The 251072-nt window shown below is 42.6% G+C and overlaps 14 protein-coding genes across 26 annotated transcripts; 11 read left to right on the forward strand and 3 right to left on the reverse strand.

Annotated features, from left to right (window-relative positions):
• The first annotated feature begins 1584 nt into the window (after positions 1-1584).
• On the forward strand, positions 1585-35841 carry sulf2a (sulfatase 2a). 4 transcript variants are annotated; one of them, XM_086167812.1, is made up of 21 exons: positions 1585-1734; positions 23600-23873; positions 25758-25997; positions 26113-26264; positions 26473-26642; positions 28124-28274; positions 28575-28750; positions 28893-29021; positions 29242-29298; positions 29405-29534; positions 29965-30175; positions 31504-31783; positions 32028-32124; positions 32258-32352; positions 32438-32497; positions 32598-32764; positions 32930-33072; positions 33249-33357; positions 33438-33471; positions 34079-34132; positions 34495-35841. In XM_086167812.1, exons 2-21 carry the CDS (start codon positions 23675-23677, stop codon positions 34523-34525), a joined length of 2685 nt encoding a protein of 894 aa, XP_086023938.1. In that variant the 5' UTR covers positions 1585-1734; positions 23600-23674; the 3' UTR covers positions 34526-35841. The 4 variants fall into 4 exon arrangements, with proteins under 4 accessions (XP_086023938.1, XP_086023939.1, XP_086023940.1 ...); XM_086167813.1 differs by having other exon boundaries at positions 31528-31783; XM_086167814.1 differs by lacking the exon at positions 34079-34132.
• A 1369-nt stretch (positions 35842-37210) lies between these two features.
• arhgap46a (Rho GTPase activating protein 46a) lies at positions 37211-71269 on the forward strand. 3 transcript variants are annotated; one of them, XM_086167809.1, is made up of 10 exons: positions 37211-37370; positions 51331-51837; positions 60858-62289; positions 63813-64479; positions 64668-64760; positions 66969-67042; positions 67313-67512; positions 68150-68241; positions 68331-68500; positions 69697-71269. In XM_086167809.1, exons 1-10 carry the CDS (start codon positions 37357-37359, stop codon positions 69889-69891), a joined length of 3444 nt encoding a protein of 1147 aa, XP_086023935.1. In that variant the 5' UTR covers positions 37211-37356; the 3' UTR covers positions 69892-71269. The 3 variants fall into 3 exon arrangements, with proteins under 3 accessions (XP_086023935.1, XP_086023936.1, XP_086023937.1); XM_086167810.1 differs by having other exon boundaries at positions 63813-64455; XM_086167811.1 differs by lacking the exons at positions 37211-37370; positions 51331-51837 and adding an exon at positions 59667-59796.
• Positions 71270-72760: 1491 nt separating this feature from the next.
• On the forward strand, positions 72761-86927 carry phf20a (PHD finger protein 20, a). Of its 4 annotated transcripts, XM_086168743.1 has the most exons (17): positions 72855-73009; positions 75318-75424; positions 77610-77781; positions 77997-78081; positions 79185-79261; positions 79447-80026; positions 80460-80510; positions 80601-80867; positions 81182-81373; positions 81536-81631; positions 82247-82402; positions 82812-82993; positions 83087-83186; positions 84464-84659; positions 84814-85255; positions 85352-85532; positions 85665-86927. In XM_086168743.1, the coding sequence occupies exons 2-17, from the start codon at positions 75342-75344 to the stop codon at positions 85805-85807; spliced, it is 3003 nt and encodes a 1000-aa protein (XP_086024869.1). In that variant the 5' UTR covers positions 72855-73009; positions 75318-75341; the 3' UTR covers positions 85808-86927. The 4 variants fall into 4 exon arrangements, with proteins under 4 accessions (XP_086024868.1, XP_086024870.1, XP_086024869.1 ...); XM_086168742.1 differs by lacking the exon at positions 75318-75424 and having other exon boundaries at positions 72761-73009; XM_086168745.1 differs by lacking the exon at positions 82247-82402 and having other exon boundaries at positions 72856-73009.
• An 893-nt stretch (positions 86928-87820) lies between these two features.
• ndrg3a (ndrg family member 3a) lies at positions 87821-124455 on the forward strand. Of its 4 annotated transcripts, XM_086167767.1 has the most exons (17): positions 87821-87964; positions 102286-102366; positions 105688-105720; positions 115782-115887; positions 117020-117140; positions 117397-117459; positions 117545-117605; positions 118930-119016; positions 120042-120098; positions 120330-120433; positions 120686-120751; positions 120855-120906; positions 121008-121055; positions 121167-121202; positions 121289-121340; positions 122906-122944; positions 123473-124455. In XM_086167767.1, the coding sequence occupies exons 2-17, from the start codon at positions 102310-102312 to the stop codon at positions 123643-123645; spliced, it is 1155 nt and encodes a 384-aa protein (XP_086023893.1). In that variant the 5' UTR covers positions 87821-87964; positions 102286-102309; the 3' UTR covers positions 123646-124455. The 4 variants fall into 4 exon arrangements, with proteins under 4 accessions (XP_086023893.1, XP_086023894.1, XP_086023895.1 ...); XM_086167768.1 differs by lacking the exon at positions 122906-122944; XM_086167769.1 differs by lacking the exons at positions 87821-87964; positions 102286-102366; positions 105688-105720 and adding an exon at positions 111574-111936.
• A 1078-nt stretch (positions 124456-125533) lies between these two features.
• sla2a (Src like adaptor 2a) lies at positions 125534-130438 on the forward strand. The gene is made up of 8 exons (XM_086168175.1): positions 125534-125767; positions 126207-126310; positions 126395-126494; positions 126569-126655; positions 127608-127711; positions 129025-129177; positions 129264-129393; positions 129948-130438. Exons 2-8 carry the CDS (start codon positions 126238-126240, stop codon positions 130069-130071), a joined length of 771 nt encoding a protein of 256 aa, XP_086024301.1. The 5' UTR covers positions 125534-125767; positions 126207-126237; the 3' UTR covers positions 130072-130438.
• Positions 130439-130647: 209 nt separating this feature from the next.
• Positions 130648-142115, forward strand: trpc4apa (transient receptor potential cation channel, subfamily C, member 4 associated protein a). Its single transcript, XM_086167774.1, has 18 exons — positions 130648-130790; positions 132716-132844; positions 133787-133903; positions 134050-134107; positions 134200-134255; positions 134453-134581; positions 135726-135927; positions 136030-136215; positions 136301-136443; positions 136522-136653; positions 136753-136811; positions 136894-137079; positions 137264-137354; positions 137507-137647; positions 137756-137867; positions 138161-138273; positions 138386-138592; positions 139506-142115. Exons 1-18 carry the CDS (start codon positions 130665-130667, stop codon positions 139641-139643), a joined length of 2325 nt encoding a protein of 774 aa, XP_086023900.1. The 5' UTR covers positions 130648-130664; the 3' UTR covers positions 139644-142115.
• A 44-nt stretch (positions 142116-142159) lies between these two features.
• Positions 142160-159980, reverse strand: myh7ba (myosin, heavy chain 7B, cardiac muscle, beta a). 2 transcript variants are annotated; one of them, XM_086167771.1, is made up of 44 exons: positions 159902-159980; positions 159476-159643; positions 159037-159140; positions 158813-158956; positions 158056-158212; positions 157952-157979; positions 157673-157769; positions 157110-157133; positions 156933-157025; positions 156781-156844; positions 155986-156084; positions 155802-155905; positions 155089-155227; positions 154875-154993; positions 154101-154250; positions 153791-153961; positions 153531-153710; positions 153313-153445; positions 153156-153217; positions 152758-152845; positions 152560-152677; positions 152353-152476; positions 152131-152267; positions 149447-149702; positions 149106-149348; positions 148837-149013; positions 148602-148747; positions 148431-148521; positions 147968-148357; positions 147759-147885; positions 147560-147678; positions 147282-147478; positions 147015-147198; positions 146689-146854; positions 146480-146604; positions 146281-146396; positions 145981-146173; positions 144695-144898; positions 144458-144583; positions 143499-143669; positions 143289-143393; positions 143116-143211; positions 142384-142518; positions 142160-142266 (listed from the first exon to the last, which is right to left on the reverse strand). In XM_086167771.1, exons 2-44 carry the CDS (start codon positions 159570-159572, stop codon positions 142249-142251), a joined length of 5817 nt encoding a protein of 1938 aa, XP_086023897.1. In that variant the 5' UTR covers positions 159573-159643; positions 159902-159980; the 3' UTR covers positions 142160-142248. The 2 variants fall into 2 exon arrangements, with proteins under 2 accessions (XP_086023897.1, XP_086023898.1); XM_086167772.1 differs by lacking the exons at positions 157673-157769; positions 158813-158956; positions 159037-159140; positions 159476-159643; positions 159902-159980 and having other exon boundaries at positions 158056-158150.
• A 21012-nt stretch (positions 159981-180992) lies between these two features.
• Positions 180993-184489, reverse strand: snai1a (snail family zinc finger 1a). Its single transcript, XM_086168905.1, has 3 exons — positions 184252-184489; positions 183226-183744; positions 180993-182554 (listed from the first exon to the last, which is right to left on the reverse strand). The coding sequence occupies exons 1-3, from the start codon at positions 184325-184327 to the stop codon at positions 182370-182372; spliced, it is 780 nt and encodes a 259-aa protein (XP_086025031.1). The 5' UTR covers positions 184328-184489; the 3' UTR covers positions 180993-182369.
• A 1853-nt stretch (positions 184490-186342) lies between these two features.
• Positions 186343-189307, forward strand: tp53inp2a (tumor protein p53 inducible nuclear protein 2a). Its single transcript, XM_086168841.1, has 5 exons — positions 186343-186381; positions 186454-186495; positions 187164-187359; positions 188603-188684; positions 188779-189307. Exons 3-5 carry the CDS (start codon positions 187251-187253, stop codon positions 189026-189028), a joined length of 441 nt encoding a protein of 146 aa, XP_086024967.1. The 5' UTR covers positions 186343-186381; positions 186454-186495; positions 187164-187250; the 3' UTR covers positions 189029-189307.
• Positions 189308-189541: 234 nt separating this feature from the next.
• LOC147222126 (glutathione hydrolase 7-like) lies at positions 189542-193783 on the forward strand. The gene is made up of 12 exons (XM_086168937.1): positions 189542-189635; positions 189787-189995; positions 190593-190744; positions 190828-190945; positions 191042-191109; positions 191184-191257; positions 191368-191549; positions 191654-191741; positions 192861-193008; positions 193108-193195; positions 193286-193571; positions 193644-193783. Exons 1-12 carry the CDS (start codon positions 189542-189544, stop codon positions 193781-193783), a joined length of 1647 nt encoding a protein of 548 aa, XP_086025063.1.
• Positions 193784-194924: 1141 nt separating this feature from the next.
• On the forward strand, positions 194925-202174 carry cyld2 (cylindromatosis (turban tumor syndrome) 2). The gene is made up of 14 exons (XM_086168698.1): positions 194925-195047; positions 195247-195735; positions 196283-196412; positions 196784-197031; positions 197140-197308; positions 199243-199375; positions 199701-199805; positions 199975-200054; positions 200256-200322; positions 200405-200537; positions 200630-200738; positions 200841-200959; positions 201214-201418; positions 201642-202174. Exons 2-14 carry the CDS (start codon positions 195301-195303, stop codon positions 201884-201886), a joined length of 2178 nt encoding a protein of 725 aa, XP_086024824.1. The 5' UTR covers positions 194925-195047; positions 195247-195300; the 3' UTR covers positions 201887-202174.
• A 1287-nt stretch (positions 202175-203461) lies between these two features.
• Positions 203462-212875, forward strand: top1a (DNA topoisomerase Ia). Its single transcript, XM_086167800.1, has 21 exons — positions 203462-203595; positions 204060-204084; positions 205987-206083; positions 206196-206316; positions 206954-207000; positions 207097-207186; positions 207350-207422; positions 208843-208934; positions 209058-209173; positions 209251-209372; positions 209451-209573; positions 209675-209862; positions 209948-210092; positions 210461-210604; positions 210763-210948; positions 211076-211144; positions 211244-211358; positions 211714-211841; positions 212247-212341; positions 212436-212585; positions 212705-212875. The coding sequence occupies exons 1-21, from the start codon at positions 203563-203565 to the stop codon at positions 212805-212807; spliced, it is 2262 nt and encodes a 753-aa protein (XP_086023926.1). The 5' UTR covers positions 203462-203562; the 3' UTR covers positions 212808-212875.
• Positions 212876-215216: 2341 nt separating this feature from the next.
• zhx3a (zinc fingers and homeoboxes 3a) lies at positions 215217-229938 on the reverse strand. Its single transcript, XM_086167799.1, has 3 exons — positions 229600-229938; positions 217363-220267; positions 215217-216852 (listed from the first exon to the last, which is right to left on the reverse strand). The coding sequence occupies exons 2-3, from the start codon at positions 220068-220070 to the stop codon at positions 216819-216821; spliced, it is 2742 nt and encodes a 913-aa protein (XP_086023925.1). The 5' UTR covers positions 220071-220267; positions 229600-229938; the 3' UTR covers positions 215217-216818.
• A 3148-nt stretch (positions 229939-233086) lies between these two features.
• sack1d (scaffolding CK1 anchoring protein D) lies at positions 233087-237881 on the forward strand. Its single transcript, XM_086168398.1, has 4 exons — positions 233087-233856; positions 236043-236210; positions 236351-236475; positions 236620-237881. The coding sequence occupies exons 1-4, from the start codon at positions 233173-233175 to the stop codon at positions 237497-237499; spliced, it is 1857 nt and encodes a 618-aa protein (XP_086024524.1). The 5' UTR covers positions 233087-233172; the 3' UTR covers positions 237500-237881.
• The last annotated feature ends 13191 nt before the right edge of the window (positions 237882-251072 follow it).

Consider the following 251072-nt stretch of genomic DNA (forward strand, 5'->3'; position numbering starts at 1 on the left):
CTGCAGTATATTTTGTTTTAAGATAATTGGATGGTGGTAGAACAAGCTAATCCATTCTTATGGAGGGCTCACGGTTCCGATTGTCTTGAATTACATTTGGTCTCTGCCAGGATTAGTGTTGAATTCACCTGACACTGAAGAAGGAAATATAATTTCTTTATCCTCATATGCCATGCAAATCCTCTGCTCTGAATAATTTGTTTTGTATCTGCAAGGGACAGTCATGACCAGAAAAATGTGGCTTGTTTTTTTTTTTTTTTTTCAAAACAGCGTGGTTTCATCTCTTTGCGGTGACACAAATAACATTGTGCAGCAAGCTGACAAATAGATGATCCATTGCAGGCATTGTAATTGAAAACATTGAGAGGGGGTGGACAATTCATCTATTTTGTCTCCCTCTGCTTCATATTTCCATGGAGAAATTCCTCAAAATGCAGATAATAGATAAGAGTGATATTGATTAGATGACATTGGAGGAGTGGTGAGGAGGTGTAGAGGTTCTCCATCACTAACCTCTGTGGCTGTGACTGCATCTAAATAACCTGCAGAGAGGGATAAACAGGCACATCCATCATGGGATGGCTAGTTCGGACAGTGATCGATGCCTCCACCACACCTCTTCCTCCTGGTCAGAGATTGGAAGTGACACTGGCACTCAAGAGAAATACCTGGCTTTAACCAAGCAGGGAAGTGCCTTCGCACCCCTGTGATTGAGGGATTCGGGGCAGGCTGCGTTTGCACGCCTGCGAGTTTGTCCCCTGTCACCATCCTCTGGTCCCTTTGAGTTTGTGGGATTATCCATCTTGATAGATCCTGTTTGTTTTGTCAAAGAGGAAATTGGTTTTGCACGCGCGCATGTGTGTCTGAGTGTGTGTGTTTGAACTCACCCATATGTCTTCTGTGTGCTTGTGTAAATAAAGGTGAGGATGTTTCTCTTCAATGTGAATGCCCATGAACTGTGAGCTATATCCCCTACGCCTCCTGGATCCAGTCAGTGGCTCGCCTCAGAGGTGCCAGCCTGATAGATGTGGGGTGTGTGCCAGGCAGTGCCTTCCCTCCCCACCCTTGGAGTATTAAGATTGATCCCTCGTTCCCTCCCATTTCTTTCTCTCTCACTCCACTGTGTGCCTCTGCCTTTATGAGACTGTGAATAGGTGAAGCTCACAGGCTCCAACAGATGGCCAAAGCTTCCTTCTTTCACTGGCTCTCTCTCTCTCTCTGACACACACACACACACACACACACACACACACACACACACACACACACACACGGATTTCCCCGTGAATCAGAGCTGAGAAAAAAAAAGATGCAGGGGAAATATATATAAAGGGGAGAACGAAGTTCAAACAAAAAGCTAAAAGTAATGGAAAGAAGGGGCATAGGCGAGGAATTCTGCACGGAGAAGAAGATGGTAGACGAAGCCCTACAGTAACATTGAGAATATGCCATAAAAAGAGAGAAAGGGAAATAGAAACGCAGCTGGAAAACAAACTGAGGGGGAAATTGAATTGTAGATAGAGGGAGACTCTCTCCTCCCTCTTTTCCACCCTCTTTTATTTATCTCATGTGAGACCACGCCTCCCTCCTTTCACTTGTCAGTGCATCTATAACAGCGAGCTGTCTGCACCGGGCTGCGTGGGGGGCGAGACGATCTCCTCACTCTGCCAACACAGGGGACCCGATCAGAGCAACCCAGACAGGACTAAATGGTTCTGGATTGGCCAGAAACAGGTGTGTGAACCTCCACTCTGTGTGCGTTTGTGTGTGCGTGTGTGTTTGTGGTCGTTTACAGAGGACCGCATGTGTATCACTGGGCATGTGATCGCATGCTCCTCTACAGGACTTGCTTCCAGAGTAGCAGAAGGTACAGTGCTAAAGCTTTGCCCTAGTTTACACTTGAATGCTCTGATCCAGCCTGTTCCTCTCTGAGATTTATGCATGGAGTCACTAACGGCACTTCTTATCAGGGTAAGAGAGATGAGACCTCTCATTCTCTAGACACTGCTGAGAGTATCTATCAGATAAGCGAGGAGTACTATGGGAGAAGTTTGTGGTTTTTGAGCTGGATGCTGTTGTCTCGTGCCATTTTTTTGTTTTTGTTTCTTTTCTAAACGTGTATCTCGAAAGTGATGTTTCTATATATTCCTTGTCCTGCTCAGGGACTGTTATAACATCACTTATACTCCACCCAATTTACTGAAACAAGTCAATACAGTGTTCCCGGCTCCTTCGTTTTGATTTTTTTCTTGCTTTTTTTCTCGGAGTACTTCCCTTTGTCTTCAACACATCTAACCGGCTAGTGTATTTTGAAATATGGAGCACTCATTGTCTCCCAGCGCCTGGCTTTACTCAGCCAAATATAATCATGGGAGTTGCTGAACAGTGCCTGGCTAAATTTAGAGCTACAATAACGTTCGTGAAAAAAATGCTGTTTTTTTCTAAGGGTAGAGCAGGTCGAGTTTTCGAGTGTTTACAACCCTTTTTTGCGATCGTGGATTTATCGCCCCTCAGCTTTCATTCATTCAACTGTAGCCATCACAAAGCCACCGCCACTCCTATGGCATCCCTCTTGGCTTTAGACTACATGGCTTGTCCCTGTAAATTTACTCAATATCCTTGTTTTGTCAATACCCTTATGGGTCAAAAGGCTGTGTCATCACTAAGTGTTGATGGTTAAGAGCGGTGGAGTGGAGTGGGAGGAGAAGGGGGGGGGGGGGCTGCGAGCGCTGACCCAGAGGCTGAAATATTTATGGTAGAGACAGCTGAATGGCACATGCTGTTTGTAGCAGTCTGCCTGGACGAATGAACAAATGCAAGGATGGAGGGATGAAGGGATGGACCGACGTAAGGAAGCTGAGAGAGATACATTCTTTAAGCATTCATTATTTATCACAGCGCACTCTGTCATGGAAGCTCTAACCCCCACATCAACTGGCCTCCTTTCTCGCTGAGATACCAGTGGACCGCAAGTGGAGGATTCTCCTGCTAAGTCTACCTGTCAGCTAGTCCCCAGGCATGTTCACACTACAGCCAAGCAAATGCACAATCACGCACACGCCCAGATAACCAACCCCTAATTTCACCTCGAAACACACAAAGCTCGAATTTCGGGTTTTGAATTCAACGCCGTGAACAATGGGTGCAGTCGCGCTGTCCGAATTCGTTTTCTCGTTCATCCAATAAACATAAGCATAGAGGTTTTTATACTTTAATTTCTCCAATTAGTTTTTTCAATCCTGTTTTTCTTCTCGCGTCCACCCCTCTTTATGTGACACTTGGACGCCACACACAAAGACACACAAATAATCAGTGGGAGTGGCGACCTTGAGACCTGTTGATGTTGTTTGCGGCAGCCGTGCTATGAATACATAAAGGATCGTGTGGGACTCCAGGTGAAAATGGAGCGCTTGACAAGCCGTTTGTAAAAAAGCAACAAAAAAAATGGCTGGAAATTGTGCAGGAGACCTGGCGATGCAGTTGAAGGGAGACACCACCATGAATATGTATCGTATGCTAATGCTGAGGCTGTTGACTCAAGCTGTTGATGAAAGCAGAGGACATGTTCCCCCATCGCCATGCTCGGGAGGAAGTGCTCTCAACAAATCCATTGTGGATATATGCAGCCGCATCCGTAGCCATGGGGGCAGCGCGGTGGCAGGTGGCAGATTATCAGTGACAGCAGACAAGGTGACAGCACACCCCGGTTTTCTGTGGACCTTCAGGCCATCAGGGCAGTGTCCACTCATTTTCACAACCAACTTGACCTTTTGGCTACATTTGAGGGTTGCTTAGCCGTTTTCTCCAATTAGCTTCAGTCAACTCCTTGTTCAGCCCTTTTTTATTTTGCTTCTACATGTTACATTACATTTTGGTTCCACGGCTGCTTATACAGTACAAGAGAGGAATATGATATAGGCTGAAATTATTCTGATTTTTTTTTTTTTTTTTTTTTTTTCCATGTGAGAATCTAGATTTCAGTCATGCCTTCCATACCCCAGTTGGAATCTAAGCATTTTGTACAAAGACATAAAAAGACAAAAATAGAACAGCAGCAGAAATGCCGAGGTCATAATTTCGATGCAAATGAGTTACAATGGAGTATGGGATGTAAAAAAATGAATGTGATCGCAATGTATTCGCGTGCTCCATAGTTGTGCGCATTTTAAACATTTTTTTAGTGTTTTAGGTGATGTAAATATAACGAAAATCTTGTCTCGCATTCAGTCCTTAAGGTTTATGAAAAGACGCCCGACATTCTGTAACACTCGCATGTTCCAGTTCATCTGTATGTATGAGGTTTAGCTTAGAGGTCGTATGATGAGGCAGCACGGGGAGGGGGATTGCTATGTAAATGTCGAAATCTCAATGTTGCCGCTCCTCTCAGGTCTAATGATAGAGGCTGAAGGGCTCTTTGACAACAGCTTGAACACCCCTGTCTCACCAGCGGTCGACAGCTGATAGGATCAAATAAAGCGAAGGGTGCTGGCATGAAGGTGCGCATGCATGCGTTGTGTAGCTCCTCTGCGATTGTGTGTGTGTGTGTGTGTGTGTGTGTGTGTGTGTGTGTACTTGATCTGTAGGTGGACAGGCTATGTGTGAGCACAATCAGATTTCGTCCTTTTTTTTCCCCTCTATATGGCTGAGCTGCTGCAGCTGAGGTGCCCCATGGGGAAGTGTAATTATACCCTGCTGGCCACAGAGCAAGGCTTCACTGCTCTGTCTGTCTCACGAGTGACAGTAAAGACCCCTTCTCACTTGTATCAAACAGCAAAGATGTCAGTAGCACCGGGCTATATCACTAAAAAATAGAAAAATTAAATCTTTTTCGCAGTCTCCCATAGTCAGCTTTTAGAACCCGGGGATATCCTTGGCCTTTTGCTACAGTTTTGTTATAGCTGTAAATAATTTATGACAGTATTAACTGCTGTTGCTAAGAGCGGTGATTGGGAGATTTTGGAGCAGCGCCAAACTCTGGCTCTGGTTCAAAGCTATTTTCTTCTCCACTTATTGTATCTGATAAGCCAAATCTCATTACCTTAGTTGTAATTATTTCCACAATTATTTTCATCTGCATTGTCCTCTATCCGAGGCGTTAATTCATACAGAGAGATTTCTATCAGACAGAATGTTCCTCTCGTCTGCAATTCCTTCATTAAGGAACATGTCTCCTCCACCGCCTGGTACTGGCTCTGGCCTGACTGAGGTGAGTGCATTAGGATGGCAAAAACAAACAGACACACCCCACTCCCCAGGATTTAGGCACACAATCAATGTGAGCACTTGGATAACAGCAATCTAAGTGGCCCATTGATGTTGCAATTAAATGAATGCAGGATGCAGTGGTGATGGGATGGCAGAGCCCATAAATCCATATCAGGTAAAGCATTATTAGTTCTATGATTATACTCATATAAATATACCGCAGGAGGCCTAGTTCATGTTCAGGCTTGGTGCTTGAAAACACAAAAATCTAAGAGGAAAAAAAATACATCGAATGACAAAGTGACAGTTTATTTTGTCACCCTCATTGCTGCAAGTTAAGCGCTATGCATCGTCCATTTCATCATGCTGTACCTATTATTGGCAATGTTGTGCAGCGTAGCTGCAGCACCCCTGTCTTCGTCATTTCCCCAATTCGCTACACTCCAGCTTACACCTTGATCTCCATTTCTGTGTTTGTCACCCTCACTCCATCTTTGTGTTTAGCCCTGGTCACAACTTCAGCTATCCCAGCTCTTCCCCGCCCGCACCCCTCCCTCAGGATGTTCCAGTCATTGTGTTGCCTAATAAGGTTTATGGAATTACGCCGCTCTGAAATTGGATTTTTCACTCTACCAAAGCAGTGGGACTAAAGGTTTAAGGCCACAGTATCGGAGGCAAAACTGACCTGTGACTGAACTGTTTTTCCTGACTGCACCCTCAAAGAGGGCGATTTAAGCTCCTCAGAAACAGACAGATTTCTTGTATCCGTCTTAGCAGCTGTCAATTAAATCAATGATTCAGACGGGATTTCTGTTTCCCTCATGTCAGCCACCCTCACTGACACACTTCTCCTTGTCCTCTATCTCTTCTTTTCCTTTTTTTTTTTTGAATTTAATTTCAATTTCAGGCACATTTTACTCTTCCATGCCCGACACCCAAACCAAAGCAGCTCAAATCATTCTAATCCTTAAAATCTGTCTCCCAGTGAAGCGACTGATTCTCTATGATGTACAAAGACTAGGACTCTCTAACCATGCTTATGTTTAATGAACTGTGGGATCCGCTGTTGCTCTGTCGGGCTCTGCGTTCGCTTCGGCTGAGTGGGGGGGGGGGGGGGGGGCAAAGTGGGGAGCAAGGTGAGAAAGCACCAAAGTCAGGCAGTGCACCAAGTGTGACAGTGAGATGTCGGCAGGAGAAAGTATTCATCAGGAGCAGTTTCTGGATGTGGTTTGGTGAACCTTTAATTGGAGAAGAGACAGCCCGAGTGACGAAGGATCGATAGGGACAGTACACGGGTTCTGGCCTCTTGAAGTCAATCCGCCTCCTGCCTGGTGACTAGAATGTAATCAAAGAAAAGACAGCTCCTACTCATTTACCCTTTCAGTCGAACTTCGTCGGGATCAGCCTGAACAGACGAGATGACTCATCCCGGCATATCATAGTCAGAAGATGATGAAGTTCTGAGGTTTAATCTAGTTACTTGGGACTTTTGATCTCGGCGCTTGGAAATGCCATCGCAGTTTTGGTCGTCTCTCCGAAGAACAGAAGATTATTATAACTTATAAGGCGTGATTCATCAACACAGGGGTGCTTTATACGAAGAAATACGAAATGATCCCCTCGTGTATTTTTACTTGGCTGCTAAAAATATTCACTTTCTCTTCATTTCCTTTTTGCCTGGGTAATATTCATCTTTCCGCCCTGTCACTTTCTGATGTATCATCCTCTTATTCACATCAAGGACAAGGCCAGGTGTGGCATTTTCTCTCCGTTGTAACGCTTGTCACATCGCCATGTCACCCACAACCTGTTCCAGTCGCCTCCATTCTTTCTCCCACTCACTGCCTTTTTATATTAAATCTGTCAGTCCTTTTATTTTAGTGCGACAAAATGAAAGCAAATCACTTTTGCCACTCGAAGCTTGTGGAATCTATTGACCGCAACAACTCGATGTGGATGTCATTTTTGGCCAAATAAAATCCTGTGAAAGATGTCTCTGGTGTTTTGTATCGTTGTTGCAAAATGAAAAGTTATTGTTTTTGTGTTGTTCACCGGTCACTGGCTTCTGCGTGTTAACTAATCGAGAAATATGAGTTGCAGTGCAAGGCAGGCCTCGACAGAGGTTATATACTTTTTTTTTCTTTTTTTTTTTTTATTGCTCCAGATGGAGAGACGGACAGATTGACAGGCACAGTTGTCCAGTCTTACCTTTCTTTGAGTGTCTGGCAGAACCGGCCTTGACAGAGAGCAGCTGGGATTAGAGACGTGCCTTGGCAGCGGGAAATACGGGGGGCTTATACCCTGCATATTCTTAGCATTGCTGCACATACCGAAACAGATTCCTGGTTGTGTCTGCGCAGAATAAGTCTCCAAGGAATTTCATGTCAATATTAAAGTTGGGTCGGCTCTCCCGGGTCAGCCACGTGTTTGTCATGAATACTCGTCTGATCAGAACGTGGATCGTTCGTATCCATTCCTGACATAAAACAAGGCTTTGTACGTTTGAGAGATCAAGAGTTGCGTGCCGGTGAAAAAACGTGGTCACGGCCATGGCGGTTGGCGTTGTAATGTAAAGAGCAGGGTGAAAGCAGCTGTTTTTCTGCTCCGTCAGACAAATAGGTTCAAGATTTATTCCTCTTACTGACTGAATGCAGGCAGTGCTTGTTTAGCATTACACACAGGAGGTGATCATTATCAGTAGTGCTAAAAATGTCCCAGTGTGTCTGAGGCATTTATGTGAAAATGAGACTTTTTTTTTTTCTTCTTCCAAAGGTAATATTAAACAATTGCCTGTCATCTAAGGAAACACAGCATGAATCAAACACGCTTTGTGTGAGCACTCTTAAAATTCATAAAGTTACAATCTGTGTGGGTGGATTTGCCGTACATCCTTTTTGTATAACACTGTTCGGTGCCTTTTAATCCTAACACTTAAAAGCGAATTTTTGTTTGAGAAAAAAAGTGAGAAAGAAATCGAGCAACAAAAGTGCCGCGCACTCTCCCACCGGGAAGTCTTAGCTGTGACATTTTATCACAATTACCCTGTTCTACATATCTCCTTTAAAAAATATCACAAAATTAAGTTTGCATGAAATAGATTTGGACGAATTTCAAAAGTAGGAAGCCATAGCGGTTTGAGCTAAGACCTCGACTGAGAAAAAAAATCATCCCAACCGATGGCTTCAGGCTGGATGCCTTCCTTATTTCTTAATTGTAAAATACATCCATCCATCCATCCATTATCTACTCCTTATATTGCACTCAGGAATGCAGTGATGCTGGAGCCTATCCCAGCTTTCATTGAGCGTGAGGCGGAGTCACCATTGACAGTCATGTATAGAGACAAACAAACATTTCCATAAAAATACATTCTAAGAGTCATACATAGTTCCTGGATGTGAACTTGCTGTGAGTGCAGGATAAGCCAGGAGAACGAAGTGCAGGACCGAAAGTAGAAAAGGGATCTGACAATATAAATCGGCGGAGAATAAGAAGTTAGAGTTACTCTTTTTCCCTTAACAAATACCGTACACTCTGAAGTTTGTGTTCGCTTTCAGAAGTTTTTCAGTCTCACCTCCTGTGTTCGCAGCAGCAGATTCAAAGAATACAGCATGTTCACACTGAAGCTGAGTCATATTGACGTTGGGTTCCTGGCCGAATGGAGCTGTGAAAAAATATTTTTAAGAGATCAAAATCGAAAGACATTAAAGAAAGAAGAAGTTCTGGTAGTACAGTACAGAGGCACAAGGCAAAACTTTCGATTAAGTTTGCGACATTCGCTTGAAATTCTATTTCAGTGGGTGAGGAATTGATCTTTTTTACCGGCAAAATTTTGTGTTGGTTTGCAAAAATCATCCTTCTTTTAGATCAAGATATGACCTGTGTGGATATAGGTTGATCTGTGTGTCGCTTTAGTTTCTTAGCGAGGGTGAAGGTGTTGAAAAGTAACTGAGTTGAAAAGTAACTGCCCTTGTTGTCAGTTCACTAACTCTCTTTCCTTGTTCCACATCTGGCGGGTGCTTTCTGCTGCAAACCAAGAACATGCCAAGCAAGCTTCAGTTTTTTGGAAGCGCTCCGTGCAAATTGTCTATCAAAGTCCCTCACGCCATTACATTATTCCGTTTTCTTTGCTTCCAGCACATCATTGCAAAATATTGACACTTGCTGCCTAATATATTCCGTCCACTGACAGGCGCCACTGTAACAAGAGAATCACAATTATTCACTTCAACCGTTAGTTGTCACTTTCTAGTAGAAATAAGCCGGATTACTAAAGATCTGACCCAGGAAATGAACAATAAAACTGGCCGCTGTTATGACAATTGCAAATCTTCCAGATCACCTGCCTGGTTGTGGTTGGTGTTTCATTTAGCTCAAGTCAGAGATACACGACTGCTGGCTCAACTGAGCGGAAATCTGAGATCATATAGCTGTGGGTGATGCGTTGTGTTCACACACACACACACACGGAAATACACACAGCCAGCCCCCAGTGGCCATCAGTTCAAATCAGTTCATGTCAGTAATTACAAAAAAAAAAGAAGAGTGAGAGTGGGAGAGAGATGTGGCTGAGGGAAATAGTCATGAGAATTAATGAGCAGGCTCCAAAGCAGAGAATTATTAAACCAGCTGAAAAATTGCCTTTGCCCCCCGCGGCTTTGGGCTGTACACCAGCTTCATGTCTTTACTAAACAAGCAGCAGTAACGCAGTCCACATTTCCTGCTTTAAATCAGTATTTGAATTGAGTTGGAGGATTTTTTTCTCTTTTTAATAGAAACTAAATGTAAATATTGCACATCCACACTGTATAAAAGTCGCCTTGATGCCTGTTTACTGCTAACATGCTTACGCTGATGAAACCAGAGTCACTCAGTGTGAACAGTTGGGAAACAGCACTTGGCACATGTGGGCATATTATGTGCACAGCTGTGCACGGCTGACTCATATAATCTCTGGCAGGAAAATCATTACCGTAATCAGTTCTACATTCTGGTGAACAAATAACTGTCTATTATAGCAGAAGTAGTCAACTTTTTTGGTTTTTGAATACAGTACACCAGGCTCCATAACTTTTTCCTGATAGGGCATTTGAGGGAACTTTTCCTTGATTTATTTTATTTATTTATTTATTTATTCATTTTTGTCTTTATTTTATTGTTTTTCCTTTTAAACCTTCTTCTTTTGGTGACACTACTAGGAGCAGACAGGTGAATGATGTGTCTTTGGTAAGGTATTCTGTTTGAGGACTGATCTCCACTTCAAAACCCCAGCATGAGGACAGCATCCACCTCGCTCTCCCTCCTATTCTCGCTGGCAGAGAGGGTCTTCAATGGTGCGGGATAAAGACCGAGTCTTTCAAGAGAAAACTCTTCAAAGGCATAATCCATCTGGCGAGTAAAGATCTCATCAATGTGTTTTTTTTTCTTCTAATATCACTGTGTCTTGCACAGAGCTCTGGTTGTTTTGCAGCCGGTTGCATAAGTTGCTTTTGATATGTCGTGAGTGACAATGGGTTATTTTCCTTTGCATTTTTGAGGGTTAGCCTGATGCTGGATATGATTTTTATTTATCTATTTTTATATCTCTGGGGTATGAGATGCGAGTTGTCTGACGCGATGCTTGACCCTCCCTCCTTTTCCACACGGGTGTCAAGAGCGAAACCAGTTTTCTGTCATGCGCCAGCCTGCCTTTTCCCTACTGATTAAAAGTCAAATATTAAAGTGCTCTGTTTTGAGCCAAGCCTAATTGATTCCTTCCGCCGGGTGCACATATAATGGGCTGACAGCAGGCGATACCAGGCTTTGTCAACATTGGGCATGGTGCCGGACACTCAGGACGGCTCCCTAATAAAGCCCCCTCTGAGCGTGCCAACCTGAGGCACCACACACACCGAGACCGCTTGGCAAGCATTATAGTAACAACACTGAAGCAGCTCATTGTCTTGCGGTGTGTCATGTCCCATCGGCTGGCCTGGAAGTCGGCTCTCTATTTTGTGTTAAGGTGGCTGGCCGTGAAGAAGTGTGTGTATGTGTGTCCGCGCGTCTCTTCGTAGAGAGGGAAAAAAAAAAAACTCTTCTCACCACTTGCATAACAACTCAGCTAACTTGAGCTTTCTGGAGCAACGGTGCTGAAAGAAGTTCTCATTTGAATTCCTTAGAAGAGACTTTTCTCCCACCCGGTTGTCCCGCCGTGAAGATAATTGCTCTAATAGTTGATAATCACGAGTGTGTGTAACAAAAAGCTTACCAAACACAAGATGACACCGAGTACGCCATGGCTGCCCGAACCCTTTGAAAAATGCAGGACAGCTGGTGAGGATTCTGGTTAAGGCTCATTTCATTTGCTCATACCATTTTTACACAACCTTAAACTGTGATGGAGAGATTTAATTGAATCCCTCCAGTGGTGAAACAATGTTCCTCTATCCTCCCAGGCAGTGTTCTGTCTCTCTTGTCTCCTCACCCTATTAATTTATTGTCCATTTTAAGTGCATCTTGATTTGCTTTTTTTCGCCCGCCTCCTCTACTTCAAATGTAGGATTGCAGTGTTTAATATATATCGCTCGTCAAAACACAGACATTCATCCTCGGTTCATCCTCAGCACATTTGTCGCAGATCTGACCTTTTTCTCTGAGATGCACGATTAAAAATTTCAAAGGGTCTCCGTAATCCCTATGTGCTTGAAGATTCTTGGTATATCTCCATGTCGTGTTTGGTCTTGTGTTTTTATATGCTTCATCACTGCTGATGGGAATGTGATAGAAAGAATTAAAGGTGTGCAGGGCTTAGGTCAGAGCGCCAGCTGACGGGTGCAGTAATTACTCTATTAGTAAAATAGGGCTTCGCTCTTCACTGTTGGCACCGTGCTAATTGCGACACGGGGGTGATGAACTTGATCAAGCTGCTGCTTAGTCTTTTTTTTTTTTTTTTTTTTTTTTTTGAATGTTTTGTTTTTTTTCACTCGACTTTTTTCATCGTATAACATATCAAGTCCTGCAAAAGGGAGTTGCATTTCAAATTGCATAAACACAATCCATCCCCCCAATTCCCCATGCTTTGATTGAGGCACGTCCCCAGAATTGTACTAATGATACAGCCCAGTGATGCAAATCTATTTCACACAACATATAAACACATTTGTTTTGCAAAAATGAAAGGCGACTTGTCAAGATTATATAAGAAGATAAGCTGAATAACACATTCAATTTGTGGTGCTATTAGACTAAATGACATAGTTGCATATCATCTGTTAACTATTTTCATAAAATAAGGATCAATAGAACATAGCATTTCTAAAACTGCCTCTGAGTACCATTATGTGTGATGCAGAGACATTCCAGAGAGAAAAAGACAACCATGTCTTTTACAGTCTTGACAGTATCATCATCTGCCATTTACAATTTTATTTAGTTGGAGATCTCAGGACAGTCTGTCAATCACTAAATCTTTGTCAGTGTTCCCTGTAGGCTCTGCAGTAAAGTTCCATTGTCTGAACATGATGTTTCCTCGTGGGTGTAATTATTTTCATCATCTGTATGTGACAGTTGAAAGTTTGCCACTTTTATTTTTTTATGTGTTTATTCTGAATCACCGCTCCCAATAGATGAAGCACTTGAACTCCGCTTCAGGCCCTGCACTGGATGTTCTTGCAGTGAACTCGAACTTTCACAAATTATTGGCCGCAGGCATCATAACACCAATCCTAAACTAATGGGAAGTGGAAAATATGAATTCTAAACACATTTATGCATCTCCTCGTTGGGTAACAGGAGGCTAACAGAAAGACAATCCACATTTGGAGGGATTCTTCTTCAAAATACAATTCCTTGTTTTTTTTTGCCCCATATTTAGAATCAGATAGAAGGAAGGATAGCAAGAAGACGAGAGTGAAAAGTGAAAACTGTGTGTGCAGGCAGCTGGCTGCCGATGGAGTGCAGCTTTAGAATATGTTAAGGGCGAAATCGCAACACATACCTTTTCTACCACCTGTGAAAATCCGCTGGACTTTGCACCTGAATATTTTTCACATCCCACTGCAGTGTGACCAATTGCAGTCACAGCGAAACAGGCTCCCAGCAGCTTCACTAGTCAAGGACACTAAAATGTAATCAAAGTGTCCTCTCCCCTGGGAGCAGAGGTTTGACTCGTACTGCCCTCCTCTACCATACCCGTTGTAGATTCCAGGTGAAGTGTTGGGAATGAGGCGTGTGTGTGTGTGGGTGTGTGTATTTGGGGGGGTTATGATCACAACCCCGGGACGCCGCCTTTGGTTGTGATCCGTTGGCTGCCTTTCTGACAGCTGCTTAATGGATGGCTAAAAGGAAGGAATCAAGTCCAAAAGACCACTACTGTGACCTTGACAGGGGTCTGTGCAGGGGGGGCAGAAAAGATGAAGCGCTATAATACATACTTTTTGGCAGGTGGTTTATCTTCTCTCTCTGCCTCCCTATCACTCTCTCTCTCTCTCTCAATCTCATCATTGGAGCTGTTCAGTAGTTTCTGCACTCCTATTAGCAACCTCATTAGCAGCTCCAATATGTAAATTTGACATTTAAATCTTTACTCCCCTGTGCTAAGTGTATATATGTTTAAGTTTTGAGCCAAAAATTCAAAACAACTTTTTTTCACTAGCCTTAAAAGCTATACCTTTTTAACATGTAAAATTCATTTTTACAGATAAATACCATTCAGGAGAGCAATAACTGTCAAATGAGTCAGTCTGTATTTTCTTTTGTTAACTTTTCAGAAAATAAGTTGATTCTGTTTTTAACGGCAGCACTTCACTCCAAACTATCAATATACTACATTCGTTGTAATCATTTTTCTTCCACTGAAATATTAATATAAAGCATTTAACTGTGTCCTACATATTGATTTTACACTTGTTAATTAGTCTGCATGTTAAAGGGTGTGCATGCGTTCGTGTTCGGGCGTGGGCGTACATGAGAGTTGCGCCTCCTTCCTCGGATACACATCAGAGGGAGGTCAGGGCTTCAGGGAGAACCAATAAGCATCATCCACTGTGAGGGGAGGCCAACTACCACCTGATCAATCTGAGCACTCATTAAAAGGCTGCCAAGGTCTTCGCAACCCGATACAATATCAATACTGTAGCACCACAGAGAGTCCTCTGGAGCTATTAGGAACGCCACTGGCAGCTTAACTATCATTACCGGGCAGGCAACATGCCAGGCACCCCCTTAGTGGGCCATTTAGGCTCCCCCCTTGGTCTCAAACACAGGTCAGGACAGACAGATGGGCTGTCTGGGCAGCTGTCCCATCATGGCGCTGAGAGAGATGGATGCTGACCTGTAGAAGAGGAGGCAGGCTCCCCTCACAGCGGGTTTTTTTTTTGTTTTTTTTTTGTGTTGAGCACACACCTTTGTGGTTGCAGGTGAATATTTCACATGATTGCAAGGATATTCACACAGGCTGGGATTGATTCAAAATGGTCATGTTTACCCATTCACATGTTCATACGCACACGTTCATACAGTGGTTTGCATACAAGTGTCCAACTGTTCATGAGGGCCAAGAAGGGGTTGAGTGTATTGCATTAGGATGCGTCCCTTTAGAAGCATTTCCCCAGCACTCTGTCGGTGTTGTCATTTTTTTTTTAATCTGCTAGTGTTTTGGCACATCCTGAGATTCCCGCTGGGAGAACCACAAGGAATGAATGGCACTCTGAGCATACGGGGAGGAATATAAGTGTCCATACACAGAAAGCTTCCGTAATTCAGACCATTGTGTCGAGGTCTCCCCCTCTGTGCTCCAATCTTAACCTCCTGTGTGGTTCTGATAGGGGAAGGAGGGATCAGTCGGTGCGTCTCTAAACCCTCAGTAATCCCCTGACAAAAGGTCCCAGAGAAAGCCAGCGAGTGAAGGTGGCGGGGGTTAGAACAGCATTTGGGAGGAGTCCCTCGCCAACCCCCAAGGGTATACTTAACATTAGGTAAAATGCTGCTCGGGATATCTGCTGACCCCCCGCCACATGGTAAAATAGTAAAACATCCCATCACTTTGTAGGGCCTCTTTGAGTCTAAAGTAGCTGTTTCAGGCATATGGAAAGAAAATTCCCCTGATGCTGCTTCATTTGAACTGTAACTTCCACTTTTTTTTTTTTTGAAAGATGAGACAAAATATTGTCTGTCATCGCCTGTGAGGGGCAGCCTGTCACGCAGGTGCTAGTGCGAGATAGAGCAATGACATTTCTTTAAAATGCATCAAACAGGATTCTTTAAACATTTTAGTTATTCTGTCATGTTTACAGCTTGACAAGACACCATTGTTTAGAGATTATTGCATTATCTGTCAAAGATAGATATCCCATGAACGTTCCTGTTGCCTTTCAGCAGGCTTTACCATATCCTATCTTGATTTACAGCTGATTTTTAATTGGCACCGCAGTCGTGCAATGTCATATGGAAGTCACTTGGCTGCGCTGGGGTCTCAGTGAGGTAGTTATGCCAGCGTAACAATGAGCCTGGGCTGATTTGTCTGTAATCCATTTAGCTGAGAGGTGACACCCTGCAGGGGGGCTTTGCCTCTGGTCAGTAAGTGCCAATACGAAACAGCCATCACTCAGTGGGCCGCCCTGTCCACCAGCTTGCTCACTTGTTTCAGCTGTCAGCTCGACCCCCCCACTCCCACCCTCCACCCCCATCTCAAAGACGACGGTGACTGTGCCGCTCTCTCAGACGCACCGCAAATGGCTTTTCGCATCCGAAACCTCCGTTGGAAAGGAAAAGCGAGGGACACGCACAGACTGCAAAACAGGCACATTTCCCCCTCGCCGTCTGAAAAAAAGAAAAACAACTGAAGTAAAAACAGCAACTTATTTACAAAATGCCATTGACAGTTCCTCATTCTCTCAGTCTTAAACTCCTGGAGGTGGGGCTGGGAGTTTGGGGGTGGAGGGCTAACCCGAAAGCGGGACAATCGGAGCTCTGTTTGTGTTTTCTCTAACACCTCCGTGTTCTTTTTGGGCTCCCTTGGTGCGTGTACCATTGGGGTGCAAAGAAGGAGGGGTAAAATGTCACAACCCTCTCCTGGACCATGCTCGAAGCCTCTCCCCCCGCAGACCACCACGGAAGCCCTGCATGCCGCCCGGTTGCTACTGGAAACAGAGACCGACGGGGGCCACAGACGTGTGAATGATAAGCGGCGTTGGTAAGACATAAAGACCAGATTCAGCCACCAGCCACCCTCACTGCAGTTTCTGATGTGATGTGTCGCTGAAGCACTCATTATAGGGTACATCTTCATGGAATTTGTGAAAAGCACGGTTCACTTTCCTCCATATTCAGAGATAATTAGTTTAACTGTTCTCTCCTCTTATATAACCTTGTCAGAGTAAGATTTAAAGTCTGATAAACAATGTGGGTGTGCATCTGTCTCTTTCCCCAAATGTATGCGTGTGTGTTTGGTGGTACTTTTATAGTCAACAGAGTAGACCCGGGAAATCTGTCACAGTTCTTTGTTCCCCAGTGCGAACACATCATGGCTGGGGCTTTTCGTCTGAACCAGCACCATCTTACAGTCACTTTCCCTTCGTAACTATTTCTCTTTTTCTCTGTCAGTGTACCCCCCCCCCATCTATCTCCCTCAGCCTTTTGTTTCTTTTCCCAGCAAAACGATTCACCCCAGCATCCCATCTCTTTCTCATGTGTTAAAAACACATTTAAAATATAATGGGCCCTGCGGATTATGGAGTTCCAGAGATGTAGATGGCGCTCCAGGCACCGTTTCTGTCCCTGGGCGCGGTCCAAGCTCCTACACTCTGAGGAAGTCTTCCAGAATATTGCATGACTACCACAAGACTTCTGAGGACACGGTCTCCCTGTGTTTGTATTTATAGTTCATTTTTTTGGTTGGTTTGTTCGCCATGAATTTTAAAGGCAAAGATTCAAAGAGTGTGCACTAAATGGTCATGAATGTCTTCCCAACGTTGCACCCACACATGGTGGGAAGGAGGATAATATTCTCCTGTGATGTTTTTTTTTCCTTTGGGAGGGCTTTTCATCAGACTCTGATATTTAGCCAGCAAAGATTTTATAGGCCAATCACACTCTCTGGAAAGTGGTAAAAATAACATTTGTATGAATCCGTCCATTGTGCTGAGACTATTATCAGATTCTTTCTCGTTAATGTTCTTTTGTTGTCCAAAATAGGTAAAGCAATCGTCGTCTGACTCCCCCCTTTCTAAACTGTTGGTAAAAACCTAATCCATTTCCTTATATTGACAGTTTGAGGGTAAGTTATATCTGCCGTATACAGTGGAGCCTGATTTAAGATTCGACTTCAAGATATTGAATTGCCATGTCCACCTGACAGAGTACATTAATGTAATTGTAACGCAAATACTTGCGTGAATGACAACTTGTATCAACATTGCAGAAAATCTAGTATTTGTGGGTTTGTGTATGTTTTTACTCATCTGCAAGCTTGGCTGGATAGTGCAGGTTCCAAAATGAATGTCCAGTCTAAGTATGTAGTTAAGCATATTGTTTAGGAATATTTAAAAAAGTCTAAATATGATCAAAAAATAATATTCTATCAGTACCTACCAGAGAAAAAGCTAGAGATAAATCCCAAATTTGAATGAAAGATGGAAAGGTACGAATGAAAAAATGCTTTGTCATAACAGTGAAGCAAATTTAAGATAAAAAAAAAAGGAAAAGAGATATACACTATTATGCACAATCTGTCAGGAGTGTGTATGTGTGTGTGTGTGTGTGTGTTTAGGATCCGCGGATATCCAGTTCAAACTGCAGTAGTTCAGCCGGCTGCCAGCACACTGCTGCAGGAAGTCAGTCGCCATTCATGTCTGATTAAAGCTAAGAGAATTTTTGAAGGCGGATGTCAGGGCTTTACCCTTCACGTGTGTATATCCATCCATCAATTTTTAATGTGACATCAGCTACTTCTTTTGACAGAATATAGATAATATTTTCTTCACTCATTTTGGACGGTTTGACCACGCATGGCTCTCCATTCTTCGACAGACATCATGGCCATCTGTTCATACCATTAAATGATCTATTTGTTTTTGTTTAATTTCTAATCTGAAATTGACGATTTGTTGATATCTAAAGGAACTCTGACTAATAAAGGAATTATTCAGAAAGTTTAAAGATTGCAAAAAAACAGCATATGTACTAAGTTACTGTTTTTCTACTCCATGTATCTAAGACATCGAATTTATTCCTCCTTATGTGAGTTGCATTTCAGCCAAATTACTAAATGGTGTCATTTTGCTCATTAGACAGACACAGCACTCTGTTAGCAGATCGCACACTTGTTTTGCAGGTGATAACAAGTTTACACAGAAAATCGGGCCATGTGTGCTTCAGTGCACAGAGCAGCTTCACTTGCCACACTACAGGATTAATGAACTGTTATCTGCTAATTTTGCTCTCATTCATATTTCCCCTGCAGGGGGAAGTTCATTCCACACAGCATTCCAGTTACTGAAGAAAGAATTTCATAAAAAGAAATACCCTCACACATGCATGTATCCATAGCATTGAGTGCAAGAGTACTATTTGTCTCGTCATTGGAGCAGAAATTTCATTTTCTTACTTAAAGTCCATCAAAGCTCCTCTTTTGTGTTTGCGTATTGGAACTGAAAGTTGCCGTACTGATTCTGGATGTCATCTCAAAATGTCTGCACTGTGCTGAGCTTATCACAACCTGAGGGAAATCTAAATTAAATCTTCCTGGTGAATGGGATCAGCCTCTGTATTATCTCTTGTCATTCTCAGCGATTAAAGTCAGTTATTAGGAACTTAAGGCATACTTCTCAGAAGAACCGCCATACGCTATTTAAAACTTCAAAATTTCAAAGTGCTCTTGTGGAGCCATTGAATGCGATGTTAGGGTTATCAGCCATGGTCGCGGAATCGGTACGGACTAAACTGACCTATTTAAGGATCTGCTGCTTTAGATGTTATCAATTCATCATTTGTAATCAATGGGGCTCGAAACAAGTGATTGAAATGATCGTGCGGGAATGACCTGTTGTTGATCCTGTGGAGAAATTCAACTGTTGTTGAAATTTCACTCAGCGTTCTATTATGGCATTGCTATGGAAATTTGTAATGTAGTCACACCAAGACTTCCATGAGGAGCCATTGCTGTGGAGTTCAAATCTGTATTATCATTTCCACTTGCCACCCCACGTCTGAAATCTACACAACTGATTCATAAATTAACCTCACCTACGCAGACTTGACCGTACATTGACTGTGGAATCAGATGTGCAGAAAATGTTGATTTGGGTGACAAATCATACTACATCTTTTCAATCATGTAGGTGAGAAATAAAGGTGCCGGAAGGAAGGAGGTTATGTTAACACTGCCATACGTAGAGAGGCGAAGACTTAGGAGCACGGAGAGTAATGGAGGAAGGGTGGCAACAAACCACGGCTTCTTATTATCATGAAAAAGGCATTCCGTACTGTATTGAGAATTGGAAAAAACGCCTCCTTCCTAGCTCCTAGACACACACACACATACGAGGAACTCTCCTCGCGAAAGTTACTCTCACATAGATGCATGCCGTTGCAGAAATTTGCATCTGAAAGCCAACTTTTGTTGGTAAATTCAAGGGTCCTTGGAGATTTTTCACATTCTGTTCAGAGCTCGCCCGGCCAATGGGAACAAAGTCACACATTAGCAAAGGCCTGCCAACCTCAATTATGACCGAGCAGATTGGCTTGATAGTTATGTAGTGACACAATCGGCACTGGATGTGTCTATTTAAACTCCCCCTTGCCACTTTCCATATGTTTACAGCGGCACCAGAATGCGGTGGATCGAAACTTCCCATGTCAAGAGCGGCGCGGGCGAGATTGTAAAAAAATCTCTGCAGCGCAGTGTGTTTTATTCTCTTCTATTTCATTGTATGAATGTCTCTGCCTTTGAATCTAACTATGTGTTTGGGAGGGGGGAAAAATCCATCCAGAATGGAGGTGCTCAGGCTTTTTTGTATGCCTGGAGGTTTTTTTTTCCATTTCTCACGCTTCCTCCATTGCTCCCTCCGCTCGGCATCAGAACATGCATGTAAGAGAAATTGGTAGTTTAAGTTTCAACTCTGTATTCATATATATTTTGAGATACGGCTGATTGCGGTGCAAGTGTATGCCCGCTTCCTTCTCTATGTATTAAATGTCTATTTTTCCCCAGGTTTCTCATATTCTGTCTGTGTTTCATCCTTCTCAGGGGGCTGTAGATTTGATGAATCAGACTCTGTGCCTGTTTCAAAGCCTAGTGTGTTTTATTTATAGGGAGAAAGTACATTAACGCCTCTGCAGAGTCTTTGGAAGATTTATCAAACGCTCTGTAAGCTTCTCCTCTGCCTGACTTGACTTGCGAAACTTGGATTGTCGATGAGCCGGGCAGTGTAACATATCCGTCTGTTGATCCAGTATATGTGTTTTCATCCCTCTGCTCTTGCCACCGTCAAACCATCATGCCCATGCTGTGACACGGCCGGTTCTGTTGTCACAGCATTCATAATTTAATATCATCAATAAATGATGGACAGCATTAAGTTTTTATCGGGTGATGCAGTGCCGCTGTCTCTTCAAACCCCTTTACAAGCGAATGACTGAAAAGCAAAACTTTTCTCCTTCGCCGGCTTCTAGACATCACTTGGCATTAGTATAACCTTGGGTGATCCTTGTTCCCCAAACACGCTTTTAGAGGCTTATTCCCTATGATATCATATTTTGCTTGACCTACCCTCCCCGAGCCGTTTCCCCCTCGTGCTCCTAGCCTTTAATGAGTGCCGTTGACAGTTGTATTTGCTCATGTAGAAATTCTCTTTTTTTAGTGTGTAGATCAGTGTTGTGGTTTTGCAGGTCATGTAACACATCGCTGATGTGGGCAGATCACAGATGTTAGAAACGGCATCCAGTCTATATTACCACGATGTTAAAAAACATCTTTCATATAGGCCACATTCAAACCATCACAACAGTCATGTTTTTGTTGACTGTGTCCCGCTTGTACCGCTAAATGTTACTGCTTTCTAATGCTTGTCTATCTTTATTTTCCACATAGCATCATGGTATAATGGTTTGCGCCTGTTTGGACATCATGTTTTCCTCTGCTTTCCCCCCCTGGGTTTCATGTAGCTGCCACCCGGAGAGATAATACAGCAAGATAAAAATGGACCCAGGGAAGAAAATGAAATGAAAAAACCGCATGTATCAGTTTGACACATGTTGATAAAAGCCTGAAAATCCAATTAGTCCTTCAAATCAGGAGGTGTAGTGGGCCTCTTGGGAGTTATGTATGGAAAGATCCACCACCACAGCACGTCAATATCACACTATTTACATACTTTGCTATTGATAGAAGAGTGTATAGACGTGAGCTTGATGTTACTCTGAGCCTGTATTTGGTTCTCTTCCTTGACAGCTGCTGCAAAGCTTCAGCTTTTTGAGAGCATAAACAACTATCAAAGAGACACAATTTGTTTTCCACACCACAAACTACATGGGGAAGGGAACCATTGGCAGTGGGTCATTTGAATTTGAGCACACTGAATCCGTTTCATAGTGACTGTAGATGTCCTGGAAGCCATTTTGGTAATGGGGTACTCTGTTCTTTGTGGGTGGCGCTGGGGAAGGTGGGGAGGGATCGTCTTTATGCCTTTTTTTTTCCTTTTCTTTTCATGATTTGTTTTTGCTCAATGTCAGAAATGAAACAGGGTTATAAACAGGGAGAATGCATGACCAATGAGCAGGGACCCTTTGAAAACACGCACCGTTCCAGGTCGGAGTTCACATGTTCCTCCTGGGTAGAACCCCGTGTCCTGACAGCAAGAAAGCTACTACACTAAATACGCTGCTGTATATTAAAGTGTGCATGTGTGCGTGTGTGCATGTGTGTGCATGTGTGTGTGTGTGTGTGTGTGTGTGTAAGAGAAAGGAAATCCCTTGACAGACACATTCTGGACAGTATATTTCAGAAAGGAAGTTGTACTCTTTTTACATGTAAAAATGTTCAATGGGATGGTGTTATCCCTCAAAATGAGCATGGCAGTTGTCATTCTACAATGACATCATTAATTGTCATTGATTAATTCTGTGTGTTTGGACACACATACATACGCAATTTTTTCAGTTTATTACAATGTCTCATGTATTATGGCTGTGTTTTTGACGGCAGCTTCAGCGTCGGGAAGTTGCTGCCGTGCTGTTATTATTGTCATCATATTCGGGCTCTGGCTACATACTCCATGTGGACTCACAAAAACGTACATTTGCCCCCCCCAAAGCCCCCACCTTGTTCTTACGACCGAGCATCTCAGCAAGCATGCCGCCACTGCCTGTAAACCATCTTTATGATTATGGTCAAAGGGGTGTCTGACTGCTCGATCTGGTGTAGTTGTTTTCAGATAAAATTAGCACATTATTTCTCTTCAGTTTCTTCATGACAGCTCAATAAAGGGTATGTGGACTAAAATGCTTTATTTTATTCATCCAGTGTTTACATCAATCAGATGAAACTGTTACATCTGGCTTTTCGAATTCCTTTTGGAAAAAAGTTTTTTTTCGTTGAACAATAGATGATGGTATTGATCGCTTTTTCTGTAAGCGATTGTTTGTGCTAAAATTGGTTTATAAAGTGTGGTAATCGCTCTGTGTGGGATGACCCTGATGACTTTTTAGAGAGCAAAAGGGATTGTAGAGACCTCATTTTGAGATTGATTAAGGGAAAAAAAAGATCAGCGTAACATCCTCTTGACTCTAATTGTTAAATCTACATCAACAAACCAAAGTCTGCAATTTCTTGTTGATTTAGAGCCTTGCTGTTTTTTATCTATCATAATGAAAGGACATCATCTCAACAACATCGCCCGCTCTGGTTTTTTGCCACTTCCACCAGTCTGTTATACCAACATCGTTCGAAGTTGGCGGTTTGTCATCGTCAGTATGAGAGTCCTCTTCGCCTTTCACGCCGTTGCTCTGCTTGTTGACCTCTATTTTTATTTCTCTCCACTCATCCCCTTCTCCACTTGTCTCTCTTTCACCCCCCCCCCCCCCCCCCACCCACCCACCCACACACACATCCAACCTAACCTTCTCATGAGGAGGTGAGGCCTGTGCTGGCCCCGGGCCCAGACCCATTAGCTCCAGCCTGGAAGCCATGTGCTCATCACCAGAGATCATTACACCGGCCAACGACACCGGCCTAATGCATCATTAATGATTGATTAATGAGCTGAGCTCACCCCAAACAGATTCATTCATACGGAAGAGCGCCCCGTGATGGCTGCAGAAGGCTCACATCTGCTGTTTTTGCTCGTTTTCTCTCTTTGTCTCAATTTTTTGTAGATAATTATATGTATGTGTATTTAATGCTTGTCATTTACCCTGTCAGGTTTAGCTAGCCAGCTGAAGACTCGGCGTCTCGGAGTGAAACAAAGGGCCGAGGAGGCGACGGTGGGGTAACGTGATGGCCAAGCGGGGGCTCTCCACCCCTCTCCTTCTTCCTCTCCTCGTCCTCGTCCTGGGTTCAGCCCTTCCGATGGCCCAAGGCTCCGGCTACCTGTCCGGGTATCGTCACAGGTCTCGCCTACAGAGGGACCGCAACGTCCGCAACATCCGACCAAACATCATCCTCATCCTCACTGATGATCAGGATATAGAACTTGGTGAGGCTGTTACACATTTTTACACTGACACATTTTTGTAACCACCCCAACACCAGTACAGTAGGGTAAATATCTACCTTGACTGCATTTATAAAGATTTAATTGAGGTTTAAATTATCGGCTATAATGCAAAACGTAAACAATGTTAATACATTTAGAAGTGTTGGACTATTACATATCCTGACCCTTAAAGTTATGAAGTGAAAACGGGTACATTTGAGAAATTACTTTGACTCTTGGATGAAAAGATTTTGCAGCCAGTAACTGGCTACAGTTCTAAAGCCACGTTCATCTATAAACACTCAAGTCTCCATGGAGACACTCTGCCAGGCTTTTGATGCTGTGCCTCAGATTGGTGCTAGTTTGTCTTGTTTTGTTCTTCAGTACAAGAAAAAAAAAAGATGATCTTTGGTGTTAATATGAGGTGACTTACTCTGCCTTTAATAAAACATTTGTTTAGCACCGGAAAATATCAAATTCGTTTTACAATCTTGGGGGTCCAGTCCAGTACGGGTCTCATTTCCAGGAGGCTCCATTTTCTCACGATGATTGCCCCTTCAAAGACTGAGCAACAATGTGTGGGACACCCTGGAACCCTTTCCTTCTTTTTTCTCCTCAATATCATTCTTTGATTTCTGACACGGAGAGGCTTTTTCAGAGGTTTGCAGTCAAGTGTTGCTTTTCCGTTTTTGAGTGCTGCCAGGGTTTTACACCTTGCTGTCAAGCCTTTTTGCATTCACATAACAATGTGGCAAAGACTCCTTTTCACTCATTAATTCCTCGTCTAATTTGGTTGGCTTTTATTCACTCTCAGGTCATTTGGTCTTGCTGATCTAGTTTATGCGTTTCCTGTTTTTTATTGTTATATTTGTTGTTTTTTGACAAGCCAGTGCTCTCGTTGTTTTTCTCATATTTGAAGTTTTAAACATTTTTGAAGACCAATGATGGTATCAGTTTGAGCATTATGAAGTCAGTTCCAGTGGACAGCAACCAAATACAAATTTGAAATTAAGATTGTACTCTAAGCTTCATTAAATATCAAGGGAAAGGACATAGTTTTCCACTGAATTCTTTGCCTATCATGTCAACTTACACTGAGCCTCCAATCATAAGACCTTACGTATTAAATTGGTTGTAATTCCTTAATATTTGCTCAAATATTGAAGGTCCTGCAAGCGAAGGCCTTTCATTTTGTCATGTCAAATGATACCATTACAAGCCCACAGTTATGGTTTGCAGAATAAAAATGATTTGGTCAGTGTCTAAATACTGAAGTACTGAACTCCATCTGCATTGACCTCAGTTATCATTTGAATAACGTTACAGTAGTAACAAGAGAAAGTCAGTCTGACGCCGCCTCTTTCCACCACAACAACTGACCCACTCAAAGTCATGCCCTCCCCTTGCCACCTCTTCTGCTGCTGGCATGAAATGATGGAAGCCCATGGCTCCCATTGTCTGGGTGCCAAACCCTGGCCATCTCCCTACCCACTTAAGTCCTTTTGCAGCGTATTGGACTGGAGTGGCGGCATAATGGCCTCGGAGACACCCTTTGTCCTCCTCTCATTGCGAGTGAGAAGAGTCCCATTGAAAAGCAGGAATTTATGGTCAAGCATCTGTTTCCCCAAACAATCACTATCAGCCTGAATAGCTTCTCCTACACATTAGTGCAGAAAGGTTACACTTAACAGCGAAAAAAACAGATTTATTTCTTCGCTTACCACCTAATGCCCTGTGTTTATAATTTTCACCGTCTTTATTTCCACATGTCGCTCTTTGCTTGCCTTCTACAACCTTTTTTTCACAGTCTTCATGCCTTTGCGTCTCCCTCTGCTATTTCTGCTCGCAACCCCCACCTCCTCTCTTACGCTGTTTTTGTCCCAGGCTCAATGCAGGCCATGAACAAAACTCGACACATCATGGAGAAGGGCGGCACACATTTTTCCAACGCTTTCTCCACCACGCCTATGTGCTGTCCGTCTCGCTCCTCCATCCTGACGGGGAAGTACGTGCACAATCACCACACCTACACAAACAACGAGAACTGCTCCTCTCCCTCCTGGCAAGCTCACCACGAGCCGCACACCTTCGCCGTGCATCTCAACAATTCAGGATACAGGACAGGTGAATGGTACTAATGTGACTTTGCATCTTGAAGCTAATTCCAAAATGTGTTTTTAAAGATACATGTAAGAGAATTTAATTAAAATGTTGTCTTTTTTTCTGGTCTGTCACTCAGCCTTTTTCGGAAAGTATCTAAATGAGTACAATGGCTCTTACGTGCCCCCTGGCTGGAGAGAATGGGTAGCCCTGGTAAAGAATTCACGCTTCTACAACTACACTCTCTGCCGTAATGGTGTCCGAGAGAAACACAGCAGCGACTATCCAAAGGTAGCTCTACACAGAATGTGACTTATTTTCATGGATATAAACTTTTATTAGGTCATTTGCGTCATGTTTTTTTGTCCAATTGTAACGCCGCAGGATGATGAAGTCACAGTGATTTTGTCGGTTGCTGGATTGCCAATATACACCGTTAAAATAACAAGATCACATAATATCTGTCAAAAAATAATGGATATTATATATTACTATGCAGGATTACCTGACAGACATCATTACAAATGACAGCATCAACTACTTCAGAATGTCCAAGAGGATGTATCCTAACCGGCCTGTCATGATGGTCCTGAGTCACGTTGCTCCACATGGTCCAGAGGACTCAGCGCCACAGTACAGCTCCACCTTCCCCAACGCGTCTCAGCACATGTGAGGACATGCGGCTGCGTTCTAATGTTGCTGTAAATTCAGCCGCTAAATATTTTGAAGTGATAGATGGCAAGGAATTGACCTACATGATAAGGGCAAAAAGTACATGAAACCTTTTTCTCAGCCATTGCCAGTTTAGTAGATGGTTTATGAAGAATAAAGCTAGCAGGCGCGAGGATGAATTTTCACATTTTTCTTTCCAGGGCTATTTGCTGGTTGAACAATCCACACATTCTCACTTCTTTTCCTTTCACCCTGAATGACATAAATTAGATAAACTCTTCACGATTTTATCTTCCCGTGCCCACAATGTGTTGTTGGCAGCTGGGCCCTCTCCGTGCACAGCCGGTGTGACGCTCCAGTTTATTTGGCTCGTGTGTTCTTCACATTATGTCTACCTCTCTAATGAGCCCTGCTAATTTGTAAGATTTGTCAGCAGTGATTGAGAACAGGCATAAATGATGTACGTGTAATACATAGGTAATGATGACAGACATACACTTACAGAACACCCAAGGCTTTGTATTCCTGACCCTCTGTGTTTTTGATTGACTGTCTAGTACCGCCAGCTAATAGCAAGCCTGCTATTGGCCTCTAGAGACGGAACCGGGGCCAGTAATTAGACTGCAGTTTCTGCCCCCTCCTTCCGACTCTCTGTTCCTCCCTGGTTTATCTAATCCCCTCAGCATCATTAACCTGCGCCACACAGCCTTTATGCACGGAATATTCTGAAAATACTGCTCCGGTGTCTTTGTGCAAACTTTTAATTGCTGTCTCCATAAATTTGCCCCCACCCCAAGGTGGGTTTTTGGGCTTGGTGCTTTCTCTTGCCTTTTTTTTTTCACTCCATCACCCTCCACCCTTATCAGCTACATAAAGAGCGAAGCAGTAAAAGTTCCTGCGCTCCTCTGCTGATAAACCACCTTCTTACCTTGACACATTTTCACACTACATTAGAGTTGCTGCTAGGCTCCGAGACATTAGCATTTCTTAAATGTCAAATCGATCCTAGTTAGATGTAAAATATATTTGCTCCCAGAATCTCATTAGAAATTTAACCGTGTTTATTTTCAAATAATTAAAGTTCCACATAGCTCGTAGTAAATTATTGATCTTACTGTGCTCGCCATCTACAGGCCTATTGATCACCACGCGGCCTGTGTAGTCTCTGGTTTAGTATTGCAAACACATTTTTTGGCTGCTTTGAATGGAAAATAATAGATGAGATCAGCAGGTCTAAGCTAGCGTATGTAACTGATTAGACTGTGGTGCATTTGTAATCCAATTTACAGCTAGAGTAAAAAAATTGTACATTTAAAAGCTACAGAGTGAATATCTACAGTGATTAAAACCACAATGGGTGCTGTGGTTAACTCCTTTAACCTCTGGCTGCCAATAAAAATGATTTACAACACATCTGATTTGTTTGCTTTGATTGACAACCATTTTGATTTGTTTTGGTTTCTTTCCGACTGTTGCAGAACTCCAAGCTACAACTACGCTCCTAACCCAGACAAACACTGGATCCTGCGCTACACGGGCCCTATGAAGCCCGTCCACATGCAGTTTACGAACATGCTGCAGCGCAGGAGGATGCAGACACTACTGTCTGTGGATGACAGCATGGAGAAGGTTGGTGGTCAAGCTGACGGGTGCGGCACAATTATACTTTACAGACTGAAACACACATACGCACTTAAAAACAAGCTCACCAGAAAGACGCACACACACAGAAATGTGCCACTCTCAAGCCCTGAGAGAGCTGTGCTTGTTCTGACTGTGACTTCTTAATGTATTCCCTGACACACTTGATAAATTGTTCAAATCCCATTTTTCTTGAAACTGGCTCTGGAAACTTCAAATATTAAACCTGAAGTTTAGGTTTGTGTTTGTTTTTTTGTGTGTGTGCTTAATGACTTATATCCTCCATAGATGTACACCATGTTGGTAGAGACTGGTGAACTGGACAACACCTACCTCATTTATACTTCAGACCACGGCTATCACATCGGCCAGTTTGGTTTGGTGAAGGGCAAATCAATGCCTTATGAGTTTGACATCCGCGTCCCCTTCTTTATACGAGGACCCAATGTGGAGCAGGGTGCTGTGTGAGTTAACCTGCTTTAGTTTATGAGGATATTAATCACGTTAAACTATAATTACCAATTTGTAATTGAGGGTGGAAGAAGTGTATTGGGTTTGTTTCTTTTTCATTGTTTTTCCTTCCCATTTTCCTCTCTTGCTCTGCAGTAATCCACATATAGTGTTGAACATTGACTTGGCACCGACTTTGCTGGACATGGCCGGTTTGGATATCCCTGCAGAAATGGATGGCAAGTCTATTCTTAAGCTGCTGGACACTGACCGCCCAGTCAACAGGTTAAAATACTTTTAGAGATACTTATTAAGATACTTAAAATGCTAAATGCATGCCACCTCGATGGTTAAAAAAGAAAAAAAAAAGTATGCAAATATGCGAATCGCTCGCTTCTTCATTCCCAAGGATTCTGACAAGATCCACGTTTAAATTGGAGCTCGTGTTTGTTCAGGGAAGTTTCGTGACCTATATATTCTGACAAGGTTTCTTTTTATTTTCCAGGTTTCATTTAAACAGAAAGGGTAAAACATGGAGAGATTCTTTCTTGGTGGAGAGAGGGTTAGTCCGTCTGTTTCAATCCTGACATTATCTTCTGATGACATCACACTTCTTTTCCTCAGTCGCCCGAAACGACCTTCATTGGAATAATTATCCTGCCTTACAGGAAGCCTCCACACAAGAGAGCTGACGGGAAGGAAATGGCCCAGGAGGAAAACTTCCTGCCGAAATACCAGCGCGTGAAGGACTTGTGCCAGAGGGCGGAGTACCAGACCTCCTGCCAACAGCCAGGACAGGTAGCTAATCTGCAGGAGTCGAGACAGAGAGGTTACGCAAGTCTCACGAATCTACACACTCGTGTAGATTGCCATTCATTACGGGAGATCTTTTGCAATCTTGTTGACACTTTACTGACTTCTGGTGCACCTGCCAACATCAGACTCCCCCTTTTTTGAACTCAGCCTTCCATGTCAAACGCACTGGGTATGAGGTTTATGTGTGCGTGTGTGTCGGTGGTGGTGGGGATTCTCAGGGTATAAACAGCCTTCTGATTTGTGCCTATTTGAATACTTATGCTTTTGAATGTATCACGAGCCCTGCACAGCAATGCTTAAATCAAAAAGATCTGTTGATATCATCTGGTGTTTCAGGCTCTAGAAATGATGAGATCCACTCAGTTAAAATCATCTTTCACTATCCCATCCTTCTCCTCTGTTGTTGCTTCAGAAGTGGCAGTGTGTTGAGGACCCAAGTGGTAAGCTGAGGCTGTATAAATGCAAGGGCATCGCTAGTCTCTTTGCCCCACGGATGCAGGCCCTGATGGCCAGCACTGGCTCCGAGCTATCTGCCAATTCCAATTCTGATGGCTGCAACTGTGGCAACGTCAGCTTCAAAAAGACATCGGTGCTCAAGCGGAAGAGGCTGCTCTCCAAGAAGAGTAAGTTTCTCTCTTCATCAGCATTTGCCAGATTCCTTGTAGATATTAATAGACTTGATTTTCTTCAAAGGAGCAACTCTTTGAAATGCCCTTGTAGTAACCTACAAAAGCTTTGAAAAATAGGGACATTAATCTCCAGCTGAAATAACAAGTGTTTGAAGTATTCATGAGGAAAGTGTGAATCTATGCTCCCATCTAGTGGTAAAACAGGGTAAACAAATAAGATTCAAGATACAAAGATTCAAAGTGTTTCTTGTCAGATGTACAGTGTAGAAACGTGTTTCTCTGTACTGTGAAATTCATACTTTGCTGTCTGCAGTGCATTTGAATATGTATAAGAGTGTAAACATTATTATAAATATGATTATAGATATGAATACGAACATTGCAATAGAACAGTGGCAGTGCAATTAGACATTTGAGTGCAGCTTGGTGTACAACTCACAAAATGCAGGTGCAGGGATGAGTGCAATTGAAGTGGCAGTGGACTTTACATGTGCAAGGAGAAGAATGAGTGTCAGCTGATGACATTTGGGTAGAACAAGTTTAATCGTGTCGTTCTACATTTCACACCCCTGTACCTCTGGCCGGAGGGTAGGCGTGTGGAACAGTCCATGGAGGCAGCTCTCCTGTGGACTCTGCGGTAGTAGATGCTCTGCAGCACACAGTGATGTAGCTGCTAAGGATGCTATCAACAGTGCAGCTTTAGAAGTTGCTGAGGATCTCTGGTGACATGCCAAACCTCCTCAGCCTTCTCAGGAAGTACAGCCACTGTTAAGCCCTCCTGATCGTCCGCATGGTGTTGAGGGACCGGGTTAAAGAAGGATTTTATGTGTTCATGATGATGTTGCCTGAGATCCTGTTGCCTATCCTGACAGACTGGGGTCAGCCGGTCAGGAAGTCCAGGAGCCAGTCACATAGTGTGGGGTGCAGGCCAGGGTTGGAGATTTTTTTGTGTGAGTTTGAGGGGTATCACCATGTTGAATGCGGAGGTTTAGTCCACAAAGAGCTTTCTGATGTAGCAGTTTTTGTTTTGTAGGTGGGAGAGGGAGTAGTGGAGGGTGGCAACTTTAGTGTCTGAGGTGGACTTGTTGGGCCGTTACGCAAATTGCAGGGGGTCTAGGGTTTTCAAGATGTCGTTCTGAGTGTGGGCCAGCACCACTGTAATGACAAGGCTGGAAGCCTGTCATGACACATACAACAGCTAGAGAATGATTCATGCAACAGCATGAAATGTTGGTCAGAAAATGCAGACAATGGTTCTTTTGTTGATTGTAGAATCTGATCCACAGTGTCAAAACCACATCCCTCTTTTTCATTTCATTCAGATTCTTCTGTCTCATCTTCTTCAGAGATGAAGTCAAACAAGAGCATGTCTAAGAAGCGCTGGAAGCGCTCGGTGTCATTTGAACTGGATGGAGACTTGTATGCCGTGGACCTAGAGGAGGGTTATCGGCCCCTGGGTCTCAAGAACAGCAGCTGGACCAGAGACAGCAGGAAGGTGTTTCTGGATCAGGAGGGCGATGACGAGTTCAGTGGAATGGGAGTCACAGTCAAACCGACCACTAAACAAAAACTTACACCAGCTTCTCTCAAGGTCACCTATAGGTGAGTGTGTGTGTGTGTGTGTGTGTGTGTGTGTGTGTGTGTGTGTGTGTGTGTGTGTGTGTGTGTGTGTGTGTGCGTGTGTGTGTGTGTGTGTGTGTGTGTGTGTACAAATGTACACTTGTGCAAGTGTACACTTGTGTGTCTGTGTGTGATTGTTTCTCCACTCTTGTCAATTTTGAATGGAGAAAAAATTAATAACGTACTTGATTTTAGTTTCACCATTGCATTTTTTTGTTCTATCCAGATGCTCAATTCTTATGAACGACACTGTAAAGTGTGATGGTGGCATCTACAAATCCCTACAGGCATGGAAGGACCACAAACTGCACATAGAGCATGAGGTATTGCTCTACTATTATTCTGATTAATCTAGTGGATTAAACTAATCAGTCAGTATTAATTAGTCCATATTGTATGTAGTATGTTTTATGTAATTCCCAGCCATATATGTTACCTCTCTTTTGCTCTGTTTAGATTGAAACTTTGCAGACCAAAATAAAGAACCTGCGTGAGGTCAAAGGTCACCTGAAGAAGGTGCGACCAGAGGAATGTCAGTGTAACTCTCCCAGGTGACAAACCAGTGCCAGTAACATCATTTCACCATTATAAATGCTTTATCTTCAGAATTTGACTTTTGATTTTTTGCCTTTACAGTTCCCTGCTCAAGAATAAGGAGACTTTATTCCTCAATACAGGGCACATGCGTTCACTCCGGTAAGAAAATGAATATATTAAAAATTGTCCTTACTGAGCAGGAATGGTTGTTTTTTGCCTTTTGCAGACTTACAGCTATTGTGTGTTTTTTTTTTGTCAGAATGCCATCAAAACAGAAGAATCAGTGGCTGCAGAAGGAGCAGAAGCGCAGAAAGAAGCTTCGTAAATTCCTCAAAAGGCTGCAGAACAATGACACCTGCAGCATGCCGGGCCTCACCTGCTTCACTCATGACAACCATCATTGGCAGACTGCCCCCTTCTGGACAAGTAATGAACTACATCAAGAAATAGAGTCCATAATGTAACATGGCGTAATGTCCGTTTGTTTTTCTGTATTTTTCCCTCTGTATTTCCTCCCTGTTCTCTCAGTTGTAATATAAAAACTCTGCTGTAATATCTTTTGTGTTCCATTCCAACTCCTCTCTTCCTCAGTGGGTCCATTCTGTGCATGTACCAGTGCCAACAACAATACCTACTGGTGCTTGAGGACCATCAATGACACACACAACTTCCTGTTTTGTGAATTTGCTACTGGTTTCCTGGAATATTTTGACCTCAACACTGACCCATACCAGGTATTTCATTTCAACAAACACACAAATAATGGTAGATGACATTGTAATGTGATCCTGGAAAATGTTTATCAGCCCATTCCTCTGTGAACGCTCAGACTTTCCTGTTCAGAGTCCAAAGTAAATCCACTCTGTTTGGCAAAGCCTTTGTTGACATTTTGTTTATATTAATCTTGCAGCTGATAAATTCTGTCAATACCCTGGACCGCAATGCTCTGAATTCAATGCATCAGCTGCTGATGGGCCTACGAGGGTGCAAGGGACATAAGCAATGCAACCCTGAGAAGGGTAGGTAAATATAAACAAAACTGATTATTGCATCTTTAGTCATTCCAGATGGAGACTTATGTACCTCTGTTTCCTCTCAGGAGGGAAAGAGCGAAACTACTACAGTGAATACAGGTATTTTTCTCAGTCTTTGTTTCTTCTTCACAGCTCTGACGGTTGTTTTTACAAATGCTGCAGATGGACTTTGTATAAAACAGAGCAGTCAGGGAAATTGCAGCTCCCTTATGTGCTTCTGGTTGTGGCTATGCACATTTCAAGTCATCTAGGGAGTTGAGGAAAAAAAAATACCACAGAATCCTTCTGTAATTCAGACTCTTCATAGGGCCACTAGATTTTATTGTAGCGATCAAAGCTGTTCTAACATCCAAAAACTGAAGCCAATGAGGGACGAAGTGCAAGTTTGTTTCTCAGCTTCTGTCACCACGTTGTAATGAAGTCTAATCGCTTGTCTCTGCTGTGCGTGTGGGGATGTATTTGTGTGTGTGTGTGTGTGTGTGTGTGTGCTTGTGTGTGTGTGTGTGTGTGTGTGTGTGTGCGTGTGTGCTTGTGTGCGTGTGTGCGTGTGTGCGTGTGTGCGTGTGTGTGTGTGTGTGTGCGTGCGTGCGTGCGTGCGTGCATGCATGTATGTATCTGTTTGTTTTTTTGTGTGAATATTACTGTGTGTTTGTGTCCATGCACATGCATTTGCCCCGAATGTGTGTACGTGCTGTGCATGCTTCAGGCCAGTTCATCGTCGAAAGAGGCCAAAAGTGAAGAAGCCTTCGTCCAAATCGCTGTGAGTTTGTCATAACCCATCTGTTATTTTGTAGCCAGCCAGCCAGCCTCCTATCTCCATCCAGATTTGGTCATATGACCCAGCAGCATGCTCTTTCCTACTTACTGTAGTTCATCACTCTCCTCTACTTGCAGTAAATTCCATTAAACTGCATTGCAAAGCTGCATTCTTTTCATCCACCCACTCAAATCGATTAAAGCAATGCAGCCATGATGCTGTTTCATTCAGGTCTTAGTCCTGTTATTGTCATTTTGTACTTTCCCTCCCAATGTTGGTAGGAACAGACCACAACAGGAGCCATGGTTACTGGTGGATGTCTCAAGTGACCCTTTTAACTTGCTCTGTTTGTTTTTCCTACACAGAGGACAGATATGGGAAGGATGGGTTGGTTAACCACCTGCATCCCACGACCATCTGTCCAGTAAAAGGAATGAGAGAGACAAGAACCCAAGGACCTTGACCACATTTGATGGAACATATCCTGAGATATTGTGGATTTTTCATTTGAAGCGAGTCACTCATTGTAGACCCGGCCCAGGCAGAGGACATGCAGAGACGGAGAGGAAGCCAAAAAATTCTCCAATCATCCATTTTATCTTTGCGCATACTTCCTCCACATGTAGATCTGCCGTTACACCCAGCTGTCCAGAGTGTCAACAGGATGCTGCGCTTCAGATCAGACCATAAGTATCCACAGGTCATACTTTCTCACGGCTTGTAGATAATATCAGCTTTAATTGACTGTCTGTCTTTCATGCCACTTGGCGGACTGAGGTGTAAACTTTGCTGCTACGCAACAATGTCATGGGTGCTGCTGCTGACGCCCCATGACCCTTCTGTGGCTCATACTCATAACCATGATCATAGCACTCGCAATAGGATCAGTGGCAGCAACTTTTTCTGCACCAATGTGTCTGCACAAGGAAGTGGTATGAACTTTTTTAACCACCAGCCGTAACAGACTCCTCACTATAATTTTTTGTACCATAGTTGATCTAAAGTCTGATGAATGTCCTTGATGAACCTCCCTCAAAGTGGTGAGGTGACTTGAGTTAGCCTGCCTTGATCCTATTCAGTATCCTCAAGACACACACTTTGAACAGGCTCACACTAACCACTATCTCACAGGTACAAGCCAACAGTCCAGTGTTTGACCACTTTCAGAATGTGTCATTAATGAATACCATGTCCCTTCCTCGTATTGTCAGTGCACACTGTAGAAATTTTCAGATAGTTTGTCCAGCTTGCTCTACATGGTGCTACAGGATAACAATACAGAAGAAAATCCTTGCTGTACAGTACAGTATGTATTTGAATGTATGTTGTGCAATTAATATAAATGTTTACAATATTTTTTATAATCCTAAAGAGGCAGACCTCATTGTATGATATGAGCTGGCACAAATGACGAGATACAGTATTCTAGGCAGATGGACAGAATGAGAAATTTCATTGCCCACAATTTGTCTGTTTGTCTTTTTCATATTCGCTTTGGAAACGCACTTAAAGGATACACTGTGAAGAGACGCGCCATTTACTTTCAATAGATTTATAGTTTACTACATGCCAGAGGAACAACACAATGTATCTGTTGATGTGAATCTAGAAACATGCTTTTGTTAGTGTTTGATTTTTTTAGCAGAGATTTCCATAGAACTGAGTGCTGATAGTATGTTACTTATGAATAAAGTGATGTTTGACGAAAACCAGGAATTGCCTCCTAGTCTGAAAAGACGTGATGGTGAGTAATTTTGTGTCCAGCAGATGTCTCTGTCTCCCTATCTATCTTTTCACACTAACAAGCCTGAAACGATACAGTTTTGATTGCATAGCATCATTCAAAATTGCTGTAATGAGTGATTGTAAAACACTCAGTTCTAGAAGCATTAATATAAGGTACGAAATCATTAACATAAACCAAAATAAATTGTTCACCCTACAGAATTTTAAGTGACTTGATAGAAGTGATTGCGTCGCTTGGGGGCCGTTTGATCGATCTTCGGACCCCCGTTTGTTGGACAGAGTTCCTCCATCGTCTTAGAAACCGACGTGCTCTTGAGCAAAGCACCAAACTTCAGAACGGGATTACATGAACTACCCGGCTTATGTATGACAGAAACTGCTTCCTATTTTAAAAAGGAGTTTCCGAGAGGGAACCAACTCCCTGTATAAATAAAGGCGAGATCCGTTTAATAAAAAATATGAGTGCACTGCGTATATTGCTAGTTGCTTAGCAACCGAAGTTCCAGAGCCGAAATTATCAGCTTTGAACACATTTTGGCACTTTTTTTTTTTCCAAATCAAATCATTTTTATTTTCACATTGTGGACGACGGAGAGTGGTGATTTATGTTCGTAGTTATTCTTTTAGAGACGACATCCAGAGACGAAATTATCAGCTTTGAACACATTTAACGCTCTTTTTTTTCTCAAATAAAATCATTTTTATTTTGAAATTTGTGTGAATGACGAAGGTGGTGATTAATGTTTGTAGTTATTCTTGTAGAGACAAAGTTATCAGCTTTGAACACAATTTAACGCTTTTTCCCCCCAAATCGAATCATTTTTATTTTAACATTCTTGTGGATGACGGAAAGTAGTGATTAAAGTTTGTAGTTATTCTTCTAGAGACGACCTCCAGAGACGAAATTATCAGCTTTGAACACAATTTAGCTTTTTTTCAAATCAAATCATTTTTATTTTAACATTATTGCCGATGACGGAAAGTGGCTATTAATGTTTTTAGTTATTCCCATCACATTGGCTGGAGTTTAACCGGAAGTGGAATGAGGGTGACAGTTGGGACGGCGCGAGCGAGCCCTCGGGAACCAGGAAGTTGTGTGATGTTTGGAAGTTTACGTTTCTGTATTTTTTTTAACTTACGTTTATATTTTTCTCCAAGTAGCTGGTGGAGAGGTAAGGGGTGGGGTTGAGGGGTTAGAGGGAGGAGAAGGAGGAGGGAGACGGGGAGGAGAAGGAGGGGGAGACTGGGTGACCCCCGTCCCAACCTATGACTCACGTGCAGAGGCGGAGACTCTAGATCGGATTCGCCGCCGGAGGAGCGTCCCGTCCCCGGCGCTCTAAGCTCCGTCCGACCGCCTGGAAGGAAAAAAAAGAAAGAAAGAAAACGAGAAAGAATAGCGCCAACCGTCGCACCGGCTCAGTCTGAACCTGAACTGCGTTTCCCTCCGCGAGTGCGCTCCTCGACTGCCATGTGAGCTGAACATGGCCGGGACAAGGTAGGGAACCACCGCCGCACGAAGTTTGCCCGCTGGTTCACTGCGCGGCCGAGGGGACACCCGGGGGGACACCCGAGCGCCACGCCGTTCCACGCACACTTTGGAGCTATCTATCGAAAGTTTATCCATTTCATTTGTCAAAGTTCACATAATATAACTTCAAGCTAAGTTAAAAAAAGCGAACTGGTGGAAAACACGAGTTTTTTCCCGGGGTGTTCGCTCAATGTAACTTTAAATGTTATTAATCATATATTAACGAGAAACACGTCAATGGATGGCTTATTTACTACTCAGCTTTGGGAAATGTTCCCAGGGTGCAACGAAGCTCTCAGCTGTGCGGGAAGCTTGTAGTATCTCCACACCGCCTGACGCATGTTTTGACTTCTCTTAAAGCGCAGGAAACCTTTGCTGCGGTGAAGAGAGTAATAACCTAAACGGAAGCCAAATGGCCCACACACACACACACACACACCATTTGTTTCTCACTTTTTACTAGAGAATCGTTGCCTCACTTCATTGTTTGATCTCCACATAGTGGATTTCTCGTCACCCTAACTACCCCAGATGTGCGTCGTTGTTGCTTTTTTTTTAAACTCGTGCGTTTCACCGGGTTCGAGGAGTTCACTTCCTCCGACTTTATTGGCGCACTAGAATGGTATTTTTTAAAATGTGTGATTTATGTACCCTGAAGCACTTGGACCAGACATGCCATCCTGTCCCGGATGCAGCAATTGTCTCTTTCTGTGTGCTTGTCCTAGCAGGGAAGGTCTTGAAACATGACAGCCTGACAAAAATAGTCTCAGTAGTTTTTCCTGCTGCCTTAAATTTCTCCTCCCCTCATTTTATTTTGTGTGTGTGTGAGGTGCAGAAGTGACAATAGGATAAAGTCTCTGTGTTTATCCTGCAAGCTCATGAAATGAGGACAAAAGGAAGACAAGTGCATGTTCCAACAAGAGGGGCCTTTACCAAGTTTTCTTGGCAAAGACAAAGCAGGATGTCCATCCTTCATGAATTGACAATAGACCTGCCCGCCTGTTGCGAGGAAGTGACGGTGACAAAGCCCACAGCATTGGGCTCGGAGATAGGGAAAGATAGAAACGTCAGGACTGTCTGTATACAGCTTCCCCGGCCTCTGTAAACCGAGGTATGGAGGGGAGAAAAATCAAACACTCGGCAAAATACCAATTGAGTGCCTCTACCGTAAGTAGGAGTATGTTAACATATAGACTAAAGGGATCATCACTGAACCTTTGAATGTTCAGTCAGTTTACTATTGAAACCTGAAATTCAAAAAGATCTTTTGCCAGTCAGAGGCATCAGTCATGTTTTATGATACTATTAAAGCCAGCGTAAAAAATCACAAAAGACGTTCCTCGATGTATCAATACATTGGTGCAATCTTTGTTATCCCTATGACACCCTTTTCTTTTCTTTTCTGATATCTCACTGAAATTTCAAGTTACATTCGCGTTGGTTTCTTTGCTGTTGTATTGTACTGTAATCCTGACCTGTTGATCAGTACCGCTTAACACCAGCATGTACTCGATGGCCATCTGACTTGACTGTCTTTCGCCCCCCCCTTGACACACTAATAAGATTGAGGTCGGAACCTCCAAACACATTTATCTGTAGCTGTGCAAACACTAACATATTGGACTTTTTGTCTGGAGGGATTAAGGCGAGTTCGCCATACTGGCCCACATTTTTCTGACCCCCATTTTCAAGATGGTGATTGATCCTGACAGTGTATAGAACATTAATAACTTTTTAGTTTGGAATAGAATATATGTTCTATAAAGGTACAATACATAAAGGAAAGTTAACTAAGTCTCAAAAGTGGATATATTCCTTAAACAAACTCGTTCCAATCGGTGTCAGATTTTCCGCGTATTTGTCCTTTTACCCTTTTTTCAGAGATGATACGCAAACCTGAAAGTAACCAGGCTTTACTTGAATGGGTTACATGCCAGAAAGAAAAGTTTGATTGGATATTACTAAAGATCTTCCATGTTATCACCGCTTATTTTAACAGGTGTGTCTCCAATTTTTTACCAAAGGTATACGTGTCAGTGCGTTCATCGTACAGCTGGAGCTCAATTCAAACATCTGCGGAAAAGGCGCCTTTTGTCCAAGAGGCAGGCGCATCCCATAGATTCATCTGTATTTTTCGAAATTTAATTAATTGACAATCACCAGTTTTTGTCTGTTAGAGGCTTGCATGTTAAGTGTTTTGATGGCGTCATTGAAGTGGTGGCTTCAGCAGAACACTGCCAGTATTACCATAATTGCAAAGTTAATATATCTATTTATGCATCTAAATTCTATATGTAGAATAGTAAACCTTAATATTTGTTTCCTTTTATAAAGTAATGCACAGCATCCTTTTATTTGACTGATTTTGGTCTCTGTAGGCTGGTATCTGCTAGTGGCTGTATCTGTCAAACCCCTCTCTTGCATCACATGCAGAAAGACCTCAGAGGTAAATAATACAGCTGCTGCTGTAGAGTTGAATGTGAACTTAGTGAACTGGAACTATAGAAAAGAAATACATAAAACTAGCTCACTTGAGCAGCTATGCAAACTTCTAAATTTACAAACAACATAGTTAGTGCAACAATGTGGCGAAAGTCTTCTTAGAGGTGAAGAGATTTAGCTCCTTATTAAGCATAACACATGTCTCTCCACGTAAACAAAAAGTCCTTTGTTACAAGGGAATATCCTAATCTGTGTCCGTACCACTGATCCCCCCCAGTGAAGCTCTCCTAAATCATAATCCACCCCAGTTCTCCCTTCAGGCCCCAGCAGGCCAGTCGTTAACATCTTCACCAGGCTGTATATCTAATCCTGGTGGGCTTGCCGTCTACACCTTCACTTCCTCCGGAGGACAATCCGGGCATTTCTTTCCTGTGTGGCTCCTTGGTCAGCCGCTGACCCCCCTCTCACCCCGTAACTTTACCCCAGGATTAGATTGTGGTCTCATTTGTCATGTCAGCAGGGGGAGGATTTTGGGGGGGTGGTGAAGCCCCGAGTCCAAATGAAGTTAGAAACTGTTACTGATGGCAAGAGAGCGGGTCAGGAACTAACAGAAAGAATTTGAATTTACTTTTAATGATCACATAATACCTATTGGTAGTGCATATTCATAATACAATGTTTTGAAATGTCTGTGTGGGGTTATCAAGCCTCATTGCATTCTATTAGGTTTATTCATGTCTCTTGTTTGGACAAGTGACCCAATTGTTCTTTAACTGACAGCTGGTGGACCGGACAGGAAGGCAGGCTTGAATGTGATAAACAGCCTGATCCCACCGTCAGCCTCCCCCTGCACATGTTCATTCTTGTCCAGGCTCATCTTTCCCCAAAAGTCTCCGCAGCAGGCCCAGTGAGCATGGAAGTGGGATTTAGGGAATAACAGGGACTCCTTTACCATCAGAAATTTATTTTACCCATTCACTAATCAGGGTCTCAGTTAAACAGTGACTGTCGAGCCAGGCGGTCCAGAGGCCGGAAGTTCCCAGAATTTTTTGTGAAAGCGGGAGACAACAGGATGGTGGGACCAGACAATACTGTTCATACAGAAGTGACAAAGCTCTGCTTCACTGTGATTGGGCTGTGGGCGGGTTACGGCCAGAGAAGTAACATTCATTTCTGCCAACACAGGAATTTTCTCCTGGAAGCCGTAGCAAGGTAGGCGCTGTTGTTTCGCAGCTTGAAGAATCGGTTTGTTGCAGTTGGTTTAAACACTTTGGCTGCGCGCAAGCGCGAGCTGGAAAGTGGCATGGGAAAGAACGGCCTTGCCGAAGTTGGCTGGACGACCTTGCAGGATCCAGTCTAATCCGGTGCCAACGGCGAAGGGAAACCATCCCTAGTTGTGGATTAGGGCAGCTGTTGAAAGAGGTCACTCCGGACCTCATATGCATGTCTGAGGCTCCTCCCCGCCGTGGCTCTGATTGGCCGGGCCCGTCTAGGTTGAGGGGACACAGAGAAAGTTCTCGTCGAGTGAAGTTGGCCCACTGATCTGACAATAGTCTGTATTGTCCCGCAGCGGCTTTAGAATAGGCAGTGTTTCACAGACTTTGTAATGCATATGACCGTGAGTTATCACAGGGCATTCTTGCCATCTAGTTAACCATTATTTATCAGTTCCTGGAGGGAACATATTTAAGTGTCGATGAGTCAGATAAGAACAGACATGTCTACATTTCTCAGTCACAGACAAATTTGTTACATTGTTCATTAGAAGCAAGTTGTAAAAGTGTAGGGGGAACCAACTCTGTGGCCCCCCCATCGTGAAGCTGAAATATTTGTCAAATAATTGAGTCATTCAAGTTGTGTTAACAGGTCTGAACTGAAACTGAAATGTCAAAATAATTTTTTCCAATTATATTCGTGAATGAAAAATTGTGGTTAAAAATGTGAAAAATTATGTGAAAAATATGTGAAAATTGCATTGAATTTTTCAAGATGTAACATGATTTTTCTATTAAAAATTAGCTCTGGTTGCATAAGGGGTTAATTGGCTTGTATTAAAGTGGAAAACACGACTTTGAAAACTCTCTGAAAGTGGTCAAATGGATTAGAAAAGGACTAAAGGTGTGGTTTCAAAACAGTTATTGTGGAATAAACTAAAAAATCCCAAGATCTTTTAACTCTGTGTTAATTATATTTTACACATTTATCTGCAAGCCCTGTATCATCTATTGATCCCATTTTGAATCTGCTGGAACTCTACACCCCTGGTGAATATAGCTCTGTGCACGGGCCTGTGGGGGATGACCGCTCACATAATGATGGAACCCGAGAAGATTCCACAATGTGATCAAGTGTGCAACGCTCCCTTTAAGGTTTTTGGAAATGCACGCAAACAAAACCAGACCATCTGGTTCTCGTGGTGAACAGTGTTGCCAACAACGCTGCTCCCAGGAAATACCTGGCGAGATGAAAGAGTTAATTAAAAAAAGGATATTTATTTATCTTTCTGAACTCACAAAGACATTTCCTCCAGGGAAAGTTCCTGTCCTTTAATTATAGGACTCAACATTATAGTAAATGTCAGAAAAGAAGGTATGGAATTAAAGGTGTGACATGTAATCGGTCCAATTAGATTGCAAACTATTTTCATGATCTATTTGTCACACCCATTCTCAACAGCTTGTCACATCGTCTTGTCATTTGGAGGTGAACCAGGTGACAGAGTGATTCACCCCCCTTCCCCCAACCCCCTGTGGTTCATCTCTATCCTCCCGTCCAAGCCTTGTTCTCTTTGCCAGGCATCGAGCTTTCCGCCTGTTTGGCCTTAACGTGCTTTTACTTGCCCCTCCCCCCCCAGAAAACCTGCTGCCCATGTGCCTGTGTCCGTTAACATAAGTCCGGCCCTGGCCAGGCCCAACACGCTGCGAAAGATGACCCCTGTAGCTCTATTGCGTATGTCAGCGTTTGACAGTTGAGGAATAGACAACTGCTGCTAAGAGGTGGCAGGATGTAGCGGAAGTGAGATGTTTGGAAGGGGAAGCAAGGTATTAGTGCACCAGCAGACACATTTGAAAGTAGATTTTTTTTTACATGTTGCAGACTTTACTTTGAACTCTTATTTGACTTTGTTTCCAGTTTATAAAATCCAATTTGACTGTCTTAAATGTCATTAGCTTCTCTGCCTCTGAAATGTATTTATTGAACTTATTTGTTTAGTTTGATATTTAGCTGGTGAGTTGGTTTGTTAGTTAGTTAGTGATAATGCTTAATTCTATCTGCCAAGCTATTGGTGAATAGTTGGCAGGGACCCTCGATCAAATTTCATGCTCCAGTTTTCAGACAACACAAGCAAAAGAAGCCCGAACAGCCACACTGAAATAAAGAGAAGAGTCATAACAAAGAACTGACCTGACAGATAGTATGAAGCTTCCTGGGGAAAGAGGAATTTTTAACAATTAAGTGATGCGTTGAGTGTCCTGTATTATTTTTAGAAATCAAAATGTGCTTTATGGCTCACAAACATTTTTTCTTTTGACAATAGCAAAATCAGAGTCATTACAGACATAAAACAATGTCATTTGGTAAAAACAAGAAAAAAATGTTTAATCATTACCATTTTTACAGTATAAGAAAAATTAGAAGTCAGAAAGGGACACAATATAACTTCACCAGGACCTTTACCATCTTAAGGTTGAGATATTTGAAAGAAGTAAGGCCATAGTGGCGGATTTTCTCTTTGAAACTGGCTTTGATTGATCGACTGTGGCTATTGCTTTCTGTGTATTTCTTTCTTATTGTAACCTTAGGGAGTCATAACTCTCTTTAATGGAAAGAAAATTTTAAAAAGTCAGTATTCTCAGTCCATGGTAAAACAAATGCTTTGTATTTGATGGGAATTGTTCCTCTATTATTTGTTCAAAATGTCATTTTGTGGTGAAGAGCCCTTATTCCGTATTGATACAAGACCTAAACCATGAGGAAAAATCTTTGAATTTGTTCACACAGCCACTTTAAGAAGGGGCAATTGTTTTTTTCCGAGCCCCAAACAAACAGTAAGACATGTAAATAATTTGAAATTGCAGTCATCAGAATGATAAATAATCCTTAAACAAATACAGCATGTGGTAAGAGAGTAAATAAATGCGCAGGCCTGTGGTTCTGGTTAAACTCAGAAAACAAGGTGAGCATTCAGCTGCCTTACTCCTCCAATCAGCTTTATGAGGGTTGCCGTGGGGATGAATGGAGAGTCAGTGCAGAAAGTTGACCACCAGAAGTCCATCACTCTATCACAGACCCAGCAGTGCTGTGGCCAGTTTGTATGCTGCTGAATTACATCTTGTTCGCATACACACGGACCAATTGTGTCACAAGCTTCATCGACCTCTGACCCCCTGTGACACGGCAGGAATGGGAGGTGTGAAACAAAAGGGCCAAAGAATGTGCGTTTGACAGGTGCAGAGCTTTTCTTTCTGTCATGTGCCCCCCCTCCCAGCTCTGTGATTGTTCTGGATACTGCGGCAAAGCACAGCACCCAGTTCAAACAGTGCAGACAAAGATCAAACCATACGCAGCTCTTACTTTCCAACAGAAACATTCAGGTCCCTTCAGTTTCAGCAGTGACAGGCGAAATTATGTGTTGTACTTGGAACAAGATTCGCTTACTAATTTTACCATCAACAACTACAATAGGAGTAATGTACTAGCTGACTGTTTTACTGTTGTTGTACTGTACAGTTGTGCTGTTTACCATAGATTTGACTTTTTCAGGTTCACTTCTGCTCTGACTGTAAGTCAGAATTGTCAAAATGTTTGTAATGCTGCAAATGTCCTGAGCAAATCTCGGAAACCTGCATGCAAGCAGAGGCATTAACTGGTGACTGTGCAGCGTGCAAAATTTACAATTCAGATTTAATGTTGGCCTCCTAGAACTGTTCCTCATCGGTCGGCTGAATCGGTCTGCGGCCACAGATCTCAGCCTGTCAGTTTTATGATTACACTCTTCCCTAGTCAACACTGCTGGAACTGCTGCCAAGTGCTTTCTGCTCAGTCCTTGTCCCTGCTCTTGTTTTACAATATTTAGATAAGCAGGTTGCCTAGTAGCCTCCCTGAATAGACTTTGCACATGGATAGGCATCTCATTTTTTTTCCAAATCACTTCTGTTACTCTGAGATGCACATCTCAGCTTGCTCCATAACAGTCAATTGTTTCTCGTTGCTACGAATAGTTTTGTACCTGTTCTGCTAGGTGAGTTTTTGACTTACTCCCCTTCTCTGCGGATAGCTATTTTAACAGCAGTATCTAAGCAGAAAGGATGTCTTATGTCTCTAAATAGGAAATAGCAGGTCTGTAAATATACCAGCCAGGGTGGACCTTGGCACTTGTTGATGCACTTGGAGAACAGAGTACTAAGTTTTCCCCGATGAATGGTAGCCCCTGTGTGAGAACTCCTAGCCTGCATTGGTCCACAAGGGACAGTGGCAAGCAACAACTCAGAAATGTCTGTTGTCAGAAAAGGTTAGAGGTTACCTTACTGAACCGCTGAATGGTAAATGGGAGCCGGGAGGACTTGACAGGCTATCTCGTGTCTAATTTTTAACAGGTTTATGGACAAATTATTGTGGTAATACTCTCAGTCAGCTTATCATTGCTCTGGCTGGGAATTGGGCAAGCTCCTATTTGAGAACATTCCATTTCATAGAGAATCAGCAAGTAGCACAGACAAAACACAGTGACAAACTTCCCTGTCAGCACTCATATAAATCATCAACAGTGTCCAGTTCAAACTTAGAAGATCAATATTTAGCATTTTTGATCATTTCTGAACACCGAATTGGCAGAAATTCAACCCAAATCCATTCAGCAGTTGTAGCAGGGCAATACTTCATTCTGGGAGTTCCATTCCATGATTCATTTGTATGGCATGGACCGTGATGCTAACTCGGTGTAGACATTAATCAAAAACCAAGTGACTCCTGAAAGGTTTGCTTCTTGGCAGTTCACCGTGGCAGACTTGTACAGCTTTGGAATAGCAATAGTTACAACCCACTTTCTCCTTGTCTTCAAAGTAGCTCAATCAAGGGCCAGAATGCAGTGCAACACAGGTAAACAGTAAAAATTACCAAATGGTCAGTGTCAAGCTTTTGTGTTATTGGCAGTATGATATCAGAGAATCTAAGTAAGAACCTGCGTTTTCAGGGTAGTAATAGATTTGATCTGAATGCAGCCTAAGTGGCCAACCATAACTGCACTAACTGTTGCACATATAATAATAATACATTTTTAAATCCCAAATTAAATTTACCATTGTAATGAGCACTATGCAAACTAAAATGACAACAAAGTGACCTAGTTGTACACAGGGCAATTATATTTCTTATATTTGTAGTACTGTAGAGTATTTGCACTGTACTGTACTAATGCCTTGTCAAAAGATGCCCCCCCCCCACTCTCAGAAATGTCCCATTTTCCTTGAATACTGCGAGCTCAGAAGATGTTCAATGTATTCGTCCATTTTTGATCTTGTAAATTTCCCACGTCCTAGTTGTTCATGCGCACTCTATGAATTTGTAAAGGCATACTATCTTTGCATCAGAAACACCACAACAGTTTTGTGCTATAAAGCAGCATCTCAGCCATGACAGGGTTATCAGGTAAATCACAACTGCTGTACTGTTGTTAAACATCTAAGTACATAGAGAAAACAATATCGTCTCTCTGCATGGTTTATCTTTCCCACAAAATCAACAATCACATTGGCATTTCAGTTTGTTTGAAATCTAAAGAGGGACAATGACACGAGGCCGCTTGCTGCCCTATTTCTAGTAAATGTTTTGTTCAGTGCTTGATGTTTATTGCTGCTGGGAAAAGTGCCATTTACATTTTGGCGGTCACTTCGAACAATGGGGCAGATTCCATGTGCTATATTTTGTTGTTTCCCTCACTCTGGGAAACTGGTCTCATTTTGAGTTATTTTTGGAGCTAGCAGTAAATTTTGGACGATAGATGAGGTATTTCTCCTTCAGAATGAGACCTTTGGCTCATTGGGACTTGGAATTGCAAGATGGTGGTGAAGGTGTTTCTGCACACATATCTGTATGTTCATGTGGGTGCCTGCATCGGTTTTGGCCACAGTCTCAATGGTGCCCTGTTTGCTGTGTTTTCTTTCTTTTTTTTACATTTTGACAAGCTTTATTTTTAGTTGCCATGAAATAACCATAGGATTCTGAATCTTCTCCTTAACCCCCAAAGGGACACAAGGATCCTGTGTACCATTGGAGAGCAGAATTGTGTATTTTGCGAGTCTCAAGGCATAGGCTTACTAAGACTTCCAGATCTTTAAAAAGTATGGAGACAAAAGATTTATATTCCACGCACAAAAGATTTATATTCCTCACAGATGTTTGTAAATAATGGATTTAAAGACAAATGAAACCCAATTCCAAGAATTGAATAAAAAGCCATATTTCAGAGAGTCTGCTCAGCAATACCTGTGTACTCACAGGGCCATTTCTTCTATGATGCCTCATAGTGTTACTTTTCAGTCCCTTATTTTCATGTATGTCATTGCAGAGCAGCGCTGGTGAAGAAAAACGTGTATGTGTTTGGGTTTGCTACAGAGTGGACCTGGGTGATTGCTCTGCAGCATACTGGTCTGCTTCAATTAGATTGATTTTCCCCAGAGGTAAATCAGGTGCCGCCTATAAGTCATACGTGTGTGTGTATGTGTGTGTGTGTGTGTGTGTCTGTGTGTGTCTGTGTGTGTCTGTGTGTGTCTGTGTGTGTCTGTGTGTCTGTGTGTGTCTGTGTGTGTCTGTGTGTGTGTGTGTGTGTGTGTGTGTGTGTGTGTGTGTGTGTTAAGTTAATTTTAGATCAATATAAAACATTTCTGTTGGAGATTAACTTCAGTGAGCCAGTGCAGACTGCATTCCAAACCTTTTATGAACATATGCAAGATGAGGTCTGCTGCTTTGGGTTGTTTGGATTTCTACTCTATACTTTAATGCCTCCTTAGCTTTTCAAGGAGCATCAAGTTGAGCAGGCTCATTTGTACTGTAGTACAGCAATTGATATATTTCACTAGAAATAAATAGAAATAGAAATAAATTTTAATAGATTAAGGACTTTTTTTATTTTGAAAAATAATGTAGAACTCTTTCGTTGGCTGGAAAATATTACATACCGTACTATCTGAGCTATAAGCTGCTACTTTTTTCACGTGCTTTGAACACTGCGGCGTTCAACAATAATGTGGCTAATTTATGGATTTTTTTGGGCTGACAAGCTTCATGCCACCAAAACGTTTAGTCCAGTCACATCGGACCAATGAAATTACCCTCAAATTCTGAGGCCGTTCAATTACGACACTGAAGAAGACGACTTACATGGTTTTAGTGCGCAGGAGGAAGACGAAGATAGAGATCTGCTGGAGAAGCAGAAAGCATGGATGAAAAATAGAAAATAGATTGATGGATGGATGGATGGACTTTTCCTTTTGTTATTTATTACTAATCTTTTTCATCAGCTGCGTTACAGGCACTATTCGTAAAAAAGAATTTCCTGTGCATATTTGTGGATGTTACCGGCATGTATTTAATTTAAAGTAAAAAAAAAAACTTTCTGTGTATCTGTGTAACATCTTTCTGTGTCATATGTCACCTGCTTATAGACAAGTTGTGGCCAATATATGTACACATATATTTTTTTAGTTGTTATATGCCGGTGCGGCTACATCCAACTACTATGGAGTTCTCCACATAGAGAAGTGATGTTTCAGGAAATTTCAGAATCTGACCTCCAGTTTCTCTTCCTGCTTATCTGGTTTTGTCGACAGAGCTCAGCAGGCTCACCCTCAGCTCTAACTGCTGTTTATTTACCCAGAGGGAACAGTCATGCAACCACTACACATTGTGCTGGTAAACGTGTTAGCCATGCCCCCCGCAGTTGACTCTTAAACTGAGTTTTCCTGTTGGTATGTTCCTGTACACTTTCTGGCACCTTGAGTCTTTTGATGGCTTTTGCAGTGTCATAGTTTCCTTTCTTCAGTGTCACACGTCCTCTTTCTCATAGTTAGAGAACATTACAAAATGCATAAGGTGGGACTGACTTGCCTTATTTTTCACAACCTGGAAATAAGGCACTGTCAGTACTCATCACCAATCTCTATATAATGCAGCAAAACAGAACCTTCAGCCAATAACAAATGCAGTCAGAATCCATGCCCGTGTAAAAGGACAGCCTGCGTGACAACACTGTTGCATTAGGTGTCATCCCACAGATTACAGAGCACTGGCATGCTATTTGATATCCCTTTCTGAGGCAACAGGAGACCCGCTTTGTTTAGACTGGCCAAAACAGGTAAAAAGCCATAATGGTGTGTCTTTTCTATTCAGTAACATGGCATTTCTCCGTAAAATAGCTAATATCATCTTTCTGCTACCCCATGTTTAACAGTGTATGCAAGATGGCCTTGGTTTAATTTTAATTCATAAACGAACACTGCAGTTTAAAAGAAGTACGAACATCTCAGGAATGAATAAGAAGGAATGCACCATGAAGAGATCAGTTTCTTTGCGTGGGAATGCTTCTTTGGAGGGTGGGGGAAGTAAGGGATGAAGGCTCTGGTATGTGTGGGGTGGTATTGACTGTTTGGCCTTAGCTCTGAATGCCCCATTATTCGCAAGGCTTCCTGCCCATCAAGTGTTGCGAATCTAATCAGGCTGTAAGTCATCTTCTAATGGTTGGGCCTCAATGTGGAGCCTTGTGTTTTTGTGAGAAGTCATACTCTTATCATTACTCTTCTACACTAAATCCAACCTCTGCTACGATAAAGACCCTTCTATACTATCTTGTTACTAAAGTATGATGTCCAAATCTCCTTTGTCATACTTTGTAATTCCAGGCATTTTCAAAGTCTGTATGAAAACACTGTACATGCTGAGTCCAGAAGGGTCAGGGTTATTTGCAGGGTCGGACCAGATGGCCTCCCAGCATTCAGCATTGCAATGCATGGTTGGACATTATGCGATATCCTCCTATATTGCCACTCTGTTCTTCTTGTGTTTACCTAGCTGCTAAAATCAACCTATGTACAGTTTGCGGTTGAATGTGGCACCAGATAAAAGAGGTAAGACTCATAAGTGATACTGGAAGAACAGAAGAACAGCTGTTGTTCCCTATAAGGTTTTGCCAACAGGCTGACACCGTAATCCTGGCAGACCTTACTGGCACTTCTCTGCATCTATTTCTGAGGCTGGGGTGCACAAAAGGTCGATTTAGAAAGCCTGCTACACACTTTGTGGGTATTTGGTAGACATCGGGGGTAGCATTATCCACGCTTAACTGATCCTAGAAGGTAGCCTGAACTAAGACTCTGCAACAAAAACAGCCATTACAGGGAGAGGGAAAATAACAAACAAACAAACTTTGTTCTTGAGAGTGCAGGGAATAGATCCAAACTTAAAACAGATTCTTGTGACACTAATTCTTCACCACTGACATTTTTTCTCTCAAAGACACCAAGTGTCTAGTCTTGCAAGGGCCCTCAAGTAATATCTCAAGAATTAGATGTGATTCTGTGGCTGTTTTTTGCTGGCTCAGGTCTAAACATTTTTTGTGATACTGGGCAAACCTAAAGAAGTTTAGCTGGCTCTCTTTCTCTACCAATTCCGTTCCCACGTGGATTTTCTGCACAGTCGAGACCTGTGTTAAAGAACTACATCAAAGGAGACGTACTAAGGCACATCTAACAGTAGCATGACCTGAATATACCAGCCCCTCTTGCCTATTTGTCAGACTTTAGGTAATCCATACCAGGTAGGATAATTCTGATTACATTGTTGCATGGATAAAAATGTTCCCTATTTCCGTTGATATTTAGTGAATGGTCTAGTTGTGTGTAAATTGTCACCCCTCTTAACAGTACATGTACATTCTTTGAACTGCTCTTCTTCTCTATTTATGTTTGTCCATCATTCTGTTTTGCGAGCCTCCCCTCCCAACTATCTATTTTTTTGGTTTTGTATTAGTTGTGCTGAGCTGGCTGTTGCCTCACGGTGATTGTAGTTGCGCTCAATGTTTTTTTGTGTCAGTGACACTCAGAGCATATGTTCCTGTTCGGGCCCTGCTGACTACATGCCGCGTGTCTTACTGAGTGTGTCCGCCTGTTTCCTTATACAGGAAAAAACATATAGGCACCAGCATTTAAGATACCATTTTTTCATTCAAAAGATTACATCACTCAGAAAGTGAACATGTATACAGATGGATCGAAATAGGGGACAGCAATTTGGACTCTGAGCCTCTCAGAGCCTCTCAGTGCCTCTCATGCTGTGTGACCTGTTTACTCCTTGTCATGTTAATGACTACTAAGGTGTAATTGCTCCCTGTTACACGTCACCCACAATTTGTTGCAATTTCAGCTTCTGACCAACTTTGTATTTTTGTCTTTGTTTTTTTTTTTTTTTTTTGTTTTTGTTTTTCATTTTTCAGCTCTGATTGGGTGGAGATTCTGGAGCCGCGCTCGCGTGAGCGGATGTATGTGAACTTGACCACTGGTGAATGTGGCTGGGATCCCCCTACAGGCGCTCCTGTCCGCCAGGCAGATGGTAATCAGTGGTGGGAGCTCTTTGACCCCCAAAGTGGGCGCTTCTACTACTACAATTCTACTGGGCGCCGCACAGTCTGGCATCGACCCCAGGGTGCGGATATAGTGCCCCTCTCCCAGCTGCAGGCTATGAAGTGCTGCAGTGACTCCAAGCGGGCAGTAGTGGGCGTGGACATGCATCAACATGGGACCACAGGGAGTATCAGCAGTGTAGGGAGCCAGGGCCACTGCAGCTCTCTGCCTGAGCAAGAACGAGAGAGCCCAGTTCCTAGAGGGCCAGAGACCAATGAGGAAACATCCAACTCAAGTTTGGACCCAGCAGCAGACCTCAGGTCGCAAGGAGATGGAAGCAGCACTGAATGCAGCACAGATGGCAATAAAGAACCACAGAGGTAAGCCCACTCAAGCCTGCAGTAGCCTCTACACTCAAGTCTGGAAAGGCAATTGGACTTTATCATTAGTAGATCATATTGCCAGGAAAAATATGATAGTCATCGCAGCTTGTGGCATAGTGAATCATAATGTCTTTCAAATCCCGCTGCTATGAAAACCAGTCGGATTATTTTGACTTTTGACCAGTTGGGCCAACCTCAAACTGTTTCTATTTTCATTCAGTTATCTGAACATTCCATATGTCCCATGTTTTCCTTTCTATTGCCTGCAAACCATGCTCAGTCATTTAAGCAAATTGTTTCCAAATGGGGAGAATGGTCAGTTATATTATAGAGCACAGCATTTCCCCCCTTTCGCAAGGTTTACTGTTGCAGAATGGCCCCTAACAGTAAGTCACTGAAAGACGGCATCATATGCTTTGCGTTGTGGCCTCAATGAAACCACCTTGCCTTTCCTCCAAACCAGATTCCAGACATGCCACTTCTGTTTCCTCTGGCACAGAGCCGCAGAGGGCATCTTAGTGTCTTCTCTGTGCACTCAGCATCACCCTGCACAGTTCTGATCCAATGCTCATTTCATGGTCCTGATACAACTCAAGGCTTCACGCAATCAAACACTGTAACTACTCTTATGGCTGATGATTTACATGGTCTCCCATGAGAAACACGCGAGAAAGGTTGTCTGGTTCGTAACCAGTAAAGCTACTACACTCCAGCTGCTGATAATGTAAACTGTACTTGGGCTCTTCCTTGACAAATCGGGTAATCTTGTACCTCACCTGGTGAGGTGCAAGAGGCTCTGCCTTGTGACCCCTCAATCCTATGTATTACATAAAGGTGAAGGGGGAACTAATTGGTTACCCAAGGTTGTAGAATGGCCCCAATAGAGGCCTTGCTCTGTTGCCTGTGGTGTGTGTGGGTAGGGTTCAAACTCCCCACAGGGTCCCACTCTACCCCAGTGACTCAACCTTTCCCAGAACCTTTTCTGTCTCCCCTCATAACAATGGACAGCTGTGTGCTTCAGGAAAGGGCTGAGGAGTCTTAAGCCCACAGGGCCTTGATACCTTACATAGCCAGATGGCCCATTGCCTGCTCACCAGCCTCAATCTCTTTGCCAGGTAATTGGATACCATCACAAAATGTACATAGCAGGAAGAATGTGACGGGTCAAAAATGGCCAAAAACAAACTTGGAGACAGATTTGTCTTTGGTTTACAGCTTTGCCTGATTGAAGGTGGCAAGTATGAAGGATACGTAACAGCAAGAGAGAAAATTTAAATGCACAGCTGTCACTCTGGCTTGTGGTTTTAGCAAATTGTTATGTCCCATCCTCATTACCAGTTTGTTTGGGGCTGTCACAAGAATATGATCATGCTATGTCTGGAACAGAAAAATTAAATATTTCAAGATTCAAAGACTCTTTGTTTTGAACCTTAAGCTTTTTTTTGGAGACATGTCCTAAGATGTTTTCTTTCTGTTACCTGTGAAATGTCATTAAGTTGTGAATTTTGTAAAACAATTGCGCTCTGTGGAGATGGGTAAATGTCAGTACTTCCAACACCGCTTCCCTTTGTTTTTGGCTTTTAATAAAATGAGCTTCATAATAGACGTAAAGGCTTTAAAATTTTCCAAACACACCCTGACTGTTATTCTAAGCACTGACCGGTTGTTGCAGATTCTTTTTTGTTTGTCTAACCTTCTCTCTTAGGGCAATAGTGAATAAAGGATAGATAACAATTATTTTAACAGCAATTAATTTTGGGGAAAAGATTCATTTCCTACATCTTTCATGTGAAAGAAAGAAAGGGTTCACCTTTTCATAGCCTTTGAAAAAACAAGCGTTTTTCTTTATGTCTATTGGATGATACATAGGTTATGTCTATTGGATGACTTATATAGTTCTATAAAGCAAGAAAATACTTTGCTTTAATGTGGTGTGCTTATTGCAATTGTGATAGTATTTATCACTTGTTTTTTTTTTAATTTATTTTGGCTTTGTTTGTTTTTCTATCTCTGTGTTTGTGCTTATAGGAAGTGTTGTCATAAGAGCATGTTTGGCTGCCAAATCTTTTATTCACTGGCCAAGTCTTATCACATGTTCTGGGATTTTTTTGTACTTTGAGGATCACATCAGGGAAGTCCCGTGGTCTCCTTGGGGAAACATGTCAGTCACATGTGGTTATGGACACAGGAAACAGGCAAACTGATACTTTTTTCTCCATGATTTAGGACTGTTGGATGTTACAGATCATCCAGCATATAGCATCTGTATTTGATTTTACACACCTTTCAATACGTGTGTGTGACTCATGAATAAGGCAACACCTGTGTGTTTCTTTTTACCATAAATAGTTATGATCTCTGCGTGTATGTGTGCATGTGGGGGTGGGGGTGGTGGCGGTTCTGTGGAACCTCCACAGAAAAGAGACCTGCTGGGGCCTAGGACACATGAATTTGTGGTGTAACATGATCTGTAAGTTACCAAGACTGGTTCATATCAGGGTCAAATCGTGCTTTTGTCTGATGGGCTGGCATCGGATGTATAATGGACCACTAAAATGAACAAAGGTTTTCTTAAACCCTTTTGTTCCAGGGGTCAGCTGAGAGGTTTTTCTAACCAGGAAGTTCAGGGATGCAGAATGGAGAAGAACACCCAGTGACTTGTATGTGCCCTCTCATTTAGCCCTATAATGATATAGCGGCATGCAAGCATTCAACCTAAAGCGCTCATGCCAACATTAAACACTTAAAACGTGCCTTCACTGATTGTTGGTTAGCTCTTGATTGCTTTAAATAGATTGAGAAAGCACATACAAATTCGGATATGTAAGGCCTCTTGAGTCTGATTCTTTGTGCACTCCCGCGGAAATGCGTTTTACATATAGAGGAGACAAAATGGCTGGCAAACAGAAGTGCAGTCTCTATTTCAGTCTCTATTCAGGGGAAGCCTTCAATGGAAATTTCAAAGAGAAATATATTGATGAAAGCGAAAAAGTGTGAAAAGTCAAAACAAAACAAACTCTCCCTTCATGTGCTTGTGACTGGATGCGTCTCATGTAGGGGAAATTTCAGGTTGATTTATTTAGGAAAGAGGAGACATCCTATGGGTTAGCTAAAGTTTTAAAACTCATAATGGGTCACACATTGTCTGCATGTTTACAGCGGGAAGCACAGGCTTTATATGCTTTTCATCTCCTGCAACCCTTGGGCTGTACCCACAGCATTTTACGCACACTTGAGTAGACAGGCTTGTTTTATCTCTTGATTCCTGGTGTGGTAAGTCTTATTTTTCAGCTTTTCCCAGATGGTGTTTAAGCCTCCCTGTGATGAAATAGGTTTTCTGTCTGTGAATAAGTTCCAATTCGAGCAAGAGATCCTGTTATGTGGAAGTTCTTTGGTATGGTTAGAGTTGACAGTGTTTTTATTTTTATCGCAGGGGCCTTTCTCCACGCATTCCACTCAGTCACTCTTGCAAATGCAAAATTTATGGCAGTCTCAAAATCTTGAAGTGACTTTTGAATTTGTCTCACCCAGGCAGTGCATATTCTTAGATATTGTTCAAACTAAGCATTCTCACTCTTGTGCTGTGCAACAGTGTGACCAAACCTCTGCAAAAAAAAAGAAGAAAAAACTAGTGGCATCACAAGTGAGCGAGCCTTGGGCATGCTGCTCTGCCTCCCATCAGCTGACTTGCACCACGCATAGATGTTTTTTCAGGCCAATTTCAAATTGTCCTCTCATCTACATATTGTCGCCTTCTCAAAATAATCTCTTAAGTGATTTTTTTTCAAGTTTTTCAGTCAACATAAACCTGAGACATATGTTGAATAAGGAATTGATTTAGGCCAACAAAAAAAATTACACAATTATTTGAACAGGTGAAAATATGGTGGCATATTATTGACTGAAACATTACATATTTTGCTAATTTGGACTCATGAGTATAACTGATTTGAGGCTGACTTTTTCAGGTTTTTGCTAGTGCAATATATGTGCATATTTGTGGTATTTGGTCTCACAAAAACTTAAAGAGTAGCACTGTAGTCTTATGTGAGGCTCGCTCATAAATTTCAGCTTTGAAATTTATGAATAGATCTTTGCACATGTATCCAAGTTATTTAACTTAAAATGGAAAATGTGACAAAAGTGAAAAGGCCTCAACTGTCCTGTCATCTGGATAACAAAGTTAAATTTCAAAATTTTGGTCATCCAAAACAACCCCCACCCTACTGGTATTCTCAGGGTACCTCACACATTTTTGCTTCACTTGTCTACGGGATCCCTCTGGGGTTTCTCATCCAGCAGTCAGCCCACCCTCGGGGTCTCTGATGTATAAACCTCTTACAGTCTCACAGCAAGCCATTCGTTCCTCCCCTGACACCGTACATCACAAAGGGAGAACGCAGTTCTTAATTGTGTCATTAAACCAAGACAGTTCTTAATCGTGTCTCAAAACCAAGCCAATGTTGATAAAAAACTGAGAAATAAGTCAGGTTGTTAAAAGTTATTACATCCAACATTTTAGTTGGACTTACTAAGAAAAAGTGGACTGAGGTAATAAAACTTGAGAATACATTTTCTTCCCAGTGGAGGCTTGAGCTCATCCTACCCTTGTAGTAATATCCTAGTAGTCCCGTGGAGCTCGGCCCAGCCCGGCACTCCTTACACCGGCACTCGGACTGCGGGAGCCACAGACTTTCACAGCTGGTAGACATCATGGCTCAGAGGAGGGAGGTGCATCGGTTCAGCTGTTGTCAGACAGCTGCCTCTCTGGAGGTGTCAAGTAAAGGCTACTGGCTCTGCCTTTAGCCCAAAATTTTATTTACTGCTTACGATATATGTTTTCCATTACATGATATGGCCACAACAGAGAGGAAACCTCAGATTTCCACATCGTAAAAAACAAATACTACTGCACATTGTCCTCATGGAGTCCTTCTTTGTTTTTTCCAGTTTCCTTCCTCTGCATAGATCAGTTATCCCGTTGGCCTAACCTCTGAGATGTTTATATAGCAGACGCCTGGCATGTACAACTTAATTTCCCTTTCCTCTTCAGCAAATGTTAATAATAACCACCGTTTTTCAGGCGTAATAATTCCTTGGGCTTATAGTTAAGAACTTCAAAAATCCACTTCCCTGTCTGTCCAAGGGACTCGGCTGATGGCCTTTCCAGCAATTCCATGCAGGAAAGAACAGAGAGACAGAACATCTGTGACAACAGAGTCCCTGGCATACATTGAAGTGGTTCTTGAGAAAAGCTCACCACAGGAATATTTGCTGCTCCAAGAGCAGAGCTATCTGGGTCTCCCTGGGTGTGTGACACCAGAGCTGCCAAGACTAATTGAAGTTTGCTGACCGTTAAGTTAATTTGCTGCTCCAGAGACCAATCAGATTACCGCACTGGCTTCCAAAGGGCCTCTAACCTCATTTTATCCTACATGTCTCCATCATCTCAAAGGTCTCACGTGCTTGTTTTGGTACCTGAATGCAAGGGTTTGTTTAGGCACATGGGGTTTATGCACATGCGCATAAAAAAGGTGTGTAAACACACCTTTTTTCTAATCCTTCGATATCCGCCTCCCCCCCCCCCCCCATTTACTTTCAAAAATGTCTCTTAACGCTGCAGGTTTTTATCAATGTTCCAAACTCCTGGGATAAATTAACTGGCTTAATTCCCTTCTTTATTAAACTTTTCCCAAACACCTGGCTGTTAAGTTATTCAAATGTACCACACCATTTGTAAACAACTTTCATCTTGGCCAGGACTAAGTCCAGGCCTGTTCCCTGTTGCACAACAGGAGCCTTCCTGTTTGCCCGCCTGAATGCAGAGGTTGACGATGGCGCGCTGAGGTTAAACCTCTGTCCTCCCCACCCCACCCGTACACACCATCTCTGTTTTTACAGAAGCGTCTCCGTAACGATAGCAGAGCCATGTATTGTTTGCAGCTCCCCAGACTGCCGCAGAGGCCCCCTCAATGAGCTCTGAGGAATGCCAGCCTTCTCAATCATTCTCATGCTGCACTCTCCCACGACTAATCCCCACCCCTTCTCATTTACACATGCTCATACCCTCATCTCTTGTCTGTCTCCTCTCTTTCACTCCCCCTGTGGTCTCCCCACCTCTTGGCTTGTGTTTTTCTCACAATTGTAGTGCTCTCGTCTCTCCCCTTGGTTTACGGATCGTAATCATACTTTATTTGGTTGACCTGGAGTTTACTGATATGCAAGTGTTGTTCTAGCTGCGTAATGGGATTAGAGGCTTTGGACAGAGATCGAAGACACTGCTGTTGAAGTTGGATACAGGCCCTCATGTGATAATAACAACTATCCCTGTAAACTCACCTCTGACATTGAGCACAATATGCCAGTGCTGCATGGGGGGGGGGGGGCACATACTAGACCTTGGCCCTCCTCGACTGGGACGATGATGCGAAAACAACAAGACAAAGCCAGGTATAAATATGTTTTCCTAGTTTCTAGTTTCCTAGTATTCAGCTTTATTCCTCTGTAGATTATGCTGTTTACTACTGAAGATATTAGATATCATTTAATGTTTGTGTGGATAAGCCAGAAGAAAATACAACAATTTCATATTTTAGGAGACAGTGGTGTGTTTTTGGACAAGTAAATGAAGCTTCCAGTAAGGCAGTTTGGCCCCAAGGGTATAGAATTTCCTGTGTATCGAGTCAAACTAATTAAGTTATGAATAAAACAATTATAATTTAGATGCGCCCCATACTTCCACCCGGAGCGCAGTGTGTGAACATGAGTCTTTTCCTGTTTGTGTAACATATAGGGAAACTCTTTCCAAACCTCCAAAGGACCTCCTCGGACAGGAAGTAGTGGTCACTACTCTCTCAGGGTCAGTTCTCATAAACTACATCCCCCACCCTCTAAGCATATTCAAGGCATTCAATGAGCCTAAAGATTGTCGAAGCAAGAAGCTTGGTTTGTTTTGGATAATAAAAGGGGAATTTGATTATTGTGATTTTATGTGTGAGGTCTACTGTGTTCAATCACAAGAAGAGCCTTGATGTTTCATGTGTGAAGTGTTGCTGCTTTGACAGACTAGCGCTAAACAGTCAGCTGTGTGTCAAGTGCCGAGGTGGGAATTACTTTGTTGCCTTTGTATCACCCCCTTCCGCTTGACAGGACCAAAGCGAGAAAACATACACTGTTTCAAAAAGTACAAACAGTGACTTCCCACTATCTCGATTGTCACCTATTAAACCCCCCCTTCATCCCTGTATAACCATACAGTCCCATTAGCTTCAAACGCTGGTGGTTTGGGGAGAATTTTGTCTGAAGTTGGGTTCTTTTTTGTTTTCTTTCACACGTGCCTGTCTGTGCGTATGTTGTGTGTTAGCCAGTAAACTTTCTTGGTGGTAATAAGTGGGGGCCTCCCAGTGTCCCTGACAGCAGTGGCGACGTTGGGACTGTCCTGGTGCTGTGCCAGGTGGCTTGGACCCAGTTGTTTATAGATGCAGTCTTGCTGATGAGGGACCGTTTAGTGGCTGTTTACATTCAAACCAGTGAAGTGGTGTGACTCACACTATAGGCCAATGTGACTCACACTATGAGCCTTGAGAGAGAGAAAGAGAGAGAGAGAGAGCGAGAGAGAGGGGGAGAGAGAGAGAGAAAGAGAGAATGCCATGCACGAGCTACAACCAAAGGAAGTTTGCTGTTGGCCTCTGGACCTCAAGGGAATTGTTTCAGCATTGTTCCAGAGAGATGTGGTGGTGGTTGTGGGGGGGGGGGGGATTACTCCCTCCTCTTTTTGCGTCCTCTTCCTGCCATTACAACCCAAGTAACTGAATCATACTGCTCTTGGAAAAGGGAAGCCTTTGAACCCGAGCTCTGACTCGACACTGGTCTGTGTTTGTTTGGATTTACAAGTACAGAAGGTGATTGATCTCATTTAACACCACACTGAATGTTGATTTGAGAAGATGGAGTGAGGTGAGTCTCTTTTTAGAGCCTTTAAAGGTCTTACATTTGTTTGACGAGAGTGGTTTGAGGAGCTAGATTGAAAGTTGTGCGCTGCGTTCTGCGTCACATGTATCCCGCCATGTCCAAGGGAGTGTGCACAATAACAGCTATGTTAGACACAGAACTTGGTTGAAAAGTTTGTATTATAAATCATATGGTATTTGAAAATATCTTGTCAATAAACAGTTGTGAAGGGACAATAGAAAAAAGGGCATCTGAGCAGCGCGGCATAACCAGATTGATGGCAGATTGCTTTAATTTGGTGGGATTAGAAGTGGGCCATTGGGTTTCGAGTTAGCCCGGCCACTCAACCAAAGAGAGAAGAATTAACCTTTAGACCCAAGAGGAGATCTCAGCAGTGAGCTTCTGCACTCCTGACTTTTCTTAGACCAACTGCCTTTCATGTTCCCCAGTGGTTCACTCTGAGAAATGATTCATCAAACAGTAAACTTTTATGATATGTAACTATCATAAAATCAGCATTAATCGCCTTCCAAAAATAATTTACAACATAAGCTGGACATGCTAGGTGGAGATCTAGATGGCTTTTTGTGAGATTTGTGTTTTTTGGAGAGTTGATTTGAGCACAGAACCGGGTTGAAAAGAAAACCATGACAGCCATGTTGAATTAAGACTATGGAGGAATTGCAGTGCTAAAATTTCTGAAGTGGGCAACATGTAGTCAAAGATTCTGGGCTATTTAATTTAGGATATTGAGATCATATTGAACACAGTTACTCATGGCTATTGTTTTTTTTTTATTATAAGTCTCCTTCAAATCAAGCGTTTCAAAAATTGTTTTTGTCGTCAACCAAAGGTCTCTTTATGGAAAGCCAAAATTAATTTGAATGGTTTTACAAACATTGATCCAAATATTGAGCATCAAATTATTTATACAATTTGATTAAATGTCTAGTTTTAGCTTGATCATCTAAGCTCGCAGTCCGGTTTACCTCTGGGTTTTGGTTACTTTTATATCATGTTCGTCTGATCAGCATTGTATCTTATTCCTCTCCATTTATTTCTCTCAGGGATCCTTCTCAAAGATGGCATCCTGCACCCGGTTCTAAAGCGGCCATGCTGGTGAAGGTGAACAGCATGAGTCGGAGCCAGCCAAGCCCAGCTTCCCAGCAACAGCATATTCACCACAGTGCTCCCAACAAAGCCAACACCTTCACTCTGCACCCCTCAAGCAACAAGGTCCAAGGTGGACACCAGGGCACCACCCCAGGATACAAAACTGCCCCTTCTGGCAAAATGGCAGCTGACCCACGGCAGGCCCATCACTTAAGAAAGGCCAGTAATGGCAGCTTCTGTTTGGTGACATCAGAAGGCAGTCATCCAAGTCCACTTCTTCACAGGTCACAGACCAGCACCCCACGCCCTGCCTCACCCCAATATGCTAGTAGTGCCCCAATATATGATGAGCCAGTTTCAGACAGTCCTATATATGATGAACCCCCAATAGACATGGAAGTGGAGGGGGCACATCTGCACAATGGACAAGCTATGTCTCGCCTTACTCCAACCCATAGCCTCCAGAAGGCCAGACACACCCCACATCCCGGTTCATCTCTTCCAGTATCCAGACACAAGAAGAATCCCTCTGCCTCCGACTATAGCCCAGCTGGTTTAGAGTGTATTAAGCACATGATCAATGTGGACCCCAAACAGGTGCTTCTCTCTGGCTCCCCTGTACCGACACGTTCTCCCTCCCCCAACTCCAGGCAGGACCCAATCTCGATCCAGGCCCTGCCTCATCCCCAGCCCCAGGCACACTCTTTGCCCCAGACAAGAGGCCAGTTGAGGGACAGAGACACGGGAACCCCAGGCCCAAGTACACTGGACAAGAAGCAAAGCTGGCGGGTACTGGAGGCCACTGTGCAACGTGCCATGGAAGCTCGACACAGTAGGCAGAGCAGCCAGGCTTCGCAGGACTTTCCCTCTTCAACTCCGCAGGCCACGGCAAACTATCAAGATTCTGGGTACTCCACTGGCCCCTCTCCAAGTTTGAGAAGAAAGAGCAGGAGAAGGGTGGGCGCTGGTGGTGGTGCAGGAGGCCGGCCGGGGTCAGTAGGCAGCAGTGGGGAGCTGTGCGCCCTCAGTGAGAGGCTGATGGCTGAGATGAGGGAAGTCGTGAGTCGCTCCAACACAATGAGGGAAGTGAGAGTCGGACTGGACCCAGAGATAGGGGAGAGAGGGGTTGCATCTCGGACACGCTCCCCCGCAGATCTTCTCAGGTGGTATGGGGGGGGAGGGGGGTCGTCCACTGGAAGGTGCTCATCAAGAGAGGATCTCTCTGGGGCATCTCGCTCACTGGGTAAAACCGGTAACCCTGTGCTGACACCTCTGGACATACCAGGGAGACAGAAAAGGACATATGAAAAGGTGGACACTCTGGAGATGATTATCAATAGTCAGGCCAGTCTGTCTTCACCTGAGACCCCAGGACCATCCTCACAGGTAAGCTTCTTGCTTACATAATAGTGATTTATGTAATGAATAAATTGAGATACAAGAAAAAAAACATGGCCTATCCAGTACGATTCATTTCTCCCCTACGCCATCTTTTTCTTATTGTTATTGTTCTGTTATTGTGTGTTACCTACCAAGTTTGCCTGGATTAGTGATAGCTGTACATTCAAACCGAGAGGTCTGGTGAAACAATATTATTACTAATATTGCTGCCTTTCTGCAACTATCTTATTCTAATTCCTCTCACGTTCCATTTCACTATGCCTTAATATGCCTGGAACTAAGTTGATAAGCAGGCAGGGCAGTGCTGACAAAAATGGCTTGAGTCCCAGTATTACCTATCATGCTCCATCTGTCCCACACTGCAGGTACTGTGTAGTCATAAGCCAGCTCTGTGTTTGGGCCATGCCAGGCCAGTGAGATTCAGGACATGGCCTCCCTCTGTCAGGAAGGAGGGCCACTGTGGCCCATATGGTCGGGGCTTGGCAACGAGATAGGGAGGAGAAGGAAGACTGAGGCTGGTACCAAAGATTATTGATACCACTAAAGGTCTTGCGTGTTAGACATCAGCAAAGGACCGCAGCGTGGGCCTCCTAATACTGTTCTGGAATGTTTTTCAGACCTGCTAGTCTCACCCACACTTACAGATTAAGGCTTGCTTTATATAAGATTTACATGCTCCATATTTGAACCTTCTGTTGCTACAGGAAGACCTTTTGATCTAGATTGTTCAAAGGATACACTTAAACTTCGACCATTTCCACAAAAACCAAGAATAATTAATGTTTTTATAAGCTGAGAGTGTTTTCCGCAGGTTTTTTTTTCTTCTTTTTGGCTATATTTATAACAATGGAATGTACCAAAAGACAGCTTTTTACGGCATTGGTCCCTTTTCTGCAGCAAGACACCCTCTTGATCATCTGGAGTTCAGATTAGCACTGTATGACTTAATAGGCTCTCTGCCACAGAACCTCAGATCTGCTTCATTTGATTGAGAAACCGAAAATTAAGAGTCCTCCTTTTCTGGCACTAGGCAGTGCCATATTACATCAGGTCCTCATTGAAACAACATCCTAGTGTGTTTTATGTTCCATTAGCAGAGTCGAGTGTGATCCTTACTCAGGATTCATGTTGTTCCTGGCTGCTTGGAGAACGCATCTGGGTTATAGGCTCTCTCAAAATGAATGAGGTGAGGTGATCCTTGGGGGTCTTAAACACCACCTCAGTGATCACACAGAGGCCCTGCAGAGTGTGTAGTTTTATGCTAAAGAGGAGTCCATTATGGAGGAGGGCAAGATCTAAGATGCACTACCTGGTCACAAGTGGCTATGGGCATTTTATGATTTAGGAGACTCTTATTCTTTGGCCCCAGCAACGCAGAGCAGAATGCAGCAGACTCTTCAGGTTTAAACCTCTGCCGTGCTGTCTTTTCCTCACTTGTCAACCTACAACACCCCTTTCCTCTGTATAACTTCTCCCCAGCCTCATTTCCATTATTTGTTCTTCTGCAGGTGGGTACCCTAGATCTGCAAGCTCAGTTGGAGAGCAGGAAGAAAGGTATGGTCGATGGACGAACTGCTTCTCTCGGGCCACATCGCCCAACTAATCACAACAACCGAGAGGGAAGCGATGAGGCTGGAGGCAGAGCAGGAGAACCCTCCTACCAGTTCCCCTATGCCACCCTACGACAGCCACCACCTCCAGATATGGGCATGGAGGACTGGGCCAGCAAGCACCTCAACATGCACAAGCAAGGCCTGTTCCGACGGCGTGTCTCCATTGCTAACATGCTGTCATGGAACCGTGGATCCATCAAGAAGCCAATGCTTGTCACCAGCAACCGTGCTGTCAGAAAGGAGGCCTGTGAGATGTTCAAACTTGTGCAGGCCTACATGGGGGACAGGCCCTCGCGTCTGGACCGCCGTCACTGTGCGTTGCTCATTGTTACCAAGTGCTGGGACTTGCCAGGTCTGAGGGACGAGCTTTACGTGCAGCTGGTGAGGCAGACCACTGGCAACGCAAGCCCCAGAAGTTTGGCAGCAGGATGGGAGCTAATGGCTGTCAGTCTGGCCTTCTTTGCCCCCTCGCCCAAATTCCGCTGCTATCTGGAGGGCTACATCCAGAGACACACGGAGCCCACCAGCGACAAGAAATGTGAGTCTCAAAGTGAGCAGCAGGGTGGGTCACCTTTCTTTCTTCTGTACCTCCCTGTGTTGTGTGGTCGTCACCTGTGTTTTGTGAGCCAGAAAATTCCCTTTGCCTCTGTCAATGCATTAACTTTCCCCTTCTTCTCCTTTTTGTGAAATGGTCCCAGGGAGGTGATCAGTACCGAAAATGTGACCTATGCTCTGTTTTGTTTTTCATAGTGACTCAGTTCATATTGGAACAGCAGGAACTGAAATACAAGAAGAATTCAAAATCCAGAAAGAAGCGGAAACAGAACATAGAGGAGGAAGAAGGTACATTCCTAGTTGACTATTTTCACAAAGATATAGCTTGTACAAAACTTACTCTCCAGTATTCCCCCCCGATTATCTTTCTGACAGACATGGGGGGGGGGGGGGGGGGGGGGGTGTCCAAAGGATGTTTTTCCACTCGCTTCAAAAGCTGCCTCTGGTTTCTTAGCAGTGCAAACCATCACAAGTCAAACATATTGCTCCCTGTAGAGGGACCACTTAGGTTGGGATGGAAAAACTCAATGTCGTGCAGTTGCTGCACTGAGCATATGCTAATGTACTTTGAGATACAACCAGTGCTTTTCATAGAAAACATGTAGGATGAGAATTTCAGAGGGTTGTATGCACACAATGGGCTCTGCTGTGAATCCTATTAGTGGTCTTGCGCCACATGCGTATCATACAGCTTTTTAAGGGTACGGCCAACTCATGGACATGTGAGAACCCCCCACCAGCTGTTTTGATGAGATCACCAAAAAGGAACACGGTCGTCTTACAGTAGACATCATAGAGCTGGCCTCATGCATTGTGCTTCAGTGACTCAGTGCGCTGCGCTGAAAAATTGCAACTGACTAAGAAGCCATGAAGACACCCAAGTGTTACTCAGTATCACTGAAGGCCTTTATATCGGGACAACAAGATGACAGCCAAAAAACAAGGAGAAAAAAAATCTGAATACTGTTTGCTTGACGGGCGAAGGAGCTAGAACACATACATGTTTGTCTGACCAGAATTGTGAGCAGCTGTGAGCAACTAGAGTGGGAGTCTCATGCGGGAACTGGTGGTCTCCATTGTTGGCTCATCGCCACATCAGACTTGGCCAACATTTTGGGTTATTGGTTAAGATGAAGAGACTCAAGATGTCTCCTCCGCATTCTGTTCCAGCTCAGTGTCGGTAACTTGTCGGTAACCCCAGCGCAGACAGGTGACACATCGCCGTGTGACACCAGAACACTCCAGTTCCTAACAAGACGTGTCCCCTGGGCTTCAGTTGCTTATGTTGTTTTGTTTTTGTGCCATTAGACCAGATTTAAATATAGATCACAGTTAGTGTTCAAGCCTTCTCCCTCAGCAGCAAGGGGTTCGGCGGTTTCATTTGTCTGTGAGTGAAGAGTTTATAGTTTGGAATCCACTGAGGGGAGATGGACTCTTGGCGATCAAGGGCAAAGCTATGATATAATCTCTCTTAATTACATTTAATTACTGTCAGATAAGCAAAGGTGGGGGTACATGTGAGTCACCTATTTGCCATAGGTCCATAGGTGTTTGACAATGTTTGAAAGGTGTTTTTTCAGCCATTTGTTTTGGTCTCTGGTTTGTTGAATCTCAGTCCCTGTGCTCCCCTTAAGAAATCCGGAAATTCTCAATTTATGTTTCAGAAATTTCAAATAAGTGGCACATAAGCCAAAGACAAAAAGCAAAATGTTTTCCACAAAATGATCTATGAAAGAATGAATGTCTAAGAGGGGAATGTTATGGAGCTCATTTTTACTTAAGTTAGTCAATTGCTCTATTGTAAAATTTCATTGGTAGCCATAACCGCCCAAAAACTCTGACCCTAGCACATTTATTCTCAGTCCCATCAGCTAGACTGCAGATGAAAGTGTCCTAGAAAAAGCTTGGAAAATAGTCTGTAAGAGATGGTGAAAATGATGTAAAAAAAAAAAAAGAAAATGTTCCTCTGAGAGCCCAGTGTCTTATGTCAGCAAAGAGACAGCATGTGAACCAGAAACCAAGATGTACGTGCTCTCAGCTCAAGTTTTATATCGGGCTCCACGGTAGCCGCTTAGGACAGGCAGCATCTGTGTTTCTCGTTCTCTCCTGAGGAGCTTGTGTGTGCTGCTGAATCACCTGAATCTTGGATGTGTAGGCCGGATCCTGTCTTTAAAGCTTTTGTTCAACAGCGGTAAATCTTTCCCTCAGCCTGACAGTTAAGCCAGGCCCTCCTCTAATCCCCATATGCTAGAATCACACTGTCAACATGTCTCTCTAATTACCATTGAGTACCTCTTATACACTGTTTGACATCTGCGGGGAAAAAAACAATACTTACTCCAATTGGTGCGGTTTTAATTATTTCTTGTTGTGTGTCTTCCATGATCCCTCTGGGATTTTGATTTAAAATTGTAATACGTGTGGGAAAAGTGTGCATGACATCTCCGGTGCAGGTTGTTTTTTTTAGCGTCTCTCTGTACTTCCTTTATTCCTCAGGCCTGCCTGTCAGCACCTACGCCAAGTTCTGCCACCGGAAACTGCAAAAGGTGGCGATCACCGGTGGCAAAAAGGTAAATTTAAAGAGCTTTACAAGTTACCTTTTAACTCTGTTGCGCTCCATGTAGTAAAAATAGAACACAAGTTGAAAATTTGGCATATTAGTCACACTGGATGTTATCACTTGGGGGGAAGATATAATTATAGGTAAGCCGAGACGGTCACAGGTACAGACATAAACACAGACCAAGTCACAGCTGTTGACAAACCCATGATTAGTTCATAGTAACCTGACATATCCAGGTAGTAAATTTTCCTTTTTTTTCTCCTTTGCCGCCTCCCAGGGGCTACGCAAGCCCACCTTGGAGGAGATCGACCACAGTAGGAGGGCCATCATCACGCCCTCCCTGTTCGGCAGCTCCCTGGAGGAGGTAATGGAGAGGCAGAGTGAGCTTTTCCCAGACAGGAAGCTGCCCTGGGTGCAGGTTCAGCTTTCCCAGTACGTTCTGGCTCTGGGTGGGGCTCAGACAGAGGGCATCTTCAGGTAAGACAGACCCAACTCAGATAATTACATGTCTGGTCTTGAGGGATGGCATTCAGGAAATTTGAAGGGAGGTTCGGTTCTTATGTATTGCAATGTATGTATGTGGATATGCTGTATTGTATGCGCACTGAACATAAACATGCATATGTGTGGTCCCCACCATCCTCGTAGGCTTTCCCTGTTTACATTATACACAGTAGAAAGCAGAACAAACAAAGGGCCTGTTGTGGTACTGAGCCCCCGCACTGTTTAATCTGATACTCCATAATGTGTGTGAACATTTCTGCTCAAGCTTACAAATGGGTGGGAATGTTGCATCTCTGTATTCGAGTTTTGTTCGGGAAATCTGTTTTTCTCTACTTTATATTGACTTGTTTAGAAAACTGCCCTATTCCATCAATCTCACTATGTATAGATGGGGGAGGGGCTTTCCTGGTCTTTGTTATAACGCCACTGTGAACTCTTGCTCCAACGAAATACTGCCATATTACTGTCAGCCACATGCCACATTTGAAGTCAATTGGACAAGCATGAGTAACAGATTTGCCTCAGGGCAATGTAGAATCTGGAGCGATAGAATTAGAGGTCCCTCTTGTGGTGTGTGAAGCTCACTGACTTGCTCTTGTTTTGCTCTCAGAGTGCCCGGAGACATCGATGAGGTGAATGCGCTGAAGCTGCAAGTCGATCAGTGGAGAATTCCGGAAAACCTATCAGACCCTAATGTCCCAGGTAAATACGAACACATCGAACAATAACTAGAGTGTGCTTGTGAAGTTTTGATGTGCTAATGGGAAAAAAAATGACGGTGTCTTTTACAGCCTCACTGATGAAGCTGTGGTACCGGGAGCTGGAGGAACCCCTCATTCCCATGAACTTCTACAAACAGTGTGTGAGTAACTGTGACGACCCGGTGGCGGCCATTGCAGTGGTTCAGTCACTGCCTGAGCTCAACAGGCTGGTGCTCTGCTACTTCATCCACTTCTTGCAGGTAAGAACCATTTCTGCTCCAAGACCAACTTAATCATTTGTCAGTCCTCAAATCACACTAAAAAGTAATTATTTTCCTTTCTAACTTGAATGGTGCTATAAATGATTTACATATTATTATAAGACATCTGAGACAACATAATGCAGCTTCATAAAAAAAATACAAAGATGAACCCCATTAGTTCCCGCTTATTAGAAAAACAATGACCTAAAGCCAATGAGCTGAGGACTATCAGACCTCCTGGTGTCCTGATCTCATTGTAAAAAAGTTTTTCTTTGTCCCCTGAATGGGTTTTTGTCCCTCCTGCATCATTTCACCAATACAGTTTGTATACCTGGATTTATTGACTTCTGTATAACATTAAAGCTTAGGCGTGAATGCAAAGCTTCAGTGAAATTGTTTGATTTGGGGAGGATTTGATTTGTCGGTTTTTAGTTTTGGAATGTTCTCTACAGACCTTTTTTCCATGAGGATTATCTATATTTTTTCATTTGGACTACTTGAAAATTCTGTCTTATATAGAAACAGAAATCGTATTTTATATTTGAGGTAAAGTGAAACAAGAATAGTGCATACGGCTATTGAGACTATGATTTGCATTTTAAACACCAGTGAGCTCCCTACTTACATTTAAAAAACAGGTGCCCGGGACCAATGAGTGCTGTATACTGCAAGGGAGCATGTGTGTAAACATATGAAACAAGTCAAATACATCCTTTTAATCCTGGTGGTCAGTGTTACTCCCAGAATTTTTGTTCTGCTGTCAAAGTAAATGCAACTTTGTGATTTTCGACTTCAACAATTAGCTCCTCACCCTCACCCCCAAAATCATGGGACGGGGATTTCTCACCAATGATTATTGAATAGATGCAGTGATGCAATGAGAAAGCGATTCAGGTGTTTGTAGGTGTAATATTTTTGGGGAAAAAAGATGCACTGTCTATTAGGTATTTCCAATCCTGGGTGACTTACACACTATTTGTTGTGCAGGAGTACACAGTTGCTGCTGGAATAATTCGCAACTGAAGCTGTCACTGTCTCACAAATCACTGCAGGAAAACATCCCAGACGGTCCCAGTGGGATCACATTAAAATTAAATGAAAGCAATGACTGACGTGTGACTGTTTTTTCTCGCTCTCACGAAAGTCAGACTGCACTTCGCCTTAGCTAATTGTTTGTTTCTGTCTCCCTCCAGGTGTTTGCTCAGCCATCCAATGTGGCTATAACCAAGATGGATGTGAACAATTTAGCCATGGTGATGGCCCCCAACTGCCTACGATGTCAATCGGACGATCCTCGGATCATCTTTGAAAACACACGCAAGGAGATGTCCTTCCTGCGAATGCTGATTGTGCACCTGGACACGAGTTTCATTGAAGGGGTGGTGTAAAGATCAATCTCCCCCAGATCAGCTACAGTTACGGATATTTATCAATCTACAATCATGCGTATGCACTGTCTCTGTTCAGATCACACTGGAAACTCATACAACAGCTTTCCTACTGAGAGACAATAGAAATCACCTGAAGCTTGACCGTATTTTTGATACTAAAATACATGGCCACGTCACGTTTGGAGCCAAGAAGCAGCTTGCTGATATTCAGACAGCACCCCTGACGTTTGCTTGAAAGTGATTAATTTTAATGCCAATGCTAACACATTTACAGTTTTTCAAATCCTATGAAAGTAGGTTGGTTGTACTACAACTTCACAGTACACTGGGCCGAATGAAGTGAGTCTTACAGTATTTACCTAGGAAGTATTCACTTGCACAAGAGAACTACAGACAGCAGAGTTGATGCTATGCCTTGATTTTGATTCCCTTGTAATTAATGTTTATGAGTATGTATGTGTGTTTGTATGTGTGTCATTGAGAGATCGTCAGTAACCGGAACATCTTCATCTTAAAAATAGAAAATAAAAACACGTAAAATATGCAAAGAAACAAATCATGTAATGTCTTTTACCAATAAGCTTCTGCTCTTTTAAGTAGCGGTTTAATATTAGGGCTCTCATTTATTTTATCTGACATTTTCTTCTTTTTTTTTTTTTTTTACAAGAAGTAAGAAGCCTCAACTTTTGTGACTATTATCAAGTAAAGAGGCTACATTTCAAAGCACAGACTGGACTGATTGGCTTATGTTCTTTTTAACTAAATTTGGAGTTCCTCTGAGAATCAAATTCAAAGGTGCTTTGATTTTTATAATTTAAAACAGTCATCTGAAGCCAAAAAAGGGTGTTGTAATTACAGTAATAATGAAACTTATTCTATTTTCTGCACAGTCTTTCAGTTGGTGTTCTACTCTCTTTGTGGTCCGTGTGTTATGTGGCTCAGGTATGTTTGAAACGGGTGTTGGATGTGATAACTGCGCAAAGCCTCCCCGACAAAAAAAGCAGAAAAAAATATAAATCAAACATAAATCCTTTGACCAAGAAAGGAGTCCTGTTCAACTGTCAAGCACTATGAGAATGTAGATTAAGCTTATATTGTCCACACTCAGGCTTTGCTGTGTGTAAATAAATACTTTGTGTAAATAAAAGTAACTCTACTTAAAGCCAATTCTAATGATGCAGAATATGGGTGAAAATTAATATTGCTGTAAAAAGCAATAGTGTGTTTTGTAATTACTGTCAGTTTCTCTGTTGTAACTGCTTGCCTTTGGAACACATGACTGATTCATGCCACTCCATTTGTGTATATGTGTGTTTCTGTAACTTGTTAAAGAAATAGAATGACTGTTCATAAATAAAAAGGCTGTTTGATTGTATATTGATGTATTTTATTGGTATTTCTCAATTTTGGGAGCGAAGAAAGGGGAGAAGGGGAGGTTCCAACCATAAGGTTTCTAGCTCAAGACTGACAACTCAGACACAGTTTGACAATCAAACTGTGACAATCAAAAAATTTAAATCCCCTGTACTAGTCCAATGGAAAATGGATGGTGTCATAGAGTTTTAAAAAACTTGATCTTGCACAGTATATTGGCTGTCCAAATGGAACTACATTTTTTCATTTATCAAGAAAAAATAAATCTATTTGAGTTCTCATGAATGAACGTGATTCTCCCTGGGACTCAAATATCAATTTACAATGAATTGATGGTAACAGCACTTCACAAACACCATCCTTTATATGTGATGTGAAAGGCTTTATTTAATACAAAGAGGAAGCGCATTCCCTGGAAGTGAGAGGAGGAGCAGTGACATCATAAAGACGAATCGAGATGTGAGCTTTCACAAGTAACCTCTACCAAAGGTAGCGTCACTCAAATATATATGAATGGTTACAAAGTCACACAAAGATCCAACTGCTTATCAATTTTTGTTTGGTTTAAACAAAACACTCAGTAGCTTTCATATTGTCACCCTCTTAAAATAATCGCCTAAGTCATTTTTTTAGATTACTCAGGAAACACAAAAAAACGAACCATTTGACACACTCTTGACATAGGCAATTTCTACTAAAGGGAGAGATTGGCACAATCTGTTTAACGGAGGATTTTGCCAGAGATGGTCATCATCATGAGACGATTTAGGCAAAAAAACATTTTTGTTTCATAAATGACCTAGGCGATTATTCTAAGAGGGTGAAGATATACATAATAATAGTCATACTCAGCCACTTCACCTGTCTGTTTTCGATTATCACTGCACCACAGCGGCGTTCGTTTGTTAGTAGGAGCACACCAGCGCCACCGTCTGTAAAGTGCATGTACCTGCATTGAATTGAGAGAATGAAGTCCTTTCTCTATTGTCGGGTTTTGAATAGTAGTCAGAGACTGAAACGATCAATTGCATACTAAAGAATAAGCTGTTTTCTTCCCCCCTCTGTGTCACCGCTTTGATTCCCCGATTGTTTTTATCTCCTCGCCTTCTTTTCCTATCGACAAAATCGTTCACGATATTAACCCGGCATTACTTATGTGTGACTTTTAATTACGGTCCTCGCCCGCAACGTGATCTCAGCCGGTTCTCCACATACACCGCGGCTTGGTAAAGAAACCACCCATGTGCAGTACCCCGGTCAGCCATATCGGGCGCTATGGCCAAATTCTACATTATAACATACCACCGAAATGTCAACGGCAGAATTTTTAGGCGCCGATGAGATCAAACATTATTTTCTATGGAAGGAACCGCAGTATTGAGTAATTTTAAGCAATTATCTTGTGGCATACCACCCATAGTTTCATACGCGACACTGTTTTTTGTGATTTTAACATGAATGAAAAAATAAGGGGAGAATTTACGGGACAATATTATCACTCAAGGGGGCGCGTGGGACTCATGCAGAGCGATAGCGTGGAGACTCCGCAGGCTGGAGGCTCTGGGACCGTTGTTAGCGCATGCGCATTCGAAACGCCACACAGCCCGCGCCGGTGGTGAATGCAACAGCAAGAAATACAACTGCGTGATTTGGGCCAGACAGGCGGCGGAACCAGCGCCTCAAAGGGATTACAAATATACATATTTCAAACTAAACCGGACGAACAGTGGCTGGAGAACAGGTAGGAAGCAAAATGTGTCTTTCTCAGCTCTCGAGGGCTCATTACTCGTGTCATAGCAGGCGAGGTCTACCTTGTGGACGCATCAACAGCGTAGCTGGTGTGATGCCGCATGTCGGCTTCTTGAGTTCAAAACAAACGTGACGAATGTACAATATAGTTATATGTGTCTCCGTGCGCCCTATGTTAGCCCCCCGCGTAATGACTGGCGTCTGTCACGAACGCCGTTTTAAGTTGTTTTTCTTTGTTCTCGGCGTTTCACTTTGGGAAGTTAAATGGTCGGCATTTCCACGCCGTTTGCCCGCCGCACTAAAAGTACGAAGGCCTAGCGTGAGGCCTTGCTCAATGTTTGACTGACAGCTATTGGGCCAATCCGATGGTTAGATCCCGCCTCTAATAGGCCCTCTCCACCAATTACGTTGGCGCTAATGAAGTTTTTTTTCGCGCTACGCCTACTGGTTATAAAACACCGGACAATAAAGTGTCACGTCTTGGCTCAGGTGGCAGTTCGTAGTGATCTCGACCCGCCAAGAGATCCTATGTTGACGTGATTAAAGCGATTACATTCAAGATATTGGCAAATGAATCCGTTGATTGCCATTTTACCTTTGATCTGGGTTTATATCAGGAAACGGTTCAATAAATGACAGAACTCGTAGTTTCCTCCATGTAGGCTATGTGTAATCGTGTGTCCTATGCTAATGGCATCGGTAGCTCGGATTGTGTTTATCGCGGTCCTGTCTGGATCCGTTATTTATTCTGGACTTTCAAACCCTTGCAGTTCCACCCTGGTCTCATTCAGCATTTTGCAGAAAATGACACCGCTCCACCCCTTGGGGTCGCGTCATATCTTCGGCCGTAACACGCCATTCTTTTAACGCATGTTTCCGCCGTCTCCTATTGTGTCTGTGCTCGGAAACGGTTGGCCGGCAAACACGTGGGCCGACAAGTGTGAAGATATCCGGTTTGTGGGTCGTGCTGAGACGTTAGCTCCTGTCTGCTTGGAGGTGGACCCAATCCCCCGAACAAATGAAGATGTAGTGTTATTTCATGAATCTATTTCTCAGTTCCGATCGTTGCATTTGATGGTTTATAAGTCGGCCCTATCCTGCTCTGATGGACGAGGCACTGTCACGGGGAGAATATTGCTCTTCGCTGTAACAGACTGGACTATCTTCCTCCATCACACTCTCGATGAGGACTGTAGTGTTGAAAATTCTCATATGTTTAAGTTTTTTATGAGTTTGCATAACTTAGGGAATTAATGCATGACAAATATGCTACCAAGGAGAAATATCCTAAGGTACATCATCCCCTTCCACTGCACCAGTGGGTGTATACATTAAGAAATTATGATGTTACCTCTGCAGTGTGATCTGAATCACCCCACCTTTGTGATCATTCCCCATAAATGAGATATTAGTAAGCTATGGCTCTCTGTAGTGAGAACAAAGAATGGCATGTTTAATTTCTAGCAACATCACTGGTGTCAATCCAACTTACTAGTGTGATCATTAAACATCTCCCAGGACACATTTCACCACCATTGCGGACATGGCTCACCTCAGAATAGCAGTTCTCCTTGCTGTACACTGTAATGTATCATGTTACATCATGTGAAAACTTCACACCAAACAGATAAAAAAATGATAGGAGTGCGTTTTTAAAAACATTATTATTTAGATGGGGTGCAGTATTAGTTACTTATTTGCCTTTATACACAAAACCTGCTAGTCATTGTCAGAGTCTGAATGTGCTTCTTTTTGTAGTATCTAAAATTATGATCGATGACCTTGCTGTCCAACCAGACATGAACCATTGCTAATAGTCATTGCCAATGGGCAAAGGTTTATTTTGCCAAACTCATGATGGATAGAAAGGCAATGACTAATCTAATTCATTGCTGGAAATGAGAGCAAATTAAGGCATGGCCTGTTATGATTGAAATTACCTGAACATTAGCAAATATCAGAAAGTGATAATTTAAAAAAATATTTAAGTGACTGAAATAATATAGAAGTTAGCATCATGATGAATCTTATTGAAATTCCAGTTAGAGGGTTTCAAACTAGTTTTGATATACTGGGGGACACAGTTAATTTGTTGTGTATCTGACAGAACATTTTCCTGACATAAGTAGATAAGATAATATTTATAGATATCTAAATAGTTGATAAACATAATTACCAATTTCTTTTTGATATTCCCCAACCCTATATCAGAACTACTTTATTGATATTAGAATTAAGAAAAGTCTTATGGCTTTAGTTTTATTAGTATGTTTATGGTTTGTGTTTGTATGTGTGTACAGGAAGGGAGCCTTGATGTGGGCAGTATGAGTAAGACGCCCCCTAACAGAAGAGGGATTACATTTGAGGTGGGAGCTCAGCTTGAGGCTAGAGACAGCCTCAAAAACTGGTGAGTCATGGCCTCATTCATTCCACTACATCCCTGAAGCTGTTCATTCTTTCCACCCTGTCACTTAGATCTATACATTCTCTCTTCGCAGGACTTAAATTAAGCCACTGTGTATTTTCGTTAAATGTAAAAGATAGATAGAAAAGATCTTTATGTTTGTTTTTCTTTCCCCCCATATCACTGCTCCCACCCAGTAGACACTTAAGTGCACTTAAGTTGGTACCAAAGATGCCTGACTCCAGAGTGCTCATGAGCAACCAGACAATGAATGTGACTGTTGTGTTATGAATAATTGATGTTGGGTGTATCCAAATCATAGTCGGCCAGAATGAATCCAAAATGTCAGCAGCAGAGAAGCAGATTCACATGTGAAACATGCTAAGTCTTGAATAAACACTGCATTACTGGGGTGTCGCTCAAAAACCCTTGATTTCCAGTTTTTTTTTTACCATTTCATTTACCAATCTGTTTAAAATATCATCCAGATTCCATTGTTTTTCTGAATCTTGTGATTGAACAGCACGCACATATTGTAATGAAAAATTATAACTTATCATTATTAACAATTACAGCTAATTGTTTTACTCCTAACTTTTTCAACCAATAGTGTTGTTTCTGTGCAGAGGAAACCAAAAATGCAGGCAATATGAAATAGTACTTAGTTCATTTTCAAATAGTAACTTGGTAGGTATTAATTGAGTTCTTTTTTAGTATTGTTCATGTCTACTTTTTTGTGAATTTGTTGAAATACTTTCGAGCTATTTGATCATGCAGAATCATGTCGGACTGGCTGATCAGCCATAGCAAGTTAGTACATGAGGAGATATTGTAAAATCACAAAGTTGAGAGATTTTGGTAAGGGAGTGTGCTAAAATGATGTTATGTCATCTGGTTATTTCTTACATCACCGGAACCATTTTATCTTTGTATCAGACATTCTTCTTGAGCAGAAACTGGGCTTCACAGCAGTAGCAGTGTGATATAAAACCGCTTGGTTAAAATGTGAAGGGCTGCCATTTACGAGTCGGTGATGAATGCAAAAATACCTGTATTTTTGGTATCTTTCTTGAAGGATATTTATTCTTTATGCAGGCCCTGAACTTTCTATTTTGCCCCCATGACTGAATTCTGTTTGGTGTGTTCATGCGCGTAATTTTGGGCTAAACTGAGGCAGTGATCTGGTAGTTGATTTTTCCTCTTTCCCCTTTCTATTTGCTGCCAATCCCAAACAGGGAAATGAGTATTTCCTTTGCATAAGCCAACTTTGAGTACAGCTTACATGTACTATTACCTGGCCTAATCTCATAAAATACCAAGTCTCCTGTCATTTCCCCCGTCTGATAATTTAGAGTCTGCCATCACAGACCAAAGTTTTTAAATCATGTCTCTCCACCTTTGCATTTCTGGCATCTTAGTTGAAGTCTGGAGTATAAATATTGTAAATTGTTTTATTTTAGTTGTGTAATAAACTCATCCACCTGCTAATTTTGCCGCAACTATACAGGAAAGTCACTGTGTAGCGCAAGTCAAAATTTGAACTTTAGAAGCTTTTTTTTTTTTATGACCCCACTGCATCAGATTTTTACTTGTATGCATATTTTTCTTCTGGATAAGGCCTGGTTGATTTCAGGTTTGCACTGAATGCATGAAAGAGGCTTTTGAGTGTTGTTGTAGCTCTGTGTTCTCTGCGCAGCTCCCTCAGACTTCAGTGACCCACATCTTGTAACAAGCTCCAGGGATAGTGGTTCTTTCATACAACCTCCTCTTGGTAGAAATTGCAGTCAGATCAGCTGACCGGGTCAATGTACAGTATGTAGACACAGGGCTTATATTCCACTACTTATTCATATATTCTGGGGTTAATAACAGCGGTGAATCTGTAATAACACTTGAGCGGTTTCCAGTGTCACAGTATATCATGTTTAAATATATTTGCGAATGGACCTTTTCTTAAATTTGTAAATTGCATCCATAGTTTGAAAATTATTGGTCCCAATTATGCCAAGCATATTATCACTCTCAATACCTTTCAATGATAATGCAATATCTTAACTACAACACCTGCATATTCACCATGTTGAATAAATAGCCTATGTTCATCTGGCAAAAAGTATTCCCTGCCTCATAAATCATTGAGAATCTGCCATATTATACTGATTTTATTTCATTTTTTTTCCCCTTGCAGGTATGCAGCCAACATCGAGAAGATCGACTATGACGATGAAAAAGTACTAATCCATTATCGTCAGTGGAGCCACCGTTACGACGAGTGGTTTGATTGGACAAGTCCCTACCTGAGACCTGTGGAAAGGATCCAGCTGAGGCGGCAGGGCCTGCATGACGACGCTCCCGTACCTGTAAGTTTAAGGAAACTTTGTCGTCTTTGATACAAAGGCTGCCCCTCCACCACAGTTATTTGTCAGTTCATCACTTGTGAGATAAGTTGATTTACAAACTGCAGAAATTGAAGACCAGCCTCTTTCAGTTCAATGTTAGGAGCAATTTCACTGCATACACTTCAAGGATGCACTGATCAGTTTCCAGAAATTAACATCTCTGTTCCCCCCGACAGGGTTTTCATGTGAATGATAAGGTCCTAGCCAGCTGGTCTGACTGCCGTTTCTACCCCGCTAAGGTCATTTCAGTCAATAAAGATGGTGGGTATTTACAGCTTGAATATGTTTTAAGTACAGTAACCATTGAATTAGTTACTTCGTTAATGTGATTTTAAAACATTGGCCATTGAAGAAATCTGATCATTTTTAAGGGCTGAAATGATACCTGCACCAGGCATTTTGACTGTAACACAGTGTTCGGTTGTCATGTTAAATTGAGATGCAAGTTGCTCTCTAATAATTGGTATAATGATAATAATAGTAATGCGTTTTATTTAGGCGCCTTATTCGACACTCGAGGTCACTGCATAGACATATAGAGATTTAAAAGAAACAATCGATATAAAACTAATAAAAGTGTTAGGATTTTAGTCAGATTTTCTTTCACACTTTATCAACTTGCACAAATAAAAGCTCCATCAGAAGCAGGACTGCAAAAATCTGAATAGGAAACTCTTTCATACAAATATTGAATCTAAAACTTTTTAACTAAGATCCTGAATATTTGCAAAAAATTCAATTGTAACCTCATATAATTACTTCCACCGGTATCATTTGCATGTTCTTTCCCCCCACTGTCATCCAGTCAAAAAAAACAAATGTCCATAATTTGGTGATTTTTACCATTTCGGCACACAAGCTTCAAAGTTGTCGTCCAAGCTGCCATTTTGATACATTTGTGATTCACCCCCCACCCCCCACTTGTAAAAAAAAAAGTTACTTTGAGGCTATGATGTCTAACGTCTATTTAATGATACACCTAATTTTAAGGAATGTAAAATTTTGTAATCTTATTAATGACTACATTTATGGATGTAGTGACAGAGGATATGAAGGTAGTTGGTGTGAGAGAGGAAGATACAGAGAATAGGGTTAGATGGAGAAAGTTGACTCGCTGTGGCGACCCCTGACGGGAAAAGCCGAAAGAAGAAGAAGAAGAAGAAGATTAATGACTACATTTATCCACCATTGTATCTGGTGTTTTTCAAACCATGACCCCTTCAAATCAAGAAATATCCCTTTTTTTAAGCATAAGTAACAACAATAACAATGTAGAGTACCGGTGTGACGTCGTATTTGGCAGGGATCATCTAGCACTTGTGTAATGCACTGTTTTCACTGACTTGTGGTCCTTGCTTTTTCAGCCTCCTACACTGTGAAGTTCTATGATGGTGTCATTCAAACAGTGAAAGGGATCCACGTGAAGCCTTTTATCAAAGAGGTACATGTCATTAGTGATCTTAACTCCATAATTGGCCCTGCAGTGTATATTTTATATTTGTCAGTTGTCTCATAGGCACCGTTTTTTTTTTGTTTTTGTTTTTACTTCCTCTTGCTCTCATTTATATTTTTGACTTACTCTTGCTCTCGTTTTTAATTTTCGATCTCTACCTTGCTTATATACAGAGAGGTGGAGGAAAGTCTCGGCCCTCCGAGAGAAACATGGTTAGAAGAGTCCATAACCGCAGAGACAGGAGACCTCAGGAGAATGGTGGTCCCAAGAACAAGCGGGCCAGACGCAGTACCTCTGACCAGGAGGATGAGAGCAATAGCGAAGATGAGGAGCACGAAGCACGCATGGTAGATGTGAACAATAAGAAGGCAAAGTGCAAGCTAGACACTATGCCTGCTATCAAACAGGATGAGGACACGTCAGACCAAACTGACCAGAAGAAGCCGAAGCCCAAGGACAAAGAAAAGGGTGCAGGACTTTCAAATGGTGTGAAACAGGAGGAAGATAATGAGCAAAGTGAAGAAAAATGTCACATAAATGGCAAAGTGAAAAAGGAGGTGGAGGTGGAGCAGAGTGCAACAAAGCCATATTCAGAGTCACCCAAGCCATACACAGATGTGCCCAGTCAGACGGAGCAGGTATCTGTTACCATGACAGCCATGGAATCAAATGGAGTTGTGGAGCAGAAGCCACCCACCCAGTCAGAAGGCTCTCAGCCTGCAGTGGATGTGCCTCCTCCTCCTCCCGTGAAACGTAAGCTCATGAAATAGTTATCCCTTTTTTGCATTCATGAAAATCACGCTGAAGATGAGTGAGAAATAAAAACAATGTTCTGTAAAGTATATAAAGTTCTATGCTGTATCAGAGTGACCAGGGCTGCAACAAATCTTGAAGGACAGCAATGATGTGCTCCCTGAAACTGAAAACTCACATGTCTAAATTTACTGAATTGAAAGCTCTATCGAAAAGGGAAAAATTTAATTAAATTATTCTAAAAGTTTTTCAAAATTAAAGCTATTCAGAGTGGTTAAAGAGAATAAGTTTCTGTCAAGACAGCAAGTATTACTTTATTGTCCAGGAAGACTATCTTCAGGAAAGATTGGGAGCCCTTGAATTAAGTGTTAATTGTATAAAAACAAAAGGTGGAATAAGACTTACCTATATAAATGATTCTTGTCATTGCTAGCGGTAAGGAAGCAAGGTTTCCACAACCCCAACAGATTCAGCAGAGAACCATGTGAGTTGATCCCTTCTGCATTTTCTGTCATGATACAAAACACATCTCCCCTACAGTTTCAAACTTCACTTATGTTGTTTCTTCTTTTAGTGTACAGAGTTATCAAAAACCAGCCACCTCCCGTCCTGTCCATCAATCTTGACCATAACCCGTTCAAGTGCAGCGCTCCTGGCTGCACCAAGTCATTCCGTAAGGCCAAGCTGCTGCACTACCACATGAAATATTACCATGGTGAGGAGCCACCGCCCGAGGCAGAGTGCAGTCCCAATCGCTGCGTCCAAACCAGGGCCTCGGAGAAACAGACTCCTTCCAGTTTGGATGCCCCGAAGCGAAGGCGAACAATCTCTGCTCCTATGCGTGAGTTGGTTTCCATTTTATTTTGTTTCAATCGAACAGAGAAGGAGAAATCTTCAAAAAATCATGCAGCATTAAAATGGGCAACATGCTGCATCATTTTGTCCTAGAGCCTCTTTGCAAATACGTTTCATGGAGCAAACACCTTTCAGTCCTTATAAAAAATCTCAACAATGGAAATGGGGGACAGATGAACATATCAAGTCTAAATGTCAATTCAAAGTCTTTTTACACAAAGAACCAAATGCATAGAATGTCTTTGGAAATTGCTCCTCTCTTGTGGAAAATAAAACGTTTTGCATACGGTGTTTCCACAGACTCTGTAGCTGCCACAGCTCTCTGCGGTGATGTGAAGGCCACAGTCAGGCGAACGTCTGCCCCTTCCTCTGTCACGACCCAGAGCCATCAGCAGAGGGCACTCCTGAGGGAGAAATGCAAGGAAAATCAGCTGGACAGAAATGGTTGCCAACAGCAGGATAAAGACTTGGACAAGAGTGGCTTTAATATTGGTCAGTAACAATCAAAGACAAGGTGTTAATTCGTCTGTTTGATGGTCTTTCGCACTCATGAACCAGAAATAGAAGTGTGTTGTGTTTGCATACAAAATAGTGGCATGTAGCTTTAACTGGTCTAACAGAGCTGTTAAGTTACTGTGACTTAATGATCCCCAGGTTCAGTTAAAGACAAACTGAAGGACAAACCAAAACAGAAGGACTTTCTACGCATTAAACTAAAGAAGCGAAAGAAGAAAAAAAAGGCAAAATCTGGTAAGAATTGGTCCTGGGAATCAAGATGAATATCTGCTTCTGTGCATGTGCATTGACTGCGACATTTTGGGAATGGCTGGGCTGCAATGCAAAAAGCACTTCATTCACCCCTCGTGGTGTGGTGGCTGAGCCTCTGTGTGTGAGAAAAGTATTCCATCTGTTGCTGGCCCCTGTCATCATACATTTTGTCAATCAAATCATTTCTACATTAATAGTGGTTAGTGGATTAATGGCTTGGTTTTTCTATGGCAAATCTGTTGATGAGAGGCAACACTTATTGTGCAATATATTAACTAAAAAACCCATCACAGTTATTTCTTGTTTGTAGTCAAGCTGATGAGACTTGCATGCACTCAGGTGTACAAATAGTCTACCTTCCACATACTAGTTATTTTTCACAATTTAAAGACCATTGAGATTGGAAATAATGAAACCAAAGTGGTTGAAGTGGTTGGCTGTCCTTGAGTCTCTAATATATATAATTTATATATATATATATTTTTTTTTTTAATTTTGTTATGCCACTTTGTAACTTCCTGATGGGCATTTGTTTGGACACTTTCAAAGCTGACATTTTTTTCTGCGTCTGCTTCCCCCCCTTCCCTGTATTAACAGACTACACAGGTAGTGAGGAGAATATTGACATCTCAGTATTGGGTCTTCCGTCCAAATTGAATTTGCCAGTCAAAACCCCCCCCTCACACAATCACAAGCCTGAGGCCTACCCCAGCAGGCCCGGACACAGCTACTCAGAGCAGATAAATGTGGATGGTGGGTATCTAATCGTATACGTTGTTGTGCGTGTGCGTGTGCGTGCGTGCGTGCGCGCACAGCTTCCTCTCCTTTCATTGCTTAGTCCATTGTGTTTATTTTTGTCTGATCTGCATCACACCTGGTGTTTTGTCCAATTGTTGCTCACATCTTTACATGCTGAAAATAGCTTTAAGCTGTCACGGGGAATGTCTATGCTTTTTGATTCAATGCTAATCCGCTGTTTGCTGATACGGCTTGCTTTATCTTGTAATGCACATACATGTTTTAATACTTAAAGCAGTAGTTCAGTCACTTGAAAAAAAGTCAATAAAATATAACCTTACATAGGTTGTACATTGTCAAGATAAAGTCCCTTTAAGTTCTTACCAAGAATATCACGTTGCTTGGTTTATCCCTGTTTCTGTAGATGACGATAGCATCAGTGACTGGTCCACTGACAGCTGTGGCTGGAGTGACGATGACTATGGTGTTGATTTGGATATCACAACACCACCTTTGAGTCTGGACTCTGGTGCTATGGATACCAATGACCAAGAGCTAGTACGATGTATCTGTGAGGTGGAGGAAGAGAATGACTTCATGATCCAGGTCGTTTGTTTATTTTTTTTAATGCTATTTCCCTACAGCACAATGTGTGTATACCTTGGTTTTTGACTATGGTTTTATTTGTGCCTGGCTCAGTGTGAAGATTGTCTGTGCTGGCAGCATGGCACCTGCATGGGTCTACTGGAAGACAATGTTCCTGACAGATACTCGTGTTACATCTGCAGAGACCCACCAGGTGAGGGGAGAGGTCAATTTTCAACTCAAACAACAATGGGAGAAAACCAGGATGTCTTTGGGTGGTGTTCTGAGGAGTCATTCAAGATTTTTACATGAGATCAGTTATTATTAAAGCAATTACAATGTGATTAAGTAATTGCTTTATCAGCTATATTCAAAGTAACATTAATACAACAAATACTAAAATTAGAGTCCCTGGGGCTGTGCCAAAGGACGCGACTCATAGAATCATGTGTATTTTTAAACTTAACATTGCTGAGGTATTTATGAAAGAGCTGGTACTTGGGGTTTGTTCCTCTATCAGTGTACTGCGGAAGCAATGTTTGTAAGCAAGTATCATGAAATGAGGCCGGCCACTAAAAGCCAGTTGAGTGATGGTCAAATGCATTTGACCAGAGACATTCTATACATTGCAAGACCAGTCGAAGAAGATTTGCAGTAGACAATTGGTGGCATTACCAGGGAATGTGACGCGATCAGTAGCATTGCTCCGTGCTTAGATTGGATGGGCTGGATATTACTGATGTTGTTCAGGGCAATTTGGCACAAACCAGATAATTGAGTCAGTATGAAACTTTAAAGAGATCTGCCTCATCAATCACAACATGGTATCAGACAGATTTTGTGAGTGATTTAAATTGATTTAAGTTGAATATAGATTTTTTGCATTGATGGACTGACATCTCATATATTACCTTTTCAATGGGCTATGTCATGAATCATGTTAATGTTTTAATGACCACTGCTTTTAATTTGATCAAACCGTCAGAAGAATACTCAAGAATAAGAATTAAGGGGGATCAATATTTCTTGTCACAGGATGTCTATAGAGTAGAACAGAGTTTAGTTGACGAGATACCCATCTCTCATAACCGCTACATTGTTTTTGAATCATTTGGAAAGTCCTAAAGAAAATATGTCGTTAAAGCATAAGACCCTAGTTGAAGGCTCATTCAGTCACAATGGAACATACTTAACAGTAATTGTAAGTATCTGAATTTTTAGTATGCCAAGTGTTTTTATATATGTCTGTGTGTGCATGCATGTGTGTGTAAACAAATTTGATGACCCAAAATTTCCCATGGCTACATGCTTGCATACACATTTGTTTTTTCACAAAGGGGCAATGCAGGATTCATAATGTAAGAAGTTTTTGGTGTTTAACCTGATGGCCTTTCGTAGAGGAAAATCAACACCATAGACTACCGTTCAGCATTGCAATCCAACAATCTGCACACATGACCATTTTTCTTGTAATATCCTGATTATTCACAGGTCAGAGGCAAAGTCTGCGCTACTGGTATGACCGCGAATGGTTGAGCAATGGACACATGTATGGTCTCTCCTTCCTGGAAGAAAACTACTCGCACCAAAATGCAAAGAAGATCACCACCACACACCAGCTGCTGGGAGACGTGCATCACGTTGTAGAGGTCCTCAATGGACTGCAGCTGAAACTGAGCGTCTTACAGTTAGTACAGAAGGACTTCAAGGACATAAATTGCAGCTATTTTTTTTAGTCATTGCTCGATAGAAATTGAAAACCTGAGCCAGCTGTGTTTTTTTGTTTCGTTTTTTGAATGTGTCCACAAATTGTTCTAATCCATGAAAAATTCCTCCTTTAGGAACAACAGTCACCCTGACCTTCAGCTGTGGTGCCAGCCCTGGAAGCAGGCAGAGAGGCCCCTGGGTTGCTCTGACTCCTGTCGGAACAGTGATGCAGCTCCTTCTCCTGCGACTCTCGAGGAGGACATGAGTCGGGGAGAGATTTTAATGTCCAACGCTCTACAGAAGCTGAGCCGCGCCGCTACAGCCGCCACCACCTCCTCACCCTGCTCCTCCTCCCCCTTCCCGTCTTTCCAAGACTCTTATATTACCAGCGAACATTGCTACCAGAAACCGCGGGCGTACTACCCAGCAGTTGAGCAGAGGCTGGTGGTGGAGACCCGCCAAGGCTCGGAGCTAGAGGACAGCATGAGAAGCACAGAGGAACTACTGGAGCGGGAGCAGCGCTACGGGAGCCTGCTGGAAACAGACAAGCCCAAATCAGTGGGCACCTTCAACAAGGTCAGACTTAAGCCATTCAAAAGTTGTAAAGTATGACATTTCAAGCAGCCTCATGTAGTAAACCCTGTGCTTTTTTGGGTTGATGTGCATCACTAGGTTTTGACAGGTGGCTTGTGGTCCCAGCCTGAGAGGAAGGAGGAGGTTGGCAGAGGTTCTGGAGAGGACACAAATAACTGCAGGCAGCATCAGCAGTGGCAGATCAACCTCCTTGATCACATCGATGCTGTTCAGGATGAGGTCTCACACAGGATGGACTTCATTGAGAGGGAGTTGGACGGTGAGGGTCTGCTGTCTATGATATAGACCAATAAATGATCTTAGTGACAATATAGCTAGGTCTGACCCAGTTGTTGTAGAAACGTGATCAGCAGTGTTAACCTTAAGCTCTTGTTTTCCTTGTGCTACTCAGTGCTGGAGAGCTGGCTGGACTACACTGGGGAACTTGAGCCCCCTGAACCTTTGGCCCGTCTGCCCCAGCTCAAGCATCGCATGAAGCGTCTGATGACACAGCTGGGAAAAGTACAGCAGATTGCTCTGTACAGCTCCACATGAGGGCGCCAGAGAACAGCAGCATGATGAAACTGGGGAGACGCTTAAGACGATATTGATGCAAGTGCCAGACTGATTGTCCAGATATCTGTGACCTAATGTCTGCTGCTGTCTCTCCTTTTAAAAGGTCCTTTGTGGTGGAATCTGATGCTACTGCCAGCTACTGTCATGTTGAAAACAACTATACGTGCACGTTTGGCGAGTCAGCCTCACAAATCAGGATTAAACACAAAAAGTAACCTCGTAAATGCAGGAGAAAATCTGCAGGACCAGATTACACGTGTTTCCCATGCAACTCCTAATGAACAACTTTAAAAATGCCTTTTGTCTGCGGTAAAGATTAAGGTTTACCTGACACCTTCAGTGCTCATTGCTTTATACACAGAAGCTTTACATTGGAATTGCAGACGAGTTCCGTAACATCCATGGCCTCTTTGCAATAGTTTTTGAACATGCTGTCCTAAAAGGTCACTGTTGTTGCATTACCAATAGTCCATATTGCAGTTTTGTCCACCCCCATGTCACATTTACCACATCCCTACTTCCATTACATAGATAGGCTTAATCCTTGGAATACACCCAGTATGAAATGGCACTTTACAAGACGTCTCCACTTATGATTTGCTCTATTTTCGACCGGTTCATGTTGGTTTTATCTACACTGTGAAGTTATTTTTGTCTGGAATCAAAAGCATCTTATTTTCGGCGTCATAAAATCTGAAATTTGACCTCTGTTCTGTCAGATTTAGTCGTTTCATTTTTGTGTTAATCAGTTCTGGAATACTTAATATCACCCTCAAGTCTGTGGTTTATTGCTTTGGCACTTCACCTTTGATTCACTGAACGCTGTACATGGACTTCTCTCCCTTAACCTCGCATCTTGTGCATATGTCAGTAACAAAAATTACCTAGACCTGTAAATGTATATATATTTTCTCGATTCAATTTCACTTGTTTATTTACAGTATTTTGGTTTGTTCGTAGATGTCATTCAAATGTGTTCCTTAAACATTCTCCAAATACAGATGTCGTATGCTACTGTACTGTGTCTGGCTTAGAAGCAGGGAAAATGTTAAACAATGCAAACAGATTTGTTGGTACATAAATAAACCATTGTTATTAATCGTTCTTTTCACATTCTTGGCCATTTCATTGTGTCTATTGGCGTGCAAGGAATCATGGCCCTTCTCACCTTGACCTGGAAGTCAAAGCCCCCAAAAAGTCAAGAAGTCCAGATAAGTTCTTGGTGTTACAAATGTTTTCTATAAGGCTGTCAAATACTCAGATTGACATCAGAAGTGGCAATACACTCCCTGGGAGTAATTGTTTAACGCTGCTCAGGCGAGGTGCCACTGAGTTAGGCATTCAAACTCCGAAAGATCCCGCTCCTCAAAACAGGTTGCACAGGGGAGCTGCAATGGAAGAGAGCACAGATTGAAATCGCCCTTTTTATAGGCGATTCGAACCGTTATGTAATCAGATTTAAATAAAAAATAACTTGATGGGAGCTCTAATCGTTTAATCCCCCATTTTTAAACATGATAGTGCATCTCTTGCATACAAAAAACACTGCAAAGAATATCGAGGCCACATCGTAATTCACTGTTTCGTTGCCGTTTGGGGTTATTGCCAAAAATCGATAAACAGAAATTACGCCTGTTGAAAATATTGCAATGATCTCACTTCGTTTTTCATCAAGTCATGCAAGGTAGCTTTTGCTTTTATATGTATTTATATAGAGAATCAGGATAAAACCAGCTGTGATAGATACCCGAGTTCTTCTCGGGGTCTGTCATTGCATTTTTGTTCAAGAAATAAATAGATAGCCCCATATACAAGATCTATTAGTGTGTTTCACTCATCGTGTCTTCTAAGGTCTCCGTTATTCACGCAGGAGTGAGACCTCTGTCTTTCTCAGGCGGCCTCTCGCTGGGGCTTCGTGTCGCCTCCTCTGATTGGCTGCTGCGCGGGAGCCTCCGACGCAGCGTAGTTCCGCCCAGGAGTCACATCGAAATACTAGTGGAAGCCGAGGAAGCGCAGGCTGTCGCAGTGTGTTGTACATTTACCGCTCAAAAAATATCCCCACCGCTCTTCGTATCCGACAAATTCACCCATAGTGGGATTGACGGAAACCGAACGGATACTTCTTTCATCGGCGAGGTGAGTTTTTAACCTGCATTTCCGCGATAACATCCACCCCCAACCCCCCTCCTCCATTTCTCAGTTACAGATGTGCTACAGGAGATTATCTCAGCTCGGAGGGTTTTCCAACCTCCTCTCGTTGCCGAATGGGGTTTTATTTTTTTAACATGAAGTGTCATTAGCAACAACACCCTGTTGATGTGTTATTTTTGAAACTCATACAATAAAAAACAACGTTTGAGACACGGTGGGGGGGGGGGGGGGGGGGGGGTTGCTCCAGCTTCGGAGGTGGGCCAGTTGGTGAAACTGCAGTTGGAATTAAATTGAGTTTATCAGACACCGGTGCGACAAAGCTACCCCCTCCCCTCCTTAGGATTGCTCTTCATCGCTACCATCGGTATCTCCCCCCCCCCTTACATAGAAAATATTAATTTAAAAAAAAAAAACGATCCGGGCATTAAAAAAAATAACCGAGCTGAAACTACCTGAATATTTCTCGTACACGTCGTCGAAACGCAGACGAGATTTCAGTTTCAGACCAAAAAATGATGTATCTTTTCTATCAAGCAAAGTGTTGCCATGGTAATGTCAAATTTTCAGGTAAACTCGGCGTAGAGTGCTATAAGATGTTTGTTGCTATCAAAAGGGTTTATTTTAGGGATTTATTTTTATCCAGTGAACCTTCAAATGGGCCCAAGGCTCAGTGTGTGAGACGCTCTGTCAGTGTCATTGGCTTTTTTTTACATATATTTTCCCAAAAAGTTCTTCAAATTGGTCTTGGCCGACCCATAATGTTCAATCAGACCAATCTTGCTGATTTATCTGCACTAGTCACAGACACACACACACACAAACACACACACACACACACATACAATGGACGACTCATGGTGGCCACATGAAGGTCACACAGGTGGGGGATGTAAGAGGGCGGCCCGTAAGAGGGAAATTACTTGTTGTCTTGTCACGTGTTCAGAAGGACATCATGGTCTGAGGAAAGAAAGAGAAAAAACAGAATGGCTTATGGTGAAATAAAGGTTGCACAGCTTATGATTGTGTTATAAGTGGACATAGATTGTCGCCTGTCTTAATCATGTGTTTTGTAGTCAGTGGCTTTTTCTTCAGGTGTTCTATCTCCCACAACCCCCCTCTCGAAGTGTCACGTGGTCAGCCTGACGTGGTTATTCAACAGCCAGACATTTGTATTTACTCATAACATTGTGGCCTAATGCCTTCATTGTTTAGGACAGTTGACACCGAAGGCTTTAGGTTGTTGTTTATGGCACTTTTGTTTTGAGCACACACAAAGGGCACGCAGAACTCATAGGTTTATTGCCGTATTGCCGGGTGATTATTATCCTGAAAAGCTTCAGCCTTGCTAAGGGGAGGGATGAAGGTTGTTTATTAAGCCAAAGTTGTGTTTGAGAGTGTTTAGAACTTTATTACAAATGAACGGTCTCACCAAGGTTTTTAGCAGATATTTTCTTATGCCGAATCCCTTATGTGCTTTAAAGGAAGCCTTTATTCTCTTCAACTGTGGGGGGAGTGATACTTTGGGAGACAAACAAAAACTCACCCAAAACTCCGATCTCAAATGAAATACCGGCCAACAGGTTCACATCCTTGGAATGACACAACCAAGATGCCTTTCTGCTGGGATTACAAACAAGTGCGTTCACACACTATTGGGATTACATGGTTATACAATGAGAAATGCTCTCATTGAGTAGAGGATTTGAGTCTGGAGAGGCAGAGATGACTCGCAGGGAGGGAACTCTCGCTCGAGAGATGTGACAGTAATTACGCCAATGTGCTGACAGCCAGTCTTGTATTCACTCAAACCTCGGCATTACTGTCTGCGGCCCCACCAGCCCTGCGGGGCAAAACACAAGGAAACTTGGGAATTTACTCCATAACTGGGAGCTCCCGGGGTGTCACCGGAGTCCCAGTCTTGAGAATACGTTCCCACTCCCAATGCATCTACAGGCTGACGAATTGTGAAGCTTCCCTTAGCTTTACATAACAATGCATCAGAACCCCTTTCTTGTGATTTTTCGACCAACCTGGATCGTCACTTCTACATAAACATCTGTATCTAATATCTAAACCTAAACTTAATAAAAGCGAAGTTTGTGATCTTCCACATTTACGTGTTCTAAACGAAAAATCCCAGTCCTCCACTGACACTGCACCCAAAAATAGTCGCTTCACCAGGTTTGTTGAAAAATGACGAGAAAGGGTTGCCCAATGTGTTTGCATGTGACGTTGGCTCGGTTGTAAAACTGTGTAGGTCTTGAGGTCCTGTTCCTCTTCATTTATCATGTATAGCAGGGCAAATTTAGAGACACGGGTTTGCATGGTTTTTGTGGAAAAATGTCTCGCCTCTTGTCCATTCTTTTGAGCGGCGGCTCTGCTGCGGTTTTTGTGACAGATTTGCCATGGTGTAATCTGGAGGACGCCCTGGGAGCTCTGTAACCTCAAGATTCTCAAGGCAACCAACACAGCTTCTTTGGTTACCCTTGAAACCCCAGCTTTATGGTGAAAGACCAGGAGAAAGAATAGATTTCAAAAAGAGACATGATGAAAACCCTAGACAGAATGACCTGCTGGCTGGTGTAAGATGCTCTTATCTGATGGCTAACACCCCCAACCCCGCTGGCAGAATGATCTGTCTGTCTCCACGTTCTTCGTCACCACCAGTGTATCACATCGGTCGGTGTGACATAGAGACACGACTCACAAGTGGTGCCCTTGTTCATCCCCGTGCCCTCTGGATTCCCAGGCTCCCCCTAAGTGTCATATTTAATTTGCAATTACATATTTATGAGTTATTCTGTTAAAACATAGGAAAGCACCGCTCTCAATGATGGTACAGTACTCCAACCAAATTTGGATGGTAGAATGGAGGGCAAAAAAAGACCTCTAAAGGAAATCTCTTCGCTCGTGAAGGGCTGTATGCTGCTTGGACAATTTGTCCCCCTCTCTCGGGAACCCCCCAAAAGTGGTTAAATGTAGATAGGGACACATAAAAGTGCTGAAAATACAACAGTCGAGTGCTTCTCTGGCGGCGCTGTAATTGGCTGCTGTGCGTGGGAGTCGTGACTTGTCTGCGCTCTACGTATCCAGATACATCCAGTCAAATATTCGCAAAGAAGAGAAACAAGGCTGTGTACCTTTGCGTGACTCATTTGATGCTACGCCGCTGCATTGAATGTCAAGTGGGATCCCTTCACTGATTGTCGGGCTTTTACACCGCACATCTGTTGCCACAATGAGATTCGTACTACTCCTTGTCCTGATAGCAAAAAAAAGTCACGTCATTCGAAGCCACATGTCTGTTGCCATGGATACCCCTAACCTCTGTGAGGTGAGGGAACCCCCCCCCGGTGTTTGACTTGTCAGTATTCCGTTGTTAAACAGTGATAAGCTGTCCTAAGCAGTGATTCATGCACTCTAAGGCACTGGAATATGATTCAAAATCTCTGGTGCCGTGACTCTCGTGTTCCCCTGGAGGCAATGTTTGTTTTTGTCCAATCATGTCCAATCCGGAAGTGTCAAGCTCGAACCGAAGCTGCGGGGCCATGACACAGTGTGCGTTGGTGTGTTTTTTTTGCCCCTTCCGCCAGCACAGATGGCCTCATCACTGCCCTTCAGCCAGCCTGACCGCAGTCAGATGCGCGCCCTGCTGGGCCTCCCGCAGGGACACCTCTGCTCCACTCACATCAGCCAGCTGAGAGCCGAGGACAGACGCATACACATCCCCCTCCCGCTCCGTCCTCATGCATCTGTGAAGAGAGCATGCACTGCAGAGGAGATACCCACAGATTGAGTGGTAGTTAGCCTAGCGTAGCAGAGAAGGGCCAGGTACTCTATTAGCAGTTCTGAGTGCACTTCTGTCAACCTTCAATGTTAAGTCTTTATTTATAGCTTGATTGCAATGGCACAACTCTGCCAGGAAACACTCATGCAGCTGGTTTCACACCTCCCTCTAACCTGTCACAGTAGATTCAGCTGTCTCTTGGCACCTTTCTAACATTAGGGTTTTAATCTTATGCTCCCCTCATGCCCTGCTTTGTTGTCTTAGCAACAGTTTGGAAAAATATGACAATATGCATCACCCCTCCACAGCAATTGTACTTCAGTTATAACTCAATTCATCATAATTATGTGGTTATGAAAACAATATTTCTGTGTGTGTGTGTGCGCATGTGCCTGTGTGTGTCAATGCATGGTGTTTCCCAATAACTAACCAAATGTCTCTGCTGTGCTAAATGACAGACACACTGTTCATATCAGGGTGAAATGAATTGAAAGGCTCAAAGTGCTAAAGAGGCCGGGATCCTCTGGATCATTATGCCATCGCTGTCAGGTGTTTTGCTCCATGCTTTTAAAATTGATGTTGTCTAAAGCCCTGATCATTACAGTTTATAATTCCTCGCGATACAGCACTTTCTTAAATCTTAAAAAAGGTAGTAACGTTTGTCAAACCCGATGCAGAAACCATTTTACACCTCCCAAATCTAGGAGTGACAAATTATAGAAAGTGAGGTGTTGGCTCTTTTGTGTAAAATCAGTGACCTCAATTGGCAGTATCTCATATTCAGCGTCAGACTAAAATATTGCTAAATATTTTTACATTGTATAGACAATTGTGATAGCCAGTTGAAAAAAAAGTCTTGAATAAACTGTTGCTGCCTGAAAAAAAAAGAATTAATTCCCATTGACGGTGGAGGGATTTGCCAAGCCATAATTGCAGAGTGAAAATTATGCAATTAAGGCATTCAAGATTAACAATGTAGTTAAACTTGCGAACATGGGTCTTTTGTTCAGTCTGTGCATGTTTTCCAGACGACATCCAGGTACGATGTGAAATGTCTTGTGACATGGTGGTGGAATTTTGGTGACCATGAGGACCGGGCGCAGAGGTGCTGACTCACATTCAAGCTCTGCCTTTGCACACTCAAGACCACACGTACCCCGCCCCGACACATACAGGCACACCCTTGTGGTGCCAATATCCAATGACTGAATTCAGATTCCAGCCATGTCTGCAGAGGAACATATTGGTCATACTGTCTGGGCGCCTATTAGTGCTGTAAATTTAGCATGTAGAAAGTTGTGAGTAATCATCTTCCGAGCGCAACACCCTGCACCGAAAGGTCAGTGGAGCGCCCTTGGAGACTCTCGAGCCGCTATGCGTTGTATGTATGAGGTTAACCATGGTGCTGATGGATATCTGGTTATAAATCATGACTGCGGGATGAAGCTCTTTAATGTCACAGGACCATTAGCAGATAAAACGACCCCGAGGAATCGTGTAATTTTTTAAAAGCCCTCAGAGAGTAATGACAGGATGCCCTTTTGGGGCCCTGGTGTATATCTGTTCGCCTAAAATATATCAGGATTAAAATGTTTCAGTCAGTATCACTAATGATTGATCATTTTCCAATCCCTATTTTTGCTAGTTGTCTGCAATGCTTTAGTTCAAAGAGGCTTGTTTTAGCCTAGCACTGACAGCTTATGTATGCATAAAGATGGGATTGTATTGTCGGACACATGTAGGACAAGATATGCATTGGTATCACAAGATACAGGACAAGGTCACAATCCCTTCATCCCCTCCCGTGCACTGCACTCTGTGTGTGTGTGTGTGTGTGTGTGTGTGTGTGTGTGTGTGTGTGTGTGCGCGCGTGCGCGTGCGTGCGTGCATGTGTGTGCGTACACGCGCTGGTGTCAACATTCTCCAACAGTATATACAATACCCTAGATCCTGTCCAGGAGTTTCCTCTTTGAGTTTTCTTATACAGTTTCTGACATTTTATTTCTACCATTACAGCATACCTGAGGCTCACAATGAAAACGGGTGACCAGATTCACGTGCCTTTTTTGAAAGTCAATGAGTCAATTTTAGAAGTGCATTTAGTAAGTAAAGGTTGGAGAAGGAATGCCTGTCTATCCGACAGTCTTGAAAATAGGAGAGATCAAATTGCTTCTAACAATTACCTTTTCTCTCAAGATATTATGAAAAATATATTTTTTGTCTGAAAACGTGTTTAGAAACCTCACAAATGCTGTCGTACCGAGCAGAACAAATTGCACCTTGAAAAGATATTGTTTTTTGCTTTTTTTGTTTTTTAAAAATAATTTGAGGTTAGTATTGCAGCCATTTTTAGAATTTCTTTGCCGTTTTATGTGTGTTTTTTATGTACATACATGCATTGAAATGCTCAAATAGTTCAATTAAAATTCAATAGCTGAAAGCTTAAATTATGAATTGAAGTTTTGCAGTTTTAAAAAAAGAAAGCATCTTTTCACCATGTTTTTTGGTGGTGTTTGATAAATATAGATATATTACCTAGCCCTATTTCTCAAGACCATTCACCTTTCATTCCCTATATCATTTTTATATTTTTTACAGTATACGTCTACTTTTTAAGTACAACTTGAGGATGTTTTGGAGTTTGTTCAAAACCTATATCTAATATTAATAGACTACCCAGACTTGGACAAAAAAAGGCATCAGAGGAGTGTTTTATCTTTTGTTTTTGTGAGGTTGTCGGAAGAAGACGACGATCTGTCAACCTGTATCAAGAGGGTCATTTGAGCTGTAAGGATGATGAGGATGGAGCCCTGGGAGAGCTAGCCGCCATTTAATTAACCCGACGTTAAGCCCAGGGAGGTGTGTGTGTGTGTGTGTGTGTGTGCCGATTCTCAAGTGTTCCTGGCTGTGTTAGCCTGGGGGGTGGGGTATTCTGTGCTGTAGGTCAGCTTCTCTGTGATGGAGAAGAGAGGAGAGAGCAGATCAGATTTCCTGCTCAGCCATGTCGCTTAGAAAAGAACTGGAGATACAGTTGGCGCCAGCAAAGGCTGTTAATTATTGTCTCACTGGTGTTGTTCTTTAAGAGGGGGTGTCTGTGACGCATTGCCAAACAAATGGATATTCCTCCACTAATTCTCTGTCCAAATGGCTCAAGTTAAAGAGGTAATCTTGGACAGAAGCTTGTCACACTCCATTAACTTCAGATCCGGACAGCGGATATAACACTACAGACAGGCGGGTGTGCCTCATGCACTCAACCGGTTTCTGAAAGAGGAGGATGAAATCTGATGTGGTGGTCCGCTGGACCAACAGGTTGTCAGTCTAGAGAGTAAGGTGTCATCACAGGAGTTAGTCGCTTTGTGGCCCTGACTGCTCACACAAAGAAGGAGGCTCCCAAGTGGCTGGCAGCAGGACACCATCCCTGGTATTTGTTCTGGCCTAGTTTCTGTTATGATGTTTCACGTACAGCACTGAGGCTCCGGCTATGTGATCGGACGGGCCATTAAAAATATTGATCTCCATCCATTTCGGAACCAGGAGACATACTGGTTCCCCCACCATCTCCTGTGATTTATGGCTCACTTGTAAAAAGGGGGAGTATACTTGTAAAAACCAATTGCGAAGTTTGATATAAATCTTTAATTTTTTTTTTTTTTTTTACTAAATAACTTTGGTGGTGCAGTGGCACAGTGGATAGTCCTTTGGCCTCACAGCACGAGGTTTGATTCCAACAGGGTACCTTTCAGTCTGGAGTGTCCAAAAACATGCAGCAGGGTAATTTGCCCTGAATGAGTGAGTTAGTGAATTTTGTCTGTCTTGTGTGTGGCCCTTTGAGCGACTGTTGACCAGTCCAGGGAGTACCCCACCTCCTGCCTGATGACCGCTGGGACAGGTTCCAGCCCCCCCCCCCCCCCGTAACCCTGAGTGCAGGATAAGAAGTAGAAGATGGATGGATGGATGGATGGATGGATGGATGCTCAGATGTGCAAATGAGTGAGTGAATGGTTGTTTGTCTGTATATTTGGCCTTGCGATTGACTGGCGACCAGTCCAGAGTGTACCCTGTCTCTCGCCCGTTGGCAGCTGGAATAGGCTCCAGCATCTCCCACAACCCTGAGTAGGATAGCGGTGTACAATGGATCTATGGGCCGTGGTTAGCGCTTCGACCTTACTGCAAGAATGACCCTGATTTGATTCCCAACCGAGGGCCTTTCTGTGTGGAGTTTGCATGTTCTCTCTGTCACTGTGTGGGTTTAGTCCTACAATCCACAATCATGGAGAAGAATAAATGGAAAATTTGAAAAATTACCCAGCAATGAGAGCGTAATCTAATGGTTGTTTGTCTCTATATGTAGATTGACTGGCGACCGGTCCAAGGTGAACTCCACCCTTCACCTAATGACAGTTTGGATAGGCTCCAGCATTCCTGTGACCCTGAGTGAAGGATAAGCAGTAGCTAATGAATGATTGAATAAATCTTTTTTTACGATCTCCCCAGTATCTCACTGGAACCAGCTCAGCCCAGAAGAGCACAATTGCTAATTATTTTATTTAAAACAATTAAAAATTAATCATTTTCTATATTTGTTTGTTGGGATTCTATTAACCTTCTTGGGAAGCTGACGTGCACTGAGATAAGGGTCAATCTGACACAGGACACCTGCTCTCTCATGAAATCACCACCATAAGACCACTGTGCACACTATGAGATACCTTTGGACTACAAGTAAAAAATTACACCATTAAATGTCTGATGTACAGACATTGTGGTCAAAGATAAATATAACTATGTCATTCTTGGGTTGTGTGCTTTCATTGAAGAGTGTCTCATTGGTTTATTTATGATGATGTCCACCCAATTCCATTAATTCATTCATTATCTATTAATTATCCTGCCATCAGGGTTGCCGGGATGCCGGAGTCTATCCCAGCTGTCATTGGGCGAAAAGCAGGGTACACCAGTCGCAGGGCCAAATATAGACACAGACAATAATTTCGTCACCTGGGTGATTTTTTTCAATATAATTTCCCAATCCTGGGATCAATTAAGTACATCTCATCTCAGTTAACCTTCTGCATGCTTTTGGACCGTGGACCGATTAATGATGGCTTTACAACTTTAGACCACTTTCACACAGCCTGTTCAGGTCTGTGTATGACTCCACCCACTGCGGAAAAAAATACACCACCATCACTCTAGATACTGATGTTGTGTTTCTCATCACACTTCCAATTTTGATATACCATAATTCCACGTCAAAAGTATTTGCTGAGGTAACCTACTGCTGATTGTGCTCTGTTTTCTGAGCATAGGTTAAGTGTTAAATCAGTGGATATATTTTTTTACAGGCGAAGTCTTTGAATCTTTCAAAAATTGGCTTTTGCTCAGCAACCTCTTATCCTTCATCCCTGTGCCCGCGGGAGGGTGTGAGACAATATTAGTGGTTTGGGGCTTTGCTGTAGACCTTTTAATACCATAATTTATGTTCTCGAATGATTACAAAGAATCCATAAAATTTAAGAGTTAATGAACCTTCTGTCGAAAGAATAGCATTACCATAAAACACTCAGAGAAAACTCAGTCACACCTCCACACTCTCGGACCACCGTCACCCTGCTTGCTGTAATCCTCCTCTCCAACACAAATGGGGATGCTGCGTAGACGGATATGGATTTTCATCCTAATGTCGCCATGGTGATGTGGCTGGGTCCAGGTCTCCATAATGTCCCAGAGGAGGGATAATATGAGATCACCATGGTGACATTAACCTTGGACAACTGGTGGCCAAAGAGGTCAGAGTCAAAGTACAGCGATGACACAAATGGAGCAGATGAAAAGGGAGTTTGAAGGAGTGGTTACCATGATGACAAAGATGCTAATGACACAACTGAAAGGCCTCAAAGGCAGGGTCAGCATCATAACTTCACCTCGTCTGGCATCCATCACGCCACCTACATGTAAGCGTCGTCTCCTTCATGTGATGAAGATGGATAGGCAACGACAGAGAGAGGAGTGCACAGGGAGGAGGGGTATGTTCATCGACCTCTGCAGTGTCTGCTGACGCGGAAGCTACTGGACTCCTTTTTTTAGTTGGCAGAGGCAACACATATCTACAGTAGGTGTTTGACACCCCTCTCTTTGTCCGAGTACAGATTTACACACCTGCACATAAGCCTGCCCCCCTTTTTGGAGACAGGAGTGCTGCCTGACTACAGAGAAGTAGAGAGGTGCTAAATGAGTTACCTATTTAGAAACCATTTTTTTCCCCAGCGTGTTTTTGCCGCTCTTACTTCCGTGTAGCCTCACAATCAAAACTTTCTTGTCTCACAGAGGTCAAGGGTGTAAAACAGGTTGCCCTTCACCACATGGAAACAGCACCTTTTGTTCTTTCCTCCTAACACCATTCGCCTCTGCTGTTGTTTGTCCATGCCACGTAGCACCTCTGGTCTCTCCCTCTGCCGCACAGCGAGGTGTTCAGCACAGCGATGTTGAATGGCTTCAGACGCACCAGGAATCGGAACTTGGAAAGTGAGCACACAATTTGCAATAACTCATCATGCAGGCAGAGGAGCCGCATCAAAACGAATACTGTTTGTGAGAGTGATCTTCCTCAGTGAGTTCCTGCAGTGAAAAGGGGGTGATCCGTCTTCACCATGAGCTCTCTCAGCCCCCACCCCCACCCACCGGCTTTCTGATGCTCGTTAATGGTGTACAGTAGTGTGAATATGGGGCAACCACTGACTCTCCTCCTGTCCTTGGGGGACTGTTGCTGCTGATTTTCGAGTGCGGTATCACAAAGCCACACTGTTCTATCGCGACTGTGTTCATGCCTCATTTGATCCCAGTGCCAGGATTGACCCACACTTTTGTCAATTTCTCTCTCCCGCCAGACTCTTTTCATTCCCTTGCCTCCGCAACTTCCATCTCTCCCTCGGGGCTTCCCCGTCTTAGAATAAACATCAGCAACCGGCTTTGTCTCTATGGCAACAGTTGCACATGCTGAACATCGGCGCAGCATAGATTAGGTCAGGATGGGCAGCAGGATTTGTTGCCTGCATGGAAGGCAATGCTGGTTCAGGTGATTTGTCTTAGGGTTAAAGGGATGTGAGAACTGCCCGATTCCCCAGAGGACAGGACTTTAGGGCAGGAACTGTAAACAGTCTCAGGCTAATTGTAGGAGAGCCATGTGCCCGGTTAACCTAGTATGTGAGGGATCAGTTAGGATTGGACCGGGAAATCCACCCAGTCTATCATAGGGTTTAAGCTCACTGTGACCCCCATTTCCCCTTAACACCTCGATTACCGGGCTACCAGGCTACAATTATGTTAGCCTTGTCTGCGTGCCACTTTCCGTGGCAGCCGGAGGAAACGTCGGATTGATCCGGCTGATATGCCCAATCCACTCAAGCATGCAGAGTATTTGTTTTTCTTCTTTCCTCATTCACTTGTCTAAATATTATTTAGTTCCACTCTTGAGCCGGATTTGTCAGCAGGGATTTTGCCGGGCATGCTTTCATGCCCCATATTGATTGCTTTTTTTTTCTACTGTTTTTCCTGCACTGCTTTATGTAATTTTGGGAATGTGTCCAGCTGTGCCATCTGCTTCCTTTGTTGTTTCCAAGTAAGAAGAAATCTGATGCCAGAACAGGAAGACCTCTGACCCTGGCTGAGTGACCTGGCCACATATATATATATACATATACGTATATATATATATACCTGTTTGTGTGTTTATATACATGATATTCATGTATTTAATATTGTATTTATATATGCTGATATAAACTTTGCCCATTTCCTCCCTTCATCATGACTAAATTTGTTTTTTTTTTCTTTTAAACAACAGCACAACAGTTGTTCCCATCACCTTCAATTTGTTAAGATGAATCATCCTCCACCTCCGGCCAGCGTGTTCCTCCAGTCTGGTCACATATCCCACACCTAGATCACGCACAAGAACAGAGGGTTAATGAGATGTCACTGGGTATTGTCAAGTAAAGCCTTTGCTATGATCTTAGCATTGTTGTGTTTGAGTGAGGATATTGTTTCTTTATGTTTTGTGTGTGTATGTGTGTGTGCGTGTGTGTGTGTGTGGCTTCCCTGTGAGAGAACCAAAAAAAGAAAAAAGATTAACTACCATTTGATATAAAGTATCTTTACTCAGAAATTCATTTCTCCATCACTCCATTCCGCCACTCAGTGTTTTGGGATTCTGGTGAATCAAAAGGATTCGTATTCTTGGAATAGAAAATATATAATAATTGCGACGCTATGACGTAAATGGATTTTTTATTTTATATTTGAGTATCATTTTTCAGATTTTATGTTGTCAGATTAATTAGCACTGTTGCCTGTGCCAGAGCAGATTAGGACCCTGAGTCAAGACTCTCAACACTGTCCTCCAAAGAATAGAAGATTACGTCACCATTCCTTGAAGCTCCCATGCACGTTAGAGCACAGACGCCGCCCCTCCCCCAACCACCCCCCATCCAAACATCCTGTTGGCTGCAATTAATGTCAAAGCCATTGCATTGTTCTACATGTTTCTGCAGAGATTTAAACCAAATACGACTGATTTAATGTGCTAAAGCCCTGTATTGGTGACCTCATACGATTTGCAAGTGTGTTTACTGGTTAGAATTATATTTTGATATGTATTCTTCACTTGCTGCAAAGACAGCTTGACAGTAGCAGAATGCTGCAGAAAACAATGTTATTATTGATTTGCAGACAGATAATAGCCAACCAAATCTGCTGATTTATTCCGGGTCCAGCAGCTGGTATTATAGTGATGGTGCTGAAAGTCCTGTAACAGTAGCCACTATGTAAATTAGATTTAGCAGAAAATTAATCATGATATTTATGCTACTCCGAGTCTGATTGGTCTTCTGTTGCAAACACCAGCCCATTTTCTTAGTGTGAGCTATTTTTTTAAAGGCTGGTTTAATTTATTGAGCCTTTACAAGTATCATGGTTGTGCAGCTCATCTTTATCTGCATGTTTTTTTTTTCTTTTTTGTTTGTTTTTTTGGATTTGTGGAGCCAGAAGATGTCTGTGTGTGTGTGTGTTTGTGCGCGTATATTTTTATACATATATATATATATATATATATATATATAATGCACTCATAGTGTCTCTCTGCCACCCATCATGATGGTCAACCCATCACGGTTGCCAAACTTGACAGCCTACCACAGGACAGTACTGTAGGTAATACAAACTATTTATTGTCATCATCAATCGCACCACTCAGTGTTTTGGCTACAAGGTCATTTGAAACCAGAAGGCCAAGGTTATTCCACACGGGTTGACTTGGGAAGTGATCACTGGTTCTCCTTCAATTGGCTACTTGATTACCCAATAGAGTTCCCCTCCACATGTTATTTGTGCGTTTGTTGGCATCAGCGGCTCCTCTTCTAAGCTTCATCTCACTGGATGGGGGGTTTTCAGCATAGCAGGGCCGGGCTTATTTGCATTGTCCTCCAGCTTCTAGCATTAACCTGGAAGAGAAACAGGTCCCATCTGCTGTTACACGGCATATGTGCAACACAACCCCCCCAATCCGAGGCCAAAGCAGGTAATGCAATAGCACTTTCTGTCCTCACCTTTTGGCAACAGGCGAGGTATCAGCTCACAGAAAATTAAGGGGGAGGGTGAATATTCGGTGACAGTGTTCCTGTCAAGTAATTATGGGCACGGATAAACAGCTGACTTCAAGGAGAAAACAAATGAGGTGGGCTATACAGCTTCTTGTTCAACCTTGTGTGTGTGTGTCTTTTTTTTGCACACCACTTGTGTGGGCAAGAAATTTGACCTTTCTCTGAGGATTTACATGAAGATGAAAACTTCCAGTCCCCAGTTTGATCAACATTTTTATCATCACACTTACCACGATGAAACAATATCGAGTGGTACAATGACAGAAGCTGCCAGGATTGGACTCTGACATAGCTAGCTGCTTCCTGTTACCACCCTCATCACCCTTGCACTCTTTACTTCATATGGGAGGGTAATTTGTGTCGCCATTGCTGAGTAGAATTAGTTTTGCAAGAAATTTGGCAGTCTTCAACACAAATTATTTTCATTTCCTCTTTGTGTGATTTGACTACAGTACCCCTGAGTTGGTTGTTGCACTGACAGTTAATTGGAAAGCCTTACTGTTAAGTTGCTGCAACACAACACTTTTTAGTGGAAAACGTGGTTTGCAAGCAGGTTGGTTAACAGATGTCAGTTCATTTTTATCACGATCAGGATTTTTTCCACATGCGTGTGCTTACTTTCCTGTTTTGAAGCTCTGCACGCATACATAGTTCTCAGAATAAATGTTGTGTAAAATCTTCACTCTCTAATGACTGTATACCTTCCCCAATACCAACCACCACCAACAATCCTGTTTTTCTTTACAGCGATGAACGTTTTCATCCACTTTTCAGGGGGTGTTAAACCACATACAAGTATACAGTAGGGTTTTTTTTTCGCTTATATAATTCTTTTTTTCGTGTGCTATTTTTCCTCACAGGGGTTTACCGTGAACAGAGAGAATATGGATGAGCTGCAGGATGTACAGCTGACTGAGATTAAGCCACTGCTGACCAATAAGGTGAGAGAAGGATGTTCTGTCGGCAGTGCAACAGGCCCGAGGCTTTGCACTGAAACACATCTGCATACCCACAAACAAGATATGCGATGCTGAAGAGTAACTCGCCAAGGAATAAATGGATCCTTCCAGCACGTGCATAGGCTAGGCATGCAGACTCTGCAATCCCGTTCATCAAAGTGAATTATTCATATCTGCTCAGCTGTCGAGAGGGAAAAGAAAAGAAGGGAGAGAGTGAGCTGGCTGCGTATACCAGGGGTTCGAAATAGATTGAGGCTGTAGATGGTGAGAGGAGAGGCAAGGACTCGCGAAATGTGACAAAGACATCAGAGAGGAGAAAGTCGTCTGTTTCGGAACCCTTGATAGATTTCAGAAAAAAAAAAAGGCCTAATGGTGGATCAAAGCTCTCTTGGCCCTCCGTTTCTCCTCCCTGCTTCATGTAAGAGTCTGATTAGTTGATCGGGGAAAAGGGTGTGTCTGGGGGAAACATGGGAGTGTTTTGCTCGAGGCTTCCATGGCGGCAGTGCAGTGGGGGGATAGAGGGTGCAGCACCTCAGAGGACATTAGAACATATCGGGTCTTGCCTCAGTGGCACAGATATATTTGTGTCCCCCCCCAGCAGAATAAAGTATTGTCTTGTGTGAGAGGATAGATGAAGGAAGATCCTCTGAAAGTAGACTCGAGATTGACCTCTCGCTCCACCTAGTGGCTAGTTCATTTTAACCCGAAAAAAAACAAAACTGATGGATCGATAATAGACCGTGGTGGCAATGATTTTTCGAGCATTTTCAGTTTCTCTTTTGAGTTCAGCATTAAAATGGTGAATACGAGCCACAACAAAGAACCGAGCCTTGCCGTATCGTCCAGAAACCAACACAAGAACTTCTCTGATGGCTAAGAATGGTTTTGCCTTTATCCAGAATATTGACAAGCAGCAAAATACAGTACCTCTCGCCAGTGTGCAATAATGATAAAGTCACAGCTTTATCTCACTGTGCACCATTATTAAACAAACCTAAAAAAAAGGGCTTTTGACCTTAATCAAGGGTTTTTTTTAGACCATGATCATTTTACAGCAGAGAAGCCCAAGGTCATTTCTTCATTGAAGGTTGATGTGTGACATCGGTTTATGTCGCATTGAAAAGAACACAAGTAATTCCTTTCTTGTCAAGATCTTTTTCTTGTAGCAACTTGACTTGGCTTTCTTCAGTTCACAAACTGAAGAAGACTCTCGGATAAGTGGTGAAACGCCTTAAGGGAAGAAAACCAAGTCTAGTAGCAATGAGAAGAGGATTTTGAAAGAATTGACAATGAGCTGGATGACTGAGAACCTCCACTGACATGTAAATCCTCCTTTATCTCAATGTCCCTACTGGAATACATACGAAAATATACAAATTCTAACTAAATGAGTGGCCCAATAAATATTTGCAGAAGTTGTATTTCAGCAGAGGAGGAACGGAAGAGCTTCTAACAGCCATCCAACTAGATGCATCACACTAATGTATCTCTGTGGAACCTCATTTTTATCTCCTGCCCACCATGTCCTTTCTATCCCTTATCCCGCTAGCCCAGTAACAATACACCAACCTCTCTCACAAACAGAACTGAATCTCACCAGTGACGCATCTTGTATTAAATCTTAATTTATAAGTATGCCAAAGAACGTTGCACTTTATAATATAAAAGACTTCTTTGGAACATTTTCTCAGGCAAAGCAAGTGAGTTGGAGAACAGAATGAAAATCACTCCAGAAAATGGCAATCCTAGCATGAAGTCACAAACCTGATATTATTGTTTAAATAATTTGTAGTGAAATGTGTCAGATTTCAAGATCCCAGTGTCCCCTTTCATCCTATTCTAAAAAAATGTTTGAAGTACCATATTTTGCGAACCATAAGGCACACCGCATTATCCATCCATCCATCAATCGATCAATCGATCGATCGATCCGTCCATCCATCCATCCATCCATCCATCCATCCATCCATCCATCCATCCATCCATCTTCTGACGCTTATCCTGCACTCAGGGTAGCGGGGGATGCTGGAGCCTATCCCAGCTGTCATTGTGCGAGAGGCAGGGTTCACTCTGGACTGGTCGCCAGTCAATCACAGAGCCACATACAAAGACAGACAACATTCACTCACTCATTCGGGGCAATTTGCACTGCATTATCAGGCACAATATCAATGAACGAGTTTATTTGCATACATAAGGCGCACTGCGTTATAAAAGGCCTGATAAAACATACGGTATATGAAGCGAACCAAAATAGTCAGTTTAGTCAAACTTTATTCAACTCATTCACTTGTTCAATAACCCACTGTTCAGTTTTATCCTCTAATAATGGCAATCTCGCTATGTCCTCTCGGAAACTTCTTTACTTGCCGCAGGTTATCTGCTTGCTTCCTCCACCTCCGTACCATTAACTCATTAATGTTGAATTATTTCGCAGCTGCTCTATTCCCATGATCTACTGCGTGACTGATAGCCTTGAGTTTGAATTTTGCTTAATAAGCAAGTCTCTTAACAGATGTCATTTTCGGGGTCCTCATACACACAAATGTACAGTAATGTTCTATTGAAGCACACTATGTACCAGTATTACAAAAAGAGGTGGAGGTAAGCGTACTACGTACTTTTCTGCAATTGGTTTATCATTGCCAGGGATAGTGGATACCTGAAGTTAGTGTGAGATTGTATTCCAGCACAACATAATTAGTTAACTAACATTGTCTGACGTTCAACCAAGGACGGACTTTAATACAATATCCCTGTGTCAGGTGAATATGGTCCAACAATCAATCATGAGGAGTGGTTTCATTGCTTTCACCAAAGTCGCTCTAAAACATTTTGACAGCTTTCTGAGCGCTGTGTACCACATAAAATTGGTTCAAGGTCAGTAAGCGCAACAAGAATTCATACATAAGGCACACCAAATTATAAGGCACACAGCTGATTTTTTTACAAAATTTAAGGATTTTAAATGCACCTTATAGTGTGAAAAATACCCCTATCTTACAGATTTACCAGTGATCTGTGTTACAATTCATTCAGAGCCTTTATTTGAAATTCCTTCATTCTATCTAATCACACACATATCCGTATGGACTTTACAGCGTAATTTTTTTTTTTTAACATTCACTACAGCTAAACGGGTTAAGTTGAAAGGTGAAGTATGGGCAAAAGGCCCGCTTACACAGGGAAATTGTAGTTTTTCATTAAATGATACCCTAACTGCAATGCAGCGTACACCATAAGTTTGTTTTCACGAATGGAAATTTGACATTATATCACTCTTCTTTTTCCTTTTTTTTCCAGAATGCACGAAACTTCCAGGACTTTGACTGTCAGGTGAGTGTTGCTCTCTGCTCCCATTCAAAATCTCAAATTGTCCCTGTTAGACACTTGTAGGAAATCAGGTTTGTATAATGGGCTTTCATATCCCCAATATTTCAGTTGTATTTCCACTGGATGTCATCTTGCTCCATAAAAAACTGCTTATATGAGTCTCCTGAAAAAAATACATCCCTATGCAAAGTTGTTTTTAATGGGAGATTGTTCTCATATACTACCATTAAGAACAACCAAACTGTCTCTTCTACATGAGTAAATGTCCCGCTATTGGTATTTTTTAGGCTACGGTCATTACCAAAAATGTTGTTTCGTGCAAGTAGGTTTCATAATTTGGCTGTTTTCCTGTTCCTGCCTGTACTGCTGAAACTTGTCACTTGCTTAGAATTCCCCAACCACGTTTGTATGAGTTTTCTATTTTGTTTTCCCCCGATGTGTCAGACCATCATGTGTGAACTGTTTTTGTTTTTTAATGTGTTCTGTGTATACAGAATGTCTGCCAGTGTGTTGAATGAATGATGACTTCAAAATTTAAAAGACATATACAGGATTGCATGTACCATACAACCGTTACCTTTTTGATCGCTTGTTGGATCCAATATCTCATAGCAGAGGCTTTGGCAGCAACAGTTGGGTCACTCCTGCTAATGGTCCATAAAACATGAACATCTTTCACCAACATCTATAAATCAGAGAACCGTTACTTGTTTGAAGACAGGCTGAAACAGTCCTACTGACAAGTAGCAAGACGAGATTTGATATTTGACAAGGTTTGCAGCTGCCCAACCTTATCAAATATCCCCAGCACTAGTCCATCTACGCGGACATGCTACATATTCTCCAGGTTCAGCCTCATGGAAAATGCGTCACAAAATGTCACACAAATGTCCGGTTTCCCAGGTCAGTCATGTGTACTGCTGTTTTGCGTATTCTACTCCTTTTCTGGGTTGGTTTAGCGAGTTTAAAATACAAATTTGTTTTTGTTTAATTAAGCAGATTGTCACATTTGAATGGTAAATCTCTTGAACCAGATAGTCCTATATAAGCAATTAAACATTGTTTTTGTGGAGAACATAGTAATGGAAGAAAAGGCCCTGAACAAAGTTACCTTCCATTCAATAACAATAGCACATAGAAATGATTGCTTCAAAATATCCTAGTTGTGTGCTGCCTGTTACTATTTGTGGTAGTAAGTCCAAGGAGATTGTTCTGAAGTGCGATGGATTTCAGCGATTTTTGACACATCTTTTCTCATTTGATACTTTTTCAGTCAGTGTGATTGTAGAATTGCAGCGATTATGCTCACTTTTCCACTTGATTATTGGGCAGTGACCAGAGAATAGTTATCATTCAGGTAAAGAGGAATTCTCCTTGAGCAGGCCATGCCCGACATTCCTTCCTTGGACTGTTTTACCTGCTTGGGTAATCAGATTTCTGTCATCCTTATCTTTGTTTGGCCATTTCTCACTCATTTTTCGCATAAGGAGGAAATTACTGTTTTTCCCCCCTACATAGCCAGCACCCTGTTGTGCATCACTGGAAAAAAAGGGTTAATCCTTCATCCCACTCACTTTCTGCAGCCATGCTTGCTTCCAGCATTCCCATCAGGGCTATAAATAGCAGCTGCACGCAGGGGAGGAACAGGCATGCATCATGCTCCCCCAACATGAGTGCTCACATTCTAATGAACGTCTCTGCATTTTTGTGCACTATTGCTCGTACTCCTGTCAAATAATCGGTTGCATTTCTTTTTTACCCGTCCCCCCATAGAGTCCATCCACGCCCAGCGGCCATAACACTGGTGCCAGTTTGACCAAGAAATGCTCTCTTGTTTCAGTGAAGCGCTGTGAACAGCCCATCTCTTAATTGCACAAATTTGGACTTCCCAAAGTAGAACACTGGGAAATCCCCAAGTGCTATCCTTAGCCTTTCAAATGAGGATTCTTCTGTCTTCTTATATGTATTTTTGTATACATATACAATCATCAGAACATCCAGGGGATGTAGTGACGGATCTAATGTGATCATTTCGGGGAAGATAAATTAACAGGTCTGATAAGTCCTGCACCACAAGTGAGGTTCCTGTTCTCTCAGTTCTGATGCCAGACTCCTGGATATTCACTGCAACGACTCCTTGACGTAAAATTAATTATGCAGCAGATTTGAGACCCTGTGTTACCAATTACTGCATGCCAGTGAATGGAAGGATTTGCCTTTATGTCTTTGTCCACTTCGACTGATGAAGGCACAGTCTGTTTATTCTAACAAAGGCTGCAAATTAATCGGTATGCATCATTCGTCTTTGCCCTTTGGAAGTTGACTGTCCTTGAGCTTACAAGCACCCAATTCAGCTGCATGTTGCTGGAAGATGTGCTGAGAGCCCTATTTATATAACTAGGAGGGCACAATGTAGAGCTAGACCTCTGCCAAGGGACTGTAAATGGAAAAATGTTTGTTTTTTTATTTTTGTGGGTTCTTTGTAATTCTGTCTTGTCGTGAATTTTTGGGAACTAACAGAGGCATGTGAAAACACAATGATAACAGGAATACTGGATGATTTTGTAGAGGTGTTCTGACAGCTGGAAGATTACCTGGCACCACACGTCGCAGGGACTCTTGAATAGTCCCATATAGTCATGATAGTATGGTTGACAACAAATTAAAGTGACAGCCATATTTGCTGTCAAGCTTAATTAAGTAACGACCAGAAGTTTTTATTTCATAAAACCCTTTACAATTAAACTGTCAGAGGAAATGTACATAAAAGCCTCCAAAGGAGCATGATGAGGCTGACCTTTTCCCAAGGTAAAAAGAAGACGACACATGTAAACTAGCTGCATTAAGAGCTCCAACATCAATCATAAAATTGTTGAATTTTATCATTTTACTTATTTGTGTCGAAATATAGAGCGAGGTGTGGCTTTTAGTTTTTCCCTGATTGGAGGTCATGCACTGTGTCTTATTTTTACGGCGTGATTTCATGAGGTACGGTACAACTGGATATTCTTTCCCCTGCTCAAGCAGTTTATCTGGTCAAGTGTGAACACAGTAATTGCACTTGGGTGGTCGCTGTCAAATTCTAACATGGGAACTGGACTTGCTTAATATTCTCAAATATGTTTCCTATACCTAATTACGGAAGAACCGTCTTGGATGAAGGGCAGATGTCTTCAAGACATTATTCAATTAAAGTATGCGCTGGTAAGCTTTTTCAACAAGTAATCAAGATGAACATCAGTTGGACCCAGAAGCTGTTGAAACCCTCAATGTTTTCAAAACAAGCACTGGTTATACACTAGCACTACATCTTACCAGACTTCTCTTAGGTTGATGACTTTGTTTTTACCTGCCCTCGTCAGCCAACTTGAGGCAGCCTGTCCTCCTCTCATTAAGTGACTTACTGTGTTTGACACTCAGCTTTGCTGCATAGTATTCATATGGATTGTTTAGGATTGATATTTGCCATTATGACCACTGGAGACCCCCAAGCTCTGCCTTTTCACATGTTTGCTTGCCCAGGTGAAAAAAAAATCAAAATCTCCATCCCGTCAACACAGCTTCAGCTGACCTCTGGCTTGTATTGGCTTTTTTTTTGACTGACTCAAAAGACACAATGTACAAAATAGATAACGCATCACAAAGGTTGGCCAGAAACAAACCATCTGCAGGTGTATAAATTCAAGGTAGGAGTCATTGTAGTGCAGAGAGAAGCCTCCAAATGCGGCACATGACATTAGCATTAGACTTCCTGTGTGGGGGGAGGGGCAAACACCACTGCACCATCACTCTAAGAGTGCTCATGTGCCATTCCAGCAGCTCAAGCACAAATCCAGTTGCTTCTTTTATTTTCTCGCTACTAAAGCTCCCGCTGCAGGCCATCTACTGGCACCACAGTGGTCATGTCAAAACCTGCAGAGGTGAGTGAAGAAGGACGGCAAGGGGGGTGGGTTGATGGTGAGATGGAGGTCAGAGAGGACAATGTGGAGGGTGTGGTGCCGCAGTCTAAGCACGGCTACCTATTGCATCTTGCTAACGCCCCCTAAGAGGCATGGATTTAGCCCAGATGTGTGAGTCAGCCTCTTCCACCCAAGGGATCTGCTGTTTATAGGCCCATACTGTATATAAATAACAGCAGCGAGTGAGAGCATGGACATGAAAATGGAAATAATTCTTTAAAAATTCTGCTCTCAGAACATTTTTTTTCCCTTTGGAAAGCAAAATATTTTGATTTGTTGCCCATGAAAACTGTTTGTGATGTTTCATTATGAAATCTTTTTTTTTAATTTATGTTTGGTGATGTTAATGTATTGTTTTTGCAGCCTATTAATTTATTTTGGGTCTCATATTTATAGAAATCGGCCCTTTGATGCATTTTTCTTGCAGCACAGAGATAAGGGTCTATTTGCTTTTTTCACAACTTGTCTGCTTTCGAAGTTCTCACAGACATCAGCAGAGGGCGCCATGAGCCTTTTCATTGTCCAGCTGGTGGGTTACGCATTGATGGGCCTCTTTTCATTCTTTGATGCATTCTCATGTTATCTTAAATGTGATATTTACAGTTCTAGTACAATAGTGCTACAGTAGCAGTAATAGTAGTAGTTTCTATGTACATTTACAATGAGCATCAACTGGAAGAGACGGGCAATTTTCAGGGGCTATTTAAGATATCAGGACTGTGTGCCGCAGATGATGATGTCCGTCTGCCCCGTGTGACTCCTCAGACTGCATACTCGTGAGACATTCAATGAGTCAGTGTGCCAAATATAAGGAGGAACACTTACTCTTTCAGACATGGTGAAACGTGCGTGGTACATCCGCATCACCTCATGTGGCAGAGTGTGCCACCATAATCCGACAGGAATGATCACACGGTGAATCTACAAAGAAAATATCCGAAGCCAGACAATATAGATTTGGGGGGAAAAAGGCAGCTCTCATTATTTTCGTACCTGACGGAAAACTGACAAAAATCCAAAAATATATATTTTGAAACATCACTCTGTTGTTGTTTCATCATGTAGCTCAAAGGAGACCAAATTAACTTTTTTTTTTCTGAACATAAAAATTTGCACCTCTGTAGTCATCCTTGTATAATGCATTGATTTCTTGAATTGCATTTTTAACTTCATGTGTGCTCTTAGCACCATCTATAGGTTTGTACAAGAAAAAAAAGAGACACACCCGCGGTTTCTGACCAAGAATGCCGATAATGTTGACCGGCCAATGAAAGGTTCCTTTTTTGGACAGTCACACATGTTGGATGTCCAGGTGTTTGCCATCGGCTGCGTGCAGAAGCCTGTCAGAACCATAGTTTCTACTATTGTAGAAAGGCAAGGATCAATGAAGTATCTGAGGTGGAGGTTTCAAGGGATGCTGTGCTCTCAAATAGAATTCAAATTTTTAATTAATTGAAGTCTTGTTTGTATAGTTTCCGGCTAACCTGGAAAACAGCATCTTGGAGTTAGCTAATCCATTGCCGAGAAACTGAGTCATATTCAAACTATGTCCTCCCACGGAAAGATTCATATCCCAACACACATAAGTCATTTTGCTGATGCGGTAAACTATTCAGGGTGAACTGTCAAAGTCAGATATCCTCCTCCGTCCTTGGGTTGCACATTTCCTGTGTCACTTTCTGACGTCAGCAGCCTTTCAGTTTTTCCTGGACTGCATCCTCTAAATCCCATACCCGACCCCCCCACAACCCCTCCCCGGCATTCTAATCATTGACTACTCCACTAAGGCTCCACCCCTTCCCACTACCCACCTGACCCTCCGCAATCCAATTAGATGCCATAGAGGCTGACTGTATGGACGCGCTTGGACTACAAAGCACAATCTGCAGTCTCACACTCCTCCCCCGCTCTTTCCTGCTCTCTTTCCCACCCCTTGCCACCGTCTCTCTCTCTCGGTCTCTCCGCATCCCATCCACTCCCCGATCGCTGCCTTCATTCAAATTATTTATCCATCTCTTCCCCCATCCCTTGACTGTGTCTTTTCTCCTCCCTCTCTCCTCTTCGCTGTTACAGCTTTCGCTGCCTCACCCTATATCCCTCCCTTTCCTACCAACGCTCCCTCCTCCCTCCTCCTTTTGGAGATCTTCAAAGCCGCCCAGCATACCCTTTGCAAATAGCATAACACACTCCTCTCCTGCGTGGGAAAAAAATGTCAGCTATTCTGGACCTGGACCAGATTGCATGCTCTGGGAATGGAGTGGTGAGTGACAAATGTGTCTTGCTTGCCTCGCCACACCTGGCTGCAAGCTTGCAGCAGAAGGTTCTGGCTCAGATCTGGGGGTGCGTTGTTGTGTGGTTTCCCCAGTGACAGAGTGACAGCAACTGGCTTTGGGAAGGAAAAAGCTGGTGGGGGTACTCCTCTCTGCCTGTCACCACCTTCAAGGCGAGGGCTGAGAATTTGGGGAGTTTTTTTTTTTATAGGGCAGCTGCAAGTACGTGGTGAACATTCGTTTTGTGCGTGTGCATGTGTGCGTGCGTGTTGATGCGTGTCTGCACGCCTGAGAGTCAGCAGAGCATAAACATGCTAAGTGTTGCATTTTAATGTGATTCGATGGAGGACAAATTTATATAGTGCCTGAGTGTCTCTGATTCTGCCCGATGCAACAATCAGAGGATGTCAGTAAATGAGAATCCATGTTCTATAGGGTCATTGGTACATGTTTGTAAAACTGTTGTATCTTTTCTGTGCCCATACCTGCATGGTTGTATTCATAACAGTTTGCTGTAGATGGTGCATTGTGTTTTCTTTTCACAAGTCAGCCTCCATTCCGCCCCTGCAGAGACCTTGAGTTTATACTTTCGACCCACTGCCTTCCATGACACACACGCACACACACACGCACACACACACACACACACACACACACACACACACACACACACAGTATGCTGCAGCTGGGGAATGCTGTGTTTGTGTCACAAGCAAGAAGCAGACGTCTGTCTAAAAATGATCCTGCTGCAAACAAACTACATACGGATGGGTTATTTGTATATTTGTCCACTCCAGTGGTTTCCAGGCTGCCGGTTGTACTATTTCTGCCTCGTAATGCTGCTCATAGGATGATTGATGCACTTCCGGGCAGGTGGGGTGGGGGGTGGAGGTGCTAGTAAGATAGTGATTGCGGGAAGAGGAATAGCATGACATACTGTCATTTTTCCTGAACGCATGTCACTCCACCCCCTCGTTCCATGTTGTTGTTGGAACCAAAACCAAACACCTTCCCACCCAGTTTGCCCGGACAGACCAGCCAAAGGCCCCTCACAAAGCACAGCCCCCCTCCTCAGTGTCACCCCTCCAAACTCACACACACACACACACACACACCAATTGTCCAACAAATAGCCGTCCACGTTTGAATTAAAGGGGAAGAGGTACGCTACCATTGCAGTCTTTACTTATTCTCCTTCAGCTGCACAAGCAGGCAGCCCCACCCCATGTCTCTTTTCTTGTAACGCAGCTGTGTGTGTGTGTATGTGTGTGTGTGTGTGTGTGTGTGTGTGTGTGTGTGTGTGTGTGTGTGTGTGTGTGTGTGTGTGTGTGTGTGTGAGGAACAGGAAAATGACAAGAAACAGCGCACTGATCAATGCATTTTAGAAACCAGTGTGGCTGGTAAGCCATGATGAATTAAAGCGATATGAGTCTTCTGTTTTGTTATTCAGCCACACAGGATTTCATTCCTGTCTTCTCTGTCTCTTTCGGTTCCCACTTGCTTTCATGCTCTATTTCTTTCCATCCACCACCCTATGCTGTATCTTTTTCGTCCTCATTTTGTAGGTTCCATTATTCTATTAATTTCCATTTGGCTGGCCCGTCTATACTCCAGACCACCCTGCTTTGGGACTGAATGCAGGCATTTGAACTTGTGTGTTATCATTGTCTCCAAGAGCACAGCCTCTCTATCTACTGCGTCCTTGTCTCTGTCCTTGTTTGAGAAGGAAAAATCACGCAGCTCTGAAGACATGCAGGGTTTCACGCCTGCCTGTCCACGAGGTGTAGGGTGTGGAATAAATATATCTGTCGTAAAAAAGGCCTGGGACAAGTTCAAAGCATGGAGTCTCAGTCAGAGTAAACTATCCCACCAATAGTCATTCTAGTCAGCATCTGATAGGTCTTTATTGTTTGCTGTGGCTTTCAGGTTGTGGTATTGTGTGTGTTTCATGAGCAGGAGTAATCACTGTGCCAACAGTCGTCCCCCCCCACACTGAAAATCAAGATACCTCCCCCCATTGCTTCCTTATGTGCGTAGTCTTCCCCTGTTAGCAATTCGTCCATCAGTGTGGGTCAAAATGGAAGTTTGACCTTGACAGTTCCTTCAGCATATCCAAAGAGGTGGTGACACATATCCATCAGGTGCAGCTGGCGGATGGATTCACAGTGTTACAAATGGCCATCGCAACAAGTTATAATTCGTCCACACTTGCGTTGCTCTTTATTGATGACCGGGGGGCCTTGAGAGCAGCCAAGGGCACGGCGCCACCTCGCCATCCTAATCTGTGCACACTTCTTTTATGAATCATCAAATCTTGCTGACCTTGATAAAGATTTGTTCTCGTGATGTAGTCATGCTGTTAATCTAAAGGGATGTCCGGCGACAGGCTTTATTAGTTGTGCACGTTCTATCCTCCCCTACAAATATCGTTAGTGCCAATTCATCCAGCTCCTCTGTCCCTTCCAAAGTCATTTTCTCCCTTTACTCATCATAGTCCGGCTTCTGCTAATGAAATTAAGTGTCAGTTGCAGTTACCCACTGGCTGTTGATTTATAGAGCCTTCTGAAACACTTGTGAAGGATATATTCAGAAGTAAGTGGATTTTTTTTTTTTTGCATAATGAACACTGGTGCAAGCTCTTTTATTCAATTTGAATGGGTCTTTTTCTCATTGAGGCACTCAGCATAGCGAATAACACCAAGCTGTTTCTGCAGAGTCATGCTTGCACGGGCGGCTTGTGAGCTTTAAGCCCCCATTTTCCCCCCACCAGCCATGGAAAAGACAACTCTTTCCCAGACACACTGTGCCTCGTTTGTATGCTTTGCATCCTTAAGCAGCAGAAGCCCCAAAGGTAGCGTTGGTTTTTGGTTATTTATTTTCAGAAGAGCGTAGTGCTGTATCTTAATGTTGTATATAAAATCACTGTGTTGAGCCTTAGCCAAAGGATTTAAAGAAGCTGAATCACATAATTCACCTTTTTATAATACCTGCTTTATCAGGACATGTTCTACACATTGATGCCTGCGGAAGGAATTAGGATACCCATGCTATATTTTTACTATTCATATTTTTAAAGCTTGTATCTTATTAGAAATAGATCAATACATTTTATCCTTTTCTGTAACCATTTTTTCTCAGTAAAAATCAATTTGCCTCATTAAATGTCCTCCCTATGTGACAGTTCCAAAATATTACAATATGTCAATATACCGCTTTTCAGAGGTTGAACCTCTCTTACATTCCTAAGGTTAATAAAGTCAAGTTGGGGAGGGTTATGTTTTCTACTTTGGGCCTTTCTGCTGGATAATGGACTAGAATTGTAATCAAAATGTGTCTTTGAATACATAAAGAAGATTACTATATTGTGTCATATTGCATCATTTTATTACTAACTGCATTATACCCATAGCCTGTGTAATAAATTCAAATCCATCCATTGCCAGACTTGCCAGATGTCAGAGAAGTGAGCAATACTTTTATTCTTAATATCAGACGCTCCCTACAGAATGCCAGTGGGGTATATACAGTGTTATTATTAGATGATGTCACTGAAATACATTTTTCCTAGACATTATTGATGCGTGTTTGGTAAAAAAAGAACATCCCTGCACTGGATTATATTGTTGTCCCTGTCTGCATTTGTTTTCATAGAAATAAACTTATCTTACAGTATAGAATTATGTTCTTAATGTGATAATGTCACATCTGCCACCTTGTGAGACAAACATCAGACCCAGGCATGTTAAAGCGATGGAGGGTTACAGAAATACTGGTCTTTAATGGTTTTCCTGTTATTTATTTTTCTCATCTTTGTGCTCCCCAATTATCTTCCCAGGAGCACGACATTGAGACCCCCCATGGTGTTCTTCATGTGACCATGAGAGGCGTTCCCAAGGGCAACAGACCCGTCATCCTCACCTATCACGACATCGGCCTGAATCGTAAGTTGCTGCTCATCGAGCTTGAAGAGCCCGTGGATGCAAATGCTCAAATTGTGCGTCACTGTGAAGCACAGTTAATTTAAATGGCTCAACCTGACAACGCTAGCTGGAAAGGTTGCAATAGAATAGCGTAATTTTTAGTATTGAGCTTAATTCAGTCAGGCTATGCAACTCCCGGGAGACTTGAAAATGCCACTCAAAAATGATTCCCTGGGGCCATTCAATGACATGATTGTCATGAAATGTATCTTCTCAGCTTGTAATTTAAAAACAATCTAACTACACTGATATTTAATTGACTCTTTGGTCCAGGTGTGGAGTCATCAGACAACATTTGTGACTGAGAGTCATTGTTTGATATTCTAAAAACGTACTCGCCATGCTATCCATTCGCTGACTGGAGCTTTCAAAACTGCTGTGCAGATTTTTGTACTTTTAAACAGTGCTTTTGAGTACCGTAATTTCACATTATTGGTTACGTCCAAGGATGCAGCTAAACAAACGTCTGTGCTCCAATTCACCTTGTCAAACTTCTGATGGTGGAAAACATGCCTGCCGACAAATTGACGCTTAATAAATGACATGTAATGGGCTTATAAACGTGAGGCTAAATTGGTCTCTGAACCGGCTGACAGACCTGCTGGCGGTATGCTCTTTGGGCAAGCTGTAAATGTTGGATTTCTCAGCTCACCTCCACTGTCACCACAGCGTGGAATAATGCCATATATTCACATACAAGAACTAGCATGCTGTGTTGTTTTCACAGAACTACCACAACTCTACTTACAACAGATGGTCCTGTCTTTAATTTGGAGAAAAGATCTTATTTTCTTTCTTTTTTTTTTTTCTATTATAAAACCATGGTGAAACTAGAAACGCTTTACCCCCCTTTCAATGTCTCGTGTCCCAATAGCTTTGTATGCCTTTTATAGTCCACCTGAATGTAAAACAAACACAAAATGACATTTGGTTAAATGATGTGCGGAGGCTTTGTATGTACGGTGTGTTCAGCTCCTATTTCTGTTATGGTGTATAAAAGGCTTCGGATTTTTAAAGTTCAAGGGTACCCTGCCATCTCAGGTCCGACAAACCTGATGAAAATGTATGTGTCCCTTTATTCCCTTCCTTCCAGACAAGTCCTGCTTCAACACCTTGTTCAACTATGAGGACATGCAGGAGATCACGCAGCACTTTGCTGTGGTTCACGTAGATGCTCCCGGTCAGCAGGAGGGCGCGCCTCCCTTCCCCAGCGGGTAATTGCGAGAGTGGTTTTGCACGAGCTGACAGACGGAAGTACATTTATATTTGTTCAGGCAAAGCCGCTGCAATCAATTCATCCAGTCAGGATGTCAAGCGAGCCAGAAGTTAATTTGTTAATTGAAGCCCATTGGTTCCATGGTTTATATATCAAAAATCCCAATACCTGGATTTATAGTTTGACCAACACGAAGACCGTACTTTAAGGAAGTTAGATGCTTGTGCTTAGTTTCCCATTTCATCTGTCTCCAGCTACCGCTACCCAACCATGGACGAGCTGGCTGAAATGCTGCCCTCGGTGATGACTCAGCTCAAGTGAGTGCTGTCACGTTGGCAGTTGATCAATGAAAATGTGTATAAATTGACTATTCGTCTGCAGCAACATATGCTTTCTCCACAGGGTCAACAGCGTGATCGGCATCGGGGTTGGTGCAGGAGCTTACATCCTCTCGCGCTTTGCAGTGAGTTCAAACTGGTGCCTTTTATTTTTCTATTTCCGTTCCTCCCTCTAGAGTATTCCTGAAACCCTGTGTCGTGAGCGAACGTCCTGACAAACGCACACAGGGGCAGCAGGTTCCTCGAACCGTCTGCCATTCAGGTGATGAATCACCCTGGCAGTTCTCTCCTTTTCGCCTGCTCTAACTTTGTCTCCCCCATACTCAAGGCTAAAATTAGCGCAATCTGTGTACATCGGAGCAGAAACAGTTTGGCATGACAGAGAAGAGTGAGGCAGCGCTGCACGATGAATAATGAAAAGAGAAGATGGGGGTCGGGGTTAGGGAGGAAGTCGCGCAGATTAAGACTCACACTGGTGGACTCCCCATGGTGTGCACACTCTTGTTTCAAATTAATGAGGAAAACCGATTCTGAAGCGCACTCGATCTTGCCGGCTCAGAACAAAATATATTTCCCTTGGACGGATTTATAGCAGCTGCCGCCTGTACTTCATTTGCATTGTGTTGAAAGAGGCTTTCAAAGTATTCCCTCCGCATCGAATAAGATGGATCTTAAATTTCCCCTGACGTCCTCTTTATGGCTCTGGGCGATTCTAGTCCCACATCTCCTTATATAGAAGCTGACAATTTCATCTTCCATATCTTGATTTCAGGAAACAGACATGCCCCACTTATCCCTACACATTCTAATTGCACTTTTGAAGAACTCCACCAAATTTGCTCGGAGGCTAATATTATTTACTTGTACTTGCGTATCATTTTTTTTTCATTTAGCATCTCCAAAACGATTTACCTATATGCCGTAAGATGTATAAAAAAATCGATTAGATATTGCTTATTGTATTCTTTTGGTCATTTTTTAGAGATAAAACTGAAGTTCGTCAATATCTTGATAATTGAATTTTGTGTTTTCCACAGTAAATTCACAAAATCTGTCTTGCTGAAGGGCAAGAAATAACTTCTGTTTGAAAAAAATTCACAGCCAGGGAGATATGTATTTATTGATTGATTAGAAGTGTGTGTGTGTGTGTGTGTGTGTGTGTGTGTGTGTGTGTGTGTGTGTGTGTGTGTGTGTGTGTGTACACATCCACAAAATATCCAAGCAAATATGCTATGTTCCAATGCTAGGTTCTCCAGTGTCTTGACACCTTTATTTCAAAATGTAGGACTTGACTAAAAAAGTTAATAACATTAGCTGACTGGAACCATGAATGCAGACACTAACCTGAAAGATGATGAGTGCCATAGACCCCCGCCCCCGGGACAGTCTATGAAAACCCTTCTGACTTGTCTCTTCATCTCTCAAACAATGTCTCGTCTCTCTTCACAGCTGAACAACCCAACCCTGGTGGAGGGTCTCGTTCTCATCAACGTCGACCCGTGTGCCGAAGGCTGGATTGACTGGGCAGCTTCGAAAGTCAGTATCAATGCAGCGCCATTTATTTCTTGCGGCTCCAGTCATTTACCAAACAACTCAATGGCCTCTCCAGTTTGTTTTTATTTCTAATTTATTATGAGTAAAGGCCCCTCAGAGCTTAGCCTACCTCTTCCATGTTCCTGACCTTTACACATGGAGTGTTTGTGATATTCGCACCTGGCACCTGCTCTATGTATAATTTATAAACGCCGTTTAACACAGGCAGAGTTGGGAACTCAAAAAGGTGAACTAGTTCATTAGCTTGGTCATGATTTTTTTTTTATCAATCAATCAGTTATGAATTTATGTCAGGGAGGGAAATGCTGTTTTTCTTCTTATATGCCATTACTATTTTGCTACTTTTTTCTACACAACTTAATCTGGGTACCTATTGAGAGAGAGAGTTTTTTTCGCCTTCAATTACAAGGCAACTAGTCCAGGTTGTACCCTGCCTCTTGGCCAACGACAGCTGGGATAGGCTCCAGCACCACTCAACCCTGAGCAGGATAAGTGGTAGATAATGAATGAATGAATAAATAAATGCATCAGAAACAGCGGCATTGCGGGGTTACTCAGAAGCAACCATGGCCACCCCGCTAACGTAGTATTTTCCTGCAGCGGAGCTGTGACACGTAAACACTGCAGCGCAAGTGTTTTGGAACAAGCGGGTGTTCCGTCTGTCCCTCTAACACAACAGTACTGCGCCGTGACAACCTCCGCCAGTGCTTAGAGGTGGAGCCACCCGCTCCTGTCTTGAAGCACGGTGTGAAAGGGGGCTGGAGGAAAATGAAACAATGAGCTTTCTGAGAGTCATTTTGAAACTGTAAACGGTCAAAAATAATGAGTCTGTGTTTATTTGACTTAAAAAGAAAATGACATGTCCGGGTTACTTTATGATGATTTTATAGCCAAGGAGTTCAAATGGCGTCCAAAGAGTCGATGGCTTGTCACTGCAGAATTAGTGATTTCCCACGTAACTTTAATCACTTGTTGCCACGTGCACATCCTCTCCCTCTTGCTCACAGCTCTCCGGGTGGACCAGTAATTTGGTGGACATCGTCATGGCCCACCACTTCAGCACCGTGAGTTTTGGCATCTTCTCAACCCTTTTGTAATGACAAGTGTGGGAGTGAGAGTGACGTCATGCCCAAAAAGGCTTTTCTAATTTCAGGGGACAGTCTTAATCTCATTTCGCTTCACCGTGTTTACTATTTAGCCTCTTTCTGTCCTCGTAGTCGGAGACCATTTTTATAACAGACTTCGCTCGAGGCGGAGCACTGTGTTTTTGACACGGGTCTCTTCTGATTTCACAGGATGAACTCACGGAGAATCAGGAGCTGATCCAGACGTACCGTTTGCACATCGCTCAAGACATCAACCAGGACAACCTGGCCCTATTCTGTGGCTCCTACCAATAGTACGACGCTACATCGTATATTACAAAAAATGGGTTTTTCCTCATTTATTTATCAAATGTATAGGTTCCTGCCAACTAATTTACTCTAGCTGTAGAGTTTGGACATATACATAGATGGTTTTGTTGTGTCCTTAATTGCTTTTTGAGAAAAAAAATTACAGATAGAGGTTTGAATTAGAAAGTACCTAAATTAGTTAAGTTTTGGGGGAAGATGGCCTGATGCTCTGCTACTGTTGCCATTTTCTACAACAGTCGCCTGGACCTGGCGATCGAACGGCCAGTCGTAGGGCTGAACGAGGACACGGTCAACACACTAACGTAGGTTCCTCGACCCTGTGAATATGCAAATATTTAAAAACTCAAAAGCATGCTGTCCTAGTGAAGAAACATTCACACTTCCATCCTCCTTCCCTGTCCCCAGGTGCCCTGCACTGCTTGTGGTGGGTGACACGTCACCTGCCGTGGAAGCCGTGGTGAGTGGGAAAATGAAAACACCAAAAAAGTCATCTCAGATACACTTTGAGAAAAAAGCATTCATGCTGAATTCGGTAATGACCGCTATCTGGTATTTCAGGTGGAGTGTAATTCCAGGTTAAACCCTACCAAGACCACGCTGCTTAAGGTGAAACCCAACCTGCACATTATCATGCAAATCTTGTGTGATTTATATTGTAATTAAATGTTGGAAGATGGAAACAATATTCAAAGTGACCATATATGTCTGGGCTCTCAGATGGCTGATTGTGGAGGATTACCGCAGGTTGTGCAGGTAGCTTTCTTGTAACACACATATATCTTTTGCTACCATCTTTAATTTGTTATTCTCAGTAACATTCTAACCTTACCTTTTGACAGCCAGGGAAACTTGCTGAGGCCTTCAAGTATTTTGTTCAGGGCATGGGCTACAGTAAGTACACATATTCTTTCTTAGAGTATCGTGGTTAAAAGTTGACTACTGTAATTTCAGGACTGTGAAGCGCACCTCAATATAAGCCGCATCGGCTAGCCGAACGCTATCTTGGGCTTCCTCCTGCGCACTAAAACCGTCAAAGTCGTCTTCTTCAGTGTCAGAGTTGAACGGACCCAGAATTTGCCGGCCATTTCATCGGTCCAATGTGACGAGGATAAATGTTTTAGCAGCGTGAAGCTCGTTAGCCCCCCCTCCTTAAAAAAATCCATATATTAGCCACATCGTTGTTTAAGTGAAAAAAGTTGCGGCTTATTGTCCGGGAATTACGGTATATGTAAACAAAACCTCACAAATGAAGAAAGAAAACAGTTCAAACTATTCAGAAAGTCCATGTTTCTTAGGTTCTCTTTGGGCTGACGCATATGTGGTCAAAATTTACCGCTTTTTTTTTGAGTGAATTTCCTGTTGACATGATTGCAGTGCCGATTGCTCTTTATTTTTGTTTTATGTAACGCTTTTTTTTTTCATCACGTTGGGCCGCAAACTGTTGCTAAACAACCCCCACTGACAGAGTTTGGATTGCAGCCAGCAGTGTGAGAAAGGACCGTTTTTGTTTTGCTTTTTTGTCAACCCGGTCACGGACAGGAAGCCCATGTGGTCGGTGCGTCTGTTGATGCTAATGCAGTGTCCTCCGCTCTTTGCAGTGTGCACCAACAACTCTTAGTAGGTGAGGGGATAAATGCCTCTAGCATGATTGAATTAGAGTGGCTCTTGAAATGTGCTGAACAGCAATTCATGTCCTGTTCAGTTAGGTGGGTGGGCCTTCTAGAATTCCTTTATTTTTCACCCTGGTATGCTGTTTCTTTCGTTTTTTTCCCCCCTTATAATCGTTTAAGATGCCGCCTCCCAGAAGGACTGGCTGTGCATACTTAAACAGACCTGCGGGAGTCTTTCATTCGCCCCAAGCCCCCCCAACAAAAAAAACTCAAAAAGAATTGTGTTGGACTGAAGAAATGCCGACCCACAGACAGATTAACTCATAAATCTGGCTGTGGACTGTTTTTTTTCTCTTGTTTTCTCTCCCGTATCCCTCTCTCCATTTCCAAGGAACCTCTTTCGACACGGGAAGCCCCATGTTGCAGTGTTTGCGTCCCTATTCTGAAGTTGCTTTAAAGGCCACCAAGTCCCCCTGTTGAGTAAATGCCACTGTTGGATTAGGGCAGATTAAAAAGACTGTTTTCACACAGAGCAAGTGTGCAAAAAAAAAAAAAAGAATCTTAACAACTCAGCATGCTTCTGAAAGCTGCTTTTCTCTCATTAACACGTTGCCACGGTGGGAATTGCAAAGGAGGAACGGCTCAGGAGTAAGGAGAGAAAAATTGCACCCATGCGATGATTATTTATTTATTTGTTTAATCTAAACCTGGTGTTAGCAAACAGCAGCGGTGACGAACTTGGCCGCACGGCCTCCGAGAATCAGAATTGTGCTGAGGTGGAATAAAGCAACAAAGCCGTTACAATATTTCTCCTTCTTTCTTTCCTTTCTTAACCACCGCTCACAGTTCCCTACGTCCTTCTCAGTCACCTGAGCAACGAATCAGGTACCGGGTTCTTGAGTAGCCTCCTTCGCGCGAAGGCTTTGAACCCAAATGCCATTAAAACACCCCCCCGGCGGATGAATGTCAATGTATGCAGAGACGGGTTCGCAGACACTGCCGTCTCAGCCCGGTGGTTACAGCTCTTGTTTTATGCCATGAAATCTCGTGCATACTTTGATATACATTCATTCCTCCGTAAATAAGTTTTGTCTCCTGCAGCATGGATTCTGTCCTCTGTGCTCTAGTTTGTTGCATGAGCTGCTGGTGATCTTGAGTTGGACTGCAAATGCTTTGTTTTGCTACACTGTTACTTCTATGTTTTTTTTCTGCAAAGTTACCGTTACATCTGTATATATTTAATTTTCTTTTAGGTACTCTATATTTAAGAATCGTTTGCATGAGGTCCATAGTTCTTTTTATTGTCCCACCTGGGCCCGTGGAAATGCTCCCACCGTGCACTGAGCCTTGGCACAGTGTGACTGGAATAATAAAACCCGTTTTGTTTTCGGGGTTGTTTCTTCTTTTTTCCAGTGCCTTCAGCAGGAATGACTCGCCTGGCCCGCTCGCGCACAACCTCCTCCTCCAGCATCACCTCCATGGACAGCAGTCGCAGTCGCAACAATCTCAACAGCCTCCTGGAGGGCAGCGCTGCTGGAGCCCTGGACGGCCAGGCAGGACCCCAGACCATGGAAGTGTCCTGCTAAAGTCCCCCTGACCCCTGCACCCTCCCATAGTAACTTATGTGCCCTCTCTCACTCTCTTCCTCCCTCCCACTCAAAGCAGGGAGGGTCTGTAATGAACTATGTGATTAGAAAAGATGTAAGAAATATATTAACAGATGCATATTGATGAATATTATATGAATCAACTGTCAAACATCACATTCCATACCAGAAACTATTAACTGTCACTGTATCACGTATATTGTTCAGAAACCTTGTATTTATTTTTTTTCCACTACGTTTGTTTATAAGTAGATTTTATCTGCTCTTTCATCATCTGTAGATTAGCTTGTCATTGAACGGTACGGTTGTTTTAACTAATTTTGAAAATTTGTTGCATTTATTTGTCTTTAAAATGAATGTAACAGTAGCTGTGGATTCACTGGACTGTCAAAGGAGACCGTGTATAACGGAACACGATGACGTCTGGTTAATCCACGACGATAACAGACGGAGGGACCGTCAGTAAATCATCAGTGAAAGAGCTACTTTTGAACACAACAGGATATGCAGTGGAATGGGCGTCACTTTTCATCAATTTTGTTTATTCTGACATCCTTTCCTTTTTGTTTGTTTATTTTGTAAAGGCATTCTTTTCTTCATCCCAGCTTTGTGTTGATGTTTTTGTTCAGTTTAACAAAACCTGCAGTGATAGTTTACCAACTTGTAACATGTGGGCTCCTATGTTTGGAAAAAAAAAAGTAGTCGCTTCACTGAAGGGCCCAGTGGTGCTTCTCACTGTCTGCTAACTCCTTTATATTAGTACTGAATAAAGCTACAACATGAAAACCCTTTAGTGTACAATGGAGTGTGCATTTTGCTTGTACGTCTCTGTTTTCGTAAAAGACAAGTAACTGCGGTAAGACATTTTCCAACCACACTTTTTTGTTTTTTTTTATCTGCTGCCATTTGTCATAGATGAGACTATATTTAGCACACTTGGAAAAAAAAAGCGGTCTGTGTAAGGATTAAGATAGATCTCATTGAAATGTTCACAGTGTGAGTGTTCATCCAATATTCACCCTCTGAAGCTGTGTGTATATGAATGTATGATGAATGACAGACTGATCAGTATATAGGTGGATAGGATGTATTAATCCCAGAGGGATAATAGTGAACCTACCAAGAAAACAAAGTTTGTAACAAGCTTAGCCTTTATATATATTTCTGCAGTCTTAGTAAAAAAGTAAGTAAAATAAAGTCAAATTTTTCTTCAATGTCTCAAACAAGAACCTGCTCTGTACCGATAAATATCAGTTACATTCAGAATACCAGTTTATTGACCTCAATCGCAGATTATTTCAAGTCAACTGTCTCAGGAAGATACCTGCAGTTGAAACTTTCCTTCCGATCTTGATCAGAAAATGAACGCACTTCTGTGTCTGACAAATTGGGTCAGGTGGAGGAGGCTGACAGGAGAGTTTTTGTCACATCTGTAGGTGTTTAAATTTTTATCAGATGTTACAATTAAAGGCAGCATTTCCATGTTAATTCCTACGTATAATGACCACAATGGAACGAAGAAGAAATCTAAGCATTTTCATTTCCCCTCCATAGATTGTTCAGTTGATAACAGCACAAACCTAATGCAGATCAAATCTGGCCTTGCATTATTTATACACAGAATGATGTTGAGAGCTTCTGCCCTTCACAAGGAATGTATGGGGCGATAGGGCCTATCGCAGACTCACTACATTAAAATAAATGCGAGAGCTGCCTCAAAGAGAACAAAAGCTGTTTTGAGTCAGGTTGTCAAGTCCTTGGATGTCACAGGAAGCCACTGTGGAGCGACATACATAAATGCCGCAGAGGAAGCCTCCTCTCTTCAGTTACTTGCCTCATCGTCTCCACCCGCCCTCCTGCATCAACAGCTGCAAAAATACAAGAGGTCTTCATGGGAGCAAAGCGGGGTCTCTGATCGGCAGGCCTGAAGGAGAACCTGAGCTACCAAATATTTCAAAGGGGTTCGACAAAATTCTTTGTATGTGTGTGTGTGTGTGTGTGTGCTGAATGCAGTTGGGTTTCACCATGATGACCTATGGAGGATTTCACTGATTTCTTACATAGAAATTACATCACTGAACAAACGTTTTAACCCAAGGGGGTGAGTATTGTCGAGTTTGATGAGTCTTTTGATTTTTCATTAACCTTACCAGCCACAGAATATTAGTTCTAGAATAAAACTCGCATTTTAAATTCTGTAATCTTAATTAGGTCTCACTTTTGATGTTGGTTAATTTCATCATTAGTCTTCTTGTGGACTAGTGCCTTCCTGCATCATCTCAGTCAGGGCTGGTTAGCTGCTGGGACCCCTTGCACTGAACAGCCGCTTTGAGCATCAAAAGCAACGCAAAATGTATTTTTATGTATATTCATATGATATATATATCAAGATCTTGAGCATCCAAACATAACTGATATGGCATTGAGGCTGTGCTGCCCGACTACAGAGATGTTCCTCTGATGGGACCTATTTTCATAACTGGGGCAATAAATAACGAAAACTGTTAATTTTCTCTATTATTGTTTTCTGATTCCCCCAGCACCTGTCCTAAAGCAGAGAAGCCAAAGAATATGGGAACATGCCCCGTCAGATGTCAATCAGGGATGACGGTACTCGAAAATTCACCTGAGCCTGAAACACCATGTGAGGCCTCTTTCCCTATAATATAGGTCCAGAGGACAGGAAATATAAAATATCTAATTCCAACATCTCCATTTCCCTCTGCAGCCTCCCAGGAGAGTTTCATCGTGTCTCTTTACAACTACCCATCCTTTGGCCACACAAAGCTCACCATGTACCTGGGGGAGAGACTCATCATCATCTACAAGTGCGTGGTGCTACGCTCAATTCTTTACATCGGTCAATAAAAATATTCACGATTGCATGTTTTCTCTCTATCAGTGATGGGGATTACATGATGGTGAAGTCTGCTTCCACAAACCGCAATAGTTACATCCCCACCAGCTACACAGCCAAGGTGACACACAGGTAAGATTTATCAGCAACAATACATTCAGTGTTCTTAAGAGTGCAATAAAGTGTCTATAAACCTGGAATAGTCACAATGTTAGCAGATCTCTCACAAGCAATGAACATAAACTAATCTCAATGAAGCAATAATTCTTAAATAGAAAAATGTAACTGTGATATTCTTGGATTACTCTGTAATAATGTTTGTAATGTGTCATTTATAGGAAACATTTATAGGAAACTCATATATTGAATAAGTGGCGTAAACAGTTCATCATTTTTAACATGTTTTGTTTAAGTCCAATCCAAAACTGTTTTTTAACCTAACTTGTGCCACACAAATGTGTCAGTAAACATCTCATATGGCAAGGCCTTAATATACATTTTACATGCATATATTAAGAAACTGAATAGAAGTTGCTGCAGTAATTTAATTTCCATATCATCAACCAACTATGGTGTGTGGACTGTCTCAGGGAGCACAGGAAATGCACTCATTACTGTGGTGCACATTTTCAGCACAAAAAATGAAAGAACGCTACAACCGTTCGATGCGCTAAAAGTTAGTGGTTATCACCCAAATTATGTGTTTCCAACATATGTGTTATTTTGCATTGTTTTGGTTTCTTTTTAATCTTCAAAAGTAGTAAGTCACAAAATAAAAGAGTCAACAATTGTCCCGTGCAAACATCTACAAGTGTTTAAGAGAGGGAAAAGTCGCAGATTTGCAAAGTACATCTGCAAAGGGTGGGGGGTGCCCGGGCTGTGGGCTGAGTTTCCGCATCGAGGAAAATCAAATCACATGATGAGAACAACGCTCGTGTTTCTCTCCCCGTGACTCTGCTTTGGCCTTCTGTAGTTTCAATTATTGCTAGGGATTCTCCACAAAAACATGAACAAAACACCAATGACTATGTGACGACAACCTTTATGACAGTTATTCAATTTCCGCTCCCCCTTTTTCTTGAAGGTGGCTCTTTACAGGAATCAGTCGGAACAAAGCAGAAGAACTGCTCCTGCAGCCGCAGAACCAGAATGGAACCTTCCTCATCCGAGACTCAGAGACAAAAAAAGGTTTGGCACATGTGACCATTTAGATTCTATATTTCAATTTCCTCACTTGTTTTTACATTTAGCAGTAGTACATAAATCACCCAGGTGCTTTTGAGGGACTGGAGCCTATCCCCAGCCGTCACTGGGCCAGAAGCAGGATTCACCCAAGACCGGTTGTCAGTCAATCACCGAGTTGCATACACACATCCTCTAATTCTCTCTTATTCATGCATCTGCGCAATTTATGGTTTCCCATGAACATTGGAAACACTGCATGTTTTTGGAGTGTGCGAGAAAACTGGAGAACCTGTAGGAAACCTATGGAGACACAGGTTGAAGGTGGAGACTCCACACAGAAAGGTCCTCCGATCAGAATCCAACAAGGGACCTTTTTATTCTGAGGCAGAAGGTCTTACCACTTACCACAAATCACAATCTCTCCCACATCTGCTGCGATGCAAACACATCAGGAGGGCACTGGGATGGTCCATGTAATATACCAAGTGGTATTTGTCATTTCTCAGAAACTTATTTTGCTGCACACTGTATTTTTGAATGAAGGCAGTGTCATCTATCTTACTAGTCCAGACATTCAGGTACAGAGCTGGTTACTGACATACATAACAAAGGAGTATGTTGAAAACACTGCACGAGTCAAATTGGCAGTTATATTGACAGAAATGTCAGTCAAGTGTTAATTGAATGCTGGAAACATCAGAGCAGCATCTAATGAGCTGCCTCTGCTGAGTCTGAGTTAAACGGTAGGTCTTATTAATTCGGAGACTGTAATTGCTCGTGCCTGAAGTCTCATAAGGGGAAAGACAGGAGAAATAATGGGTTAGGCATTAGTAAAACTACCATACACAATCTTTATTTGTGCATTTGCACAGTGTATTGCTTTGTTGTGAGAGGTACTTTTTTTAAAGCAGTTACTTTACAGATTATTGAAACTGTGCACTGCAATATTAAGATGCTACTATACACACTCTGACAAGTAATAATGATAATGTGCATCCAGCATTGAAGCCGTTTTCTGCATATCCTTAACTTTAACCGTGACTCTTAGTATACTGAGCCGCCGTTACTTTTAAACTTCAGCGCGGGTAGTTGTTGAATGCTTGAGTAAATTGCAGATACGGTTTATGGGCGCAACTTCGGTGCAGCATGTTATACATGTGGCCTTAAGATGGTTTCAATAAAAAAATGAATACAGAGAGAAGGCTGCCCTTTGGTATGGTTAAATATTCAGAGAGAATCAATAAAGTGGATCTTAATTGACCGCTTGGGCAAAATGACTAAATATGTGTGCATCTGTCTATCATTTCACTATTTAGATTGCTACTCCCTATCCATCCTGTGCAGAACGGACCCCCCAGTGATGGATTCCGTGAAACACTATTGCATCTCTCTGCTCCAAAATGGTTTGGTCTACATATCTCCGAGCCGCACCTTTTCTTCTCTGCAAAACCTGGTGGAACACTATTCAGGTGATTGTCATTCTGTTTTTCTATGATGAACCTAAAAGACAAATCTAGAGGGGCAATCCTAAATCGTTTCCTCCTCCTTTTTACAGAGTGTGCGGATGGACTGTGTTGTCAACTGACCCAGCCTTGCTTCCTGCAGGGTTTGGACGGGTATAGAGAGAGCAGGACTGAACCCGTAACTGGCAGGACGCCACCTATAAACTGGAAGAACATTAGCAGGTGTGAAAGATTTTCGTGCTTGGCCAACACAAGATGTCCAACTCTATTATTCGGTAGAACTGCAGGATAGCTTATCAGCTTGTAGTTTATCAGAATTAAGCTCATGACATTAAAACCAATGTGTCTTTTTCTTTTTTGATAATTTTCTTGATGACCTTATTACATGGAGATGTTTTCTTTTAAATCAGGTAATTTTTTTTTTTTTTTTCATTTTTGGGGGTGGGTTGGTTATTTCTATCTTTCTTCTCCTCTTCAAATGTTTTTTCTTGTTTTGTTTTTTAATATGTATTTATCAAATATACTGAGGGGGGGAGGACTGAAGGCCAAATAAATAAAGAATTGTCATAAAACCAAATCTTTTACTGGAAATTGTCCCAGAGACTTATAGAAATTACAATGCTTGCTCTAAATGTTTGATGTAAAAAAAAAGCTACAGTACAATATCAATGTTGGGCAACATGTAATACATGGATATCAGTATATCATCTAACTGTATACAATTAGTCTCCAGTTACTCATTGATATCTTTTCCCATTCTATCCGCTTTTCTCCAGGTCCGTAATCTTCAGAAGGAATAGAACTGGGTCGGGAAATTTAGTGGTGAGTGAGGGGCTGAGGGAAGCCATCACCTCCTATCTGGAAATAACAGAAGATAGCAATCATTGCTGTGACTCTTGAGGAGAATTTAGTCCGTGGAGGAAGAATTGTGTCGTGAGAGGCCGTGACACCTGCAGTTTGGAAAGTTCCATGGAAGAAGCTGCCCTTTGTTTTCAAGCACGGCTTTAATAGAAATGACCTGGACATGCAGAAACACTACAATATCAAATGTGGCGGAAAAGTCGCCTAAGTTGGACTGCTTTATTGGATCGCAAAAACACCCTGTTGAGCCAGAATCAGGATGTTGAGAACAAGTGGAATTTCAACTGTTTTTATGTTTATTTACCTGTTTTGTCACAAACAAATATGTACATGTTTCTACTGTAAAACGTTATGTAAAACTCCTTTGGTAATTTTAATCGAATACAGCATGAGTTGTGGGCATTCATTTCTATTGTGTATTTTACAAATTACGATATTCCCGTAGCGAGATTTTGACTTTATGACGTTTATTCCGGTCTCCAGAATAAACGTCATAAGGAGTGACGTACTCGAGGTCAGGTGAATTCCGGCGCAGTTCGCTTCTCGGCCAGCAGGTGTCGCTTAATCGCCTCCAATCCCTCATCAAAGCGTTCCACTTCCTGCCGAACAGTTCACTTCAGGAAGAAGAAATAATGGCGACGCTACTGGGGTCCGAGTCCCATTTTACAGGAGGAAAACGGGCAAACTGCAGAAGTAATATCGTCTCAAAGTTCACGGCTAGTAGAATAACTGGGCAGAGTTTCAGTCGCGGAACACAGGTAAGTGACACGACGCGTGTGTCGACAGTCATGACAGCCTAAAGTCGCGCCAGTGAGACCGGGGACTTGCGCTTGGAATGCAGCCTGAAAGCGAAGACGTTGTCCAGGAGACTGAACATATAGTCTCCCCCTTTTGCTTTCGTTTTTTACAGCTTTCTCCGACGTGGAGGGTCACTTACAAATGTAACCCCTGCCCCTGACACAGTTTAGTTTTGCATGATACAATCCGCTTGCTGACAATTCTGCAACGCTAAAATGTCAGCGATACAAATGAACACAACATAAACGAGCTCCGCTGGAACTGAGTCTTTGTTGTTAGCTCTCTGTTAGCATAATGTGGTAGGAAACTGTAATGACTACGGTATAATGTGTCACAATTCGCAAGGTAGACTGACTATTTTGTGTCATTCGAGTCTTGACATATTCGCCTTTTCGGAGTGCTCTTTGGTTCATTGTCAAGGTTACGAAGACGAAATCCGCACCACATATGATTTGCTAATGTTAGCATACGGGATAGCGACACAGCTAACACGCTAGCTAAGCCAGCTGAACCGCTCAGGCGATTACGTAACGACACTAACCACAATATGTATCTTCCATAAATGGTAACGACACAACAGCTGTAACACTCCGGGTAATGCAACTTTTACACGTTCATTTAATTCACCTACGTAAAACTACTTAAACGAGATTCGTAACTTCCCAAAACATCGATGGTGCTCAATCAGTTCTCTTAAGGCCTGACGTCAACTCTTTTAATTGCCACACCTGCGGAGACGTTTCGTGGACACGTCAAAATTCCTCGCCCAACTTTCGTCTGGAAGTATGAATGCGGTTATCACGTCTATGTTGTTAGTTTACCTGTTTTATTGGACAGGAGACGTTTGCACTCTTAACTATGTGATTTGATCTCTGTTTGAATTGAAAATCGACTTTTCTTGAAACAAACGGGTAGGTCAAAGAAAGCTGCTACGCCAGGAAAGGTTTTCAGAATCAGAAATATTAGATGTTTGACAGGAAGCAGCTTTAGTTTGTTCTACTTCAAGAAAAGTTAAGAAAATGTTTGTTAGAAAAAAAAGGATAGAGTAGCAAGATGTATTTGCATTGTCTATAAATTCAGTGCTCAAACTTGATTAATGTACCAATGTGTGAACGATAACTAAGCGACCAACTAAGTTAATCATCTAAGTGAGTTTATCATGCTCCAGTGTGAAATAAGACATTTTAGGTTTTTTGCCAAGGTCGATCTATATTTGTGTTTTGCCTTATCTTCTGTGTGAACTAAGAAAAGTTAATAAATCGTTGAATGATCTGCTCACTTTGCAACAATACTAATCTCGACTAATTGGGTTGCCCTGAAGGAAACTTTTAGAACTCAAGTTTACAGTGTGGAATGATTCCATGGGCCAAAAGGTAGTCAACTTGGCCTCTACTGAAGGACATCCAGATAGTGTTAGATTTTGATTGGTCTGATAAAGTGACAGTGCTGGTGCCCTCCTATGTTGGAGGGCCTGATTCATTCTGCCACAACTAATTGCCTCATTACATATTTGGCTACTAGTGACAAATGAGGCATGCAAACAAGGTAATCAGTTAACTCTGTAGTCCTGGCAGGAAAAGTTATTCTTTGTATCTTTCTGTGATTTCTGTAAGTTGCAGTATGTGAGCTAAAGTGAGGCCCGTGTGTGTATGCCAAGAGATGAAATCAGTGGGGAATTTTTTTGCAGTAGGTTATGAAAATGTTAATCTGATTGGTAAATAAATTACTCTTGTATGTCTACACTGTTTTGGGCCGTTTGGTTAGAATAATAGCCTCTTTTCCTCATAAACGACCATAAACTACATCTTTCAAAAACTCTGATGTAAAACGGCTGTTATGATAAATGTGTATTGTAATTAGACTTGCCTCTGATTGTTTGTTGCAGCTCCCAGCAGGCCTGCTTCATGAGCGAGATAAACGGGCCAAGTGGAATGGCATCCCTACTCAGCTGCAGAAGCTCTATGAGAGCAGCCATCCAAACAGTGACCTCTCCCATGCCCACAGCCTTCTTAAGGTGGCCAAACAGCACCAGAAAACATGCCTGTGGAACTACTGAATTAAGCCACAAGTTGCTTTTCTGCAGAAATTTGTTGTTGACTTTGATACACCCCCTGAAACCCAAGTAGTTTCCAGGCTTTTTTCTTTTTTTGCTCCTGTCACATTTTTACTTTAAGTGGGCTAATTTTCTAGTGTTATAAAATGTCATATGATCTATATTTTTAGGTCATTCAGTAATGGTGTCCAAATAATTTTTAGTATATAATCAGTTCTTATTTTAAAATTATTTAAGTAGAGTAAACTGGTTATCAGAGGTTTTAATTCACATCTCTCAATTCAAAGTAGATGTATTCCTGATCCGATGGTACCATTTCATCTACTTCTATTGATGTTTTCCCTAAATGACCTTATTAAATTGTCATGATACTGATAGCTGTTGACAGGCTTGTTTTGTCCTAGTGTATGCCCATCTCTTTGTCCCATTCCCATGAATATCTCAAGAAACCCCAGGGAGAATTTTATTACATTAGTTTTAAAGATATTCTAGGACTAAAGGGAATTTATCAGATAGTTGTTAAAGCTGAAGATCTATTTGAGCTCATATAAAAAAATAAAACATTTTCTGATACCGTCTTCATCTCAGAAAAAATGTTTAAGTATATAATTAACTAGAATACGCTTGGAATTCTAGAGTATTCACTGTGACATACTGTTCTGCAACAAAAAAAAAAAACAGTTCTATGCTTTTTTTTATTTAATCACAAGTTAACACCCCTGAAGTCAGAATTCTGATTTTTGTTGCATTGAGTATCTCCCTATATACATCAGGCTTCAATTCCATTATTGTATTTCATAGCATGCTTTTACAGTCTCGTCTGTTTTTGGAAAGGTGCGATGCATACATCCTGTCTTTCGTCCCTTAGTCATATAAATAACACTTGGCTTTGGTTTTTGTTAGATTTTATCATCCCAGCTTTCCATGGAAGCCATGTCTTTTGTCACAGAGGACAGAAAGACTGCTCAGGAATCCACCTTCCCCAACACGTACACCTTTGACCTCTTTGGCGGAGTTGATGTAAGTTTGGCGTACCTTTTTCTTTGTTTAAGTTTGTTTTGCTTTTGGCCCTTGAATTGTCAGTGATTTGGAATTCCCACTCGTGTTGAGAAAAACAGAAAAAATAAGTTACTGAATTGTTTTTTTCCCCTCTCGTTTCCCTGAAGCTGCTTGTGGAGATTTTGATGAGACCAACACTCACTATGCAGAAGAAAAAACCCAAAAGTAAAAATGAACATCACATCAATGCATATTTCCTGACCTGACGTGTTTGATTCTGAGAATTAAGCTTACTGTTGATATTTCTTTTGCAATAGTGAATGATGACTTGGTCAAGGACTGCCTCAGTGTTCTCTACAATTGTTGTATATGTGTAAGTATCTTTTTACACTTTTTAGATTCCACAGAAGCGTTCAAATACATTAATTCGCTCCAGTCTGCCATGTGTATTCAATAAGGCACATTTTTACTGTGCAAGGTTTGGCTGATAATTTAATCTCAGAAAAGGTCCGTGTTTCAGACCTAAACTAACTGCAGTCAGTTAACATGCAAACTTCCTTCTCTTCATAGACTGAAGGCGTCACAAAGAGCCTGGCAGCAAGGGATGACTTTGTTTTGTTTCTCTTCACCCTCATGACAAACAAGAAGACTTTCCTGCAGACTGCTACTTTAATTGAAGATATTCTTGGGGTCAAAAAGGTGCGCATTTCCTCTGGAGTCCCGGCTGAGCAGTGGCTTGTTAACATTGTTTATGCTGCAGAGTCTAGAGTTAAAAGGCCTGTGAATTGACATCACATAGTGACTTAGGTGTGTCACATATAGCCAGCCAGTAATCTTTGTTTAAATTGATAATTTTCTTTACCACTGTTTCTTTTAACCTTGCCAAATAAATCCTGTTCAGAGTTGTGCAGTGGAAATAAACATTTTAATCTATGGCCCACAGTGACATAATTTCACTGTATTTGCCCAGCTGTAATCTTACTGCGTTCATTAACATTTTGAAACCTACCAACCTTGCCGCCTGCTTCTGTGTTGTGTATTTTTAGTATATTATGGTTCTGCAATTATGCCATACACTTTGTATAAACATACAAATAGATATAATAAGAGGATGGACTGTTTTGCCTGTTAGTGTGCAAAAAGAGAAACAGTGCTGAATTAGCATTGTTTTAAAAGGGACAAGCAGAGAGGTGAAACAGCTGACTGCTTTGTTACATGTCAGCTCTGATTGCGGGATGATTTACTAAAACGCACGCACACTCCTGTTGCTGTATGCCATCACTGTTTTGTTCAATGGACATGAACACTGTTCTAATAGAGTGCTTTGAAATCTGATAGTAAAACATACTTATTGAAGACGGCTTTCCTGCTGCTTTTGGTTGACCTCATATTTACTCGGTTGCTTTACCTGTGTATTCACCTGTCATTTTCTTTTATTTTAAATCTTTTTCTTCTAATTTTCTTCCCATTTTTGTAAAGCATACTTATTTTGAACAGTGCAGTATAACTAAATAGAATACTGATGAGTGCATTTTTGTACTCAATAGCCCTCAATTTCTACATTTTTATGTAGAAATGTATGTGTCACGCACATGCATTTGTGTGTAACGTAATACTTTGAGAGAACAGAAGATGTATTTTTGAGATAGTTTTGTCATGTTTTTTTTCCTTCCATCTTTTGATTATTTTGGTGAAAGAGGACATGAATTGAGTTGGTGTGAGAGAAAAGGATACAGAGAACAGGGTCAAATTGAGAATGATAATTCCCTGCGGCAACTCATGAAAGGAGCAGCCGAAGTTTTCCGTATTTTTATGACTGACCGTCTGTGTTTGTTTTTTTCAGGACATGATCCATTTAGAGTGCATTCCCAACCTATCCAGCCTGGTTCAGAGCTTTGACCAGCAACAACTGGCCAACTTCTGCCGCATTCTGTCTGTCACCATCTCAGAACCTGATGTAGGACATGATGACAAGCACACCCTATTGGCCAAAAATGCCCAACAGAAGTATACTGCTAGCCCCTCGAGAGCCGAGGTCAACCAGGGTAAGGGTTTTTTTTCGGAATACAAAGATCTGACGGACTACATGGAATATAATTGACTGCACATGACAAAGTCACTAAATGTGAAATAACTTGTTCCAACAGTTACCTTGCTGAACATCCCTGGCTTTATTGAGCGTCTTTGTAAGCTTGCTACCAGAAAGGTATCAGAGGCCACAGGAACTAACTTCCTGCAGCACCTGGAGGACTGGTACACGTGGTTGGACAATGCACTGGTGCTAGACGCCCTCATGCAAATGGCGACTGAAGAGGCAGATCAAAGCAGTACGGGTGAGAAACGCTTGGTTGTGTTGGCTGTGTCCCATCTGTGCTTTAAAACTCAGAATGGTTGAGCAGGAATGTTTTTCCCTTTCAGAGTCATCAGATGAGAGTTCCCTTGCCACAAGCCCCCTGAGACATCGACTACCCCAGTCCATGAAGACTGTCCATGAGATCATGTATAAAGTGGAAGTGCTTTATGTGCTCTGTGTCCTTCTCATGGGCCGTCAGAGGAACCAGGTATGTAACTGAACGAAGTCTTCAAATGGCGTTTGTGTGTGTTTTATTTGATCGCCCTCCTACTCCATCTATGCACAGGTCCACAAGATGCTGGCTGAGTTTCGTCTCATCCCAGGACTGAATAACTTGTTTGACAAGCTGATCTGGAGGAAGTACACCGCCTCAAATCATGTGGTGCATGGCCAGAACGAGAACTGCGACTGTAGTCCAGTATGGCCTTTGAACAAACCTCTTCTTTGGGCAGTTAAAAGAAAGTATTGCTGGGTTTACCATTAGTGCTCATGATTTTTTTTTTTGTGTGTGTTGCAGGAAATTTCCTTCAAAATCCAATTCTTGCGGCTACTCCAAAGTTTCAGCGATCACCATGAGTAAGCAGCTCCCAGCGATGTTGTTACCCTCAATCAGCTTTTGAGTATGTTTGTCTTTTTGATACAGTTTTCTTTTCCTCAGGAATAAGTACCTCCTGTTGAATAGTCAGGAGCTGAATGAACTGAGTGCCATATCATTGAAGGCTAACATCCCTGAGGTGGAAGCCCTTGTTAATACCGACAGAAGCCTAGTATGTGACGGGAAGAAGGGCCTTCTCACACGCCTCCTCACCGTTATGAAGAGGGAGCCTCCTGACTCCTCTTTCAGGTAAGTTTCACCTAACCTAATTTTCAAGGTATTGATTGTTTAAGTATTAAGTATCTTGGAGAGAGACAAACATGCAAATTTCGGAGCACTTGGCTATTTTTAAAAAAAGATTAGTCAATATTTTTTGTTGTAGTTCTCCTTTCTGTTACCTTACCAGCTCTGTTGTGTGTGTGTGTGCGTGTAGATTCTGGCAGGCAAGGGCAGTGGAAAGTTTTCTCAGAGGAGCCACCTCCTATGCAGACCAAATGTTCCTTTTAAGGAGAGGACTGCTAGAGGTAGAAACCACTAACTTCCACTACAATTAAATTTTCAATGTATAAAGACTTGATTTGATTGTTTATTCCACATATATTAACGTCTTTAATTAATTTTTCCCTTTAAATTGTAAAAAGATAAATAGCATTTTCCTTTCCCAATCTCTCTACAGCACATCCTTTTCTGTATAATAGATAGTGGCTGCACATCCAGAGATGTTTTACAGAGCTACTTCGATCTTCTTGGAGAGCTGATGAAGTTCAATATCGATGCATTCAAAAGATTCAACAAATATGTCAACACTGCAGAGAAGGTATGTTCCTGTTCCATATCAGTCTCCTGAAAATGGATTCTATGTCTTCTTTCTGGATCTAAATATAGCATGAAGTGCATCTAATGTGCAGCGTAATCTCATCTGTAGTTTCAGACTTTCATGACGCAGATCAACAGTTCTTTGGTTGACTCAAACATGCTGGTGCGCTGCATTGTCCTGTCTTTAGACCGATTCGAGAATCAAACCGAAGACGTCAAAGGTGAGAAAACTGCTACTTTTCCCAGTGTGTACACAGTGTTCATTAGAGACTGTAAACGTTCATTTGAAAAATCCCCGATCACACTGACTGCATGAGTTTCGTCCACCAATCTGGATGTATTATATTTTGGTGTCTAAATTGAGTGACCCTATCAAACAAGAAGGCATTTTTAATTGACACACTCTTGTAGCACATTATGTTGCTACCTGGAATGAAACATTTAACTCCTAAGAGTTTGCCTCATTAAATGCAGAAATATGAGGGTTTTTTTTTGTTATAACTGTTTCCAACAGTGGTGGAGGTGCTGTCAGAGTGCTGTTTACTATCCTATATGGCCAGAGTTGAGAATAGACTTTCCTTTCTTTTCCGACTCATCAACATCATCAATGTACAAACACTCACACAGGTCTGGCTTGCCATTTTTCACAGATTAACTTTTATTTATTACAAACGTAATGTTCATTTTAAGATCTTACTTGAGTTAAATTTGTTTTGCCATGATCCTATTTGATTTCCAGGAGAATGTGAGCTGTTTAAACACCAGTTTGGTCATCTTGATGTTGGCCCGAAGAAAGGCTAAACTGCCCTTCTACCTCAATGCCCTGCGTGAGAAGGAGTACACTGAAAAGTACCCAGGCTACCTGCTCAACAACTTCCACAACTTACTGCGCTTCTGGCAGCGCCACTACCTCAACAAGGACAAAGACAGCACCTGTCTGGAGAATGTGCGTAGTTATCAAACTCCTGCAAACTCAACACATGATGTTTTCTCTGCATTTGTAACTGAACTGTTAAATCTGATGTACAAATATCAACTGGAATAGCAGGAAGGAGGTTCCTTAGGAGCACTGACTTTGGCTCATAACTACCTGCGGTCAGTTGTTGGGCTGTCGGGTTAAAAGTGTCAGTGTAACATGCTGACATGCTGGTCTATATTGTGAATATGGACAGTTTAGTAGGCAATTTCATGGACTCAGAAAGACAGTAGCTGCAGCCACACATACATTGATTCAAGAGCAATGCCTATGTGGAGGTTTTCTTCTCTTGAGTGTTTTTTGTCTTTAATAGCACAAAATATTTTAGAATAAGTTATACATACTTTTCTTCTGGTTATGCTAAAATTAGCATAAAAAAGCACATGTACTGATCTACTATGGTATTTACTGATACAGCCTGCGGAGTCATGCTAGATTAGTTGGTATTGATTTGAAGATGTGAACAGACCAAGAAGAATATAATTGATGCATACTCCGCATTTTTTTCTTTGTAATATTTTCTTTTTCTTTCACCATCTTAGGACTCAGTTTTATAGAATGGCTCCCATGTAGACCGAAGGAAAGAGATTTTAAATTGAGGGATTTCTAATGCTGTCTATTTCCTTCACGTGAGGTGTGCATGGATAGGGCAGGAACATGCTGATTAGCCAGACAGGACTCAAAAGATCCCACCCCCCCAAACTGCCAGCTAACATGAGTCTTTACATTTTGACACCTAGGATGGAAAACAATTGATTTATTCATTCATTTTTTTTTTTTTCCAAAGTCACTGTCTAGTTCTACAATCCATGACACGTTGCTGGAAAGAAACAGGATATCAGAGTAAATTTGAGTGGACTAAATCTAGTTTCTCTCCCTTCAGAGCTCCTGTATCCCTTTCAGCTACTGGAAGGAAACCGTTTCAGTGCTGCTGGGCTCAGACAGGACTTCTCTGTGTGCCATAACCAGCTACATTGATGAGCCCTATGTGGACCTGGATAAAGACCTGCTGGAAGATTGACCATCAGGATGTGTATTTGGGTTGGGAGAGGGTGGAGGGTCACAGGGGAGCATGGACACCTGAAAGTGGTGATGACTCCGCTAAGATGAGCCATCCAGCCGCTCAGTGACTGTGTTCAGGACATATCGTCATGCATGGACGCCATCATCCCAGGTACCAGGGGGATTTGTTTGGCCTGGCTTTGAAGTGAAAGAAGAGATTCCCAATACCATTCAATGACAGACAATTGAGGAAACCTGGAGGAATGATACCCACGTTGGTCATTAGCTTTGGGTGGAACTAAAATAGAGCATTTTTATATCAATATAAAAAAAAATTCTATGGGAAAAAATATGATTTAGTCATGTTCGAGGGAAATACAGATCACATGGATTTGGTCTGGAAATGGCCATGAATGGACTCACATTGGCAGTGTTGCATCACAAAGCAGCCAGGAAATATTGACCAGTGCCCCTGCCCATCTATTTACATACTCACAGGTGCACACACACGCTATCTGCCCCTCCCTGGCCAGGCTTGTGTTTTCGTTGTCGCCATCATTCTAATTTAGTCTGCGGGTCTACGTTTTTAGGTGTCTGTTGTTTTTGGTGTTTTCTGGCTCTTCTCAGCACATTTAGGAAGCTTGTGGGCGACTGATCTGTTCACATATTTCTCGGGGCTCCTCTCACCAAACCATCTTCTCTGTCGTGGCTTGAGAAGCTTCGAACAGGGGCTGTTTTTTTTTTTTTTTCCCCTTTTTTGTGCTTACATTTTTGTTGAGAAAAAAAATGGCTCTAGTTCTGGATGAAATGTAGAATAAAAAATTGCACATATGAAATTGTTTTAATTGTTCCTTATATTTTAACACTTTTTTTGATTTAAAAAAAAAAGTTCATTTGTAACAAAGTTTGTATTCTTGTTGTGAGAGATGCTTTGGGAAGAGAATAAACTATGCAGGCACTAGTGATTATATACCATTTTCATTGTTCCTGTTCACATAGCCTTCAGCTGATGTCATTAGCACTTCTGAGAGTTTGTTTTCTGCTACAGGTTTTTGACCGCAATCTGAAACTGACAATCTTTCTGTGACTGCTTGGGTTGCGTGGCACCACCTAATGGTCAGGATTCAGAGGAAACAGCCTTAATGCGCAGCCATTTCATCAGAACAAGCTGAGAGGATGTTTGGCGTCACAAGTGAATGCATTATAAGTACAAATAGAGAAGCTACCTCATACTTTATCCCACATAGATCAAACCACTTTGAATGGCGAGTTCAGTTTACGGTTATGCTCCACCATGCAACGAGTCCTAATGTGTTCACATGAATGTATGATAGCATTCTGACAGTCTGCCTCTTGATGCCATTAGTTGCTTGTGCTAATGTTCTACCTTGGGATGCAAACTCACCTCCTTTTACATTTTTTGAAGCCTTTTATCCGCTTTAAGATATATTAGCCGCAAATGTTTGTTTTTCTAGCTTTTGCAATCATTCAGCATGTCATGTCTGTCGGTGGCTGGATTATGCGCATACTTTGAATTGCTTCATCTGTTGTGCTGTGCGGTGAAATGAATTCAAGTTTGATTTCCAAGTGCTTCTCTGACAGTTTATTCTCCAGAATGCCTGAGATAAGTGATAAGGATGCAGGGTATTTGCGGTGATATTCCTTTCTTTGTGTTGATCACATGTCTGATTATTGACCCTTTCGTCTGTAACACTTTCTCTTTAAACAAAAAAAGAAAACACAGAAGTAGTAGACCCTCTTTTCAAGAATTCTAAAACCAGACCCTGAACACAAGGTTCTTGAAGGTTTTGAATCTAAAATTTGAGACTAATGCAGTTTGATGGGCGTTTGTTCTCAGCAGGTGTGATGTATTTGGTGTGATGCTTCTAGCAAGCCTTAGATTTTATTCACGCATTCCTTTGATTCGATTTTTCTTTTTTTTTTTTTTCTCTCTCTCCCCTGTAAATCTCTTGACCAGGTTCATGCAGCTGAGTGTTTGACATAACAGTATTACATTTTACTTTAAACTTAATATTTTGACTTGAGCAACTACAGTTATCTAATGCTTGGCATGATGAGGATATTATCAAACATACACTTCCCACCGGTTCTGAGTAGGAAGTCAAATAATGGGTTGAAAATTAAAAAAAAAAAAAAAAAAAAAATACTGTTATGATTTTTAATCAATTACAATTGTACGATTTGACTGCAACTTTGTTTTTTTTTAAGAAATGAATCAATAAGCAAATCATTACTGTATTTTTGAAGTTTACCATCATTCATGTTTGCATTCAATCATGCGAAGATTAGAAAAACAAAAAACAAATCCACCCCTGAAATCTCAAATAAACCTCACAAGAATGCTTAATCTCCTACTAACTGTAACCAACCCTCACCATGTCCTTCTAATGCTGTCACTGAGCTTAATTTTCCTTATTTAACGACTGTTTGTTAAACCAAGCAAGTACAATAAATACTTCTTTAGACCATCTCTGTGAGATTTCTTGTATCGCAGGAAAAGAAACCAATCGCAAGTCACTGCTTAACAGTCTTTATTTGGAGTCTCGCACATGGATGAGCACAGCTGTTGCAGCTGGCAGTTTTTGGGGCTGTGGCGTTCGGCCTCATCCATCACTTGGCAGCTGAAACAGAAGTCACGCGTCGGTTAGCAGCCACATGCACAGACCCATGGTAAATACTACTGATTCTTCGTAATACTCAGCTCTGCCCAAAACTGCCTAGTAACGCAGTCCACCAACCTTGGTGTTCTTGTCGCGGGTGCGGACACGCAACTTGTTGACCTGCGACTCTGCCATGTCGGCCCTCTCCTCTGCGTCGTCAAGCTCGTGCTGTAGCTTCCGGAACTTTGTCAGGTTGGTGTTGGCCTGTTCCTCCTGTGAGGAGAAAGAGAATCAATGAGCTTTTTGAATGACAAACATTTCGCCCATAGTAAACCTATTTGTCTCGCTCTGGGGTCAAAGTTCTACGATTGTTTGGATCCTGGTTCTTGAAAAAGGTGCCAAATATGGTTAATGGTCCCAACTTGTATAACCATTAAGTCACCTTGCAATTACAAACTTCTTTATATTGATTCACATTCACCAATTCACACACACATCCACACCCATGGCGGCAGCATTGCAATGCAAGGCGCTAATTGGGTCATAAGGAGCAAGTGGATGTTTAATGTCTTGCCCAAGGACATGCACACAGGAGGAAATGGGGACTGACCCAGCGGCCTTCTGATTTGGGGGTTACCTGTTCCACCAACTGGGCTCCGGGTGAAAAAGTTATCAATTATTTCTGATTTGCTTGATTTTGAAATTAAAAAAATTGAAGCTGGAATTTGACTTTTTCAAATCATCCATCAGTATTTGTGTTTGTAAAAGCCCCAGAGGTTCCTTGAAGGCTCCATCTGTCAGCCTCCTAGCCAGAATTCAACTTTTCCTCTTGCGATCGTGGCCGGACGGGTAAAACGGGCCTGGACTCACCGCTTCCTCGGCCTGCCTCTTGTAACTCTTCACTTTGGCCTGCAGCTTATCGATGAGGTCCTGGAGGCGCACAAGGCTCTTCTTGTCTTCCTCAGCCTGCGCAGAGGCCGAGCGGTTAAGAGGATCCAGCACATCATTTTGATAGTGCCTTCATCACACGGAGTCGGGGGTACCTGGTATGAGAGCTCTTTGATGCGTCTCTCGAATTTCCGCACTCCCTTCTGAGACTCCTGGCTCTTTTTCTGCTCGGATTCCAGTTCATTCTCCAGTTCTTTGACCTGGCGGTCAGACAAGTGCATGAGCTCCCGTCAGTTCGCATTAAAACAAAATTAAAAAGAAATATCCAGGAAACCCCCTCCCCCTTATTTCATCTGGGCACTCACCCTGGCCTCCAGCTTCTGGACCTGCTTCTTTCCGCCTTTGAGTGCGATTTGTTCAGCCTCATCCAGACGCATCTGCAAGTCTTTTATGGTCTGTTCCATGTTCTTCTTCATCCTCTCCAGATGGGCGCTGGTGTCCTGTTCCTTCTTCAGCTCCTCCGCCATCATGGCCGCCTGCAGATACATAGGATGGCTGTTGATGGTTGATGGTTGATGATTGACCGAGCCGTAGATTCCAGGGGACAGCTTTGACATTATAACCCCAACCAAAATATTACATTTAAATGTCCAACATCTTTTGCAAATATGTCCTTTGTGTTATTTTTGGTTCACAGGCACTGGCAGTTTCTGTAGTTTTTTAAGTCCAGCGGGGGGAATTACCAGGAACAGGAACACACGAGGACAAACTCTTAGCCTTGATTGTTCGGTTTTTGTCTGACTATTTTCATGATTCTTAGATCTGCAAATAAGTGCCTAAGAATCATCAAGGAAATCCTCAAATTAAATCAAATAAGCAGGAAATAAACTAAAGACTTACAGAAACGTAATATACATACATACATATATATATATATATATATGTGTGTATATACGTAAATATAATACGAATTTAACATATATTAAATTGTCATAATTAAGTCCTAATCAGTAATGCTTTGTTGAATTGCTTTTATTCAAATGGCAATACCACATTTAATGAAAGTGTAATTACATTACATGTGAGAGTATACAAGCTTGATAAGGCTTGGATAAACTACTGGATTATAATCCAAAGGAATATTTAGTTTGTGAGGAAACAGTTGAAAGGATTTGGGGGCCTCTAGAGGTCGAGGGTGGTCGACCCACCAAGTGGTCATTCTGTATTTAAAAATGATATTAAGATAGTGGGTTTACGATAATGTAAGTCCATAGTTTTAAAACAGAAAGTACGAGCATTGTGACAGCAGACGAGTGCGTCTTACGTCAGTGATGGCCTTCTTCGCCTTCTCCTCCGCATTGCGACACTCCTGGACAGCGTCATCCACCTCGTTGGACAGCGTGGAGAGATCGCTCTCCAGTTTTTTCTTCTGGTTGATCAGACCTGTGTTCTGAAAATAAAAAAAAGTTTGTTTCTAAGCTGCTACAAAGACAAATGAGAGCAAAAAAAAGAAAAAAAAAATCTGAAAGTACTTCACGCAGGCATAAATACACTTTCCCACCTGAGAGTGCAGCAGGTTGACCCTCTCCGTGGACTCCAGCAGCTCGTGCTCAGCCAGCTTGCGGGCGCGATCATTCTGCTCCAGCAGAGCCGTGAGCTCTTCCACCTCAGCAACCAGCAGGTTGTTGCGGCGTTCTGTCACCGCCACCTGCTCCTTCAGCTCCTCATTCTGGTGAATGGTCTCGTCCAGCTCCAGCTGAACATCCTGGAGACAAGCAAGCAATGATTTTTTTCATCGTTCCCAACACTGACGCGCGGTGAGGTTCATGGCTGGTGAGGCAATTTTGCAATTTTGAAAAAAAATAGCTAAACATGGTGAAGCTATGTGGAAAATAACTTTATAGTACAAATCCCTGAATAAATATAACCATTTAATGAATTTTTTCTTTTTGCATTTTTTTCTTTACGTGATGACAGGTGAGGCACGGCCTCCCCTGCCTCTACTGACTCAAAAAAGCAGGACGGACAGAACTACGGACACGCAAAATGTCCAATAATAATTTGCTATAAAGGTCCCCAGTAGATCCATTCAGATGGATCATGTGAGAACATCACTAATATATTTGTATATTTATATCTTAAAAACAACAACTTAACAATATCTAAGGCAGGGATGGGCAACCCTTTTTGGCAGCAGAGCCACATTTAGCTTTCAAACTGTGCAGCGGGCCGGACCTTTGGGAGATGAGGTGACAAATAAGGGGTGAGAGTATAAATGTGTTGCTGTTTAGAATCTCGTGCCCTGCTTGTGCAGCAGATCACCGGATCCCCTTGCTTGTTGAGGCATCACTGGCATGATCTGTGATCTGTTTTTCATTACTTGCTTATCAACCCATTTGTAATCCAGTAAGGTATTAGCTTTTATGCCGATATCTTGAATAGTAGATGCACGGGTCTGTGAGTTAGTGGCTACCCTCACAGCGTTTCTTCAAATGACAGCCGCTAGCATAGTTAGCATGCTGAATGATTTCCTTCTTGCTTTCCTAGCCAATGAAAGTAATCATGGGAATGTATATGTCTTATGAGTTTTTAGTTGATGTGACTCCCTGCAGACTGGAGCAATCAATCAAATAGGCCAGGATTGGCCCTCCTGCCATAGTTTGCCTGCCGCCGGTCAAAGAACAAAAACATGAGAAAATAGATCCCCTTCAAAAGGAGAATAAAGAATGATATGAAAAGAAAAACAGCAAAATTGTTTGAAAGAATGTTTTCTTAAGTTGTGTTTAATGACCTTTTCATCAGATTGTCCAAGAAATGATAATTACTTGCCAGAAAAGCTCCACTGACCTTGATCTGAACCTGAAGGTTCCTGAGGAGCCTCTGGGACTCGGACGCCTGCCTGTTGGCGTGGCTCAGCTGCACCTCCATCTCATTCAGGTCTGCCTCCATCTTCTTCCTCAGACGCACCGCCTCGTTGCGGGACCTGGCCTCCGCGTCGAGGGTCGCCTGCATGGACTCCAGAGTTCTCTGGTGGTTGCGGCTGGAATGCGATGAAGAGATGAAAAGACATCGCGGGGCAGGGGATGCGGGGGACTTAGGAGCAAACGTGAGGAGACCAGATTTAAAAAAAAAAAAAAAGAAACCCACCGGAGGTTGTCAATCTCTTCGTCCTTTTCGGCCAACTTCCTGTCGACTTCGGCCTTGATCTGGTTCAGCTCCAGCTGGATGCGGAGAGTTTTGCTTTCTTCGTGCTCCAGAGTGCCCTGAGACGGACAGGCGGAGTCTTTGAGGATGGGTTTTCCGTCCATCACCACACACGGAGTAGCACGTCGACTTTTAAACTCACTTCGGCTTCCTCCAGCGCGGCTTGAATCTCGCTTTTCTCCATGTCCAGGCCCTTCTTCATCTTCTCCAGCTCGTGGATGGTCTTCGCCCCCTGGCTGATTTGACCCGACAGATCGGCAATCTCCTCTAAAGGGGAAGCAACAGGGAAGTCTCAGAGAGCGAGGCCTCCGTTCAATGCGGACGCCGAACTGCGTGAGGGAGCTCGACTACCTTGGAGGTTCTTGTTCTCCCTCTTGATGCTCTCAAGGTGATCCAGGGCCTCCTCGTAGGAGTTCTTCAGCTTGAAGAGCTCCGTGCTGAGGCCGCGAGACTCCTTTTGAGAGTTCTCCAGCTCTGCCTGGCACTCCTCGTATTTCTGCTTCCACTCGGCCAGGACCTGAAGGACAAAGATCGATTGGACTTTGTCACCAAATAAACTATCGTCCATCCAAGTCATTGGATATTTAGAGGTGGGAATTCGCTATCAGCGCAACAATATTAAATATATATCCAAAGCGAAGAACATCAGATCTGGAAAATTCCTCTTGTGTTGCTACCTTGTCGAAGTTGCGTTGCTTTTTGTCGAGGACGGTGGCAGCAGCATTAGCTCGCTCCAGGTCAATCACCAGGTCCTCGATTTCTGTCTGTAGTCGGTGTTTGGTCTTTTCCAGGGAGGAGCACTTGGCATTGGAGGCCTCCACCGTCTCCTCGGCCTCCTGCAGACGCGTCACCAGCTTCTTCCTAAACCGCCACCATTGGAAAAATTCAAAAGCGCGCTCGGCGGCGCCAACAGCGGGTCACTGTGCCGAAGATGTCCGACTCACTTGGCTTCCTCCAGTTCCTCTGTCTTCTGGATGGCGTCAGTCTCATACTTGGTCCTCCACTGAGCCACCTCGGCGTTGGCTTTAGAAAGCGCCCTTTGCAGTTCGGCTTTGGCCTCCTGCTCCTCCTCGTACTGCTCCCTGAGGAGATCGCAATCATGGCGGGTCGACTGCAGGGCGTGGGCTAGAGCGCTCTTCGCCTAAAGAAGACACCCGCGATGTTTAAGTGAAATCGACCGGAGGGACCTTGGAAGGGAAATAAAATCTGATCAAGTGCCGACCTTATTCTCCTCCTCAAGCTGTTTCTTGATCTCCTCAACATTCTGGCTGAAAGAATTCTTGGTCCGCTGGAGCTGGGAGACCATGGCCTCCCGCTCCTCCAGCTTCCTGCCCAGCTCAGCTACAAGGGGAAGCATCAATGTTACTCACCCAGTGGGTAAAAAAGGATTCGAGCTTAGTGAAAGCGTCGACGTGCCATACCATTTTCGGCCTGAGCGCGGGCCTTCTGGCTGCTGCTCTCATTGAGCTGCCTCTGAAGCTCCTCTACCTTGGCTTTGGCCTCATTCATTTGATCCTCGTACAGCCGGCACATCTTCTCGGAATTGGCCTAAGGAGATAAGATGGACAGACAAGAACGGTTTCCAGCGTGATTCCGTAAAATCTTCCCCCGTTCCCCCTTCCTTAAGCACCTTGCCCTTGGAAAGTTGCTCCACAGTGGACACCAGGTCGTCGGCCTCCATCTTGGCCTCGTTCCTCTCCTTCTCCAGCTTCTGCTTGACCCTCTGCAGGCTGTCAATCTGTTCTCCCAGTTCCGCCACGCTGTCGGCGTGCTTCTTCCTCAGGGCCGCAGTGGTGGCCTCATGGTGCAGCATGGCCTCCTCCAGATCTCGCCGCAACTTCAGAAAGTCCGACTCCCTCTTTTTGTTGATCTCAATCTGGGCCGAGGTCGCGCCCCCGGCCTCCTCCAGCCGTTCGCTCAGTTCCTCCAGCTCCCGGGACACATCGCTGCGCTGTTTCTCCACTTTGGCTCGGCACGACCGGTCAGAATCCAGCTCCTCCTCCAGCTCCTCCGTTCGAGCCTGTCCAAAAAAGACTGCTCGGTTATCGAGCCGTCGTCGCGTGACGTTTCAAAGCTACGACACTGGACTCCACCTGCAGCTCCTTGATCTTCTTCTGGAGCTGGTTGACCAGCGCTTGCTCGTCTTCGATCTTAGAGCCCATCTCGTTCATTTCAAAGTCTTTCCTGGAATAAAATACACATTTTAATCCTTTTTTCTTAAAGACAAGATTATAGTTCCAAGGAAAAAAATAAATCAGTCCTACTTTTTCAGCCTCTCTTCGAGCTGCTGCTTGTCGTTCTCCAGGTCCATGACGGATTCAAGGGAGAGTTTGAGATCTCCCTCCAGTTTGCGTTTGGCCCGTTCCAAGTCCAGACGCAGCTTCTTCTCCTGCTCCAGAGATCCCTCCAGCTGATTCACAAAGAGCACATCCACCCCTTGTCTATTCAATCTGGGATTCTGACCCGCGGAGGCTGCTCGTGCACTTGCGACAAACTCACGTCATCCACTTGTTGCTCCAGCTTGGCCTTGGCTTTGGTCAGAGTGTTGACTTTGTCTTCCTCCGCTTGCAGGTCGTCGAGAGTCTGCTGGTGGGCCTCCTGGAGGGCCTTCTTCTCTTTGGTGAGCTTCAGAATGTTTTCATCCAAAGCTGCCATTTCTTCTATTATGTTCTTCACCTGCCGGCAAGAGGAAAACACATTTATTAATTAATTGATTTATTTATTAATGTATGGAGAACTCACCTCCGATCTTCACAAAGCCTCCTCACCTTGTTCTCGGTGGCATGTTTCTCCTTCTCCACTTTGGCCAGGGTGATCTCCAGGTCATCGATGTCCTTCTTGAGCTCCGCGCACTCGTCCTCAAGCTTACGCTTCTTGGCGAGCAAACCGGCGCTCATCTCCTCCTCATCCTCCAGCCGCTCCGTGATCTCTTTCACTCTGGCCTCCAGTTGGATCTTGGCCTTGATGAGCAGGTCACAGCGGTCCTCGGCGTCTGCCAGATTGTCCTGCTCCTTTACGACGCGGGAGAGAAAAAAAAACACATCGGCAAATTTTTACTCCCGCGAGGTTCGGCGTTAATGCCGATTCCACGGGGATCGGTAGCACCTACCGCCTGCAGCTGGAGAGCAAGGTCATTCTTTTCTTGGATCAGGCTGACCTGCCGCTCCTCCAGCTCTTTACGCTTCGCCTCAGATTTCTCCAAAGCCTCCTTCAGCCTGGCCAGCTCCTCCTTCAAAGAGGCCAGCTCTTTCTCCGTGGCGGCGCTCTTCAGAAGGGGCTTGATCTTGAAGAAGAGCTTCATCCAGGGCCAGTGCTTGACAGCGTTGAAGGCCCGGATGTTCCACTGGATAATCATGAGGGCTTCCCTATGGAGAGAAGTTCAAATATTCAATATTGAGCTACAACATATCGAGGGACATGAAATACAGCCTCGGTCTCTTTTTTTTTTTTTTTTTAGCTGTTCCAATGCCCGGATAAATGCAGAGTTGCACCAGGAAGGGCGTCTGATGTAAAATGTATGCCAAAATCAAGTGTGCGAATCCGATCTGTGAGTTTTACACAGGAATTATCTAGGCCCAGGTTAACAAAAAACACAATTTCTACAGATAACCTGCAGGGTAACAGTAGAAATTGGGTCTGCTGTGGGTCAGAGAAGGAGAGGGAGAAGGCGTGTTCCGATGTAGCCGACGAAGACATGAAAGTTAGTGTGTGAGTGAACAGGATATGGAATATAAGGTTAGATGGAGGAAGCTGATTTGCTGTGGCGACCCCTGAAGGGAGCAGCCGCAGGGAAAAGAAGACAGCGAGGGACATGACTATTATTTTATTTTTAAAGTACTTAATATTAAAGTAGCAATATTCTCAAAACAACCACATCTTACTTTGGGTTGCAGGGATGGTAGAGTCTATTCCAGCTTCATATACAGGACTGCCTCAGAAAATTAGAATATTGTGATAAAGTTCTTTATCTTCTGTAATGCAATTACAAAAATAAAAATGAACAAAAATGTCATATATTCTGGATTCATTACAAATCAACTGAAATATTGCAAGTCTTTTATTATTTTAATATTGCTTATTATGGCTTATATCTTAAGAAAACTCAAAAATCCTATCTCAAAATATTAGAATATCATGAAAAAGTAATTTTTAAGTTTTTAATTGCATTACAGAAGATAAAGAACTTTATCACAATATTCTAATTTTCAGAGACAGTCCTGTAGATGCAGATTAAACGACAATGGATAAAATTGACATGAAATAGAAAATGAAAGACAGTGCAGCGATTGTTCAGGTAAACAGGCAACTCTGAATGGGTGTGTTACAGGTTTAAGATTCAAAAATTTGTCAGGGTTGGATTCCAGAGAAGGCGGCAAGGTGGATGAAAGAGGACGTTCTCAGGAAGTGAGGTTGTAAATGGCCTCATAGGTGTAAAGAAGGGGGATGGAGTTCAATTCTTTTCCTGGGCAGCAGCCAGAGGAGTTGTTGTGGAATTGGCACGATGTGGTTTTCTGTATGGACCAGGGCTCAAACAAATCCAGGAAGAAATGTATGAATTCCGTCATGTTAACACCCGGAGTTTGACCGAACACAGGCGGAGCATGTCTTTGTGGTTGGGTTTGTGGAGCACTTTTGGCCTGTGCAAATTCGGCAGCGTACAGTTGACAGGGATAAAAATAGAGGTCAGGGTTAAGTTGATCAAAGAGAGGAGGTGAAGAGATTCATGCCAGAGTTCCTCACTTGCTTTTTTAGTGACTCGTCCTTCATTTTCTGGCTCTAATCCCACCCTAACCTGTGCACTGCCATCTATATATGATGTGAAATCACACACCAAATGCTGCTTTTGACGGTTTGTGTTTATGTGTGTGTGTGTCTGTGTGTGTGTGTGTGTGTGTGAGTGTGACCAAACGGGTTACGGGATTGATTTTTAGTCTCAGCGGGATGGCCTCTCACAGCCCTAAATATGGACCCAGAACCCACCGGTCAAGGACTTCCCGTCAGTGTGAGGGCGAATTTCAGCAGGCGTGCGCTCACACACACACACACACACACACACACTAGGGGCAGGAGGTTCTGAACGGGGGGGCTGATTGCATTTCTGACGTGACTCCATGCCGGGTGCCTCTCAAAGGTGAGTGTCTGTGTTTTTTTAGTAACCAAAGCCCTCTGTCCGACGGCAGCATTTAATCCTCTGTCACCCTTCACGCATCCCATCAATGCACTCACTTAGAAGTGCAGGCGCCGCGGACAAAAGGGGGCCAGGGGCCACTGGGCGTCCGAAGAGGCGGGCGGGGGGGGTTATATTTTTAGGGAGGGCCCAAGCAGCTGCCACATGACACATGTCACCACCTGGCTCTGAGGACACTGTCAGCATTGTTTAATTTAGAGAGAGCGGAGGAAGAGAATGGCCGAAGACCTGCGGAAGTGTGTACTGCGTGTTTGTAAGTCAGGCTGGGTAGGGGGGCCCTTATTAACGGCGGGACCCACACACATGCCTGGTAACCATACAAGGGCACGCACACGCCTCACACACGCCGATAACACTGCCCTTGCATACCACACATACTGGAGCAAGGGAGTGAACACTAAGGTATAATGTATCACAAGCAGAAAGGCTCGCGGCCGATCGTGTTGCTATGAAACCTGTTCAAAGAACCAACTGGTGCGGGCCCTTTTTTTGACTCATGCCCTCGTGAGGTAGGAAGCTTCAAGGACCTTCCCGCGAGTCCCAAAGTCGTGGCGCGTTTTAAACCGTTTCGAAAATCACAGGTATTTATTTTTCCACGCTTCTACCTCCTCTCCAGCATCCTCTGAAGCTCCATCCTCATGATCTTGCCCCGAGCAACAGCCTGCAGCAGCGTCAGGACTTTGGCCAGGCGTTCGTCCCTCATTTCCTCGAGGTGACCCAGGAGGCCCGCTTTGAAAAAGACCTGCGTGAAAGCCAAGGATAAAGTTTGACATTGAGGACAAAAAAAAAAAAACAAAGACCCGTCCCTGGGATCATTCTAGCCCTACCTTTGTGTGCCCAAATCTGTACTGGTTGTGGTCGATGTCCAAGGAAGCCAGCAGCTTCTCCGCAGCTTTCCGGCTGTCCACGAACTTATCGTCCGGGATGGCGTGTGGATTTAATATCCGGTACCTTTTATGGAAAAAAAAAAAGCTGTTTTTTTTCTCTAATATCTTGAAAGCATTCAGAAACAAAGCGAGTCCTCGTGGTCTTACCGCTGTTTGAATTCAGCATAGAGGATGCGGTTGGGAAACCCTTTCCTGCAGATCCTGATGCCTTCCAAGACGCCATTGCAACGCAGCTGGTGCAGAACCAGGAACGCATCCATGATCCCTGCAAAGAACAGTTTTGAGTCCGGCGTTTTTTGTTTTTTTTTGCGGTCCCTGACGATAGAATTTTGTATCGTTTGTTACCGGGAGTCTTGGTCTCATTGGGGATAATGCAGCGGACGAAATGAGGTTGCGTGCTGCGAAGGTTGGTCATCAGCTTGTTCAGATTTTCCTGGTTAAATAAAATATATATTGAGTGACGACACTAAAAAATATATAATTTTTTTGTAGTTTCTTCTCCCCACGTAACAAATTTCACTGTGCTTCCAAAATTCTTAGCTGACCGTGATGTATCAGGGGAGAAGAGACAGCACAGACTTAAAGTGATGTTCATGTGATCATTGCACTAAACATCACTGCAAGTCTTAACTGCCTCCCTCCCAGATGTCCATTGCTAGACCTCGATTCCTTGAATCTCTTGAGACACGACAGTAATAACGGCATGTAATAATGATGTGACAGGTATGACATTGGATTCTCACCTTGTGAAGCTGAGACACAGTCTGAAAGGAAGCCGCCTTCTTCCTCTTTTCTTTTCCCCCAACTGCCGAGAGGTAATTCAACCGAGTCATCACTTTAACCGCCATAAGACATCCGGTAGAGTCTTTTTAAAAACAAACGGCGTCAAGGGGCCCATACCTGAGTCGGAGCTGACGTAATTCTCATACAGAGAAGCCAGCAGCTTGTTGGAGGACTTCTGGAAACACACGACCACGGTCTCGTTCAGCGGGTCTTTGTTTTTGTCCAACCAGCCAATGATGTTGTACGGTACCTGAACGGTTGTACGGGAAGGTAAAAAAAAATAAACGACTGAATATCCATGTATTAATCAAGTGCGTGACCACGAGCGCACTCACCACTCCAGCATAGTGCACCAGCTCAAAGTGGGTCTCGTATTTTCGCTTCTTGTCCGGACGAGGTTTTAGGAAATTGGGTGACTTGCCGATGTGATTATCGTAGAGTTTGGCTTTAAAGCTGCTGTCCGTGGCTTTGGGAAACATGCACTCCTCTTCCAGGATGGACATGATACCCAGCGGCTGCGGGAGCAGCAACACGTCAGTCCATATGTGTTTCAGAGAAAAGTCACTTTTGACCCAACCGGTAAGAATTCAGTCACCTTTTCGATGAGGTCGATGCAGGCTTGGAGGTCCAGTCCAAAGTCTATGAAAGTCCACTCAATGCCTTCCCGCTTGTACTCCTCCTGCTCGAGGATGAACATGTGATGGTTGAAAAACTGTTGCAGTTTCTCGTTTGTGAAGTTGATGCACAGCTGCTCGAAGCTGTTGAGCTGCAACAAAAGATAGTGTGCATTGAGACTTGGGAAGAAGATCTCGCACTAAATCTTTGCAGCGAGGAACAGATGAAATTGATGTCTGAACAGACAGCTTTCCGCACTGAAATTAAATAAAAAGATATTTACAACTTACTTCAAATATCTCAAAGCCAGCGATGTCCAGGACTCCTATGAAGTACTGGCGAGGCAGTGAGGTGTACAGCGTCCGGTTAATTCGTCCAACCAGCCATTTGAACATGCGGTCATATGTCGCTTTGGCCAGAGCGCCGACTGCATAAGCCACCTACGACACCCACACACACACACACACGAAGTGACACACGTGCACATAGGAGAAATGCAGCTGTCATTCACACAGATAGATCTTGTTGCTTAGCTACCACATCCTGCAGTGTGTGTGTGTGTGCTGCGCTGAATGATGAGAGTATTGATTTAGCGAGGATTAAGAACCTGGCCTTCATAAGTAAATATATTATCCTGGAGGGCATGAAACATATTTGTATTTTTCCCTTTATTTTATTATTTGTATAATTTTACTTTTGAGCCACTGATATCCCCACTGATATAGTCATTTCTTAACATTGGGGTTTTTTTTCAGTTTATTTGCAGATATATCTCAGGTAACTTTAAATCAATTTTCAATGATTCTTTTGCTAATTTTTAGAGTAAATCCTAGTGTGTTCACAGATGTTTGGTTTCGTCAGGAAAAATCCAACCCTAAAAATATTTACACTATTTGCTACGTTATTTTCACTCTTTATTTTTTACCTTGAATTTCACCTTATATTCATTTTACCTTTTTATTTTATATATTTATTGTATTTTTATTCTGTATAGATGTTGGATCTGCTCCCGGTTGCTATGCTACCCCATATGCCTCTGATTCTGATTCTGATAATTGACTGACCTGCTCGACATTCTGTCCCTTAACCACGTACTCGTTGCCCACTTTCACCCGCGGGTGGAGGAGGCCTTTGATAAGGTCCGCTGAGCTCACACCCATCAGGTACGAGGCCTTGTCAGCACCTGGGTGCCAAACAGGACAAATAAGGTAACTAATTACAAATCTTGTTGGAAAAAAAAAAAAAAAATCAGTAGATTTGGTGGCAAAAAAAGCTCACTCTCTGTGCCGTCGGCCTCTGCCTGCTCTTCACGCTGCTTCTGTTTGAACTTCATGTTGCCAAAGTGCATTATGGCGCCGACTATTTTGTAACAGCCATACTTTTCGTCGGGCAGGAAGCCCAGGATGTCCATGGCGTGCTGAAGAAAGGCAGAGGAGAGATGAGACGAGTGTGTATCTCTTTTTTTTTCCATCAGAAAAAATATTATAAACATCATTGAAGAACTTATTCAACAAGGTATAAGGTAATTCAAGTTAAAAAAAAAAATTGAGTCTCAGTGAGGTCAACTTATTGTCGACACTGCCATATGTTTCACACATATAAAGGATCGAAATTGCGTTATTCTAGGATCCACCTTGCAATAGTGAAAGGTAACAGCAAAGGCAACAAAGTCCAAAAAAGGTTGAGGTGCAAGTATTTTAAAGTGACAGCAGTAAAAAAAAGTGCAAATGCAGAGTCCAGAGTTTAGTGCAATTTGTGAATGGTGTAACCCCTGAGGTAGTGTGCATATGTGTGTGTCTGTGTGTGTGTGTGTGTGTGTGTGTGTGTGCGTGTGTGAATGCATGATATTTCCCATGAATAAATCAAACAAAATCGATCCCCCATATAGGTGGAATTGAATGCAATGAAGCTGATTCTGTAAAGATTTTGTAAAAGTTGCAGCTCATCAGCAATTTTCTGTTTGACGAAGGAAAGGGGAAAAAAAATCTCACATCAGTCGCCATCAGCTCCTGCCCGTCATTCATGTTCTCCACGGTGGTCACACCCTGCGAGCAGAAGTGGTAGTCGTAGGGGTTGGAAGACACCAGCAGCATGTCTGGAACCCGGGAACATTTGCATGTGAAAAAACAAGCGTGGAGAGAGCTGAGTTTCTGCGCTGCTGCCGAAGGGACCCACCTAACAACTCGGGTTTCTTGTGCGACATGATCTGGTAGTAGATGTGGTAGCTCCTCTCGCCCGGCTGTTGGAAAATCACCCGGGATTTTTCCAGGAGATCTGAAAAAGAAACAAGTTAAATATTCAATATTGGCAATTATTGAGAAAACACTTAGCAAAGACAGCAAGAAATGATAGATATATTTATAACAGCTATTGAAATAATGTCCAGACAGTCTATAAAGAACATATAAATAGTTTTCAAAACATTTAAAAAGCAATGAGGAGAAATATTATTAAATATTATATGCCTGGCAATTCATTGTCAAACATGACTATTAGCTGTAATACCAAATAAATGATATTGACTGCAAAGTCATTGCTGTTGTAATGCACAGATGTTTATGTACATTCAAAATACAATCTACAGTGGTATCTATAAAGTTTTAGAGGTATAAGTGACAAAAGTAATGCACAAAAAATAACTATATATATATATGTACGTGTGTATATATATATATATATATATATATATACATATATATATATATATATATATATATATATACACGTGTGTGTGTGTGTGTATATATATATATATACATGTGTATGTATATATATATATATATACATATATGGGGGAGTGGGGGGTTTATATATATATATATATATATATAAACATAATCACATCTATACTCACATCATAATGAGTAACATTTTCAAATGAAAAGAAAGTTTATGAAATACCAAGGTTTTTAAATGCCTATTTGTTTGATTACTAATTGCGCTGAATCTTGGTTAAAACATTCAACTCACAGATATCGATATCAGCCGAGGCCAGCTTGCCTGTGGGGCCGAAGTGGATCCTGATGAACTTTCCCTGTGAGAGAGAAGGGTGTTTTTTTTTTCAAACACTAGATGAATAAATTGATATTAAAAACGCTGTCTGTCATGTGGTAGATGCTTACAAAACGAGACGAATTGTCGTTCCTTAATGTTTTGGCGTTCCCGAAGGCCTCCATGGCCGGGTTTGCCTCGATGATTTGATCCTCTAGAGTCCCCTGAGGTGCATATTTCACAGTGTTAAATGTAAATAAAGCTGTTTCATTGTTATAACAAAATTTCGATCAAGGGATTGAACTCACCCCTGTTTTGGTTGCAGGGCCTTGCTGCAAAGCGAAAAAAGTAAAAAAACAATGAGATTGGCATAATGTCAAACATGACTGTGCACAGGGTGGGGAGGGGGACAGCATGACTGACTGGAAAATTAGGAACTGATTGTTAAAACAATCAATGGCCGCTTTGTTTTATATGATGGAGCAAACGCAGGGGGAAGGGAATCAGCAAAATCAAAAATCAATGGGAAAAAATATTTGGCAAAAAGAAAAAAAAAGACATGGGAAGGAGGAAAGAAAAGTGAAAATAAAAAAATAGAAAAAAAAAATCAACCGGGAGGCATTGCAAAAATGGCTGGAAAGGACTACACAACACATGAGGGGAAAGACATGAATGCGATAGTCTCACATTCACCGTTTTCATGGAGGAAAATGTATGGAAATGCATGGTTTTTAAAAAGGAAGGACACTGAAGGATTCCTGGGATTAAAAAAAAAAGACAAATAAAATAAAAATAAAATGCATTGAAAAAGTTGGAAGAAAAAGGGAGGTGAGGTACAAAAAAAAATTACAGGTTGCCATGAGGGCCTTACTGCTTTCTTAGCAGGTGTTTCCCCGAGAGCTGCCACAATGGCAAAATACTGAATGACACGTTTCGTGTTGACAGTTTTGCCTGCACCGGATTCTCCGCTATAGGAGTGTGAAAAGTGAAAAAAATGTTGACACAAAATTGTCAAAACTGTTTAAACAAAACCAGGAAGGAAAAAAAAATCTCCATGTGAAAAGTCACTTTTACATATTTTTAACTCATATTACACTGTCAAGGAAATAGAAAGTGTGTTTTTGTTTTTTTTGTGACGGTTCACACTTACGTGATAAGCATGGACTGGTTCTCCCGATCTATGGGAGAAGAGTTATAGAGTTAGCAGGGAAAAAAAGGGAACGCTATTGTGCTCAATCAGGACGTGACACTCACTGCGCAGCATGTCATTGTAGGCGTTGTCTGCGATGGAGTAGATGTGCGGCGGCGCCTCTGAGCGGCGTTTGCCCTTGTAGGCAGCGACCACGGGGGCGGTGTAGACCGGCAGCCACTTGTAAGGGTTCACCGTCACGCAGAAGAGCCCTGAGTAGGTCTGAGGTGACAGAAAGCGTCTTTAACCCACCGCTTTGGTGACTTGTATGTATCGATCAGCTGATTCAAACCGCTACACAACATCTGCGGCAGCCGGTTGAAAAGTTGACAGGAAAAACTGATCACGGGTTGGGCGTTCAAATGTCGGATCAGATTGTGGTGCATTCACTTAATTCAGACATCCATATTTGGTCAAGCGTACATGTCGAGAAAACATTTAGGATCTCGAATGGCAACCATTCTGTTTCAATACTGGCAAAAATTAATTATCTTACATCTATACCTCGAATTATCCACAACCTAAACATCTTCGGAGCACCTGTCTCACGTGCAACGTAAAATTTTTAACACAGCCTGATTTTGATGTTTTTGAGATTTTTTTGTTGATTTGATTAAACCACCTCGAGACCTCTGACCTTCATCTAGTGACAATTAGATTGCACATATATGTTACAATAAAGCAATAATTTCCCATGCTGTGCAGTGACACTATTTTCACTTGAGACCGTAAGGTTTATTGAGAGCTAGTATACGGTTGATGTAAAGAATATCAGCGTCATATCTGAGCGGACTTTAGACGTGTCAATCATAAAACACTCACATAAATCATCCAGGCAGCGTAGCGTCTGCGCAGGTTGAAAAGGACGGAGGCCTCGTTGAGGTGAGTCAACATGGCCATGTCCTCGATCATGTCGTACTTGGGGGGGTTCATATGTTGGATGTCGCAGTCCTTCACGGTCTTCGTCTGTTGACCGGAGGCACTTACGATGAGGCATCCGTCGTGGGAGGAAAGACGTCAAGATTCACCGGGGAAACGTAGCTTACCTTCCCGTCCTTGGTCTCAACGACGACTTTGTCACCGCTGAGCTCCTTAATCTCGACCTCAATGTACGCTTCCTTCTCGTCGGGGACCCACGCTCGCTTCTTTCCTGAGCAAATCAGCAAATCATCTCAAAATATAAGCATTTTGTGAAAGAGTCTGTGTTACACAATTCCAATATTGTGGAAATAACACAATTTTACTCGTGCATAAAAAATAAATAAAGTAATAAAGTTGGGATATGAAAATGTCTTCAAAATAGAAAAATGTCTGCTGAGTTTGGTCTGAAGCTATTATCCCTTTTTTTTTTTCTATGACATCAAGTTAAAACAAGGATATTTAAATTATATTCTAGGAATTAAAAATTTAGATGTGATTTCCCTTCTAAAGTTGCGTTTTTTTATAATGGGTGCTTATTGAGGGAGTGGGTGACATTAGGCCTACCGTCGAAAGCCAGTGTTTGCGCCGCCAGGAGCTCCAGATCAGTTTTGCGTAAAAACGGCGCGGCGTCTCCAAACTCCTTCACGTCAAAGCGCGACATGGTGCTGAGGGTCCTCGTGCACGGGAACACACTCGCAGACAGCGGGGGGAGACCGGAGGGTTGCCGAAGTCCTTGTTGGGAAGAAAAAGAGGAAAAAAAAAAACTTGGTTAGTTTACTTTTTCACTTCACTGCGACAGAGGGACGCGCGCGGCTGCTGCGCGTAAAAAGGCGCAAAGCCAAATCCACAGAACGTTTACGCAACTACGCCCGCACGGTTGGGTGAAGAAAAAAAAAAGTGAACGACGACACAGTGGAAGAAGGAGAAGAGTGTTAAGATTCTCAAAAGATGAGTCAACCAGGCGCGTAAAACACACAGTGATCTACGTACCAAAAACAAAAAGGGCGCGCACGGTGGGCCGCTGACCCCCCACCCCGAGGACGAGCACAACCAAATAACGGCCTGGTAAGATGTGCCTTGCTTTATACTGTGATTCTCAAGGTCACGGTCAGTGGACATTTGTCCCTCATTAGCATATGTCACCTCCTCCGACGCCCATTGGTGCTCGGCGGCTGTCTCAATTGACACAAAAGGAAAGCTACGTTTTTGTCATTGCGCTAAACCCAAGCCGGCTATTTTTGTATCCCAGTTATTTTATGCACCGTACACACACTGGGGGAGAGTGGAGGGGGTTGATGGGGGGTGGGGGGAGTTATATAGGAGCATCCCTGCGGTTAGAATTTTTCCCCTTTTTTTTTTTAGATTTTATTTTCTTAGGTCAAGAAAAAACATCATCGACTCTGGAGATAAAGCAACTCATCACACCTGGAAAGTGGACATTTTGACACAATATTGTCAGAAAGATGTAGAGGGAGAGGCAAAAAAAAAAAAAAAAAAGCAAAGGTTACAACGACCGCCCGACTGGGGAATAAACGTATCCATCTTGTCCCGATTGAAACAAATTTGTTAATCCCCCCTTTTTTCCAGGTCACCCTGATGCTGATGACCTCATGTTCCAAGTAATTGCACTGCAGCTTTTTGTGTTGTGAAGAGTCAACCGGGATGTTTGCTATTGTGTGCCGCCTCTGAGGATGCAACCTTAGAAGAGATTATTTCAGGAGCTGTGTGGCATTAAACATGCTACTATAAATAAACAACATTATATTAATAGAGAGAAAGATGGCGCCTATGGCTCCTGCCACACAGGCGCTTCGCATGAAGTCGAAATGGAGGAATACACTTGCCGATTTAGTCCAAATGATGAAAAAATTTGAATTCTTTTAGTTTGTTTTTTTTGAGTTGGGACAGGTGCTTTGAACCCCTGGATAGAAACACACACATATGTCGCTGTGTGTGGCAATCTCGGGAATCGTTTGTGCCATTTAGTTCATCTAGCCGTTTTGGCAGAGGCGCTGCACCTCTCACACTCTGGCCTCGCCAAATCTGACCTTCAGATCAAGGGGAGAGGTTGGTGCCTGGTATGAGAGCAGGGTGACAGTGCAGTGTGGGTGAGGGGGAGGACCACAGTTACTCAGAATAGACAAAGCCAGAGTCCAGCATTCCTGATAGGGAGATCGACTGGTAACTATTGGTGGCGATAAATTCTTTAAAACCCGGGACCATCAGCAGCCTCTCATACAACTCCATGTCTTGCGTGAATGAGGACCCCCCCCCACCTTTAAAAAAAAAAAAAAAAAACAAATATACCCACTCATGAGCCCACGCAGAAACAAACTGTCGACTTGATGTCTTGGATTGAGGGCCCGCCATCTTTGTTGATGCTGTTATCTGTTGCCGTGGCAGACTGAGAGGTGTTGCCGTGATGGCTTCAACTTTCTCGGGCATCAGTTTGACAGAGCAGGCTCGGAGCTATTCTGGGACAAGGGGCTCTTCAGAGAGGCAGAGGCTGGTTTATGTACTATGTCACTCGCTACACCATTGGAAAAGCTGGCATGCTGATAGCACATGAGGAGGAGATGAATCCCAAAGTCCCCAGAGCTGCCGGCTTTAAATAAGTCCGCATACTTCGGCATGTAAACACACACACATACAGACACATAGTGGAGCGGCTGCAGTGTTGGCGTTGTCCCCCCCCCTCCTCACACACACAGCACATCTCTCCGCGCTGCAGTGCTGCAGCCGCCTGCAACAGCTGACTTCTCAGTGGAACAGCTCTCCTTACGTCCCCAGTGTTCCTCAAAATCATTTAGACCCTAATGCGGGCCTGGTCCATTAAGTGGACCAGGGCCACCAGGACCATGTTTTGATTAGTGGACATTTGTGTGGCTTTGAATTACCGTTCCGTATGAAATGACAGAACCAGAGCCCGGGCTGTAGACCTTACCCCCAAAGCTTTGTCCCCCGTCCTCAGCTCATGCTAGGAATTGGCCGGCTGTCAGTTCGGTGATGCGCAGGCAAGGAGCCGACATTTTGGGCATCAAGGTTTGATCTGGGGGTCGGTCACAGTTGTTTTAGATCATCATGCACTGAATGCCAGCGGGATTATGTGGGGAGATGGAGAGAGATTGGGACTTACGACTGCAGCCCCTCTCATCAGAATGTAATAGTACTTGACGCGGCCCATCTCTATCTGCACGCTTCGTCTCTACACAGGTGGGTCTGTTCATCAGCACCGAAAGTCTGCCGCTGTTTTTCTAAAGCACAAAATGCAAATATCAATCAAATATCTTTCCACTATCTTCTTCTTCTTCTTCTTCTTCTTCTTCTTCTTCTTCTTCTTCTTCTTCTTCTTCTTCTTCTTCTTCTTCTTCTTCTTCTTCTTATTCTTTTGGCTTTTCCCGTCAGGGGTCGCCACAGCGAGTCAACTTTCTCCATCTAACCCTATTCTCTGTATCTTCCTCTCTCACACCAACTACCTTCATATCCTCTCTCTCTACGTCCATAAATCTTCTCTTTGGTCTTCCTCGAGACCTCTTGCCTCTTGCCGAGACATCTTTCCACTATCTAAACTACATTATTAGTTACAGCAATACAACGTCAATTAAAAATAGTAGTGCCCTTTCCACCTTGGCCAGATTGTACTACTTAAGCTTGACAAGTACTTCTATACAAGTGTAAAAGTACTCAGATACACAGCAAAAATTTGTTTTTAATGTTTTTAAGAGTATGAGTTTCAAATTCCAAAAAAACACGCAAACAAATCAAATTGAAAAGTCCTATCATAATGCAGTATTGAGATGATTTCACTTTTTGCTTGTTTTTATAGCTTATTTCTATTTTCAAAAGGTCAAACTGAATTTTACCCTACATAGAATTTCATTTCTGCATTGATGATCTCGTTGGAAATTTTTATTTCCCTCCATTTCTTTTTCTTGTTTTGTCCCCCCTCCACTTCACAAGCGGAGCAACATATGCTCACTCGAGAGAACAAATATTACGGTCTGTGTTTTGCACCATGTGGGTGCCATAAAAAGGTCAGAGCCATGTTTCATTTTGGATCAAAGCATTCATCGCCGGTGGATATTTCTGTAATCGCCTCGTGTTTGCCCGCAATACCTTGCAGCAACTCTGTGGGCTGGGGTCTTAGCCGCAGGGTCATCGGAGTGGAGACGGGCAGACGCGTGGCACAAACGCACTCTAAATCCCCAATTATTCCTCCACACCCATCGGGCCCCATGACATCCATTCACACACAGGCAACAATAACAGACGGCAGACTTAATCAGTCTTTTAGCCGGCCGTTTAAGAGGTTGATACCTTAGCTATTAGCCTCTGGCTCCAGACAATACCCCACTCTCAGTTGTGGTCTGGGTCAGTGGGCCCAGCCTTTTCGGCCCACCCTGCCCTCAGTATGCATGGCAGCCCTCAGCTGTCCTTCTATTTCAGGAGCATGGAGGCATACCTCGACCCAGCTGGGGCACCAGAGACAATGGACATGCTGCCTTATCCAAACACAGGCCCGCAGACAATCTGACGCACTCCAGGATCCCAGAGAGAGCCTGGCTGCTGCCCCCCCGTCATGCACCCCCACCCAGCCATCGCCTGGTGCAGTGGAGGAAAGAGTTAACAGGTCCCGCCGGCTCATCACTCAAGACTCATCACTCAGAATACATCTAACTCTTAACACTGCAAGGACAGGGGGAATCTGTGGTGTCATGTGTGTGATTGACGGCGATGCAGCAAGGGGAGTTCTCACCAGCTCCTTCCTGCACGGTTTAAACTCGAAATCTTCTCACAGTGGCGCTGGTCTCTCTCTTAATTGCTGAATATTTCATGCTGTTTTTTAATTTTTTGCAGTAAATATTTTCCAAGACCCAAGACCTATTTTTCCGCCGCCTTTTGATTGGATTAGAGCTTGAAATCCTGAGTTCATCTTTACAATAGATTTTATTATATATATATATATATATATATATATATATATATATATATTTTTTTTTTTTTTTTCCTTTTTTCAATACCGAATTACAGGACTGTCTCAGAAAATTAGAATATTGTGATAAAGTTCTTTATCTTCTGTAATGCAATTACAAAAACAAAAATGTCATACATTCTGGATTCATTACAAATCAACTGAAATATTGCAAGCCTTTTATTATTTCAATATTGCTGATTATGGCTTACATCTTAAGAAAACTAAAAAATCCTGTCTCAAAATATTAGAATACCATGAAAAAGTAATTTCTGTTTTTTTAATTGCATTACAGAAGATGAAGAACTTTATCACAATATTCTAATTTTAGGAGACAGTCCTGTAAGAGCTTTGGAAACATTTCTGATTTTAATAGTATTGCAGTTGGTCCCCATATTTGTCTGCTCCCCACTTCAGTTAGTTATTATTGTTTTAAAAAATTGGAGCAGCTGTTGCTCAGTGTTTAGAGCAGATGACCCCCCAATTGTCAGGTTGTTGGTTTGATTCCCAGCTCCTTCTGTCTGCATGACTAAGCGTCCTTGAGCAAAACACTAAACCCCCCATTTCCCCCGATGGCCTGGTTAATGCTTTGCATGGCAGCTCTGAAGTGTCTTTGTGAATTGGTAAATGTGATCCATTGTAAAGGGCTTTTGGAAGGTGATTAAACCACTATATATGGTAAAAGTTAAATAAGCACCCAAAATCCATTTCCAAAGCAATCCAAAATCCATAGAGATACATGTTTTAGGTTCCAGTGAAATCACCTTTTCTTCAAAGTGGGCTGTGACTTCAGTCGCTCGATGTCACTTTATATGTCCTTGGAAGCCTTGCCTGTCGCTGAAAGCCCTTCAGTTAGCGACCTGCAGCATCACACCGTCAGGGTAGCTCCATCTAAGTTATTGTCTATTGTATAGGCAGAGCTGCTGTTACAATGAGAGGCATTTCACCAAGTCGCGTGGCGGCTCTTTCCCAGTTTACACAGGCTTCAAGCCCCTTTGTACATTTCCTTTAGACACACGTGCACACGTATTCACAGAAACACCACCGCCAGCGACTCAGCTTGCTGAAGACGTCACCTGTCGCCCTGGCAACTGGTTCAAACACAGGGAGAGAAGCAGGACTGGCAGCAGATATGTCAAACCATCCAATCGAAAGTTCAATTAATTCACCGGGTTGCCAGGCAGAATCCGGAAAATAAAGGTAGCAGTCGAGCTGAGATCCAGCCTGAGATTTGCATGGCGACCGCTCTTGAAGGATGAGAGGAAAATGTGTTTGGGAAAGAAATGGCAGTCCTGTGGTGATATTAATGGAAAATTAAAAATGATAATAAAATCCTGATGAATAAATCTTGTAAGATTCACAACCGCCAGATTCTGTCATTTCAATCAATAATCCTTTTGATTCTTGCCTCAAATATGAGATAGAGAACCAGACAAAAGTGGCCAATGACTATTATTATTTCAGAACTCCAACAGACAATCACGATAAAAACACAAACGAAAAACTTGTTTCAAAATCTTTTTCATTTGGTTTTGTTTTTTAAATGTAAGATATCAGACTGTGCCCAAATATCCTCAGAGAAAACAACAGTCACCTGTTGATTCCAAGTCGTTGATTTTTTGTTCACATGCGTGAATTGTGATTTGTTGCATAACAAGTGTCTTGTGTGCATTATACTAATCTATTATACTACACCGATTGTTTTACCATCAGTATAACATTATGTGCGGGTCAACTAGTGATCTAGTCATTACATAAACTGCTTTGAACTGTTGATATAATGACAGGAAGTGAAATATTTTACTATTGGGTCAATGGATTTGGTCAAAGGCAGCCAGCCAATCAACAGAAATACATCAATGACAAAGGTTGTTGTTTTCCTGAGGGTTCAAAAGGAAACCACAGCTCTACTAGGCGTCTGTGATGGATATTTTTTATCTAAAAGCCACACAGAGACCAGATAACTACAATATAACAGCCTCCGCAGCAACAGAGCATCATTTCACATCACAAATTTTACAGAGGCCTTGTATTCATAGTCTTTTCTTTTCTTGTGGAATTGCACATTAGCGCTTCATGACGCTCTTGCTGTATTGACTGAGCCGAGGCTTCACACAAAAAGAAAATAACCTCGCCTTAACGGAGGGTTGCGTTGTAGTGAGAGGCTGAATCAGCTGTCGCCAATGAGGTAAAATCGATTTGCTGCAAGTAACATCTGCTAGGAGTGGGCAAATCCATGGAGGAAGCGATAACCCCGGTGCCGTCACTCACCAGACTGTCAATCCTACAAATTCCAAACAGCTAATGTCTTGCCTGCAAGCAAGGCATCGGAACATCTTGTCCTAAGTATAGAGCCCATCATCTGGTGTACCACTGCGAAAGAGCAGCTGAAGGAGGGAAAAACACTGTTAACAGCTTGCAACGACAGCTGACGGAAAGGAGCAGTCCACCTCGGGGCTCCCACCAAAAGATACGGCTAGGTAAGTGATTGTCAGATAACCTGGTAACAAACGGGGTGACTGAACTGATTGCGTCGATGTTGCTGCAGCAGCAGGCATACACACACACACACACACACACACACACACACACCTGAGTTGTATGTTTGGCTTGGGCTGGATTTACCGGAAACAGGAAAGGGCACCCAAGAGGAAAGCAACAGGGACTTCTGATTCACAGCTAGACACTGGAAAGAGGGTCAGGTAAGATGATTGGAGTCTAAAAGCAGGACAGAAACCAGTCTGCCATCGGTTATGGTCAGCCGACCTGATCATGACCCGCAGTAAACAACAGAATCTGGTGGATTCCATCTTCATAACATGAAGCGTCAAGAAATCTATGTGTCAGTAAAATGGCCTAATCAGCTTAAGGACGGTCCATGCTGACTTGATACAAATACACCGGATTTTCTCAGATTCCTTTGGAGATTCATAATGACGGCTCAGCACAAATGACAGAACCTCCTTTTTTTTTTTTTGCAGAGAGAGCAGAATCATCCTAGACCTCCAAGGCAAATCTCCTTCAAATGTTTCGGCTCAAGAGACCGCTGACAGCTGCCACATCAATTGAGAAAGCAGGAATTTCGGGCTCCTCCATTTGTCTTGAGCACATTAGCACCATCTTGCAACAGAGCCATATTTCCGAGGGTGAGGGAACAGATTTTCACATGGCGTTCCTGGACTTTATCACCGTCCTTGGCTCAGTCCCACTTGCAACCTCCCGCAGACTCCTTTTTTGAATTCTTCAGGTTTCCACACAGCCCTCACCAGGGCGTACATCCAGGACGTAAAGCTACACTTGACAACTGGCCCGTCCTCCTCATGGGCTTCACATTTGCCACGACGGAGGCCGCCACCTATTTGAGTAAAAAAAATGGATGATACCCACCCCAAACAAACAAAAGAATACAAAAGACCATTTAAATGGCTTGGATGAAGATCAAACTGGGCCAGATATGTGTCTGTTGTCAAGGGGAAGTGGATGAACAAGCACTTTCTGGCAGCTTCTGAGTAGCCTGCAATGATCTTAGATCCGAGATGCAGCAAATCCCTCAACGGTAAAGGATAAGTTTACCAGCTCAGGAAGAATGTTGACCTCTGCTGCCTTGACGGCATTGACAAAACACCCAGGAAGGGGTTGAGGCTCAGGTGTATACATGTGGCCCCTGACCCCCATACAAAGCTCTGATCTTTGTTGTGGAAGAGAACAGAGGATGCAGGAAGAAGGAAAAAGGAATCTGAAACATTCAGAGCGAGTTTCACCATAGAGGCCGTCGCACAGCCCTACCGTTGGAGAATCTCGAAAAGTGCAAGGGAGGAGATGCAACGACCTGTCTGACTTTAGCCAAGCTAAATCACCTTACCATAGGTTACAAGACCAGTCTTATTTTGGGCTGACACAGGGGTCTCAGGAAGAGGCTGTTTTCAAACAAATGGCAAAAATACAGGTTGATGTTGAAATACAGCCAGGTGTCTCCGTTAACATCTGTAAGCAAAGGAAAACTCCATGCTCTTAAAGATTTATCAAAAGATTGAAATGTCTTGTTCACTTATTTGGATTCAGTGACACAAATTAGGTGCGTGCCTACGACAGTTAACATTTTTCTTAATATACTTAATGTACTAAAATCGAAGTGTCATTATTTTGTTGTCTAATTTGTGTTTGGTTCTGTGCCGTGTGGCTACTGCCAAAAGTAAATAAAAGGATGAGAAAAAAAATTATCAGACATTTCTGCAATTTAGATCCATTCAATTCCATTTTATCTGATAAAAATGTAAGACTGCAGTGGGGTGAACTGTCACAAGCGCTTTTATTTACAAAATGCACACATCACCACCCACTTTCACTTAAATTATGATAAAATTTCTGTTATGGGTGTATATATTTGTCCAATCCCATAAGCGACAGTGAAAGTGTTGTGTTGCATTTTAAGGTCGTTTTAAGTCACCTTAACACCTACGGTGCTTTGAAAACAAGACTTTGATGGTGATCTTTCAATCTAATGTCAAGTATTTTCGAGGTACTAATTTTGTTTCACAATGTAACAGGAATATAGAGGTATTAAGTAGGGGTTGCAAAAAATACATATACTGGAATCCTCATTCCAAAGAAAAGGCTTATATGGAAATAAACAGAATGATTGAGGCTTCACATGCCTCAATTTTTTTTCCTAAGACGATTTAAAAAATAAATAGAAAATAACGAAAAAAAAAAAAAAATTGTAAGTCAGAAATTTAGACTGAAAATTTGTTTTACTTTCATCCACATGAGGTTCCCACATTTACCTCACTGTTTTCTCGTTCTCCACGCTGACAAAATATCAATCACTGAGACACGTCTGTGTATTAATTTACACTTTGCGAGGTGTTCGGATCCAGTTTCTTTCTCACTGTGAGGACCTGCTAGAGATACTAACAACATTTGACAGCCAGTTGGAGCCGTGTGGGCCCTCAGGATGGTGGGCAGTAGAAGTCCAAGTGGGAGGAGGTGAGGAGGGTCCTGGGGGAGACCGGGCAGCTTCTGCTTCACTCCATGCAACCAAGACGGATCAGCTTGGCATTTGGAGGGGGGGGTGCTACTTCCAGGCGGGAGGCCAGGGTCCTGGGACAGCTGGAACCCGGTGTTTCTCAATTCACTTCTTCTCATCTCGCGCTGCATTTCCGGCACAAATGTGTTAGCGGTCTGTTGACATCTTCTAATTGGTCATTTTAAGATAGTGTGAACATCAACTGGTGGAGTCTTAAAGGGAGTCTTCTCAATCTCAAAAAGCTAATATTACCCATGGAAGGAGTAACTTGAGCCTTTTTTTTTTTTCATAACATATCCACTCCTGCAGGATTAGAGTAAAAATATGTTTCATACCGATGCTACCCTCTGCTGCCACAGAGCTGTAGTTACATGCTCCTTTTTCTTCTCCAAATACCCTATCACCAGGGGTTGAGACCTTTTTAACTGCATTTTGAAAAAGGAAAAAAAGGAATCCACGCATACAGTACTAAAGCAGAAGTAAGATATTGAATTAAAAAAGACATAACAGCCTGAAGAGCTTAAAGCTGGTGATATTTTATGTTGTTTTCAATTCAAAATCCAATACATATATTTAAAATAGGTTGCACTGAATAATAGCTCCAAAGCTATTATTTATGTATAGTGTATTTATATGTTATATTAGATCCATCATCAGGCCACAAGTATTTGCCATTATACTTGTGCTTGTGTTTATATAATACATTTTGATGAAGAGTAGTAAATTACCACCTGAAAAATGTTCCCATCTGTCCATATGGGGTGTTGAACTCCAATAAAATTTGGATATGAGCTATTGTAGAGTCAGTTTAGACACCCTTTCATGCGTCATCCTAATGGCCCCTTTATGGATCTAAATATGAAGTTACATCTTAAAAAAATTGTTTACAAGTTGAATTAAAAAAAGCATCCTTAAATAGGATGCAAGCTGCATAAAAAAACAGTACGGTATAACATAAGGAAGACACAAAGCTTGGTGAGTGAACAAAGATAGCAGTGAAGACCTCTTACAGCATTATTCTTTGATGAGATTTCGTCAACTATGAAATATATACTATCGTTTTTAGCAAAATCCTTTTTGCAGGTAATAGGAAGACTGAGATTAGGTCTTGATACAGTAAGCAGATTGTTGTTGCATAGGGGGTGTTTATGCATTCTAACAATGCAGGCCTCCCAATAATCGAAATCGATCTGATCCTGCAACATCACCAGGAGATGGAGACATAACACACACTGTTGAAGCTCGTACTGAAATTTTGGTTATCAGCAGGTTTTTGGATTCCTTTTTTTAGTCGTGCCTGTGCAGTTCTCAGTATCGACGATAGAGGACGCTGATTCTACATTCCCATCAACTCTGGAGTCACAATGAAAAGGGACCCATATGTGAGGATTTTGTGGTTTGTTGGCAGTCTGGTTTGCAGAGGGTGGAGTTGTGCAAGAGAAGGAAAAAAAATAGCTCTTAAAGGGCCCACACACCTCCAGCACTGTAACCATCAGGGTAGCCTAGATTAAATGAAATTTGCAAGACAGACTGCAGCAAACTTCTTGGATAATGGAGGCCAATACTTTATACCTAAAATATTTTTGTTTTGTTTTCTGATGGGTTCAGATTTGCAGTCATTAAAATGTTGAATACAAAATAGTATAATGCCTGCTGTCACAATAGATGGCAATGTCAAGGCAAACTGTTAACTGTTTCAACACCAGTAGTACAGCTCTACTCAGGCCATGTTTGACATATGATCATGTTATTGTGTATTTGACATTTTAATAAAGACCCATTCGTAATTGGTGGGAATAAAGAATCAATTAATTAAATTTTGCTACGTTTTATACATGATATGATACATAATATATGTGATGTGATGTGATGTGATGTGATGTGATGTGATGTGATGTGATGTGATGTTATATTATATTATATTATATTATATTATATTATATTATATTATATTATATTATATTATATTATATTATATTATATTATATTATATTATACTATATTAAAGTAACAAGCAGTAAGTGAGTTAATTGTCTATCATGTTTATAGAAGAGAGCTCGTAGCCGACACAAACAAATGTTCTAAGCATGTCATTGGATGACTTCCTGGAAAACAATGACTAATCTCTCCGACAAAAGTAAGGAGTGATGGCATGATTAAATATACTCACAAGTTCATTTGACCTTCTTTCTAATCAAACTGGTCTACAACTCACTACAATCTTCAAAGAGTAAAATCAAGTCATAAGATACATGTGCAGGCAACAGGCGCTCAAGATAATCGACACCCCTAAGGTTCTTTAGATAGATAGATAGATAGATAGATAGATAGATAGATAGATAGATAGATAGATAGATAGATAGATAGATAGATAGATAGATAGATAGATAGATAGATAGATAGATAGATAGATAGATAGATAGATAGATAGATAGATAGATAGATAGATAGATAGATAGATAGATAGATAGATAGATAGATAGATAGATAGATAGATAGATAGATAGATAGATAGATTTTTATTGTTTTTCCACAGCTAGATTACAGGATGAATGATACTGACCTGAGTCAGCTCTGAGTGCGATGAACAATAAACTTGTGTTTGAATGGGAGGAAGTTTACGAAAGCTGATCGACAATTTGGTCGCAAATACCGTTCTGATAACCAGAGCAGGATGACTTGAGAGTTCCCGGAGCAGAAATGTTTCAGATTTAGTAATCTTCTATTAGATGCTTTAAAAAGATGAGTGGAAGCTTCTATAGAAAACCACAGCCCTCTGGCAGTTGTTATGGCTAGTCTGAGTAAATGTGAATACTTATCAGAACACTAATATGCACCAGTGGAGTGTTTAAACAGTGGTGGTCAGAGTGAACCCATCATGACTCAGCATATTGCTACCCTATCATTATAATAACTTGAAATAAGAACTCATATGGAGACATGTCATACTGTGAGAAGTTTTCCTCCTTTATTTTTAAGTATCTTGTAAAAAGGGGATGGTGGTTAAATTTCCCATCGGACTTCATCAGCTTTTGAATGACTCCTTAAAAAGGCAGAAATTGTTAAAATTCTAACCACTTCCATGCATGTATGGGTCCATCATACTTCAGTGAAATAACAAAGCTGTTGTCGTTGTTGTTGTTGCTGTTGCGCCATGTATGTTATTTTACTGTAGATCGGTGGACCCTTTAAGAATTCTCTTTGCTTCTTCGTCTTCTTCTACTTCTTCTTTTTTTCCTCAACCCCACTTGTAACTCCACCCTCGACATGCCAGATTGCCTACAGACCTCAAAAGACACATGTGGATCCCCAGAAAACAGCACCCTCTACCTTCAGGATACAAACATTTCCTTTCATTCTCCTCACATGTGGTCAGTTCAGTCGGTAACGCCAAAGGAATCTTACAAGTGGGAGAAGTACAGCAAGCAGCTGCTTTTATGGAAAAGGAGCAGAACTTACATGTAAGGGAGTAGGATATTCTAAAAAGAGAAAAGAGTTCATGTACTAAAACAGTACAGACACTCTCAAACTTTATTGTCATGACTCGAACAGTTGTGTTCAATAATGGATACAAGTGCCAGCCATTGAAATGGTTATTCTCTGAGTTTCTCAATGACAGGAAGGGCTATCGCATAGGAAGTGGAAGTAGGAGCGTCTCTCTCGCTTGTACACAGTCTCACACACACACACACACACACACACACATACACCCCCATGGCTGTCCACTTGCCTGCCCATCCTGTAGTTGTGAGGGCGTGAGCCAGGAACTCCCCCTCTTCCACAGGACTGAGGCTGCCTGCTAGTATTTTGGTAATCGTCATCCTCCCTGACCTGCTGGCCCGATCCTGGCGCCAGGAGTCTCCCCACCTCCCCGAGCCGACTACCCCCTACCCCACGGATAATTCAGACCAGCTGTTGCAAGGTGCCTTGCATGCTCCCACCCACTACACTCACACTTGCCTCCTGTACAGCCTTGAATGTGTCTTAGGAAAATAAAGAGTTTTTTGGAGGCCTCTCAATCTTTGCATGGGGTCTCACCGGTGCATTGAATTAATCCAAGTCAATCGCAGGTCTGGTTCCTGCTCTGCATCAAATCCGCACTGTGACCGGATTTGATGTTGCAACGTGAAAACACACGTTCGGCGGGGTTGATCTGTGGCAGGGAGACAAAAACTGATATTTGCTTTTCCTGGTTCTTTTATAAGTATCGCTGACCTGAATCTCTCTCATTCCTTGAACCGTTCAGTCTTAACGGAGCAGAATGTGTGTCACTGTGAAAACAGTCCCGTACAGAATTGGGCTCCTCATTGGAATCACATGAAGAGCATGTGCATCCTCGATCAAGTGATACTGTGAGAGGATTGAGAATAATTGCAGAGGAATGTTCGACATGAGGGACGGGACAAAGAAAAAGGGCCTCGATTTCACTCTGAATTTCTGCAGCAGGAAGCATGTGTATTTTCAGGGCCGTGTGAGCGTGGGAGTGTTTTGGCATTGGGGTGTCTCTGTGTAAAATAAGGTGCCTCTCTGTCTGTGGCCTGACCGCAGTGGGAGTTTGGACTGAGATAGAGGGGAACCCCAAGCTTTTGATCCCCACTTCAACGACCCCCAGTGCCGCTGCATAACGGCCCGCAAATGAACTGTGCGTATGTGTGCGCGACAGAGGTTCGGATTGTTTTTTTCTCGCGGCGGCCGCAGTGGTAGCGGTGTGGTCGCCTTGTAGAACAGCAGTGGATGGTTATCAGAGACAGAGGCCCGATAGAGGGGGCGGGGGCACTGGTACAAAGAGCTGTTCTGGTGGAACTATGGAGAAAAATAGTTCATGCTGCACTGGGATTTCCTGCCTTTGCCCTGGCTACCCCCCACCCCCACCCCTTCCCCTGTCTACCCACTCCGATCTTGACGCCCTTCAGCAGTGTGGAAAATGCTCAGGACTGAATATTCTGCTGAAGATGAGAGATGCATCTGATTTAATTAGAAATGGCTGCAGGATTGTCGATTCAGAGTCGATCCAGACTTTCGCAATCGGGTTTCCGTAATCCCACCCACGGCCAACCCCCCCTTAATCTGTCCACCCACAAGCTTTTAGCAGATGATTGAATATTGTGTCTCATTCATGTCTCTTCGTTGACGTGCAAAATTTCCGGACTGGCGTCGGCCGATCCGTTATCGTCCACAGCTGGAATACACATTGCCTCAACTGATACTGTTCCTGAATGGGGGGGTGGGGTTGAAGACGCCTGCATTTAATGCGGAAAAGCACAGGTGCCTCGCCATTTGGCTGCCCTCAGACATATCGCGCGGGTGTCAAAGAGGGGGTGGATGATGGGGTCTAAAGCAGTCCCCTTCTCTTCCCGGACTTTGATCTGAGGTGTCAGCGGCTGAGCTGGGGGGCATGTGTCACTCATTAGCAGTGTGGTGAGAGTGTGGTTGGTCACAGGTTCACCCTGGTGTCGAGCAGAACAGGGAGGATGTTGTGAAAATTGGGTTCCTGCTAATAAACCAAGAGGGTGGCTCATCGGAGCTCTTTGGGGTGTCGGTCGGGGGGAGTTGGGGGTGGGGGGTAATGAAGATCTCTCTAATAACTGCCTGTGCGTCGAGCTTTGCTTTCCCCCGTTCTATGTGGCGCGCACGCTTATGCTAAACTGATAGCACAGGAAGTCACTGAGACGATTTCATTGAAAAGCTCTGCTGCAAGCGCCCGCTGTCTTGGGAAAGGGGGGAAATGGAAACCAGATGTCTGAGATCCACCGTGAATATGTCAAAGCTCCCGGACTATGTCAAATCCTCCATGTCCCATTGGTGGACTGAAACTTTTCTGCACCGTCATCAGTAATGTTCATAATACACCCTCCCAGTGGACATCTCATATAGTCTTGGCTGCATCTCCAACCCGGAGACTCAAGGAAAGAAGCTTTGCTGTTCCAGAAGATCTTTTTTTTTTCTGTTCCTTAGCTTTCAGGCCTCACCACATTCCTCAAATTTCAGGGTAACTTCCCATATCCCAAGGCTCAGTCGGGTGGCAAATCTCTCAGCACTTCTTTGTGGATAGATTGCTTTCTCTTGCTTGAGAAAATAACAAGCTATAGAGTAATGACTTAACAAGCAACAGGATAATGGCTTCAACATGTGCTGGACTGTGTGGATTTGGGATTGCGCTAGTGCTTGCTTACTCTTCTGTGTATGCATGTGTGCGCCTTTTGTTTGGGAAGCAACTGCGCAGAACTGCCCATGTGTTTGGTTGGAGCTCTCTGAAAGCTGGACCTTCCGATGAATAGATCGCTCTCCTCCGCCTCTTCTCCGGAGCCTGGAAGACCGGGGGAGTCAGCGGAGCCCGGTGTGTCCCGACGACAGGGTCGGCCTGTGGGGTGTCCGTGGGGGAGCAGGGTGTTTTCCATCACAACCAGCTGCTCGGGCCTCCCACCAAGAGGAGTGTCCCGAGTGTTTATCACTGCACGCTGACTTACGTTTGCATCGGAGGATGTTGAGAAAGTGTGACAGCATTTGTAGTTATTAATGATGAAAAGACAGCTGCTGTATGAGTTGCTCACGACGCACATTATCTGTGTTTACTGGCCGAAGCAGTGTTTTGATGCTGAGCATCTGTCGGTCAGAAGAAGCGTTTAAATTTTAAACACTCTTTGATCTGTAACGGAACAAATGGAAAGCACTTGACGCCTGGGCCAACACAGCGACAAACAAACATGTATCAGCAGGTGTAGCTTGGGGAGTTTGAGAAGCTGGTTGAAAGCAATAACAACCACTGGGACTTTACCAACAATGCTCTTTTTGTCATCCAGTCATTTGTGTACTTGTGTACAGTGCGTGCAGTTATGTCATGACCTTGCCGGCTCCCCCCAACTTTTCGGCGTCTGCACATAAAAAAAAAAAAAAAAGAGAACTTGAAAACCAAGGAGCAAGTGCCGGGAGACAGGCTGGTTCTCGGTGTGCTGCCCGATGGTGTTCACACAGTATTAGTCAGTGACATGTTCTGACAGGTGGGCTGAAATCTACATTACCTCTTTCATAATATTCCGTCACGGCCTGAGGCGACAGCCAAACGTCCTTTTGCATCTCGTCTGGGAAAATATGCTGCTGCCATTCACTGTGACAAAAACAGATTACAAATCAGAGAATGTCACCACTTCCAGATCCTAAGACCTTACTGCAGAGGTCAATAAATAAGAAAAGTGAATAAACGTTTTAGTGTCTGTGCTTTAGCTCACATCGCATTCTTTTGGGTTTTATAAAAACATGTTATTAGACTGTTGGTAAGGAGATGCCTATTCATCGTAATTTATGAATTCTTGTTATTTAATCAGAATAATTCCTATCTGAAACGATATTCTAATTTGTTTGAGTCCTTTTTTGTGCTTTTGTTTTGTTTCAATCACATATTGTGATACTATCAATGATACCAACCTTCGCCTGTTCATTAAAACAAAAAGCCACAAGTAGTTTATAAGAAGTATTTTGAGACTACTGTTCTCTCAGTTCAGTTCAAACAATAAACGGTTTAGTAAAACTTCAACTCATGGCACAAGCAATAACCGTGTCATTAAAAAGTCAGATGTTGAAATCCTTATTTAGAAAATAAATCATTTTTTGAATTTTAGGTACTGATTGCATTTCGGGACGACTTCACGCAGACTGTTAATGAGGTTTATTGATTGATAAAATCAATCCGTCTGAAGCCGAGTCAAAAATACATCAAATATGGGAGCATTTAAAAGAGGACAGGCATTACACCGCTATAAATAACCCACAAAAATAAATGACAAAACCACAGGGAAAATGGAAAGCCTCAGCTGTAAGGTCCATGATTTATGTGATATTTTAATGAGTTAAAGCATTTGTGAATGTTACTTTACATGAATGTTACTGCCCTTTTAACGTTCTGCATTTTAAAGCTCATATGATAGTTGAAACTGATCTGCTGGCAGGGAAATAATGTCCCTGCACTTTAACTAGTAAACTTTCAAGTAATGCTTAAAACAGCATTATCTGTGTCCTTATTATACCCGTGTCCATTTAAGTATATCTTGGTCAGCTACATAAATAATGATATTTCCATGTCTTGCTTGCCTTTTTGGAGTCATGAGACTCACATTTATAATTATAATTCTGGAAACCAGGCACGCTGCTCCTCGCTTTCCCTACATGCCACATGAGAATTTGGTTTGTAATGACAGTTAAGAAATCAAGGTCAAGATAGTCTATGAGACTGCCTTGTTTCCTGTCCCGGGGTAGAGGTCAGGTTTATTTTCTCCCACTCCTCCTTGAATTGCTCAAATCCCCTCCACGCCAGAGTGAGGCAATGCCCAGAAGGACACGGAGGAAAAGCAGAGAGCTTAGGCGCCATCCATCCTCCTGCCTCTCCCCCTTTTCCTTTTCCCTCACTTTGCTTCTCACTGGCATTGAGTCCGAAGCAACACATGTCTCTGATCAAGTCCAGCCTGCGTCATCAGTTAGTAAACTCCAGGCTCCAGGAAAACCAACAGAGAGCACATTCATAGCCGACGACCCTGTGACTGAGTGTGTGATTCATTACTCTTTAATATGCACCCCTACCCCCATCCTTTAACCCACCCACCAGTCCTCCAATCCTGCCTTGGGGCAACTCCACAGCCTGATCAAGTCCATCATTAAGCATACTTGTGGTGTTACTGCTGTTGGCCTTGTTATTATTTACCAGATGCTGGCCTTCTGTCTTTGGCCTATTTGCCGCTCAGCAAGAGACCAATCGGTTCTGCGCTCTATGTTCTATCTCAAATGTCAAAAAGAACACCATACTGCAGGAAATGGCACAGAGAGAAGAAAGGGAAAGTTTTTTTTTGGGAGGAGGGGGGCAGCACTTAAACATCAGGGAGCGATGAAGTGGTCTTGAGAAAGGGTGGCAGACACCGACGTGATAATCTCAGAGGGTTGATTAATTAGGTGAGGATTCTGGGATTCGAAGTTAGGATGGTAAGCCAGGAGGATTTTTATTTTGAAAGAAAAGTTTCTGATTTTCAATCAAAATCTTGCCATTCTTTTTTCAAAAATGTCGAAGGGAACAGCTATTTTTTCTTTAAATAGCCCTCTGACATCAAGATCTATTTAAACATAAACCGATGAGAGAGTAACTGGAGGAAGAGACTATTCTTTGAAACAGCCGTCATTGCATATTACACAGGCCAGGTGCATAAGACATAAAAATGGAGAATAAACCCAAAGGAGTCAGATCCCGAGTGAGACGAAGATGATTATTTGAAATATACTTTGGCATTACATTTGCAGAGACCAAAAACTTCTCATTCTGATCACATCGTTGGCAGTTTGATTGCTGACAGTTTATTTACATTCACGGTCTTCAGTAAAGAAATCCTACCTCTACATGCACCACTCTTTTTTTTCTTTTCCTTTTTTTTTACACAAGTATCATTGCTGTTCCTTGTTTCCTGTATATGCTTTTTCCATTTCTGAGTACAGCTAATGGGAGGGCGATAGCCTTGATACTTTGTAAAATGTCAAATCAAGCTGGAACACTGCTGTTTCCTTTCCTACATACAGCTGCCTTTCATATTGCAGAGGATCTTTATTATTATTTCTCACAACCCCTCTACAAAATGGCGATTAGATTACGCTTTATTTGTCCAACACTGATAATCAGCTCACCATCAGGTGACTGCAACATATCACAAAAATGACTGCTGCTTTTCAGGTGATAGTCACAAGTGTTAAAGACAGTCCACGCATATTCAGTATCTTTGTTATGGTTCATCGAGAAGCGAATTTGTCTGGAGGCTCTTCCTGGGAAAGCTCTATGCAAGTCTTGTGTGTCAAGACTGTGAGATGAGCGCTGTTTATGAGCGGCTGACAGCTCCTTCCTTTCACTCGGACCCTGAGTCGAAACTGCTGCTACACTGAAGGCTACTCTTTAGTCGCTGACCACCCATCTCTGGTCCAAAAACCTTCCTCAAGGGTGGGACAGCTGATGGGGGTTGGGGGGGAAGAACCACAGCGCTTGTAGAGTGCAGCAGCAGAAACAGCACTCAGCCTCTGCAGTCCCTGAGTCCAGGCTGCTTTTTTTGGGTAAACCAGGCCAGTGTAAACTCCCACTTCCTGTCGGGATGTCTCATAGGGGGAGAGATGATCCTTCTGTGAAGAGGGAAAGGGTTGCTGTTCTGTTGGACACACACACACACACACACACACACACACACACACACACACACACACACACATAAATAGAAATACAGCCATAGAGGCAGGCATAGAGTGAGTGGGAATGAGCAAGCGAGTGAGAGAGCGAGGAATACACAAACACGGTGGGGTTCAGGAATGTTAAACACATGCTTTATGGCATAAATAGCAGCCACTTTTGGTAAATTACAGTGAGTGCTCTGGCACTGTAAAGCACACAGCAGGAAAATGCTCTCAGATTTCACATCCAGGGCCTCCATTCTCCTCAAGGAGCAAGAAAGGGGAGCATGTTGTGTTTTCATTTCTCTATAAAAAGGCAGAAATAAGTACCACGACATGTGATGCAGCAGAGATTTAGAAATGTTTAAGTTTATACTGGCTAAATACAGCCACGCCGGCTCTGTGGCAAGGGTGACCTGGTGAAACTCAAATAGTTGGATTCTATATGGGTTTGGGAATCACAGAGCCACTCACGACTTTGCTGTGAGGACACAATGCCCATGATGAGAATACAGTTGTTATGTTCTTTCTGATAGTCTCCAAGATAATGGACCTCCAGTACATCAGTGCAATGCAAAAAAAAAAAAAAAAAAAACAGTAAAAGGCAGAGCAGGGATTATTTGATTATTCAAATTAATTTCATGTAATTTTCTACATATTTGACAACAGTGAATAAACCACGTGTTGAAGAGTGTAACCTTGGTTACTGGCTCCGTAACACGCATCTCTCCAATAAAAAATTGACACATGGGAAAACAAACAGGGATATCTATTTATAAAAACAGCTATCTGAAGAAAATGTTTTCTTTGGTCGTTCTCCTGCCACAAGTGCTGTGATAATAATTTGCGGAATATAAGATGGTAAAAACATTACATAAGAGTCTTGAGTATGTGACTTTCTTTCCTATGAGGCAGACCTTACATGTTTTCCTTTGTCTCTTCCAAAGATAAAGATGAATATCAGCAGAAAAGAACGGTCAGACATGATGGGAAAAGCGACCGATTCTCTTTGCCATGTCGGTTGACACCCTCACCCCAGGACAGGGAACCAGCTGACATCATACAAATAGTCCTAATCTAACTGCCAACAGCTGAGACTAATCCAAAAGCACGAGTAAGACCACAATGGCAGAAGGGCCCACTATCAACTCTGACATAAGTTCCATATTGGTTGAAATTTCTGAGTGCGCGAGGGTGCTGCAGTGGTCGTTCTGGCAGTTAGCTGCACATATATTTCCCTGACTCAGGGAGAAATAAGAAACTGCCGTGGAACAGTTTACCTCATTCTGCGCGGGCTGGCTGGGCCTCTGCCCACGCACACCCTCTAACTGGCTGACTGCTGTCCTGACTTACTGACTGAGAGAGAAGGAGCCATGGGAACCTAATGCTCCAGTCTGGCAGACTCTGAGTCACTGTCTAGGCAGAGGAAGAGGAGAATGTTATACTATCCCTGAAGAGGAAAAAATATACACATCCTCAAATAATGGATATAGCTTACCAGAATTCCTTCAAGATCATTTCAAGGTTTACAGTTAATGAACACATAGGAGTTCATGTTGAATCTCTGACTAAAAAACAAAGGGGGACTTCCACTCCAGTGCTCCAGTGCTCTAATGAACACACATTCACACACGCAGCAGTGTTTGCACAGCTAGTGGGATGTAGATGGCAGGTGGAAAACTGGAAGCAGGAGCTGCTCCTGTCCAAGTCCTGTGTTCACCTAAACATCTGCAACTTGGCTCCATGACGGCCCCGACTCACTCCTCTTATATGCAGGCAGTGAATTACATTAATGATTGTTCAGACCCCTTGAAACCAGCGCATGAACCGCCTTTGTTTTTGCATCACATCAAAATAGTTTTACAGCCATGAGAATTGTGAAAAAAAACAAGATTTAATAAACATAAATTACTTTATTGAATGAAAATTTATCAGTAACAAGAAATAGAAGTGAACACACAAGCATGGTACAAAACTGATATAACACAACATCTGCACATTGCACTATAAAACACTGCCATAAATGTATTGGAAAGGTAAAAATTCATATTTGTACTGTCCATTTACAGGGTTCTGATCACATATCAGGCAACCACGTCTCCATGGTGTAAACTTTAACATTGTTTGGTCCCAGCCTCTTTTCCATTCAAACGATTTGGTTTTAATTTCTTTGAACACTGAAATCCTTCTCATATTAAAGCCACAACCACTAACTGAGTTTTATTAAAGGCACATTTTTGGTTTCAAAGATAAAAAAAAACAAACAAAAGAAATGAAAAAAAAAAAAATCTTGGCACATCATTATTTTCACATACAAAATATGGCTTAAGCTGGTATTATTAACACTGTGGTAACCTTTGAGTGCATGGCTTGCATTTTCATCCACATTGCAGCAGTGCCGCTAAGTGAAGCTTCTTTGGAAAGTAATAGACAGAACAGCTCTTCCTATCTCTGAAGCTTATCAGATGAAAGAGGAGGTTGGGATGTAGTCAAAATAGAGGCTTAAGATGATCCCGCTGTAGAAAAAAGACTAGCTGATGTCTTTTGTGATGACATGCTTCCTCTTTTCTCTTTAGCAAACCAAGGGCAGTGGAAGTCACCTGCTATCATCCAGCGAAGGTCACGGCTGTAGCACCTGTTAGCACCTCGTCTATCTACACCACAGTACCAGGGACAGCTGTGTGTGCATTTGGTTTTGTGTATGTGTGTGTGTGTGTGTGTGTGTGTGTGTGTGTGTGTGTGTTTTGAGGCATGCTGAGAGATTTATTCCACCCACGCACCCCTACCTCTCAGCAGCTGTCTGTAGGCCATGATCCTGAACTGGCCGGCACCAGGACAGAGACAGGAAAGAACACCTCTTACCTCAAGAGCGTTCGCAACACATTTGTTCTTTGGAATGGGCACAATGGCAAAAAACAGAAGAAGCTGGGGGGGGTTAAACCAAGTGAGTCAACTCGGTTCAGATTTGGTCCAGCAGCCGCGAGACTTCAAATTAGAATGGGGAGGAAAAAAAACGTGCTCATCCACTTTTATTTCTTAGGGGAGAGGTGCAGGAGGCTTGTAAATATTCAGATCCATTTTGAGGCTTCTTTGTCTCCAGGTCTCTCAGAGCGGCTGTTATCATGCTCCTCGTGAGCTTACAAGCCATCAACAGTCCAGCCGGGGGGGCCAAGGGGGAGGTTATGAAGATGCCCCCACCCCCACCCCCCTGTCCATGGCCACTAGCCCACCACTACCCTGAGCTTTGAGCATGCCCTCCGTGTCTCTCTGGTGTCTCACGCAGAGGCGGAGCAGCACCCTGAGGAGCTGTGTTTCTGCAGCAAAGACATGCGGCTGAAGGTGCGAGAGCAGACGCTGCATTGATACTTCTTCACCTCGGCGTGGGTCTGCAAGTGGGCCCGTAGGTTGGAGCGATCGGCGAAAGCCCGGTTGCAATGGGGGCAGGAAAACGGACGCTCGCCTAGAACAAAAGATGGAAACATGCAGAGCGGTCACGTAACGTTGTTCCGTTGAAGTGCACCTTAAATGCGGGCGGATGATGCCGACAGCCGCCCCCGCACTGTGATTGCAGGAGGAAGTTCACGGCGGCTTTCCACTAACACCTCACACACCAACACACACATTCTGTAAATAACGAAGAAGCATCTGGGCGGCAGGATGGGGTCACAGTTGACTGAATTAGCATGATTTAATCACAGCCAAATGAAATTAGCATACTAACAAGTTGGTGGAGCTACTAAGTGCTGAGTGATAGCGAAAAGCCTTTGGGCATTCTTTAAGCCCTTTGACACTCCACTGTGCCTATTCTGTCATCTTCCTTGAGAAGACCAGATAAGATAATTTGCCGGCGAGCCATTGTTGTTGGCCCATTAAACACAATGAGCGATCAATGAGCCCCCTGAGTACAGAGGGCTTCCCTGTGTGATAATGTCTGCCGATCACGTGGTGAGTTCATCAAACTGATTGTCATGGATTTCCTGCTGCCTCATCTCACGGTTTCCCAGATGAGGCAGTGACCTGACTCAAAATAACAATCGTAAAAATAGGTTAGGTTAGCATGTTTTTTTTCTGCCGTTCGTGACTCTTAAGCTATGACGATAGAAGGGAACTATTGGCCGACGGGGGTCTCACCTGTGTGTGTGCGGATGTGGCCGCGCAACAGCCACGGCCTGGAGAAAGCCTTTCCACAGGTGGTGCACACACAGGGCAGGGTGTGCGAACGGATGTGCATTTTCAAGGCCCCGAGGCTGGTGTATTCTTTGGGGCAATGTTTGCATAGGAAGGCCGGCCTGGTTGCTGTGACGGGGGGCTCCCTCTCCTCTTCCTCCTCAGGAGGGCTGACGTGGGCCATGATGCCAGTGCATTTCATCCGCTGACGTGGGGCATACGTTTGTACGGGTTCGGGGCTGGGGGGGTCTGAGGTGCGCCCTTCGTCTTCCTCTCCGCTACTGCTGGCACTGCTGCTGAGACTAGATGGGGAGCTGAGGTCCAGGGGGCCTGGGGTAGCGGGGGTCTCTGTTTGGGAGGTGGGCAGGTATAGAGCAGGCAGGACACTGAGGTCCCACACCAGGCCTGTGGTGAAGCAGGTGGCAGTGGAGGTGATGTGGCCCGATGAGAGTTCGGCCAGCAGGTAGCTCTCGAGCGAAGTGTCTGAGATGGAAGAGAAGATCAGTTCACAGAACATAAAAAAAAAACAACGACCGTTCCCAATAACCTAATAACAGGAACAATTTGTTTTTGGATTAATGCTCTAAACTTGCGCGTTTCCATTGTATGTGACAATCATTCTTGTTTTCCCTCGACATTTTACAAGGCATAAAATCTAGAGTCTTGGGAAGGTTTCATGGGCCGTTTCCTCCCACGTATTCACAAGGGTTTGTAACATGAATGGAGCTCTGTCTGCTCGCAGTAATGGAGGAAAGAGCATCTAACGGGCCCCGACTTGATCGAGGAGTATCTGGATTTGTAGTTGAACCAGATACACGCACACACACACACACACACGCATGAGAGAGAAAAAAAATGCACAACGCAGTAGCGTTGGGGGGGAAATACTTTTACATCAGTCTAACAATACTTTTGCGCACTTATCTGTGGAGGGGGGGGGGGTCCTCATAATTCAAACAAAAGAACAATAAGCTCCAAAATAACACTCACCATTCTGACATTCCAGTTCACTATAGTTTGGCTTTTGTTTCGCGAAGTACTTTTTGACTAAGAAAGATCGAGGCATCGTCCCAAACAGCGTTGGATGTCTGTGCGTAAAAGTATCCGGTTGGTGACGACGCGCAGTCTCTTGAACAAAGTTAAACCAGATTTCGATTCCTTGGATCCCCCTCGGAAATAGAGGGTGGGGAGGTGAAGTGGGGGGGGGAGCTAACGCTTCTCTGCTCCACGAGTAAGAGTGAACTTCGGCGGACAAGTGAATGTGCAGCTTTCATGCAGAATGACTGAATGCTGGCCGACGTGAGAGGCTCTGACACAGGGCGGTAGGGGTGTGCTCGCCCAGAGGGCCCACCCCGCCTCACGTATCACCGCCGGGCCCCGCAGGAAGGAGCGTTCACGCTTGCACACCTCACGACAACAATAACACCCACAGCTCGCTGTTTTTATGGGGAGGAATTCCAACGAAACGCGCAGGAATCACGACATTTGTTCCCGGACAGAATCGTTGTCATATACTTGTGATCTCAGTTCGTGGTTAGACCGTCACCTGTCTTGGGTGATCGAGCGAGAATTATCAAAACTTTTTTTTTGTTTGTTTGTTTTTATTGTTATGTACGTCATGGCACGGAGGGCAGACTTAAGCGCAATCTGGGATTTGATACAATGGGTTGCCGGGCGCCGATGATATGACGAAGAGTTCAGAAATTAAAATTCAGGGTAAACACGACTGGCTCAAAGTGTCTCCGGAGAGCTTCATCGATGAACTAAATACTACATTGAAAAAATAATACTGATAATTAATTCATGGGTTGAAAAGTTCGACTGCATGCCTGCGATAAGCAGGGCTCTTTGTGGTAGTAGAGTGTACAAAATTAATCCAGGAAATTTGATGGAAACAGTGCCATTTAAGTGTCATACAACTGTTAATAAAACTCACTGACTCGGTGGTGACGCCTGTCAGTGTAATAACTTCAGGAGAGCAACCGTGCCATCTTCTGGACATGTGTAATATTGCACCAACTTCTAGCGATTTGGCACCGGTTGAGAGTTAATTAATTATAATTATTCAACAATTATTCAAATCATTTAATTGGGAGGGCAACAGAATTGTAAGTAGTGTTTTGGTTTAGTTTTTTGTGCAAAAGTGCCAGTTATTTTTAATAAGGCTAAGTTTTACGCTATTTTACAACACCTAAAAACAGTTATGAACAGTTAAGAAACTATTTAAGAAACTACCATTCAGGTTGGCAGTTAACTCAGTTCAGCAGGGGTCTCGAAGTGAAATATGATGGTATTTTACAATACGTATCACATAATTATGAACAATTAAAAGACAATTTATTTCGGAATCAACCACTCAGAATGACGGGTAACTCAATTCAACAGGGGTCTTGATGTAGTAAAAAGAAGTAAAATGAATGAAAATAATGAAGTAAAAAGCAAACAATGATAACAAAAAACCCGTCAACATTACAATACAAAGTCACTCATATGGACACAAAGCTCTTGCAAGTCAAGCCCCCCTCTCACCACTAATCCCCCAAATAATGTAAATGTGCTTACAGTAAAAGAAAGATTCAAGAACTAAATTACAATATATACCGAAAGATTTGTTTGCATGAATTTACATTTAATGCATGAACACACTTTTTCCTCATTTCAAAGTGTTTTTGAAGTGTTTTATGTTGTTTGCAGCTAAGAAAAAAAGGTGACAAAGATATAGAAAATCGATATGGTGTAATGAGGAGAAGATGAGAACTATTATGCTTTATCTTGGTGGTACGATTTATTTCAGTATCTTTTACACCACATCAATTCATATGTATATATATATATATGTGTATATATATATATATGTGTGTGTACATTTTTTATATATTTTTTTATATATTCATTTTGTCTTAAATAGAAAATAGAAGCTACAATAGGAAGGCGCTTGCGATGGATTTATATCTTGACCCTACAATTTAATCTTTGCTAAAAATCAAATTGAACTACAGCGAGTGTACGGGTTCCCGGTCTCTCATTGGTGGGTTTGCCTTGGTGGGCGGGATTTTGGGCAAGGCTTCATATTTTGGGGGGCTTGGTTGGAGGTTTGAAATCTTAATCGACGGTGTTGTTGTAAGTAAAATTCGCTGGATTGTTATTGAAGTTTCGTGAAATAATTATAAAAGACTTTATACTTTCATACAGGACCCGATGAGTTCGCGTCAAAGAGAAAAGCGTCAGTAGCAGGTAAGAAGTGATATATTTCCAGGGAAGGCAAGATAGTAAGCATACGACAAAGCTCATTCTTTGTATCCAGTCGTTTACAGGCCTTAATTGTTTAAGATTAAGGCTGGTACCGCCTGACTCGGTTATGAAATATAAAGGATCTTACATCTGTAAATCCCTCTCTGTATGAAAAAAAGAGTTCAGTGTTTTATCCCCATTTTTTTACTAAGATAATCTGGTCAGCGAGCCAAGCTAGGTTCAACTGTCAGTCAGTGGCACTGATTGAAAACAAAGCTGTCACATATTAACATGATGTTACAGTTGACGTGTACTGCAAATGGTAATTCATTCATAACGGCTGCACAGGGTGCACTTCACTGGAAAAGCGTAGACTTCCCTGCAAATGTAGGATAAAGAGAGCCCCTCCCCCATGTAAGTACCAACAGATGGACCCAAACAATGCAATTCCGGGGGAGTGGACATAATAAAGCGAACCACTGTATAGGGCGATCCCTCATTGGACGCTCCATTCAGTTGACCAAACATTGCATGACATTTGAAAATTATAATTAAGAAAGGGTCTTGCAGTGTTTTCCCCCATTTTTTAATTATTAGACAAGGGGGATGAATAAAGGCTACGGTGGGGGTTGTCTATATGACACCTTGGTATGTGATCTTGTCTTCATCAGCTATACATCCTTCCTGTTGGGGAATAAAAAGAAGCAGAATAGGGAGCCAAGCAAACAACAACACCTGAAGTGTGAGAGATACCAGCCATGTTCAGAAAGATCACCCGTCTGCTTTTTGGAGGAGAGGAGGAGACCTCCAATGATGAGCTGTCCGGGGAGGTGGTGGAGGAGGGCTGGCTTATGATAAATCATCAAGGTTGGTTGTGTTATATCACGACATAGGCTAATTATTCCATGAATATTCTTAATATTTTAGAATAACGGGCTGCATGGTGTCATATCGTAGTTACATTCGACAGACAACATTGGGAAAATGATGATGAATGTTTTGCTGACAGCGTTACAAAGCAGACGTGTTCCCCTGTAGGTCTGGACCAGATTGAAGGGGAAAAAATGAAATTACACTCATCAGCCCGTATAGATATCTAAAAAATATTCAGGGATATAAATTTGAATTTGCATGCAGCATAGATAAACGATTAAATCATTGCAAATCTGTCTAAATGCCCTGTATTTATATGTTTTCATTTTTTACCCATTGTCAGGTAATGCACTCATGTACAAATGTACAATTTGTTGATGATTTTTTAGATGAATAGTCAGCAAATTTATCATGGGATTTACACATGATTAATACACATCCATGTGACTTTAATGGTGTGCGAATCTATTCGCTTATTTCAACTTACTCTTTTACAAAATATAGATTAATCCATTTAGCTTGCCACATGCTGATATGAGACACAACTTTTTCAGAGGGAAAAAAAAACACTTATTTGTCTGAATTGGAAAAAAGATCAATCATACTCCTATGTCAAATTTTTTCATTGAAAAGATCTTAAAACCATTCACAATCAAGTGCCTGTCATCCATCGCTACAGGACTGTCTCAGAAAATTTGTATATTGTGATAAAGTTCTTTATCTTCTGTAAATCAATTACAAAGACAAAAATGTCTTACATTCTGGATTCATTACAAATAAACTGAAATATTGCATGCCTTTTATTATTTTAATATTGCTGATTATGGCTTACATCTTAAGAAAACTCAAAAATCCTATCTCAAAATATTATAATATCATGAAAAAGTAATTTTTGTTTTTTCAATTGCATTACAGAAGATAAAGAACTTTATCACAATATTCTAATTTTCTGAGATAGTCTTGTATATTATAGTGGAGACAAATTAATAAGAGTGCAGCATTATAATTTTGTTTTTCCTAGTCATAGTAACATTAAACCCAGTTAGCTTCACATGGGCTCTCCGAGGTCCATTTTTATTGGACAGGATTAGGCCCAGGGAAAACTTTGAATTGGATTACTGAAAGTGAAGATTTGTGTCATCGAATAATGTTCCTGGACTGCTATGGTATCATGATTCTACCATATAAAAATGACAATGAAAATATATTTGACCAAGTTTTACATGTTTGACTCCAGAGGCAACTTCAACAGAGACCTACGATGTGGAAGAGATCACCAAGCAATCAAACCCTGTTGCTGAACCGCAAACTGATAACAGGTAATTTCTGGTCATATCTAACCCAATTTAGTTGCATCACCCAACGGGCATTGACTTGTCTGAATGAGAAACAACAGCTTGTGTTTTTCTCCAGTGTGAAAGATTCAGAAGTCACTCTTGCAAGCGGCATCGGCTCAAACGGTCGAGCCATCTCCGCCTTGGTCTCTCAGCTGGAATCTCCAGCAGAGGTCGCTCAGGTGACCTGCTCCCAGAGGGCTAAATCCTTAGTGAACCGCCACCACACGTCACGCAACGCTCTTCAGCGGCAGAACCGCATTCGCCAGGTAGTCGTGTATCCGTCCTTCAACCTGCAACAGCCGTGGCATCGCAACCTCAGTCATTGATGCTCCGGCTGGAAATCCAGGAAATGATTGACAGAACACTTTCAGAAATTAGTCTTTTTTTTTTTTTTTTATAAATCCTCATCCAGCCAAAAGATTTACATATCAAATTGACATACTATTTTAGGACACTTGACAACTGTTACAGCTTGATAGGCAGCTCTTGAATTCCACAAAATGGTTCATCTCATAAAATGAGACGCACTGTTTTTGCTTTGTTTTTGTGAAAGCAGCAACTAAAGCCAATGCAGAACTCGTCCTGAAACATTTGATGTGATATTTTATATGTGTACTGCCATGCTTTTTGTGATTGTACAACAATAAAAACACATGTTGAACTTTGTGCCCTGTTTCTGTGAAGATTTTTGCTGAATGCCACTTCACTGCCTCCACGTAAATCTGAATATCTCATTAGTAGGCAGGTAATTTCACCTGCTGTGGTCCACCACATGCTGAGTTGAGTGCAGAGAACCACTGGGGTTGGAATCCAACATGCACAGACTTTAGCCAGAAAATATGGATTCGTTCCTGGAATCAAGACTTAACAAGCAACCAACATTTAACTACAAAAGTTTTGGCTCATCTCGGATATCCGAAGTCTCCTCGCCAGGTACATTCATCTGCCTCAAACCGCACAGAACTACTTTCGGCTGTTTATTTGCAGCAAGTTGGTGAATGGTAAATCTAAAATGTAGCCTTAACGTGTAAACTTTTTAAAAATGGACACCCAGTTCAACCCCTCCCCTGTATTGCGCTCACAGATCCAAGCCAGTTTTCAAAGGACATACCACTCAAACAAGTGGTGTCTGGCTTTGACAGCGTGTGTGACAGAGACCCGTCTAAAGATAAAGAGACTGAGCAGGATCCTGCAAAAGACCGCATACATGTGTGTGCTTTCACTGCTTTGATCACCTTTTCTGCCGTAGTGACTGTCGCTCTGATTCTGCAAATCTACCTCGGGGGAAGTTTGGTATGTCCTTTCTGTACATTCACATCAAAAATATTTCATATCTTATAAATAGTCTGTATTTTAGAATGTGTACATTTTTTGCAAGTTCACAAATTTCTGAGACTTTTTCACACACACATCCCCCATCAGATTTTCCTCATCAAACCATGGTTTTATTTGTGACGTGTGTAAATCTTCTGAGCAGGGCTCCTATGGGATTCCGTGCTAATGCTAAATGTGCCTGTGTATGCAAGTTAATCCGCTGCTGAATTATTATTCGTGGCGGCACAGTGATAAGCACTTTCACCTCACAGCAAAATGTTCCTGGGGTCAAGGGTGGGCTGGGGACTTTCTGCACAGAGTGTTCTCCACGTGCCAGTGGGATCTCTCTCCTCCTTCCACACACCCAAAACATGCAATAAGTTAATTGAATACTGCTGTGTAAAGGAGCGAGTAAATGGTTATATGTTTCTATGCAGCCATATGATTGGCAACTAGTCCTGGGGGGAACCACACCTCTTACCTGAGATTGGCTCCACCCCAAAGCTACAATGGTATCTATGAGATAAGCAGTGCAGAAAATAAACAAGCGAATTATTATCTCACCTGCCTTTGTAGGACTTCATAAAAGGTGCACTGGTGTCAGATGACGACCGGTGCACGGAGCTTGGCCAGAGAGTCCTTCGTGACCATGGTTCCAGCGTGGATGCAGCCATCGCTGCAACTTTGTGTCTGGGTGTTGTGCATCCACATGCATCTGGTATTGGTGGGTATGTGATTGACCCAATGTGAGCCTTACTGGTTGGGAATTAAACAGACATGCAACATTAATTTTTTTTTTCTCATCATCCAGAGGAGGGATTATGTTTGTCCATGATGTGCGACAAAATAAAACAAAGGTGATCAATTTTCAAGGCGCTCCGCCAAAAAAAATGGGCACACAAGACTTGGAAGATAAGATTCTAAAGGAGGTATATCACCTCCTTGTTTCACATTTCTGGGAGTTTCACTAATAGGGGATTAAAAAGAAAGCATTTTTTGTATTATTTTTCTTTTCATACTTGCAGCCAGGCTTGCAAGTGGGCGTGCCAGGTTTGCTCAGAGGATTACAGCAAGCTCACAGGATGTATGGAAGGTAAATATTCAAATCCTCAATCTGTCTACAGTTCTTTTTCCTAAAACATGTTTACCACAAAAGAAACATTTCAGCTTAACATGGGAGGAATTGGTGTCTGGAGCAGCCAGCATTGCCAAAGAGGGCTTCAACATATCTGAGAGCCTGGGTGAGTTAACTCCCCCTTTATCAAGTTCTCACGTAGCTTGTAATTCCTATTATTACAGCCGTCTCCAAAGAACAATTAACACACACGAGGCTCATTTGTCTCTGCTACAGCCGAGGCAATATCAAATCTAAAAGGTCAGCAGCTACCGCTGCAGTTCAGGGCCTTGTTCCTCCCAAGTGGTAGACCTCTGCGTCCTGGTTCTTTTTTGAGGATGCCCAGTCTGGCAGCCGCCCTGGAAATGGACCCGTCGAGCCTTTACACTGGAAACTTGTCACGGGAAATGGAGGAGGAGGTGGGGATCATTTTGATCTTATTGTTTTTATTGTGAAATGAGAGAGGCTGGAACAGAAAGAATCTTGAAAATACCTTTCCCGCTTCTTCTTTTGAACCCTCCAGGTCCGAGCAAACGGGGGGCTTCTGAGCAGAGAGGACATCGGTAACTACCACGCAGATATAGAGCAACCAATGGAAGACCGATATAATGGTTAGGACTCACCTTCCTTCATAAATTTAACTAAAACATATGTATGGGATATGATTCAGACTGTCCCTTTTTTTAATAGATTTTATAATTAAAGTCCCCCGTCCCCCGTCTTTGGGTGAAGCTCTGATATCAGCTCTCAAACTTGCAAATTACTTCAGTGTCAGAGAGAAAAATTACAAAGAAAATCAGACACAGCACTGGACTGCTGAGGTACTGAACACTCGAGGCTTAAATAACAGTGTTTTATATATACTATGGCCTACTTAAAGTAGTTTTCCATTTGATAGTTACTTTTCTCCTTGTAAGGCGCTGAAAGCAGTTATGGTTTTGACAAGAGGGTTGGACAACCCTGAATATAACTCCTCAGTGGCTGAGCTGATGTCTGACATTTTAAGGTAAACTTTTTTATTTTTATGCCTTCGTGTTATGATTAGAATGGGAGGCAAAAGGAATGGGGTCGGGGGGGCAGAACATAGATCTTTTTTCGCAAGAGGAGGGTACAGAACTGTATGCTGTTAATTTCTCATTTACTCTTCAATTTTAACAAGCTTTTTTTTTTTTTTTTTCTCAAATCAAAGCAAACTGATTGCTCTGACCTTATTTATGTATTAGATAAATCAATAGAACAATTTTATTGATCCCAAAAGAAAATTAATTTGCAGCACAGCGGACAGGTACAATGTCACAGTATAAACATAAAAATAGCATTACCTGATAGTCTCAACATAGTCAGTCACATTTTATTTCTGTAGCGCCAAATCAAGTTACCTTATAACACTTACATGTAGAGAACATGTAGAGAACAAAATTTGTATATATACACAGAACGTTTGCTATTGTTTGTTTTATTGTTTTTCATTTCATTTCACATGGACCGGCAACATTGGCTCAAATCCTGAACTTTATAAGTGCTTCTTTACTGTGATTTATAAGGGCTTCTTTAGTGTGACTTAAGAGAAGTAATACTGTATAACGTGTTTGTTACAGAAAATGTAATGTGATTCAGCAGTACAATACTTTATCATGATTTACACCTGATAAACCTCATACATTTGACTGCACCTAGTGCTTCTGTTCATCTTTCTTTCTGCGTTCCCTCATTCTCTGCTTTTTGAAAAGTAAGAATGGCTCCAACATCAGCCAGGGGAGAATCAGTGATTATTCCCATGGATCCCCACCTGAGAACCGGACCACCATCCCCGCAGAACAGGATGGCAGGACGAGTAGCAGTCATGGGACCGGATGGCCTCATGGTGTGCGTGGCAAGGTGAGCAGGAAAGATCAAAACACGACGATATTGCCTGGTATGTGCTGACAGCCACGCTGCCATTCCTTCATCTTATCTCCTGTCTTTTTCATCTTGCAGTTCGTTGAGCCGACCATTCGGGAGCCGACTCATGACTCGCTCTGGTATTATTCTCAACAGCCTCGTTCTTGACTTCCACATTAACCAGGTAGAATGATCATTTCAGTGATTAACCCACAATGAACTGGCTCAGTAATTATTATTTATCAATTTTTTTTTTAAATTTCCCTTTATTCAGAATGCCCACACTGAGAGGAGGCCTGCATTAATGTCCATCCCCGCATTAGTGGTACCAGTATGGCACAAATGTGGGCTCTACATGGCAATTTGTGGTTCAAACGCACACAGTTTGAGCCTGATCACCCAGGTCTGGTTTACTTTTGAATGCTCGAGCTTTTGTAATCAGCTGATGATAAAATACGTGTCTTTTTTTCAGGTGTTGTTAAATGTACTGACATACAATTCAAAGGAAAATGATGAGGATCATTGGAACAATCATCAGCCAAACAATCTTTTTGATGACCGTAAGAATAATTGCCCTTTAAAATATTTTTGGATCAGTAAACATCATTTCATCAATTTCACTGTCACTACAGACTTCCCAGAGGATGGATTACAGATTTTCCATGGAAACAGCTCCTTTGGAAAAAAAGTGAAAGCAAATGAGGTTATTGTTGGCATCCTGAGGACCAAAGATGACATCAGGACCATAAACGCGCCTCAAATACAGTTATAACTCTTTAGATATTAATGCAGACATTTCCAATAACATTGTGTGATGACAATATCGGGACAAAATGCTGTGTGGCGTGTGTTTCTAATGTTTATTTCCATCTGATGGTAAAAGTTGAGAAGTCCAACTGTCTATCATATGACACTGTTTGTCTCCCTATCAAATGAATGATGTTAAATCGCAATTAAAAAGGATGACCATTTGGCATTTCGACCTTTTTTTTAATTGAGAATTGAGCAAATCTTACGTATTTGTCCACAGTTAAGGAGATATTTGTACAAAAAGTGAGGGGAATGAAATGAAAGATTGTTATGTAAATGTGACGTTCAGCTGAGATCCTGTCAGACGTGCATACCAGGTGCATCACAAGGTAGGACAAGTCACATGCATGGAGGCTGCATGCAGATAAACATGCCACTCAACTCTCACATGTTATTTAACACGTTTTTTTAAATCAAAAATTCTTAGAGAAAATTCAACACTTCTTGTTTTTGACACATATGCACTAAAGGATATCCAGATAGTTCATTCCAAGTGAGAATCCGGAGACAAAAATATATTTATTTTTTCCATACTAGGGCGTGATGGAAGAGAGGGTTGTACTTTGAACATATTTTTCTTGCAAGTTGTTTGTTTCTGTTGCAGTGTTAACACAGTCAGAAAGGATTTTTTTTGACTTGGATATTGTACATTTGGACAAAATGTGTTGAATACAGTCCTTGGCAAGGGTGTGCAAAACATCTATGAACAATGAAGACACGTTTTGTAAAACTAAAAACAATCCCATGCAAGATTAACCTTATTTTATACTTTCGTGCGTAAAGTGTTAATATTAACGTTGAAACGCGGAAAATATACAGTAATTCTTATTAACGACTGAATGATATATGCAGCAGAAGGGCGCCTTCTTATTTCATTGTGTAAAATTGTCCCCAATATCGTTTTTTTTGTTTGTTTTGTTTTGATAGACCCTTACTCTAATTCATGTTTTGTTTTATTTCTTTATTCATTCAAATGTTCTTCAATCGTCAACGGGTAGCAGCGGCGGCACTGCCTCCCGGGGGAGGGAGGGTGCTCTGGGCGGGGAGGCCGCCGGGGAGGCGCGGTTCGCCGGGTCACACGCAGGTCATTATTTGAGGCGTCACAGGGACTCGACGTCGTGTAGAGTTCAGTTCTCCGGGAATGCGAAGGTCGAGACGGACGCTCTTTCTTCAACCTCCGGGGAGAAAGTCCTCGAAGGTGACGGCGTGAACTCACCCGGTGGACGGTAAGTGGGTCAAAGGCACGATCTCGTACACGCAAAGTTCGGCTGCGCGGTGTGTTTAACCTCATCTTAGGAATCCCGTCACGCATTTCTATACTTTTACTTTTTTTCTCAGAGAGACTAAAACAAAGACACGAGAGTCGATTATAAACGCATGGTTTTGTTTTAATTGTTCATATCCATCCGAACCCCGCTCCCCCAGCACCTGCTCCGGGGCTGTTTCCATCCGCGCGTCGGCGCACGGATCGGGATCTCCATGGAGCCCAAGAGCGGATCGAAAGAGAGATTTTTCATCGTGATCCGAGGGAAGTCTCGGAAAGGCTTCTGCCGGGGATGCATCGGCCGGGTGGAGGCAGAGACGCCGCGAGGGGAGTTGACGGGGCTCCTGTACGCCGGGGGGAGCCACGCCGGGAACCCCAAGAACGGCGGAGCGGTGAGGCGGGAGGACACCTACCCCCTGACCCGCCACCAGGCCCAGCTCCTGCTCTTCATCTCCTCCGCCAGCAAGCGCCTGGAGCTGCTGTGCAACCCCCAGCTATTCTCCGCCGTCTGTGAGCTGTCCCAGGATGATCTGGTTGTGGTGAAGCACAAGAAGGGTAACCTTCCAGGGCTGGTGAAGAACTTGATGCAGGTCGGCAGGAGGGAACATAAAGAAGACCTGCAGATGCTTGCTTTTGAGGTGGAGTTCTTGGTAGGTGCTGCGGGCTGATTCTTGAATACTTATTTACCTGAGAATCTCTGGGTCTTCGAGGCCAACTGCATTGTAAAATCCCAGGCTGTGAAGGTCTAGTGTTTTTTTTTCTCTTTAAAAAAACTCACTTGTTCTGTCACCTGGTCCTTGGAGACAAATTACAGCCAGGGGTTGTGAGGGAACCATTATCGCAGTTGTAGTGCCCTTGAACAAGGTACATGTTCCCAGCTGTTCCTCAGGCATTGCTGGTCAGGTGCTTGCATTTGCAACACAGCTGTCAGGAGCCAATCAAATTTCCTCCTCAAAAATGTGACTTTACGCATCTATCTTGGGTGTGTAAATGAAGTTCGCTAGTATCTAAGATTATAGAATTAAAAAAAAAAAATCCCAAAACAAACATGTCGGCTGAAGATAGGGAGCCCTTGGCGTGGTTTCACATGCAAGAGCAAGTTTACGCTCTTCCATCTGAGGCCTGTTCTGTACATGAGGGTGTCATGAGATTTATCTCATGTGCTTTTAATGAATCGTTTCCCCTTCTTCCTTCCAGGACACGGATCATGGCCCGTCATCTAAGAAAGCTGCTCCGATGCCCCTGTTCAGTGCAGCGGACATTGTCCAGGTGGTCCCGTCATACTCTGTACCCGGGGGACCATACTGGAGAGACAGCCAGTATGGGGGTGCGTAAAATGTTCACTGCTCACCCCCCTTCTTCCCCACTTTTAGGGATGAAATGAGAACTTTTGAACCAATGTCATGAACACTGTGGGTATCCCCAAATCATTGAATAAATCTAATATTTGTAAACACCCAAGAGGGAAGAGGTGTCCCGAGTACACAACTGGAATGACTGGTCCTGTGGCTAGGAATGCAGCGGGGTAGCTTTTTTTTCACATTCTGCACTCTGAGCTGTCTACATAGCTCACACAGTGTTCACCACAGGTCACTGTGCACAGTGCACGTCACAGGTCTAAAAAAAAAAAAATGTAGGAAAAAATTTGATGACTTAAAAACTGTGAAGTACTCACCCACCCTCCGCATCTCTCTGCAGGAATAAACAAAAAATCACTGACACGTATCCATTCCCTGCCAACTATTGGATCTCAGGGAAATCATGTGATGAAGAATCCAAGAGAGCAGAGTCTTAGTCACAGCCAAAGATCCAGCTTATCTCACGTGGCTTTTGAGGTGGGGTCCATGGTGGAGGTGGTGTCCAACTCTGGGATCACAGTATACGGGGTCATCAGGTGGTTGGGGGTTCCTGCAGGAAAGACTGGTGAATGGGCAGGGATTGAGTTAGTGAGTAATTTCATAAATATTGACTATTAATTTAAAGTAATCATTTTTCTGTTGCCTGCCTTGGGTAACATTGGTGAACTTTTTTGTTTTTAATTTTTTCCTCCGAAGGATTACGACGTAAATGGATGTTCGGACGGGACGTTTGCAAGCCAGAGGTATTTTACTTGTAAAGTGAACCGGGCTTTGTTTGTTCCCATCACGAAGTGCAGCCCCGACAGCAGGTTCCTCACTTCAGCAACAGGGAGGGAGACCCTCCAATCCACTGAAAGACCTCCAGGTGTATAAGCCGCCTCATTTTCACGTTTAAGCAAAATTATTTTTAGTAATTTATGACTCAAGTAAAATCACAGGGCCAGAACGCTCACATACAGGTTACAACGAAGGCTAACAAGGTCCTGAACATAAACAAACAGTGGCCAGCGGAGCATAGAAAGTCGCTTTAAGTACTTTATGTTCATCTAATACTGAGCCCTTTATTGTGATCAATCTGATCAATCATTTAATACTTTTTTAAATAGGCTTTTCATTGGCTTTTCCCTGACCTTGTATTTGACATCATAAAAGGAATTTTGAAAATGCACCTTGCGATTTTAGGGAAAAGCTTGCGACATTCCCAGAACACTGGAAGCAATGAGGCGGTTGTTTTTTTTTTTTTCTTTGACACAAAAATGCTCTGGAATTAATTTAGAGAAGTATCTGATACTGTTCAAAAATGGGAAAAAAAAACAAACCACAAAACTGGTCTATTTCAAGTGTTTCAATTTATTGAATTGCTTATAGCATTGTGCTGCTATTTTCAATGTTTAAAATGTTGTGTGCGTGTGTGTGTGTGTGTGTGTGTGTGTGTGTGTGTGTGTGTGTGTGTGTGTGTGTGTGTGTGTGTGTGTGTGTGTGTGTGTGTAAGTTTTTTTTTTATTGTTCACAAAAAAACATGACCTGGGTACGAGTGGTTCCATCAGGCCAAAATGCAGATGAAAACTGACTGTGCTCCGTAGCCACTGATAAATCAAAGAATTGTCAAAATCTGTAAAAATGTCAGTAATCAGTTTTTTCCAAGTCTCACACGCAAAATTCACTTTATTTAAAAAGATTGCAAATGCAGATACTAATTAGAGTACAATTTGTTAAATTATGTGTGTGTGTGTGTGGGTGGGTGTTTGTGTGTATATATATATATCTATATACATATATATATACATGTATGTGTGTAAATAATTTGCTGTATAGGTTGAGGTGGCAGTGAATACGTGTGTCTATTACCGCTTTTCCCCCCACAGAGTTCTTTTATTTTACAGTAAATGTGATGCATCCGTGTTTACAAGGCTTTTTCTTGAATGCAACTGTCAAAACTAGAATTACAGTCAGATTGATGTATAAAAAGGCCACGTTAATCCTTGCACAGGCACAGCAAATTTTGTTCAGCCCCTCATTCAACATCTGTGATAGAATTCTGTTGATCATTTAGTTGTTAAAGCCATTTTCATACTCTATACAAATGTTATTATACAAAAGAAAATCATCATAAATACAGGATTCTGTACAAGGATAATATTGTGCAGTTTTACTACAGTTTGACACTGAGAGCTGAGTCTTATCCATTGAGATTTCATTTCATTGGTGTCATACCAACACATTACAAAGATTCTTTTTGTGTCATGTAACTCTGAGTAACTAACGTAACTGTAGATGTCTCTGCCCTTCCGTGTTTTCTAATCATAACTTTTGAATTTGCAAATGTCATTGCTCTATCTGGAATGGGGGATGAACTCTGAATGAACTCCTTGCTGCAATTCAAAATTGCAGTTTGGGCGAGGGCTCCTGAGGTGTGCCAAGATGATGTAATGACGTCAATCAATTTAACTCCAAACAGGATAATTTTCATTTCTGTGATGACACAACCACCAAGTGTCTGTCACAGGCACCATGGCCCACTGGGGGATGTGAGAATACCAACAACAACATAAAAAAAATTTTAAAAAAGCGCTTTGTCATTGATTTTATGTTCTTTACTTTTCTTCTTCTATGGAGAAGTCAATTTGTGTCAAAGAAACTGGAAAAAACTCACAAAGTCTGACACTGGAGTGATCTTAGAAAGGCCTCACAGATAATCTACGAAGGCCACCGCGATTGTCAAACTGGAAATTGTTTCTGGTGACAGGATGAGAGCCACCACTTGTTGTAAATTCCAGTGTTCCTATGATTGTTTTTCAGTTCCTTCGTATGAAGACTCTGAGGAAGATGCGGCGCCCGTCAGTGAATCAGAAACCTTGTCGTTATTAGTGGGAAGAATGAAAGGTATTCAGGGATACATTAACTCCTGTTACCTTGACGCCACACTTTTCAGGTAAAAACAGTTCAATGCACTGAGGAAATTTACTTGTTATAGAGTGTCGTAAAAAGTAAAAGTGTTGGAAACTTGACGTATCATTGGCATTTCCAGAGTCAGTTTTCGTGAATTTTAACTTGTGTCTTCAATCATGAGTTATTATTTCTCATCCTCTCAGTTTTATTTTGGTCCTTATTTTGTGCCTTTTCCAGTGGGTTCCGGCCCACTTTTAGAGTCAGATATGTGATTTATTTCTATTAAGGAAGGAAGTTATATACACCGAATTAGCCACGGTGAACTGTTTTGTGTCAATGTTGACTTAAAAGAATGATTTCTGCTTCAGTTTGTTCAGCTCCTCCGTAATCCTTGACAATATTTGTCAGAGGCCTGCACTCATGGAGAAACCCACAACACACACGCTGAGAAAAATTGTCAACCGTTTACGCCGGTAAAAACACCGCCTATTCATTCCTAATCATTAGTAATTAAAAGTGTACGTGATTGAATCTTGTTTACAGAGAAAGATGTTTCTACATTTGCTCAGATTTTATTTATCTTTTGTGCCGTGTACTATTAAACTCGCTCTTGCGTTTTACTCCGTGATAAATTTGTTGCAGACAAGGGTTCGTTCCTGCTGAGAGTGTGATGAATTTCCGAAAGCAGCTTGGCTGCGACACCTTCATCACGGAGGAAAAGGGTAAATGCGAATTTTTTTTTGGCATCATATGATGTTATATGTTTTAATTGCTTGTGGTCAGCACAGCACAGCACCGCCTGCTGTTACACTTCTGTGAAATCATCAATTTTGTGTGTGTGTGTGTGTGTGTGTGTGTGTGTGTGTGTGTGTGTGTGTGTGTGTGTGTGTGTGTGTGTGTTTAATGGCATGACTTCACCACAGATCCGGAGGAGTTCATCACAGTTCTCTTCCAGAATGTGCTTGGCTTGGAACCACTGTTGAAACTCAGGTATGACCCCGATCGGCCCAGTTTGAAATACCGCGTCCTATTTAGCTAGGGGGATTTCGAATTGACGAAAAGATTCTTTTAGGTCAAAAGGAGAATTGTGTCAGGAGGCGTACACCTTCCAGGTCTTCCTAGAAAAAGAGCAGATGGCACAGATTCCCACAGTTCAGCAGCTGATGGAAACATCCTGCCTCTCCTGTGACCTGAAGTTTGAAGAGGTGGGTGCTTTGCTTCCAAAACAGTACCAAACGTGACTTACTTGTTTGGATAGTTTTGCAACATAATTATTACCCTCCTGTTTATTTCTCAGATGCCATCCTGTCTTATAGTTCAGATGCCAAGGTTTGGAAACAAATACAAGATGTTTTCTCACATCATCCCATCCACAGAGCTAGACATCACTGATCTCCTTTATAACAGTGAGGAACTAACATTAAATAGTTTTGTTTTGTTTTTTTCTTACCACATATGTTTCCCGTTTTAACTTTATGTGCTCATAGATCCTCTGCTTTGTCCGTCAGCTCCCAGGGAATGCTTTGTCTGTGGGAAACTGGCAGAGCACGAGTGTCTCCAGTGTCTATCGGATCCCAAACTCCAGCCAGGAAGAATCAAACAGTACTGCATGACCTGCAATACACAAGTTAGCTTCTTTTGTGTATTCGGCAAATGACCCACATATGCGACAACTAGGATTGCACACCATATGGGTGTATTCCAAATATAATCCTACTGTGATGGTATTCTGTGGATTTTAATATATCAAAATATTCAAAAGCAAAATACAGAATTGTATTGTCTTCATTAATGGACATTGATAACCTCTTTAAATGACTTTAGAAACTATATAGAATCATAAAATCCTGTTAATTAATATACTTTTATCCTTTCTGTTAGGTGCATACCCATCCCTCGCGGCAGGGTCACTCCCCCAAAGCGTTAGCAGTTCCAGCAGAATTACCGTCCTTTTCCCCGGCGCCGAGGCAGATGATGCAACTGTTTGCTGTGCTCTGCATTCAAACCAGCCACTATGTGTCCTTTGTCAAGTATGGACCCGACGCACACTCTTGGCTCTTCTTTGACAGCATGGCAGACAGATGTGGTGAGATAGACTCAAGAATATAACTCTATCGGAACAAGTCATTTCAATCAGAAATCCACTGATGCCATTATTGAGATAGTCAATGAGGTTGTTATTCATGACTAGGATCTTATCTGATAAAACAGTTGCAACAGTAAAAGACAAGGACGTGCTCTGACGTATGTGGCTAGTCTTAAGACATCAGCTTGAAACGAGATAATCTTAACGCTTCATTTCCTTGTAGGTGATGATCGAAATGGCTACAGCATTCCAGAGATCCGTGCCTGTCCAGAGTTGGGTGACTTCCTGTCACAGTCAGAGGAGCAGTTGGGTCGGGCGAACCTGTCACAGGCCCCCGAACTCGTGCGCAGGCTGCTTTGTGACTCCTACATGTTTTTATATCAAAACCCGGCCGTGCCACATTCAGAGACAAGCCATCAGGGGCTGCCAGATTTACGAGGACACAGTGTTCCCATAACAGTGCCTTAATAACCTTGCACTTTTGTATCAGCATGATGTGATGATCATTGCATCTGCACAGCGGGACTTCAACAAGTGCTTTTAATATCGTTGAAAATGCAGAGTTGTTAAGGGCAAAACCATTATTACATAACAATTCAGTTTGAAAGACTGTATTTTTGGCTGCCATGTTGAGAAAAAATGATGTGCAGTACAACTTAAGATTCATTCACAGCCTTGACTATCATTCATTGTTGTTTTGTCTGACACTGTGACTATTTATGCTAAGGATTTGCAGAGTTAAATAAATGATTTATGTTTGTTGGTTTTCCATGGCTTATTTTGAGGTGAATGACAGTCCACTCTGGGATTTGGATAACTTTTTTAAATTGATAAGAGGTGCATCGTACTTGATTATAATTATTGACTAAAAACTACCCTTTGGTTTACAATAATATGGTAGTTTAATATTTTCAAAATGTAAGTAAAATGGCAGGCAATTAGAAAGTACAAAATAAAATGTAAGCACACTTTTCTCCAGGGATGCTGATGGAGGCCATCAACAGACAATTTTCCCCAAAAGGAATCCTGTATTACCTATATTACCAAGTACTAACTTGTTCACAGTAAGCAAGGGATTACTACAGTCTCACACAGCGGCATTATGGAGCCTCATTATGCATAATAATATTATAAATCGTCGCTTCACCTTGAGTCAGGAGTTCTTTTTAGAGAAGGGAGATGTTGGGTTAAGAAGGTGGTATTAAGGATTATAGCGCCCCTATGTGGATAAAACGAGTTCACCTTGAATGACATACCCACCATAAACTGCAAACCGCAGCTGTTTCCCCTACTTACTATTCAGCATAAAAGTAGGTTACGTACACACATATAAATTACTGTATGTTGGCAGGGAAAAATACTGAAAATGTTAACAATTTTGAAAGTTTGATAGCAGCAAGTTTGTGTTCTTACATGAATAGCTTAATTGTCACTTGACAGCAAAAAGTATCTTTTTCTTTTAAATCTGAACATAGTTCCTTATTCTGAATACTTAATGGTTATTTGTAAAGCCTGTTGGCTCTCAAGGTTATGGAGGGCAGACTGAGCTCCTCACTGCTATGTGCCACACATTCTGTGTACCACCATTTTTAAAGCGCAATGTCATTTTAGGGAACTGACATTATAAACTGCACACAATGGTCAGTAGCCACCCTTAAGCTACTCCCAGCTGGTACTTTATCTAGATCAATTTAGATTAAGAAACAGCCACCAGCATATTTCCTGCATTACTCAAAGGGGCAGGGATAATATAGGGTGAAAGTACAGCCATCTAATTATTTATACCACTATTATTTTACTACTGTCAGTACGCAATGGCTCGTTTTTCCTTGTTCATGGAGTTCATGGGTTGCATTCAATACGCAAACAACTACACCGGGGGAAAAAGACGAACTAGGCCTGGAAAGGCTTGTATTACAGCTGCATGAGTACTTCTAACTACAGAGCAACACGTTTTGCTCAGAGGAGGAGCCACGCTCCTCGCTACCGTTTAAATTTCTGCGCATGCGCTCGAGCGCAGAATCGGGACTTGCATACCTTACACAACCGAAATTTTTCTTCATTCTGTCCGCATCCCCTCGCCGGTGTGTGGAGTCCCTACACGTTTCTCATTTGACTCTTTTCCGTCAGACATAACTTAGGAAATGAGTGGGGACCACTCCCATAGCGAGGACCAGGTAATGTTACGTGTATTCGCTAATGTCATGTCGACTGGTAAACTCTTAGATCGCTGGCGAGCGGTTTATTTGTTTGGTTTTGACAGGGTAACATGGCTAACTGTTAACGGTGACTGTTAGCCCACCTTGGCCGGTTCATTTTGTTGTTGACAAAGTGTCATCTAAAACGATGTTTTAAACCCCAAGAAACTGTGGCAATCAATGGTCTTCTCCGTATGAATAGGTCGAAACTTGATGCAAAGCACGATAACAATAATGTCACGTTCAATTTAGCATTCGGGTTAGCCGTAGTCCTCCGGTATTAGCTGCTAAGTCATATTACCAGCCAGCGTAGCATGCTAATCTAGCTAGTGGAGAAGCTAAAAAACTGTAGCTTTGCTCTCCAGCAAGTTCAAAGTTAGTTAGCCGGCTAGTTAGCGACATCGAAATATAACCCTCGTCTGTTTTTGATTTTTTTTTCTCAGATTGACTGTGGCTCCCGGGTCAATGGTAAGTTTATGTCAAAACACCTATGAGAAGATGGAAGATTGCCTCTACAATGTCTCGTCTTTGCTGATCTATTGCAGCGTAACGTTAGTTTTCAGTAGAGGACAGAAATGGCGTCCAGAGACTAAGTCCTCTGTTTCACTCACAAGCGCCTATTGTTCAAATGGGAGGTCTTGTTAAAGCTGTTCCGCATATTATTTTCTTACTTCGAAGTAATATTTGGACAGACCTAGAGGTGTTTTATCAGTTTGGAGGATCAGATTTTCTTGTTGGACAGCTTTTAATAGCACATTTCCCACATGAAAGTGAGGGTTTGGGGGTTGAGGACTTAGTCTCTGCGCCATTTTCTTTTTTCGGTGTAGCGGCCTGACTGTACTGCAAGCTGAACCCAGACTGAAGTGGAGATGGCAGTGTGGAGAATTGCAAAGGCGTAATGCTTCTTTAAGATCCCATATGGAAAGCAGATATGATATGTTGTATTTCATAATAAGCAAACAGCCATGTTGTTGAAAGGGGAACATGACTGTTATTGTTTTCTCCATTACCACAGTTATCACATGAAATGTCCTTTGCATTGTAAGCATTCTCACTGATTGTGAGATACTATGTGGTGTCAGGAATATGCATTACAGATGTCAAACTTCTATTAAAAATGAAATTATTTTCAATATAGTTATTAAGAATTGAACTTTTGACATTTTAATAACAGAACTATTTTTCTTATAATGGCTTGCATAAACCAATCCTTTGTTATGAAACAAAGTGTTGAATACGTCCTTTTAGGAAAGTATTCGAATCTCAAAGAGGCATGTAAACTTGTATGAAATTTACTTTGGGATCGCTTTTAATTTAAATTATTATGTGCTAATGTCCCAAATCCCCCAAGAAGAAACTAAACAGCAGTGAAAATAGTGTCTTTATTAGTATGGTCACGTTGTCGGGAAAAAAAACAAACAAAAAGTTGTCTTTGTCAAAGTGTTATATTTTTAAAATGTCTCAGGACCTGTCTTTTGTCAAAATAGTTATTAGTAAATCACATTAAGGTGACTATCCCACCTTAGGCCTTATTTTTATCCTAGATGATAGTGAATTGAGGCTAACAGGCAGAGTAAAAGTGTGTGTGTGTGTGTCAAGGAGCCACATGCTTCACAACAGTGTTTTGTTTTATGAATGTATTTTCCCTAGCTTCTTGAGTTTTTATTAAAAGGCATGAACAATTTAAAGTGATGAATTGAGTAATTAAGGATTGTGACAAGGAACTAGACCATTTCTGAGCAGTAGATTTTCTTGTGTTCATGTTTGCTTGCTATCAGCTATAAGGAAAGTGCAATAGTATTTTTTTAAAATTCTTGATCAGTAGGACCATAAGCATTTAGCCTTCTATATGTAGCTTTTGTGTCCAGTTTAATTTTTTTATAGCAAAGGGCACCATTCACGATTTTCCTTTCCCCCTAAGCCATGCTGCTCCTATTTTACTTTAGTTTGCCTCGCAGGACTTCAAGTGTTACATGTTTCAACCTGCTGGGTGTTTGTATTGTGTAATAAACAATTACACCCTTGGAGGCACTAGGGTGTACTGTGCTACCATGAAATAGATATTCAGTCTAGTGGCTGCCTGACAATCAGATTGTAGTGCATGTTCAGACTATATAGGCAGACTCCTGTTTGGTCTTAGAAAAGCTGGAGCAGACACAAATGTTTATGTCAGAGTTGTTCTTGGCACCTCTCCAGTTTTCACCAGGTCGCTGAGGTCAGTGTTTGTTCCAACCATTTGTGTGTTGGATCAGATATATCATTCTTGACTGTCAGATCTTGGACCTAAAGAAGAGCCCCTACAAATGTAGTCCTTTAGAAAGGGCACATGATCTTTTTTCAAGATCTTAAAGAAACTCTTTCTTCTTGTAGACTCCCACAAGCATAAAGACAAGTATAAAGAGAAGGAACACAAACATAAGGACCACAAGAAGGATAAGGAACGGGAGAAATTGAAGCATGGAAACAGGTATTGTTTGTATTTCAGAAATTGCAGATGATTTTGTAAGCCATCCCCAATTTTGCACAAAAGGTAAGAGCCCAATCATTCATCCCTTTATTTTCTGCTTAATATCTTCCAGCGAACACAAGGAATCGTCTGACAAAAAACATAGAGACAAGGAAAAAGAAAAGATTCGGCACAAAGATGGCAGCACAGAAAAATACAAGGAAAAGCACAAAGAGAAGAGGAAGGAGGACAAGGTGAATTATCATGGAAATGATTGATGGCAAAATTCATGTGTGGTTATGCATGTAATGTTCTTTTTAAGGGATGTTTTTGAATTCTGTGAAGTGTTTCACTCATTTGTGTTCATGGCCCTCAAATATTGAAACACATCTTGTATACATCCCGTTTCAGTTACTCTAGATTTTTACTCTGCTTGTAATTCTACCCATGACAGTGTTTAGAAATAGGTACAAAATGAAATACTGCATCTGAAAAGGGGGTTTCTGCTTCATTTACATTATTAATCAGTTGAACAGCATCTTCTTCTTCTTTAATATCTTATTAAATATATCAGCTATCATCCTTGTGTTGGAGAGACTTGTTTATGAAGCCTGCATTGGACAAGGACCTAGTGGTCTTTTTAAAATTCATACTTGTATGAGCCCCCTGGAAAAATCAGAAATGTTGCTATCTTGTTGTAAATGTAACATACATTTTAAAATGTCTACAGCTTTGAGGATCTAACATCGTGATAAGTAGATTTTAACTTACAATACTAACTTACATAGACTTCACCAGTTTCGGGTATTTATCCTTATGATTCGAAATGTAAATGAATGTGAATTACACCTCTTTTTAAAAAAAACAAAACAAAACTATCTTCTTTTCAAGGTCTTTGACGGTAAAGTCAAAAAGGAAAAAGAAAATGGCTTTGCCAGGTATGTTTTGAATATCCTTTTTTTTTTCTTAACTTATTTAGAATACAGTATAAGCGCTTTTATATGAAATCGTGAGTCCTATTTATTCACTTACAGCCCCCCACATATGAAGTCTGAGCCAGAAGATGATTTTTACCACTCCCCTAAACACGATAGGCCTCTAAAGCGAGAAAGAGAGGATGATGAGTGAGTCACCCATATCATTAGTTTTCTTCTATGTATTTCATGTCTGTCTGTCTGTACTACAGTTGTATTCATAAAATGATCATATAAATAGCTGTGTATGTAAGCAAATCTGTTGTACAGGTTTAACTCCCACTTGTTATATGTATATTTTATTCTCCCCTAGCACTGAATTCAAGCCCAAAAAAATAAAGACTGAAGATGAAAAGAAGGCAAAGAAAAAGAAACAAAATAACGAGGTAAGCAAGTCCATAAGTAAATACAAATATAGTACTGGGCTTTGTTTTCGAATTCAAAAACCTTTTTTCCCCTGAGGACAGATATCAATATGATATGGATTTGTTTCATGTGTTATGAAAGGAGATTTTGGAAGTCTGAGATTTAAGTCTCAGGCCTTTTTAAGGTCTACACCTGATATTGTATTGTTTGATTGCTCAAAAGGTCCTTTCAAGAGGCTTTATTAAGTGAACCAAATTCCACTTATGGATGCACAGTGTCACTAAGGTGCTAGACGAGCCAGGTTTTGATCTATATGAGAGCACATTCTGATAGGTGGTGTGGGAAGCAGATAACCAGTTGAGAAGAAGCAGCGCACCACAATGCAAAAAAAACAAAACAAAAAAAAAACATTATGCCGAGCAAACATAAAGGCTGCAAATCTCTATTGTAGACACGAAAAACTGTTGCCAACATTAGGGGAGAAATTTGTCAAATACAGGAACTGTTACATTGTTTTCAGGGGAATTGAGTGGTCACATGTTATTAATGTGATTTTAGCTGGTATTCTCTCACAGGCTAGTGTCGAATTCCTCCTTCAGTAAAAATCGCAAAACCTAAAAGTAGTAAAACCTTAAAAAAAAAAAAAACACTTACGGACCAGATGTCCAGATGTTACCCTGCTGATACTAATCATGGTCTTTGATGCCAGACCTAGGAATTAATATGTATTTGGGGTTATCTCTGCACAAGTGGACCTCTCATGAGTATATGGGTTTCACCTGGAAATGAAATGCATTTCAGCCGAGAGCAGATCCCACGTCCCCCAGTCAACATGCAAATAAACCTAATTTCCAAGTTTCCTCTGTTAACTAGCAGAATGCAGCAATGTGTGTATAATCTTTCATATATTAAAGAAACTGAAATTCAAAGCAGAACAGACTGCCCACTGCTGCCAGGCCTATGCCGGAATTTTGCATATCTGTTGTATTTCTAATGGATGTCAAGAATTATCAAGTGATACAAAATAACAGGCCGTGTGTGTGTGTGTGTGTGTGTGTGTGTGTGTGTGTGTGTGTGTGTGTGTGTGTGTGTGTGTGTGTGTGTGTGTGTGTGTGTGTGTGTGTGTGTGTGTGTGTGTGTGTGTGTGTGTGTGTGTGTGTGTGTGTGTGTGATGCTTTATATACAATGAGAACGTTGTTTGACATTGACCTTCAGAATGTATCATGTTATAATTGTACTTTATACTGAAAGAATAATGCCTATATGTATTAAACATAACATCTGGGCCACCTACTGCTGAAATCAGTTCCTCAAAGATTTAAATTGAGATTTTTTTTGATAGAGAGATTTATTATACTGCATTAGTTTAACTTGCGTGGTGCTCCGGTTTTCTAACTAGCCAGTAGTGAAAGCAGTTTCTCTTCCTTTCTTTTATTTTAGGACAGTAAGTCTAAAAAGACAAAAGACAAAAAAGGACAAATCACTGATGGTAAAAAGAAAGCAAAAAAAGAGCCAGAAGAGAAGTGGAAATGGTAAGAAAACAATGTCAGTTGGATCTACAGGTGCAGTTGTGTTGCATGCTATAGTTGTTCCAATGAATGCTCTGTTCCTGCAGTATATTCAGACTCTTTTGATGGTGTTTGACTGATATCCAGGTGGGAAGAGGAGAGATACACAGACGGTGTCAAATGGAAAGTTCTGGAGCACAAAGGACCAGTGTTTGCACCGCCTTACGATCCACTCCCAAATCATGTCCACTTCTACTATGATGGTAAGACTTTGACTCAAATCATACATGGTGTCTAACCAATTGTAATGGTGGAATAAAACGCAAATGTGCATCTTAAGGTAAAGTTATGAAGCTTAGCCCGGAGGCAGAGGAGGTGGCCACGTTCTTTGCCAAGATGCTGGATCATGAGTACACTACGAAGGACATCTTCCGCAAGAACTTTTTCAAAGATTGGAGAAAGGTAAGTTCAAGAAGCCAGTGAACAATGACCTAACAGGCCCAAAGACCACTGTTTAATGCGCCAATGTTTCTGCTCTAGGAAATGTCTTCGGAGGAGAAGTCAAAGATCACCGACCTGAAGAAGTGCAACTTCTCTGAGATGAGCGAGTATTTCAAGGCGCAGTCTGAAGCCAGAAAGGCCATGTCCAAGGAGGAGAAGCTGGTGAGCTGCTGCTGTATGAACAGCTGCCACGCACTGAGAGCTCCGGTTAGAGTCTGCAATATGTGAAATAGTTGCTTTGACGTATTTTCTGCTTCTTCCAGAAAATAAAAGAAGAAAACGAGCGTATCTTGCAGGAGTATGGCTACTGCATCATGGACAACCACAGGGAACGCATTGCTAACTTCCGAATTGAGCCCCCTGGTCTGTTCCGCGGTCGTGGAGACCACCCTAAAATGGGAATGCTGAAACGACGTATCAGACCTCAAGACATCATCATTAACTGTAGCAAGTGAGTTAGATCCCTCCCCCCCTCCTGTCCTTAATGATGATTACTGTGTCACAACCATATACTGTTATTAATATGTTCCTAAAAGGGACTCCAAGCACCCTGAGCCTCCTCCAGGCACTAAGTGGAAAGAGGTTCGCCATGACAACAAGGTAACGTGGCTGGTGTCATGGACAGAGAACATTCAGGGCTCTATCAAGTACATCATGCTGAACCCCAGCTCAAGAATTAAGGTAGGCAGGCCGGCACCCAGTGCTGCAGGAGTGTTTGTACATTGCATTCCAATAGTCAGTAGCAAAGTCTTCATTGATTTTTAATTTTGTAGTGTCTTAGATTTCAAAAAAACAGCTTACTGCTGGACTAGAATGTAAAACTGAGTTGTTTTTTTTTGTTTGTTTCTTTTTTAAACAGCTTTTCTCTTGTGCCTTGAAAAAAAAAATGGCATACATAATTTCTTTTGGCTGTGCAGAGAACAGGTTGTACCGTGAAACAACCCGGCAATCTCGGTTCTGTTCATGTGACCATCAGCATGTTTGACACCAAAGGCCCCTATTTGAATTACAAAAAAAAATAAATCTCATCTGTCCGTGCTTGTATGCAGGGAGAGAAGGACTGGCAGAAGTATGAAACCGCTCGAAGACTCAAGAAGTGCGTTGACCACATCAGGAACCAGTACCGCGAGGACTGGAAGTCGAAGGAGATGAGGATCCGGCAGAGAGCTGTTGCCCTCTACTTCATTGACAAAGTGAGATTAGAGGCAGTTTAATATCAACTGCACTTTTAATGATGCCAAATCATTTTTCGGTTCGTTTTTTTTTCACGATTTCTTTGCATGTGAGTTGACCTGCTGCTGTGAGGACACGGTGAGTTGGTTCTAATCAGCTTTCCTGCCGTGCTCCGCAGCTGGCTTTAAGAGCGGGCAACGAGAAGGAGGAAGGAGAAACTGCAGACACTGTGGGTTGCTGCTCACTGAGAGTCGAACACATCAAACTGCATCCGGAGAATGATGGTCAGGAATATGTGGTTGAGTTTGACTTCCTGGGTAAAGACTCCATCCGCTACTACAATAAAGTTCCTGTGGAGAAAAGGGTAAGGAGCTGTAAAAGTCCATAATATAATATTTTGGTGCTCACCAAAATATTATATTATGGACCTTGGGTGTGAACCTTTGGTGTGCGAACCCAGTAACTATTTTACTCTTTTCTGCCTCTTTCAGGTTTTTAAGAATCTTCAGCTGTTTATGGAGAACAAGGAGCCTGATGACGACCTGTTTGATCGTCTGAATGTAAGCCAGTGAAGTGTCCTTTTCAAATTCTGTCTATCTCATTGCAACCGCAATGCCACCATTCAAATGACTCCCTTTTTTTTTTCTCCTCCACTCCAGACTTCCATTCTTAACAAGCACCTTCAGGAGTTGATGGACGGCCTGACCGCCAAAGTTTTCCGTACCTACAATGCCTCCATTACATTGCAGCAGCAACTGAAAGAGCTCACAAGCGGTACGAAAAAGACAGGAACTGTCTGAAAATCTGATTAAGCCAAAACGAAGCCACTTCCCATCTGAAAGGCTTAGAGACCTTCAAACTTTGCAAACAACGCCGATCCATTTTACTCTTCACAAGTAAATTTCTGCTCTGTAATATATCGATTTCAGAGATGTGAAATAGGCTTGTTCAATCTTGCCATTGAATATGACCAGTTTACATACTGTAGTAGAGTTGCTGTTGCAACACTAGCCAACGGTGGCACTGGTTGTTCTTTTTATTAATATTTAACGGTTCTTCACGTGCATTAACCATCTAAAGCGAAATCTTTGACAACTTTTTCTGCCTCATGGTCTTCCTGTTGCTGTAGTGGACGAGAACATTCCGGCCAAGATCCTGTCCTACAACAGGGCCAACAGGGCTGTGGCCATCCTGTGTAACCATCAGAGGGCTCCTCCTAAGACTTTTGAGAAGTCTATGCAGAACCTGCAGACAAAGGTGAGGACCCCTTGGTCTCGTCTTGTTCATGCCCTGCACCTATCTTGAAAAGACTTCCCATGCCGTTGAACTGTCGTAAAGTTCCGACTATGCCCTTGAATCCTGGGTAATGTTTCGTTTTCAGATCTGCGCTTTCTCTAAAACCACAGATGCAACTCCGTGGTCGTGGCCAAATCAACTGGCCAGGAAGATTGTGTTATAGAAACCACAACACCGAATAAAAACCACAATTTTTCAACTCGAGGATGACTTTGAAAGTTTAATCAATTTTGGCATGCCAGTTTTTTTTTAACGTTTTCAATTAAAGATGGCAATTTCTTACGTTTCTTGCCATTTGAAAGTTTTGGGTAAACCAGATTTTGGCAGAACATAATCGGAAAAAGAATCACTCTTCACTTTTCTCAGATTGATGCTAAAAGGGACCAGCTATCTGATGCCAAGAGAGAACTGAAGAGCGCCAAGGCTGACGCCAAAGTACGGAAGGATGAGAAGTCTAAAAAGTAAGTCCTATAACGATGTGGTCTACTTGTTCGATCCTGTCTGCCAAATATTAAACTTTCTGCGACTACCTGCATGTGTTTGTTTCCCTCGTAGGGCTGTGGAGACTAAGAAGAAGGCCGTTCAGAGGATAGAAGAGCAACTGATGAAGCTCGAAGTGCAGGCAACTGACCGTGAAGAGAACAAGCAGATCGCCCTCGGCACTTCAAAGCTGAATTATCTGGACCCTCGCATCTCTGTGGCATGGTGAGATTCACGGAAAAACAATTATCAACTAATTTCATTCCCTCCCCTTCTTATTTGGGGAATACAAATAAGTGCAAATGAGGAGCGTTGTTGTGCTGTAACTGTCTTTCCTCCACCAGGTGTAAAAAGTGGGGCATTCCTGTTGAGAAGATCTATAACAAAACCCAACGCGAGAAGTTTGCCTGGGCCATCGATATGGCGGACGAAGATTTTGAATTTTAGATCCCAGTTTGTGGTTTTAACTACGACACACTTATTTTATTTTTTAAAATCTGATACTTGTTTTTAGCTTAATTGAATTTTGCTTAATGGCCAGACCTGATAAGGAATTTCAGAAAGTTTGAGCAGAAACAGAGCGGCGTCTCGGTAGCATGATAGGAGGCCACAATGAAGTGGCCTGAGGGTGATGTGGCTTGTCCGAACATCTGATCTGAGATCAGGCATCAAGGCTGAACAGTACCAACAACTGAGCATCAATGCTTAATCCCAGTAATTGGAAGACCCTCCTACCTTTTGTGTCTCTGTGTCCTGAGACTAAACCTGACAACGCCTGAACTTTGAACTCTGTGGTCCTATAGCTACTGTATTAAGCAAAAACAAAAAAAAAATGCTTTGTATCATTTTATCTGTTCACTTGCTCTGTATTTTAGCCCTCCCATGTATTATTAATGAATCTATATTTTGATAGACAAAGTTAAAATCAATGAATTCCTTATAACACCCACACGCCTTTCAAGGAAATGGAAATGTGTGTTTGACTTTTGAGACTTGTGTGACTGTGTGCGTGTTTGTGACATGCCTGACCATAAAAAGCTGTCTTGGTTTGATATTTTAAACTGGACTATGTTGAATTGTTTAGCATGACAGGATGTCTGGGCAGATGTCAGGGTTGTGGGCGGGTGTAATACTGCAACCATGTCAATATTTACTCAAGCAAGCAGAATGTGAATATGTTTTACAGCCTCTATCAGGGACTTCTTTTTTCAGTGTAAATGTGAACCGATAATTTTTATCCTTGAGTTGCAAGCATCCTTTGAGATCCCCGCACAGCCCTGTCCACACCTGATTTTTCTTAACTTAATTTCACTATTGCTTCAAGGAAGAGGAAAAAAACAAATCCACAATCTGTTACTTGAAGTTTTACTATGATGTATTTAAAGTTGCGAAATGGAGAGTGTTCTTCCGGGAAGTGCATTTGAGGGATTTCAATTTTGCCAAAAAACAACAACTGATGAATCAACAATCTGTTACAATTTTACGCCGTTTTTAATTGTGTAAAGGTTGAGGATAAAGTAATGTAACATTAATGTGAATTATTCATTTTTGTTCCACTTTGACAGGAAAGTTGATGTAAGTAGCTGTAAAGTTAACATCCTATTCCTGTTCTACTTTTTTGTCATAGCTTTTAATCATGTTTTCTTTGAGTTTTATGCTCATTGTAGGTTAAAATTAATAAAATCCTACATAAAAAAAAGTTAAAAATCTTTTTTTTTTTTTTTTTGTCTGTCACTGACCGTGTGTTTTCTCTCACTTTCAAAATATGGCCCTTCTCATGGCGGCGCTAGTTTTTTTTGGACCAACAGCTGTGGAGAATTTGGCAGAGTTGGCAATCCTCATATTTTGCTACGTCAACATACTCTCTCCTAATCATAAGAAGGACGGGCTTACAGAAAACGCTCAGCCCTGTGGCATTAGAGACAAACTAAACAATTCCTTGTTTAAAATAAAAAAGGTCAGTGATTTTACCACCTCAAATGGAAAAACCATTGAGCGAATAAACTTTATAACTACATTCCTGTCAAGATGCTGCTCCAGGTTTTCCTTATTCGCGGCGGAGGATTTCACCTCATGACTCACGAGAAGAGCTTTTCCCTAAATAAACTATCCATTTTTTTTGCAGAAGCTCTGCTCACCACATGTGTGTGTTTGTGTCTGTGTGTGTACCTGGAACTCGGTAACTCTTTTTCCCTTTTTTGAAGAGAAACTTCTGAAATGGAAGACTTTGAATCTCAAGTTCTTTTTTTTGGCTGTATTTCTATCTTATCGCCAGGAGGTGAGGCTGCATACTTGTTTCACCGCATACACTAAGCATCGAGCAATAATTCCTCAAGCCTGGTGCAAACTGAGAGGTACATGAACATTTTTGTTTTTCTTAAAAGAAAGAGACAAAGGAAAGTCTTTTCAGCCACAGCATCTGAACCCAGCATTTATGCGCTCAAACAAGAACATTTAATACATAATTTGGTCACTTGGGGTGGGGGCAGGGCAGCTTTTAATACTTTTAATTGTAACCAATGGGTTTTGGTTGATTTCTAGCTCATTTCCGAGATTGTTTTTGCAAAAATTTAAGGCGTATCTGTCCCAATTTGCAAATAAGTGTTCTGAAGGTGCCAATTTTAAGGTCAGGTTATGCAGACTTCCGTGTAATGGCTATTGGTTATGTTCAAGGGGGAAAACTTGCTACATTCCAGGTAGCATTTAAATTGTTTTTCTTCAGTAGTTGCCTTTTTTTTATTACTAATTCCAATACAGTGTGTTGCATGAACCTCTTACTACGGGGGCTTGGTGAGCCCTCTGAGTCAGCGCAAACTGCACCTGTGTATGGTCCGCTGTGGAATAAAGCAACGCTCCTGCTTGGTGAGTATTCGGTTTATTCTGTAAAGATTCAGAAGTGTAGAAAGGATGATACAACAGTGCTTTATGATCAGACTATTTCATAAAAGTTTTTTTTTTTTCTTTTTCCTTTTTTTTTTTAAGTGATCATAACACCGTAAGTCCAGATTCCATTTATCTCAAACCAAAATAAATTTGTAACATTCGACACAAGTGCATACACTGCTGGTAGGAGATCACCTCCAATTTCACTTTGGATGGTATAGCACCGTTCTTAGCTATTAGCAGCTTGACAAAGATGCAGCTTAATAGGATTCTTGTAATGACTGTATGTTTATATAAACACAAGAAAATTCAGAGGAGGGCAAAGATCTCCTCATTTGGCTCTCTAGCTAGCACAATATCTCACTCTGTCAGTGTTTGGGGATCAAATTGATAATTTTGCTTTCAACAACATTTTGCCAGTAACAATATTTGATACAATTACAGCTTTAAGTTAAACATCTCAAAGTGTACAGAAAGCAGCACAAGATTGTTTTCACAGATATAGACCAACAGTGACCATCGATGCACTGGCATGTTTTTTTTTTTTTCTTTTTTCTTTCCTTTTTCTCTTTTTTTCTTTTCATTAGGACAGCACAGTAGCTGGAAAGCAAGGTGATGGACAGACAGGTCATAGAAACACATGGACAGAGCTGAGTAAGGCAACGTTAGCGTGACAGGCTGTCTCTGTTCAGTTTGCAGGGCAGTGTAGTGTATTGATCTCAACAGAGCTGTCAATACCTTTACTGTGGGGCAGTGTGATTCTGCTGTCTTCATTAGTGCATTGAATATAGTCTCTTGCGTGTAGCTGAACAGCAAAGTGATCACCAACATTTATACAGATCTAAATAAAATGTGTTTTTGATTGCATCTGGACTTACAGTGACTGTAGAAGAGTAAATAGAAACAGGTAACGGAAAAAGTAAAATTCAAGGCAGTGCTGAAGTACTGGTTGCTAAAAAAAGTAAAAAATATCACAAAGCCAACAATAACATTTCTTTGACACATCTTTCATCTATTCAGTCAGTATGAACCATCTTTTATAGTGCAGTTTCAATCACACGCGCACGCACACACACACACACACGCGCACACACACACACACGTGCCCACGCACACACACACACGGATATATATATATTTATATATAAATATATATATATTTCTCCTGCTGACCCACAAGCGATTTCTCTCGGTCCTATCCTATCTTTGCTCATTCAAGTCAGTTTTCCAGTCGGTGTGCGTCTTTTCTCTTTCTTTTCTTTGATCCCTCATACTGACCTCATTGTGCACCCTCCCCACACAACCACAAAAGAAGCATGAAAGGCTTAAACATCACAGGACTCAAAGGTGAGAAGTTCTTTCTTTTGACGATGGCAGGAAGTGATGGCAAATGAAGAAGAAGGAGGAGGAAGAGAAGGGAGGGGGTGGGGGGTATTCACAGTTACAGTCAGAGTCCATCGGTCCAGCTACAATCACATTTGCTGTCATTAGGAACACTCTTCGCAGAAATGCAGCCGCAAGGAGCTCGCGAGGGTTTTTCGCGCCTGCTCCTCTGGCGGGATTGGGCCGACCTCATCACACCTCCAGCAGCTCCATTCTCAGCCCATCCCTACCGGGAGCAAACGAAACAAAAACACAGGGACAGACACAAAAATGCACAAATGATCAGGACCTGGTCAGAAAGCTCTGATATTGTATCACTTCTGCCTGTATTTTTTTTTGATATATACTTATATTATGGAAATCCGGATTTACAAGGTTAACTCACAACTGTCATGATTTATTTAAATGTATTAGTATGCACTCTAAATCTATAATTCAACGTGCTAGACTCCTACTCATCTAAAAATAGCTTTTTAAACACAGACCTTTTGTTTGCCTGAATCGGCCTCCTCGGCGCGAGCATCTGAACACACTTCTCCTGCCACTTTTCTACTGTACGTCATACGCCGCTGACTACAAACGGGCTGTCACGCTTTCATCATTCCTCGTGGCTCACATTGTTTTTCATTTCTCCACTTTAACATGTTGTCGAAAGACGTCCGAGTATCACAAGGCAACGCGTGAGAGACGGACGTCTTTATTTAGCAGCTTTATACTAAGCTTTGCGACAAGGTACCTGGGCTGATTGGCGTCAGTCTGTTGTTCCATGAATGACTGAGCGGCTCCGGGCTGCTGGTGGTCACCCGCCCTCTCCGACCAGGAGTCCTGCAGGACTCCCAGCTGTGACGATTCGTCGACCTTCCCTCTCTCGCCGCTCCCCTCGGACCCCATCAGACCAAGCAGCGGCACGTATGAATCCTGCCATACGACCTGCTGCCCTGAGTTGAGCCCAGCTTCTCCGGCCAGGTGTTTGTTCACGTCTTGCTCAACAAGTTTCTTTTTGGCAGCCGGCGAGCCCCTCGGCGACTCGGTTTCAGCGTCCGCGGGAGCTTTCCCTTCGTCCGACTCGAAGACCGGTCGCTGATAGGTCTCCAGCCACTTCAGCTGTCCGTTTTTGTGACTGTGCCGGCTGTCGCTGAACCAGCGCACCACCTCCGATTTGGGTAGGCCCGTCTGAAGGCTCAGCTCTTCATACTGCTGGCTGCTGGGCCAGCGCGTGCTTGAGAAAACCTGCCGAAGGATGTGCAGCTGCTGGGGATTCTTGTTGCCCCAGGAGGGCGAGAACGGCGGCTGAGAGGCAGACACTTCAGCCATTTCAGACGTCTGTTCCTGGTGTAAGACCTCAGATTTCGTCTCCGTATCGTTCATCTTCATCCTCTTGAAGTTAATCTTGATGGGGTCAATTTTCAGGTCCGGGCAGCTTTTGTCTGCCGCAAATGGGTCATCTTCCTTGATCAGTTGCTGTAAGATTGACAAACCTTTTATCGGAAATTCCTTGGTGCATCTACCCTCATCCAAAACCGAGAGGCTACTTTTCGTAATGACGGTGGTGCTGGTGCTGTCTGTTTGGGATTTGCTGGCATGATTCAGATTAGGGACATTGTCTTTAGACGTAGCGCTGGGAGAGTCGCTATTAATACTGCTGTTGTTGGTCACATGACTGTAGTTAATGAAGTCAGCGGCAGGAGTGCCCTTTGTGGCATCTGCCTGCTCTTGTGGATTGACGCCTCCGCTGTTGTGATTGTTACAGGACATAGTGGATTTGCTGGTGTTGCTCATGATCACTTGACTCTTGGTATTGTTTGAACCCTCCAGTCCAGGCGGTAAACTGATATTTGGCAGTTTCCCATTGGTGTCAGCAACGCCGTGCTCGTGATTATTGCTTATGTGGGTAGAACAAGTGGTGATGCTGTTGACGCAATTGGTCAGGCCGCTGCTATTCGTCAGTTTCTTCGTGACAGTTTCACCACCATTACTACTGTTGGAATAGCTGGTGATGCTGCTGCTACTACTGCAACTACTGCTGCTACTGCTGCTTCGACTGCTGGTGGTGTTACTGACACAACCGCTGCTTCCAGCCTCCTCCAGGCCGAGACCATTGGTCTTCTCCGGCTCTGCGGTCGGTTGGATATTCTTGGCCAGTACCTGTGGGGTTCGGACTACAGATGGAAACTTCTGAGGGAGAATTGGAGTAGAATACGAGACCCTTGTGACATTGGGGTTAGTTGACAGGCTGCCCTGTGTGGCCAGGACTCCAAGAGGTCTGGTTTTCATACTGCCATAGGGAACTTTGGCCATCTTTAAGTTTGGTCCTTTTGAGCCTGGATGGGCTGTGACAGTGTGCACAATGTGATTGACGTACCGTTGTGTGTCGGGCTGCTTCTGAGGTGTTCCCCCCTGGAACACAGTGTTGAACATCTTCCGCCTGGCCTCTTCTATCTCTTCTGGAGACCAGCTTATGCCCTGCTTTAGCCTTTGGGCGGTAAACCACAGTTTGATTTGCTCTTCGGGGAACTCTGAAACCACTGTTAAGTAGCAAAGTTCGGCTTTGGTCGGGTAGGGAAATTTACCAAAGGATGTCTTGAGAAAGCTGCTGGTGTCCATGGCGGCATCGTAGGTTGGGATGCTGCTTAGGGGGATCATCACCTTTGGAAGGTCTTTATTGGAATTGGATGAGGGGAGAGCATAAAGGGAGGGAGTGTGCTGGTGAAAGACTTGGTTGGCCACTGTCGTAGTAATCAGGTGGGTGACAGTGGTCCTCGGCATAGCTTGGGCACCAGAAACACTGAGGGCCCCGTTTTGGAGTTCAGGCACATTTGTCAGCATGCTGGCGTTTACATCCTTGCCAGTGTCTATCTTCCGTACCTCCACAGTGTGAGATACCACAATCTTTTTTTGCTCTCCCTTGGCTTTCATCATTTTTGCAATTGGTGTTTTGGTGAGGGAGATTCCAGATTCCCTGTGGTCTTCCCCACTGTCCGTAAAGAGGCTTTGCTCCACAGTTGTCACACCCTCCCTTTTGTTGACACTTAAGGAAGCGGTTATCAAGCCATCCATTATCTTAGGATGGGCATTAGCATTATGCAGAGCCAGGGCCTCGAAGCGGATGACCGACACACCACAGTTCAGGCAGTAGAAGGTGGGCTGGGCCCTGAAGTCTAAGTGGCAGTTGTGCATGTGATCCAAAAAGTAGTTTAAATCTCTGGACTCAAAACAGCATGTTGGACAGCTGTATGTACCTCCTTTCTGTATCTCATTGCCACATTTCGATTTGGAGTAGCTTTGAGAGAAATGACCGGACTCTTCTCCAGAGATGCTGAGGATGCTGTCTTCTGGGATCGTCGGTAGGAGTTCTGGTAGTGAGCCCAGTATGATTTCCTCACGCACATGCTTGGATTTGGATGGTATCATGCAGGGTACAGTGGATTTTCTCTTGCTGGCCATTGTGCAGCTTCGTTTGGATGGGAGAGCGAGTGATTGATTGTCCGGTATGATGAGAAACGAGGGCGGGTGGATAGTGGAGAGGGTTGAATGGAGTTTAGTGTCATGAACCAGCCACTATGCTATCACAGATTTGCTTCATGCCTTCTGCCACTGTAGGACTCTTGTCACATGGACAACTTTAAAAGCTCCCAGCCAACCTAAGTGAGAGAGTACAAAAAAAAGACATGTGACTACATCAGCCCACATTTTATTTCGTAACAGATTAACTAAAATACATTACAGTGCACTAAATATAAAAGGGTAGAATACATGGAAATAAAGCATTCTTTCACCTTTGTGCGGTTGACTGTGTTAGGTCTGTATTGTTTGTTGGAAGACAAAGAAGTGTATATGCATAGCATGTAAAGTGAAGGTGTACAAAGACGGTTGCCAATGACACACTGGTGTGAGCTTATTTGGAAATTCAGCACCAAAAGTGCAGGTGTTTCTCAGTAATTACACCTCTTAAAATAAAAGCACGTCTATCGCCTTATACTGTAATGAAAAAGGGTTCATACTCAATTCCGATACAACTTTAAAGTAGATGTTATCCATCAGAATTCTTTTCAAAATGTCATAAAATAAATAATGGCCTGATATCAAAATTGCTGCCCTGAAATACATATCAAGGCAATTTACAAAGGAAGGCACCTTGGTAAGCAACTCTAAGGAGTAGTACAAAAACACACACACACACACACACACACACACACACACACAGTCAATCAGAGCAGGGTTCCAATTTATTTGGACTTTCAGGCTACTGTCTAGCTGTCACATTTTTGTTTTTACTTTCACAAATTCAAACGAGAGACCATGAAAATCAACACGACTGGAAATGACAGTCTAATCTCACTGATATTTGTTCATTTTCATTCACTGCTGCCATAGGTTTGGCTCTCTCCTCATTGATGGCACATGGCCACAGAATTATTTTTAGAAAAAAGCCTCACAATATTAAAAAATGTGTAATTATACTGTGGGCTGTCACTCTGACTTGAGGCTGAGGTGGATCCCGTATAAATGTAATTTAAAGGGCTCGGATCCTTGTTGCCAGATGCCACCTGCCTCCCTGATGGACAAGAGTTATTACCGCTGAATAAACGTTGTCCACACACTACCTTGGGGATTTTGAACCAATTGAGTGGGATCTATTTCACCACTTCATACTGACAGCATCACATGAAAGATACCTTTCCAGCTGTTTCATATTGTCCGCTGACATTAAATATGCAAATATCCGCACAAGGATAGAAATTATCATTATTATGAGCATCTCCCTTCGAAACACACACACACCCAAAATGACATTTTCTTCTATTGAGAAATTTGATAATATAAAAATCCACAAATATTCTTTCCTTAGAAAAATAAATCTTGCTTAGCCTAAACAAACGGAACCAAAATGTGGTTCGTTTATTTTATTTTTTTTATATAGTTTGGCTTTGCATTTCCCAGCCCAGTTTGTTTTAGGACGGTTTACTTTCATTCCAATAATTACCAACTATTCAAATATTTTGCATAAAACTGGTGCATGCTCCTCTGTCCCGGTCTGATATTGTAAAGCAAATATTACTTTGCAGGATACAAAGCAATGACGGGTTCCAGACGAATCGGATACAGGCTAATATCACACACGCAGCAGTACATGCGTACACACACAATATACAAATTAATTAATGGACAAATCCATTAGCAAACCTCATTCACGCAAGCGTCTCTTTTCTGTAACACCCCACTTGAAACGCCAACTGTGAAATGCTCAAATCAGCATAATACAGTGAACAATGAGCCTCTGCAGTATTGAACAACACGAATATAAATAAAAATCTCCCACAACTAAAATCCCTGGTCACTACCACCTTGACAACAGGACTGGATTAGGTTATACATCGAATGATAGGATGTGGAAAAAAAAAAAATTCATAAAAATAAAATCAAGGTTGAGACCTAATTCTTCACCTTCTGCCCTCTGAGTGAACTTATGGCACACACACACACACACACACACACACACACACACACACACACACACACACACACACACACACACAGGCCCCCGTTCACATTGCGCCTGTCTTCATTTCAGAGACTGAGGAGGCATTGAAGTGTGACACGCTGCTGAAAACTCTATCATCATCTCTCCGTATCAGTCAGGCTTTACCTCCTCCTGCCAGCTTATCACTTCAGAAAAGAACATCGACAACACAATTCCGACCACGGCAACCAGCATACCACGACACCTGTGTGAGGCTTGTTACAAAAGAAAATAATTTCACATACTTTCAGCGCTCTCTTTTCTTTCTTCATGCTCCATTTGTACACACCGACAAGCTCTTTCACAGACTTTTCATTTCACTGCATCCACGTGTGCGTTCAGCATGGCCGGCTGGGTGATAAATTAAAGATGAACCCTGTTCCAGAATGAAAACCCTCAAATGACTGCAGTGCACAGTGATCCCAGACAGTGACACGCTCCTTGTATCTTTTATTTTTCATTATTACTGATGGTTGCTGCTCTCAGACCCAAAACAAAACAAAAACTAAACAAACAAAAAAAAACTGGGTCACCAGCATCTTACGCAGTAATCCCGGTTCACTGCATCCAGACATGAGCATGTGCTGTATGTTTTGCCGCCAGACAGGTCATGATATCCTCTGACAGCACACTCGATTAACCCCTGATGAGGACATGGCATTCACAGAGTTTGTTCCACTGAGAAAAAAAAGGATTTGAAATAACCATTCACGCTGCAGAGAGTCGTGCACATCTCGAAAATCTGTACGAGGACTGCAAAGTGATTTTAAAGCGAGAGGCTGTGGACCGTTCGGTGCCGGGCAGCAAAGAAATAAAGTTATTTTGGAGAAAAAAAGAAAAGGAAAAAAGGCACTTCCGCCTGTGCTTCACTACTGCAACTTGACTCCGTCATTTGACTGGGCTTTTCGGCAAGTAAGTAGGCGAGCTAACCTCTTGCTAAAATGGCCCACAAACAAATGTCACAAGAGAGCTTATTTAGAGAACAGAAAGAAAGAACCGACGTTCAGACACAAGAAGAGTCTCAGAGTGCCGTCAAAATGAAAACTTGCATTTTAAGGAAAATACCAAGAGTCCTAATTAAACCACAGGTTAATTGTAACAGATGATTCGCAGGGCCAGCCAAAGAAGCAACAGAACACTCCAAACTACATCGTCACGTATAGACCAAGCACTCTGTATTACGAGACGAGCCCTTGGGAAAAAAGAGTCAAAGAAAGAAAATGTGAATATGAGCAAAAACAATTATTGAGGGGCCAAAACACGAAGGAACATAAGAAACAGACCTCGAAAGTCAACGTCAACCATCACCCATGGATGGGACTTTTTAGCTGAAGTGAAACAAGCTCAGGGCTCCCACTGATTCTGCATTATGGTGAGTTGATATTGGTTTGCATTTAATAGTTATTAAAAGTGCATAGCATGTTGAGGTTCTCTTTGGGAGTGACCAGCACATGTTAGAGGTTTTGGAGAGAAGGTCAGAGAAGCCAGGCTGAGATGGTTGGGTCATGTACAAAGGAGGAATAGAGATTATATTGGTAGACGGATGCTGGAATTGGAGCTGCCAGGCAAGAGGTCTCGAGGAAGACCAAAGAAGAGATTTATGGACGTCGTGAGAGAGGATATGAAGGTAGTTGGTGTGAGAGAGGAGGATACAGAGAATAGGGTTAGATGGAGAAAGTTGATTTGCTGTGGCGACCCCTGAAGGAAAAAGCCAAAAGAAGAAGAAGAAGAAGATATGATGCGCTGGTTACATTGCAAACACCCCCCACTCCCGCTCAATAATAAAAAGGTTGGGCACTGCTGCTTTACAGAACCTAAAAAACTATGTGTCGCCGGTGCTGAAGTGATTCATTTGGTTTGCAGGGCTGGCTGTGAGCCAGATAAAGAGTAAAGTGATGGGAGACGGTTATTTGGGTACTGCTGGTGATGGTGGGGGGGGCACACTAACTGGTATGGCAGTCCCTTGAAGGGAAGCCAGTCTGTGACCGGACAGGCCCAGTACAGACGCTCCCTTTCCTTGGAAAAAACAAAAAACACTCCACTTCCTCTGTGACAAAAAAGCCAAAAAAGTTGAAGAAAGGTTACATAAAGAATCAGGTCACCTATCAAAAGAATAGGGCTTCTTTATCTCGCAATTGGGACGTGCGATCAGACACATGAACAAGGGTTTCCCAGACGGGCAGCTGCACAGTTGCCTCTGCAAAATCCAGCCTTTGCGTTCCCTCCGTGCGTTCCCCGCACCGGCGGCTCTTGCGGGAGGAGGGGACTCTTTTCCATCACGCAAGAGATTTGATCCTCCACCGGGTGCGAAACGAAGGAAAGTGCGGCCAAAAGAGGTCTCAGGTGCGGCTCTCCCGAACACCGAACACCCACACCGGCGTCGCCGAGCGCGGGACCTCGTTCGCTGAACCAAATCGCGTTTGAACCATTCAACTTTTCCAAAAAAATAGAAAAAAGAAAAAAGCGTTTCCAAACAAATAGGATTAAACCAGGTTTAAATTCTGATGGGGTTTATACGTTCCGCTTGATTTAATAGCAGCTTTAAGATTTTAAAAAGAGGGGCCTCCCGTTTGCGCGCTGTCATTTCCATAACAATATTATATTTACATCTCGTTCATTTTTGATCGTATTCTCCTCGGGCTTGAATGGACGAACGAATCCTTCCTCCCGGCAGAGCCGACTGAATAAAACGGCAGAAAGCGTACACTCGTCGTCACCTCATAAACTGCGGCAGTAATTACAATATTACAACGCGGGGAAAAAAAAAAAAAACGTGGCAACCGACGCGCAGCGATCAGCCGCCGGTGGACCGAGAGGCGAGGCTGCAAAGTGGCTGCAAGACATTAAAATTTAATTCAAAACAATCAACGGAGTCCGACACTCCCCAGATTGTTAGGTCACCTCCAGTTGACGTTACTGAACACAGATCGGTGTTTTTTTTTTTCCATGCACCGCCCGTCACATGAATAAGAATGTGGAGAAGGACAAAAGATAAACCTCAAGACTATTGGGAGTACAGTGAGAGGATGACTGATGACAATGACAGGCGGTGCTGTTTGAATATTCCTCCCTGCTGACACCTCGTAGGCAGGCGTCTACACACACTCGCACCCTCCCTCCTCACCTCCACAACATTTAGCACCTGCACCGTTCTGAAATATTTCTCTTTGAACTGAATAACTGGCAAGGAGTCTCTTGATGCGACAGTTGCAGAGGAGCTGGAGGGGGAGAGAGAGAGATGGAATAAATTCTCTCACTTGTGACAACATTTGTTTTGCGTGTAATTTGCTTTGACAGTGATCCACGCCTTTCCACAGAGTCAATAAAATCAGCCCCCCCCCCCCCCCCCCCCCCAAAAAAGAAAGAACCCCTATGTCTGCTCGGGGGCTGTGGAAGAGAGGAGGGGGGGTCCCCTGACGTTTGAATGATAAAAAAAAAGACTGTTTGGAGGGAACACTTTCTGCCAAATGTCCATTAAATAGATTAACGTCATGTGAGTGGATCAGCTGGACACCTAAATATAAGCCAGAGACAGAGAGCAATTACTGTCTTGCACAGAAAAAAAAGAGATTGGGAACAATGGCGGCTCATTTATAAAGGAAACGTAATCCAGCAGTGGGAGCGCTTAGGCGGCCGACTGTCGAATCATTTCTGTTTCTTGCTCGTCTGCATGACTCCCGTGTCCGTCAAACGGCGGACTAATGTGAATAGAAATGAAGAAGTGTCTGGCCGTGTTACGTGTGCTGAAAAACAATCTGGAGTTATCGGGGTCATTAGCACGGCGCTAATAGACTGGTAGACGAAAAGAGTCCACCGCATCCTCGCTGTCTGTCCGGCTGAGGACACAACGCGGCTCTGGAGTCTTGCCTGTCTCCTCCGCGAGCTTTTTTTTTTTCCTCCCTCCCCTCCAACATGGGTGTGTTTGTGTGCATATTAGTGTCTGAATGTCTGAGACGCAGGTGTTGTCAGCCATCTCGTCCTTCTCCGATGCCTCACACACGCACAAACACCCCCTTACCTCCACCACTGCAGCCTCGTCCACTGGGAGACCAGTCGGTGGTGCCACTCATGTGTTAACATCGCCATGGCAACCCTTCTCTTCCCCTTGCCCACCATGCCACACACACAGCGGACTCGCTCTCCCACACCCACCGACCTCAAGACACACACACACACACACACACACTGAATTCCTTGGACAGCATCCGGTGCAGGACAAACTTAATCCACACGGCCTGCAAGGCATCTTTGAAGAGTCCATTCATGGTTCAAGTCTCTTTCAGGCGACTTCGGGTGAGGTCCGTGGCAGGAACTTTGCTTTTTCTTTCTCAGCCAAGTTGTAGCGACACGAACCCCCCGCGCCCCGCTCGCTCTGTTTGTACATTAGTGCCGAAGCTCTGCGAAAGACCGCAAACAACCTGCCGCCGTGCCGGGTCAAGGCAAGAGACCCGCCGGCTCGACGCGTTACAGTGACACACTTCTACTCGTCGGGGCGTGCATCTCTGCCGCGCTGCTGTTTTGTGTTACGGGTAAAGCGCTCGCTGCGAAAAAAAAAAAAACCGAACATTGTTCTGTAAACCCCTCGATCTGTGGCCCAGCTGAATGACAGACAAATAAACCATGGTGCGCAGAGAAAAAAAATTCTGAGTCATGCCTCCTTTTACATCACTTTGGATGAATAACTTCTTCAGTTCTTATGCCAAGACTACAGGCATTCATTTGGCAACTTAAGAAGAAAAGGAAGAAAGATGGCGGCGTGCTACACATTGTACCGTCCATCCTAAAATGGCTGACATCGCAGCCTCCTCTGGCAATGCCCGCTCCTGCTGACCAACCTTCCTTGCACAGGACAGAAAAAAAATAGGGGAAACGGGGACAGGGAATGGTGGGGTTCCCCATTTGTCCCCCCCACCCTCACCCCAGCCCCCTTCTATGCACAAAAATTGATTGGAACTGGGCAAAACAAGCCGTTTTGATTGGGCTTTTGAGTGGCCTAAGCCACTAAGATATCACGTCGTCTGCATTGGCCCGACGACAGAAAAAAAACCACCCATAAAAGGGACGAGAGACCCCCGTGAAAGTGAACCTGTTCAAAAAAAAAAAAAAAAGCCGACCTCTCTGGTGGGAAAAAAACAAGAGGACTCGGCATTGTGTTTCGGAAAATGTTCTGCGAGGATCATGAGGTATGCTGCTATCATGAATGCTTGTTTGTGTTTAAACAAAAAAAAAAAAATGGCAGGAAATTAGATCTGGTTGGAATTAGATAGTTGATTTTCCTCTTTGAACTCAAGGAATGCTATACAGTCCATGTCAGCAAAATCTGTAAATCATGACCATATGACCCTCCTCTGGATTCTCTGGCGAAGTAGGGGGGGGGGGGATTCATCTGGAGCTGTGGGAGTGCTCTTAAATACAGAACACCAAATCCAGAAAAGAACAGAGTTCCAGGTATAGGAGAGGTGGGTGGAATGTGCAGATGCTGATTTGCAGTAGGGGTGTAGGTAGGGAGGGGGGGACAGTCTTGGCCCCGTATCTGTATACAGACGCTGCTGTGGCCATAACGAAAAACTGTGAGCTGCGCCTAATTGTAGAGCGAGAGAGGGAGGGAGAGAGAAAGAGAGAGAGAGAGAGGGATGAAAGCCAGTACGCCTGGCCTCATTAGAGAGGAAGGAGACAGAGGAGCGTTCCCAGGGACCCACAAAGGGAATTGACATTCCCCCGGTGCAAGCGTCCTGCTGGAAAGCAAAAAAATCCTGAACACATACATACACACACACACACACACATGCGCACACCAAACTCGCCGGACTGCGCCTGCTGGTTTTAGCCGCACAGCACGAGCCGGTTTGACCTTTGTGTTCCCGGTCAGCGAGCACGCCTGCAAATGAACCATCGGGGTTCGAAATGCCCACCACATCGGAGGGACACGGGGGCTCCAACTCCTTCGGTGTCCGAACAGCGAGGATGGTAGTGGCCTGGGGGTGGGGGAGCGGGGAGTGTGTGTGTGTGTGTGTGTGTGGGGGGGTGTTATAAAGTCTTGCACAGTCATTCCCGTGACATTACATACTAACAAGCATACACGTTTCTTTTTTTTTTTTTTTAAAGAAAAGTGCATTCCAAAAAAAATTTGCCAGTGAATCACGCCTGTCTCACTGGCCGAGCTGCCATGATTCATTCGGGTTTCTCTCTTGCGTTCTGAACACTGGATCCAAATGTGATCCACAGAGGCAACATTAGTCAGCAGAGGTCCCCCCCCAGAGCAGAGAGGGAGACACATGGCAGTCAAAAGCTGGGAGGGGAGGCAATATTCAGATTCCGATTGAGGATCTGACTGATATTTCTCAACACAATAGCCATTTGATCGACCACAGCTGGCAAGATATGTGGAAATGGAGAGGCTCTACTTAAAAACTATGTATGTTTAGGCGAGTTATTTGGGGTTGTGTGTGTGTTTGTGAGTGTGTGTGTGTGCGTGAGAGAGAGAGAGAGAGAGAGAAATAGAGAGAGATAGCCGAGCAGCAACAGCACATGTTGGTAGGAGGAAGAGGAGGAAATGAAAGAGAGAGAAAAAAAAAAGAGTCCTGTGCATACAGATACAGGCCTACCTTTCTGCTCGGGCAAGAGGGAGACATTTGCCAGCGATCGATATGAAAGCGGATACTTGGCGTGCAGTTCGGACGTCTATAGACTCGAAGGGGTGGAGGAGGAGGAGGAGGAGGAGGAGGAGGAGGGGGTGGAGGGTGGATAAGCCTGCTATGGCAACTGTGTTCAGAAGTCCCTCACAACTAAAAAAGCACGGCGGCGGCGAGCAAGAATAATATATATTATTTATATATATATATATGTATGTGTGTGTACATATATATACATACACATATATATTTGAAATACGCCACATTGATGGCGGGAAGGAGCGCAATCGGAGCCCGGCGGAGGAGCCGTCGCCGCCGCCGCGGCTGATGGGTCAAAGCCGTCCGGCTCCATCCGAGCGCCGGCGGGGTCGCTTGTGGTGGCGGCGGCGGAGGAGGGGGTGAGCCGACACACCGGGGCTACTTCGGTGCCCCCCCTCCGTCTACCCCCACCTCCCCGAAGGCGATCGGCTACTCTTTATAACCTTATGAATACCACCAACCACCACCACCACCACCACCACTACCCCCTCTCGCTTCCAAAAAAACACCCTCCACCCCCTCCTCCACCTACTGTCGCCATTTTATACGTAGGCGACTTTGATATAAAAGCCGCTCGGACCGCAGCGCCGCTAGAAAAGACGATATTAAAAAAACAGCGAGGCGTAAATTCAGTCAACAACTTCGGAGATCGCGCCTGGCCGGCGACGATCGGCTCCTTCTTTCTCTCTCTCCCCCTCTCTCTCTCTCTCTCTCTCACACACACACACACACACACGCGTACACACACTCTCTCTTTTTTTTCTCGGAAGAGTGTCCTTACCTCAACGGTCGGCGAGGAAAAACAGGATCCGACATTAATAGTGTATAAATGGGTAATATTGGATAGGCTCCGATCGTGGCGCTTTGAGGCGAAGAGGAGGCGAGCAGGGGGTGGGAGCTCTCCTCAAGTGAACCCGGTGAACTAGCGTGAACCCGTCAGTGACCACGGCAAGGTACATTACATGACATGACATTACATTACATTACCTTTCCACCCCTCCGCCTCGCTCACTGTAAGGAGGTCTCCCCCTACGTACACACACATAAACACACACACACACACACACGCACGCACACACAAAAAAACAACCAACCACGGGTCGGCGGCGCAGGACGAGGCGGCTCCAAAAAAAATTATAGCCAGTGTATTTCCGATGAACACGTGATTCAGAGCGTCATCCAAAATCCAAAAGCCCTTTCATCTAATATTTTGGAAAGGGGCGGGGATGAGATCCTAGTGTGTGTGTGAGTGAGTGTGTGTGTGTGTGTGTGTGTATGAGAGCCTGAGAGACAGAGAGAGAGAGTTGTGTGTGTGTGTGTGTGTGTGTGTGTGTGTGTGTGTGTGTGCGTGTGTGTGGGGGGGGTGTACGTATAGATGGGCGCTTGTGTGCAACGTCATCACAGGGACGCGCTCCGGGAGGCGGCTCCCCCCGGGCGCAGGAAGGAGAAGCCGCACGGAGCTCTGCCGATGTGCCGCCGACAAATACGGATGGTGAAGAAATCTTCACCCGATGCGCTCTGTGTTCGCGTGTGCGTGTGTGTGTGTAAGGGGGGGGGGGGTTCCCATGGATTTGGACGATATATGAGGAGGCCTGGCCGCGATTATCGTCAGTGCAGCCGGCCTTAAAGTGCAGAGGTGTCATAAAACTTTATCTCTCACATGATAAGAAGGGAAGGTTACATGATACCTCTGCAGATTCTAACGCATGCAGGTTATGCTCTGCCACTTGGAGGTCTCTAAATCCATTTATTATTGCGATATCATGAGTATCTGCTTATTGCCCGCCATTGCTGAGTGTTAAAGGAACAGTTCACAAATTGGTAGCAACGTCCTTTTTTTCTTCCTGTGACCTACAGTGACGTCTCGTTAAAAGAAAAAAAAATGTCCTGTGTCAGAAATCATGGCTCATCGGCTTGCTATAACCCACACACAGAGGTATTTTCTTTCAGCTGTGTTCAAGGCTGACGCCGGAAAGCTCTGTGGATCATCTCAGGTCACGACACACAATTTCTGGTTTGTTTGTGTTAATGTGTTTCAAGCACCATCATAGAAACGCTGTCTAGCTCCGCTGCAAACGATACAGGGACTATATCTGCTCAGGGGAAAGTAACGAAAGCTTCATGAGTTACAATTTAGTTGGTTTCGATCTTTGTATGAGAGGCGTTGTTCATGCTCAGAGCAACTCAGTAGGTTGAACCTGTGCCAGGCTGAATATAGATCTAACTCTGACTTATTGTTGCCTGGTGATCGTAAAGGCATTGATGCACCTTAGTTTGTCACATCGAAAGCATGCTCCATAAACACATGTAAAACACATTGCTGTCATTCCATTGGATTAAAATCACACAAAAAGGCCCAGAGCTCGGCCTATTTTGTGAGTAACAGGGTTGATCTGGTTCTGGGCCCTCGTTACCTCGGCGACCCCCTGTTGTTACGCAAAAGTTCACTGAGAAAAGGCCCTGAAAACTAGACCAGCCATGTGAGGAGAAGGTGGGATATAAAGTTTGTAAAAATAAATAAATCAATCAAAGTGGTTCAAAGCAATGGGTTTTTTGGGAAATGGCACAGACATAATGATAGAGAATTTTTTGACAGCAAATAGGAAGACACGACATATTTTGATGCAAGTTTAGAGAACCCTAAGCCACTCTGTGTGTGTGTGTGTGTGTGTGTCTGTGTGTGTGTGTGTGTATGTGTGTTTGTGTGTGTGTGTGTTTGTGGGTATGTGTACTGGTATGCCTATTGTGTGACATGTAAGGGAACATTTATATCTGAGTTGGTGACTCATGATGGTCTGACTTGTAATAATATTCAAGATTCAAAGTGTTTATTGTCATGTGTATTGTCTGAAAATATGTTTCCTTGTAAAATAAATTCTTACTTTGCCATCTGCAGTGTATCCGGATAAGTACTGAAATGCCATGTGATTTTGCTACAAACCAGTTTTAAATGAAATATTTATGTGCTTATAAAAAAAACAAAAAAAAGCTGCCATTACCATTTCTCGGGATACAATGCAGATTCATCAAAACAGACACAGCGGACACGTCCTACAGGTAAGGGGAGTTTCACTGCGGGCTCATCAAAAGCCTGACTAGAAGTAACCTCAAATGCTGGTATAAGTAGGTAAATCATAGGCCGCCCAGTATGCGTTTTCTTATGCAGTCCAGCTCAGATGTTGCCTGGGGCTGTGTACAGTGAGTAACATTATCAATCAACAAAAAAGTCACGCTCACTGTCAAAACAAAGCCCTGTCTAAAAAGGGGACATGTCCCTGATCTGGTACAGATAAGTGAATAAAAAAAGGAAAAAAAATCCACAAATATTCTCAAAATTTTTACGACATAAACTGACTGCCAAATCGAAGTAACGGGGATGCATTTAATTCAATTTTTGCTGTTACATTCTGTGTTTACATTCTGTTATCTTTGATGAGGGTGTGGTGAGCATTGAGGTTTTATCAGGTTGAGCCTGTATTGTTCCAGTAAACTATGTTATGAATGAGGAAATTAAAGGCCTCAGAACAATCTGTGCACCATCTTATTTTTCTTTTGATAGATTTTCTTGGATACATTCAGAGCTTTATGAAGAGATTCTTCTCTGTTGATTTAGTGTTTCTCTTACCACTTGTCAACAATTTGAGTTGTGCAAATACGGAATGCATGTATTTACATTTTTTATAAGTGAATACACACGCGTGCACGTACGGGCGAGCGCGCGTGCACACAAACACACTTGCGCAATTGATTTGTGTGTCAGAGTCTGAAAAGTGTGGGGATCCTATGTTGAAAAAAATAGATAAATGAAAATCTTAAATCACTGCACCTTTCTAAGTTTGTCTGTTGGGAGTTTTAACCGTGATCGGATTGGTCCATCGGACACAGCATCCTTCTGTTGCTATGGTTACCTGCTGAGCGCGCACCGCATATTGCCTACTTTGTTGTTTTAAGGTTCATTTAAGGTTTGACCGTGCTTGAGTGGTTATACATGTAGAACAAAAGGCATATACAACGCGAGAAGGACAACAAAACACCATACGCGTGCAGACGATATAGGCTACAAATATAGATGAGCTTAATTAAAAAAAAATATATAGTGAAATCAGACACATACATTGAAACAAATATCATAAATGTTTTAGTGACACGATCACTTGCGAGTGCTACAATAACGCAGCTCTAAGCTTCCGGCAGAAAAAGCTTCAGACAAAAAAAAAACGTCAGAGTGAGCCCTCCTAGTCTTCCTGTTTTCTTGCTTTCTTTGCGGTGTCACCGTATCCGGGAAATATAGCGGGGGCGTGCCCGGAGGCCTGTTTGCATCCAAACGAGCCAATCAGAGCACCTCTTCATTAGAATGACAGCCCAAGTCGACGAGTCCGGTTACGGCTCTCTGGTTCGGCGACCGTCCGACAGCCAATGCGGTTTCGCGGCAGGCAGAGGCGGTGGGAAACTACAAATACGAACTGGTCTCCTTGACGGTTCAAATGTTCACCTTCTACCTGCGCAACGGGAGAAACGTGCTACGGAAACCGGGAACGAAGAGGAAATGGCCTTGTCCCAGTGTCTGGAAGATTCTCCTCTGAGGGTGAGCTCGAAACACAGCGGGGTCGTGGACACCGGCCTACAGGTGTACGACGAGAGGCACCGGCTGGCCCTGGAAGAGCTGCTGTCCGCGGGGGTCGACAGTTTCCTGGATTTCCTCCGAAGAGAAAACATCCCCAACTTTCTGTCCGATGATGAGATCCAACGAATCCTCGCCGCCGCCGTAGCGGTTCCCCCGCGGTGCGCGTCCGTCCACGGGGACGACCAGTTGGAGCAGTCGCTCGCTAGTTCAATGGACTGTTCGTCCGTCACCTATTTCCCCGAGGTGTCGGACGTGGAGCCCCCGGTGCTGGAGATCGGCTGGCCCGCCTTCACCGCCGGGTCGTACCGTGGAGTGACGCGAGCTACGGCTTACTTCCAGCCCAGCGGGGAAATAGGGGCGAGCATCTACAGCTGCAAGGAGGCGGCCCGCCGATTGATAAACACTGCCAGAGAGGTACACCCCACCGGTTACCCACGAAGAAGACCTCTTTGTACCTGTTCGCGACATGTCACTTGATCCAACAGAGCTCAATACAAGAAACACACGTAACAAGTGTCCGTTATCCCAACGTTTCATGTGTGTGTGTGTGTGTGTGTGTGTGTGTGTGTGTGTGTGTGTGATCCTCAAATGACATTTTAAATATTGGCTCTTCTTCAAATTGATATTTATTCAGATGTGCCAACTGTGCCAACCGTAGATTCAGTTCAACCGTCTCTTAAAAGTCAAGAGAAAAAACAACAAAGAAAAAGAACAAAAAAAAAACAACGCAGCAATCTTCCTAAAACCTGTCACTTGGTCCCCCACGGAGCGTTTTGGATCAGGCTCAAGATTATTAAAATCTTAATATTCAAAAACGAAAGAAAGAAAGAAAGAAAGAAAGAAAGGGGCGAAAAAAAATAACTACCAGCCTTAATGACCAAAAAAAAAAAAAAGATTAAAAACAAACCAAAGCAGGCCATGAATATTCATGGTGATGTTCCTGGTGTGAGCTGTCATTTCAGCCCCAAACATTCCAGCATGAAGGGAATCTGCAGCTGTTTAGGGGCCTGTGTACCAGATGTGTCTCAACTTGCTTCACTCGCATCCATTAACGTTTGCACGCTGCCTTTCATTAGAGGGATTTAAACACTGGGCTCTGTTTTTTTTTTTTTTTTTTGTTTAAAGCTGGAAGGTGATGGTACGGAGTGTGCAGGCAAGACCAGGCTTCATTAATCCCCCGGGGCTCGAAGCTGGATTTATTACTGGAGCATCCAGCTGTGTGCGGCACAGGACAGAATGCATATGTGCAAGCTGATCAAAACAGCAGAGAAATTGATGAACAGCGAAAACAAAAGAAATACAGGAGTAGATTTATGGCTGATTCGGACATTAAGACAAAATATTTATGATGAGAATGCATGCATTTTTACGCTTGATAAATACATTTGTGAAAATGAATGGGCTATTATTACTAGAAGGGATGTAACAACATTTGTGGACTTAAATTTAGTGTTCAGATTTTCCTCTATTCTGTCCCCAAGATGTGTGTTTGTGTGTACACAAACCACATTAATATCCACTGCATTGCCACATTAATATCTAAACATTTTTCACACCCGTATTTTCAAACGATTCAAATGGCTGCATTATGGCCTTGTCACGCTTGAATATAGGGGATAGTAATATACAGTTATGTCCACTGATATCAGATGTTGTGATGTAAATGCAACACTGGAGCATGAAGTTTCATTGCATGACTGAAACACATGTCAGTAATTCATATACTTATACTAAATAGCATAGTTCTGTACTCTGCAACAGGCTAGGAACTCAAGTCCTTTTATTTTAACCCATTTTTTTAATTCAAAGTTTTTGTACCGCTCCCCGAGAACAGAATCTCTAGTTCTGCTTTCAGGAGTCATTACATAGTACTTAATAGTGTGTTGTGTTGTTTTTTTGGGCTGTGACTGAAAGCAGCAGCCGCTGCTTTGCTAATATTATAGTTTGAACTGCTGGTGGAACAAAGGAGCTGTGGTAACACTCCTTCCTGCGCTGTGGGATGAGAAGGCTCTCGTCGGCTTTTGAGTTTTCGCTAAAGATCATCTGCACCTTTGTGATGTAAACAACACATTGCGCACCGCCGTAATTGTATGAGGAAGCCCAGGACGGCAGTAACACCCCCATGCATGTACACAGTATACTGGTACATAGACTATACATATTAAGGGTGCACGTCCATGACCTTTTCGTTTGATCATGTCCAAAGTTGCATTTGGATCTGTCCAGTCTGAAGCAGTGAATTTGAGATGCGAGTATCTAGTCTTCAACACAGCGCCTTTACGACGGCATGTGAAATTCCATTCCTCTCGGTGAAGAGGAGGATTCAAAACAAAGGAAATACAGGCGAGTCCGACAGGGCACCTACTTGTCTCGTTTTATAAAAGTCATTTGTTTGCTGACCAAGTTGTACCACGTATTGCCATGGTAACAGACAGTCAATAGAGAACTCATCAGCGCACGAATTACAGCCAGTGTATCTGTTTGAATGAGGGCCTTTCATTTGATGATAATAATGAAAATACAAGCGCGTTGCTACATCTGGGTCAAACATGTTGCAGCCATAGGGATGCTATTATCTCATTGCCGTATATTTTCTGCAGGTGATCGCAATTGTTTCGGACTCCTTGACGGACCTAGATATCTTTAAGGCTCTTCAGGAGGCATGTACCGTTCGCAAAGTCCCTGTTTACATACTGCTGGACCAGTCAAGTGCTCCAGCTTTTCTCAAGATGTGCAGAAATCTTGGTGTTTTCTTGGATGACCTGCGGGTATGTGCTCTCTTTTTGTTTGCACACAACTGACAACTGTTTATCATATGTACATTTGGATATGATAAAACTAATCCTGTCTTTCTATCCTGTTTTCTCTCTCGCTTTCTCTCAATCCTGCTCCTCTTTAACCCTAAAAGCAAATGAGAGTGCGAACCATAACCGGGCCGACTTACTACATGCGATCAGGAACACGGATCACGGGGAGAGTTCATGAGAGGTTTATGCTGATTGATGGAAACCGAGTCGCTACAGGTTCATACAGGTAACAAACAACGTGTTAATTATTTTTTCCCGCAGTCAAAGAACAAACAGTCCCAGACTCACAGACTGTAAAGTCACTTGTTTTTGTTTTGTTTTGAATATTTTTTTAAAGAAAGACCTGAATTTGGCCTCTTCCCATGTTTAGATTCAACTGGACTGACGGCAGACTGAACAGCAGCAACCTGATTGAGCTCTCCGGTCAGATAACAGAGAAATTCGATGAGGAGTTTCGGATCTTGTATGCCCAGTCTCTCCCTGTAAACCCACGGGGGACTCAGAGCATCCGAAACAGCGGGATCTATGAGCACCTGCTCAACAAAAACCCACTTGTCTCCTCCCCATGCCTGGCCCCCCTAGTCAGGGAGAGGCTAGTTGAGCCGCCGTACCTCACTAGCACACCGGGTCGAAAGTGGCAAGCCTCGTGTCAACCCTCCCCGAAAGAGGCAGGCCGTAAAAGCAGTCTAGCATCCAACAAGTCCACCGTAGGGGAGGATTGGTCGGAGCAGAACCAGATGCTGGCGGAGAACATAGACACCAGTGATCCTTTACCGGCACACCAAGAGGAGTCCGTCTCCCCCGACGCCCTGTCCTGCCACGCGGGCACTCAGACCAGTTGGTCTGTCGCGGACAGCGACACTCAGGCGGACTCCCAGCTCTCAGAAGTGGCCGACCCCAGCCCATCCGTCACCGCTAACACCCAGAGTCAGACCCAGACCATCACTCTGCCCGCCGCCCCTCAGAGCCCCCCCGCTCTGGCAGATTCAGACGGCGCTGTAAAAGACTGCTTCCACAGGCTGACAAAAGAGCGCCAGCACCACTATTCAGCCATCCGCTCCAAGCTGGAGCACATGATGGCCACCCTGTCCCAGAGGCGAGACCTAACGGACATCAGCAACATGACTCAGAGGCCCAGCACTCCCAGCAGGCTGAGAGCAGACAAAGACTGTGGGCATGGACCAAACCCCAGGCTGCTGGGTGAAAATGCGGGCGTGGGCACAAGGCCAAGAGCTCGATGTGTACACTAGTTTGTTGTTGGCTACCCCTTGAGATTTGACTTACAGTGGGTAGTGGCAAAGCTGTTGTTACAAGGTTTCTTTTGACCCGCCTATCTTGAATGAATGGTTCTGGTTTGGGAGGATAAAATTTCTGCTTTATCTTATGTGCTGTTCCTTCCTCCGTGGGCTTGTTAATTTTTTTAGTCGGTCTTTCCTAGAAGCTTTTTTTTTCTCACAATGTCCTCTCAATTGTATTTGATGTTAACTTGATATACACTGTGCAATAATACGGTTTGGACCATGTGGGTTTAATGAATATGAGTATGTGAGGTGATTAAGACTACTTACTATCTACTGATGCAGCTGCTGGGGACAAACAAATGTATCCTTTTAAGCATCTCTCACTGTGCCTTGCAAGTAAATAAAGCATCCATTTGCTGCACAAGCGTTGATTTGTTTAGCATCCATGTTGCAGTCAAATATACGCGGCAGAAAGAAAAAAGAAAATCCATGCGTTTGCTTCGGTGTTCGAGGATAAATAGCTGAGTAAAACATGACAGAAAGACTTCAGGGAGGAGAAAAAGCAGCTGCGCCCTGTGCCCAGCAGCGTCTACATGCAATTATTTGTGAGCGGCATCTGAGATACCAGTACCTCTTTCATATGAATATCGGAAAAGAGGCTCAGCCATCGACTATAAGCACAGATGAGGATGAAGTCCTATGAAAACTTTGAACACACAGCTGTTTTATTGTGGTTTAATACATGCTATGATCAGTTTTCCACAGGTTTATGTCTGCAAACAGCCAGAAAACAAATCATCAATTGCAAAGAGTCATGCCTATCTACATATGAGCAATTATGAGATATTGTAGAGATCATTTTCAGGAGCAGGATTTTAGCTGCAATAACAAAAACGTCACAACTGTTGAGAAGTGCCAGTCCTAATTTGGATTGCAGATACCTGATTCTGTCACTGGGGAGATCTAATATTAAAATGGAATTTTAGAATTTAATTTTCTTGGTGATTCTAGCGACCGTTGAATTTTGGACCATTTTACAGCCCTGAACAATCAGCCGCATAATAATCCAACAAGTTGACGAAAAGCCCTGAAACACGAAGGTCCAGCTGTGAAGGACCACAAAACTTAAGTGTCGACCCTAGCGGTGAGATGTTTCGTCAGACCATACAAATCAGTCAGCTTTTATGTGACTAATAAACAAAATATACTGAGGAGATGAGGGATTAACTGCTCCGCATGAAGCTGTAAAGAGTTATACGAGGATGGAAGCAACCTGCAGGATGTGTTTACAATACATGATGGAGAACAGGAACCAATCATCGCAAACGAGGAAAAGCACAGTGACCCAAACAGCATTTTGTTTTCTGCAGGACGGACATGACTGAACCAAATGCTGCAAGTAAAGGTGTAGAAATTTGAAATGAGAAAAGAGAATATATAATATAGTATATATTTATTATTTAAATATAAATTCCTGGATACAAAAAAAGCACCTCATACAGACGATTATTACACACTCACTTCCATTTCTATAATGATCGATGTACATGAAGATTAAAAAGTACTACAACCTATTTCTGCTTTTAACATTATGACATCAAATGCATCTTAAATGCAGATATTGTCATATTATGCATCGGTAGGATGGTTTTACTTTTTGCATTGCTACTTCTACTGAAGCAAATCATACCACCTGCACCTGTTGACTGATGGAGTTTCCTAATATAATTTAATATCATTATCAGACATTCAGAATCATAAACAGAATAATGCAGAATAAGGGGTTCATTAAATTTGTCAAATTCATTTACCAAACATCTCGATGACTAAATATAAAATCTTGCTATGTGTGAAAATTTATGAGAATTTAATTATTATTAGTTAGTATTTAAAATAGTTAATAATTTGCTAATCATTAAAATGATTTAGTTATTATTAGTGTTCTTGTATGGCAAGCACTACAGTTCAGATATTCATTTAGCCCATTCTTTTAAACAATGATATGGGAATGAGGTAAAAACTGCAGGCCCTCCAGCTGCTCCTTATGTGGAGTGTGTAAATCCCACCGCCTACCGTACAAACTCACCGTTAGTCTTTGCATTCATTATGTAATGGCAGATTTGAAGGTGATTGATCTACAAGCAAATGAGGAGGTGGTAATATGTGAGAGAATGGTATTTGATTTTAATTGGCCGCTGCAAAGCGACTGCTGGCTGTAATGAGGGTAACAGTGGGGGATCCACAACACAATCCTCGGCGACCATTAGTTTCACTGCTAAACAGAGAACTCTCAAATATTGTACTTTGTGTGGCACAACTGAAAGCATACCTGTTATTTCATGTTTAAATGTTTTAATTGAAAGAGAGTACTTTTAACACATTGTCTATGGAGGTTAGCTACTACAGTAGCTGATAATAGCCACTAGAGGACGCCCTGCCATTATTTAAACTATCCTAAAATATTGAGTCCAAACCCTGGAATAGAATCACAGCAATTGTATTTCTGAAAGGCTTTTTTAGAAAAGTGCAAATCACTAGCCATTATAACATTATACGGTTTTGTTGTATGATCCAAAAGACTAAATCTATCATGTTTTTTTTCCCGAATTATTGTTTTTGTTAAATCTAGATAAATCTAAGTGTCTCTTGTGATGTTGATTTTTTTTCACACTTTGGTGCGACTACGTATGTATCATTAGCATTATCACAAAACCTTTATGCATTCCTTTTAAAAGGCTCACTTACTTTCCTATCCTCTGTTGGGATCATTACATCTGGTGATTTATGGTTTATCTGCTACTTTGCTCAAAAATTGCAGTAAATGATTCATTCCTATTTGAATAATTTATACTTAGTCAACTCCCTTCAGTATATTTTAAATATTTTTTTAAACCTTATTTCCTTGCTTATTTTTATTTCATATTGCCTTTTCCTTATTTCCTGTTTCTGGCAACTTGTGAAGAACACAGTTTCCTTTCCTGAAAAGATAGGCAGCTGCCATTGGATGTCCTCTTTGGGTCACCCTTATGATCCCCAGAGAATGGTAGTGGCTGTTGCATGCTGGGTAAAATCCCTTTAGATGTCAGCATGTCTGACAAAAGGTGTAACATTATATTCCACCAAATATTAGGTTAAGCCCTGATGCAGTTAGACAGCTCGTGTATAATGATAAATCAGCACTTGAGGAATAACCATTTAATTGCAGGAGTGTGGAAGCAGAGATTATATGTTATGAGGATATTGTACACAATCTACTATAAGACTTTTTTAACAACATGGAGAATTGAAAGAAGTTGGTATCTATGACGATGGCAGAATTTTATACTCACCCTCTGCTCCTCACGGCCTCATGATCCCGTGGGTCCAAATTGATCAAGAGGATGAAAAACGACAAGCACATGTCATATGACTGATTATTGGATTTATCAATAATATAATGTACGTCAGCTCCTCTGGTGGCTGAAAATTGACCTCCAACAGTGGCACAATGTTTATTACAATTCCATTATTTTAGAACTGAAAAAATGATTTAAAAAGTTAGGCTTGAGTCAGAATTGAGGCTTGGCATTAAATAGATCTAAAGTTGATATTGTAATTTGGTTACAAATTCCCAGTAGTCATACTATACTGTGTATTTATGTATGTATGTATTTCTTGATTTATATTTTTATTTTTAACATTTTTCAATTTAAACACTGATTATGGTGTGTCAAAGATCTCGCTTTTCATTATTTGACTATACCTGGCTGGCTCAGAATTTCTTCCTACCCATTATGTCATCAAATCCACATCATAATTTTAAAGATTTACAGAAAAAACAGTTCAGAAAAAAAAATCATGACAAATTGCCCTGACAAAAGAGGAATGTGTATTTTTAATTTAAATTTCCCTTCATAAGCAGCGGCTAAAAAATGTACAGACAAAAAAAAGCTTTTCAATATCGTGATATTCATCATCTGCATATCACCCATCCCGTCAGTGGTTCTGCTGTTTGCACCGACTTCCGAGGAAAAAACGGACAGCAGATTTGGCCTTGGATGATGGCTGACAGAGAGGATGACTCTCCTGATGCTGAACATAAACCTTTTAATTACTGCAAACATGGTTGATGAGGTTGAAGCTTGATTACTTGGCCTCCATTAGTCAGGTCGTGAGTTATAGTGACTCCCATGGGTGCAATTTGGCACCTTTAACCACTGCCAGCCACTGTCTTTAGCAATTACATTTATCCTGTCTAAACAGGTGTGAACCCCTAAATACACCAGCATAAGCAGACACACACGCTTACATACAGGACTGTCTCCGAAAATTAGAATGTTGTGGTGAAGTCCTTCATCTTCTGTAATGCAATAACAAAAACAAAAATGCCAAACATTCTGGATTCATTACAAATCAACTGAAATATTGCAAGCCTTTTATTATTTTAATATTGCTGATTATGGCTTACATCTTGAGAAAAGTCAAAAATCCTATCTCAAAATATTAGAATATCATGAAAAGGTAATTTTTGTTTTTTTAATTGCATTACAGAAGATAAAGAACTTTATTCTAACCAATATTCTAATTTTCCGAGACAGTCCTGTACATACTTGTTACAATCAGCCTGAACTGGAAGGGGTGGATGTAGGAAAATTCAGTGCATTCCTTAATTTTTGAGCAGCGACCTGACTCAGAGAGAAAACACTGACTGAAGCTGCTCAGTGTGCTGAGTCCTACTTTGTTTCCTCTCCGTGTGATTTGTGTTTGCTGTGCCATCTTGGCTTTGTTTTCCATCGGGGCAGCTGGCCGTTGTCATCGCACCGGGCAGGGAGCGTTCTGCCTCGGGCCACGACACACTGATAATGAATGTTAGAGCTCGCTGGAAAAGAAAGTGTGTCTGGATTGTGTGGTCAGGATCTGATTGTTGTTTGGGTGTGAGTCACACGTGCGTGGACACGCAGTTTGTCCGCCAGTCAGGCACTCCCTGTGCCCGAGTGCTGATGCCAGTTAAGAGTAATGCAGGTGGGAGGTATTGTTGATCGTCTTTTTGTGCTGAACTGCGCGTTAAGCTTCAATAACACTGTCCCGCAGTATCCACGCTGCTATTTTTAACCAGGTACAGCTGCTCCTGGGAACCAACCCCCCCAAAAGCGGCCATTCATCAGAGATTTATGGCACAAGGCCATTAGAAACAGCTGTAGAGTCCTGCCACTTGCTTGTCCAAGTAGTGCGAGCCGAGGTATCAGGCGTGACATGTATCTTGTTTACGATGATGCCTTCTCACAACAGCTGACACAGTATTAAATGTAGTTATCAGAGAGTTGGATGCCTCATGCTGTTGAGAGTTCCAACCACAAGTCTGGGGGCATCCAGTGCTGCAGCGATGAGTCAGCATCTGGTCACAAGGCCACCTGAATCCAACACAAGTTCAACATTTGCGGTGAGTAGCTCCTTCACGAAACCCTGTGTCCTAGGACATGGACTAAACATACCGTGTCAAAGCTGAAAATATTATCGTTCATGTGACCCGATTGCGGACAAAGCACGGCATTCTGGGAACTGTAGTTTTTAGAGGAGAAAAATCACATGTTTGTTTATGTCCCTGTTTAACATCTATGTTTGGTGCTCATTCCCAACCTCACTCTGACAGCCACTGTTGGCCACCACTATCTAATTAAACATATATGTGTGTGTGTTTGTCTGCCTTTGTGTGCTTGTCTGTCTGTATGCATTTGTGTTTATATGTACATATGATACATACATAAATGTATGGATTTAAAAAATATATTCCTGAGACTTGAAGCTCAATACATTTCATGGGGAACTATTGGACTATTTAGACTTTATTTATAAAGTAAATATGAAATATTTACTTTTGTGTAATATGATCTATTGGTGTTACTATCAGTCTACCTAAAATTTCCACAACAAAATGCAATCAATGGGCACTGTTCTCATGAGTGATAAAAACAATTCATATGTGTTTTTATTTGTGTGTTCAGGTATTTTAATATTTGTTATTTTTCTAGCATTAATTTATCTTTGTGATCTTAATTTGATGCATTTACTGTTGGGTAGTATCCTGGTTAACTCAGTTACTCAGTTATATTAACAATAACAACAATAATACGATGCAATGACTTTATTCAAGGCACCTTACTCGACACTCAAGGACAGATACTCAAAATAAAGATTTAAAAGAAATAATAAAACTGTATTGTTATGTAATATTGATGAAAAGAAAACAAGGGAAATATGAATATCAGGAGTCGTTGCCTCTTCTGCTTTCTTTTAAAGTAGAAAGAGCTGCATTCGTTTTCTTGCATCATAAATTGAAGGCCTTTATTTGGAATTGAGTATTTTCACACCACAACAATCCCACGCTTACTCGAGTGAAGGATCTGGTTACTTTTTCTACCGCTGAATGATAACAGATATGGGAATTTCACAGCAAGAGTAAAGAAATAGGGTTGCTGGTGAGTATACTCGTGAATGTGTGTGTTGTGGAGAGGCTTACAAAAACGCAGCTCAAGCAGCAACATTATAGACGCTAAGCTTAAGTTTAGCTTATCACCATCAGTTTGTTGTCGGCATTATTCAACGGGACGCCTTATCAACTACGGTGACTCGTATTAGCCTTCTCCACTGTGTGCTGCACACAATGATGTTCTACAATGTTCAACATTAACTCTGGTGTCGATTTCAGCGGCTCCCTATCCATTTATTGATGCATGTCTTTCATTGATCCGGGTATTGATTTGCCATGCAATCCATTACCTATCTGTCTGTTTCAGCAGGCTTTTAAATGATCCAACAGATTGAGCTATTAAAGGGAGCAGTAGTGAAGTCCAAAGGTTTGTGATACATTCAAGTGCTGAGTGCGGGTGTGTACGTGTGTGTGTGTGTGTGTGTGTGTGTGTGTGTGTGTGTGTGTGTGTATTCTATTGAAGTATATTGTCCTATGATATGATATTTCTGAAAAGTAATGATGAGTTATTTCCACGGTGGCGGTGTAGGGCTTCATCATGCACACATGGTCGCAGACAGCACCTGGGGCTGAAGCCAAAATATGAAGCTTTATTGGCTCTGACTAAAGAGGTAAATTATCAAAAACTGTCAACGACCAATTTATCTAATTTGATTAATTTAAATATATGGACATTGTACTCATAAACAACCGCCAGCCACAGGACGCTAAACAATGAATGTCTGTAATATTTAAATAATATATAATATTTTAAAAAGGCCAGCACGGTGGCGCAGTGGTTAGTGCCTCACAGCAAAAAGGTCCCCAGTTCGATTCCAACAGGGGGCCTTTCTGTGTTTGCATGTTCTCCCCGTGTTTGCATGGGATTTTATCCTGAAACAGTCAGTTTGGACAGTTTGGACCAAGATGTATGAATGAGAGATTGAATGGTCGTCTGTCTTTCAATGTGGCCCTGCGATTGACTGGTGACCAGTTGCAGACTGAGCCTCTGCTCCAATGACAGCTGGGATAAACTCCAGCAACCCCCACCACCCTGAGGGCAGGATAAGCGGTATAGATAATGAATGAATGAATGAATGAATATTTTAAAATTATCAATATTTTTAAAATCCGCAAAAAGTTTCGTCCTCCACCACAAAGATAATTGCTTGGCAACATGAAGTGAATTATCTCGTTTCGTTACGAGGCAAAGAGAAAAGCAGCAGATCACATTATGAATACAGTATAACATAAAACTGTAACCATAAGATGCTTGTAAACAAATCAATCTCAGAACTGCACGGATCAATATCTCACTGTAACATATATGATTAGTTTATGAAATATTCATTCCCATCAGGTAGCCAACTGGTCACTGCGGTTAACTCAGACACTTATTTAGATGCAGCTTGTGGAGTCAAGTGAGCAATATTCAATGTCAGGACATGTATCTCCAGACTGATGGTGCATTATATTGATTTTTGGTTGATTTTAAAATCTGATGCTGGAGTTTGACATCAGGCCAAAGTTTGATTCTAACACCATCCTGTTTTGAATTTTTAACTATGATCTAATTTGTGTCAAGGTCCTTTTTTTTTTTTGTTTTAATGAGATTAACGCCTGGAGCTGCATATTGTTATAGACAAACAAGCAGTGTCATGTGTGAAAATGAGCTCTATTTTTTTCCAAAGTTAAAAAAGTAACTGGAATGTGAATGAAAAAATAAATATGGATGACAAATAAAACACCGCCCGGCCATTCTCACTGAGACCCCTGCAAATACTAAACCTTGTAAATACTAAAACCTCTCAGCAGAATACTACATTTATTCAGTGGAATTCTTTGGGTAAGTTTGGCTGATATGCAGTAGTTTTTGTCATTTCATTTAATATGTCAGGATTATCAGATCTGTCTGTATAGCTTAGATTCGATTGATTTTAAAGTTCATATGTCGTATTTTGCGGTCCCATGACAGGGTTCCCCACATGCCCTGGAAAAAAAATCAAACCTCTGAGAGATTACCAATGTTCTAGCCCTGAATATCACATGAAAAATGAAAGGAAAAGTGCAAAATCTATTTTGCTTTTTTTCCATCAGTACCCATCATCTTCAAAAGGGCGAAGATAGCTACGTAATCAAGTTCAGATTTAGAAATTTGGTTTTTGGACTATATATATATATATATATATATATACATATATTATGATATCATGTTGATGTATGTAAAATGAATAATAGTAAATTGCTCATTTTAAGAGACTAGTCTTTTTTCTACCTTTACATTAAGTTAAACATAAAGTAATAATAAACAATTGGGAACACATATAAAGTTGATAGTTGTCGCTCAAAAGATCAACCTTTTCACGGCTCCTCCACAGAGAGGAATATATTATTGTTGTGACGTGATCCCTGTCCGTCAAACCAGCCAGTCCGTCGCCGTCCTGCAAAAGTGTGATTAGTGATAACCGTGTTAAAGTATTTTGAAAAATGTATGAATTTGTCAGTGGGAGGTACATAAGGGCATGAAGATCAGTGTATTGGGCAAGCGAAGATGATGGGCTGAGCTCAGTGTACAACAAGGAGACATGGGCGTAAGACAGGCACAGTTTACGACACCTCTGGGGACCTCTTACTTAATTTAATTCATATATAAAATGTTATGACTGTCATATGAACAGTTAATGCAGATATATGTGGATTTGTGATCACATTTTGGATCACATGCATTGGGTGTGTACAAAAAGCAGCTGTACTGTGTTAATGGCCTCAGAAGAATTTCCCTCACCGGACAATAAAAGTTTATCTGATCCAATCATTTACACGTTTTCATATTCCGGCAGGAGGCCACATGAATGTACTGTTTCATGGACTCAACAGATATTTGCTTTTGTGTCTCATTAGAACATGCATAACCCACTATAAGATATATGCTGTAAAAGTCCTCAGTAAAAATGCAATGAGTTTGTACCAGCAGAGTTTTCCTGCTTTCAGATTCAGTGCTTTTATTGAAGGTATTATTATAGTAGTATTGATTTCTTAAGTACTTCTGAGAACATTTTCCAAACTAGTGAAATATTACTACACTTAAACAGGTCAAATAACAGCAAGGGATATTTTTCTGTTGTTTTTGTTTAACATAGACTTCTCCTGATGTCTGTTTGATATTAGAAGATCTGTTTTTCATCTCTATGACTTGGCAGGAGAAATTAGTCTTTTGTCATTGCATAAAAATGTACATTTGAATTGGGCCAATCGCCTACACAGTGGTACAAATACAAGACCCAGGAAAAGAGACTCCATCAGGAGGATTCATTCCTGGCATTCAGGTCTATTTTTTTTTTTTTTTTTTTTGATGATGTGAGGAAACCAGAGCATCCGGCGCTGCAGTGGGTTGAATAGCCTCTAATGGTCCTGCACAAAAACCTCACAGAATGCCAACTTAAAACTGCTTGGTCATCCAGACCAGAAGCCAACTGTATTTCTTAACTGTTGACATTTTGAGATGGTTTTGACTGCTTTGTTTAAATGATTTTGTGGTCGCGATATTTTACTTTCATTGCAAAGAGCTAGGTGATATTTGCGATGGTTTATGCCGTTTCTGAATTATCGTTTTGTTTTGTTTTTTGTTTTGTTTTAATCTCCCTAAGAACAAAGAAAACAAAGAGGAATCAAAGAAAATGCCAGCTGCCAATGAGATGCAAGACATATTCATATATATTCATGAATTCATATAGAAAAGTCTAACAAAAGGTGTCTTATGATATTGCAGTAATTGCATTCCTTCCCTTCCTCCCGGCACTCAAGGTGTTCGGGGTCCTGAAACAGGCGAGGGAGAATGGAGTCCTGATCAGCGACAGCTTTGAGCGGTGGATACACTCTGACCCTGAATCTGAGGCCAGTCTATCTGCGGCGGGGTCAAGTGGCGGTTATGCCAAATCCTTTGGATTCATTGATAATGGAACGGCTATCATCAGTCCAAGGATATGCAATTATATCTTTAATTAAACACGACAGATATCAGATAATTGAACTATTGACTGGCCACACCGTGTTGCATTTGTCTTCTGGTTCAGCTCGTCGTCACGTGTTCGTAGAGGGCGTGAGACCCAAATGAGAGTGGAGATAAAAACCCTTTCATTCATTCGAAAGGATCGTCCGACGTCACGCTGTCTGATTGAGAAAACATATGTTTTGTTAAATTCTCAGAAGGTGTGCTAAGAAATTACGAGCTTGCTTAAAAAAAAAAAAAAAGGAACATCCAAAGGGCTGTATTTGAAACGATCAAGTTTATTTTTCCATACATGTCAGTCTCTGGGCACATGTCAGCAGCCGTCTGAGAAGTGCTGACACGGCTGTCCGGCAGGCTGGTCCCTCAGTGTGAACTTGGATTTAGCTCAAGGGTATAGCCACCCAGCTAATGTGATGTAGCTCCAAGAAGGAAACAAATTGGCCTGACGTCTCATACACTGCCTTGTCTTGATTGTGTGATGGCTTCCACTGCTAATGTATTACGATGGGTAGACCTGCACAGGAAGAGAGAGGGGAGTGTGAGTGTGTGTGTGTGTGTGTGTGTGTGTGTGTGTGTGTGTGTGTGTGTGTGAAATAGAAAAAGAGAGGGAGGGAGGGAGGCTGGGGGGAAGGGCCCCAGTCTGCAAGATCAGCACAAGTGGAATTGCATTGATTCAGTTAACTGCAGAGTTGGAGCGTGATGTGGAATTCTGTTTATCAAGGGTGGAGTTTACACGACAGACACTGTTCTAATTTTATTTTCATCATTGTATTCATTACCATGTCCGTGCTGTTTTTCAACCAAACATGTGATTTACATTTTAGGACCACTCAAAGGCAGATCTGTTCATTTGTAAAATTAGCAAATACTGTATGTTTTCTATTCATATAAGCAGGTTCAATTGTGTGACAAAGTGATTCCACCTCTGGAATCTTTACACAAAGAAAATAAATGGAAATGTTCTTGGTGCTCAGCGACACTGACAGATACATGCTGTAAACATGATCTTAATCTGGTTTAATCTACAAGGTCAGATGCAAACATCTGACATCAAAGAAACAGGTTCCCAGTGGACACCCCCGTGATGTTTTTTTGTTTTTTTAATCAAGCTTTGGCCATAGAAACTGCACCTGCTGAATATTAACAACAGAAAAGGAAGAAGAATAATGAGAATAATAATAATGAGACAGAATTTTACAAGAATCATAGCATACTATTTCTGATTCATTCTAGTGGGGTCTTATTCAGGGACATCGACAGAAAGATTAAAAATAATGAAATATTAATACATACTGAATGTCGTCTACCTGCCACATCATATTGTAATGATATTCTCAGGAATCATAATGCTACTCTCTAAACAAAGACATGTATCATTTTATGATGATATTGCTGATTTCAGTGGCCCTCTGACTTAATTCTAGGGGGTTGAATTAAGAAAATATAACTCAAAAGATCAGAAAGGAAATTAAAAATATGAACATTTTCTTATCACCAAGAACAAATCTGAAAGAAACTATGAAGCATCAACAAGGGAGTGACCACAAAAATATCAGTGAACTAAAATCTCAATTTTTTTTTAGACGAGAAAGTAATTGAAATTGCGCATCAAATATCTCCCCTAACGGACCGATATAAACCAGTATCCCAAAAAAGTAATTATTAATGTCACAGTATTCATTTGCATAAAAAAGAAGAAACCGGGAAGCCAGGAAGAAACCGGAGCATCTGGGAGAACCCTGATGCCCGCTGGAACCCTGACACCCATTAGAACCCGGGATGTGGATGCGGGAGAACATACATTACAAGCACACAGCTGATCTTCAAACCCCCTGACACCACAGTGCAATTTATTTTTATTTTCAATAAAAATTGTAAAATCAATCACAAGTTGAGAGATGCACCCTTATGATTACATTTCTATGAAATAACCTATCTGTAAATTATAAAATCACATCTTCCACTATATATTCTTGTCTACAGTTTTATGTGTCTAAAAGACTCTCAGTCTGCTTCCTCAGAGAGGCTGCATATATTGTAAATTAATGAGGCTGCCTCTTAAAACATATATTTTGAATACATTCTGCATGTTTCCGCTTTTCCTCTCCATCCCCTCTTTTCCCTTCTTCTCCGTCTAGCTGTGGGGAATTTGTCTCTCAGGCTTTATCGCGGTCGCCTCGTATTTCCCCTCCCCAGTTTGTCATTTTGCTGATCCGGACGCTTTTTCATATTACAGTATTCTTATCATCCGCTGGCAGTGAGATGATCCATTTCACTTATTTCTTAGAAGTGTGACTGTAGCCTCAGTCAATATCTCCAGAATGAATTCAGCCGGCAGAGGGCTAGCTTAGGAGGGGCAGCTAGTTAGCAGAGATGGTGCTGGTACCGGTGGCGCAGGACACCTATTTTTTTTTTTAATTTTTTTTTTTTTATCCAGAGTCAGCAAGGGTAAAATGTCAAGCATTTCTTAGGGAAGCGGCTCCATAGGATTCTATTCAAAGCTTTAATCTTAATTGAGAGCATTGCACATTGATATTCCAAAGGCCTCTTTGCCCTTCGCCTCTCTGCTACTTTCATTTAGAGGACAGCCGTTCTGCACTAGAGCATGGGGATTGCTTTGTCAGACAGCCAAAAGGCAAAAGGCAAGGTCAACTTCTCTTTGTAATGGTGGCTCAATATGGAGTGAAGCCTTCACCTCTTTGATGCTGTCATCGCTTTTGTGAAGTTTTTTTTTTTTTTTCCTCCAGTCAAACAGAGTCACATTCTCTCCTTGCGCCGTCACGAAATATTACAGTGAAAAAGAAAAAAAAAATGGTATTTATATATAAATATCATTTTTCCATTACTATCGCAGATTGTAATCTTCATAGTTTGTACAGCTTCCTGAATGAAAGATCTAAACAAACATTTTTCTTCTTACCCACAGCACAATGCCAAAGTGAATGAAATTTACAGCAGTGAGCAGTAAAAGATTATATTTGTATTTATGTTTTCTCTGTGGACATCGCCCCGGCAAACACGGCATGATCCCCAGTAATAAAGAGGTGAAAAATGATTTTTTTCAATATTATTTTCCAGACCTCGTGTTCATGGGTGGTGTCAGATGATAACACAGTGCTATCCATATA

This window comes from Fistularia commersonii, chromosome 21 (genome assembly GCF_037954325.1).
Source record: "Fistularia commersonii isolate RoL2024-O1a breed Wild chromosome 21, RoL_Fcom_v1.0, whole genome shotgun sequence".
In the NCBI taxonomy this organism is placed as follows: domain Eukaryota; kingdom Metazoa; phylum Chordata; class Actinopteri; order Syngnathiformes; family Fistulariidae; genus Fistularia; species Fistularia commersonii.

Bases quoted from the DNA above. Each gene is read 5' to 3' on its own strand.
- sulf2a (XM_086167812.1), top strand. From the start codon at position 23,675: ATGGCCAAGCGGGGGCTCTCCACCCCTCTCCTTCTTCCTCTCCTCGTC. The intron at 28,275-28,574 runs GTTGGTGGTCAA...TATCCTCCATAG, and splicing joins TGGATGACAGCATGGAGAAG to ATGTACACCATGTTGGTAGA. The intron at 29,535-29,964 runs GTAGCTAATCTG...TTGTTGCTTCAG, and splicing joins CCTGCCAACAGCCAGGACAG to AAGTGGCAGTGTGTTGAGGA.
- arhgap46a (XM_086167809.1), top strand. The intron at 67,513-68,149 runs GTAAGACAGACC...TTTTGCTCTCAG, and splicing joins CAGACAGAGGGCATCTTCAG to AGTGCCCGGAGACATCGATG. The intron at 68,501-69,696 runs GTAAGAACCATT...GTCTCCCTCCAG, and splicing joins ACTTCATCCACTTCTTGCAG to GTGTTTGCTCAGCCATCCAA.
- phf20a (XM_086168742.1), top strand. From the start codon at position 72,888: ATGCAACAGCAAGAAATACAACTGCGTGATTTGGGCCAGACAGGCGGC. The intron at 73,010-77,609 runs GTAGGAAGCAAA...TTCCCCTTGCAG, and splicing joins GAACAGTGGCTGGAGAACAG to GTATGCAGCCAACATCGAGA. The intron at 81,374-81,535 runs GTCAGTAACAAT...AATGATCCCCAG, and splicing joins CAAGAGTGGCTTTAATATTG to GTTCAGTTAAAGACAAACTG.
- ndrg3a (XM_086167767.1), top strand. From the start codon at position 102,310: ATGGATGAGCTGCAGGATGTACAGCTGACTGAGATTAAGCCACTGCTG. The intron at 102,367-105,687 runs GTGAGAGAAGGA...TTTTTTTTCCAG, and splicing joins AGCCACTGCTGACCAATAAG to AATGCACGAAACTTCCAGGA. The intron at 120,907-121,007 runs GTGAGTGGGAAA...CTGGTATTTCAG, and splicing joins CACCTGCCGTGGAAGCCGTG to GTGGAGTGTAATTCCAGGTT.
- sla2a (XM_086168175.1), top strand. From the start codon at position 126,238: ATGGGAACATGCCCCGTCAGATGTCAATCAGGGATGACGGTACTCGAA. The intron at 127,712-129,024 runs GTTTGGCACATG...TTCACTATTTAG, and splicing joins AGACTCAGAGACAAAAAAAG to ATTGCTACTCCCTATCCATC. The intron at 129,178-129,263 runs GTGATTGTCATT...TCCTTTTTACAG, and splicing joins CCTGGTGGAACACTATTCAG to AGTGTGCGGATGGACTGTGT.
- trpc4apa (XM_086167774.1), top strand. From the start codon at position 130,665: ATGGCGACGCTACTGGGGTCCGAGTCCCATTTTACAGGAGGAAAACGG. The intron at 137,868-138,160 runs GTGAGAAAACTG...TGTTTCCAACAG, and splicing joins TCAAACCGAAGACGTCAAAG to TGGTGGAGGTGCTGTCAGAG. The intron at 138,274-138,385 runs GTCTGGCTTGCC...TTTGATTTCCAG, and splicing joins ATGTACAAACACTCACACAG to GAGAATGTGAGCTGTTTAAA.
- myh7ba (XM_086167771.1), bottom strand. From the start codon at position 159,572: ATGTCGCGCTTTGACGTGAAGGAGTTTGGAGACGCCGCGCCGTTTTTA. The intron at 152,678-152,757 runs GTAACAAACGAT...TGTTCTTTGCAG, and splicing joins CAATGAGACCAAGACTCCCG to GGATCATGGATGCGTTCCTG. The intron at 146,605-146,688 runs GTAGTCGAGCTC...CTTCCCCTTTAG, and splicing joins GGAGAACAAGAACCTCCAAG to AGGAGATTGCCGATCTGTCG.
- snai1a (XM_086168905.1), bottom strand. From the start codon at position 184,327: ATGCCTCGATCTTTCTTAGTCAAAAAGTACTTCGCGAAACAAAAGCCA. The intron at 183,745-184,251 runs GTGAGTGTTATT...CTTCCATCTCAG, and splicing joins TGAACTGGAATGTCAGAATG to ACACTTCGCTCGAGAGCTAC. The intron at 182,555-183,225 runs GTGAGACCCCCG...CTTTTGTTCTAG, and splicing joins CCACATCCGCACACACACAG to GCGAGCGTCCGTTTTCCTGC.
- tp53inp2a (XM_086168841.1), top strand. From the start codon at position 187,251: ATGTTCAGAAAGATCACCCGTCTGCTTTTTGGAGGAGAGGAGGAGACC. The intron at 187,360-188,602 runs GTTGGTTGTGTT...GTTTGACTCCAG, and splicing joins GCTTATGATAAATCATCAAG to AGGCAACTTCAACAGAGACC. The intron at 188,685-188,778 runs GTAATTTCTGGT...GTTTTTCTCCAG, and splicing joins GAACCGCAAACTGATAACAG to TGTGAAAGATTCAGAAGTCA.
- LOC147222126 (XM_086168937.1), top strand. From the start codon at position 189,542: ATGGATTCGTTCCTGGAATCAAGACTTAACAAGCAACCAACATTTAAC. The intron at 190,745-190,827 runs GTATGTGATTGA...CTCATCATCCAG, and splicing joins CATGCATCTGGTATTGGTGG to AGGAGGGATTATGTTTGTCC. The intron at 191,742-192,860 runs GTTAGGACTCAC...CTTTTTGAAAAG, and splicing joins AATGGAAGACCGATATAATG to TAAGAATGGCTCCAACATCA.
- cyld2 (XM_086168698.1), top strand. From the start codon at position 195,301: ATGGAGCCCAAGAGCGGATCGAAAGAGAGATTTTTCATCGTGATCCGA. The intron at 197,032-197,139 runs GTGAGTAATTTC...TTTCCTCCGAAG, and splicing joins AATGGGCAGGGATTGAGTTA to GATTACGACGTAAATGGATG. The intron at 201,419-201,641 runs GTGAGATAGACT...ATTTCCTTGTAG, and splicing joins CAGCATGGCAGACAGATGTG to GTGATGATCGAAATGGCTAC.
- top1a (XM_086167800.1), top strand. From the start codon at position 203,563: ATGAGTGGGGACCACTCCCATAGCGAGGACCAG. The intron at 207,187-207,349 runs GTGAGTCACCCA...ATTCTCCCCTAG, and splicing joins CGAGAAAGAGAGGATGATGA to CACTGAATTCAAGCCCAAAA. The intron at 212,586-212,704 runs GTGAGATTCACG...TTCCTCCACCAG, and splicing joins CCTCGCATCTCTGTGGCATG to GTGTAAAAAGTGGGGCATTC.
- zhx3a (XM_086167799.1), bottom strand. From the start codon at position 220,070: ATGGCCAGCAAGAGAAAATCCACTGTACCCTGCATGATACCATCCAAA. The intron at 216,853-217,362 runs GTACCTTGTCGC...TGCTCCCGGTAG, and splicing joins ACTGACGCCAATCAGCCCAG to GGATGGGCTGAGAATGGAGC.
- sack1d (XM_086168398.1), top strand. From the start codon at position 233,173: ATGACAGCCCAAGTCGACGAGTCCGGTTACGGCTCTCTGGTTCGGCGA. The intron at 233,857-236,042 runs GTACACCCCACC...TATTTTCTGCAG, and splicing joins TGATAAACACTGCCAGAGAG to GTGATCGCAATTGTTTCGGA. The intron at 236,476-236,619 runs GTAACAAACAAC...TCCCATGTTTAG, and splicing joins GTCGCTACAGGTTCATACAG to ATTCAACTGGACTGACGGCA.